The 229138-nt window shown below is 54.1% G+C and overlaps 64 protein-coding genes across 64 annotated transcripts; 39 read left to right on the forward strand and 25 right to left on the reverse strand.

Annotated features, from left to right (window-relative positions):
* Positions 1-242: 242 nt before the first annotated feature.
* V2A60_000699 (uncharacterized protein) lies at positions 243-1690 on the forward strand (the record flags this gene model as incomplete). Its single annotated transcript, XM_083252066.1, has 2 exons — positions 243-390; positions 438-1690. 2 exons carry the CDS (start codon positions 243-245, stop codon positions 1688-1690), a joined length of 1401 nt encoding a protein of 466 aa, XP_083108192.1.
* Positions 1691-4561: 2871 nt separating this feature from the next.
* Positions 4562-7135, forward strand: V2A60_000700 (kexin KEX2; the record flags this gene model as incomplete). Its single annotated transcript, XM_083252067.1, has 1 exon — positions 4562-7135. The coding sequence occupies one exon, from the start codon at positions 4562-4564 to the stop codon at positions 7133-7135; it is 2574 nt and encodes an 857-aa protein (XP_083108193.1).
* Positions 7136-7706: 571 nt separating this feature from the next.
* On the reverse strand, positions 7707-9185 carry V2A60_000701 (sorting nexin-4; the record flags this gene model as incomplete). Its single annotated transcript, XM_083252068.1, has 2 exons — positions 7707-8840; positions 8925-9185. 2 exons carry the CDS (start codon positions 9183-9185, stop codon positions 7707-7709), a joined length of 1395 nt encoding a protein of 464 aa, XP_083108194.1.
* Positions 9186-10460: 1275 nt separating this feature from the next.
* Positions 10461-12576, reverse strand: V2A60_000702 (LETM1-like protein-domain-containing protein; the record flags this gene model as incomplete). The annotated part of the gene is made up of 2 exons (XM_083252069.1): positions 10461-12034; positions 12426-12576. 2 exons carry the CDS (start codon positions 12574-12576, stop codon positions 10461-10463), a joined length of 1725 nt encoding a protein of 574 aa, XP_083108195.1.
* A 1172-nt stretch (positions 12577-13748) lies between these two features.
* Positions 13749-14807, forward strand: V2A60_000703 (uncharacterized protein; the record flags this gene model as incomplete). Its single annotated transcript, XM_083252070.1, has 1 exon — positions 13749-14807. One exon carries the CDS (start codon positions 13749-13751, stop codon positions 14805-14807), a length of 1059 nt encoding a protein of 352 aa, XP_083108196.1.
* A 1916-nt stretch (positions 14808-16723) lies between these two features.
* On the forward strand, positions 16724-17633 carry V2A60_000704 (adenylate kinase ADK2; the record flags this gene model as incomplete). The annotated part of the gene is made up of 2 exons (XM_083252071.1): positions 16724-16880; positions 16945-17633. 2 exons carry the CDS (start codon positions 16724-16726, stop codon positions 17631-17633), a joined length of 846 nt encoding a protein of 281 aa, XP_083108197.1.
* A 4743-nt stretch (positions 17634-22376) lies between these two features.
* On the forward strand, positions 22377-27595 carry V2A60_000705 (uncharacterized protein; the record flags this gene model as incomplete). The annotated part of the gene is made up of 2 exons (XM_083252072.1): positions 22377-27495; positions 27552-27595. 2 exons carry the CDS (start codon positions 22377-22379, stop codon positions 27593-27595), a joined length of 5163 nt encoding a protein of 1720 aa, XP_083108198.1.
* Positions 27596-29373: 1778 nt separating this feature from the next.
* On the forward strand, positions 29374-31156 carry V2A60_000706 (putative methyltransferase; the record flags this gene model as incomplete). Its single annotated transcript, XM_083252073.1, has 5 exons — positions 29374-29395; positions 29479-29549; positions 29654-29907; positions 29985-30834; positions 30926-31156. 5 exons carry the CDS (start codon positions 29374-29376, stop codon positions 31154-31156), a joined length of 1428 nt encoding a protein of 475 aa, XP_083108199.1.
* A 294-nt stretch (positions 31157-31450) lies between these two features.
* On the reverse strand, positions 31451-32856 carry V2A60_000707 (uncharacterized protein; the record flags this gene model as incomplete). The annotated part of the gene is made up of 2 exons (XM_083252074.1): positions 31451-32714; positions 32819-32856. The coding sequence occupies 2 exons, from the start codon at positions 32854-32856 to the stop codon at positions 31451-31453; spliced, it is 1302 nt and encodes a 433-aa protein (XP_083108200.1).
* Positions 32857-33782: 926 nt separating this feature from the next.
* Positions 33783-34600, reverse strand: V2A60_000708 (Manganese/iron superoxide dismutase; the record flags this gene model as incomplete). Its single annotated transcript, XM_083252075.1, has 3 exons — positions 33783-33905; positions 34009-34476; positions 34556-34600. 3 exons carry the CDS (start codon positions 34598-34600, stop codon positions 33783-33785), a joined length of 636 nt encoding a protein of 211 aa, XP_083108201.1.
* A 922-nt stretch (positions 34601-35522) lies between these two features.
* On the forward strand, positions 35523-39125 carry V2A60_000709 (uncharacterized protein; the record flags this gene model as incomplete). The annotated part of the gene is made up of 3 exons (XM_083252076.1): positions 35523-35743; positions 35822-36082; positions 37466-39125. 3 exons carry the CDS (start codon positions 35523-35525, stop codon positions 39123-39125), a joined length of 2142 nt encoding a protein of 713 aa, XP_083108202.1.
* Positions 39126-39178: 53 nt separating this feature from the next.
* Positions 39179-39985, reverse strand: V2A60_000710 (SDR family NAD(P)-dependent oxidoreductase; the record flags this gene model as incomplete). The annotated part of the gene is made up of 1 exon (XM_083252077.1): positions 39179-39985. One exon carries the CDS (start codon positions 39983-39985, stop codon positions 39179-39181), a length of 807 nt encoding a protein of 268 aa, XP_083108203.1.
* Positions 39986-40831: 846 nt separating this feature from the next.
* On the reverse strand, positions 40832-44081 carry V2A60_000711 (argonaute family protein; the record flags this gene model as incomplete). The annotated part of the gene is made up of 4 exons (XM_083252078.1): positions 40832-42310; positions 42362-42609; positions 42662-43789; positions 43859-44081. 4 exons carry the CDS (start codon positions 44079-44081, stop codon positions 40832-40834), a joined length of 3078 nt encoding a protein of 1025 aa, XP_083108204.1.
* Positions 44082-44771: 690 nt separating this feature from the next.
* Positions 44772-51843, reverse strand: V2A60_000712 (P-loop containing nucleoside triphosphate hydrolase protein; the record flags this gene model as incomplete). The annotated part of the gene is made up of 4 exons (XM_083252079.1): positions 44772-47665; positions 47753-48796; positions 48856-50301; positions 50376-51843. The coding sequence occupies 4 exons, from the start codon at positions 51841-51843 to the stop codon at positions 44772-44774; spliced, it is 6852 nt and encodes a 2283-aa protein (XP_083108205.1).
* A 422-nt stretch (positions 51844-52265) lies between these two features.
* V2A60_000713 (uncharacterized protein) lies at positions 52266-53732 on the forward strand (the record flags this gene model as incomplete). The annotated part of the gene is made up of 2 exons (XM_083252080.1): positions 52266-52521; positions 52585-53732. 2 exons carry the CDS (start codon positions 52266-52268, stop codon positions 53730-53732), a joined length of 1404 nt encoding a protein of 467 aa, XP_083108206.1.
* A 1389-nt stretch (positions 53733-55121) lies between these two features.
* On the forward strand, positions 55122-56782 carry V2A60_000714 (uncharacterized protein; the record flags this gene model as incomplete). The annotated part of the gene is made up of 2 exons (XM_083252081.1): positions 55122-55314; positions 55407-56782. 2 exons carry the CDS (start codon positions 55122-55124, stop codon positions 56780-56782), a joined length of 1569 nt encoding a protein of 522 aa, XP_083108207.1.
* A 2583-nt stretch (positions 56783-59365) lies between these two features.
* Positions 59366-61009, forward strand: V2A60_000715 (major facilitator superfamily domain-containing protein; the record flags this gene model as incomplete). The annotated part of the gene is made up of 1 exon (XM_083252082.1): positions 59366-61009. One exon carries the CDS (start codon positions 59366-59368, stop codon positions 61007-61009), a length of 1644 nt encoding a protein of 547 aa, XP_083108208.1.
* A 2729-nt stretch (positions 61010-63738) lies between these two features.
* V2A60_000716 (uncharacterized protein) lies at positions 63739-65244 on the reverse strand (the record flags this gene model as incomplete). The annotated part of the gene is made up of 1 exon (XM_083252083.1): positions 63739-65244. One exon carries the CDS (start codon positions 65242-65244, stop codon positions 63739-63741), a length of 1506 nt encoding a protein of 501 aa, XP_083108209.1.
* A 1006-nt stretch (positions 65245-66250) lies between these two features.
* V2A60_000717 (FAD-dependent oxidoreductase) lies at positions 66251-67624 on the forward strand (the record flags this gene model as incomplete). Its single annotated transcript, XM_083252084.1, has 4 exons — positions 66251-66288; positions 66355-66478; positions 66579-67216; positions 67315-67624. The coding sequence occupies 4 exons, from the start codon at positions 66251-66253 to the stop codon at positions 67622-67624; spliced, it is 1110 nt and encodes a 369-aa protein (XP_083108210.1).
* A 968-nt stretch (positions 67625-68592) lies between these two features.
* On the forward strand, positions 68593-69972 carry V2A60_000718 (meiotically up-regulated gene 113-domain-containing protein; the record flags this gene model as incomplete). The annotated part of the gene is made up of 1 exon (XM_083252085.1): positions 68593-69972. One exon carries the CDS (start codon positions 68593-68595, stop codon positions 69970-69972), a length of 1380 nt encoding a protein of 459 aa, XP_083108211.1.
* Positions 69973-70850: 878 nt separating this feature from the next.
* On the reverse strand, positions 70851-72546 carry V2A60_000719 (general substrate transporter; the record flags this gene model as incomplete). The annotated part of the gene is made up of 2 exons (XM_083252086.1): positions 70851-72195; positions 72248-72546. The coding sequence occupies 2 exons, from the start codon at positions 72544-72546 to the stop codon at positions 70851-70853; spliced, it is 1644 nt and encodes a 547-aa protein (XP_083108212.1).
* Positions 72547-76848: 4302 nt separating this feature from the next.
* On the reverse strand, positions 76849-78138 carry V2A60_000720 (uncharacterized protein; the record flags this gene model as incomplete). The annotated part of the gene is made up of 1 exon (XM_083252087.1): positions 76849-78138. The coding sequence occupies one exon, from the start codon at positions 78136-78138 to the stop codon at positions 76849-76851; it is 1290 nt and encodes a 429-aa protein (XP_083108213.1).
* Positions 78139-79471: 1333 nt separating this feature from the next.
* Positions 79472-80563, reverse strand: V2A60_000721 (mitochondrial carrier domain-containing protein; the record flags this gene model as incomplete). Its single annotated transcript, XM_083252088.1, has 2 exons — positions 79472-80323; positions 80468-80563. 2 exons carry the CDS (start codon positions 80561-80563, stop codon positions 79472-79474), a joined length of 948 nt encoding a protein of 315 aa, XP_083108214.1.
* Positions 80564-82572: 2009 nt separating this feature from the next.
* On the forward strand, positions 82573-84871 carry V2A60_000722 (uncharacterized protein; the record flags this gene model as incomplete). Its single annotated transcript, XM_083252089.1, has 2 exons — positions 82573-82764; positions 82829-84871. The coding sequence occupies 2 exons, from the start codon at positions 82573-82575 to the stop codon at positions 84869-84871; spliced, it is 2235 nt and encodes a 744-aa protein (XP_083108215.1).
* A 1671-nt stretch (positions 84872-86542) lies between these two features.
* Positions 86543-89959, reverse strand: V2A60_000723 (Retinoic acid induced 16-like protein-domain-containing protein; the record flags this gene model as incomplete). Its single annotated transcript, XM_083252090.1, has 3 exons — positions 86543-88562; positions 88615-89555; positions 89666-89959. The coding sequence occupies 3 exons, from the start codon at positions 89957-89959 to the stop codon at positions 86543-86545; spliced, it is 3255 nt and encodes a 1084-aa protein (XP_083108216.1).
* Positions 89960-90846: 887 nt separating this feature from the next.
* Positions 90847-93819, reverse strand: V2A60_000724 (uncharacterized protein; the record flags this gene model as incomplete). Its single annotated transcript, XM_083252091.1, has 1 exon — positions 90847-93819. The coding sequence occupies one exon, from the start codon at positions 93817-93819 to the stop codon at positions 90847-90849; it is 2973 nt and encodes a 990-aa protein (XP_083108217.1).
* A 5477-nt stretch (positions 93820-99296) lies between these two features.
* Positions 99297-99770, reverse strand: V2A60_000725 (uncharacterized protein; the record flags this gene model as incomplete). Its single annotated transcript, XM_083252092.1, has 1 exon — positions 99297-99770. The coding sequence occupies one exon, from the start codon at positions 99768-99770 to the stop codon at positions 99297-99299; it is 474 nt and encodes a 157-aa protein (XP_083108218.1).
* A 4650-nt stretch (positions 99771-104420) lies between these two features.
* Positions 104421-105485, forward strand: V2A60_000726 (sterol desaturase family protein; the record flags this gene model as incomplete). Its single annotated transcript, XM_083252093.1, has 1 exon — positions 104421-105485. One exon carries the CDS (start codon positions 104421-104423, stop codon positions 105483-105485), a length of 1065 nt encoding a protein of 354 aa, XP_083108219.1.
* A 1215-nt stretch (positions 105486-106700) lies between these two features.
* On the forward strand, positions 106701-108122 carry V2A60_000727 (mitochondrial carrier domain-containing protein; the record flags this gene model as incomplete). Its single annotated transcript, XM_083252094.1, has 1 exon — positions 106701-108122. One exon carries the CDS (start codon positions 106701-106703, stop codon positions 108120-108122), a length of 1422 nt encoding a protein of 473 aa, XP_083108220.1.
* A 364-nt stretch (positions 108123-108486) lies between these two features.
* V2A60_000728 (uncharacterized protein) lies at positions 108487-110068 on the forward strand (the record flags this gene model as incomplete). The annotated part of the gene is made up of 3 exons (XM_083252095.1): positions 108487-108669; positions 108750-109668; positions 109806-110068. The coding sequence occupies 3 exons, from the start codon at positions 108487-108489 to the stop codon at positions 110066-110068; spliced, it is 1365 nt and encodes a 454-aa protein (XP_083108221.1).
* Positions 110069-110767: 699 nt separating this feature from the next.
* On the reverse strand, positions 110768-112917 carry V2A60_000729 (Endonuclease/exonuclease/phosphatase; the record flags this gene model as incomplete). Its single annotated transcript, XM_083252096.1, has 2 exons — positions 110768-111978; positions 112029-112917. The coding sequence occupies 2 exons, from the start codon at positions 112915-112917 to the stop codon at positions 110768-110770; spliced, it is 2100 nt and encodes a 699-aa protein (XP_083108222.1).
* Positions 112918-116248: 3331 nt separating this feature from the next.
* On the reverse strand, positions 116249-118246 carry V2A60_000730 (class I SAM-dependent methyltransferase; the record flags this gene model as incomplete). Its single annotated transcript, XM_083252097.1, has 1 exon — positions 116249-118246. One exon carries the CDS (start codon positions 118244-118246, stop codon positions 116249-116251), a length of 1998 nt encoding a protein of 665 aa, XP_083108223.1.
* A 4025-nt stretch (positions 118247-122271) lies between these two features.
* V2A60_000731 (NUDIX hydrolase) lies at positions 122272-123051 on the forward strand (the record flags this gene model as incomplete). The annotated part of the gene is made up of 1 exon (XM_083252098.1): positions 122272-123051. One exon carries the CDS (start codon positions 122272-122274, stop codon positions 123049-123051), a length of 780 nt encoding a protein of 259 aa, XP_083108224.1.
* Positions 123052-123563: 512 nt separating this feature from the next.
* On the forward strand, positions 123564-125204 carry V2A60_000732 (uncharacterized protein; the record flags this gene model as incomplete). The annotated part of the gene is made up of 1 exon (XM_083252099.1): positions 123564-125204. One exon carries the CDS (start codon positions 123564-123566, stop codon positions 125202-125204), a length of 1641 nt encoding a protein of 546 aa, XP_083108225.1.
* A 708-nt stretch (positions 125205-125912) lies between these two features.
* Positions 125913-127280, forward strand: V2A60_000733 (metal-dependent hydrolase family protein; the record flags this gene model as incomplete). Its single annotated transcript, XM_083252100.1, has 1 exon — positions 125913-127280. The coding sequence occupies one exon, from the start codon at positions 125913-125915 to the stop codon at positions 127278-127280; it is 1368 nt and encodes a 455-aa protein (XP_083108226.1).
* A 373-nt stretch (positions 127281-127653) lies between these two features.
* On the reverse strand, positions 127654-129443 carry V2A60_000734 (Elongator subunit ELP3; the record flags this gene model as incomplete). The annotated part of the gene is made up of 2 exons (XM_083252101.1): positions 127654-129083; positions 129143-129443. 2 exons carry the CDS (start codon positions 129441-129443, stop codon positions 127654-127656), a joined length of 1731 nt encoding a protein of 576 aa, XP_083108227.1.
* A 2323-nt stretch (positions 129444-131766) lies between these two features.
* V2A60_000735 (Zn(II)2Cys6 transcription factor domain-containing protein) lies at positions 131767-133716 on the forward strand (the record flags this gene model as incomplete). The annotated part of the gene is made up of 3 exons (XM_083252102.1): positions 131767-131826; positions 131912-132544; positions 132826-133716. The coding sequence occupies 3 exons, from the start codon at positions 131767-131769 to the stop codon at positions 133714-133716; spliced, it is 1584 nt and encodes a 527-aa protein (XP_083108228.1).
* A 1067-nt stretch (positions 133717-134783) lies between these two features.
* V2A60_000736 (Zn(II)2Cys6 transcription factor) lies at positions 134784-137621 on the forward strand (the record flags this gene model as incomplete). The annotated part of the gene is made up of 5 exons (XM_083252103.1): positions 134784-134951; positions 135202-136056; positions 136190-136503; positions 136592-136930; positions 137000-137621. 5 exons carry the CDS (start codon positions 134784-134786, stop codon positions 137619-137621), a joined length of 2298 nt encoding a protein of 765 aa, XP_083108229.1.
* A 968-nt stretch (positions 137622-138589) lies between these two features.
* V2A60_000737 (major facilitator superfamily domain-containing protein) lies at positions 138590-139988 on the forward strand (the record flags this gene model as incomplete). Its single annotated transcript, XM_083252104.1, has 5 exons — positions 138590-138816; positions 138888-138916; positions 139002-139128; positions 139194-139282; positions 139330-139988. 5 exons carry the CDS (start codon positions 138590-138592, stop codon positions 139986-139988), a joined length of 1131 nt encoding a protein of 376 aa, XP_083108230.1.
* A 645-nt stretch (positions 139989-140633) lies between these two features.
* V2A60_000738 (ubiquitin-conjugating enzyme/RWD-like protein) lies at positions 140634-141645 on the reverse strand (the record flags this gene model as incomplete). Its single annotated transcript, XM_083252105.1, has 3 exons — positions 140634-140808; positions 141011-141198; positions 141385-141645. 3 exons carry the CDS (start codon positions 141643-141645, stop codon positions 140634-140636), a joined length of 624 nt encoding a protein of 207 aa, XP_083108231.1.
* A 1679-nt stretch (positions 141646-143324) lies between these two features.
* Positions 143325-144693, forward strand: V2A60_000739 (uncharacterized protein; the record flags this gene model as incomplete). Its single annotated transcript, XM_083252106.1, has 2 exons — positions 143325-143627; positions 143710-144693. The coding sequence occupies 2 exons, from the start codon at positions 143325-143327 to the stop codon at positions 144691-144693; spliced, it is 1287 nt and encodes a 428-aa protein (XP_083108232.1).
* A 234-nt stretch (positions 144694-144927) lies between these two features.
* V2A60_000740 (uncharacterized protein) lies at positions 144928-146221 on the reverse strand (the record flags this gene model as incomplete). The annotated part of the gene is made up of 2 exons (XM_083252107.1): positions 144928-145781; positions 145861-146221. 2 exons carry the CDS (start codon positions 146219-146221, stop codon positions 144928-144930), a joined length of 1215 nt encoding a protein of 404 aa, XP_083108233.1.
* Positions 146222-147544: 1323 nt separating this feature from the next.
* V2A60_000741 (ankyrin repeat domain-containing protein) lies at positions 147545-148531 on the forward strand (the record flags this gene model as incomplete). Its single annotated transcript, XM_083252108.1, has 1 exon — positions 147545-148531. One exon carries the CDS (start codon positions 147545-147547, stop codon positions 148529-148531), a length of 987 nt encoding a protein of 328 aa, XP_083108234.1.
* A 1729-nt stretch (positions 148532-150260) lies between these two features.
* Positions 150261-151033, forward strand: V2A60_000742 (lipid droplet assembly factor 1; the record flags this gene model as incomplete). The annotated part of the gene is made up of 2 exons (XM_083252109.1): positions 150261-150416; positions 150617-151033. The coding sequence occupies 2 exons, from the start codon at positions 150261-150263 to the stop codon at positions 151031-151033; spliced, it is 573 nt and encodes a 190-aa protein (XP_083108235.1).
* A 271-nt stretch (positions 151034-151304) lies between these two features.
* On the reverse strand, positions 151305-152862 carry V2A60_000743 (proteasome regulatory particle base subunit RPT2; the record flags this gene model as incomplete). The annotated part of the gene is made up of 4 exons (XM_083252110.1): positions 151305-151811; positions 151865-152671; positions 152739-152795; positions 152860-152862. The coding sequence occupies 4 exons, from the start codon at positions 152860-152862 to the stop codon at positions 151305-151307; spliced, it is 1374 nt and encodes a 457-aa protein (XP_083108236.1).
* A 642-nt stretch (positions 152863-153504) lies between these two features.
* V2A60_000744 (1,3-beta-glucanosyltransferase GAS1) lies at positions 153505-155228 on the reverse strand (the record flags this gene model as incomplete). Its single annotated transcript, XM_083252111.1, has 3 exons — positions 153505-154172; positions 154250-155084; positions 155154-155228. The coding sequence occupies 3 exons, from the start codon at positions 155226-155228 to the stop codon at positions 153505-153507; spliced, it is 1578 nt and encodes a 525-aa protein (XP_083108237.1).
* Positions 155229-160129: 4901 nt separating this feature from the next.
* Positions 160130-160675, forward strand: V2A60_000745 (uncharacterized protein; the record flags this gene model as incomplete). Its single annotated transcript, XM_083252112.1, has 2 exons — positions 160130-160156; positions 160217-160675. 2 exons carry the CDS (start codon positions 160130-160132, stop codon positions 160673-160675), a joined length of 486 nt encoding a protein of 161 aa, XP_083108238.1.
* A 1784-nt stretch (positions 160676-162459) lies between these two features.
* Positions 162460-164363, forward strand: V2A60_000746 (ATP-binding cassette family ATPase ARB1; the record flags this gene model as incomplete). The annotated part of the gene is made up of 2 exons (XM_083252113.1): positions 162460-163041; positions 163095-164363. The coding sequence occupies 2 exons, from the start codon at positions 162460-162462 to the stop codon at positions 164361-164363; spliced, it is 1851 nt and encodes a 616-aa protein (XP_083108239.1).
* Positions 164364-165134: 771 nt separating this feature from the next.
* V2A60_000747 (GNAT family N-acetyltransferase) lies at positions 165135-166198 on the forward strand (the record flags this gene model as incomplete). Its single annotated transcript, XM_083252114.1, has 2 exons — positions 165135-165645; positions 165876-166198. The coding sequence occupies 2 exons, from the start codon at positions 165135-165137 to the stop codon at positions 166196-166198; spliced, it is 834 nt and encodes a 277-aa protein (XP_083108240.1).
* Positions 166199-169198: 3000 nt separating this feature from the next.
* V2A60_000748 (chromatin-remodeling ATPase INO80) lies at positions 169199-175634 on the forward strand (the record flags this gene model as incomplete). The annotated part of the gene is made up of 4 exons (XM_083252115.1): positions 169199-170239; positions 170722-171039; positions 171113-175424; positions 175477-175634. 4 exons carry the CDS (start codon positions 169199-169201, stop codon positions 175632-175634), a joined length of 5829 nt encoding a protein of 1942 aa, XP_083108241.1.
* A 577-nt stretch (positions 175635-176211) lies between these two features.
* On the forward strand, positions 176212-177590 carry V2A60_000749 (uncharacterized protein; the record flags this gene model as incomplete). The annotated part of the gene is made up of 2 exons (XM_083252116.1): positions 176212-176595; positions 176643-177590. 2 exons carry the CDS (start codon positions 176212-176214, stop codon positions 177588-177590), a joined length of 1332 nt encoding a protein of 443 aa, XP_083108242.1.
* A 1029-nt stretch (positions 177591-178619) lies between these two features.
* Positions 178620-179496, reverse strand: V2A60_000750 (protein kinase family protein; the record flags this gene model as incomplete). The annotated part of the gene is made up of 2 exons (XM_083252117.1): positions 178620-179345; positions 179470-179496. 2 exons carry the CDS (start codon positions 179494-179496, stop codon positions 178620-178622), a joined length of 753 nt encoding a protein of 250 aa, XP_083108243.1.
* Positions 179497-182898: 3402 nt separating this feature from the next.
* On the forward strand, positions 182899-184744 carry V2A60_000751 (general substrate transporter; the record flags this gene model as incomplete). The annotated part of the gene is made up of 3 exons (XM_083252118.1): positions 182899-183455; positions 183563-183944; positions 184028-184744. 3 exons carry the CDS (start codon positions 182899-182901, stop codon positions 184742-184744), a joined length of 1656 nt encoding a protein of 551 aa, XP_083108244.1.
* A 5677-nt stretch (positions 184745-190421) lies between these two features.
* V2A60_000752 (uncharacterized protein) lies at positions 190422-191638 on the forward strand (the record flags this gene model as incomplete). Its single annotated transcript, XM_083252119.1, has 2 exons — positions 190422-190773; positions 190830-191638. The coding sequence occupies 2 exons, from the start codon at positions 190422-190424 to the stop codon at positions 191636-191638; spliced, it is 1161 nt and encodes a 386-aa protein (XP_083108245.1).
* A 511-nt stretch (positions 191639-192149) lies between these two features.
* V2A60_000753 (TRAPPII-specific subunit TRS120) lies at positions 192150-196519 on the forward strand (the record flags this gene model as incomplete). The annotated part of the gene is made up of 3 exons (XM_083252120.1): positions 192150-192315; positions 192411-192745; positions 193718-196519. 3 exons carry the CDS (start codon positions 192150-192152, stop codon positions 196517-196519), a joined length of 3303 nt encoding a protein of 1100 aa, XP_083108246.1.
* Positions 196520-197433: 914 nt separating this feature from the next.
* On the forward strand, positions 197434-200055 carry V2A60_000754 (aminodeoxychorismate synthase pabA; the record flags this gene model as incomplete). Its single annotated transcript, XM_083252121.1, has 1 exon — positions 197434-200055. One exon carries the CDS (start codon positions 197434-197436, stop codon positions 200053-200055), a length of 2622 nt encoding a protein of 873 aa, XP_083108247.1.
* Positions 200056-200427: 372 nt separating this feature from the next.
* On the reverse strand, positions 200428-200885 carry V2A60_000755 (vacuolar protein sorting 55; the record flags this gene model as incomplete). The annotated part of the gene is made up of 2 exons (XM_083252122.1): positions 200428-200561; positions 200630-200885. The coding sequence occupies 2 exons, from the start codon at positions 200883-200885 to the stop codon at positions 200428-200430; spliced, it is 390 nt and encodes a 129-aa protein (XP_083108248.1).
* A 1401-nt stretch (positions 200886-202286) lies between these two features.
* V2A60_000756 (ribosome biosynthesis protein MAK16) lies at positions 202287-203274 on the forward strand (the record flags this gene model as incomplete). The annotated part of the gene is made up of 2 exons (XM_083252123.1): positions 202287-202348; positions 202398-203274. 2 exons carry the CDS (start codon positions 202287-202289, stop codon positions 203272-203274), a joined length of 939 nt encoding a protein of 312 aa, XP_083108249.1.
* An 830-nt stretch (positions 203275-204104) lies between these two features.
* V2A60_000757 (Sec1-binding region of Mso1-domain-containing protein) lies at positions 204105-204851 on the forward strand (the record flags this gene model as incomplete). Its single annotated transcript, XM_083252124.1, has 1 exon — positions 204105-204851. One exon carries the CDS (start codon positions 204105-204107, stop codon positions 204849-204851), a length of 747 nt encoding a protein of 248 aa, XP_083108250.1.
* Positions 204852-205237: 386 nt separating this feature from the next.
* On the reverse strand, positions 205238-207756 carry V2A60_000758 (GTPase-activating protein GYP7; the record flags this gene model as incomplete). The annotated part of the gene is made up of 3 exons (XM_083252125.1): positions 205238-205548; positions 205635-207546; positions 207604-207756. 3 exons carry the CDS (start codon positions 207754-207756, stop codon positions 205238-205240), a joined length of 2376 nt encoding a protein of 791 aa, XP_083108251.1.
* A 5977-nt stretch (positions 207757-213733) lies between these two features.
* Positions 213734-214050, reverse strand: V2A60_000759 (uncharacterized protein; the record flags this gene model as incomplete). The annotated part of the gene is made up of 2 exons (XM_083252126.1): positions 213734-213951; positions 214017-214050. 2 exons carry the CDS (start codon positions 214048-214050, stop codon positions 213734-213736), a joined length of 252 nt encoding a protein of 83 aa, XP_083108252.1.
* A 1311-nt stretch (positions 214051-215361) lies between these two features.
* V2A60_000760 (uncharacterized protein) lies at positions 215362-218026 on the forward strand (the record flags this gene model as incomplete). The annotated part of the gene is made up of 3 exons (XM_083252127.1): positions 215362-215689; positions 215763-216041; positions 216123-218026. The coding sequence occupies 3 exons, from the start codon at positions 215362-215364 to the stop codon at positions 218024-218026; spliced, it is 2511 nt and encodes an 836-aa protein (XP_083108253.1).
* Positions 218027-219430: 1404 nt separating this feature from the next.
* On the forward strand, positions 219431-220144 carry V2A60_000761 (uncharacterized protein; the record flags this gene model as incomplete). The annotated part of the gene is made up of 1 exon (XM_083252128.1): positions 219431-220144. One exon carries the CDS (start codon positions 219431-219433, stop codon positions 220142-220144), a length of 714 nt encoding a protein of 237 aa, XP_083108254.1.
* A 1483-nt stretch (positions 220145-221627) lies between these two features.
* Positions 221628-223531, forward strand: V2A60_000762 (uncharacterized protein; the record flags this gene model as incomplete). The annotated part of the gene is made up of 3 exons (XM_083252129.1): positions 221628-221871; positions 221946-222060; positions 222970-223531. 3 exons carry the CDS (start codon positions 221628-221630, stop codon positions 223529-223531), a joined length of 921 nt encoding a protein of 306 aa, XP_083108255.1.
* Between the last annotated feature and the right edge of the window lie 5607 nt (positions 223532-229138).

Genomic DNA, 229138 nt, shown 5'->3' on the forward strand with positions numbered 1-229138 from the left:
GATTTTGGGGGGGGGGGGGCGTGTTTGACCAGCCATCCCGTCAGATTATAAGCCGCATGACTCCCCCAGCCTTCCAAGTTACAATTCCTTCATCGTGCTCCCTCGTTGCCCTTTTTCTTTTCTTTCACTTTGTAAATACAAAAACGCTTCCATCGTTTGCTGCCTGCTCTCAGCGTCCAGCTTGCTTACCGCGTTGCCTTTCCATCGTCTTTCGTTCAACTCTTCCTCTCTCAAAGACCGCCATGATGCTGTCCAAAACATTCGTTACTGCTGCCCTCGCACTGGCCGCTTCGGCACAGACGTCTACAAAATGTAGCCCGCTAAAACAAGGTACGTGGCAGCAGCAGCAGCAGCAGCAGCAGCACCGCTCTCGCCATTTCCAGCGCGTGTGTGCGTGTTTCCGTGTGAAACAGCGACGACTGACACGCTGTCCACAGACTGCCCCGCCGATCCCGCCGTGGGCAAAAAGGGCATCAGCTGCGACTTCACCAAGGGCGCGTGCGACGCCTTTGACCACGTCGCTGGCAAGGCCGTCACGTACGGGGCGCGGGGCGCGGTGAGCGCCGTGGACGCGCCGCAGCAGGCGCCGACGCTCGAGTCCAAGGAGGCCATCTTCTTTGGCCGGCTCGAGGTGGAGATGCAGGCGGCGCCGGGCCGGGGCATCATCACGAGCATCGTGATGCTGTCGGACGACCTCGACGAGATCGACCTCGAGGCCGTCGGCTCCGACAACGTGCAGATCCAGTCCAACACCTTCTCGCGCGGCGACGACTCCAAGCACGACCTGCTCGGCATGCTGCCCGTCGCCGACCTCACCGGCGCCAGCCACACGTACGCCGTGGACTGGACCACGGAGCGCATCCAGTTCTTCGTCGACGGCGCGCTCAAGCGCACGCTGCGCCGCGCTGACATCCCCGACCGCTACCCCGAGAGCCCCATGCGCGTCAAGATTGGCGCCTGGGTGGCCGGCTACTACGGCAACGCGCCTGGCACCATCGAATGGGCCGGCGGCGTCGCCGACTTTTCCAACGGCCCGGCCTCGTCCTACTTTAAGAGAATCACCGTCACCGACTACGCCGGCGGCAGCGCCGCCACGGACAAGGACGTCAAGGAGTACTCGTACGGAGACCGCACCGGCAGCGCTGCCAGCATCAAGATTCACCTCGCCGACGGATCCACCACCTCGGCCGGTAGCAGTCCGTCGTCCGGATCTAGCAGCAGCAGCAGCAGCATTAGCAGTAGCACTGCCAGCAGTGCCAGCAGCAGCAGCAGCAGCAGCAGCAGCAGCAGCATTAGCAGTAGCACTGCCAGCAGTGCCAGCAGCAGCAGCAGCAGCAGCAGCAGCAGCAGCAGCAGCAGCACCGCCGCCACCGAGACTACAAGGTCTAGCAAGACTGAGACTACCCAAACCAGCACCACCGAGTTCTCCACGACGACGACCACCACCTCTAGCTTGGTGACGTCTAGCACGCAGAGTTCATTGAACACGACTCTGACCAAGACGCACTCGAGAAACTCGACCATGGTCACCAAGACGACCGGCGGCGCGCACACCAGCGACGGCGGCGCCAGCACCATTACGCAGACCACCACGGTTTCGGGCCCCTCCAGCATGCCGAGCACCGCCGCCGCTACCGGCCTGACCATTGGCGCGGGTATCGCTGCCGTCGCGGCCTTTTTGGCCCTGTAATTGTCGTCGGGAAAAGTCGTGAGTGGAGGGAGATTGCATATAATGATGTGGAGTTGCATATATGATTTACGTGAACAAGGTCATTTATGAATAATACGTTGCATTATAGTTTTAGATTTATTTTATCATAATAGAAGAATTCATTAGCCAAGGTATAATCTAAGCATTTCCAAATGATTACTGCAGCTGGGGATCGTAAATGGCTCATCATAGCTTTGGGCCGTATGAATGGAGTGAAGGAAATGTTTTTTTTTTGGGAGCGCATCTTTGTCGTGAAATACCTTGCATAAAGATGGTTTGTTCAAACGACGTAGAGGCAAGAAAGCATCTTGTTTCAAGACAAGCGACGCAACGTCACCTGTAGGTTTGCCAAACTCCTGAACCCGCGCTCACTCCGTGACCGCCATGCTGCCTAGCATGAGTTCCTCATACGGCCTTCCAAAATCGTCACTAATGATGATTTCATTCAACACAAATCCTGGCAGGAATCACTTTTTTCTTGACGCTTTCGTCCGACTCGGAGCCGCGCCGTCTCCCGCTGTATTGAGTGTACATTTGGAACGCGTCACGAGAGATCAGACCGTGCCTGATGATATGAAAGCAAGTAGTGACTTACTTTTCACCGGCACGAGAAAGTCGAATGGTATGCGAGACCGTCTTGGTGAATGCGGTGGGGTGTGACTCAAGAAGCGTGTCAACGAGGTACGTTTGCCCACAGCCGAGGGGCCGGATTCAAGCATTAGACTTATGTCTCGAGTTCACGTTGAAAGAAAAGTCCATGTGGTGGCGAATCTGGATCATATGTTTTCGGTGTTTCCTCACAGGGAAATGAGGGTAGGAATGCGGTTGGCGTCTACTCGAGCCCCGCCACACAAGACATGTATGGCGCAGGCAGCCACAATGTGCGACATGAACTTGAAGGCTGGGCGAGGAAGTTTATTCAGCATGTCTTGGCGCTGTATTGAGGTTTTCTGCTGGGGTCATTGGAGTGTTACATGCCGCTCTATAAGAAAAGGCCTGCACTAGACAAGGCAGACATGTAGAACTCCAACGATACCACAAGTCTTGTGTACATGAGTTTAACAAAGGTATGAGGATTGTATGAAGATTGTATGAGAATAGTGAAACTCTACGTTATTCCGTAATGTGCGATATTCTTCTGCAGGCCGAAACTACCTTAGGAGCTGCGGCTTGTCGCGTGGCAGGATCAACGACCAAGTACGCGACTCGCATGACTGTGTTGGGGAATCGAGGCTCAGCCATCGCTGCAAGACTTGTGCGCCACAAAAGGCATGAGGGACGCGTTTATGGAAGACGCTTTAATTTGAGTTTAGCGAGGCAATTGACAGCCGACATGGGATACAAGTCGTGCGCATTGGCTTGATGGTGTGGTAGCCGATGGGGAGGACTTGGTAGTGGTCTATACGATGGCTAACAGTGATTATAGTGAAGCTTTTTGGGAATACAGGGCATAGGTAATGGTATAAAGTCAGGAGTCAGGGTGTTGTTCAGGGCATCAGGCTGTTGTGTGACCAAAAGAGGCTTAGCAGATAAACCACACCATACTACATTTGGACAATCTGGCTTGAGAGTACTGAGTACCGGACCAATTCTCGATTCATAGCGCATTTATCCCTATGGGCTCTGATGGTACCTCCATCCATTAAAATAGCTTACTCAACTACTGGGTATCAGAAATACCTACGTATAAGGGGGATTGAGAACTAGCCTGAAAATAATCTATGCAAGTAGTTGAATGTATTTTTGACGGGAATTTTATTTACCCGCTCGGCTCATTAGGAAGTGAGTGGTTGGCGTCACGTGCCGCGCAATAGGATGATGCCTGTGAACAAGACCCCGATTTACGACTGCCTTGCCTCATTACAGGATGCACGGGTCATCCGTACTCCGTACTACCAGGTACCTTCCTAGGCACTACTACCCAAGTAGTAGGTAGGTAGGTAGGTACCTACCTAGGTACAGTGGTAACCTGGGCACGGGCAGTACAGTGGCATAGTGGGTAGCACCCTATAACATGACAGCGTACCTACCTTAGTAGGTAGCTGCAAGGTGGCAAAGAGGCCGCCGTTTGAGCTGTCAGCTGAGGGGTTTCTTGACAGAATTGACAGAAACAAAGAACATGGCAATCTACCGCATACCACCTTGTACCACAAGCCTTTTTTTTTATTCCGTCTACGGACAATTTGTCATTTAATCCCCTACTGATTTGTTGCGGAGCGCCAGCCCGGCCACCAAGCTGAATCTGGGCGGGACCCCGCTAAACCCACCAAAACAGCAGGGCACCTGCCTAATCAGTGCGCCAAAAGGTGTTCGGTTCTAGCGCTTGTCGCTGGGGGCTTTGCGGGCGCTCTGGGGCCTCTTTCGGGGCTAGTGCAGCCAATAGGCGTCGCCCTCCTGCTGACTGAACGTCCCTGCGCCTTCGCCGCCCGTCCAATGGCCACGACACCTTCAACAGCGAGACCAGGCATACGCCAGCTACCACGCCCATCACTTTTCCTTGAATCGAGCCACCTTGGCGCCCTCTGCGGTTTGTTTCTTCTTCTTCAACAGCTCGGCAGCTTCATCCTGATTCTTTCATTTCGAATTCCCGGCGCCCAATCTCCCTCGGATATTTTGCATCGCTTTCGACCTTGGCACCGCCAACAATCAACGACCGACCTTGCCTCGTGCGCGACGCACCGTGCCCTTTGCAATCATAAACCTTGCATCGCCGTCTTGCTCACTGTCTTCAAATCGCTGTTGGTTGTGCGTGTCACAATTCACCCCCGACACCCGATGGGTAGACCCTAGAAGGCCTCTCTTGAACCCCCGTCTCCCCCTTCTCCCTGGTAGACAGCAGCAGCCGCCACAATGAAGGCTGCGGCGCTCCTCGGCCTCCTCGGCCTCGCTGCCGTCTCGACTGCGCAGGTCACTCGCGACTACGATAACAATGACTACTACGTTCTTCATCTGGATGAAGGCGTTCAACCAACCCACGTCGCCGACCGTCTTGGCCTGCGACACGAAGGCCCCCTCGGCGACCTTGACCACCACTACATCTTCCGCTCTCCTAAACACGACCACGATGTCGTTAAGCGACAGCTTCTCGACCGGCGGAGACGAAAACGCGATGGCTCCCATGATATCATAGACACTGTTCGCCTCGCCAGAAAACAGCAGCCCCGAACCATGCTACACAAGCGCATTCCCCCGCCTCCTCTGCTCGGCGCTCGTGCGCAGGCAGAGGCGCCAAAGCCCAATGCTGAAGCGGTCAGCAAGCAGAAAGACGTCATCAAACAGCTTTCCATCAACGACCCTGAATTCCCTGGACAGTGGCATCTGTTGAACACTATCGAGGTAGGCCGCGATATCAACGTCACTGGCGCCTGGCTCGATGGTGTCACTGGAAAAAACGCCACTGTCGCCATCGTTGACGACGGCCTCGACATGCACAGCCTGGATCTCAAGGATAACTATTTCGCCGAAGGTTCCTGGGATTTCAACGACAACGGCCCCGAACCCGCCCCCAAGCTGCGCGAAGACGGCCACGGAACCAGATGTGCTGGTGAGGTCGCCGCTGTAAGAAACAACGTATGCGGCGTTGGTGTCGCCTACGATGCCAAGGTTGCCGGCATCCGCATCCTCAGCAAGGAGATTAGCGACATGGACGTAGCCGAGGCTATGATTTACAAATATCAAGAGAATCAAATCTTCTCCTGCTCCTGGGGTCCGCCAGACGACGGCCGCTCCATGGAAGCTCCCGCCTTGATCGTCCGCCGCGCCATGGTCAAGGGCACTCAAAAGGGCCGTGGCGGTCTAGGAACGATTTACGTCTTCGCCTCGGGCAACGGTGCCGCCTCGGATGATAACTGCAACTTTGACGGTTACACAAACTCCATTTACAGCATCACTGTTGGAGCCGTCAACCGCCTCGGTAGCCACCCGTACTACTCGGAATACTGCTCTGCCCAGCTCGTCGTCACATACAGTAGTGGAAGAAGCGACGCTATTCACAACACCGATACCTCTATTCACACCACCGATGTCGGTACCAACAAGTGCACAATCTCTCACGGAGGTACCTCTGCTGCAGCTCCCCTGGCTGCCGGCATCTTTGCTCTCGTCATGGAAGTTCGACCGGATCTGTCCTGGAGAGATCTTCAATATCTCGCCATGGAGAGTGCTATCAAGGTCCTTGATCCTAATGCTGACTGGCAAACCACCGCCATTGGAAAGCATTTTTCGCACGCCTTTGGCTACGGTAAGATTGACAGCTACAGCATCGTTCAAATGGCAAAGACTTGGAAGAAGGTGAAACCCCAGGCTTGGTACTTTTCTCCCTGGATCCACGTCAAGACGGATCTCCCTCAGGGCGACGAGGGACTCACCTCCACTTTTGAGGTAACCGAGGCCATGCTCAAAGACGCCAACCTCGCTCGTCTGGAGCATGTCACCGTCACGATGAATGTTAATCACACCCGCCGCGGTGATCTGAGCGTCGACCTCATCAGCCCGGAGAATGTTACTAGTCACATCGCCACCGCCCGAAAGATGGACAGCCACAACAGCGGCTACGACAACTGGACTTTCATGAGTGTTGCTCACTGGGGCGAAACGGGAGTTGGAAAGTGGACCATCATTGTCAGGGACAGCAACACCAACGAGCACACGGGCAAGTTTATCGACTGGCACCTCAAGCTCTGGGGCGAGTCCATTGACGCTGACAAGGCCACTCTCGCGCCTCTACCTACCGACAAAGATGATCTGGACCACGACAAGATCGAGACCATCACCATGTCTGCTACCACCACGTCCGTCAGTCCTGTGGCGACTCCCGATGACTCCCAAACGGCGGAGTTGCCCGATGATCACATCAATCGGCCTACGAAGCCCGCAGGCGGCGAGACGACGCCTTCGCCCACCACCTCGACGCCGGCCAGCACGCCTGTGGACCAGGAGCCCGCCGAGAGCAGCCCATCTTCGAACTGGATCTCGTGGCTGCCCTCTTTTGGCGCCTCCAAGACGGCCCAGATCTGGATCTACGGCGCCGGCGGCCTCATCGGCGCGTTTGGTATCGGCCTCGGTATCTTCTTCTACATCGCGCGCCGTCGCCGCCTGCGCAACGACTCGCGTAACAACTACGAGTTTGAGCTGCTCGATGAGGAGGAGGACGGCAACGGCCGGCAAGGCGTTGAGAAGGGTCTCGTCTCCGGCAAGTCTGGTCGTCGCACCCGCGGCGGTGAGCTCTACGACGCCTTTGCCGACGGCAGCTCCGAGGACGAGTCCGACGCCGACGAATTCGATGCCTACAGAGACCGCTCCGCCGACCGCCTGGCAGGCGTGGAGCATCTCCCGGAGGACGAGGAGCAGCATGTCATCGGTGATGAGAGTGACGAGGAAGAGCATGACAACGAGGCTGGTCAAGGACGCAGCCTGGTAAAGTAATGTGGCATCTTCTTGCAACCCCCAAATCCTAAACTCTACATGCATGACGATTTTAAGGCTTTTGACTACTTTTGGTGCTTTCATTGGGTTGCGGTCGCTTTATTCGTTTACCATGTATATTTCTGTTATTATGTATCGTCATTGTTTCTTTATTGGCATTTTTACTTGCAAAAATTCACACCGAAGACGGCAAGATGGGAGAGCGTAGGCGAGGAACAAAGGTCGAAAAACAAGGCTTAGCATGATGTCTGTGTGAAAATACATCAATCCACAGGATAGAAATACAGCATTTTCTTTTTTTTCCCCTTTACTACTATGATTCCTTTTCTTTTCTTAGGACGCGGCATGGAGCACGTAAGCAGTTGGGATTAGTTGGTTGAATTTGCTTCATTTCCCCCCAAAATAAAAACGCCTGAGTATTGAAAGGCAACAAAGGCAACAAAGGCGAAAAAAAGGAAAAAAGGAAAAAAAGAGCAAGACATTCTTGGCCGTAGGAAATCAAGATTGAAGCGGAAGAAAAAATTCTGCACGTTTAGAATTGTTATATACAAGTCGAAGACGGAAGCAAGCATCAAGCAGCCACGACGCCCTGCTTCTCCATCTCCTGTATGTAGCTCTCCCAGGTGTCGACGACGGAGCCGTAAAAGGCGACGTGGGCGTCGGCCAGGCCGGCGAGCTGGCTCTTCATCTCGATGCGCTTGATGCGCTCAAAGTCGGACGTCTCGCGGACGACCTCGTCGTCAAAGAGGTCGCTGGTGCGGCGGGCGTTCTCGACCTCGTGGGTGAGCTCCTCGACGCGCAGCTCGAGCTTGCGGGTGCGCTCGCGGCGGGCCTGCTCGTGGTCGACGCCGCGGACGTCCTCGAGCTTGGAGCGGAAGAAGCCGCCGGCGCCCGACGACGCGTGGCCGGCGTGCAGCTGGTCGCGCTCCGTCGTCGACTTGTTGAGGTACTCGGTGAGCTGCTCAAAGTCGAGCTGCTTCTGCTCGCGCGCGCGGAGGAGGTTCTTGAGCGCGAACGAGTAGGCCTGCAGGTCGCGCAGCGAGCCGAGGTAGTCCTGGTCGGTGACGTCCTTGAGCGTGCGCAGGTTGGCGGCCGTGTCCTCGATGGAGACGGCAAAGGCGTGCGCCGACGGCTCCACGCCGGGCTCCAGCGTGATGAGCTTCTGGAACTGCTCGGCGAGGTCGCGCATGTCCGTCTCGAGGTCCGACTCACGGCGGACGACGCGGGCGACGACCTTTTCAATGTGGTTGAGATCCTCGTCGAGCTTGTCGCTGCGGTCCTTGACCTCGATGAAGCGCTTGTCGGGGCGGTGCACCTTGGTGAAGGCGTTGATGAAGGTGTCGGCAAAGTTGTCAAAGACGCCGCTGGACCCGTTGGGGTCGCTCTGTATGCTCGACCGCGTGGTCTTGCTGCGCACCGTGGCGTTCCAGTCCGGGCTCTCGAGGAAGTTGTGCAGGATGGGCGCGCGCCGCAGCACCGGGTGCAGGGACAGGCGGACGAGGAAACGCTGGAGAGAGTGCGCGCGCCGCAGCGTAAAGTCGCTCCCGAACCGGTCGCCGCGGACGTATTCCATTCGTTGCTTGTCAGGGAGCGGCGGGACCGCCGTCGCCGGGAAGTCGCGCATGAGCTGCTTGTAGAGGAAGACAAAGTCGGTGAATCGCCGTCTGACATTGGTGTCTTCTCTCTGGAACGAAGGAAATGTGGACTGGGAGACATGTACGATTAGCATCATCTTCTTCTTCCAAGGCCCCGAGTCGGCCGGCCGGGCTTCATCCGAGTTTCAACGCACGTGAGTCGTAATCAGGTAGGACACAAAGGCGTCCTTGCTGCCATCGTTCTCTTTGATGGGCGTTCCGACGGTGCAGTCCAGAATGTGGCCGTCGCCCGCCGCGTCGTGCGGTAGGTTGACTTTGCCTGTCGACGGCGGCGCGACGCCGGTCTCCGAGTCGCCCGTTTGCCGCGGCGGCATGGCAGCGACGCCATCTGCGTGCTCGCTCCACGAGACGCTCGAAAAGTTGTCCTGCTCGCGGTCCGAGTCGGTTGAAACCATGACGGGCGGGTGGTCCGCGAACTTGAGCACGGAAAGGAGGCCGAGGCGAGAGCGCAGCTATCGGCTCGAGGCGGACGAGGCGGAGTTGAGGATGATGTCACAGCGCAAGCCCATACACCGCGCTGGGCGTGGGCAGAGACAGCGGATGACGATCAACGGCAGTATCTTGAGGCCCGGGGCGCCGTCCGAGTACCGAAGTAATCGAAATAGGCGAGAAAGGGAATATAGCGAGCTGTGTCGAGATGGGCTGGGTCAAATGGTTGATGGCAAGCTGGTTCAATGTGGGGGATATGCAGCGGGAGGTACGTACCCTCTGGCCATCCACGTACGTGGAGCTGCTTCTGGCTGGTCACCCAAATGAAGCCTCAGGCACTCAGACTGCCTATGCACCTCACAAGCGTTGGCCGCTTGTACCTATGATCTCGTTCTTATTTCTTCAGCCCTGGATACATGCCCGTAAGACCGTGAACATTGACGTGCTCAATGCATTGAGATCATGATTGCATGCATCAGACATTGCACAGCACTTGGTTGACCAAGTTCCTGTCCCTACGTCTGAGACTGCAAAGAATGATCCTGAGAATACTAAAATCTCAAGAAGACTTATCATCGTACAGCTCTACCAGCCTCCCCCATTCAGCTATAACATGTTGATAATGCAAGTCCCAATTAATCCTAAGCTTAGACTTACTAGAACATCATTACATTTTAAGCTTCTGCCCATTCAAGTCTGCAATCTTTCTAGTATGTTATTCTGGCGAGCCCCGACGACGCATCGCCGAGTTGGTTTGAGAAGCTTCCGGTGAAGAAGACTCCAGTACGCGTAGGTGGTGATGAGGTTCTCAAACCCGCCCATGGAAGGTGACAGCCCATCTGCGCAACGTCTATAGGTGGCACCATTATCTATATATATACTTGACAGTCAGAACATCATTTACTTGGAACCAGTTGATTCAAAATGCAGATTCTATTTTCTATTCCAGTGGTGTCGAGATATGTCTATTTGCGCTGTCCCCTTCCAAATGCCACTCCCAATTCCGTGTTTTGATTGTTTGTAGTATGTATTGTTACAGGCCAATTTGATTTTGTTTGCGTTTTTTTCTTCTTTCTGTCGAGTAATGCCGTAAAAGTCGTACATATGAAAATAAGACAAGTCGTAGAATTATAATAAAAATGAATGGGGGAGCGTCTCGTTTGGTATGCCCAGAAACAGAGATTGGTGCATTGTTCAAGACCGGTGTCGTCGCTTTGTTTTTTTTTTTTTTTTTTTTTTTTTTACTTTTGTTCGCTAGCAGGAGCAGCAACCTTGGCGACCTCTTGATTGGCAACCTGGGCCTGGTCCTGCTCAGCATCGACCATCTCGCCCGCTTGCTTTTTGCCAGCACCCGCCTCCTGGGCAGTTTGCTCGCGCTCCTCCTTCTCGTCAATGTCCTCGACGTCGCGAGGGGTGGCCATGCCAGTGCTCTGGCTCTCCTCGTTTTGCTCGTTCTCGTCTTCAATCAGATCTTGCTGCTCGCGGATGACTTCGAGACGCTGCTTGTTGGTGGCGGCACCCTCGGCGTTGTGAACCTCGAGCTCGATCTCGTGGTACAGCTCCTCGGGGATCGAGGACAGGACGCCGATGAGAGCCTCAATTTGGCTGCTCCCCTCGCCAGAGCCCTGGCCGTACATGTAGGCATTGCTCAGGACAAGCAGGGTAGAGGGGACGCGCTCCTTGAGACGGAGGTCGAGCCAGGTCTGCATGTCGCTGCGCATACGGGCGGGCGAGACGCTGTGGGTGCGGATACCGCGAGCGGCACAGGCCATCTGCAGCTCGGCAACAGTCAGGCTGTCAACGCCCTCGAAGCTGATCGCACGGTCGTCTCTCTTAATCTGCTTCATGCGGTGGCGAATCTGGTAGCGAAGCATCATGTCGGTACCAAACGTGTTGAGGGTCATGTAGCGGCACATGGAGACGAGCTGGGGGCGCGACAGGTTGTCGAGCGTCAGGTCGTCGCGGAAAACCTGGCACACTTTGATGACGTCCTCGTTGGTGGGCGCCTCGCCGGTAGATCGGACCTTGCGGAAGAAATTGGCGAATTCCTCCTTTTGCGCCGTAGCGGCGGTGAGGGGCAGGCCAGTCTCCTTTAGCGTCTGGCGCAAAAATGTGCTGACTTCCTTCCTCGTGCTTCGGAGCAGGGTGGCCTTGGCCTCCTTGGACTTTTGGCCCTCGAATGTGCTGGGCAACATGTTGGGGAACAGCTTCAAGGCCAGCGGGAGGAGGGCTTCACCCAGCGGGACAATGATGAAGACGGAAAACGGCACAAGACGACCCAGATCCTTGACCGTTCGCTGAAGCTGTCTGTGCTCTCTGCGGGTCAGCTCGTAGCCGGCCGCCATCTTGAGGGCCAGTCTCCAGCTGATCTTGATTTCAGCTGCCAGCAGCTTACTGCCATCCCAGTAGTGGCGGGCCTCCTTCTTGACCTTTTGCCAGAGAGTGAGCTTCTTTTCCTCCTTTTCCTTCTTGAGCAACTCCTTTTGCTGCGCGTGCTCATCCGACTTGGCCATCAGCTCTTCCATCTTTGCCTCGTCTTTTGATAGTGCGCCCGTCTCGCCACCAGACACCGCCTTGTCCTTTGCCTCGGCCTTTGCAGACGAGGTGGCCTCCTTGGTGAGGGGCTTCTTGGCCTGCTCGGCGTTGAAGCCAGGCGGCGGCGGGCCGGCGGAGGAGGCATCGGATCGGTGGTGATGGTGTTCGGTGCCAATGTGGCGCGCCGCAGGGACGAGCAGCGCGAGGGCGGGGATCTGCGACTGGCGCAAGATGTGTCGAGATATGAGCGCAGGCTGAACGCTGCGTGAAATATGGCGTGCTGCGAGCCAGTTTAGCCGAGGCGATGGTGCAGTGCGACAGAAAGAGGCACAAGAGGGTAAGGAAACTTACAAGCAACCCCTAAGTTGCCTCGGGTCGCCAGGCGAGCTGCCCTTGACGAGGCGCTCATGGTGGGTGATCGGAATAAGTTAGATAGGGTGCGCTGGGACAGGTGAGAAGAACAAATATAAGCGAAAGAAGCACCAAACACGTCTAGACGAACATGGAGAGCGTTGGCGGTGATGGATGGTGATGAGATTTGTTGAGAAGGATGAAAACTCGCGGTGATGGGATGCCAGAGCCTTCGATCAGGGTCTAGTGAGATTTGGCTGGGACAGCCGCCCTGGGCGACCCGGAGCTAGCCAACCGGTTCCTCCGCGCCAGTCACGTACCGTTCTTTTTGCTGAGTGGCGGCCACATCTCGGGACCGAGGTCACGTGCTGTGCCACGTGCTTCTTCCACCTTGTCATCCATCTCAACAGAGGACGGTCGGAAGATTTTGGGAGAATTTGCCTGGCTGATTCGGAGTAGGAGCACTTCCATTGAAAATTTATAGGCGTGGCAGCGTCAGAAAATTCCTCGTTTGATGACGTGGTGGAGGAAGCGCTTCGGCAGTCCCTCTGACTCGGCAGCGACCGCCTCGGCAGCCGCTGATATCAATGGCGATACAGAAATAGTGACGAATGCTGGTGATGATGTGCCCGTGAAACAGCATCATTGACAGAGGCCGTAGAAAAGCACTGGGTAAACGTAGCATTCATCCGGCCATCCCACGGGGGAGTGGCAAGGCACGCTTCATGCGGCTGCACATACAGCACCGTCTGCAAAGACGGGCACGTTACTAGGCGTCAATCTCCCTTCACTACCGAAGAATGTGATTAAAACCGCTTCATTTTTTTTGTCCATCATCTGCACCCAACTGCAGGCACCGCAAGACTACCAAAGTCGTTTTCGCAGCGCTGGATGCCGGAGGCTAGGCTACCTGTTCCCGCAGGGCTTGTATGCAATGCAGGTCCTACAAGAGCTGAAATGTGCACTAGAAGATGTGACGGGGTAAAATTGCCGTCAATGACAAAAGAATACGCCACTTTTGGGTGCGAGACGAAATCCACTGCTTTCGGTGTCTCAGTCTTTTGTGTGTCTTTTATAGTGCATCATGACCGAGAAATCATACTGGCGGTCGAGGCCTTTTCCTTGGCAACGGGTTCCTTGGCAACTGGGTGCGGATTTAGGAAGTGTTGAACTGACAAAAGCAAAATACGTCTACAAGGTTCGAGCTTGTCACCACGGTGGCAGGGTTGGGTCAGCCCGCAGATGGTAGGAGCAGCAGTTGCAGGGAATCGTGCAGCGATCGACCGCATCATGGTGCGTATGCGCCACCGTCCACCACTGTGCGAGCCACTTCAGCTCCTTCGGCGACGAGACATGTTTCCGCATGTCTCGCGGCACCGATACTATTTGCTTGGGGGCTTTATATGCATGTTGTGTGACGTGTAAGGAACCTGCATGACCTCAGCCTGTCCCCAATAAGGTTCCAGTCGCAAAGTATAAATGAGGGTGGTTTCCATCTCTTCCCCGTCCAAACTGTCCTTGCTTGCAGAGGAGCGATCCCCAGTTTGCTATTCCACCATTTATTCGTTGTTTCAAATTCAAACCCAGCGGACTGCTCCTTTTAGTAACTGATTATGAGAATTCCAGCTAGTCGCGTTGCTGGAATGGCATCCCACGGAAAGCTCATCGACGCCGAGGACGAGTGGTCGCCGCTCCGGGCCGTCATCGTCGGGCGGGCGGAGCACTCATGCTATCCCAGCGAGCCGCGGCACCTGACGCGGGCGTTTGTGCCTCCCGAGTACCTGGACCGTTTCCGGCCGCACAACCCGTTCTCGGCCGAGATTGTCGAGAAGGCACAGCAGGAGCTGGACCGGTTCGCCGAGGTGCTGCGGCAGCACGGGGTGACGGTGTACCGGCCAGATGAGGTGGACTGGCTCAAGCACGGCGGGTACACGGGGGCAATGCCGCGCGACCGGCTCATGACGGTGGGCAACACGCTCATCGAGTCGATCCCGGCGTGGGGCTGCCGGCAGAAGGAGGTCGAGCTCGGGTTCAGCACCATCCTGAGCCACCTGTCGCACCCGGAGGGGGCGCCGTGGCACGTGTACCGGCAGCCGGTGCTGCACGGGCGGGATACTATATACGACGGCAAGGAAGAGGAAAAGTTTGACCCGGCGAAGGACTGGGCCATCAGCAACAACCGGCCGGCGTTTGACGCGGCCGACTTTATGCGGCTCGGCAAGCACCTGATCGGGCAGCTCAGCCACGTCACCAACCAAAAGGGCATCGACTACCTGCGTTCGGTGCTGCCCACGGGGTACACGCTAGAGCTCATCAAGCCGACGTACTCGACCGTGGTGCACATTGACACGACCATCCTGCCCCTGCGCAAGGGTCTGCTGGTGTACAATCCCAAGTACATCAGCGGGGAGGCGCTGGGCGAGCTCAAGGCGCTCGAGGGGTGGGAGCTTCACGCATACCCGTACAACCCCGGGGCCCCGGGACCGCCCAACGGCCCCGAGCAGCCGATGGCGTCGCGGTGGCTGGTCCTCAACGGACTGAGCCTGGACGACAAGCACATCTTTGTGGAGGAGCAGGCGACGCAGTTTGCGGAGTGGATCAAGGAAAAGTTTGACATTGACTCCATCATGCTGCCGTTTAAGCACGTGAACAGCATTGGCGGCTCGTTTCACTGCGCAACAGTTGATTTGGTGAGAGGGTGAAGTGCTGGTCTGAATGCCCATGAGTGGGTGGCTGCCAGCGGTCGTCGACGGGATGGCTATTTGTTGTTTGGAGCCTCATGTCAGTTCTCTAGACTCGCGCTGATAAGATGAATTGCAGATGGTGAAGATGTCTGGTAGAATAGTCCCATCCTTTCGGAAATTGGAAGATGATTCATGTTTGTCCCTGCTCTCCTGTCGTGCGTTGTGTTGTTGCCATGTCTGCCCACCAAGGTACGTAGCAGCGGAGCCAAGCGCTACGTCGAGGTGTTTTCTTTTTTCGGCGAATAAGAAACAGTGTTCACGACAGCGGAGACGGGATGCTCGGGATCATTCTACTACCAGTAATAGAGTAAGATGGCACGTCATTTTATTTTCTTGGTCGGTATCGGTTATGCAGGCGACAGAGTGGAAAGCTGCGAGTTCCATGTGACACGTTAATAACCCGGAGAGCAAACGAAGAGCTGGGTAAGGGTTGACTCGGCAGACGCAAAGTTGGGTATGAGGCATCTAAAATATAAAACACAAAGAAAAGAAAGAAGAGAGGGAAAAGGAGAGCAAAAAAAAACAGAGAAAAACATAAAAATAGGACGACAGTAATGGGATGCATATATAAAAATGCAGTTGCTGTCATTGCTTATTTCGTATCGCTGACTCTGATAGTAATATCTCTCTGTACAGGCAGGGCAGCCTGGGTTGTAGTGGCGCCATTTTGGTCGGCAGTACGAATATTCCCCCACACCTTACAACTCGGGCCGGGGGGAAGAGAAAGGAGCTGCCGATAGCGGAGTCGGGGCGCGTCATTGTGGCCATAACTTGGTACTGGTGAGATGGCATGGTACTTTTCCCACAGTGCAAGGATGGTATAGTGAGCAAGTACAGGTTACCTCCCTCAGTAGCGATGGCAAACACACCATCTTGGCTTCGGCCCCGCCCCAACAGGATCCGCCTGCCACGCAGAGCAGAGCCCGCCCACAGGCCAAAAAGCGCCGCGGTGAGGATTTGTGAGTAAGTAAGCAAGTAAGTAAGTACTTAGGTATGATTAAGTAGGCAAGCACTTGGGTACTGGGTACTGAGCAGGTAAGTACTTACTTAGGGAAGCATGAAAGTAGGTGTGCAGGTACTCAGTACCTAAGTACTGGGTGGGTTTGCAACAAGTAATTAGGGACAGGTACAAGACTTGGCATACATCATTGGGTGCACCGCCAGGTACCGCATTCGTCAGCAACCCGTCCAATTTGTCCAACTTGGGCATTCGTTCGCAGTAGTTGATCTACATGTGCCCCCCCCCCTCTCCCCCCTCTCGTCTACGACAATAAGCACATGCGTGTACCTTTTTTTTCTTGCCGTCTTGAGCCCATCAACGAAGGTCCCTAGCGCTGCTGTCTGTGGCCCTTTGCCCTGTTTGCCTGTACCAAGGTAAAAGTAGCGTGCCTCCTCCGCCCCAGGCTCCCCTCCTCCATATCTCCGTTCCCGCCGGCCGTCGCGCTCAACATCTCATCCCATCCCCATTCCCCCCCTCTCCCTCCTACACTTCTTCCGCCCCCCCCTATAATTCCGTGTATCCTAGATATCGTTGTCTCTTTATACGTTGGAGTCTTGATGCGCGCGCTTTTTTTCTTATTTTCTCTCTCTCATCGTCATTTTCTATTGTCCCCCGCCTCTCAACAGTGTGTGACCCCATCTTCAACAATCCGTCACACACAGCGCCTTATCTCCTGCCCCAGTTTTAAATAGAAGGGGACCCAGGTTGTCGGTCCATTTCGCAAAGGGTCGCTTTTTTTCTCTCTCTCTTTGAGCTCTGTCTCTGCGAGCCGCGGGGGGTTATTCTTCTGCATTCTCTCCTCGTGTGCGCTCCATCCCCCGAAAGAACAAGGTCAGGAAAGACAAAAACGACATCCGGCACCGCCCGACCGACGATGCATCTGAACCGCGCCGCCCGTGTACTCCTCGTGGGAGCCCCCGGCGTCGGCAAAGGCACCCAGTCGGAGCGCCTGCTAAAGCGCTTCCCCCAACTGCACGCCATCAGCACCGGCGATCTGCTTCGAACCAATGTCAAAAAGCGCACGCCGCTCGGTATGTCCTGTCCAGCGCAGAAGAATCCAATGTCGTCTGTTCTAACTCTCCCTCTTCCCTCCAGGCATCCAGGTCGAGAGTATCATGAAGTCGGGCGGCCTCGTCGCGGACAACCTCATGCTGCGCCTCATTTCCAACGAGCTCCAGCACCGCGGCTGGCTCTACGGCCAGCGCCCCAACGTCATGACGCTGTCGTCCATGGCCACCACCGCCGACGCCGACGCCGACGTCGACGCCTACACCGGTAGCAGCGGTAGCGACGTGGGCTCGCTGTACTCCGATCCGTTCGCCGCGGCGCATCACCAGGACACGGGAGGCTCGCCACCGCAGGCCTCGGAGGACCCGGCCGCATCCTTTATCCTCGACGGGTACCCGCGCAACGCTGCGCAGGCGCTAAGCCTCGACAGTATCGTGCCCATCAACCTGGCCGTCGCCATCAAGACGCCGTTTGACGTCATCCTGGAGCGCATCGCCGGGCGGTGGGTGCACGAGCCCTCGGGCCGCGTCTACAACACCACCTTTAACCGGCCCCGGGTCGCAGGCGTCGACGACGTGACGGGCGAGCCGCTGGTGCAACGCCCCGACGACAACGAGCAGGTGTACCGCGCGCGCTTCCAAAAGTTTCAGGAGACCAGCGAGCCGCTGCTGGAGCACTACGCCCAAAAGGGTGTGCTGATTGAGGTTGAAGGCCTGAGCAGCGACGAGATCAGCCCCAAGCTGTACGCCGAGTTTGAGAAGCGTTTCGTTGGTTAGTTCAGTTTGCCCTGCGACACAAACAAAGCAAGGAAGAAGAGACGAGAGAAGAAGAGTGAACAAATTGTTTGCTGCTACGTGGCGGAGATGGTTGGACTCGAAGACTTTTTTTTACACTGTCATCATTATTTGTTGTAATGCGCTGTGCTGGGACAAGAAGCCTCCGAGCGCGCGATGGCGTTTCTGAGCGGGTTCTTTCTATTTTTTTGGGCTATATTTCTTTCAAAACTTGCCGATGCACTGGCACATGCCTCTTTGAGCGAGGACAGACAATCTATTCAACTGGTTGTACACAAGGTGATTGGAGGGGGGAAACAATGGAACGGACAGGGTAGCCATGGGATGGTGGAGGATTGCATGCGCGCATGAAGATGGGCAAGACCTATACGGCCGCGTTCAGCGTTAGTCAATGCTAGTAGGTAGATGAGCATGACTATGAATCATGACTGCCGAAGATCAATATCGATATACTTGATTACGTATACAAGAGAGTGTACCGTCTACGTGTTGCGCAGTGTGCGCGTTGGGGCCGGATTGCTCGTGTGAGTGACAAACTAGACGATGAGACAAGACGACGGGCACTCTGTGGCGTGGCCGTCGCTAGAATCGTGGCTCGGTACTACTTAACTTACCGAGCAGACGCAGCCGCCTCACTCCTGTCCAACTCGTGCATGATGAACACCAGGGTTGGGACATAGCTTTGGGGGCGTGTGTCTTTCCAAATAAGATTGTAAAACTGAAGGCATGTTTAAGGTTCAGGGTAGGCAGGCAAGCTGAGGTGCCGTATCCGAGTCAACGAGGGGGAAGAGGGGGGATCCTTGTTCGGGGTTTGTTGCGTTATTGTCCTGGAGAGAGGAGCAGGATGAAGACGAACCGGGAACCAGGATTGTCTTTTTGTTGACTAGGATGTGGGATGTTGTGTTGGGTGGGTGAGCTGATATGAAGCGATGTTCTGGCCCGATCAGGTGGCGGTGGTATCAGTAAAATAAGTAGCATGCGCAAAGAACACGAGCGCAGACGGTTGAATGTCTGATACATTTCGCTTCTTTCTTCTTCTTCTTCCTCTTATCATTTTAAGAAAATAACACGAGCACAAGAAATCATAACAATGAGCTACATACATATTCGTGCGTATCCTGTGGGGGAGCCGATACGCGCAGATACCGATACACAGTACCAATAAGCAGCAAGTGGTCGTGAGCAAGTACCAGTACCAAAGTACGGAGTCGGTCAAAGATGTACTAGAAAAAAAGGGACTCGTTACATGATCCGTACATGAATTCGTAGATTAGATCGTTCTGCCTTCCTTCTCTTTCCCCCTTGTTCTTGTTCCCGATGCGCTGGAATGCGGAAAGGGAATCTGACCACACACACACGCAAAGCATGCCAGCGCGACTTTCGGATTAAAACAAAAAAGACGAACAGGGAAAGAAACCCCGCAGAGGGGGAAGAAAAAAAGCGAAGCGAATTGTAACATTCATTTTTGCATCTTTCTTCTTGTCTTCTTTGTCCCCTCCCCCCTGCCCCTCGGGGTACAAAAACTATTTGTCGTCAACGACCGAGCGCAAGATTCGAAGAGAGAGAAAAAGCCCAGGCTACTACGTGGTCGCCCATGACTACCAGAGTTGGTTACCGGGGCAGCACAAGGATCAAAAAAAGATGGGCGCCGTTTTTTTTTTTTTTTCTGTGGTGAGATGGGTGGGTGGACGAGAGAGTGTCAGCCAGACGGAGTGCCTGGGGAGGCGCAGGCGGGCGGGAGGGAGCTAACTAAAAGTTGCTTTGGCTCTTTTTTTTTCTTTTGTTTTTTCTTCTTCTTCTTTTCCGAACCGGGGGGGGGAGGGGTGAGTATTGTGCCTGTGGGGATGGGGATGGAGAAGAGAGTGGAGGGGGGGGAGGAGGGCAAAGCTACTGATCAGTGTCGGACCCTGTTGCGGTCAACAAGATCAACAGACAGTGACATTTTTGATGACAAGAAGAAACACACAAAAAAAAAGGGGAGAAAGAAGAAGGATAATACTAAAGATAAACATGGAAATATCCCGATAGCTGGGGTGAGGGGCGTTGCGGAGGGCATTGCAGAAATGAATGGACGCGCTGCAGTATATATGCTGGGTATGGGTATGGGTAGTGGTACTGATAGTGGTCAATGGGTTACCTGTATCAGTACGATTATGAGCGCTGAACGGATTCATCTGTGATCCGTACGTACTCCGTACATTATCAGGTACCAGATGGGTGATGATGACGGTGGGAGGGACTTGTTTGTTTGTTGTCGTTGTTGATGATACACATGGTACTCCGTACATAGGTACTTAGGTAGGTACCTACCTTAACTGCAGATGTACGTACGCGGTCGCTCAGGCAGTAGATACTAGGCAAGTTGTAGGGCATTTTTCTTTGACAGCTGTCAGATGGTAGCTGGCAGGTGGCGAGTGTAGAAGTTTGACGTAAATTTATAGCGGCTTGGTCTTTTTCTATTTATTTATATATATATTTTTTTGGCAGCTTGGCAGCTTGGGCACCCACCTATTAGCCTATGAGAGCGAGTGAATGGATTTTGCTTGGACTCGTCTTTTCTTTTCTCTTCTTTCTTTTTTTCTTGAACCGGAATCCTTTTCATCAATTTTTTTTCTTGTTCAATGACCTTGTTGAAACCCCGCGGCTGAATTGGCGGGGTGATGGATGGATGGATGCGAGTTGGGCATCTTGACACCCTTTTTTTTGTTCCACATCACACCCCCCCCGTCACTTGGTGATGGCCCCGTACTTCTTTCTTCCTGTACTGTGTTACATACTTTTCGCTGTCCATTGTGATTGTGATTGAAAAGAAATGGGAGAAAAGAAAATGTACGTGGGATGTTAGATTGGGGCTGCATTACAGATAACAATGAATTCAAATCCGTGTTCAGTACAAAGTACTTTGCTTTTTTTTTCCTTTGTCTTTTTCTTTTCAAATTTCATCTTGTTCGAAATTACAGAGTACATGTCACGTCACCCACCACCCATGACACTCGCTGTTGCTGTCCCTGTTCCCGTTCCCCAAGTACCCAGCAACAAGTACTACAATAGATTACGGTAAACCAAACCAGGGTGGGTGTGTGGTTGTTGATTTCTTTTTTCAAAAAAAGAACGAGATTCGGCTGCTGCCTGCAATGCCGTGTCTCTTCAAGCCTCCTAATTTCTCTCTCCGTCCTTTTTGAAATCTCTCGCTCAGATATACAGATTACATCTCTCTCTCTTGTCAGCCCGCACACCCCCCTCCTCCTCCTCCTCTCTTGTTATTCGTTTATAATTTAGTACACACACATACACCCCCCCCCCCCCCCCCCCCCCCTCCCCTCCTCTCACTACCCGCCATCCCGTCCGTTATTGGCCAAACTCATCGGTACCGCCAACGCATCAAACCCCATCCTTCCCCCCTCCCCCCTCCCCCCTCTCCTCTTTCTACTACTGGTACTGGTTCGCTGGCTGGTGGTTGGCGGTTCCAAAAGCACAAAAGTAATCCCCTTGCTCTCTGGGTGCCTCTTTTGCCTTTCTATTTTATTTTATTTTATTTTATTTTATCCATTTCAGGTTTTATACATTTTCTTTTTGACCTCGTCTTCCCAACCCAGTCCAGTCTGGTTTGCACAACAACAACAAAGCCTCATCTCACCTGGTCCTTGGTTACTCTCACTCTCACCCGCTCTCTCTCACTCCCTCTCTCTCTAACTCTCATCCCCGACTTCTTACCATTTTCCCTCCTCCCCCCCTCCCCCTCCTCTCACTTGGACTGTGCTTTTTTTTTCTTTTTTCTCTCCCCAGCGCCAGGCCAAGCTTCTTCACTTTTGTATCAGCCCGCTTTCTGAGCCGCTCACCTGCTCCGTACCTACCTACCTACCTGCAGAGAGAGTACTCCGTACTGAGTACTGAGTACTCAGTTCACCCAACGAGTCACCTACCTAAAACCTACCTATATCGCTTCTTGCCCTCCTCCTCGATTTTCCCCTCACTCAACCTCCCCAAACAAGAATATCCGACTTTTTGTTATCCCGGCTTGCGTTGCTTCCAGTTCCCTTTTTCTTTTTTTAATTCGCATTCTTCTTCTTCTTTTTCAACTTGTTCTTTTTAGCCGCATTCCTCCAACTCTTCATCCCTCAAACAGCTCGCTCTGTTTGCCTCATCCGCCCACACAATCCCGTCCGTTTCGTCGTTTGTCCTCGCTTCAGCATTTTCGTCTTGCTCTCTTGTTTCAAACTTGTCTCTTCTTCTCCCGTCGTCCTACTTCCGCCTCCGCCCCCGCCTCCGCCTCCGTCTACTTCATCAATACTCTTCTCTCCTACTCACTACTCTCGACAGTGTTCATCTATATTGTATGCTCCCCCTTCGCTTCATCCTTCGCCTCATCCTCCACCTCATGCCCCCCTACTTCTTCTTCTATTCACTCGTCGTCAGCTCGCCGCCACCCACTCACGTTTATGCATCCTACACTCAGACTTGTTTCGGCATTGCCAATCTAACAATTGTCGCAGATTCCCTTTGGATTTGTTTTTGCGCACTGGCCTCAATTCTCTATTCCGAATGTCTTGATATTCGCCTCTTGTTGCTCTTCTCCCTCCTTCTTGCGCATCGCCTTCAACCTGGCCCCCTCGCAAGCTCGGCTACAGTCGCATCTCCCAATAATACACTCGACGCACATCACACGACTGCGACGTCGAGTCCGCCACGTACACCAACACATTTTGGCCCAGCGCCTGTGCCACCATGGGGGCTGACAGAAAGATACCTCCATTGCCTGCGCCCACCGAGACCGACACCACCACGCCCACCGAGCTGGCCACAGACCTCACCACCGATGTGTCCAAGCCCGGCGACGAACAGTCCACCTACTCCCTCCCCGAGGACGGCACCCCAGTCACCATCCGCACCCGCGGCCACAAGTCCAACAAGTCCCAGACCTCTCTCCTTATAGAGTACTTTGAGGGCGGCAAGGTCTCCTCCTCCTCGGCCGATCGTAAACCCAGCGTTCGTGTTCGCCTTACCCCCTCCAAGAAAGGCAAAGGCGATCACTTTCAAGTTACCGAAACAAAAGGCTCCCGCAAAGTCTCTCTCACCCGTCGCATCCCCCTCGACCACCCCGCTCCGGGCGACTTGCACCTTGCCGAAGCCGACGACGCTCACAGCATGACGTCCTACGCATCCGCCACCGAAGAGTCCAATGTCTCTAGGAACCCCATTGACATCGAGATCGAGCGCGGCCACCGTCGCCGCCGCCCCGCCAGTCCTTTGATTCCCTCCGACGATAGGGTCTCCTACCAACCCGGAAATCCCTCCGAGATTTCAGCCATCCCTACCGACAGCTTTCTAGATGGAACCGGCGGCATGAGCGAGCTCAAGCATTCTAGGGGAGACATGATGGCCGGCGCCGCCGCCACGGCACTCGCGGGCGCCGCCGTTGGCGAGGCTTTGCATAGTCGCAAGACGAGGAGTAGCGAAAAGGACCGCTCCAAGCTGCAGGACCGCTCCAGGGACAAGTCTGTGCCCTCTGACAAGAAGCGCCGCTCCAAGAGCCGCACTAGCAGTATGGGAGAGCACACCACCGACGAGATACGCTCTCCTCGTCGCCGCTCCAGCCGAACTCAGCAAGAGTCTAATATTTCGGGCGGCGACTCAAGTCTGCTCTCCTCCAACTTGTCTGCTGGTAACCGCTCTGTCAAGTCGAGCGCCTCCAAATCCTCCTCTATCAACAATCCCAAGCTGCTAGAGACTGTCGAAGACGCCATTCGCCGTCTCATCCTGCCAGAACTAAGCGCGCTCAAGAGAGAACGGAGCGGGCGTGAGGGTCGCCGTTCATCAATCGCCTCAACAGGTACCTCAGTCTCTAGAGACGATGCCTACTCAGAAAAAAGGCGTTCTTCTGGTCAAAAAAGTGACCATGGAAAAGAGAATTCCCGGCACAAAGAAAAACGCAATCGGGAGGCCCGCCATGATTACGAAAACGTCTCCTTACATAGCCCCAGCCAAGATTCTCTCGGCGCCGAATACACAACACGCGAAGAGGCAGTCGCCTCACCACATCATGGAGGCAATCTATTGAGAGCGGCCGCAGCCGGCGCCGCGGGAGCAATGGCCGCCAAGGGCATCTCCTCAGCATTCGAGGATGGCCCTGACTCGGCAGACCGGAAACAAAGAGACAGACGCCGTCGCAGAGCAGACCATTCTCGAAGTCGAAGCGTGGGCAGGGATGTATATGTTGACGAGTTCGACGATGAGGAGCCCGCGCCGCCCATGCCCCTGATGAGTGACATTAACCCTTCAGAAGTCACAAGGACATCCATTCTCTCCGCCGATACGGACAGACCTCACTCTGCCACCGAGGAGTTGGGGCCTACTACTCGCAACCTTCAGGAGCATTTGGTCTCCGTTCGCTCAACCCCAACTCCATCTAGGTCGCCGGCCGATCATCTCAAGCCTTTATCTATGCAACACGCCAACGTCTCTCACGGCGACCTGACCAATCTCCCTCGCGGTCAGAAGGAGTATGTCGAGGAGTATGAGACGGACGAGTTTGGCCGCAAGGTACCTGTCAGCCAATACGACTACTATGGTGGTCAAGCCTCGCGAGAAGCCCCTGAATACGACGACTACATGGACGACCCTTACTCCAACAGCCTTTACAATAGCATGCAAGATGTTCCTCCACCTCTCAAGTATGTGCCCTATCAGGCCGGCGCTCGCGGTCTGAGCCCGATCCCCAGCGTTTCTGGTTACACTGAAGGGGGAAGCGAGGCTCCGCAGCCGCGCACGTCCAAGAGCATGCAATCTGTGGATGCCGCCTTCACCTCCCCGGAAAAGTCCCCCGATCACAGACGCGAAGCCGCCTCCATCCACTCCATCGACTCTCTTCAGCTCGGCAGCCCGGCACCCCAGTTTGCTGCCGGCCAAGAGGTCCGGGGCATTTCTGCCAACCCCAATCTCGTCAACCCCCCTCTTGGTGTAGAATCTGCTGTCGCTTCCCTCGTTGACGGCTCCATGGTGGATCAGTCCGTTGTCACAGGCATGTCTGGCTACGAAAATGCCGGCACGAGAGAATCCGCACTCTCTTACGAGGAGCCCCGGTCGCGCAGTCGCGGCCTCAGCGCTACCCCAGACAAAATGTCTATTGACGATGCCAGAGAATTGGACGAGGAAGCGCGTCACACGCCGACCTCGAGATCGGTTGCCCATTCGCACGACTACTCCGAGTATGAACTTGACGAAAATGGCAGAAAGGTCCCGCGCGCTCGCTACCGAAACTCACCAACCGCGTCCGAAGCTGCCATCACCGCCGGCGCTGTCGGCGCTGCAGCTGCGGCACTCAAGGCTGCGCAGGGGAGAAAACAGGCCGACATTGAGACCTACGAGGACGACAACTTCCAGCCCGCTGGCGTCAACAGAAACAGATCCTTCAAGGAGCGCGCCATGGGCTGGAAGCCGAGAGAGACTCCCACGCACAGCGTGGACAATCTTGGCTACGAAGACGAGGATGCACTGCACATGACCGCCAGCGGCATGCCCGACTTGAGTAACCCCATGCCCGAGATTGGCTACCACAGGGACGACGAGATCATCACAAACCCCTCTCTTCTCAACGAGCCAATGGACGACGAAGTCCCCAACTGGGATACAGTCTCTGGCAAAGCTACCCCCACTCCGAGATCCGTCGGTGGCTATGAGCCAGCCAGTGGCCCATCAAGCAAGGCTGCCCCGGCTTTAGCAGCTGGAGCGGCGGCAGCACTGGGAGCAGCAGCGCTTGCGGCGCATAACCGTAACGAGGAACCTGAAGAGGACTGGGGGCGAACATCTGCAGAGCGTAAGCGTGACACTCTGGTCACGAACCCCTACGAGGATGCCAGCCCTATTGCTAATCCCACCCTGGATGACAATATCCTGGATCGCGGAGGAGTCGACGCAAACTACGCGACGCCATACGGCACTGCTAGCCCCAGCGTTGGTCAAAAATACGACGAGGGCTACATGTCGAACGGCCCGAATCGCACGCCTGATATTGCTGGCAAGTCTCTCGATGCTGCAGGTGCAAACAATCTCGACGATGACCCCTTTTACGTGTCCAACAAGTCGAACCCCAGACACATGAGCGGCTTCTCGCAGGGCATGCAGTCGCCATTCTACGATGCCGCCACTGGGGCCGGCATCGAGAGAATCGAAAACAAGGACATTGTTGCGCTGATGCAGCACCTGATGGTGCGCGACGCTCAGAGGAGCGCAAGGGACACGGAGATTGTCGCTCTCCTGATGAACGCTGCCGTGGAGATGCGCAACTCTTTCCGCGAGATGAAGGAGCTTGTCCAGGACACTGGTGATGATGTCATCTTTGCCAACGTCGAAAACACCGAAAAGCTTCAAAAGGCCATCAACGGCCCGCGCCCCTTCCCTGGCACGGCCACCCGCTCCCTGCAAAGCGCCTCCCAGGCCGGCACGTTCGATGAGGCAACCAAGAAGAAGAATCTGTGGAAGCGCGCTCTTCAAGGTCTTAGTGCAAAGGGCACCAATGATCTTAGTCGCATCGAAGACATGCTGGTGCAGCTTCTTGGCGAGGTGGATGTTCTCAAATCGCAGACGGCCCAGCCTGTTTCCAGCGGTGGCCAAGGACAGTCTCTCGAGAACCTCCAGCCAGAAGGCCAGTACGAACAAGACAAGGGCTACGAACCCGAAGGCGCTTCCACGCCGAGCCATGCCAGCGTGCCTCGCGGCCCGACCGCAGGAGATCACAAGTACTCGGACCACAGAATAAGCACGGTACAGGAGCATGAGGAGGAATACCAGTACGACCTGCCAAGCGCCACCACTGTCAAGGCCAACCCGCATACGCTCTCGCCGGGCTACGGTCATGACGTTTTGAGAGGAGGATCTGTGCCGCCAGAGACGTCGGCGGAAACATCTTCGGGACCGCAGCAGACTGCTCTCAGCGCCGACAACACGCCACGCAGTGAAAAGGGAAAGAAGCACAAGTCCACCAGCTCTTCAGGGTGGATCCCTAAGATCTCGCGCTGGTCGGAAACGACAGCGTCTAGCGTGGGCCGGGCGTTTCGCGGCAGTGGCGCCTCGAAAAAGGGGGCCAAGTACGACGAGTTCCAGCCGCCGTCGCGGTCGGGTTCTAGCCTAGCTTCATACGACGATGCCTATGTTGACCAAGATCTCTTTGTGGGGGATAAGCTGCACACGGGATTCTCGGACCCGAATCTAGACCAAGGCGGCCCTTCACAGCCGGCCGTGCCGCCGGCTTTTGCTCTGTCGGATGACCCCAAGTACAAGGCGCACCGCAACTCGGTCAACCTGCAGCACCCACAACCGAGACAGGGGCAGACGGAGCGACACCAGGCGGCGCTAGAATACTCTGCTCGCGAGTATGACAATCCCATGACACCGCGGTCGACGGACTGGGCGGGATCGGCGACGAGCCTGAGCCGCCTGCCAGCCAACACAAACCGATACAGCGCGTCATCTGGTGCTACGAGAGATGCCGACTACGCATTATCGTCACCGAAGCAGCATCATCAGCAGCATCAGCAGCAGCAGTCGGCGCCGCCACGACCACCAAAGGAGCCTCTTGACGCGTCTGTGCACACGCCGATCAAGGGCAACCGGGTGGCGTCGTTGCAAAAGAACAGCCCCGTGGCGCACACCAACTACGAGAGCGGGTACGGGAGTGCCACGGGCACATATGCCAGCCACGCGACAGCGGATGGCAGCCCGAAGCTTGAGAACCGCAACCTCAACGCGGCGCTGGGAATCCCGGCTCGGCGACCTAGCGGCCCGCGGGCGATGACGCCCAAGAGCCCCGAGGAGGAGGCGGCCAGAGAGGAAAGAAGACGTAAAAGAGGTATGTGACTGATGCGAGGGCGAGATGGAAATGGGACAGACGCTGACAGGAAATAGATACGTTTGGAACGATGACGAGCCAGGAGACTGACACCTTTTGATAAAGAGGTGTCGGGGAGGTGTCGGGAGTGCGGCGATGCAAGGCGGAACGTACATAGCATGCGTCTTGGTGTTTTTGATGTTTTGAAAATTTGCAAGGTGCAGAAAAAACGAGCATTTTTTAGACAACGAGGGCACAATGTATGTAATATGGCCATGTGAGTGGAGGAGAAATGCACGGCAGTGCAGGGTATTTTTTTTTTCTTTGGGTGGAAACATGTTGATGGCACGGCCATTTTATCTAACGACTTGAACGGTTCATATATACTCCTCTTATTTACTTTGGTTGACAATGCCAATATATGATGGTATACATGGTGTCTTGATGGTGATTTTTCGTGAAGACACGGGCGTGATATTCTGGTAGAGTGACGGATGGTGGGAGACTGTATAGGTGGGCAGACAGTGGAGGGGACAAAACGTAAGAGTACAATGTAGATGAAGAATTCCAAAGAGGCGAAGTTTCGGAAAAAAAAAAAAGGGTGAAAGAAGAACGAGACTAGAAAAAAAAAATCAGATATCAAATCTACATGTACATTTGCAACGCATCTAGGCTGACTCGAACTGTGTTGTTATTGGGTAGTTGGTTGGTAGGTTGTCTACACAGATGACTCGGTACTGGGCGCGCAAGCAGGTAGAGCGATTCTGGAAAAAAAAAGAAAAAAGAAAAAAAAAAGAGAAAACTTATCTGCCCCAGTGTTTATGACGTCGATGGAGTGGGCCACTCTCCCCGCTGTGACGACTTGCCCGGCTGTACGTAGCAGCAGAAACGGGTAGCAGAAATAAGTAGAGTCGGTTGGAAAAGACACAGGAGAGAGAGAGAGATTGCGAGTTTGTGATGTGCCGCCATCTCCATATTTACTGTATCATTTTTGCGGGGTTTTTCTCTGTTTTTTTTTTCACCTCAAGTCTCAATCATCTGGTATAGCCGGCAAGTACGGGTACGGACGGAGTAGATGGAAAGGAGAGATGTACAGGTTATTATTTTTATTAGCAGAATGGGTATAAAATGAGTGCATCGTAGCAATTCGGGATTCCAGGAATGAGGTAGTGATACAGGTAGTTTTCTAGTAGTTTTTTCTTTTGTTTTTATAAACATGGTGGAGGTGGTGATGGCGGTTATCGAGCGGTCATGGTGAACTGCGGCGCGGGCTGCGGGCGGGCGGGCTGGTGGGCGGGCTCTCCGTCCGGCTGCTGGCTGCTGTGAATGACTAAGGAGGTCATGGTAGGTACTGATAATAAAGGCCGGGCCGAGAGAGGCGGGCCAGCTAGTACTTGGTAATAGCTAGCATGAGCGGCGCTGTACTTACTACCAGTAGGGTGTTTTACAAAAGGGCTGTTTGTTAGTGGGACGAGAAGAGGAATTGGAAAAAAAAGAAGAAGAAGAATAAAAATAAGATGAAGAAGAAAATAAGATGAAGAATAAAAATAAGATGAAGAAGAAAAGAAAAGGACGAAAAAGGACAAAAAACCTACAACAGAAAAATACAAGAAAAAAAAAAAAAAAGGCCGCTGCTTCCCCCCAAAACGCACCAAGCCTGTTTCAGCAGCATATGCCCCTCCATCCTCCATCGAAAAGATACAGGCCGGTACCTGGTCCAAACGCATCTCAGCCAATTGCCCCTCCATGCTCGAAACTGAAATCCTCTCTCCTTCTCGAGCCGTGTCCTTTTTAAACGCGCAAGTCCCAACTCGATTTTTTGCTTCTTGCAAGACCTTCCTCTCCTTTTCTTTTCATTCTACAATATTTTCACTCCTCCTATATACCCCCTTTTCCGCCATGGAGTTTGACACCAAGACCCGTATGTGCTCACAGCTCCCTCCTCCTCCTCTCTCCCTGGACCAGGCTGCAGCTAACTCGCTTCCTCTCCCCCCTTGTCGCCAGCCAAATCCGTCACCAGCGATCCCCTCTCCTTTGCGAGTGAATCCGTTCGCAAGAGGTGGCCCGTCATTCTGGTATGTCGTCTTCTGCCTCCATGACCGAGACAGAGAGAAGGAGGCAAAGAAGCACACCCACCTTCTCCCCTCAATCTACCGACGACTAACGAACCTCGTCACAGACTGGCACTGTCGATGATATTTACAAGTCCATTGCTCAGACAGAGGACGCCGAGAAGCAGGCCGAGGGCAAGAAGATCGTCGAGCAGCTCGGCGCACTCAAGTACGAGGTCGAGCACAACAAGCCTCTGACCCCCATTGTCGACGATGGCTTCACCGACGAGGTCGCCGAGTACAACAAAGAGGTTGCCGCCCTCGGCAACCCGCCCACCTGGCACGACGTCCCTTGGCTGTTCTCTGAGTGCTACATGTACCGGTATGCCCCCCCTCCTCGTCTCTGTGGTTTTAGTCTCTTGTCTTTCATACTCATCAACCACTCTCCCCCACGCGCAGACGCATAAGCACATTCTTCTCTACCACCAAGCACTGGAAGGAATATGACCTCTTTTACCGCCAAAAGATGGACACATTCCGCACCTCGCGCAACGCCGTTCTCGAGCTCGCCGCCCGCTACAAGGACTTTGTCACGGAGCTGCAAAAGGACAAGGACGCCACCCACAACCCCGACGTCGAAAAGGCCCTTTTCACCGAAATGTTCGAGGTCTGCCTCTGGGGCAACGCCACCGACCTCTCCCTCCTCACCAACATGACCTACGAGGACATCCAGAAGATGCAGGGCAGCGCCGCCCGCAAGGCCGCCGAGAAGAACATCATCGCCAACGACTTGCCCCAGGTTTACGACTCGCTCCGTCAGGCCCGCGCCGACGGCAAGGCCGAGCGCCGCGTCGACTTTGTCCTCGACAATGCCGGTTTCGAGCTCTGGGTCGACCTCGTTCTCGGTGGCTTCCTGCTCGCCTCGGGCCTGGCCACCCAGATCGTCCTGCGCCCCAAGTCCATCCCCTGGTTCGTCTCGGACGTGCTGCCCGCCGACTTTAGCGGCCTCCTCAACGCCATCCAGGACCCCCGCGCCTTCTTCGAGACGCCCTCGGATGACGACAAGCTGCAGGGCAAGACCCCCACCCCGCTGTCCGACAAGGAGGTCGCCGACCTCGAATTCGTCTTCCAGCACTGGACCGGCGCCCACGCCGAGGGCCAGCTCGTCATGCGCCCCGACCGTTACTGGACCGCCGGCGGCAGCTTCTGGCGTCTGCCCCACCAGCGGCCTGATCTGCTCGAGGATCTCAAGCAGGCTGAGCTCGTCATCTTCAAGGGTGATCTCAACTACCGAAAGCTGACTGGCGATGTAAGTACACGCATGATTCGAAACTCGAGGGACGCAAAAAGAAGACGAAAAAAAAACAACGATAATATTTGCTAACTGCGGCCCTCCTTAGGCTTGGTGGGATCCCACCACACCTTACACCGAGGCTCTCGGCCCAATGGGCCCGGCTTCTGGCGCCAACATCATGTCCCTCCGCACCGTCAAGGCCGATGTCGTCGTCGGCCTGCCCGCTGGCAAGGACGAGGAGCTCAAGGCCACCCCCAACGGCGGTGGCGACACGGGTGCCCGTAAATGGGGCTGGCACGGCAAGTGGGCTGTTGTGTCCTTTTCCAAGGGTCATTAACCAGGCAAAGAAGACGGGAAGAAGAAGAAGAGCGACAAAGAGAAGCATGAACCATGCTAAGACAAAGGCGGAGAATCTCAAAACATACGCAATACCCTCGGTAGACGACCCAGGCCCCATTTGACTTTTTTATTTTATTTTTTTTCTCACGCTAGATGATAGACTATAGACAAAACGGAATCCAAAAAAATTTCACATATTGACAAGACGAAAAGCCAAGCCACAGGACTGCTGAAGAAGGCGAATGCGTACTCTGCACGAGTGCCAACGGCTAAAGAAAAAGAAAATGGACCGCTAATCGTACGGAGAGGGCTCGTCGGTATAGACCGGCGGCGATGTAGGCAAAGGATTCACCTCGCTGGTGTTGGCGGTGCTGCTGCTGCTGCTGCTGCTGCTGCCGCCGCCGCTGCTGCTTCGAGATGCGGACGTTTGGCTGCTCGTCACCAGGGTTGTTGGCGGTGGGTATCTGCTCGTCGGGGCGGACGAGGAGGAGGAGAAGGAGGACGAGGTAGACGAAGACGAGGGCAAGGCAGCAGTCGACGAGCTTGTGGCGGTAGGCTCCGCGCTCGACCCATACGACGGCGTAATGGTAGACGTCGGCGCCCCCGTCGTCGTCTTTCCGCTGGAAGGCGCCGCTACCGAGCTGCTGGTGCTGCTGGTGCTGGTGCTGGTGCTGGTGCTACTGCTGCTTGTACTGCTGGTACTGCTGCTGGTACTGCTGCCCGGCGTATACGTCGGCAGCGCAGGCGGGTAGTTGCCGTCTGAAGTCCTCGAGGTACTCGGTTCCGTCGATGCGGCCTCTGTCCTGGTGCTGCCACGCTCACTCGTCGGCGTCGTCGGCGAAGAAGAAGAAGAAGAAGAAGGAGGAGGAGGAGGATAGCCGGTGCCCGTGACAGAGGTGAAGCCGGTCGGGTGGTGAGCGGACGTGGTTGAGTTGGACACGGGGTAGCGGGGGCTACCGGACGTCGTCGACGACGACGAAGATGGCCCGCTGGGCGTACGGTGACGGGTACATGTCTCGGACGTACCAACGACGGCGGTGCTAGTGGTGCTGGTGATGGAGGAGGAGGAGGAGGAGGAGGAACTGCCGCGGGTCCGGGTGACGGTCTCGGTGCTGGTGCTGTGCAGGGTCGTCGTCAAGGTGGCTTCGGGGATGCTCAGGTATGTCGTGCTGCTGCTGCTGAGGCTGAGCGAGGACGAGGAAGAAGAGGATGGATGCTTGACGCCGCCGCAGCCGTACGGCTCGGTGCAGTAGGTAGTGCTGGAGCCGTGGCCAGCGGACGTGGTGGTGTTGGCAGTGGTACTGTGTGCAGAAGAAGAAGAAGAAGAAGCAAAAGAGGTAGTCATGCTGCTGCTGCTGCTACCATGGCCAGAGGAAGAAGAGCTGCCGTTGTACACGGACGAAGAGGAGGAGCTGCTGGTAAGGGTTGGTGCTCCGGTGGTGGTGGTGCAAGCGACGTAGTGCGTAGTGACGCAGTCGCCGCCGCACGCGGTGACGGTGTCGGTGACGGTGTCGGTGACGGTGACGGCTTCAAACGCTGCAAGAACCGTGGCCAGACTGTAAAAGAACGGTGATGAGCTTTGGGGGACGGGAAGATCAAGGGAACGGACAGAAGTAAGAGAGATGGACGCGAGCTCAGAGACGGGGAAAAGGGGACGGACCTGGTGCCGAGGACGGCGAGAACGGGGGCAAACTTCATCTCTTTTGCAAAAGGAAGCGAGTGTGAGGGGTTTGAAAGAGTTTGATGAAAAACGAGCGTGCTGATGAAGGAGTGACTGCTGATAAAGAACGATGGAAGAGCGTTGTCTGGAAGAGCGTTGTCTGGTGTGAGCTACATATATATATATATATATATATTTCTATTTGTGTCTGCATATATTTTCAAATATATATATACATTTGCGAATGACATCAGTGCAAGGCCGAAGCTGAAAATGTCTCTCGCCTCCTGTGACACTCTCTCGCTACGCTTCCGTCCAAGATGTCGTGCGTTTCCGTGCTACTCTGCCGCGCTCAGCACGCTTCGTGCATGGCCATTTGTACCATTATACCTACCCCATCATGCACGAAACGAGCGAAGAAAAAGAGATTGCTTCGGGGCGGGAAAAAACATGCACTGCCCCCATCTTCCCCCGTTTTTTTGTTTCCCATCAGGACTGCGAGAGAAACGGTGGCGTCGATTGATTTCTCTTTTCTACACTTCGATACCAATATCAGATGCAGGCGTCCGCTTGCTCTCTGTGCGACACACCATCTCCCTGCCCCAAAAGAAAAACCAAAACTGAAGACGGCGAGACAAGATGGGTAGTAGACAAAAGCGGCGCATGGCCCGGATGACGGGAGCTTGACGTTGTTTCATGTTTCGATCATGGCTTGGACTTGGAAAGGAAAGGCAAAAGGGGGGGGATACGAGGTACGCGAGCGGCCGACGCCGAGTGTAGACAAATATGAACCGTGATGGAGTGTAATTATGTGCATTTTTATTTTTATCCTTTTTTCAAGAATTGTTATTGGTTATTTTTTTGGTGTTTCAGACCATGGTCCGTTTTGATCTTTTCCAAGTCATTGGGAGGATGAGGTTGGGTGAGATGACAGCAAGACGACAGAGAGGAAAAAAAACAAAACTTAGATGGAGGCCTTGAGAGCCTTGAAGACGTCCTCACGGCCGCCGACGAAGCGGCGCTCGGCAGTTTTCCAGTTGATGACGTTCCAGATGTTTTCAATGTAGGCGGCCTTGCCGTTGAGGTACTATCGAGGAGTTAGCTTCTGCGATGTTTGAAGAGAAAGAAGGAGAAGAAGAGGAAGAAGAAGAAGAAGAAGAAGAAGAAGAAAAGAAAGAAAAAGTACACACCTGCAGATAGTAGGCGTGCTCCCACATATCCACACCAAAGACGGGAATCTCGGGGCCGACGACGGGATCCTGGTCCTTGGTGGTGATGATGCGCAGGCCCCCCCTGGCGTCCTTGACGAGCCAGCCCCATCCGCTGCCCTGCAGGCCCAGCAGGGCGGCGGCAAAGGCCTTTTTGAAGTCGTCGACGGACCCCCACGTCTGGGCGAGGGCGGCGGCGAGGGTCGGGGCGGCGGCGCCCCCGGCCAGGTCCGCCTCGGGGGTGCCGGCCGGGGCGAGGTTCTCCCAGAAGAGCGAGTGGTTGATGTGGCCGCCGCCGTTGAACTTGAGGGCCTGCTGCAGCGCGATCTGGCCGGCCACGTCGGCGGCCGCGTACGACTTGAGGGCGGCGTTGAGGTTGGTCACGTACGCCTGGTGGTGCTTGCCGTGGTGCAGCTCCATGATTTGCTTGGAGATGCTGGGTTCGAGGGCCTAACAACAGAGAGAGAAAAATAAAAGAGAGGTTAGGGAGATGCAGAGAGCACGAGGAGGGATATTATGAATCACGTACATCGTAGGCGTAAGGGAGAGGAGGGAGAGAGTACGTGCTGGCCATGGTGGAACAGGCTCTTGGAGAGAAAGCTTTTGTGATTTGTGGTTTTAAAGAAAAGGATGAAGAAGAGGAAACAAAAAAGAGAACCGTGATACAAGAGACGCAAAGTATCGAGTTTTACCCCTCCATATGCGGGGAAAAGACGCAGCTGCACGCCATCCCTCGCTCACTTACATCATGATGGGGGTTTGACAAAGCAGGAGAAGCCGTGCTGCTATCAGTACAGACAGAGTTTCCGGCCTTGAGCCAATCGGCTGCGTGACGTGACCCCTGGAGGATGATTATTCGTCGGATGTCATGGAGAAGAGGCAGCCAGGCCCTCAAGGTATCTACTAGTTAATACAGAGCGGCAGGCATGGCGCTTTCTTGTATGGCAATCCAGAGCATTCGCTCTCAAACTTGCTCATAGGGGTTCACCAGTGGGGTCTCTCCGGTCAGCCGCGTGGGAGAAAAGGTCTTTGAGCTTGTTTCCCCCTATGAAAGGAAGATGGTATTTCTCCTTTCTGTCCTGAGAATGTTTCTCAAGACATGTTTCATTGATGAAAAAAATCTTGTTTCACACCCTCGTGAGTTGAGGCGGTACCGAGCAAGTTTTTTGTTGTTGTCGCGCCGTTGGCCCGCTGTGGTGTGTGGGTGGTGAGAGTCCAAGACTGTGGTCCAGGTGATCTGTCTATATTATATATATAAGTGGACGACAAAGTCGACATTTGTATCCCGAGTTGGCTTGGTTTCTGGTGAGAGTAAAAGACTGGTCTAGGTGCTCTGCTCATACCTACCTATATATAAGTGGACGACAAAATCAACATTTGGACACCTATTTGGCTTGGTTCCCGACCCAGGAAATTACAGAGCCTTTGTCCTATACAACGACAAAAGATTATCATCACTCGCTTTCGAGAGAAAAAAAAGAAAAAAAAAGAAAGCCATGTGCGGCGGCCCCGAAACCGTACATCGCCCGCGCGGCGGCGCGCTGGTCGCCCTTAACCCGCCCCGGGACGGCGGCGCATCCTCGACCACCATGACCGGCGACCTCACCTTTCACACCCCGGGCCAGCCCGACAGCACGGAAGCGACACATGCGCGGCTGGCGTTTGACGAGCTCCCGGGGATGTCGTCCCTACCGTCGGATTTTCACGTTGTCATCCAGTGCGTTATAGCCATTGCCCTTCACACACACACACGACTTGCCATATCCGCTAACAATGTGTCCTTTTTTGCGAGTAGTGCGGGAGGCGACTTGACCAAAAACGCAAGCGAATGCGGCATGTTTCGCCAGCTTCGACTGTCGGCGCACAACCCGGACGCGGGCGGCACCGCCTTTCTCGAGTGGCCGCTGCCGCAGGCGCTCTCGCTGCAGGTCGGCAGCGACGGCATCATCGGCCGGCGCGTCTCTGTCTACGCAGACGATGAGCGCCGGAGCGACCGCACGGTGCTGGCCGAGGGCATTGTCGGGTTCAACAGCTGGGCGGCGGAGAGGGCATCTTTGTAAGATGATGGCCGCGTCATTCTCGCCGTTGCCGATTGCAAGCAAGGCCGGACCATTTGCATTCAGGGTAGTCATCTCGACCCAATGTCAGTGGAATGATGGCATATATATATACACACACACATGTCTATACAAATATCAACGTAATAAACAGTATAAATTGATGGATTTGCTGAATCTGTTCAAACTCAATCATCTACTCTCCAGACTAACTAGGGACGAACCACGATGAATTTTCTCTTACAGTCAGAACCCTCTCCCCTACTGTGTTAGAACACCTGCACACGAGGCTTGGCTCTCGCAGGCTCGCCCACAATTTCTTCAACTAATCAGTCAACTTGTGAGAGGCCTGTCTATTGGCACTCACCAACGCAGAGGCCTATTCAGTACTCATGGTAGTTGAGCTGGGCTTTCGCGTTCAATATTCCCCCGAATCTTGCAGACCCCCGAAGAAGCACGAAGCTTCAACGTGCATAATGGCGGTCATGTCTGCTGCCGAGCTGAGTTTTCGCTACAGTAACTAATATGGCGCTTTCTATTTTGAGGCGGCCTGTATGCTACTGATGGGACAATTAGGACACCTTCCATCTTGAATAATCGATAATTTAAAATGTAAAAAAAAACAAGTCATCTCCAGAAGCAGTTCGCACTTTGCCGTACCACTTTTGAATTAGGCTTACATTTCCTTGCAAGGTTCATTTTTGGGTCCGCAGGACCAAGAGCAATACCAACCAGGATGTGGAAATCAACTGCAGGCTGCAAGCATCCTGCACTTTGCCGCACTGAATGACTCAAGAAATTCGGCCTTCTACATCATTGTCAGTCAGTTTTGTAGCTGAGTACGCACCCAGCAACCCAAGGCATCATCTCAAAGTATGACTGACACCGGGGCCTTGACACTCTACGATGCTGCGGAGTCGTCTGCGAGCTACATGCGACGCGGAAATGCGAATATGAACAGAGGACTCATAGTGACTCTTCAATTACTAGACCAATGAAAAAGAAAAGCCAGTATTCATGTTCTGATAGCGTGATAACCTCATATTTGTAGCTCTTCATCACGTGACCCATCCGTCCGGACTTTACATTACTCCCGTGAAGCCTCGAGCCCAATCTTTAGCTCACTGTGTAAGCATGTACCATGTGATGAAGGAGAAGCACAAATGTCCTTTCCGGCCAAATCAAAGAATGTTTGCTCCGGGTGTCGTGCCAGGAAGAGGAGGTGCGATGTGAGTTCACGGCCTCATCCGTTATACAAGCTCATCTAGACTCACCCCCAGTCAGGGTATCCGGCCAGCGTGCAGCCCTTGCTTGAAGCGAGGTGGCATCTGCGTGTACAAGCCGCCGCCTACTGATGCACAGCTGACGCTTGCGGGCAATAGCTGGCTCAACAGGGTCAACTTTGATGCGTTACTGGGAGACGTGCCAAGCTGGCCAGCGCCTGGTCTCGTGGACAGCCAGCCGCCGGCTCATCCCAGCGTCCAACCAGTGCGCTTCACTGATGAGGCGCCATCGTGGTTTGGACTGGAGACTGGGGTCGTACCGATGACGGAAACGATACAAGGGCTACCTACGCCGGAAAATGCAAGCCCCGCTGGCGACTCGCAGGCCGAGCCGATCATTCCGTCCTTGGACACCATCTTGGACTTGGTTCAAGTCTTCAACGAGAGGGTCTATCCTAACCTGCCCATCCTGCACAAGGGGAGACTGGTCTCTCAATTACAATCACACGGTGCCGACGGCATATCACGCCTGCTTCTCCTCTCCATCATGACCGCTGCCGCCAGTGGGCATCCGAACCCGCGGATCCGGGCGAACCAACCGCGGTGGCGCGGCCTGGCCCGCGACGCGCTGAAGAGGGCCATGCCCACCGAAGAGCAGCCCCTGCAGACGCTGCAAGCCGCCGTCCTGCTGATCCTCGACGCCCTGCATCAGGGCGACTACCCGGTGACGTGGATGATGCTCGGCGAGGCGTGGCGCAAGGCCGCCGTCATCGGCTACCACCAGGTCGACGCGCGCGACAACGAGACGCCGGTGCAGTATCTCGGCTCCGTCAACGGGCTCGACGGGGCCGTGCAGCGCGAGGAGTGCAGGCGCGTGGTGTGGATGTTCTTCATCCTCGACCGCGGGCTCTGCTACCCGATCGGCATGGTGCACGCGGTGGACGAGCGGCGCCTGATCATCAACTTTCCCATGAGCGAAGACGGCTTCCAGGACATGGAGGAGCGGGTGAGCGAGGAGACGCGGCCGCTCAAGTATACGAATGACCTGGACCGCCTCATTGCGCGCGTGCGGGAACACGGACGGCAGAGGGCAACCACGATGCTGCACTACATTATTCTTGCCTATGTGCTGCTGGGCCGCGTCACGGAAGAAGTGTATATGCAGGATGCAGAAGAGGAACGGCCCGCGGCGCTGGACGGTCTCATCGAGCGACTCGTGCAAATTCGACTCCTTTTGCCTGGCTACACATCGGACCTATCACTGGCAAAACCCGCCGACGTGCCGTACGTGATATGGCTGTCGGCCGTACTGGGAGTCAGCACCATATTCCTCCACCACCGAGCCCTGCGACACGGCGACGACGATGCCGCAGATGCGGCGGCCAAGTGGCCGCACGCCGTACGCACGGCGCGCAACGTGGTGCAGCTTCTCCGCGACGCGAGCCGGGCGGGCGGGCCGTCCTCGTTCATGCTCGCGCACACCACGGCGGCACTGTTTGTGAGCACGCGCGTGCTCATCATGGAGTATCTGTGTCCCGACCAGCACCCGCCCGCGTCGGCGGCCGATGCGAAGCCGCCGCCCGCAAAGAGAGACGGGTCGCTGCGGTCGGACCTCGAGGTGCTGGCGTCGATCAGCATGCAGTCGCACGGCGCCCTGGGCATGATGAGGAAAAAGTTCATCGTGGGCTTCAAGTTTCACATCCGCATGGGCGAGGCCGACGTTCGCGCGAGCAAAGAATACGGCGCCAGGGGTTTGCTCAAACGATGCGGGGACTGGGCGGCCGCAGACGACGGCGAGGACATTTTCATTCCAGAGTGAGGGCTTGTTTTTTTTTTAAAGTTGGTATTCAAAAATTACATGACATGATATCTCTAGTTAAACTCAGAGACCTCCTGGCTCGCGCCCACGGTACGACCTCCGCTGGACTCAATGACAGCTGCGGTGATGAACGAGTCCTTCATCAGATACAGATAGGCCTCGGCAATCTCCTCGGGGCGTCCGACGGTGCCTGTGATGGTATCCCTGGCGAAGCGCGCCAGGACCTCGGGGTTGTCGCCGAGCAGCGGGGTGCGCACGGCGCCCGCCTGCACCACGTTGACGCGGATGGGCCTGAGGTCGACGGCCAGACCGCGCGCGTACCCCTCGACCGCGGCCCCGATGCCCGTCACGAGGCCCAGGCCGGGCGCCGGCCGCGCGGTCAGGCTCCCGCCCGTCAGCGTGTACGACGTCCTGTTGGAGCGGGCCGCGAACTGCGGGAGCAGCTTGGCGAGCAGCACGGCGGCGACGACGCGGACGTGGAACCCGGCGAGGATCCCCTCGCCCGTGGCCTCGCCGAGCGGCGTGCGGTCGAGGGCGTCCCCCGCGGTGAAGACGACGTGGTCGAGCAGGCTGGACCTGCCGTCCGTGGCCCAGCCGAGGAGGGCCACCAGGTTGGCCTCGGCGGCGGCCACGTTGCCGAGGTCGCAGGCGCGGCCGTCGGCGGCGAGGGGCTCCCGCTGGACGACCTCGGCGTGCTCGCGGAGCCGCGCGACGGCGGCGTCAACCTTGGCCTGGCTGGAGCTGCTGACGTAGACGGTCGCGCCGCTCTCGAGGGCGGCCTCGGCAACGGCGTAGCCAATGCCAGAGGTGCCGCCAATGACAAGCACGCGGGTGCCCTGGAGCTTGTTGTACTTGGACATTTTGTTCTTGTTTTTCTTTGCCTTGTCTTGCGTGTGGGAGAGAGTCTCGATGAACTTGGAGAGATAAAAAGGAACAGTTGTGATGGTGAATGACCTGGACAAGAACTGGGACAGGGAGTTGTATTTATGGTCACTTACACACGCCCGACCTGTCTGTGAAGCGGCGATGAGCGGCGCCCTCGAGCACTAGCGGCGCCGCCTGGACCCACTGTCGCCGCCGTCGCCGCCGCCGTCGCCGCCGCCAGCAAGAGCGGGAGATGCGGCGCCGCCCGGAGACTCTGGCGTTTGGACAAGCACGGAGTTACGGAGATAGGATTGATTGCATGATTGAATGGTGTTACGATCAAGGTGATTGGTAATATCAAATTTTGTAAGCATCATAACGTCGGGCCCGCTAACAGGCACATACTGTCTCCGCCTGGGTCTTGCTGCTTCTTGATCTACTCACTTTTGCCCTCCATGGTACCCTAGCCAATTTTTTTCCTTCGCTCGTCAGACATCATATAACTTGCCATGTTTGTGACTGGCTTGATGCGGGTTTCGACCCAATGCCCCTCCTGTCTGCAGCCTCCGTTGCCATTTGCTTGCTGGTACATAAGTGGCCAGCTGCCAGTCCGCCTGATGTACTGTGGTCATGTCATGCAAGAATCAACTGCATCAATCACAACGCACAATACAACCAAACTGTTTGGAAAAACTCAGACTCTACCATACTGATGAAGACAAGGTCGACGCCTGCTCTCAGCTCCTGGCTAAATCAGGTAGTACCGGTGACGCATGCTACTCAATATAGCAGCTGCAAGCACTTTTTCATTCTGGGGTCTATGTCATGAGATATATGCATGACTAGATATAAAACATTGTATCCTTCAGCCTCGCGTGAATCTGTACATCGTCAGCACCCGGCTGCCCGGCTGTTCCAGCCGCCGATGTTCCAGCTACGGACGGTCCTGCACTCGGCGATGGTGTGTCAAACAGACTCGCCAGATAGCATCGCGCGCGCTCACACGCGAGATCAGCGTAGTACGCCGGGGGGCAGAGACTGACAGCCTTGGTCGCGCGGCCGAACAGGTAGCACATATTGTGGGTGAGATCTTCCACGATATCAGCGATGCTCTGGAATGGAAGCGGGATTGACTTTGCATAGATCTGCCGGAAAATCTCGTCGTGCACGATGTAATAGTGGCACGGGCGAGCGGTCCCCTGAAGTGCCGCGTGAGCCTGCAGGAAAAAGTCCCAGTTCCGCGCCTCAGTCACCGCACGGTCGACGACAGTACCGGGTTTTGTATTACCAGACCTATCGCAGTCCTGCTCGGTAGTGGGATAGAACCTAGTTTTGTGCCGCTTGCCGCAGACTATCATAGTGAAGCGCGGAAGCCCTTTTTTGGTGTCTGCTGCAGGGTACATCTGTTCGCATGCGCGGCGGAGTTGGGGAAGCTCTCGGGAGACAACCATGTCATATTGGCCTTCAGAAACCCCATCGCGGTAGATGAGGATATTTTCTGGGAGAGCTGCGTGCTTGCCCTTGGTCTTCCAGAGGCTGAGACGAGACTTGAGCATATCTGTGAGATCGTCTACGTTTTCCTGCCTCGCTTTCTGTATGCGCAAGGTTGCAGGCCATTGGGCCAAGAACTTGTCAACGGATGCCACCATCGCAGAGACAGAAGGCGCGTTCGAAGACGAGCCAGGTGAAGGATGTGTAACGTCGATGCCGACCACCATGGTCTTATTCTGGTCGATTATGCCGAGATTCTTATTTTCCACCATCTGATTAATGCCGCCAAGCTTAAGGTTGAACTTTAAAGCGACATTGGCCATATACTGGTCGCGACCGCGGTCTTTTGCTAGTTTGGAGCCCACCGAGCAGATCGTGTGAATTCCATAATCCTTGTCGGCAAGCGTCTTGATGCGCTTGTACAACTCCGTATTGACCGCGGGCAGGATGATGAAAAGTAGATTCAAGGCCCCAGCGGCACGTTGTATACTCGAGCTCAGCCTGGGGTCATCTGGATGTTCAAGTTCGAGGCGTTGGCCCGCGAGCGGTTGAGTTGCGTTGACGCCAATTTTCCCTAGAGCTGTGTGGAATTCGTCCATGACGGACGCTAGGCTTTGCTTGTCGAAGGAGTCGCGTGCCCCTCGAAGCGAGATCATCAAGTATGACCATTTGGCAAGCGACGCACCGATGTTGAATTTGATGTCCATCATGTTCCAACTACCGAAGCGAGCACCAGCAGCCTTATTGCCCTTGTAGATAATCTTTGGGCCGCCAAGGATGCGACCAGGGACTTTGATGAGTCCAGGCGTGATTCCGAGACCAGACGAACGCTGAACGAGGTTATTCCGATGTCACGTGTGTGAGAGGGAGTGCAAACATACCAGAAGCATATTAATGTTCTCATCCAAGCCAACAGTTTGTACACCTTCCTTAATGATCAAAGCCGCGTTCTCCCAAGGTTTCTTAACAGCATGGCGGATCATCTGCTGCGTTTGGGTTCCGTCAAGCTTCGACTTGGAGGGTTGACCTGGGAGGACAAAGCAGACCTCTGCGGGGAGATACATTGGATTGTCGCGGTTGCCACAGTTGATCAACGGAAGCTGGGGTTCTTTCAAAATCCGATTGTAGGCTGTGTCGCAGTCAGTGATATTGTATGCAGGGATGAGGTGGAGAGCTCGCACTTGTTTTGAAGAAGTCAAACACACTGATGTATGCCCCGGAGCTGGACGCTGCTGGGCTTTCTGCCGGGGCCTTGCTCTTTCCGCCGCCTTTACCCTTCCCTTTCGCGCCCGCCTTGGCCGCCGTCTTGGGTGCACCAGAGGAGCTAGCGTCACCGTCAAGCCAGAACTCGACGTCTTTGGCGCCCGCCCCGTGGTTTCTAACACGCGGTGGATGGGCCAGGCCATGTCCATCATCCTTCCTAGCAAGACCAAAGATAGTCTTGACACGGGGAATGACTTGATTGGCTTTGTTACGCTTCTCTGGGAGATGTGTTGTCTGTACACGAAGCCGTCTAAGGAATCTTTCCAGCATGGCGGTGCTGTGGACACCGTAATTGACCATAAGAGCCTGCAAGGGAGCAGCCTGGTAGAAGGCTGCATGGCTCACATTGATGTTGACAAGGATGCGACACGTTGCGATGCGCACGCTCGAGAAAAATCCCCTGATGACCTCCAAACCAGCGCCAAGGTTCGCTCTGGCAGCGTTGTTGCTGAGGGAAAAGCTCTTTGTCGATCCAAATGTGGCAAGGTTCTTTGTGGATTTGGCATGGTGGTTCAGAAAGATATTGAGGGCCTGTATCAACTCTTGCTTATCTCCCAGCGACTGGCCGAGACTCGTGGAGTTTAGGTAATTGGTCAACTCGCCAATGTCCAACGTCTTGGTGTATAGGACGCGCACCGTGTATGTGGTGGCCCTAGCACCCGGCTCATCTTCATCTTCTGAACGATAGGGGATCTCGACGAGGATCTCGTCCTGGGGAAGCTTGGTTTTGGAAACAAGAGTAGAGCGAAAATCCGAGGCAACGTCGGCCCCTGCCAGTTCCGGAGACTGGAGGAGAAGCTGCACAACCCGGCTGAGCTTCTTACCAGCTGCTGCCGGGCTGATCTGGATGTCGTAGCGATGCAGATTGAGGTTCGATGGCGGCAGCAACTCGACATAATTTGCCGTGAGCTCAACCTTGGTGCCTCGAGTGCCATAACCCGGACGGCTGGGGAAGCTATCATTTAGCTTCAGGCTACCAAGATCGAGCTTGTTCTTTGTCACCGGATGCAAGGCATCTTCGACTTTGGCAACTTGTGAATTTTGACCTTGAGGGTTACTGCATCATGGCACAGTTAGCAGGTTGCACGGCCTCAGCTTTCCCACATGGCTCTTACAGGAAGACCTGGATAGGTTGTTGGCCGCCGCCCGTCGATCCTCCATATCCTCCTCTTCCACCGCGACCTCCACTTCCTCCTCGATCTCCACGAAAACCGCCTCCACTTCCTCCTCGATCGCCCCGGAAACTGCCGCCGCCGCCCCCGCCTCCACGCGAGCCGTAATCGCCGCGTCCGCCCCTTTCCCCACCTCTTCCTCCGCGCCCGCGCCCGCGGGCTCCATCACCTCTGTGCCCACTTGACATGATATTCGAGGGCTGAGCTAGACACTCTGAGCGAGATGTAGCGTGGAATGCTTATCCAAACGCTAGCTGTCCAAGGTATCCAAATGAGAAGGCTAAAAACGGATCGAGAGGGGTAATTCTCAGAGGGGCTACATGTATGGATGCCCAGAAGTGGGTCTGTCTCCCTCGGTACTCAGATACTTTTCACCTTCTGAGGTTGCGTCAGTCGCTCCTTTTTGTATAAGATGAACATGAATTATATTATTCTTATTTATCGTATGACATAACTATGAGATCAGAAGCCCTCAGGCTACTCCTCACACCAGGGAAGGCTGTATAGCAGCAAACCGACTTGAATGTATCAGGAGTGAGTTTCTAGAGTCATTTAATCTGAACAAGCTGTACTTCTAGGTAGCTATTAAAGGGAAATGCGATGTGGATGGACTTCCCGAGGAGTTTCTCCCAGGCTTTTTAACCAAGCCCAATCTCTGTTGTGTATTGATGCTTCGTTATTGTGGCCCTTAAATTCGTCTACCATCGATGCGCGTGTAAGTGTAAGTAGCTTACAAGAAGGCAAAGTGATTCGGATAAAATACAAAGTAAGATAGGTGTCAGATATAACAAAAAACATGATAGAAACTAGAATCAGAAGCACAATCATCCAAAAAAAAAATATTGCCCACCGCTTCCTACAGCTGCCCATCGGACACGAAGTGCGACCCTCCCGCGCAGCGCCACCCACCCGTCTGGCGAATCCATTCGTATCCCGCGGGACATCGTCCTTGCATCTGCAGCTTCTTCCTAATTTCGGCCTCCTTGTTCCGCTCTTCTTCTTCTCTGATGAGCTCCTGGATGATGCGCTTCCGGAGCGCGTTATCCTGCGTCTCTGCCTTGAGCTTCTGCTTCCTCTCGTAATCCGCTTCGCGCCGTCTCTCGGCCTGCGCGTCGCGCTGCAGCTGATCCCAGACCTCATCGCTCACGCCCGCATCACGAACGGCAGTTCTCGCACCATGAGTGGAAGAAGCAGCGTTTTTGGTGGGCTCCGGGTCGTCCGCGGGCGGCGGCGGCGGGTCGTAACTAGCGCTGTCTTTGGAGACTGCATGCGAGGTTTCCTGCGCAGAGATCTGAGAGACTTGAGGGGCCACGTTGGAACTCTCCATCGGACACATTCGATGCAACAGGCTCGATTCTGACGGCGCATGCAAAGTCTGGCGTAACCGACTCTCCCGCTCCATGGCCATGGCTTCCACCTCAGCCTTGACTATGGCTTCGGTCACCGTGATGGTACACTCTGCCTCAGATACCCCCGCCTTCATCGCAGCCCGAAACGTGGATCTTGTCAGCGTCTCAACGTCTCGCGCATTGCCCCAACCTGGAAGCTTAGACAGACGCTCAAACAGTTGGCAAACCTCAGATCGGAACTCAGCAGTCGGTGTCCCCAGGCAGTCGAGCGTCATGCTGCCCTTGCCACCCTTCACGACAGAGGCCTTTTGCTTCAGCAAGTTCTTGCCAAGCAGCTCGAAACAATCCTCTGGTGGCAGGCTGTTGAAGTCGAGGACCTCGGAGAAGCGGCTCGTGAGTCCCGGATTCACGGCTAACAGGGCATTCACATCGTTTTCGTACCCGGCGAGAATAACGATGAGACGCTTGTGATACCGCTCTTTTGTGATGCAGTCTACAAGCTCGTCAAGGGCCTCCTTGGCAAATCGACCCTCGCGCAGCCGGTATGCCTCATCGACGAGCAGCACCGCACCAAGGACCTTGTCGAGCAGCTGTCGCACTTTTGGCCCCGTTTGCCCGACGTACTGCCCGACGAGGTCTGATGCTGAGCAGTCATGTACCTTACCACTAGCGAGAAACCCTGCGTCATAAAAGACTTTGCCCATTTTCCGCGCTGTCGTCGTCTTGCCGGTGCCTGGCGGGCCGCGGAAGATGAAGTTGAACGGAACATGTTCTTTGGGATCCAGGCCAAGGCTCTTCGACATGCGGGCCGTCTGCTGATAGCCCTGAAGCATGGCCACGATGCGCTCGCAGCCAATCGTGTCGTAGAAGAGCTGCGCTACATTGGTCTCGGCATTCTCTGTTCGACTGTGATCCTCGTCAAAGTCGAAAGCTTCCAAGGTGGACACTCGTAGGGTTTCACGAGCCATCAGTCGCGTCTGGTGACGAGCCTTGGCACCATTGAGGAGAATGTCTACCTCACCAGCGTTGCCAAAATTGGGACGACTGCGTGCGCGCTCGAGCATATCCAGCGCTACCTTTTTAGCAGTTTGAGTCACCCCGAAGCCTTGCTGTTTGAGCTTCAGGTCCAGGATCTTGCTTATATCGGCCTGGGTAAAGTCTTCAAACGTGAACGCGGTGCTTAGCGGAAACCGTCGGCTGAGTCCAGGATTGACATTTTGGAACATCTCCTCCATCTGATCCCCATATCCTAGGAGGAGAACGCAGCGATCATCACCTGGAGTGCTGTGAACGTTGGCGACGATGGTGTCCACCACGGCCACCTTGAAAGAGTTCGAGAAGCCGCCACCGCCTTTTGACGCAGCTCCGCCGCCATAGAGCCCGTAGGCTTCGTCAATGACTAGGACCTTGCCCACCGTCGCCGCAAGGATACCATTCGTCTGCTTTTCGGACTGCCCAATCACAGCGCCGATAAAGTCAGAGGGATTCTTGACAACGACTTCACCGTTTGACAGGAGGCCCAAGTCTGCAAGTACCTCGCCGTAGAGCTTGGCAATGGTCGTCTTTCCTGTCCCGGGATTGCCTAAGAAAACGCGGTTCAGGCTATACTCGATGATGGGCTCCTCATCCAGCTCCCGTTGGTAGTTCACCGTGACGCTGTGGACGAGCGACTTGATCGACTCTTTGACGGATTCCAGTCCGATCAGCTCCTGGAGCTTGGCCCACGCCTTGGACTTTAAAAGGGCATTGGTTGGCTCAGGCCCCAGAAAGTCTTCCCGTGTGAGCAGCAAGTCGTCAGGTCGAGATCCTTCGCGCCTCTCCACCCGCAGCCTCGCGCTTTGCCGTCTATAGATGACGCTCAGCAGATTCTCTACAGCGCGTGCGATGCCAAAGCCTTCTTTACCTCGCGCGCGACCGACTCTGCGGATGGCAATCCGACAGTAGAGACCCTGCATTCCATCTTCTGCTTTCATACGGCCACTGTACTTAGCATCGATCTTGGACCCCATGATCTTCAGGAGCTCCTGATCGGTATAGTCCTCGAACTTAACCTCGAGAGGGAAGCGGGACGGGATGCCAGGGTTGTGGGCAAAGAACGACTCCATTTGTTTGGCATAGCCGGCGAGGATAAAGCAAATCTTGGACCGCTGGTTCTCGACCTCGGCGAGCAGAAAGTCGAGTACCGCGGACCCGCCCTGGCTGTTGCCCGACGACAGCTGGTATGCCTCGTCAATGAATACGACGCCGCCGCCAGCGTTGAGCACATCGTTGAGGAGGCTCTGGCAGCCTGTGACGCCCATATTGGCGAGTGTAGCGCCGGTGACCTCCTCGAAGCGGCTGCCGGCGATGACACCACTGGTGGTGAGAAACTTGGCATATAGCCTTGCGACCGTTGTTTTTCCTAGATTACACGGTTAAATTTCTAGTTCATTGTCTTTCTTCTAGTGTGTGCGCTGTAGATGTGTCAGACATGAAGAGAATCGCTTACCAGTGCCAGGGTTTCCGAGAAAACTACATCCGAAACGCTCATTCTTAGTTGACACGCCCTGCCGAGTGGCTGTATCGACTGTTGTCTTGATATTAAGAAACTCCTTCTTCACCGCCTCCAAGCCAATCATCTCCATCAGAGTATCTAATGTGTCATTAGAAGCACCTTCATCTCGCTTCAGGCATTCCCACTCATATCTTGCAGAGCCAGGCTCCAAGTTGAGTCGGTCGAGCCCTGGAGTGCGATCAGAAGGACTTTGTCCTTGAGGTCCCATAGAGCTGTAATTTCCTTTCTCCTGGGCCTTTTTGATAGACGCTTGACGCTTTGTCGTCTCCTGTAGCACAGTCAGAGCTTCCCGTTCACGTTGCAAGCTTAGCTCCTGGTCCTCTTCTTCCTGCTGGCATTCCTGCTGTAGCTTCAGATGCGCCATTTCATCCTGAATGGCGAGAAGTTTCTGTCGGTACTCTTCTTGCTTCTTCAGTCTCTTCTTCTCAATTTCCAGGTCCCGCTTCGCGCGACGCTTGATTTCCTCCTCCTCTCGCACACATTCCGGGCATCGTCTTGAAGCCCGCCCGCACCAGACTTTGTACGCGTGCTGCTTCTGGCACGCCTTTTCCACGAGCTCACTACATTCAATACTGCTGTGGTCCGTCACGCGATGACACCTGCGCTGACATTTGTGTATACCACACTTCAACATAGCGTCGCAGGGCTCTGCACAGCCGCCATCTGGGCACTTGAGATCAAAGTCTTGAGGGGTTGAAAGCGTCGCCGTGCGATTCGGGTGCTGTTCACAATATACCGGGATGCCATCGTGTAAATAGCATTTCTCCTTCATGTAATGAAAGAAAGGCTGCCAGCATTCGGCAGCATGACGCGAGCCCAGGAATGTGCCCATATTACCGAACATAATGATGCCATTTCGAGCTCTGGATAACAGCACATTCAGGCGTTGCGGGGATCTCATGAAGCCGATATCTCCGTTGCTGTTGCTGCGGGTAAGTGAAGCCACAACAATATCGCTCTCCTCTCCTTGATAGTTATCTGGAATAATTTTAGTCTCGCTAAATCAAACTGAATATCAAGTTAAATAAAAAACGCACCAATTGTTGATAGACGTATCTTGGTCTTTCCGAGTTTCGCCGCAGCTTTTGTGACCAGACCTGCACGGGTGAGCTCATGCGAGTCAAGGTCGCTCAGCAACGGGTCATTGTCGCGACTCAGCATGTCTCGAAGAAGCCGTAGCTGGCCCAAGTACGGTGTCAGTACAACAATGTTCTCTGTCTTGTAGCCCTGCTGTGCCAGGAATTTCACCGTCTTGAGGATCATCTGAGCCTCAAACCTGTTTTCTTTGCTCGACGGTTGGCCCGCATCTAGGCGGTCGCCCAGATCTTTGGCGTTGCCTTCGGGCTCGTCATGATTGACAAATGTGACTCTGTCGCGAAGTCCTCGTACCTGCGGTCTCTTGAGCGTCTTTTCTCCGTCTTGGAGAGCCGGGTATGTCATGAAGCGAACCAGCTGCGAGATTTCGGGATGCATTCGATGCTGCTTGTGGAGTGTGCTGTGCTCTTGTCCTGCCAAGATGAGTCTTTCAAAGAGTGATCTGTTGAGATCGTATCCGGCACCTTTCTCAACACTCAGGGCGTAATTTTTGCACTTGGGCCGTAGCTGCTTGTGATCTCCAATCAGGATCAGGCTTTTGGTCGAGGGGCTTAGAGCTGTGAGAACGTGAGATTCCAAAATTTCACCAGCTTCCTCGACCAAAACGTATTCGGGATCGGCCGCCTTGATCAAGGATGAGTACTTGGCTGCGGCGGTGGTCGTGCAGCCAATAATTCTTTTTGTTTTGATGAAAGAACGTCGTGACTCATTGAAAAGGGAGTCAATCTGGGTCTGTGTGCTATTGAACCGCTCGATGTAGCCGTGTAGAGCTTCAATATGCTCTTCCCGGATAGCCTCAGCCCACTTGTGACTCCAGAAAAGTCTCTGTTCTTTGCTGTATGTCCAAATTCTCCAGCAGTCTGCACCGATCATCTGCGAGAGAACTCCTGGCCCTTTGTTCCTTTGCCACCGGTCGAGTAGAAAACCAGTCTGTATCGTCGCACCATTTCGGCCAGTGATTGTAAACCCGTCCTCATCTTGTGGTATCTGGAATGCGCGCCAGAAGAGCTGCGATTCTTGATCATCAGCGAGCTCGAGATAGTCAATGATCTCCTCTAGGGAGGGTCGCTTGGCAATCTTGTCAAAAGCGTTTTGGACAAACTCTCGGAGAATCCTGAGCTCGTCTTTGAGCGTGTAAAGCAACGTTCGATGCTCGGAGATTCCAGATGGGTGGTCGCGCGACTGCAAGTCAAAAGACAGCTTAGCTGTAGAGGCTGAGGATTTTGATCCAAGTCGTGTTATAATTTTCTCATCAATTCCTATATTCAAGAGATCCTCCAAAAATTGATCAAGTGCGTGGTTCGTGTAAGAGAGGATGAGGATCTGCCCAGGCGAACCTTCAAGAAGTAGCTTAGCTGCCAGCGCGCCGACAAAAGACTTTCCTGTCCCTGTATTTGTAAGCAAATAGTTAGTCACCAGACCCTTTCTGAAATGAGTTATTGGAACCAATATTCAAGCTCACCGGGTGGTCCTTGGATTACAGCCAGCGGGTTCTCCAGCGCCGTTACCAAAGCGCCAGCTTGCGCCGCGTCTATGTGGTAGCTTCGGCCACCAATCTCCAGAGGGGTCCCATCTAGGTTATGTTTTCTAATTTTACGAATCTTGACTTGTAGTTTTGGGGATATCTCAAACCTCTGCTCCGCATCGCCGTTCTCCATCTGCAGCAAATGCTTGTCAAGTGCCAGCTCCGTGATCTCTTGAAGGCGTCGGAGGACAGGTTCATATGCGAATACAGGAGTATCTATTACAATAAACTCCAAGTCCTGTGATTGTACAGCGCTTTGCAATGTCTTCATCATAGTTTCAGAGGAACAGAATGATAGACTGAGCACCGGGGGGTCTGAGACGAGGCTGTCAATGCTGCGAACCACAAAGGCAAAACCAATGATAGTGCAGTTCGATACGACGGCTCCAAGCGCCAAATGGGGCAAGAAGTTTCGGTTTTCCGTCAAAAACTTCTCTCGCTGGGCAGTCGGTAGTTCCGTAAGCCTCTTGAGCCCGGAGCCGACGCTGACTTGAAGAACGCACTGCCGGGCTCGCCCCTCATCCCCAGTGTCGATGCCAACCGGCACGAGATTTTTTAGAATCTGGCTTCGACTTTTGCCTTTTTGTTTTCCCGTGGCGATCGCAATATCTTCACGAAGCTCTGCCAGCATGTCCTCGCGGAGAAGACGGAATTGGTTGTCAAGGTGCCTGGCAGTCCTCTGAGCTGGGTCAGACTGTGATACTTCAATAGCCTGTCGATAGAATGGCGGGATTGTCGAAGAGAGTTCATCGCTACTTGGGTAGATGGAAATTTTTCTGAAATCTGCAAAATCGTTGTCGTGTCTTCCCCCGGGGCCATCAGCATCGTCTACTTCGTTGGACGAGGATCTGGTCTGAAGAACCTTTTGGATGCGGTGGCCAAACTCGCGCGTTTTGGAAGCGGGGCTTTTCGTAAATGGACGCAGATTTATTGCGTTTTTGATGTCCTTGGTCATCGCAATGAGTTCTAGTCCAGGACAGGTGACAATCTCAAAACAGAACCCTGCAAAAGATTCTGTATCCTTGTCGGCAAAGCTACCCGCGACGTAGTGCTTCTGGATGGCGTTCCATGCAGTTGGCGGCTGCAAGACAGCAACCATAAGCTGGTATAAGAACTTCCCCTCACATAGAGCTTTAGCCTCGGTCTGGCAAATGTATTGCAAAAACGGCAGGACATGATCAGATATGAACTCGAGGCTGGCGCTTGCTCGCACGCTGGATTTGACGACGGCAAGGCCAGATGGGCTGGCAAGGATGGCCTCGAGACACGCTGATGGAGATGGTTGGACTCTAGCAGCTTCGAGGTATACTTGCGCTTCGTGAGGCGTTGAAACCGATCGTTTTCCGTGTAGAAAAGAGTTGAAGATTTTTTTTAGACGGGCGGCACGTACACCATCACTTGCCATTGCTTCTGTCATGATAAAGGACGCCGAGGTATGTTTTCAACGACTGATAGACCTATAGACTCTGAAAGCTGATCCGAAAATTGTCCTCATTCGTAGTCGCGTGGGAAAGGTAGATGTTGACAAACAGACTGTGGAGGGGGGGTTTTATAGGTACGTGCCGCCTTGTGACTGGGCTTCTGCGCGCGTGCTTGCAGGTCTTGCAACACATGTATGTATGGCTGGCTGCCTTACCGACCACCCACCAGCTCTGTGTCGACCATTGGGCGCGCAACATTCACCGAAATGTATCTCTCCGCTTCTGTTATTCACTTGCGCCCCTCCCTCTCACGTGCGTCTTGTCATTGCTTCACCTTCGCTGCCCACTCTATAAGATTCGCAGCAGCAGACAGAGCAACAGTTTCCAATCCAACAAAGCGGCAAGTATGAATCGCAAAAACTTTCGTCTTCCGACTCGCGGTCGCGGAGCATCTCATCGTGGTCCTCGTGGTGACCAGATGGGCAGGACGATAGCAACTGAAGTGCTGCCATCTGCCCCTCTGGGCCTCGTCGTTGGCCAATTTCTTGCCAGTGATGCTCCTCGCACCGTTTCCGCTGGGCAGTCTTTCAGAATCACCGACGTTGAGACGATCGCTTCATTCAACTGGCTGGACAAGGTTGATGCACACATCACTGTTCCTGGTTAGTATCATGATCAGCAACAATATTCGCCTGCGACGGTCGAGTCATTAACCACTGGCACAGGCATGCCCCCCAAATGGTCGCCCCTTGCCCAGCCTCGCCAGCTCAAGCAGGACTCGGGTCCTTACTATCGAGACAGAAATGCAGCTTACTATCCTGATTTTCCGCTAGAGGCGTCAGTCGAGGCGATCATGAAGATGAACTCGGATGCGGATAAAGCCCCATCCATGGGTCCTATTAATATCGTTGGCTGCGCCAGCACCCTAGGAAACCTCCTCCGCTTTGCAAGAGGCGAGAGCTCGACTTTTCGAATCTTAGTCGAGGTAGTCGGCACTACTGTGCACTTCATTCGCCGCGAAAAGTCGCCACGGGAAATTATTCCAGATGTTTTCGGTTACGGCCATACCTTCCCGGAAAGCTACACTACCTGGGACAAGTCAGTGCGAGGCTCGGCCTCCCATCAGCGCATCCTCAAGTACCACTTTGGTGGCTTGACGCTCCTTGTGCGGTTCGAAGGTGATGGCTATCTCCCCCATCATGCTAGCGCATCATTATTCAAAGACGCCGGTAGGGAGAAGAAAGTAGATGCTGCCTCAGTCGATGATTTGGTCGCGTCACTTTCTGTCTCACACAAGGCGCCATCTACCAACGGCTCGCTGACCATCTCTGATGGCGGCCATGCGGTTCCGTCTCGCGCCGTTTTCGACCTCAAAACCCGCTCTGTCCACCGCAAAGCCGACGAGGATGGGATCATCGCCAAAGAGATGCCCCGTCTCTGGCTCCGTCAGATGCCGACCCTGATCCTTGCCTATCATGAAAAGGGTGTCTTTCGCGACATCAACGTCAAAGATGTGCGTGCCGGCGTGGACAAATGGCAAGAAGAGAATCAAGAGATCCTCGCGCGCTTTGCAGGGCTGCTTGGGCGGATTGTGGATTTTGCTAGGGAGCATAAAGTCAGCAAGTTGGAGATGACATGTGACGAGGGCAGCGACATTCTTTACGTTCGGGAGCAGATTGCAGTCCAAATGACAGCATTCTCTCCACGCGTCGAGCATCGTTGGAAATCGTGGCTCACAAATCATGGAACAAGTGTCAATGGTAAGGACGATGACAAGGCTGGACAGGGTAGCGGTGATGCATTGCATCGTGCCAGCCTCGACTACACGGCTTGCGATGATGAGTGTGGCTACTGTGGCGGCTGTGCATATTGAGAGGGCGAGGAAGTATCAGACTTACACGAACATTGGATTAGCCGAGTTTGATAATTTGGATTGTCATGTGTAAACAATGGTATCCCAGCTTGCGTCGTTGTCGGCCTGGCCGGACACCTCGTTAGCACCAGAGGCGCAGTTGTCGATGACTTGCTGAGCATTGTCGGCGATCGAAGTATCAGCCGTCAAGGGTTTTAGTAGTGGTACATAACCTCAATTGGCATGTGTTTTTATCTGCTTTTGCATTCTAATTTGAGATAATAACTCAAACCACACTTCGAGACTGATCGCCCCAGTTTCGCTTGTGAAAAAAGAACTAAACAGCACTACTCTAATACAAGCCTCCCTTCCGGGTAATATTTGCACACAACGGTGCCGCTGCGAAGCTCACTATCGACTTTGTTCGACTGCGATCCCATCGGACCGAGTCACAAAACCCTACTCAGTAACTAGTCTCAGCCAGATCATGTTGGTGAGGCACGCAGCATCATACTTTGGAGCCGTCGTGATACTGACACCTTGATCTTTGGATAAGTCGGCATCAAGATTGAGTTTCTTTTTTGAACGAATTTTGGCACATACATAGCCTTTCCCTGTTCTAGTACAAATACTAGCTATAGATCTTTCCTTAATGACAACCGCTTCCGTGCCAATGACATGGGTGAGTTTCCACAGTGAGTCGTACGACAGCGCCAAGTAGATAAAATTGTAACTAAAATAATATATATTCAAAACCATTCTGATATTTTTAATGATGTGAGTACAAAAATATATAATATTTCGATAGCTGACTAAAAACTGAAAAATTAGTTAACCCGGTAATTATTCTCATAATATATCACTATCCAAAACTGTTCAAAAATCGTCCCCAAAAAAACTTTTGAGAATTTAAATTTGCCTTGCTATTATCTTCATTCTTGTTGCTCTATACATCGATATGAAAGCTTCTAGATTAGGCTGTGTGCAGCTATGCATTTCTTTTTCTGACAATGTGCACATGGACATTTTAGTCACAATCGTAGTAGTCTATGCCCCTAACGGCATGGCCCGCGGGGGTTGACAAATATTACCATCTTGGGTTACTACGGATGGAATGGAATTCAACTTTGAATTTTATTTATTTCAATTCAGTAAATACGAATCTGCAGGGTCCTACTCTGTGGTGGCACAGCTACAGCCTGGGCGGCGTGGGCAAGGCTCCGGCCGCCACTGGCCAAGGCCGTTCCACGTATGCAAAGTCTACATATATACTTGGTTTTTTTCCATGTATAAATAATTGTCACTGTCAGCTCTCCCTACAGCTTGCAGCCGGTTATTTTGGATCCTTGTACAAGTTGAAACAGTCAGACACTGTACAGTACAACTCGGGCTTTCATACTTTGAGCAAACATGGCCGCGGAAAACTATCTCAACGTCTTCAAGGGCAAGGACTCGCTTCGCAAGTTCTATGACCCCGACTGTGTTCCGCCGCTGCCTTTGGTTGAAATACCGGAGAAGCTTAATCCCTTTTACTCTGACAATGTCCGCATATACGCAAAACTCCTTACTGCGTTGCCGGCGCAGAATGTCAAGGCTCTTCCAGGTATGCTCAACTAAACCCCCCCCTTCACCCCTCCTCTTCCCTCTTTCGAGTCTTCCTCGGGCCTAATCGATTTTTTCTCTCCCCCCATGTAGCCCTGAACATGCTCGAGAAAGAACCATCATGTGCCAGCAAGAGCATCATTGAATCCAGCTCCGGATCGACAGTGACTTCCCTCAGCCTGGGCGCCCGCGTCTTGTACGACAACGATGATGTGCACGCTTACATCACCAACAAGTGCGAGAGCGGCCGCCTGAAGCAGCTCTTGTTCTGGGGTCTCAAGCTGCACCTGTACGGCGGCCCCGCGCAGCCCGAGATCCAGGATGAGCGAGGCATCGTCGCGCGTCTGGAGCGACTGGCCCGCGACAATGCGGACTCCGTCTACAACCCTAACCAGTACACCAACGAAAACAACTGGAAGTCGCACATCCGCTGGACGGCTCCCCAGCTGTGGAGGCAGCTCCCCGAGATCAACGTCTTTGCCATGGGCATGGGCAGTGCCGGCTGTGTAAGTGGAACTGGCATGTACCTGAAGGAGCGGAAGCCCAGCGTCAAAGTCCTGGGTGTCTGCAACGCCGTCAATGATCCTGTTCCGGGCCCCCGGCCCGCCCCTCTGATGGAGTGCTCCCAGTTTCCCTGGCGGGAAACCGTCGACCAAGTCCTTTCCGTGGGCTCCAAGGCTTCGTTTGCGGCATCTCTGGAGCTTTCGCGCCAAGGCATCGCAGCCGGTCCGTCCTCTGGCATGGCTCTGCAAGGCCTCCTGGACTGGCTGCAGACCGAAAAGTCTGAAGGGCGGCTCTCTCAGCATGCCGACCCTGTCACCGGAGAAATCCACTGTGTCTTTGTCTGCTGCGATCTGCCCCATATGCATCTGGATCAGTACTTTGCCAAGCTGGATGACTCTTACTTCCATCCCATTGTGAATAAAGAGCTCCTGACGTTTGACCTCGACAAATACGACATCACATGGGAGCTCAGCTGCGACGATGCCAGGCTCAAGAGCTTCATCTCTGCTTCCAAGACGCTCTCTAACCCGCTGCAGGAGCTGGGCGTCACCCTGCTCGATCTGCGCCATGCCAGTGACTACGACGCCGGCCATATCAAGGGAGCCATCAGCAGTCCGCTGGGTGGCCTGACCGGGCCGCCCAAGAGCCTGTTCTGGGACACCGAGGTCTTGCGCAAGCACTGGGGCAGCATGACGAGCAAGTTTGCAGAGGATGCGCGGCTTCTAGAACTGCTGGCCGACTGCGCGGGGCCGGTGTACGTGATTTGCTACGACGGTGAGGTGGCGAGACTAGCCACGGCCGTGATGCGGGCAAAGGGGTACGAGGCCTTCAGCATCAGAGGCGGCATGGAAGCGATCAGGCAGGATTTCGGCACCTTTGTGATTGAGAACAAAAGGGCCCCCGAACTGGTCGCCGGCCAAGAGAGCCTGAAATTTGTCCCACCAGCGGTCGTCGGAATCGAATAAGGCTCTCTGCCAATTGGCAAGTCTGGGTAGACGCTCCTCGACGAAACAGCGATTCACACTGGACATTTTTTTAACACGCGTGCTCAAATTTTAGAGATTTTCATAGATGAAATAAAGAGTTTGTGATTATTTTGAGAGATAACCAGTAGAGCACCCAGTGTGCATACGCATAACAAGTACGTGGGAATTGTTTAGGTATTCTGTTGGCCAGAGTAGACCTCGACATCTTCAGCTTGCACTCACCGACCTTTTCGCGTATTACGTCCGGCGACTCAAGATGAACAGAGGCGAGAACCGTGTTTGCTTGGCAGCGCTTCGTGGCTGGTGGCGAGTCGGCAACTAGTTTTGCAGCTATTCGCCGCGATCATGTGGCAATTCGCCCTTTCGTTTTCTCTCCGTCTTTTCTCGCCTCCTTCGTCGTCTTATGCCTGCATGCATTAGACCCCCCCCCCGTCCCCCGGCTCCGTCCCGAACTTCATCGCTTTTACTACGTATACACCGGGGGCGGCGCTTGGGACTGGCGGGACAGGATAGACGATGAGAGAGGGTCGAGTCTTGTTTCTGGCGGGTCCACCAACCGGGATTTGGTTCCACGGAGGTGCATCAGCAGGATCAGAAGGAATACTAGGCAAGAGACGATCAAGAAGCTGCAAAATCTAGAAAGTGCCGAGGGTGGCAAGAATCGAATCACCTCAACTTGACTAGCCATCTCCTGTCGACCAGGTAGGAGCGATGGTATTGCCCGGCAAAAGTACGAATTCGGCTGGGGCTGACGAACTCGAGATCTTTGCAAAATTAATGTTGCTAACATCATTTCCTAGCTAGGTTTAGCGTTGCTTCAAGGGTTGCCTCCATCTCATCTAACTTGCCATCCAGCCATCCCGCCATCCACCCAACTAGCCAGTCAGTCAGTTGGTTAATTTGGATGGCTATTCAAATAACCAACCATCCAACCTGCTTGCCTACCAGCTGTTGGGCTAGCTGTTAGATAGCCACGTATATAAAGTATTGGATTTCCTTCTAGATAGCCTACTAGCTAGGTGGCTATCGAGATACCTAGTAGATACTGGTGCTGTTCCGGAGGTATTCGGGAATTCTGGCCGCTAATTGGCTCAATTGGTTGGATCTCCCAAGTATGCTTAGTTGTTATGCATTTAGCAAGATTGGATGTGGAATATTTTGGATCCGTCAGCCCCAGCCTGATTCGTATTCTGCCGGGGCAATGCCATCGCATCTCGCCTGCTGAAACGCGTTATAAAGAGGCCGAAGACACTGGGCAAAGCAATGACAAGTGCAGGCGCCAGCATCCTCATCCTTCGTCAAGTTTAGTCCGTCCTCCTGGTCCACCCCGCGCGCGACGGCCTGCGGGTCGCAAACTAATCTGGATACGATTTGTTCGCGGTATTATACATGAAAGGTCACACTTGTTTCGGAAAGTCGCTTGGCGGCCCGCTCGTGCCCAGGCGGGGATTTTTCTCCAGGTTGAAAACCATACCCAGATGGCAATCAAAATGTGTCCGTCCATGTCTGCTTACCACCTGGCACACATCCTGGTGAGCAATGAGCTGGCCAAAGGAATGTGGCGTGGCTTGGTCAACGCATGCGGCTGAGACGGTGTGCATTCTTAGCAGCCTTACCAACTAGGGCCAAGATAATAGTGTTTCCGTAATTACTTTATTTTCTATTTTTTATGAATAATAGTACCTGCCTAGATGACCCAGACCTCAGGTAGACAGCACCGGATTCACATGGACCCTCCATAGGTAGAGAAAATAGAAAATTTTCACTTTGTAATATAGAGAAATTTAACATCGTTTTTGCAGTCATTGTACATTGAATATTTTCTTACAACTCTTTCTTTGAATAAATCTTCCTCTGTTAGAGTAACCCTACTAGTACCCTTGTTGATATCGAGTCACAACTCTATCGTAGCCATCAGCTAGTAGGGGTGCCCTGCTACTATTCTGTCATTAGCTGGGCCCAGTAAAAGGTAGGCAATCGAGCAATAAGAGAAGTTCAGGTTACAATTACCTGGGCGTAGGTATTGGGCGAAAACCATCTCCCACTCTTGGCTCTCTGTTCCCCTGCCGCTGCCCGAGTCCAAAGCTGGCATCAACTTGACCACCAATTAGACTTTCAGGCCCTCTTCCCAATTCGTCGCCGGATCTTCGAGGGGGGGGGGGAGGGGGCCTTTCTTTTTTTTCCTTCTCCTGGCGTGTGTACACTGAGTCGGGTAGTTTAAGCTCGGCGGTCGTGCGCGCCCTACATGCTTGGTGCGGGCGCCGCCCATGACAAGGCTGCACATGTATGTATTCGTGATTAGGAGCATACTTCCTTCCTCACTTCCCGTAGATAAGACCCTTCCTACTCATCATTCCATTGCTTCCTCTCACTACCACACGCACCTCTCTGGCCCGTCCGAGTCGTCTGTAACTTGCTTGCAAGACTACTCCCAACATCACCACCCAGCCTCAGTACCATAACACACCGGAAACGGCAAGATCTTGTTCAGTATATAGTTCGCCGACCAAGAGCGCCACACTCTACACACACTCGCATGGCTCGGACGGCACATCCATCAGCATGTCCGCCCCAGCACAAGCACAAGCACATCATGAGCCGACAGCGGCGGCAAGGTCGACGGCTGCCGCCGTCGTGCTCCTGGTCGACTCGGAGCCCGAATCGACGCTGAACAACGATGACGAAAAGCTGCGCGCCCTCGGCCTCGAAATCACGCCCGACGGCTTCCTGCGCTGGTCTCCCAACTGCGCGCAGCACCCGCGCAACTGGCCCGTCTTCTGGAAGGCCTACAATGCGACGCTCGTCATGTTTCTCGACTTCTTCATCTCCGCCCTCGGCACCGTCGGCGCCGCCTGCTCGCCCGACGTCCAGCGGCAGTTTGGCGTCGGCACCACCATTGTCGCCGTCGCCTTCAGCAGCATGTACTTTTGCGGCCAGGCGATCGGAAACGTCATCTTCCCCCCGTACTCGGAGAGCTTCGGCCGCAAGAACCTCTATCTCTTCTCCGTCGCCGTCCTCGCCATCTTCAACATCATCATTCCAACGGTGCCCTCGCTTGCCGTCATCTTTGTCGGCCGCTTCGTCACGGGCTTCGCTTCGTCCATCCCTAGCGTTGTCGCCGCCGGTGCTGTCGAGGACATGTTTGACGAAAAGACTCGGCTATGGCTCGTGACGCTCTGGCTGCTCATCGCCAATCTCTCCCTGGCTGTTGGGCCCATCTTTGCAGCCTACGTCGCCGCGTCCGCCGCTGGCTGGAAATGGATCTTCTACATCTCAACCATCATCAGTGCCACATCCTTTATTCTGCTCCTCTTCTCGCGCGAATCTCGTGCGACGCAGCTCCTCTCTCGAGCCCTACGCAGCTCTGGGCGTCAGGATCTCCGCATCGAAAACCCCGATCACGTACCCGACTTTTCCTATTTCGTGCGTGTCATCCTCTTCCGCCCACTGGTCCTGCTCTTCACCGAGCCCATTGTTTTTATCACCTCCGTCATTTCCGGCACCGCCTTTGCCCTAGTCTATCTCTTTACCGTCGTCATGCCCATCATCTACACCTCGTACAACTTTTCCTCCAGCGCTGCCTCGTTAGCCTTCGTCCCCATCGGTATCGGCTTCACCCTGTCGCTGTTCACGCGTATATACGACCACCGCCGCGCCAGGCGGTATCAGGTTCAGGGTCGCGGCGAGCTCTCTCCCGAGGACAAGCTCGTCGGATTTGCCATTGCCGCCCCCGCCTTTGCCATTGGCCTATGGTGGTTTGCGTGGACAATCCCGCCGGCGGTAAAGCCACACTGGATAGTGTCGATGCTCGCGCTCGTCCCCGTCGGCTTCGCCATCAACGAATACGACTGCGTCCTTGTCGGCTATCTGACAGATGCATACACCACCTACGCAAGCTCGGCTTTTGCATCGCTCTCGTTTTTGAGGAGCGTGCTTTCGGCAGTGTTCCCGCTCTTTGCGCACAGCCTGTACCGCATCGGCTCCAACTCTGCCACGTCTATCCTCGCCGCCGTCGCAACTATATTCTGCATCAGCCCCTATGTTATGATTCGTTATGGCGATAAGATTCGAGGCGCAAGTCGCTTTGCGCGTTTGAGCCTAGAGATTAGCGAAAATGCAAGACGCGCGTACGAGACGGAAAACAATGCTTCAGCGAATGCAGGACCAGAACTGCAAATCATTGAGAAAAAGCGGTCCGAGGTATAAGTCGCTTCCACACAAACCTCGGCTGTATCAAGGAGCAACCTACATGTAGATGAGAGACGAGACAATACTTAGAATACGAACTATAGAAAAGATATATTAGACAATTGCAAAATCAAAAAGATGTCTGTTCAGTATTTCTCTGCTCTTGGGTTTAGCGGCATGCAGCGGTTCAAGAGCTCAACGCTGCTAAATATCAAAAGCGATATCACAGGTGCCAAGGTTCTGGAGAGATTTTCCAGCACACTTGAGTATCTCGCGTGAATATTAATAGGAACACCACTCTGGCGCCAGATATCAAGATCTACAAGGCTGAAGCAGACTACTTGCACTTTTCTGCAAGGACAAAATATCTTGGATGGATCCTACATCTGTAATCTCATGACACAGCTGGGAATCAGTAGCCATGTTGCGCATAGAGTGCAGGATATGGTTGCGTGGCTTCATCTACAATGATACCAAGTCATTGAATGATTTAGCATTCGAGCATGATCTCGTCAAAGAGTCTGACCACCAGCTTTGCGTAAAATCTGCTCTTGCCAAGTTTCGTATTCGTATCAGTCAGGAGTCTTTGCACTACCATTTACTCCCGTATATTGCGTGTACTCGGACGAACGACACTCATACACATTGGTTTGTCGATCCGCCATTTTGTCCCCGCTCCTAAAAGGATCTACAAGCCGTGGAATCTTTTCGTAACACGATTCTCCGGTCATGGCGTGTTTAAACGAGAGGCGTGCCAAGTGTGAGAGCTGACACCCGCTAACCACATTACCGGGTGTATGAACTTGGTCTTTGTATTCATTTTGAGGGATTAATTTAGGACGCTCATGAGATATCTTGATGACTGTATGGACAGTTGGTAGCAGAAAGTGGTAACAAAAAACATTTGGTAATAATATCATACTCTCCAAACGATTAAGTTGACCAGTATGTAAAAGATATCAAAACATTTCTTTTTAATTACACAAGTATAAATTAAAGAAAGTTGAATTGCCTGGGTACATAAAATACTACATCTACACTAGCTAGAATATCTGTATAATACATAGAATTAACTATCCTTGGTTAAAGTCAGTCTAGATCTTTCTAGCGTACTATTTTTTTTCTTACACATTTTCATTACCCACGGCATCTACTTCCGTCCGATTCCTGCGCCGCTCGCTTCGCCACGCCTCGAGCAGCCTCGTTGCGCAACCTTGTCACGCCACGCCAAGAATGCGCTTACTGACCAGCTCAACAACAGTTTCAGCGCAGCCAAGACTCTGCTCGTAGCCCGCCCCGGGGTCGACCGTAGCTGAGACAAGAAAAAAAAACAACTTTCGCCGACCCGGCCCGTTTTCGTCCAGCAGCTCCTCTAGCTCAACTCTGGTGCCGCGGCGGCGTTGTCGGGCGCAAGCCGATTCGAGCTCGTCGTACCCCCCAGCGGTTGCCTTTCTCGTTTAGAAGCTCCGCTGCCAGTGGCTTTGCTTACTCGGGAGATCTTATTTGTGGCGGCATCTTCATCGTTCCAGGTCCAACATGCAACGTTTAACAGCGGGAGTGTGCCTAACCGTCGCATCTTCCTCGTACCCGTCCGCGTAGGATTTTGGCCACACTGAAAAATGCTCCGTTCAAGCCATTTCGGGGAACTCGCACTACTTCCCATTACGCCCCTAGGCCCGTAGAGATGCATTTTTCTTTTTCTTAAAAAATGATTGCCTAGCAGGGGATAAGTCCTTATTGCCTATAAGCTTCTTACCTAAGATCCTAGTTTAGTTGAGGATTCCTGCGGCATTCTTAACCTGACCACACAAATACGTTTACTCATTACGTAAGTTCGTCCTTCATACGTCTGAAATGAGTTCTGAGTACTTTTAAAATCGATTATCATTGCTAGGGAACCGATTGAGTACCATTCAACAGCCACCGGAGAGTATTGATGAGGCTTACGGCACCCGCCCACATGGACGCGCGGTTGGGTTTCTGATTTCCTGGTCATTCTTTGGCAATAATGATCACAATAAAACTTTTTTGCATTACGGCTGCTTGTAATTCAATAGTGTCAGCTCTGCTGTGTGTAAGAACTTGTCAAAATGAGGAAGGAGAACAAGCTTGGCTGTTTGTAGTCCAACAGTTCCAGCTTTGCTGTGTGTCAGAACTTGTTAAAATGAGGAAGGAGAGCAATCTCATTATTCGAGATCTATACCAACAGGAGAGAACGTCGTGCTCGGTAACTCAAACATGTGTTTATTTTTGGACGGCCTTTATTGGAGTATATGGGTTGAAAAGAAGATGGTTCTAGCAGACTACCGGCAGAGATTTCGAGCGTTTCCTGTACCAGGGAGGAACACTCTACAGGTCGGAACTCGAGTCAACAAAAAAGATTCGGGACAAAAACAATCTACAGACAAGACTCTGTGCACGCTGGCACGTCTATGCCTCATTCAAGCCGCTTTGCTGGAGAAGAATGTAGGCCCTCGACCGAATGATGTGGAGGAATCAATTTGGGGGCATCATCATTCTGGCGTGATTGGTATACTTCTGCGATAAAAATTTGGGTTTAAGAAATGAGTAACGCTTAGGATTGCACTTTGGTGATTAAAGAAACTATCGTATCACTAAAACGAACAAAAAGGGGGCAACATAATTCAGCATTCATGTTCGCGAATGGCACTCGCGTAGAAGACCACTGCTAGTCGTCTGCAGCATTGAAAAAAAAAAGGCGTCACACTCTCGGGTGCATTCAATTCCTAAACAAGGTTGCGGTGCTCTGAGCACTGCATATGCTCGTTGATGGGAAACTTGTCGCTGAATCTTGGGTTGACAGTCAAGGACATGCCTATCAGTGGCATCAACTGAAAGCTTTCAGGACGTCCGTGTCGCTGTCCTGCCTGTGGTAATGCAATTCTCCTCTTTGAATGGTTGTAAATTGCCTGGTGCATGGGAAGGAGCAGCTGCGTATGGACTTGGGTCGAGGTCTGCTCATCTACCGTGTGGAACAGTTCCTCTTCAACAATGAGAGCCGGAATGTGCTCAACCAGATTGAATGAGCTTACCAAGGAGGCATTTTCCTGCAAGCATCGCCAGATGGCGTTGTCATGGCTACTTTTGCGGAGAAGCGCGGTCATGACATCTTCTAGCTCCAGAAGCCATTTGTGTCCGACGTGGTGCTTGGCAGAGTAGCGACGAACATGCTCGACGGTCAGCTGCGGTCGATACTGGGCAGGGTATGCGGCCAAGAAGCGTATAAACGCTATTGCGGTAACTCTGTGGTTGCCGTCAATAATGACCCTCATCATCTTGCTATTTTCGCTGCCATCCGGGGGGATTTCAGGGTATGAAGCTATGGCCACCGGGGCTATGCCGCACATGCCACCATTCTTTTGTCCACTTTCCAAGATTTCTCGTATGATCTCGAGAACGTGGGGGGCATCAGAGAACTCGGATCGGGACAGGGAGTTGATTGGGACGTAAGAATAGAGGAGTTGTTCGTTTCGGTGAAAATGGATATATGCTGCTGAAGCGATGTATGGAGTCGTGAGATGACAAGCTTCGGCGGCCAGTTGCGACAGTAGATGCGGCCACGAAGTATGCTCAGTCGTTGTTTCATGCTTCATGGCGCGTTGGATTTCATTGAACAACTTCAAGAACATGACTGAAGCAGATTTCACATCACGATGAAGCCCGCCAACTGGGTCCCGCAGGAAGAAGAATATTTCCAGTAGGATCTGGGAAGCTTCGAGGGTATGAAAGTCGGTCATCAAGGCGGGAACAGCTTCTAGCAGCGTGCGCTCCAAAAGCTCAATTGCTAGCTTGCCCGAGGTCTCCGAAGTTTTATAATAGTCGGGAACAACCGAGTAGCGAGATTTGCTAGAGCTCGGGCGTGCTGAGCTGGACATGGCTCTAGCACTTGTATTTGCGAGTTTGGCAGCAACGTGCCTCAGCTCAGGGACAAACTGTTTCCAGACTTTCAAAACAGAGGACTGGCTTAGAAGCAACGCGATCTGCCGGGACATGTCCAAAGGTATTCCCCGGCACGTATATGTAGAAAAGGTGTAAAGCAGACGTTCGTACTCGAAGGCGAGATTCCCAAACGTCCGGTACTCCTCATTGCTGTACTCATTGCCTCGAATGGTACGCCCAGCTGGGTAGGAGAATGGAGTGGATGCATCGACCGTGAGACCTGCACTTGTCAAACAGCGCAGAAGTGACAGTGTAAAGATTTCAGCAAAAGAAGGATCTTGAATATCGTCCATTTTGGTGAAATTTCAAAGGAGAGACTGGGTATTCTGCTAGAGATGCTCCAAATCCGTGCAACAAGGAGCGAGCTGAGCAGCCTCTCTTTTATCTTTCACCGAACCCAACAAAGCCTCCGTCGAATAGAGGCGCCATTGCGTCGAAAAATGAGTATACTCCCCGGCCGCGCTACCGGGCGACTGGGTAAGTCTCATGGCCGCTGTCCCCGCATCGTGTGGTCAAGATGTTACCCAAAGGGGACAAAGGGGATTCTTTTCATGTCTACACACAAGAAAAGGCTCTATAGGATGTACATCGTAACCAGGCGTTGACGTTGAAAGTTGCTCTGATGAGGATGAGATTGCACCAGGTGGCGTGCGTAGAAGAAAACGGGGTAGCCCTGCGTTCTAGATCGATATCTTCACACCCATTCCTATCCACTTTGGACCATATTAGGAAGTATCGCGAACGGGGCCCCCCTCTTCCGCTGTGGGTGCCGGGGGGGCGGGGGAGGGGGGGGCCAAGAGCCGGATGGCTTTTCAGAGGCAGATGGAATGTAGCCGGCCCCATCATCTTACTCGAATCCTTCTTTCACGGCTGTTTTTACTTTTCGCTTGGCATGATCCCACAATGGGGCTCTTCCTGCGCCTCAGAAAGCCACCTTTGCTGCTGCCTAAAGGGTCTACCGTCCGAGGTTGCACGCGGCACTGGCTGCAGGATGAGGCTGATAATAAGAAGCCGAGCCTGATCCTCAGTAGCATGCAGCTTATGGGTTAGATGATCCGTGATTGCTCAACCCGGAATGACACGTAATGGAAACTGGGGTAGCCTTTTTTCGCGGCGAATACGACTTTCCGATTTGATGTCTAACTGCCACTCGCACGTACTGGGCCTAGTATACAACTCTAGTTTAATAAACTTATTTCTGCTCCTATTTGAAGCGACAGATTGAAGTGTCGACATAATATTTAATTTTGAGAGAATCCAAGGAATTGTATGCCCTTGACAATATACTGGACTCAGAAGATGGCGACCAGAAATAGCCCACTTGTTATTGTTCTCGGGTATGCTAACACGTCTTCTTTGGCTGATGTACGTATATACTGACCTTGCCTACCCTATGCTTTTAGCGCGGGAGTTATTGGCCTACAGACGGCCATCAATCTCCTCGAGGCCGGATACTCCATCGCCATCGTTGCGAGGGACTGGCCCGGTGACCAGAACTTTGGCTACACGTCTATGTGGGCTGGCGCGGTATGCTTTTGACCCTTTTGCTCGCCCGTGAACCCTTTCACATCTGCGACCATGTTTTTGAGTCAAGGCTAAGATTTCTTTTTTCTTTCCGACTTGGTAGCAATGGCGGTCTACATCCAAGATGCACGAAAAGCACATGCAGCACTGGGAGCGCCGCACCTTTCAGCACTGGCTGACGCTCACGTCGCGGCACGACGTCTCGGAGACGGGCATCGACCGGACGCCCGGCATGTACTACTGGGACTCGTCCGCGAGCCAGGGCCGCAAGCCCGAGGACTGGATCTGGTGGGCGGGCTTCATACCCAAGTTCAAGCAGCTCCCGAGGTCCGAGGTGCCCGTGCCCGTCCAGAACTACGGCAACGAAAAGGACAACATTGAGGGCATCACGTACGAGAGCTTCAGCATCTCGCCCGACATGTACCTGCGGTTCCTGCAGCGCGAGTGCGAGCGGCTCGGCGGTCGCCTGATCAAGGGCGAGGTGGACAGGGTCGACGGCGTGTTCGCGTTTCCGGGATGCGAGGGCGCCGTCGGCGTCGTCAACTGCGCCGGCGTGTCGGGCGTCAAGACCCTCATGGGTGACGACAAGGACTTTTACCCGACAAAGGGCCAGGCCGTCGTCGTCAGGGGCGAGGCGAAGCGCATCTCGACGGGGCTGGGCAAGGACTGGGAGGCTGTCGTGGTGCCTCGCAAGGGCCTGAACGAGACGTTTCTCGGTGTTACAAAAATCTATGGCGACGGGTACGTGTGTCCTTTACAAAAGAAGTTGTTACCAAATCGACGTCTCTCTGTGTGTGCATCTGTTTTTTTGCTAACAATTTCTTGCCAATACTCGCCAGGTCATTGAACATTGACGACGCCGCAACGCAAATGATCCTCGACCAGGCAAAGCCCCTGGCACCGGAGCTCCTCGACGAGGCGGGCAACTTCCACGTGCTCCGCGTCCAGGTAGGGCTGCGTCCCACGCGTACCGGCGGCGCAAAGGTCGCGCTGGAGAGCCTCCCCGGCGATGACAGCAACAACAGGTGGGTGTGCCACAACTACGGCCACCACGGCGCTGGCTTTGAGGAGAGCTTTGGCTGCGCCGAGACGGTCGTGAAGCTCGTGAGCCAGCGACTGGGCGCTCAGGTCTCCAGTCCGAGGCTTTGAGTCAAATAGAATTGGCCGCTTCTACTATCAATTTTGCCATGCAGAAAAATAAGATTTTTGGTAACTAGTTGCTTTGCTTATTTTAAATCCACTCAAACGGCCAAACAGTCGAAAAGTGCAACCCTATAACTTTAAAGGGGCGTGTTAGAGGGGCTTGCTTCACCTCTGTAGCTGATCAACATTCTCTGCTGTGGTCTCCTCATTGTTCATGTGTCCTTGGCTCTATCTTAAGATGGTATGCTCACGCTCCGCATCATGTTTGATCTGACTTGGAGCGTAAAGTCACAAGCCAATCTTCCAGGACGTTCTGGGACAGTAGCTATACTTAAGTAGCGTATTTTCATTCATTATCTGTATCAGTAGAATACAACTATTCCTCTCAGCGCCAGAAGCAGGATCTGGTATTGCAATTGCCTTGAACGTCAAATCATCTCTCTTCATATGCTCTATTGATGTGCTGGGCGGCCGTAGTTGAGGAAAACTTGCAAAGGAGCTTTCATTCATTGCCTCTTTTCGTGAAGGCTAATTGATCCTAGATTAGTATGCATGTACTTTAACTGAATGATATCTTTTGAAAGCATCTATAGATCTAATTACAAGTTATAAGTAATAAAAATTGATACTCACAAACAATCCCCGAGGTCTAAGTGAGGCGGTGCTTAGTATAGGGTAGTTCTGCCCAGCGTCCGAAAATGGAGCTTCAGACAGCGACACATGGACTGGACCCCCCTCGAAAACATGACCCGGAAGTATTCATGCGAAAATCTGTGTCGAAAACGATCCGCTTTATCGCAAGGTCCAGCTTTGTGCGGCTCGTATCGTCTCACTTGATTTATCCTTTTCTTTTCTCTCTCTTCCGAGGAGCTCGACCGCTGCAAATGACATAGATCACACACAGGGCGGTGCCTGACGCGTCTCACCTCCAAGCACCACGCACGCGCGCGCCGCTGGCTGCGTGCACCCGCACCATGCCGTTTGTTGCAAACACGCCCGAGTCGCTTCTTGCGCGCTCCGACTCCAAGGATCCCAAGTCTACATGCCGCGGCATCACTTCTGCTGGTCGTCCGTGCCGCCGACCCCTCGGCGCGCGCCCCGGCGCGGGCGCTCGCCACCGCCTGACCGCCATACCAGACGACGACCCTGCGGATGAGAGCCTGTACTGCTGGCAGCACAAGGAGCAGGCCAGCCACTCGGCACGGTCTAGTCCGGGGCCAAAGGGGAGCAGCGGAAACGCAACGGTGCCGACGATTCGCGAGGAGCGTACGAGCCTGGACACGCTGGCGGACAGGCTCGGCCTGGTAGACATTGGCGACAGACATTCCGCTGGGAGGCCGAGCAGGCCGGGCAGGAAGACGCATGGCGGAAAGGAGGACGTGCCACAGTATCCGGCGGGGTTTCAAAGCAAACCCTCTCGGCCACCGCAGCACAAAAAAAAGAAGAAGAAGCAGACGAGCCAACTCGAGTTTTGTTGCTGCTTCAGCATCCCAATCGAACAGGTTGATAACGAACCAGTAGAGAAGCCAAAGCCAAAGCCATCAACTCAGCCATATCAGCAGGAGCCGATGCCGACCTATCAGCTTCAGCGGCCATCTACAGCTTCATACTCTAACCATTATCGACCGCCATCGTACCAGGCGCCCCTTCCTTCACCTGCGAAAAGTGCCAAGTCGGATACCTCAATCACCGCGCAGTTGAAGAGTCTCATCCCCAACTCCCTCGATGGTGCGACGGCGTCCCTTCTCATGGCAGAGCTGGTACGCCCAGTCACCGAGTCCGACGAGCCAGGTTACATCTACATGTTCTGGCTCGTGCAGGACGCAGCCGATGACAGCCAGCAGAGAGCCCCCGTCGAAGCTGCCCGCTCGCTGCTCGCGCCTCCGCCATCCACGGCCCACGGCCGACGCGCCAGCGACGCCGTCTCCCGCTACGCCTCGCAGTCGCACAGGAGCGGCCGGCCGGGCAGGCAAACGATGCTCCTCAAGATTGGCCGCGCGGCCAACGTCCAGCGCCGGATGGTGCAGTGGCAGCGCCAGTGCGGGTACGACGTCGAGGTTCTGCGGTACTACCCCTACACGTCGTCATCCACGCCGACCCCGTCGCCGGGTCGGCATCGGCGGGGAAGCGACTCGCCCCCGGCGGCCGGCTCGATGACGCCGCATGCCAAGCGCGTGGAGCGGCTGGTGCACATCGAGCTCACGGGCATGGGACTGCGAGCAGAAAAGGAGACGTGCCAGGCCTGCGGAAGGGATCACAGAGAGTGGTTCGAAGTGGGAGCCACGAGGGAGGAGGTCAGAAAGGTGGATGAAGTGATACGGAGGTGGGTGGACTGGGATTGCAGGTACGACTGAAACTTGTTGACGACCGTGAAGAGCATATATGAGTCTATGATTTGACGAAAAAACTACCCGAATATGAGCACTTGCATTTAATTGGCATGTACCATACTGCTACACAAGATCTGTAATTACTTGCATGCAGGGACTGAACGATCATGAGTTTTTGTACTTTCTTAATAACTCAAGTCGGATTGGACCCCTACCTGTGACGGATGACTGGCCTGACTAGTTGGACAGATGAGCCATGTCTCATGTAACATGTGCTGCGAACGCAAGGGCAGAGAGGACCTTCGAGAACCGAGGGCCATGACTATTATGGTCTGGGCTGAACTGGTGAAGCTTTGGTGTGCTAGTGACTTTCTGTTGCTGAGGCGTGACTCATCATTAGTAGAGTTAGCCGGCGCCCGATTCAAACCATAGTTAGAAGCATGTATCCTCAGTTCATCATTATCATCATCATTATCATCATCATTATCGTCATCATCATCATGGTTTTAATCCGGGCCAAATGCTGTGTGAGTGTGGCGTGTGAGGCGTATTGTTCATTGTGTGATCAGGTGGCTGGCGACGGTATATAACCAGCCTAGTAGGGGGGGCATTTTGGCACACAAGCTTACACGAATGCGTGATATCCGACGGCTAATTTCTGCCCAGATGGGCATCCGACAAGAAACTGAGTCAAAATATAAAGTCACAGCTAGAAAGAGGCAGTTGAAATCATCGTCCATTGGTATCGTTGCAAGCAAAATACTAAAAACCCCATCCATATAAACAATAATCGACAAAACCAACCCGCGGAACTGCCAGTTAAGTGGCAACTAGCAAGGACATCCATGTATTATTAGGTTCCACTGGCAGTTTATCCGACATTCATAATCAGCATTGAGAATTTACTGCTTGGGGGAAACCTCGTGCTCCTCGACAGGAGGGGTGTGAGGCTTCTCAATCTCTGAAATCTTGGCCGCAGCCTCGATATCACCATGCTCAGCCTTTCGCATGGCACCAGTGACAGGATGAGTCTTCCAGGCCGGGGTGCCAATGTACGGAATGCCCTTGGGGTCTTCGAACATGGCCTCGGTCTCTTCAAGAGTCTTGCCAGCAGTTTCGGGGAAGCCAAAGAAGACGTGAACGAAAGCAGCAACGTTAAATACCGCGAAAACGATGTAAGCCTTCCAAGCAATGTTGGCAAAAGCGGGGGGAGTGAAGAGACCGAGGGCGGTGTTGAAGGCCCAGTTGCCAGATGTGGACAGAGCAACACCCTTGCTGCGAAGGCGGAGGGGGAAGAGCTCGGGAGGGTAAGTCCAGGATGCGGGACCCCAGGTAGGGGCAAAAGAAGCGACGAAGAGGTAGGTTCCGGCGATGAGTGCTTTAGCGGGGGCACCGGAGACCTTCATAGACAGAACGTCCTGCTTGCGCTCATCTCTGGGGATAATTTCAGCGTGTGTCGCAAGCAGACCAGCGTTCATGAACATCCAAAGACCCATGAGGGTAGAACCGATGAGCATGGTCTTGCGACGGCCCCATCTGTCTGCCCAGAGAAGAGCAGGGACAGTCATGAAAACGTTGATGATGTACTGGATGGAAGAGGCGAGCAAGTTGGCGTTGCCACTGTAACCAGCCATTTCGAAAATGTAGGTAATGTAGTACATCATGACGTTCATGCCGCAAAGCTGTGACCAAATCTGTGTGAAAAGGCCAATGATAGTTCGGTTGAGCATTCTTGGCTTGAAAAGATCGAGGTAGGTGACATCGGCATGACGACGCTCAAACTCGCACATGTCCTTGATGTCTTGCAGCTCGTAGGACACGAAAGGATGGTTGGGGTCGCCCTGGCCGTGGACAAGAGTCAGAACGCTGTGACACTCCTCCCAGCGGTCCTTGCGCGCAAGCCAACGAGGAGACTCTGGAAGCGGCATCATCATGAAGAAAAGGAAGATGGCGGGGACCATCTGGAGAGCCCATGGTACACGCCAGTTTGCCGTGGTGTGGTCGTCCCACTGGTTCTTGCCAATTTGCGCGCAGCCGTAGGAGATGTAGTACATGATGAGAATACCCCAAGTGATGGCCCACTGCTGGAAACCGATGAAGCGTCCACGCTTAGAGGGAGGCGAAATCTCAGCAATGTAGACGGGGACCTGGGCGGACTCGATACCGACGGAGAGACCGTTGACAATACGGCCGAAGATGAGCATACCCTTGTTCTGGGCTGCAGAGCAGAGAATAGAGCCGATGACCCTGAGGAAACGTTAGATGCCATCTTGTCCACAAGGTCGGGGCAAGTGCTTACCAAATGACAGCACCAATCATGATGGACTTTTTACGGCCGAGGCGATCAGAAAGAATACCAGAAATCAGGGCGCCGAGCCAGGAGCCAGCAGCCATGGAAGCAACGATACCGCCCTGGGTGAGCGGCTTGGGACCACTGCATTCTTCCTGCGTAAAGGGAGGGCCTTTGGGACCGTCGTTGAAATAACAGTTGTACGACTGTTCGCCGAGCTGGGCTGACATGGACGAGATATCAAAGCCGAACAGGGCGCCTCCGACGACGGAGACGCCTGCGATGACGTACAGATTGCCGATGGGCATAGTGAAGGCCTGCCTCTCGTAGAGGTGAGATGCGATCAAGGCTTGACAAGGAACTGGAGTCGCCGTCCGTCAAGGAGTCAACAGCATGCAAGGAAAGAGAAGCCCGGGCGCGAAGCTGTCGAGAGAGCGGGAGGGAGGGAAGCGGCGGTCTTTATAGCACCACCAATGTAAGAAAAAGAGCGGCAGGGGTCAGCACCAAAGAAAGCGAGAAGCTGGACTCTCACGCGGACCATGACCGGGGCTGGTTCCCATGAGGTACAAAGCAAGTACATGGTGAGCAAGGCAAGGTCACTGGTACTGTTAGTATCAGTAGATGCGAGCCACCCACTCGGCAGACAAAGACCCCAGCCAGCTTCCATTTGGAGAAGACGCGCGCGGACAGGGATCCATGAACGGCCGAGCCTAGTGCACTTTTAAGCCGACTCTGGGGGGGGATTTGAGACAGTCAGGATGGTGTGGGACGAATGCAGTAAGTGAGTAGCGTGGTGGTGATGGTGTACTTGGTGTCTGCTGGACGAAAACCACGGGCAGACCAGCCCGAGTGTATTCTTGGTGCTGTCCGGAGGAAAGAATGACAAGACAGCCATCGATCTGGTTCTCAAGCCTTGCACTTGTACCCCGTTTTGTAATATTCACCTCACGTTGGTATTCGTATCGCTTCGCTGCTGGCGACACCCTCCCCCTCACTAGTTAGCAGCACCATTTTCTGTCGCGACTCCACCAAAATTTCCCAATCCTACTTCTCCACATTCACACTGTGCAAGTCTGCCGTCAGCTCGCGCTACTCAGTGTTCTGCCTTCCTTGGTGAGAGGCGGGAGATTGCATCGCATATTCATCGGTATACAGACTTCTGAAACACGCCCGATGCCAACGACTCTATTCTCGAACCGCATCTCACGAACCCGGTGAAGCTGAGTGTCGGACAGCGCCGTGTAAACGAACATCCGACCGCATGCGACACCAAGTAGCACCATGTACGACAACCGCGCCGTATTAGCACTTGACTGTACACCTACTGGTACTGGTACATTACAAGTCTGCCTGCGGGCAGTCCCACACACACACATTCACACGTACACATGTTTAGCTCACCACGCGGCGCGCCCTGGGTAGAAAAGCAAGGACGGCAGCTGGGCGATGGGGGAACCTTATTGGGGGCCGCTCAGTGTTGGCTACTTACCTGCGGCGTCCGGGTGGGCGTGGCAAGCCACAGGAGGGGGGCAAAGGATCGGCCAGCCGAAAAGCTCACGACGTGGAGTGCATGGCGCCGAGAATTAGGCCGTCGAGAAACCAGCCGAGATGGAGGCATCAGCTGGCGCATTCCAACTCTGCGTTTGGCACAGCGACAGAGGCCTTCTCCTGAGACTTTGCAGAACTGCTAGCCACAGGTTGAGCATACAGACTGGTAATGTAGCCCATTATCCATCGGCTCTTTGGTGACGACTAACCTTAACAGACCGTAAGCGTCCCCGCTGGAACGCAGACTCCTTTGTTTGTCGCCTCACCAAGTATTGCAGATCGTCTGCTGATCGTCACTGCGGGGGAGGATACTTTCCCTTCCCCCCCAAAACGTGGTCTGGAAGGTCCCCAGGTCCCCTAGCGGCTCTACGAGAAGGCTATGTACGCACCAACGAAAGTAATGGGATATTGCACACGGACAACGCTATTTCGTCGCGCTGCATTTGTTTTGCTCCTCAAGCTTTCGCCTCCCCGCGTCGTATTTTCTTGCTTGCAGCCCCGACGCTTTATATCTGAAGAGCCCACCACATCGCCATTCTCCCCGCCATGGCTTAAGCCACCGCGTCAATCAAGTTGGCGGCGCCGTAAGTACTTGGACGGTCGACGGGTACTCATTGCGCAGTTCGGCCCTACGCACCTGTCCCGCCTTGGCAACCAACTGCGTTTCGGCTCCGGTTAGTTCAATAGTCGAGAGGGGCCGACAGGGCCTCTTCACTGCAAACAAGGCAAAGCAACAGAAGCAAGGCAAGTGACCCCAGCCTCCGCTCACGCAGCTATCCCGAACTAAGAGGATAGAATATTGGCTAGTCGGTCCCGGGCACTACTCCTACCTCTGGTCAATCAGCGTTGAGGCTTCAGGCAAGGCTACGGCTGGAAGGGGTACCAACCTTCCATCACTGTTAAGTGGGTTGCCACAGAATTTGACTTTCCGTACCCCGGATTACACGCAAACGGCATGCCATGTTCTGCAGTCGCCTTGATGCAACAAGCATACGGCGACTCCCGTAACTCATTTTCGAGAGCTCACCTAGCAAGCACGTGAATTTGAAGTCTGTGAGGGGCCTGCTCTAGCTCTCACTGGCCAAACATTTCGTCTAGCACCTCCAATACCAGTTTTACAATAATAGAGCCTTTGGCGGCACTGGCCTGGCCCGCTCGCGCTGCAATTGGGCACAGGTGTCTTCGGCTTGAGAGTGCCGCTTGACTATTGCCATCAAGGCTGGCGACACCCCGAACTTAGCACCACAAGCCACACCGCATTTCGTCCGGCCGGCCGTTGGCAGCCAGTGGTTTTGCTTCACGGATCCTAACCCGCCACATCTCCACAGTAGGTCCGATGGATGCAACTTTTGCTCCGCGCACTGCCAGTCCTTGCCAGTCTGCCAGTCTACAAGGGTTGCATTATCCGCACCAAACACAGGGTAGATACTGATCATAGAATGAAGTTGGTAGCTAAATCTCAAATTGCGTTGCTGGAACAAGGATGGTCTACTTAGAGACGCGCTCATGTGTTATGTTGCACGGCTTTGTCTGTGCCCTTTCGTGGCGGGGAGCTGGCCGCTCCCCCATCAAGCCACTGGAAATAGCATCAACTAGACTCGGATGAAAAGAACGGATGGGCGCCATCACGCTGAGATGGGGCAATACAACACTCTGCGACCTGTTTCTCGGCACCTCTTCCTATTTGTTTTACTTTCGTCTCGCTGGAGACCGTTGGCGAACCAGTTTCTCAGCCCCGCGGTGCGATGGAGCCTTGTTTGTACAGAAGCGAGGGCGAGTTGTCGGTCTGCTCAGTGATGGTCATACCTGGGCTGATACAAGTTGAACGTCAAGGTTATCAGTCACGAGGCGTTTCGTGGCGGTCGCCTCAAAATTGAGCTACCAGGGAGCCAACAGCGTGGTTGGTGCGGTTCGATGCTTGCAAGCCCGCGATGTTCCCACTTGCTGCCCCCAGGCATTGCTCCGGCCGGTGGCGTCCAGAGAATGACCGGGGGGGGCGTTGAAGCATTAGCCTACGCTTGTACTCAGTAATATCCGGGGCAGTGGCTCCGAAAGAAACGTTGTATCACGCAAGGGGCAATTCCATGTCAGCCCATGTGAGAAGAGAAAAACAAGAATGTTGCTTACTTTGGAGCAGCCAAACTGCACGATCCTGTTCGTGAGAGGGGCGATCGCAGGCTAGGTACTCAACTGGATCGGGTGGCTGTGAAGCATTACAACAAGAATTATAGTGTTTCGAATGAGCCCAGCTGCAAGTGCCTGGTGGAGGTTATTCTTGTACGATTCGGCTTCTTCTGGGTGCCACTGTCGTGTCATTTTTGCCTGCTGTCATGGTACGACAGCCGTCACACGCATGGGTACGCTGACAACAGCTCGCCGCCGTCGCAATGCGTACTTGCAAGCGCCGTCGTCGCGGCTCACCACCCTCTCCGGGCCGATAACTTGCTTTGCTAGCCTCGGGCGTTTGCCTAATTAGCTAGTAGAGAGGGCTCTGGCTTTCGGCAGGCTGTACCGTTGAACCGAATTGGGTGTCACGCAGGAGGCATTTAATGAGCCTGATCGACCATGTACCAGTAGGGAGCGAGGTATGCCTGGCCCCTGTTACTATTGGTAATTAGTTACTGGAAGCCTCGGCCGTCTGTTGTGACATTCGCTCAGTCCTATCCAGATTCCGTATGACTCTTGTTGCTTGGTTATTGATAAGTAGACAAAGTACACGTCTTGACTCTCATCTCATTTCCTCTCCTACAATATCCCAAATGATGGTTCATCAGTCGTGGTGAGTTATACACCGGATTCGGCAATACCAATGCACATGAAGTCAGTCACTAGTCTTGTCACGCAACGACATGAAAGAGGTTCAACACGTTTCTCAATTTATTTATTTACTTAGATAAAAGGAGCAAGTATAACTTGTGTAAGCAAAGACAGGCAAGCAATTTCCGTTCCTGATTGTTTCCGGCATGGCAACACACTGGGTAGATGCTAGCGCGATTTCTGCGAGACAGCCGTTTCAAGCCATGTTGTAAGACAACAGAGGTTCTGCCGAGGGTCGGCACACATCAAAGAGCGGATACTGGCATTTTCGGAAGGGCTACTTTTGCAAAGAACGCATGTTTTGTAAGATGAGTGGAAGAGAGAAAGAGGCCAATCGGCGAGGCCAACAATGCGCTGCCAAGGTCCCGAATCTCGCTCAAAACATGCTCTATGTGCGCGACTTTGCCGCCACTACTGCCCATATATTCAATCTCCAGCTGCGTCAGCATTCGTCGCCGGGGGTCGGTGCAGTGATCAACCGTAAAGACGAAGCCGTGACCATTCGCCAGGACGATGGGGATCTTGCGCTGTATCTTGGTGAACTCGTTGATTTTGATCAACCCGTGCGCAACGGCAAAGTCTTTGGCAGACATCATTTTTCCGTCGATATCGGTCGTGTGCGAAGCTTGTGTCGCTCGCAAAAGCACGGCGCCATTTGGACGTTCCTTTTCCTTGATCTTGACGGAGCATCGCCCCGAGGCCGTCTCTACTATTGTCACCGTTGATCCGGGCCCACGCCCCTCACATACATGGTATCGGCGGGTTCGCACGATGATGTGCGGGTACGGGAGCGCCAGGTGCCAGTCGTTTTCCTCTGCCGCGAGGAAATCGAACAAGAGGGCGAAGAGCCGCTCGCTAGATTCGCAGGTGACGGCAAACTTGGATTCAATCTCCGGGAGGCTCATGTGTGTCTCGCTTGGAAACATGTTGGATAGGAAATGACGCGAATAGTTGGTCAGGCTACCAAAAGCCATCCAGTGGCCCGCGGCACGAAGCAGATTAGTGAGCGGAAAGTCGTCCTCACAAGCATCTTGTGGCAACTTGACTTCGATGCGGGGTCCCATGTCGCCAATGTGCTTTAGCTCATGGCCTGCAATGTAAAACATGGACCGCGACACATCAATCGTGATGCGGGAGGCCTCGTCGCTGGCCTCATGAATGGCAAAGTGGCGTCGCTGACTGATCTTGACGCTTCGTGGGCGGCGTTTAACTCCAAAGAGCATCCATTCATCGCCATCTGGAAGGGCAGAAATGCGGCCCAGTCGTGTCTTCACATCGTCGCATTTAGTCTCTGCCCACCATGGCAGAGCTCGGATGTCTTGGAGGCGAGTTGGTCTTCTAACAATGTTTGTGTAGGCTCGCAGCCGGAATGAGAGGTCCAACTCCGGTGCACCCTGCTCGGCCTGATAAAAGTATAGCGTGAGTGTGGATGTTTCCTGCCGAATGATCTCTTGATACAAGCCCTCGATGATTTTGACAATGTCGGGCAAATCATTCTTGAAGAGGTCGTACTTGAATTCGCTTCGGGCAGGCATTGTCAGAATCTCACTGTTTCAATCTCGTCCTAGTTACAGTCTACAAAGAGGATGAAAATCCGATGCAAGCGATATTTGTACTGTTCACTGGGCAAGCGCACCCCGGTACCGACTGCCCAGAGCGGCGGCACCTGCGTGCTTTAAGTATTGAGACATAGGCAGGCATCCTTAATATGAGAAAAAAAACAAGGAAGAACAATTCGGCATCCGAGATAACAGGAAGAATTGTACTATTAGGTACTTGGGCAGACCCAGCATATCTACTAAGAATCCAAGTGCATGCCTGTGCTGCTGTAAGCAGTGCCTGCGTTGTACGCGCGTACGTATTGAGACAAGGAACGACATGCCAACGGAAGTACAAAAGAGTAGTACAAAAGGAATATAGCGAAATTTTCAGCCTGCCGCTCGAATTTTCTTATTTAGCCTCACCGTGGCCAAGACAGATCTGCTGTATGCCCTGGGGGAGAGTAAAGCCTGGCTACCGAGCAACAACTCGTAACCCGGAATTGACGGTCGATTATTTGCGGTGAAGTTTGTGTTGCATACATGTATATAAACATGTATATACATGATTGGTATACGTGCTCATTATGCCCGATAGCTAGCTATTTGGGGGCCCTTTGGTCTCCCGCCACGACAACATAATATTTGGCAAAGGGACATCGACCACGTCTGCATCGTACAAGTATGGAAATGCGTCACGCGTGACATTGTAAAAAACTATTATGAGACACGCATCTTAAAACACGGAATAAGTTGGACATGCATCACCGCGACACTTTCTTTCCCTGTCGTGCGGTATTTCTTTTGCGCGGGGGGAGGGGGGGGGGGGGGGGGGGGGGGGGGGGGGGGACAAAAAAAAGCTGTCTATAATATCCCATGGCCATTTGTGTGCAGAAGCTTTCGAAGGTATACTGTCGAGCACCTATTACGAAACAGTGCGCAACCTCGCGACTTTTTTTTTCCGTTTGAGGATGAATTTGACGTAATGATGGATCAGCTTTTCGAGTTGTGTTATCAATCGGCTGATTCATTCGACAACATCCAACAAGAGGTACTCAAAGGACAATCCATAAGTCTAGCCATTCAATAGCAAATTAGCCAGTCATTCTACCACTCCATGGTCGGGTGTATATCAAAAAACCATGTATTTTGTTCATCTATAAACTGTAAGTTTTTTCTGGTTCCAAGAGCAAAACGTCTCGACTGCCGCCCTGCTTTGGCAACCTAGATTCTTTGCCTCGTGAAAATGCCCAACTTGAACCCATCCCAACGCAGAAAACGCCTGTCCAGAAAATGACTAAAGGAAAAAAAACTCGTTGCCAGTGCAAGGCTATAGAGACGCCTCCTTGTGAATCTCGATGCCGGGCGGTGCGCCGGTGAGGGCCTTGCACTGAGCGTAGATGACGAACTGGCCAGAGACGAGGCCGCAGGTCATGACGACACGCGGGGCGAGGCCGCTGGTGAGGAGGCGGACGGGGCCAAACTCGCGGGCGAGCTGGAACATGCGGCTGGTGGCGCCCTGGCTGGGGTCGCCGGCGCCCTTGTTGATGGCGGAGAGCAGGGTGTCGGCCGGGTGGGAGAGGACGGCGGCGGCGACGCCGGCGGCGATGCCCGAGGTCAGCTCGACGGCCGTGGTCTGCAGCTGGGTGAGGCGGGCCTTGCGCTCGGCCCCGATGGCGCGGTAGATGACCTCGTTGGCGGCCTCGTGGACGGTGAACTGGCCGACGGCGTAGGGGACCTGCTTGAAGAGCAGGGGGACGAAGCCCGAGTAGAAGCCGCGGAGGCCCTCCTCGCGGGCCATGCGGGCGAAGCCCGAGGTGAGGCCCGAGGCGTAGCCGCGCTGGGAGACGAGCCGGATGCGGGTGGCCTCGAGCGGGCAGAGCAGGATGTCGGCGAAGAACTCGGCCGTGGCGCTGGCGCCGAGGTAGATGGCGGTGCGGCGCGGGACGGCGGCGTCGGGCCCGCCGGCGAGGTCGATGAACTTTTTCTTGAAGAACTCGTAGCCGGCAAACTTGCCGCCGCCCTGGACGAGGTACCCGACGGCCGTGGGGCCGAAGCCGGTGAGGAGCGCCGACGCGCCCTCCTTGGCGACAATGGTGCGGCCGGCGCGGATCATGTTGTAGCCCTTGAGGGAGTCGTCGACCTGGATGCGCGTCTTGACGACGTCAATCGGGGTGGCGGCCTATACATGGGGGGGAAGAGGGTCATTCGAGACGGTTGGTTAGCAAAAGAAAAAGCCCAATTAAGCGAAAGAGGAGAGGTAGTGGACGGCTCTATCGCCCAATTCATATTTGGGCGAGGAGGGTGAGGAGGAGGGAGAGCGTACGCCATGGGTGAGTGTCGCGGCCAGCGCGCCGGCACTGAAGAACTTGAGATAGTCGGGGACGGTAAAGTCGGGTGTCTTGTTTTGTTTGGCGGCCATTTTGTGGAAAATACTGGGAGGGAAATTTGTACGATGAGAGGGAGCTCAAGGGACGTGTGAATTGAAGCTTCGAGGTGGATGTCTGGCGTTTGGTGGTGGTGGCGGGGGAGGAGGAGGACAAGGAGGAGGACAAGAGGCCAACGGCTCGCCTGCTAGCTACACGCTTTCAATTGATGGGCTTTGAAAATGAGGTCTAAAATGGGCAATGGCGGAAGAGGAGAGCTCGAGTATTTAAAGCGAAGCTAAAAAAAAAATCAGAATAGATAGGAACAAGGCACTGATAAGCAGGGCCAATATTGCGCGAATGGCGACAAGCTCAGCCGAAAGATGATGACGTCGTTTCCGACGATGCCGGAAGCAGCCAAGGCCCGGGAACTCCGCTTGGCAGCGATCCGCCAACTACAGCCTACAGGGATGGGCTGGCGTTGGGCAACGCGGCGGGCGACGGGGAGGTTGTTGCTTGGTTTAGCGATTGAATGTACTCGGTCTTTATTTTGGTCTTTTTCCAACACAAGGAAATTATAAAGAAAACTTTCAATTTGACGAATATGCAACGTAGGCTGTGCTGATAGTTGCGCAGCGCGTGCCCTCTCTTCATGTACGTGCCCTTGAAACCCAAATCGGCAGCTCCGCCAGACAAGTTATGCTGGGGGTCCGCGGATCTCCAACGACAAACGGCCGCGGACGAATCCCTGTATGCATACTGGTACTGCGGCACCGTGATATGGCACGTGTTTTTTTTTTTTTTGCCATTCGTTGCAGAGCCATGCTTCTTCTAACTTTTAGTGATTTCTTTTTTTGTCCCTCTTCTTTTATACCCGACAACGGCCGTTACCCGTACGTAGGTGACCGTCCCGGCTCGGTCTGGCCCCCCCTCCCGGCCCAGGTCCGGCTTGCCTTGATACAGGCCATAGTTGTCTGTTTCTTCTTTCATCAAAGATCTGATCTGATCATTATGCATGGAAACTGTATTCAAGGGTTCTCAAAAGTCGGGAAAAAAAAAACAGACTCGATAATCTACACATGACTAGCATCGACAATCAACACGGCAAAAATATCACAGCCGCCACTGCTAGTCTTGCGCCTTCGAGAACCGCACACGGCATAAGCGCAACTACATTACGATTTATGGGGGGGTTTTTTTTTTGTTCAAAATAAACAAACGAAAAATATCGTTCGTCAATCGACTCACTCATCAAGGAGTACATAAAATCACACAAAAATCGTCGTCTGCATCACCGTCAGTTACAGCTGGCCTCATTTCTGCCCTAATTCAGCAGTCACAACGCCTCCTGTCCACCACACACACACGTACACATCAGCCTGTCCTCCTTCAACGTCCCTCAAAACCGTCGTTCCAAACATGACCGTCACATTGCATCGTTTATGCCGTCTATTTTTCACTTCTTTTGCCTGCGCACGCGTCTCAACATGCGCAATCCTTCTTCGCCTGCTCTACCGTGAAACCCTTTGCACTGGCGCCACAACACCATCTCGTCCATCACCCACGCACCAAACGCCGACAACAATCTAGCATCCTACGCCTCATTCCCCCCCCGCGGCGCCCCGATTCAACTCGATCAGCTTGCCGCCCGTAGTCCTCATGTATCACTCGTGTGCTACGCAGCGTCTCACAGCTAAACTATCCAGGACTCTGTCGTGACATGGTGCCCATGCCGCACCTTGGCCGCAGGCACCAAGCCTTGCGTCCCTGTTGCACCAAAAATGCCCAAGCGTTTCACATGGCCTCACCGAAGGCTCGCCTGTCCCTTCGCATCTCTTCGGCCCGCCCTGCAGGGCTTCCTTTGACATGCTCGTACACGAGCCATTGATTCGTCGCCGACCACCGTTCCGCGCCCCAGAAAAACGCCCTGCTTTGTTCGACTGGTCTGTGACGCGCGAGCATCCCGCCGTGCTATATAAGACAATGGCCACCACCTGCAGTCCTCCTCCGGTCCTCCGATCGACCCGGATATAGACAAAATCTGCATACTACATCGACATTCACTATGGATCCTCGATTCCCTCTTCATCCCGCAGAATGCGGAAATTTCAAACGAGGGGACGGCCGCTGCTCGTTTGGAGCTAACTGCCGCTTTCTTCACTCGGAACTCACCGATGGTCTGAAAGGGCTCTTGTTTCCCGAACATCAGGCTGTTCAGTTCCGAAGCAGAGAAGAGAAGCACATCGCCCAAGACGAGGTACCCAGCAGCGAAACTGACATCACAGCAGTATCAATCACCGTCATGCTAACCTACTGTGCAGCTCATCATTCCAGAAGAGTCCTGGGTTCGCCATCTAAAAGGCGTCTTCGTCACCTTTGGCGCCGGAGCAACAATTGCAAGCGTTGCCATGCCTTGGGATAGCTCGGCCGCCCGCATATATAATCTACCCAGAGTCTCACAGGCGTCTAGCATATCAGCATATCTTGATCGCCAACTCTCCACCCAGATTCCCGAGTCAGACATCTACGTACTGCCCAGTAGCAGGAGCAGCGTCCGCAACAGGCAATTCGAGGTAGATGTTACCATGAATGACCCCAATTCTGCCCAGGAACTCGTCAAGGTTATAGACAGTGATCCTACATGCAAATTGAGAGCGGAGTGTGTGATCCCTCGCCAGCACCGGGCAGCCAGGTTCAATGAAATAAGCAGGAACAAGGTGTGCTGCTCGTGGCACAAACCGACCAGGACCTTTACGCTCACCTTTGCGGATGAATCCACCGCTTGGATGGTTCACGATGAGTTTTTCCACGGCCGATCCGTCATCTTCCATTGCAGGGTCTTGTCTCGCAGACCGGAACCCAGTGAAGAAGAAGACGATGCATCCAAGTGGACAGTCCAGATTAGCCGTGTGCCTGAGCTTGCAACGGAAAGAGACTTTGAGGCCGTGTTGGGCATGACCGACCCTCAAGTCGTCATTAAGAGGGGGCCGGCCACCTATGATTGTTCTTTGGAGAATGCGATTGATGAAATTATAAAAAGGCTGCTACATTTCGGGCCGCTGGACGCGGCCGCCACCACGTCGAGCGACAGCCAGAGTCGGCGCTACAAGCTGACGGTTCGCTTCGTGGACTCGCGACACGCAGCAGACGCCGTCCGGGAGCTCAAAGGGTCGAGGCTGCCCTTTGACAGCAACGGCATGCTTACCGTACAGCAGCTCTCCACCGTTCGGACCAGGATACCCGACCACGTCTACGCGGCCGCGGCGCAGGACCTTGACGCCCTTTACGCCGCGTGGAAGAAGGACTTTTTCGTGTCCACCATCATATCCAGGCCGCACAACCGCTTTCGGAAGATCAGGTTTGAGGGCCAGGTCCACGACAACGTCGTCGCCGCCTACGCCGCCTTTGAGAGCATTGTGGCGGGCGAGCTGCTAAAGGAGGACGGCGGCACGCTGTGGTCGGCCTCGTTCGCGACCAACGGCTGGGGCTACAACAGGATGCGCCTCCTCGAGAAGCAGCTCGGCGTCCTGGTGCTGTGCGACCGTCGGCAGCGCACGCTGCGCATGCTGGGCCCCCGCGAGAGCTTCGGCGCTGCGCGCTACGAGATTGCCAAGCTGTGCAGCCTCGACCCGCGCTGCGAGTTCTCCATCGGCCTAGACCCGGCCGAGGCCGGCGCGCTCCCCTGGCTGCTCGCCGGCGGGTACCGCTACATCCGCGACACTGTCGGCTGGGACAAGGTCGCGCTCGACGTGGCGTTGCAGCCGCGACGACTCGTCATCAGCGGCAGCGAGAGGGACCTGCAGGTCGCGCAGACGCACTGGAACAGCCGTCACAGGGCCGACGCGGCGGCGGCGGTGGCGCCTCAGCAGGAGGGCGCGAGCGGGGGTCCGTTGCAGAACGAGTGCACCCTTTGCGGCTTCAAGCCCGAGTATTGCCCCATCCAGACGCACTGCCGCCACATCTACTGCGGCGCCTGCTTCGAGGCCATGTGTCTCTCGTGCGCCGGCACCCCTGCCCGCACGCCCGCCGTCCGCTGCTACGGCGACGGCGGCCGCTGCAAGCAGATACTGACCCTGCCCGCCATGCAGGAGAGACTGTCGTCGTCGGCGCTCGAGCGCGTCTTTGAGCGCATGTTCACAACCTTTCTCAGCGCCAACTCGGACCAGTACCGCTACTGTCCGACGAGCGGCTGCGAGCAGGTCTACCGCGTCAGGGCGGCGCTTCCGGACGGCGCAGAGCCGCCGTCCGAGTTTGAGTTTAACTGCCCCCAGTGCTTGGTCGCCATCTGCTCCCGCTGCCATGTGTCGCACGACACGATACACTGTCCTCTGCTTGAGCAGGCAGAAGAACTGGAAGATTACTAGTATGTTCTGCCTTTTTTTTCTTTTCTTCTCCCCTGTCCGTCCCCCTCCCCCCCTTTCTGTCGTTTTTATGTTATTCTCGAGTTGGAAGGGAGGAAAATAGGGGAGATGAAAGGAAAGCACAAGCCAAAGTTGTAACTCTTACCTTCTCTTGGTCCTGGCCTCTTGCCAACTCACGCATCTTTATCTGTGACTGTGACGGCATCCAGCGAAACGCTGGAAGTCAACCATGTGCTCGATAATCGTCGCCGAGGAAAGTCCGTAGCAGGAGCTTCAGGTTCCCGCCGGCCGACATCTCCGCCCCGGCTAACAGCCCCGACAGGTCGTCCGTCCACGCGCCTTCGCGCCGGTAGGGGCTCTCGGGCTTGATCCAGTTCCACTGCCGGCGTGTCTCGGCGCTCTGGAGCAACGCTGCTTCGCTCCTCCCCCCGGACCGGCAACCGACATAGGTCAAACGGCACCGCTATTGTTGTTGTCACCCGCCCGCCCGCCGCGCTGTGATCCCGTGCCCACACAGCGGCGCTGATCCGCCCCAGCACTCTGCTCTCGTATTTCTGCAGCCGATAGCGGCGGCTCCTCTCATGCAGGTAGGCACCGAGTGCTGGTGGTGGTGATGCCGCCTCGCCCGGCGGGCACCCAGAGCGAGCCCAGGCTCTCGAGGCCGCAGAGGAGCCGCAGGTGGCTCACGGGAAGCGCAGTGGGCATCACCACCAGCAGTGACGGGCTCGGGGCGGAGTAGTAGTAGTGCAGCACGACCGCGACTCGCCACGGCGCCGGTATCCAGGCTGACCGAAGGCGAGCATGTGGTGCCCGCTCGTCGAATCTCTCAGTGGCGCTGGGGGAAGGCGGGCGAGACGAGCACAGTAGCGGTTTTCTTGCTGCTGCGCCGCGCCGCGTGAACTATTATTAGCCGGTGAGACCACGACCGTGGGCCAGGTTATTCAGTCAGTCACTTGCAGGGGGATGGAGTTGAACACGTACCATCTAGTTACCCATGTAGTCTTTGTTTTCAGCTTGCCGTTGCGCGCGGGGGCGTGCTCCGACAAGGCTCGCTGGCCGACGCCTTGTGGTGGTAGATTCGGTCGGCATTAAAACCCAATTACTAAGTACACTCTTCCCATCGAAATTCAAAGACCTTTTATTTCTTTCCTTCTTTAGCGTTCCTTTTTTTTAAAATGTCTTTACACATTTGTGAAGCAAAGACCCCTTGGTTGTTCGAGGAGGAGGGCAAGAAAAGGTAGTTGTATGATGAACGTTTTTGATTCACACTCGGACACGCCCTCGAAAAGTTTCGTTGGCAGGGGTTTTTTTTCTTTGGTCTTTTTTCCTTCTGCTGATTCTAGAAAACCAAAAAGTTGAACGATCGGAGTCAGGAAAAAATTACAAGAATGGAAAATGAATCAGTCATTATCAACAGTTGTATAGAGTGTCAAAAAACGAAATGGACGACGACAGAGGTATAGTATATAGATGTCAGCAATGCCATGTTCACCACTTTCCCCCTTTCCTCTCCCTAATCTAACCGTTTTCACCATGCCAAGAAAAAACGTAACCCGTCTATGTGCCAAGAAAAGGAAAAGAAAAAAAAAGCAAATTTTCGACCCCCGTCACTCACTTTGCCCCCGACAGTTTTCTAGTTTTTGTCTTGTCCCTGTTTTCTTTTCCCCGGTCCTACTACACGAATCGCACCTCGTCAAAGAGGCCCGCGCGGACCTGCATCAGGCTCGCCAGCTCCATCAGGAAGCTCTGAAAGATGATGACGTTGGTCAAGACGTGCGACACCGAGACGTGGGCATTGGATCCATCGTCAATCACGCTGCCCGTCTCAAAGTCGTCCGGCGCAATGGCCGCTTCACCGTCGTCGTCCTCGTCGTCATCATGCTCTCCAAAGTGGCGGCCCCGGTCGTCCTCGTCGTCCTCGTCATCATCCGAGGTCGAGTCGGGCGGCGGGCGATACGTCAGGTCCAGAGGAATCGGCTTGACCGAGGGCTCCGGCGGCAGGCCGACGCGCTTGGCCAGGATGCTCTGGTCCATGGCCGCGTACTCGGCCGTCTGGCTGGCGCTGATGCCCTCGCGGTCGGCGAGCGGGGAACGCGCGCCTATACCACCGTTGCTCGGCGAGATGCTGCGGTCGAGCACGTGCCCGCTCGGTGCGTACGGAGATGGGTAGTCTTTGGGCAGCGGCGCGCGTGCGGCGGCGGTGGCGGCGCGCGGAACGACCAGCGGGTCGCCGGGGACGGGACCGCCGGGTGTACTAGCGCCCGACGACGGCGTGCCCCGGCCTTGGTGCTCCCTCTTGACCGCGCGAGGACTGGACGACCTGCTCGGCGTGCCCAGCTCTGATAGCAAACGCTGTGCGAGCCCTTCGAGCGCAGAGGGCTTGGACGGCGAGCCAGTGCGAATCATCTCATCCAGGTTGCCAGTACGATCGGGCGTCGCCGGCGCGGGCGAGCCTTTGTGAGTAGGATGGGCCGCCAAAGCGGGCGGTTGTAGTGGAGGTGGGGGCGGCGGTGGCGGCGCGGGATTGTCCAGGATAGAGTCGGCCGTGTGGAACGCATCGCGTCGCTGCTGCAGCAGCTCGTTGAAGCGTGGGATGCTTGCCTTGTAGTTGTTGACCTGGTCGCACAACCTCTTGAGCATGCTGAGGATGCGCGGCAGGGACTCGCTGCTCCAGACCGGGCGCTGTCGGCATCGGTCCATGGCCTTGAGGAGCTTGGCCTCCTCCGACGAGTCGGCAGAGTCAAGCCCGTCTTGCGCGGCAGACTCTGCTGAAGCTTCACGCTGGGCCCCAGCTTCGCTTGCCGTGGCGGACGTGAAGCCAGTGGTCGTATTGCCGTCATCTTCGTCGTCGTCGTCGCCGTAGTCGTATGTGGAGGGGCTACGTGCCAGCCAGCCTTCGATGCTCATGTAGCCGCATACAGCCAGATCCACAATCGTCTCCGTGACGGACAGGTTCGTCTCGACGGGATTCAGAAAGAAACCATCTAGCAGATCCAGAATGGAATTCAGTAAGGGGTCATCCATGCGCAGCGTGTGCTCGCGGACGTCGCGTGGCGCGCCGGGCAGACTGTCCGGTATGGCCGGCAGCCGGTGGTTATTCGTCGACACCTTGGGTGCGACAAGCTTCAGAGAGCATGGGTGGCTCTCGAGCCGCACCATGGTATCGCGCAGTATGTTCTCATAGGTGTCGTCAAAGTTGCCGTAGCCGCCAATGGAGCTGGCCAGCTCCATGAGGTACTCAATCTCCTGCTCGTGCGCGCCGACGGTGCGGTTCACCGTGCGGCTGGGAAGCACCTCGGTCTTGAGAAGGGTGATGATGGCGTAGCGATGGTGCCTCTTCAGAATCGCCGACACCAGCTGCAGTGTGACATGGATGGTCTGCTGATTGCAGGACCGCAGACACGCGAGGATGAGATCGACGAGGTTGAAGAGGATCGGCGTCACCGTCAAGTCCGTCTTGGAGGCCATCATGGTGGCTAGATCCATCGACTTGCGCCGACGCGCGGCGCTGATCTTGGGCACCCGAGGTGTGGCGGTGGTCGACCCGCTGCCGTCGGGAAGAGCCAGGAGGTAGTGTAGGATGAGATTGATCATGTCGGGGTGATCAAGCGACTCGAGGATGCGGCGCAGGTACGTCAGCACAGCAACGGAGGAGCCACCGTCGATATCCGAGGATTCAAGAAGCGAGGGGTATCTGTCTTTGGTCAGCAAGTGGTGGCCTTGACGGCATCTGGCGATGCACGTACAATAATTGTTGCAAGAAAATGACTTGGAAATGCTCGAGCAGCGTGGACTTCACCTCCACCGACCGACAGTGGTTGAGGACGTCCTGCCAGAACAGGAGATGCGACAGGAACGTCTCGAGGTGGGAGCGGAACTCGGGCGCGCACGAGCTCACAATCTCGTAGTTTGACGTCGGGTGCTCGTAGTCGGAGAGGGCGAGGATTGGGGGCAGGTCGTGGGGGAGGTGGTCGATGACGAGCTTGCGGCTCAGCTGGCTGTAGAGGGCGCCGAGGCCCGTGGCCATGAGGGTGGACAGGTCGCTCTCGACGATCCACTGCTCCAGCGCGGCCGAGTTGGAGGCGGCCTCGATGATGTAGAGCAGGCCGGTGCGGGCAAAGTCGCCGACCTTGCCCTCGTGGTGGATGTAGTCCATGAGGATGTAGAAGAGCGGAAAGTCGGCGCGCTGGGAGCGGCCGGCGAAGCGGTCCTGCACGTCCTGGCCGCGCTCGCTGGCAAACTGCGCGGCCGCCTGGCCGGCCTTGAACCAGGCGGGCAGGATGTCCGGGTCGAGCCGGATCTTGGTGGTGATGTTGAAGGCGAGCTCGACGACGCGCGACTCGGTGTCGAGCCCGAGCCGGACGCTGTTGACGCCCGTGATGCGCACGAGCAGGTTGGTCAGGCTCGCCGAGAAGGCCGGGTTCTCGACAAAGGCCTCCTCCTCGCTCTCGATGAGCGTGGCGAAGAAGAGGACCGCCTCTTTGATGATCCACTCGTTGTACGACGTCGTCGCGATCTTGCCAATGGGGACGTAGATCTGCCGCATCGAGGCGTACTGGATGCACGGGTGCGGCAGCGGCCGCCGCGACTCGTCACTGAGTATGTTGGTCAGCTCCTGGAGCCGAATCTCGAGCGTCTCGGCCGCGTCGCTGTCGCGCACGAGATTGGGTGAGCTTCGCCATGTGGCCTGCGCGCGGAGGGGGAGAGGTGGAAGAGAGCGTTGGTTAGCATGCAGCCACGACAGCAGTTTGCAAATGTATAAGGAAAGCCACACAAAGGGAAAAAGAAATAACGTACCAGTAGAGTTCCGTATTCTTTTTCGAAGCGATGGAGTCGTTTGGCAGGATCCTTTGCCTGGTCCTGTCGAGACGACCCAGCCGACAAGGGGCTTAACAGTCGCGACCACTTTCCAACACGCCAGTTCGTTAGCAAAGCTGGCCAGTCTCTCAATAGTATATTCCCTCTGCTATCTCCCGCGCCCGTCACCACATCCTCCGGAGCGTACCACGTATGCTCCAACTTTCGGGTCTCCGTCGCGTGCGGGGGGTTCGGCTTCTGGCGTGTAGTCGTCCAATCTCGTTTTTCGGCCATGTTTCTTCCCGTTCACTCTTCAGGTAGGCCAGAGTAACACAAACAACAGACGAAAAGTGACCAAAAAAAAATCAAAAAAGTAAAACAAAACTTACAAAGTCCATAGCTGCTGTCACGTCATCGCTTAAGGGCGCTCAATCCAGCCGAGGAGGGCAAAGGCTCTCTTGGTTCTGTGTGGTCGGTTTCCGTCTGGTGTCGCAGGTATGTGTCGGGTTCCTGGGGGGGTTTCTCGTTTTGGGGGGACGTCCAGGCGTTTGGCGTCGGCAGATTTCGTCTGAGGAGGGGAGGGGAGAGGAGGGGAGAGGCGGTTAGCGGTCGTCGTAATGCGAGGTAGACAACGAGTTGAAGCAAATTAGCCTGCTTGGCTTGCTTATGCCTGGTTCGTACGGCACCGACGTTGTTTTGACATGAATGACTTGGGGAAAATAGCAGGGGATGATGGTGTTGAAGAGGTGCCTGCAGCCTACCTAGGTAGTTGGCTGGCCCTAGCTTTTTGGTCAATTATGATGTATTATTATGGTCTATGCAGGTACGTCGCCGGGGTGGTGGAGCAGTAATCTCCAACTATGTACTGGTACGGAGTACGCCTCTCAATTAATACTTATTGCACTCGCACAATATTCTGTTACATTGCGATTCCAATATCCCTGCTCCGACATTATTTAATATCTCTTCTCATGCAAAATGGCCATGGCTTACATTCACATCCAGTCATGCATCCAGTCATGCTCACGTTCATCTTCATGTTAACCTTGACACAAGCAAAGATTGGAGCAACTTGTTCGGAAATCACCATGTTAAGACTACACCTAACTGCTGTTATTCCAACTGCATACCGCTGTAAACGCTGCGTCCTCCTCCCTCAGACCAGGGCATAACCGCAAGAGTCAGATCGGGCTGCCGTCTCCACCGCTACCGCTGCTTCCATTGCTTCTGTTGCCACCCATGCCTCGGTGGCCTTGGCCCGGTTTGCCAATCGGTCCAATGGGCTGCTGGTACGGAAAGTAGGGCGACGTCTGCGGGCTGCCTTCGCTGGAGCCGGTAAAGCCGCTGACGTCGCTCAGCATGCTAGAGCTGCGCATCCGCGCCGTGGCGTTGTCGTTGGCCGTCGTCATCAAAGGACCCTGCCACCCCATTGTCGAGGGGGGAAGAGCAGGGCCGCACAGGGCCGCCTGCATGTCAGCCGACGTGCCAGGCCATAGACCACCAGAAAGACCGGTCGGCCCAGCATGCGGGTTCCACGGAGCCGACTGCCGAGGTGGAAACGGCGTGATGCCAGCGTCGAGGCCCTCCATCATGACGCCGTTCCCGGTCAGCATCGCGGGCGCCAGAGCTTCAAGCTGGCCCTGCAAGTTGAGGACCTGTTCCACACGAATTTCATTCTCGGCACGGAACTCGGCGATGCGAGCCTGGTAGGTTTGGCGCATGTCGGCCACCTTTCTGAGATGGGCATCGCGCTCCTGCTTGCGACGCTCGGCCTCGTTGAGTCCTCGGCTGTTGGCGTCGGTGAGGTTGACGAGCTCATTATCCACCTTGGCGATGCGAGTCGCAATCTTGTTTCGGCGCGTATTGAGATTCGATCGCTCCACCTCCTTGGCCTTGACCTCGCTTTCCAACTCGGAGCGATGCTTGAGAAACTCCTTTTGAGCGGCCTCAAACGTCTTCTTTTCGGTCGCAAAGGTGCGCTCAACCTTTTTCTTGTTTTCGGCCAGTTCCGGGGACGAATCGTAGCGTTTGACGGCATCCGCGAGCTGCTCGGTCTCACGCTCTGCCTGAGTGCGCTGAGTCTCCTGCTGGCGAATCTTTTGCCGGTGTTTCTCGTCGCTGCTTCCGGCCGTGGCGAGCTGGTTGTCGGTGGCTTCGTTTTCCTTTTTGAGCGCATTGATGCGAATCTTGCAGTCTTTGCGCAGGTTCTTCAAGCGAGTCTTTTCGTGAGAGAGCTTCTCCTGCGCGGCTTCGATGGACGTCTTGAGCGTGGTCACGGGCGAGTCAGGGCGCAGCGACTGCGGGCCGTCGGAAACCAGGGGCGACGAGCCATCACCGGATCGCAGCACCTCCTTGATGGTACGAATATTGGCCGTCAGGATGACCTTGTCGGTGCGGCTGTCGACAAACTCGCAGACGTACTTGGATGCCGGGCGTAGACCGTAAATGTCGCCGGTCCAGCACGACGCCTCGCTCGGCTCCTCGTCGTCGGGCTCCTTGACGGCGTGCAGGCGGGTGGGCTGCCAGAGAGCATTGTTCACCTTGACGTAGAATGGTTTGCTGGTGTCGATACCAGGCGGGCGGGAAGGCGAATCCAGGCTCGGTCCCGAGGAAGAGGCAAGAGACGAATCGAATTCGGCATGGGCAAAGTAGCTCGTGTTGAAGCAGACCTCATCGCTCCCCACATACGTGATCCAGATCTGCCTCGGCTGGCGGTAAAAAGTGGCATTTCCCAGGTTGTGAATATCGGTGGCATTGGCCCCGGCCGATTCGGAAGGGGCGTGTGTTAGCTCATATTCCTTGACGACGACAATTTTCGTGCTGGCGAGGGCAGCCCAGAGCGGTTGCTTGAGGCGCACCTGGGCGCTCTGTTTCCTCCGTTTTTTAGCGGTGGATAGCTGCGGCGTCGGCGTCGGCGGCGGCGGCGGCGACGGCAGCGGCGGAGGCAGGGTTGGGGTAGATAACGCGGCATCGGGGTCGTTCGAGTTTGCGCCGACATCGTTGGTGGCGTCGGGGAGCGCAAGCTGGGGGCCGTGCTGCTTGGTGAACTCGGGTTCGGATGGGTTGGATGGGTTGGGGCCGCCTTTCTCGCGGCGCAGATACCATTCTCGTATAAATCGGACAAGGCTCTGGGTTAAAATGTGTATGGCGAGGACACTTCTGATCCATGCATAGGGGCTCGAGTTATCGTAGAGCTTGCTATAGTAGCCTATAGGAGTCTCCTCGGAGAGGACCTTTTTCCAGGCGTCGGGCATGTTGGGCACGAGATGACCCCACTGGGATTGGGTGCCGCGGATTATGTGATAAAGAAAGACCCAGGTGAAGCCAGTGCGGATACCTCGAAAGGAGGGATCGTTGCGGGTGGCGCCGCCGAGGGTGATGGCAATGACGGGCTTGGCAAGGTCGAGGACGGCGTCCTGGATGGGGGCCCAGAGAAAGAGCCATATGAGCAGAAAGAAGAAGTCCATACAAGCGACAGTGACGAGCGAAGGGGTGGTGGAGTTGCCGTCAAACATTTCGGCGAGGTTGAGGTTCATGCCAGAGTTGGTCCTGACCGGGGGGACAAAGGTGATGCAGGCAAAGATGCCGTAGATGACCAGAAGGGAGACGGTCGGAACGTGCATGAGTATGATGAGGATTGCGAGGGTGTCCTGCATGGGAAGCGCGCGGAGGACAGTGGAGGCCATGTCGAGGATACCTTGGTCACGATGGACGTCTGTGTTTTTGAGAGTATTGACGTCAATCTGCCGGTGGTGGGCGCCATCAAGGGGAGCGCCGTTGGCACTTCCATTGGGAACGTGGGTGGCAGCGTTGTGGAACAAGAGATCGGACGAAGACTCGGATTCGGTACCTAGAGAAGGTCTTCGGGCAGCGTCGAGGGCGGTCTTGTCGTCGGCAACTCGGGTGGAGGAGGCGGAGGCATCGACATGGGCAGGCGAGGGGGCGGCGCCGTTGGCGTGGCCGTTGTGAAGCGGCGAGGGCGTGGCGGAGACGGCAGCACCGTTTTCGAGCGGCTTCGGCGAGGGCGCGGCGAGGGCGGACTGGCTCTTTCTGGCGGAACCCCGTTTACCGGAGGCTACAGGGCCATTGTCGTGCTTGGAGTCGCGATGACCGCCGCCGGACTGTCGCTTGCCAGAGCCTGAGGCGCGAGGCATGCGAAGCGCTGGGGCTCCCACTCTCTGCGCGGTCCCGAGACCTTGGAAGAAGGTCTGGACCAAACAGCAGGGGAGGGCGAGGGAGTGACTGCGGCCAAGGTGTCAAGGGAAGGGGTTCGAAGGAGGGAGGGCTGATGGACGTTGCGCCTATGTTGTGCGGCCGAGGCTTGGTGGGCAAAAAGGCGAAGTCGGTTTAGAGTCGGGTCGGCATGCGTTCGTGGCTCGATGATGGGAGCAAATGAATTTGGGGCCCGAGTTGTGATTGGTGGCGCTGGACGAGTTTTGACGGAGAGATGCAAGTCGAAAATTGAACGCACAGGCACGCCGTCGCGGCGGTAGCCAAGGCAGGCGGCGACCAAGAGGAGTCGAGACAGCTGCAGCCGAAGGGTGTTGGTCTTGTGTGTGCGAGGTGCGACGGGTTGGTGCGATGGGTGGTGGTGGTGGTGGTGAAGAAAGAAAAAAGAAGGCCCTGGCAATGTGGAGAGAGGAGATGTTGTGAGATTTTCGGCTTGGACGGGCGGGCTTTTTGGGTGGGCTGGGCGAGGGTGCGAGCCAGCCAGTAGCAGAGAGGCTTTTTTTTTTATTTAGAGGGGGGTTAACGTTGAATGGGGGCGATGATGCAGAGAGCTAAGTACGAAGGGAGTAATGTTTTGACAGGCAGGGAGGCAGTGGAAATTTTGCATGCAAAAAGGAATGGGGCTGGCTCAAGGCTGATTCAAGACTACTAATTGAGAGGTTATTGGTACCTATGTGATGGCTATATTTACAAGCTGTTTGCATCTTCTTTGCACGATATGGCAGGGTTTCTCGGAGTCATTGATGGCAATGGGTAATTGACGGGAACCTAGATACAGGTAAGGTGCAGTGGGCTGTATGCACTCTGAGTACTTTACAGGCCCTGTAAGCAGGTATCGTATAGGCCCCTGGTGAGGTAGGGTAGGTACCTCGGTAGTGGGCACCTAGATTGCGGGCTGCTTAGTGGCTGGCCAGCGGGAAAGAGCACCGAGCCCTGTAGACAGGTGCTGGGGTACACTTGGTTAGAGGTAAGTACCTAGGTGCTGGTAGGACTCGACTGCCTACGGATTACTTCCATGGTAAGGGACAGAGGTGATTAGGTACGTAGTACGTAGTACCTGGGAGTAATAAGTGAAGCCTATTCTCCTACTTGTTGCCGACGCAATAAAGAAAGGAGGAAAAGAGAAAACCATTCAAATAAATCAGTCAAAGAATAGGGGTAAAAGAAAACAAGAGGAAATCGGACACAGATCGTTTCCATGCCTGGCATCGTCTTTCATAATACGATTCATTCACAACAATAACAAAAAAAAAAAAAAAAAAGAGCCAGTCACAAATACGGTTGCACAGCCAAGCCACCAAATGCCATGGAATACCCGCGAACAAACTACTAATAAAAGAAGCAATCAAGCCTTCTTTTTTTTTTCTTTTTTTGGTTCAAAGGGATACTTAGAGGGGGACGGTGCCGAAGCTTGTGTGCCAATTCGAGAATTGATTATTTTGGCACCTGACAAGGATCACACCTCTCTCTCTCTCTCTCTCTCTCTCTCTCTTCATTTGTGCCTTGTCGCCGCGGCGAATTACCAGGCACTCAGCAAGGCAAACAGGGTGCATCGCTGTAAAAGTACCTATGAGAACCGCCCTCTTCAGTGGGTGTACACAGTTGACTTGCAGGGGACCCTCCCCCCTAAAAGTACCACTACTGGTGATAAACCACCAGAGAGGGGGGCCCCATTGGATCTCTGCCCAGTGCCCACTGGGCCAGATCGCAGCCGACATGTACCGAGGGCCAAGAGGATACTAGGGTACTCACTCATTTTATTTGGTAGGGGGGGGGGCTTTTTTTTAAAAAAAAGGAAAACAAAATCGAAAGAAGAAGAATTTCAAGGCTTGCAAGGGCGTGCGCGCCGCCACTTGTCCTGTGGCTTTGCCAATGTCTTGTAGCTAACGTGTGGCGTAGGGCGATTTTGAGCGTTCGACATGATAAGAATAAGGGCATCTACCTACCTAAATTAGGTACAGAGCGTTACCGACCAACTACAGACATCTACTTACCTTGTATACAGGCCTGTTTATTACAGCAGAAACAGCCAGGGAAACAGAGCATACTTGGGGAACCAGATTTGTCCTCGACAATCACACCTTCTTTTTTGGCCAGTGTTGTATCCGTATTGCCCTCTACTTTTTCTTTCCTTCACTCAAGTTCTACACGTGCCCTTGGTCTTTGAACAGGCGTCATATCGCGCCGGCGCCGGCACCCGTCCGCTGGGTCGGGCAAAATGTAGTTGCACGCAAAGCGGGGGGGCAGAGAGAGCATCAGTAATATAAGTTACTTGGGTTGATCAACAACAGCATGCACCATTCATTTCAGTGATTTGCACTCTTCATTTTGTTGAATCGAGTGTCTCCATTCTTTTTAAAATAAAAAAAATAAAAATAAAAACTCCTGGTCTTTTTTGTTTTTGTTTTTGTTTTTGTTTTCCACTGCTCCCCAGACGTAGTCTGTCTGTTCACTCCCCGTCGCAGACATAAATAAGCTACTCCGGCTGTGCCGGGGGTGGCTTTCAATGTCACGGAAGACGAGACATGTCGCTCAATAACCAGAGAGATATTGACTATAGACAAAAGTCCCTTGATCTTGCCAAGTCTGCTTCATCAGACCTATTCAGCATTCCCTTTTTTTTTTCTTTTTTCTTCTTCTATGCACAGCCGGTTGAGTGGGGGGCAAGAGGAGGAGGACTGCCGCTACTACATTACCGGCTTTCATATCAAACAGCAGCATCGCCTGCTTATATGTGGCATTCTATTATATAGAATGACATGCCCGCCGGGGACCCCCCACCCGACTAGGACGAGTCCGACAAGGCCAAGTGTCGATAAATAACTGCTCAACAATCTAATAAACGACAAAAGACGGTAGGCCGTGCATGATTCAGATGATGCCCGGTCACATCGGCTCTCGGATAATATCAGCAAGACGATTTGCCCACGTCGGTGCTGAAAGCGGCACACTTGTTACTTGTCCATGGCGCATGAGCGGCCTGCCTGTTTTGTTCTTTTCTGTTTTCTTTTTGTTTTTTGTTCAAAGAAAAAAACACAGAACCTCTCACCAAGCCCTGCCGCCCACACCACTGGATGGATGGTCGCGTGCTTATTCTCTGCTGTACGAGGTACCTTGGTTCAATAAAGAGTTTGTACCAGTAGCTGCGGATTGTGCGACTTGCCAAAAGTCTTGGTCTATGCTCTGATTTTTTTTTACATCTGTTTTCTCATTGGTTTCTTTTTTAACCTCCTTGGACTGCCTCTTACTGCTTCTTCTATTTGCATAATTTCGCTGCCTGGTTGACTTACGGATCCCCTCTGCCCACAATTCACCGGCGCCTTTCCAATTCTTGAAACAAAAACGCACGCGTCTGCCTATCCATGTGAAAATATACACATGTATTTACTGGGATACATGTACAAAATATCTACGTACCTACAGAGCAGTGGCGTTTGCATGAATGGCAATTGCGTGGCCTCTCCAAGTTGCTCTCGCTCACCTCGGGCGACCGGACCCCCCCTCCTTCTCGGATCTTGTACGTAAATCGAGGCTAGCCGGCTATTACCAGTTATATCCTCTCTGTCTCTTTTTTTTTTTTTTACTGCTTTTTCCCTTCTTTTTCTACTACTTACTTACATGTCACGAATGGGTATTAATAATAGACAAGACATGGCAACGGAGCGGGGGAGCTTGTACTGGTAGCATCACAGTCGTGACTAGAGTTTTTCTCCCTGCTAACTTGGCAGCCAAAACCTGAAGCCAAGTTCAAAAGCTGCATATACTCTGTACTGGTAGCTTACATGTTCTTTTTAGGGGACCGGGAACCCCGCAATTAGAAAAAAGCTTTCTCGCTCGACGAGTTAGGCTTCTCCCATTCTTTTTTTTGTCCGTTTTGTCTCGGGAGCTGGACATGGTGACGCGCGTCAACATTAGAGCTTGCTTTACATTGCTCACCGGCCCCCCCAAGAGAGAGAGAGAGAGAGAGAGAGAAGATCTATTTATTTGACTCTCTCTTCTTTTTTTTTCTGCGCGAATGACCCTTTTCTGCAGCCTTCGCCGTCGCTGCTGGCTGAGCGAGAAACATGCATCTCTAGCTGCAGGACCCCAGGTCGCCCCCCCCCGCCCCCCTAAGGTTTTGCAGCAAACCACTGGAGATAGCCGACAAGCGACCAGGCAACTAGTGAATATTCACGTTTTGTTTTGTCGGTAGCCAAAGTTTTGCTGATGAAAAAGTATGTCAAAAAATGTCCCTGCTAGATACTAGAACTCTTTTTTTTTTCTTTTTTTTTTCCGTTTTGACAGAACAATTGTGCGGCCGCCGCTTCCATCCCAATTGCCCCATATCCCTTAACCAACCATCCACCATCGTCACTCCGCACCCACGCCGATCTCTGCAGACGAAACGGAGCCGGGTGGTCACACACCATCATGAGCTTTTTTTTTTTTTTTTCAAACAACTTGGGCATGCCCTTTTTCCCACCGCCTTTTTCTGACGAAAAAAAAAAAGGCTCTTGTTACTGAAATTCGAAAAGATGCTCACTGCCCCGCCCCCCTTCAGGACGCCGAGCAGGCATCTCTCGCCAACAGTAAACAAGATGACTCCTCGCAAAGACATTCACACACACACACACACACATCTGCCTTCAACGTACTCCCTCGACCTTTTTTTTTCTTTGGTGAATCGGCTCCCAGTGAGTGGCTGCAAGATTCCCGCACTAGGCGCCCCCGGCCGTTGACTTTTTTTAGCACTCTGCTAAGCTTTTTGGGGGCGTCTCAAGTGTGGGTTGTGGCTGGATGGCGTATTGGACAGCTTATTACCACTGGATGGCTTTGGCACAGCTGTAAAAGGTGCCACCTACCCTACAGCACAGCTGTTGAGGGAAAGAAGCAAAAAAGAAGAAGAAAACAAGCTCGTATAATAAAGCCACGCTCTTAGCTTGTCAGCGATCCATCAGCCAAATTGATCGTAATTTCGGTTACAATGTCCCATTTTATTTAAAAAAAAAAAGACGGCTCAGCAAAACCGTCATCAACTCGGCGGCAGGAGTTGCTATTTAATCAAAAACCTGAGCCATAAACAAAAAGGTTGCTCTGCATGGTCCCTTTGCAGACGATGAATCTACATTAGTTGCCCCCAGATCGTGATCTCATTGCTAATCATCATCATACATGGTCGGCGTTCCGTCGACAGCACCCTCGACGCTGCGGCTTTCCTGTCTTGAGATTCAAATGTCTTGATGCCAGCCGCCAGGCGCCAAAGACGATCAAAGTGTTAAATACATTCAGTTTCTCCCGTTGCGTGTAGTGTGTGCCAAAAAAAAAAGCTTTCTAGTATCTGTACAAGACTCCATCTTCCTCCCCTTGTTCCGACAACGCCCGTGTGCTCTCTTCCTTCAGCCTCTTTCCCCTCCCCCCAAGCTCAAACGTCCTCGTCTCCCACGCGATGTCCCCATGTTTCCTCCTCCAGCTTCCACAGCGCCGGGAACACCTCGTATGCCTCGAGCGCGCGCTCCTCCGGCACCGTCACCCCGGAACCTGCCGCGCTCGTCCGCGCCGCCGCCGCCACCGTCCGGGCCAGGATGTCGCCGACCCGCTTCGCCTGCTGGTACGAGCACCCGTCAAACGCCACGACGCCGAGATCGTGGTACAGCGTCGGCGCGTTGGCCCGCACACACGCGCGCTTCTCCTCGTCGCTCAGGGCTGCACCAGCAGGAGCGGCAGCAGCAGCAGCAGCAGTAGTAGTAGTAGCGCGTCCTGCCGCCGCCTCCCGCGCAGCCTTGGAGCCGCCAATCGGGTACGCATGCACGCCTGACCGTGTGCAAAGGCCCCATTTCAGCAATACCGGAAATGTGCGGACCGCGGCGCCGGCAGTCTTGGGATTGGGAATGGACATTTCTGTGTGTGTGCGTGTGTCGTCTGTCGCTGTACCTCTTCCCGCGTGAGTCTCGGTAGCGGGCCGCGCGAAGACAGGTGTTTGCTAGCAAGCGGCTACAAGAACACTGCAAGACGCAAAAAGGGGGAAATAAGGGGGGGGGATCCGCTGTTTCGTATTCGAACCGCTCTGCCGTGTTGGAACAGCGAGACTGGGAGCGTGCGAGCGCGCTTCTTCAAGAGAGATGTTGAAGGAGTCAAGTCTGGTCGGTGGCGTGATGTGAGGTATCAAGTGGCGTGTCCAAACCCCCACCTGTGGCTGTCCAAATGCATCGCCAGCATTGTCGTATAAATACAAAAAACGCCTCTAAACTTTGCAAAGACAACCAACCCAATATCGAGTTGACACACTGATGGACCATGTGGTGCTCAGAGCGAGTAGCTGAACGAAGAGCGACTCGCCCAAATGAAACTCTCTGGTGCAATTCACGGGTAACGGATCGAATCTCATCATTCGATCACTCGGCCTGAGGGTGCAGTTTCATACATGGACAACAGGAAAAGTAGCTCACGACTGCGCGTGAATCATCCATATTCAATAGATTGACGCATCGGGCCATCGAATTTCCTGAAACAGACGGACACGATTCATACTGCTTGCTCGGCAGACAACTATTGGCTCCAGATGCTCGGTTTTGCGCCGTTGCTGAAACTCTAGTCTGTCTCTTGCAGATGTTTAGACTGGTCGAGTAAAAAAAAAAAAAGAAAAAAAAAAACGAGACCAGACAGTAAGCCAAGATCTCTGCTCCTGTTGATTTTCATGTTTGCTGCTCACGTGTCGCCCTCGGGTGCGAAGACAGCCAGACAAGATACCTGACTGATCCCGCTCTGTCGGTGTCTCTGGCCCAAACAATGCTCCCTGCCTGCATCCCGATTTGTATTTTGCAACATTGAAGGTACAGACCGCATATCCAACCTTTGAAAAAGAAAAAAACTTTGGAGCTCCTCAGTGCCATAATCATCGTCCGACGTATTAGAGATGAGATGCAGGAATGATCGGCGACTGTCAGTACTTTGACACTCGCACAGCTCCAGAAGTAAGTCCGACCGAAAAGACAAAGGTCGCATGCGAAAAAAGTAACAATGCAGCTGTCAAAGCAGTCTCGGGCCATCCAGGCTTTCCTTGGCGCGCCCGGCAGTGTGATTATATACCTACCGAAGAGCGTTTCTGGCTGCTCATCAGTCCCCACGTAGACGACGTTGCGACTTACTTGCAAACATATCGGCAAAGAGCTCAACCATGATACCGCCCGACACTCTTGAATAATCCGATATTGAGCATGATTTCGTCGAAATCCAAGAAAACCTGAACGCGAGGGACCCTCTTCGCGCTCGCATTCAAGAACGTGAGCGTCGTGATGCGACACGTTCTAGATGCGTTGACGTTTGTTTTGGCCGGGAAGCGCAACGCCTTCTTGACCGAAATCGTGATTATTAGCGTCGGGAAATGTATGAAAGCAAGGTCTTTGGGGAGTACAAGGACAAAGAATCCGGGAGTGCTCCGTTCGAGGCCAACGGCGAGTGACAGCGGCGAGTGACAGCGGCGTTACAAAGGTGGGCAAAGACACTAAATGTAGGGGTGTGAGCACAGAATAAGCGACACAGTCAAGCAAAAAGGGCTTGAGTATCCAAATAATCCTCTGTTTAGATGGGTCAAGGTGGCTGAAAGAGGAAAGCAACTGACAGAAGTGAATGGAAGAGACGACCTGGTCAGTGGTTGAAGGACGGAGAAACAACGGAGTTCACTAGCTCGAGCTGAACAATACGAATCAAAGTAGCAAAAAAAAAACACTTTGCTTTCCGAAGAAGCTCTACTTCTGGCCTATCTCTGGGGTAGGTAAATTCATGCCACGGTTGACGAGGCAGCCACGTTTTGCGCGAGACCAAGTAGTCACACTATGCAATGCCACGCTTCTGACCAAAAAAAAAACATAATTTCCAGTTTCAAACGATATTGACGAATTGAATCCTGGATACGGAAACATCTTTCTCAATCAAGCTATTTCCGGGCAGGAGATTACTGAGGTTCTGTATTAGCAAAGTCGGGCTTTTGCCCCAGGCGGGGGTGGTGGTGGTGGTTCCACGCGCACGAGTTTTATATCCTCGTTTCAATGACGGCGGAACCCGTTCTTGTTCCCGCTATGGGTTCTTCTCAATGGGGAAGAGTTTGCGATCGCCCCGAGAATATCGTGTTATAGAAGCTAGGAGCGAATAGCAGGCTTTGACATTTGAAAACGAGGCGATGAGAGGAATGTTGATGACTGGCTGAGGGAAGTACTCAATGTTTGTCCCCGCACGTGAGGCACGACGCACCCGCCACCCTCGTACCCTCATTATGCGGCTTTTCCAAAATCAACAGAGTTCCAATAAAGGGACGTTTGCGTAGAAATGAGTGCTGCAAGGCAGCCATTTGGTCTCGATCGAGTGTATCTGCGACTGTAGCACTACATGGTTGGCGTGGGGGCGCTGCAAGCATATCCGTATTGGAGCTGCTCGGTAGCTATTTCAGCCTTGATCATGATTCCAGTGTCTTTCTCTATGGATATGAACGCAGGCAAGTTGATGGTTCGCCATCGCACAGCCTCGTACCTAGTGGCTGACCGAGTGTCTGGTGGGAGATGAACGTGGCTATGGGATAACATTGAATGCAGATAACATTGAGTTTTTCACAAGAAATTGTCTCAAGTTGAATTGGCAACAAGAGTACAAGCACACTGGTGAGTATCTTTTGTGGGAATGAACAAATGCAACACTGAGGTGGCTGCTTGGGGGGGTTGACATGAACGATGCCGTGCCCCCGGCGTAAGAGGGTCAGCAAGCTGGGCACTGTTATTCCGCCGAGGTCATCCTGAATTGATCTTCATCTGACCTGAGCTATCGACAACCACAATCCTCAATGAATGACAAGTCTGCACATGGCGTTTGGCAGATTGCGAGTTTTATAACCTGCACGGTTTCCAGCACTCTACGAGCAGCCACGGCCATGTTTGCTGCCAGTTGGTACATTTGTTGCCCGCTTCAAGTAGACTGAAGGGGACTTGGCTTCCCAACTTTGTACTCCTTCTCCGTTCAACAAAAAAAAAGTGAGAGGAGAACTACGGCCCTGCGGACCAAAAAGGGGGCGTACTCGTCCGTTCGACCAGTCTGCTGCCCGGCCCCGGCATAATAACTACACAGCCTCGTATAAGAAGCGACGAGCCTCCGTATTGGTTTACACCTAGAATAGAGAAAGGCATAACTTTCGTCATAATCTTCCTTCTTTATATGAACAATGGAGATGAGTGTAGCTTTGTAGATTCATAGGGGGACTTGTTCACTCATCTAGTCATAGCCTATATATAACTACATCAAGTCGCGAAAGAGAAAACTATCCGCCTTCTGAGGGCCTGTTTGAAGGAAATGTGTATAAAATCTACATGAATTGTTTTCGCCTCCGCCCAAAATCAAATGAATACTGGCTCTGGACGGAGATGGAAACTTGCTCGCCCGTTCGACTGGTTACTCACGTACGATTGTTCGGGCTCGTGAAAGAACAAATTCATCCGCCTCCCGAGAATCAATGAACCAATCAATCAATTCAAGAGGGCTACCGACTCTCCATTAATATAATAATGCAGAGCCAAAAAGGGGGGGGCAAGGGGGACGACCACGTATCAATCAATCTATTACTCCGCTTAGATCATCGACGTGCTTTGGTTGGGCAAGCTTCTCGTCTCCAACCTACCACATGCTAAAAACCTGCATCTGACAACTTAATAGCCTATAAGCTTCAAGTACTGGAGCACCACCCACGTCATGGGAACGGAGGCGGCATTTGCCAAGAACGCCCCAGATTGGTTTTCGCTGATGGAGCCGGATCCTCGCCCCCCTTGTTATTGGTAACCACATTGCGCGCACCATCACATGAAAGAAAATGACAACGTACGCAATACAGACGCCAATACTGGCTTTTCCCCAGAAGCGACTCGCCCCGCGCGCGCCCCTCATTGTATTACTCTTCCAGCTCCAATGTTTGAAGGTGCTGGGGCTCCTCTCCACCTTGACGCGAGTTGCTGCCTCATTATTCGCCTTGGACGACGGAAAAAAAGGTTCAAGTCAATGCTCCAGAGGCGCAATCACATGCGTGCCCCATAGGCTGCCCCGGTGCCCCTAGTTTGCTTTTGGACTAACAACGTACGGCGTTGGCCGTTCCTTTGCCACCAAAACGAACTAACAAAGTCAAGCCTGGTCTTGGTACGCATGGTACGGTAGCTGGTTAGCGGTAGAGCCGGCGTCCCCTTGCCCACGCAAAATTTTGTTCACCTAACCCCTTCCCCGCATCTCTATTCATGCCTGCCAAAGGTTTCCCCGGCTCTCCGTCCCAATCGCGGCACAATGGCCAGGGGCGTCGCGCGGGGGTGCGAAGCCTGGTCCTCGGCTCTGTGCCTGGTTGTAAGCCGGGTTTCCTATATTATTAGGACAGGTCGCCCTCCCCAGTCCAGATAGCCCTTTTGTGCTTGACGAGTCTGAGACTTTTCCAAAACCTTTTTTTTTTTCTTTCCTTCCTTTTTTCTTCTTGGTTGAGAAGCAAGCGACCAACAGCCACCAAAAGCTGCAGCTAAAACTCGCCAACATGGGGTTCGCTCAGGAGCACAACCCCCATAACATGACTGCCGACTGGCAGACCAAGGACCCGTCGACTTGGAATTACTTTCAAAAGTTCATCGACGCCATTGACGTCTCGCCCGTCATCCCGGGCAAGCCGCTGCCCGTCTTCCCCAAGACGGCCAAGCTGCCGTTCATGGCGCAGTGGTCGCAGCACCTCTTCATCATCGCCTACGCCGTCATCCCGCTGCTGCTGCACCAGGCCTACGTCTCGTACACCGGCCAGCCGCTCGGCAAGCTCGCCGTCATCCTGCTGTACAACACCGCCTACGTGCTGACCGCGGTCCGCGAGGTCCGCATGCTGCGCAAGCTCACCTACGTCCACGGCTGCCTCGACGGCGACGTCGCCGACCGCGACGGCATCCCCAACACCGGAGCCGGCAAGATCATTGGCGAGATGCACAAGACGGCCGGCTTCCGCATCATCATGGCCACCTGGATCGCCTACGAGCCGGGCCTGTCCCCGCTCGCCTTCTTCAGCAAGGCCGAGATCTGGGCGCCTCTCGTCCTCAAGCTCGCCCTCTACGGGCCCATCCTCGACTTCTTCTTCTACACCTACCACCGCGCCTGCCACGAGGTGCCCTGGCTCTGGAAGTACCACCGCACCCACCACCTCAACAAGCACCCCACGGCCCTGCACTCGGGCTTCGCCGACGACGAGCAGGAGTTTATCGAAATCGTCATCGTGCCGTTCCTGACCTATGCTACCCTGTGGGCGCTCGGGCTCAAGCTCAACTTCTTCGAGTGGTGGGTGTGCTTCGAGTACGTCACGTACTCTGAGATCTTTGGCCACAGCGGTCTCCGCGTCTACGGCACCGTACCCTCGCCCATCACGCCGGTGCTGTCCTTGTTCGACATGGAGCTGCTGCTCGAGGACCACGACCTGCACCACCGCCGAGGCTGGAAGAAGAGCTTCAACTACGGCAAACAGACGCGAGTCTGGGACCGCATCTTTGGCACCTGCGCCGACCGCATCGAGGCCACGCCCGACAATGTCGAGTTTAACAGGAGGGTGAACATGCCCCTCTTCTAAAGGGACCAGTTTCGAGAGACTGCATATGAATAAAAAATAATGACAATTGGATGTCTGATTTAGCGATACCACGATACACTTTAGATATAGAATTTATTACCAAAGTTGCATTCATAGTCCGCCCCCGTATGATTGATTTTGTCAACAGCTCAGTGGATGGCGTGCGATCCTGTTTTTCAAGATGTTGCGATGCGACGACTTTTGACGTGTACTGGTTGGCGTAGAGGATACAAACACTGCCGTTTTTGAGAGTTGACGCCGGCTCAGAAGTGAGTCCGGATCTCTTCTAATCAATCGAACACAGCGTTCAAGGCAGGAACGAAAGTTCAACGCAAACACAGTATCAGCGATTTTGTCAGCAGCCGGGTTATCCTGCCACGTATTCCAACGGGAAAACGAGAGTTGAATTTTTTTGAATTTACTGACTGGGGAGAACCCCGAGTCTTCGTTGGCCGTCTGTCGCCTGTCCCGTACTCGAGGAACTCTCCTGCAAGATCGGTTTGATTCTCCATTCTCTTTCTTCTCTTGTGGAGTCTTGATAAATTAATGTAGAGATACATGTGTTAGTGTCTTATTTGTGTACAATATTTGCTTGCTCCCATGTATTTTCACACTAGTATCGATATATTCTATGAGCATTATGTTGTGTGTTTCTCCATCCGAGCTATAGCCTACATAAATAGTATTTGAACTTGAAGAAGAACGGGCCTTCAAATACTACATTGATATCTTCTTGAGCTGAGAGTAGTCGATATGTCCTTCACCAGTGCAGGAAGCGAGGAGGCGGTTGGAGTATCATTGCTCAGTTCCGATGTTGTCGTGATGCCGGCGCGAGTGCGGCTACATGTGCTGGGGACGCAGGGCCGCCACAACAGATCAAGCAGCAAGCTAGAAATGAAAATAGAAGAACTGATATTCACACATCTATGCTCATATATGTATTTGAATTTTTTTCCCCTTGTCGTCTCACCTGTATGTGGTCATCCTGTTATCTTCACGTGACCCTGGTCGTTTGAGCGGCCACCCGTCTCATCTGGCCGCGCCAAACCGAACATGCCCGAGAAGTGAAGAGCCGCTGGTAACAATTCAGACTACGCACTCCGTCGTCCTCGTCGTCCGCCCTTCCTTCTGACGCTACCCCCGTGACGCAGCAATAACACACCCTCTTCCCACCCTTGACAGTTCTCTCCGCATAATGGGACTGATGCCGGTGCCATGATCCCCGGGCGCAGCAACGACGGGCACACCTCCTCCATCGCCCCCTCGCCCTATTTTCCGATCCTCGTCCCCGGCGATTCCCGCAGCGGTGTTCTCCCGGTCGTCCCGCCCGACAGCGATGAGTTCCCGAGTCGCGCCCCCCGGAGCAACGCGGCAACGGCGGCGTCGGCGGCCGGTGTCCGGGCCCTGAGCGCGCAGCTCGTGGCCTTTTACTTTCGCGCGCCGGCCAAGGCCTTCTTCCGCACCCGCGTCGACTACCTCGCCTACGCGCGGACGATCCACAACGCTCACACCGAGGCCTTGATGCGCGCCGCGGCGGCCGTGGCGAGCGAGGGCAGCAGTCCCAAGTCGCGGATGCGCGCGTTCCTCCACCAGTCGTGGCTCTGGGCGCGCAGCACCACGCCGGGCGTCCTCACGTCGGCCATCCGCCACGAGGGCTGGGGCATCATCCCCCACCAGATCCTGCCGCCGCTCATCGCAAACGTCGGCGTCGGCGCGGTGCTGTACACGAGCTACCTGCACATCCTCGGCCAGCTGCACGAGGGCAGCGGCAGGGCGACCAAGCGCGTGTACCCGCCGCCGTCGCCGGGCAGCACCTTCACGGCCGGGTTCTTGGCGGGCGCTCTGCAGAGCGTGGTGGCGGCGCCCCTGGACGCGCTGCAGGCGAGGTACGACCACAACGACCTGATGCGCAACGACGGCAGCGGCAAGCCCCAGAGCATGTGGCGCTTCGGCGCCGAAAAGCTACGCGAAATCGGCCTTCGTGGCATCTTTGCCGGTTGGGGCCTGTCGCTCGCCAAGGACAGCATGGGCTCGGCCGTTTTCTTCAGCGTCTTCGAATACGTCAAGGCCCAGGGCTACTACCGCTTCGTGACGTGGTACTATGGCGGCCTCGGCAAGGATATCGTCGACCTGCTCGCCACGAAGCGGCCGGCTAGCACACCTCCCGGCGGCGACGACGCAAGCGCGACCACCATCATCCGACCGCACTACGCCATCGAGCCCATGTTCCTCCTCGCGGCGGGCATTAGCGCCTCGTTCACGCAGCAGCTCTTCCTACACCCCCTCACGCACTTCCAGGTGAAGCACTGGGATCATCTCGAGGAGCTGGACGCCAAGGCGCAGCGGTATCGCTCGTCGGCCGCCGCGAACCCGGAGCGGAAGGCGCCGCGCTTCCGCATGATGCGTGCCTACTACCGCGCCTACCAGGAAACGCTGGCTGGCTGCGCCGCCGAGGCCGCCACCGACGGCGTATCGCTCAACCGCTGGCTGTACCGGGGCTTTTGGTGGAACGCGATCCGCCAGGTTCCCAGCACGAGCGCGGGTCTCATCATTTTTGAACTCATCCGCAGGAAGTACGGATTCGGCGCCGACGAGGTGCGCATCACCAAGGACGGGTACGACATCCTGTTGCATTAGAGCGAGCATTAGATTTAGAGATGCTGCATTATAGAACTGGGCTTCGATAGTTGTCAATATGTCCCATTTACAAGTATATAGTATAGATGTATCTACATGACTGAATAGGCCTGAGCAATTTTCCCCTCGAATTCCCGAAATACTTCATGGTAATGCGTGCGGCGGTGCGGATGGTATCATCGGGGTGGAGCCGACGGTCAGCCACCAATGTACTCCGCGCAGGAGGTCATAAAGCAGTGTAAAGCCCACCCACTGTTCTGCTCACGACTCTACTTTTCATCAATTGTAAGCTGAAGCTTCAATTCGGATTCTACTCTTGATTAGTTCTCCACACTACCTCGAGCGCGGGCCTATAATACGCAGCATGAAGCTCACACTCCTCACGGCGTTGGCAGCCGCGGCGCCGCTCTGCGCCGCGACGGAGAAGCCGACGTACCAGCATCTGCCTTCTCTCCGCGAGCAATCTGCCCTCCAGGAGAAGTGGTACGCCGAGCGCAGGGCGTCGATCCCTGGCCTTTTGGAGAAGCACGGCATTGATGCCTGGCTGGTACGTCTCCCATTCACGCCTCATTCTATATGATCCCTCTCTCTCTCTCTCTCTCTCTCAAATACTCACAGCCAATATAGATTAGCCAGCGCGAGTACGCCGAAGACACCGTCTTCTGGTCCCTCACGCCCGCCTTTTCGGCGCGCCGGCGCACGACCATGCTCTTCTTCGCGCCCTCGGCCTCGGACCCGTCGCTGGCGACGGCGCACACGTTTGTGGACAACACGCCGCGGCTCTGGGACGAGGTGCGCGGGGTGCTGGCGCGGCGCGACCCGGCCCGCATCGCCGTCAACGCGCACCCGGAGATCGCCTTCGCGTCGGGCCTGCACGCGGGGGAGCTGGCGGCGGCGCGGCGCGGCCTGGGCGACGCCTGGGCGGATCGGTTCGTGGCGGACGACGACGCGGCCATGCTGGCGGTCGAGTACGTCGGCACGCAGGCGGCGGCGCGGCTGCCGTGGTACCGGCGCATGCAGGAGACGGCGTGGGCCGTCATCACCGAGGGCTTCAGCGAGCGCGTCGTCGCGCCGGGGCGGACGACGGCCCGCGACGTCGAGTGGTGGATGCGCGAGCAGATCCAGAGCCTCAACTACACGACCTGGTTCCACCCGAGCGTGACCATTATCAAGCCTGACACGCCTTGGGGCGCGGCGGCGGTCGAGAAGCCGGAGCAGGAGCAGGAGGATGAGCCGATCCAGCACGGCGACCTGCTGCACGTCGACTTTGGCCTCTCGGCGCTGGGCATGCACACGGACACGCAGCACCTCGCTTACGTGCTCGCCCCCGGCCAGACGTCCCACGACGACGTGCCGCGCGGCTTCCGCGACGGCCTGCGCAAGGGGAACCGCCTGCAGGACATGACGCGCAGGCACATGGTGCCCGGCCGCACCGGCAACGAGATCCTGGCCGCCATCCGCCGCGAGATGAGGGACGAGGGCCTGGAGGGCAAGATTTACTGCCACGCAGTCGGCGACTGGGGCCATTCTGCCGGTACACTCATTGGTATGTGAGCTTTCCCCCTGCCCCGGCCTTGAAATGCATCTTTTGCACAGCTTCTTTATCTTCTTCGGCTGAAACCCTGGGATTGATATCTATGCGAGAGAGAGAAAGAAAGACAAAAAATAATAACAAATCACAAGGCATGACAAACCTGCAGGACCGGGTGCCCATCCTCGGTGACCTGCCACTGCTCGCCAATACCTGGTACAGCGTGGAGCTGCGTGCCGACCATTTCGTGCCCGAGTTCAACGCCACTTTTAGCTTTCCGCTCGAGGAGGACGTCTACTGGAGCCCGGAGGGCGGGTTCGAATGGGTTCATGGTCGCCAGGAGCGCTTTCACCTCATCCGCACGACGACGGGCGACGCTTCCGACCCAGACACGCCGTCGTCCCAGGAGCTGTGAAGGGACGGGACGCCTTTTGGTCTGCCATGTCAAATTTGCAAAAAGGAACAATGTATTGTCCAAAGGGTCAGAGAATGATTTGTTGTATGGTTTAGTGACTTTGTATTCACGCTGCTGTCCAACTTAGTTTTTTTTTCCCCTCTCCCGCGAGCCGCACCTCCATCGCTGCAACATGGCAAGTATCAAAGACTAAAACTAGTCAAGAGCAGATTCAACAACAAAAACCAAAACCAAAACCAAGGGGAACAATGCTGCGCAGAGTACAATAAAAAGCGACTAAACACAGACAAGAATAATAAAGTATGGGAACAAAAACAGCAATAAATCATCCTCAACTCCTACAATTCTTACAATGAAAGAGGAGAGGGAGTGGAACGTCAGTTGCGCCCATCTCCAACCCCCCGTGAAAAAGTTCCGCCTCTTCGCTTGACACGAAAAGAGTACAACCACAACCATGGTAACCGCCCCCTTCCCTTTCCCTTGCCATTCCAGTTCCACCTTTGTCCGCGGCCGTCCGGTAAAAACTCCAGTTCAGAGAGACCTAAAAAAAACAAGACCAAGCTCATCGACATAAATTGAATGTCATCAATATAAAACCTTGTGTCCCTTTGCTCAAGGGGTTCTGTTTTTGTTTCGTGTCCAAGAGTGAAGAGTAAACGCTGGGTTCAAGAATCCTTTCGTGGAATCGACGTCTCGGCTCTAACTGCGCCGTGAGCCGCTGATGCTGTGCTCACGGTCTTGGTTGCTCTGCTTCTTCTCCTTGCGGCCCTTGATGACGAAATCGGCCATAATTTGAATATGGTCAGCAGGGAACCACCAATTGGGAAACGCCGGAATACGCTTTCGATCAGCGTCGTCCATTGCACCGAGTACTTCGACAACCTCTAGCGTGTTGGTCGAGTACCAGATATAGTCAATGACGCCAGAGAAGCTGGGTGTATAATTCGTGAAAGGCATCTCGGCCGCGGTTCCCCTTGTGGCAGCGTACGCATCACGTAAGCTGAACGGATGTTCGATACCATCGCGAGTGAAGCTTCCGTATTGGTGCGTTGACAACTCTGGGTGGTCGGGCGCTACCCGGCCCTTGGACATGAGCTCAAAGACTGACGAATCTTCCGTCGAGTTGAAGTCGCCGCATACGACGAGAGGAATCTCGGTGTTGCAGCGGTACTCTTGGCTAGGGCCAGGATCCGGTTGTGGCGGGAGCGGTTCGCTACCCTCCTCGCCAGGCGGAACAATCAACCTCTTGTCTTTGACAGGTGCCCAGCTGGAATACTTTTCCGCCATCTTCGTGATCTGCTCCATTAGTATACCAGTCTGGATAACTTTGACATCAGCCAAGGTCGTCTCCCACGTAAGGTGGACGTTGACGAGGATGATGCGGGCGCCGGTTTCACGAGATTCGAAAAAGGTGATGAGAGCAATGTTGTCTTTAGGCATAACTCTGTTAAAAACGTCATGCTGGTGTTTCATATCTGGTCGGTTAATGGCAATCGTCGCAAACTCGATAACCTGCTTATCGAGCACGACATACTTGCTCTGCTTATAGAAAACAGCGCAGCCGTCGACCTGAAGAGAGTCCTTCTCCGACATGGTCTTTGCTCGCGATTTGGGCCAGTGAATACCCCGATAATCGTTTTGGGCCAGCTTGGGGCTAAGTTCGTCTCGGAACGCTTCGCCAGAAACCTCTTGCAAGGCCACGAAGTCGGCATCGCGGTATCGGATCTCCTTCAAAATACATTCGAGCCGGTATTCCCATTTGAGCGCCTTGCTCGGTGTATAGCCGTAAATTTGAGCCGTCGCATATTTGTCGCAAAGAATATTCCAAGAAAAGATCTTGACACGCTCCAGGCTGGGCGAGACATCTTCTTGGAGGACAATCGGTTTGCGCGGCTCGGGTTCGGGAGGTACTAGGAGCAGATTAGCGTCAAGCCATCGCGTCAGACTGTTCAAAACATACCCGGTGCATTCTCTCTGAAGGCATTGATCAGGCTTCTCGTCCCCTTCTCCACAATCTCTTGCTTCAGGCCAGGTTCTAGAGGGTTGCCCTCGACCCCTAGAACTTCCAGCGAGTGTAGAGATCCCAGTTCGAAAGGCAGCTCCTGAATGCTATTGTTAAAGAGTAGGAGCTGCTTCAGAAAGGTGCACATGCCCAGTTCCGGTGGGAGTTCGGTCAACTGGTTGTAGGAGACATCCAGGTGTTTTAATTGGCGGAGATCGCCAATTTGTTTCGGTAGCCTAGTCAGTTTGTTCGAGGCGATGTAGAGCTCGCTCAGGAACTGATAGCGGAACAGCTCTGGAGCAAGATTGCGAAGACCTTGGCCGCTCATGTCCATGTTGTGCCAATCCTGTCGATTTTTTTCCTTGCTTGCATCCAAGGGTCGCCGCCTGTCCGCGTCGTTCTCACCATCGTCCTGCGACTTGCCACTGGACGTCGGCGGACCACCAATACCCTTATTCTCAGAGGCCTTAAGTCTTGCGTAGTAGTGGGGTTGTTGCTGCTCCGTCATAGCAGAGTGCGCGCGTTCAGACTCCTTGTGTAGACGCAGCTGCTCTGCCCAGCCTTCATTCTGCGGTACAGGGCCTGCACGAGACGTGGAGGAATGGCCGTTTTGCAAGCCAGAGTTGAATTGGGCCGAGGAGGAGAGAAGGCCGGAGGGAAAAGAAGAATGGTGTCCCAGTCCGTTGGAGGTGGGGAGGCCGTGGTCGTGCTGCAGGCCTTGGTGGTGTTGAGCCTGCGAAGGATGTTGGTGCTGCGGATGCTGGTAGTTGTAGAGCATGCTAGGCATCCCTCTACCAGCACCATTCAGCCGGGCGCTGTGGCCCTGCTGATGATTCTGTGAGTACATGCCGACGACAAGGTTCTGGTGTGAGATCGGGTCGCTAGTTAGAATAATATGGCCTCGGAGAGCTGTCGGCGAGGATGCTGCACGACAGACTATTGAGACTTTTGTGTTTTGAATATTTCGGGAGAATTCAACCTAATGTCGGCAACCATTTGTCGCTGAAGACGCGTTGCAAGACGTTTACGAAGTCGACGATGGGCGATATGTGATGCTTGTCGGTGGATGAGGAGCGTCGGACGGCGTAAGTCGCATTTGCGCATGGGCTTGAGGCGATGAGAAGCTGCGCGTACGCGAATCTAGGGGAGGATAGAGAATAGGGCTCCCGCGGGGGCGCTGGTGGACAAAGAGCCACTTGCGAGCGGAGGGGAGGCGGTAAGCTGAGCTGGTGCCTTGCGAAAGCTCGAGTGGAGCGCGCGCGGTCGCCGTGACGCGGGGGGGGAGTTAACAAAAAGGCCTTGTCTGTCGTAAAGGAGCGGAAGTGCAGAAAACGAGAGCCTAGATCGGCATAATTGCGGATTGCCGTCGCAAGAGTCGGGGTGCAGCGGGGGGCGGGCGATCTATATCAGGGAGGAGAGGTCAGTCCGAGGAAGAGGCTGGACAGTGTTGCACCGAGGACGGCATGGGGGGGGACACAAGCAGGAGGGCGGAAGGAAATGTCGGCTGGACCCACGCACATCTAATGAATGTTTGCGAAGGCGGTCAATTGTCGCTGGGGCGAGCAGCGTAGTGCGGCGCAGAAGAATGATAACGAATATCGAGGTCTAGTCAATGATTTGCGTCGTGTCGTGCTCCAAGGCGGCACATGAGAGCGTCAAACTGGGTTGGACGAGTTGGGAAGCGTGGTCACGTGTTTGGTGCTCCGCACTGGCCGATCTTGGGCAAATCAACGAATCAGATCACGTGGAACCTTTTTACCGCGTTGGCAAGGTTATTCGTAGATGAGAGCTTGATGAATATCTATGAATTTTTGAGACGGGCGTTTCAGGATGCGCAGTGGAAGGAAAAGCTTGGCGAGTTTTTTTCTTTCTGCTCATTTGTTTCTCTGATTTTTCCTTTCTATTTTTTAGTTTTGAGAAGTGGGTGCCTCGTACGTACCATCTGAAATCTTAATCTACCAAGTCTGCGCCCAGCAAGTAGATCGCTGCAGCCCAGCCCGGCCCAGCCCAGTCCAGTCCAGTCCAAACCACGCTATTACCGCGCCACCAGCTTGTCCATTTTCCAACTAATAAAGAGACGTTGTTCTGGCTTAAACGGTCACAACCATGGTCTCGCGTTACGTTGGCAATACGAAAAAAAAAGGCGGGCTGAACATGCCGGCTGGGCAAATGATATTGGTTGCGACATGTACCTCGTAGTACAGGGTAATACATCGTGTAAGAAGACCCTCGACAGAAACAAGAAAAACATACACATGGAGAAAACTTTTTCAAGAGGACAGTAGGAAGAACAGGGGAGACTCGAGACGTTGAGATGAATATTGATAAAAATTAGGTTCGTCTTGCTTACTTTGTGGCGGCACTGTGTGCGTGACGCATTGCCGTGTTCCTGCATATGTATACGACGCTGTGGCGAGCGAACCCTCTCCACAGGCAAGTATAAGCGAAGGATGAAAACATGCCAACATTACACTACATGCAGTTTATACATCATCATGTAAAATTTGACTGTTTCAATATACAGCACACAGGCCAACCGAGAACTGAACTACTATAGCAAACCATCCCGTATCGCCATCACGTCATCTTTCGAGAGATTCCACCTGCCTCAATACAACGCCTGCTAAGCGAGGGCTGTAGAAGCGTCGTCAAAAAAAAAAAAAAGCCAGCATGCAAGTGTCTGGTCGTCGCCGTAATTTCTCCGCCTTTTCAGTGGCGTGAGGCACTTGCATGTGTCTTTGGAGCAATTCAATAAAGTTCGCCGTGTGCTGCAGGACATGATTAAAGCGACGATGAGTGGAAGCATCTGTGAGACACACACCGGCCGGTCGTTATTTCTGCTCTGGCCTCTTGATACCAAGTCTGGAAAGGCAATGTTTTGCCGCTTCATGTTTTGATGCGCTACATCATTGACTATGATCAAGAGTCGAGACAACGGCTGTCAACCCTTGGCTCCAGAGCAATGCAAGTCGCATGTTTGAGGCTTTGAAAAAACCTAAAGGGAAGCTAAAGATTGTTGGAAGGAACAAAAAGAAAAGAAAAGAAAGAACGCTCACTCGAACGACATGAATTAGTCGTTACAAAGTGCCTACTTTCACGGCTTTTTGCGGAGAGCCGCCCCTCACTCTTGGCGCTGGGCTGTCGATGGTTTCTCCACACAAAACGTCCCTCATTAATAAACTCGGGGCCTGTATGACTTCATCCAATCTCTCTTTCCCTTCGCACGCCCATCTCACCACCACCACCACCGTCGCCTCCGTCATGCCGCCGCCGTCTCTTCGCCATCAAGTAATAGCCATATACAAAGGTGAAACTTTGACCTAACCACCTCCTTTGCCCCCCTCCCTTGCAAATATCCCCCTTCCATGGGGTCTCTCTTCTTTATAATCCGCTTTTGCTGAGACGATGCGGGATTCTTGCTGCTTTAGAACTGCTGTACCTGGGACGCGAGTATCCGCTAGGGTACGGCTACTTTCGGCCGCGGCTGCACAAGGCCTTCATGGCGAAAGCGGGCGAGCGCGACGCGGACAAGATTCGGCAGGGAATACAGCAGGCCGAGTATGTGAAAAAAGGTACGTCTATGCTGACCACCTCTTTCTCTCCTCTCACCATCTATGATGCCAAGGGCAAAAAACAAAAAAAAAAAAAAAAACAAAAACAAAAGAAAAAACAAAAATAGATTCACGAGAAAAAGAGAGGAGGTGGAAAAAAAAAGGCCCATGATGCTAAATGTGACGTTAGAAATCGAAGCTCTGTATGATGATGCCATACTCACATCGACCAACTTATGAGCCATTCCTCTGACAAAATTGCTAACTGATCACCGTCTGTAGGTATTATTTGAAAAGATATCGCACGTTACGAAAACGTTATGTGCCCGGCGCATAGCTTCACTTCAATTCATGAAAATATTCATGTGTCATATTGTAACTAAAATATATGTATATGCAGTAAATTCACTTTTTTTTTTTAGTCAAGAGCCTCATGACTGCAAACAAAGAAGACTAAATAAAGAAGAATATAAAACAAAATATGTTAACCGTAAAAATCCATCGCTGAGATGCTTGTACATATCAATTCCATTCCGTTCCGTTCCGTTTCATTTCGTTCCAAGCCCTGTCATGCTTCAAGTTAAAAGAAGAGTCTTGCCAACTTGGATAAGCCGACTTTGCAGCTGTTCATCGCCTTCGTTTCGTGGCAGACCACGCACCCACCTCCAGGCACTCGCCCCAGCTCGTGCCACTATCGCTCATGAGGTCACCCATCATCTTGCCCATCCACACATCCCACTCATCCTGGCTCTTGCCCGACACCTCGCGCAGGATCGGCTCGAGGGCCTGAATCTGCTGCACCACTGTCAGGAGCGCGGTTTGCCGGAGCGCTTCCTGGCCCGGTGACAGCACACGGCTTTCGACCTTGGGCGGCGACGGCGCGCCTTTGTCCTTGGACGAGGCTGTGGGCTTGCCGTCTTTGGTGACGACACCGCCGACCCCTTCGCGCTCCCAGCGCACCTCGCTGAGCGGGATGGCCAGACGCCGCGAGCGGACGTCGGTCAGCGTCTCGGATTCCTGGAGCAGAGTCGGGCCTATCAAGGTGCAAGGCACTGCGGTGAGGTCGCGAGTTTCGAGGGCTCGTGACAGCCACTGGTTGTATTCGACGAGAAACGAGTTTAGTGGTGCCGAGAGCGGAGTGTTGGCGTTCATGACGTAGGCGCCGAGGCTGGCGGCGGCTTCCTGGTCCTCGGTGTCATCGCCCGAGAGCTTCGCGTCCGGGACGTGAGGGCGTAGCATGCGGATGAGATGATCCGACTCCCAAATTTCGAGGACGCCACCAGGACGTAGGCAGCGTATATACTCGTCCACAAAGGTTTGATGCTGCAGGTTCGTGGTGGCGAGGCTCATGTCCTTGACCATGACCAGGTCAAACTGCTCGGCTTCGACGGGCCAGGGCAGCTGGCGCAGGTCATGGCTGATGAAGTTCCAATTCATCTCGGGATCAGGCTTGGCAGCGTGGCCGGCGTTGCGGGAGCCAGCTGCCGTTGCGCTCATCATAGAGCCGGTAGGGGCGAGCGGGGCAATGTCAATGCCAGTAAAAGAGATGTTGCCGTGGCCGCGGGATTTGAAGTAGCGATGGCACATCATGGACCAGAAGCCGGAGCCGCAGCCAATCTCGAGGACGCGCTTCGGTGGGCGGCTGGAGAAGGTGGGCGAGCAGACAGGGCTCCCAAAGACTTGGATCAGTAGCAAGGTGCGCATGGATTGGCGATGCAGCTCCGTCAGGTCGGCGGGCAGTGGGTAAGGGAGGCTCGTGTCGTTGAGGTAGGAGCGGCCATTGCGGATGACAAAGGGCTTCGAGGTGATGAGATTCTCGCGGGAGCTGGAGGACGCGTCGGCGGTCGAGGACATATTTGCGGCGGCGGCGGCGGCGGCAGAGGCAGAGCGTGCAAAGAGGTCGGGGACGGGCGCGACGCCATTCATGTGCGCTGCGGCGGGGGACCGAGGCGACGAGGAGGGATTGTGGTGGGCATGAGCATGGGCATGCTTGGAGGAGTCGGGGACTTGGTGGTGGATGCTGTCGTGGTGCTTGCCCCGGGAAATAAAGGAATGGGAGGCGCGCTTGAAGGCGCTGGGCTGCGCGGGCTTGGGAGAAGAGGCGGATGGTAAGGGAGGAGAGGAGGCGGACGGACAAGGCTTTTGATGGGTTTGGTGGTGGTGGATGTGGTGTTGAGGATGATGTGGGGTGCCCCTAGCGTCCGGGGAGGCTCCAGTTGGGTGCGGTCCGCTTGCCGTGGTGCCTGCGGCGGCGGTGCTATTATTATTATTATTGTTACTGCTGGTAGCGTCGTGGTCGTCGTGGTCGTCGCCGTCGTGGTCGTGCTGCCTTTTGCGGTGCCGGGCGTGCAGGCCGTGATGGTCGTGGCCATGGTCAGGCCCCACGGCGTCGGCGGGGCGCCCCGACTGCAACGGCGCATCGTGTGAGGTCTTTGAGGTGTGCGAGGCCTGTGAAGGCTCGCCGACGCTCGAGCCCTGTGAGCTCTTGGAGGTAGACTTGGTGAGCGATTCGTCGTCGGGATCCGAGAGGGTCTTTCTGCGGCGTGAAGAGGATGGCTGAGCACGCGGGATATATGGGAGCATGCCTCTGCCCATGACGGAGGGAGTCATCATCGGGGTGTACATCGTTGCTGTAGGGGCCAGCTTGAGCGCCGTAGGTACCTTGTACAAGGAGGTAGGCAGCCTTGAGTTAGGCAGGGAGGTTGGTCGGGGGGTTTGTCTTGAATTGGTGCGTCGCGCCGGGCGGGTTGCAGGGCCTTTGGAGACTTGTACATCCACTGTAGGCCCGCTACAGGCCCGCTGAAAGAGCAGGGCTGGGTATCAAGGGCCGGGCGGGAGCGGAACCGAAGTCCACAGAGGGTCGTAGCGGCCTTGAGGACCAAAGCTTGGTTGGCTCCTGAGCGGCGGTTCTTGGGGTGGTCCCAGCCGCCGGGTACCAAAGCTTCTTGTCTCCGGGGAGGAGAACAGGGAGGGGGCCTAGATTCCTCGATGACCCAGCTCAGATACCCGCTGCTCCTGCTGTCGGCCGTCGTCTCTTGTCTCTTCTCTGACCAGCAGGCCACGAGAAAACCACGCTTGGGGGGAGGAAAGAGTGGCCGAGACTGGAAGGTCGCGCTGGTGGTCCCAAGATGGCGCCGGCCCGGGTTATTTATCGTGGTCGTATCGAGCTGTACTGGTAAGCTGAGGGTGGATGCTGGAGCTGATGAGGGCGACGCCCACGTACTCAGTATGTCCCGAGCATGTGGTTGCAGCCTTGGCAGGGTAACCTCAGTAAGTAGTTGGTTGTGTAGGTAGATTGGGTGGATAAGTAAGTAGGTAGTTGTATCCGAAAAGAGTCGTCGCTAGGAGTCGCGGATGATGGAACCAATGCCTTGTCGAGGTTGTTGAATCTTCAATGTTGTCTGACCCAGTGGGGATCCAAACCTGTCAATCTGTCATTCCCGTGCAAGCGGTAGCAGCGTAGCTACTGGTTGTCGCTTCTGGTTCCTTGTCCTGCGATTCACGCACGCATCGAGAGATGGCAAAATAATTTCTTCCTTTGCACACAATTCATGCCTCTGCCGAGCCGCGTCTCTCCTCGGCCAGGCGGCGGACGAAGAGGTGCTTTGGCCTGCGAGGCTTCTGTCCGGGCGGGCGACGATCCCGAAAGAGCCCTCGCACAGACACCCGGCGATGAGCGGAACAAGGGTCCAGCAGAAAGTAGCTGCAGTGGTTAGTTAGCCTGGGACTTGGGGCGGCGGTTGCTTTGTCGTGTGAGAACGGCCACTAAGCTGTGTGATTTGGGAAGCGAAGTAATAGTTAGTCAAGAGCGGGAAGATGCAGGAGCGCAAAGAGACTCCGGTCTGTCAAACAGAGGGTCGGCCAACTGACTTGCACGGTTACAAAATCAGCCGCGCTTGTCCATTTCCATTAACCCGCCCGAAAAAGAGGCGACCAGGTGCTTCTTATTTATTATTTTTTTTTCCAACGAGGAAGAAAAAGCCAATTCTTTTTCCTTCGTCTTGTGGCGTGCGGGACAACGCGGGGACGAATTAGGCTGCTCGCCACCGGCGGGCTCGAGAATCAGCTTGGTGGGCACACGACTTGTCGCTGGCCGCTAATAACCAGTTGATAACTATAACTCGGTAGGTTGAAGATGATGAGGCTTGCTGGGGGCGGCTTGTTTGGCTCTGTGGTTCTGTGGCTCTCTGTCAGTACTACCTCCGGATACTGCTAAGTTGTTTTCCATCCACAACCACACCCTCCAAAGAATCAACCACACACACACACTGCAGCCGCATTCCTCTTTATCCACGCTTCGAACATTTGATTCTAACCCGCTGGTCCTTATCGAACCTCCTATCCCGCCTGTCCGGTCACCCCCAACTCTTGCGACATTTTGGCTCGTGACAGTCGGCCACTCAGCTCGTCCAACAAGCCAAATCACGCACATCCTTGCCGTGCTCGCGCCCCATCCCCGCCAGCGATCGCCATGCCTCGCTCCCTCGTACGGCAAACTGATACGCACACGAGCATGTCCTGTTACTTCCGCGCTCCGTCACGGGCAGGTCTGTTGCGACGTGTCGCAACAGGTAGACTTGTGTATGGTCGCGACCCCCCGCAGCCTTGACGAATCCTGACGGCCATGACCCTTGTTGGCATCCTTTTGGTACATCCAAAGCATGAATCACCCCTGCAATATGTCCCTTTGCAAACCGAGGCAGCTCCAACAGCGTCTTTCTTCGACATCGACAACTTGCCATTTGCGCAACCAGTCCATCTCCATCTCTAGACCCCAGCTTCCCGACCCACCAACCTCCCGCATCGTTGCTCTTTTGTGTGCCGACTATCAGCTGCGTCTCCAAATGCCGTGCTTGCGTCGTCCAGCCTGCTGGGGTCTAGATGCCATGTGGTCTGGCGCGTACAACCACCAGTCCGGCGACAACGGGGCGCCGTCGGCCTGTCCAGTCCACATCCTCGCACGCCGGCTACTTGTTTTATCACGGGCGGTACACGGGCTGACCATTCTGTATTCTGTTAAGACAAATTTCTCTTGGTAGCCTGGCGTTCGCCCCAACATCTCAGCTGGCATGGCTCAGCGCCACTCAGACAGCCGACATTCCTATTTGGGCTTGTGGAGATTACTTGGTGTGCGCCACAGCACAATACCACTGGTCTGGGCTACCACGTCTGCCTCACGTTTTGCGCCCCTACCATCGAGTTTAAGGTACAACTTCAATGTCTATGCTGAATTCTCGCCCAAATGCATTTTACAGCGGGGCTGATCCTGACCATCCGGTTGAGTGCTATCAGTACTTGCGGAGTGTGCTGTGCCGTGCAGCCGTGATAAGGCTGCGTACGTCTTGGCGCGGATACAGCGCCTCGAATTCTGCTATGTTCAGAGTTTTTGAAAAGTAATCCGATTTTTTAAATGGCTTTTAAAGCATAGACTGTGCTTAAGAGCTCTTCTGCCTCCAATCATGGCTTACACCCTTCCCTCATTACGAGATTAAGGTGCGTTGCAATTCGTCCCAACCTCGGCAAGGTATAGTCAGCCATGACACTGTGAAGGTATCGATCTCGAATGTAGCGAATTGATAAGGACAGTCAGGACTAGGAAACAAGTAATCTTCCTCGTGTCAATGGCTTGCTGCCTTGAAGTCATCACATCAGCGACCAGGCATTCATCGTATCACGAAGCCCAGCAAATTGCCAATCGCGGCAAAGAAACTACAATGTTTCAAAAGACCGATCAAGATCTCTTTAACTCTACACAAAATGGCAAACATCCATTTGTGTGATTTGCCAGCCAATTCGCCAAGCAGTCGGCCTGACGTCAATATTTCCTGACAGCAATTTGAAGTCTTCCGGGACTGCAATCGTTTACATACAGGTATAACACGTTGGGGACAGCGAGAGCAAAATCCAGCCAATTACGGAATGCACGTTTTAAGGCTGTATATTTCCTATGGCAGGTTTCGTTCAAGAAAGAAAAATATTTTTACCCCGCCGAGCGCGCACAGTGGCTTGTATGCGCCATCACTTACTTGACTTCGCGACCACCTCTGGCAACAGCAAGGTATGCAAACCCTCTATGTGGTTGTCCATCTGATCTGGCATATGGTCTCATGTTCCCATGCAGTCACTAGCCTGTTTGCTGCACGAAACCCTAATAGGTGACACTAGAGAAGCTTTGGCCAATTTACATACCGGAGACACTTTCGAACACCGTTTGTTCCTTTAAGGCTGCCGTGTCAGTCGACTGCAGCCTGATGTGGCCAGGCAGATTTTCCCTCCAGCTCAAGGCTGACCCTGTGAAAGACTCCCGTTATATATGCACAAACCCCGCGCACTTCTCGTTCCATGGCCTAAGGAAAGATGGATACTCTCAAGTAAAGAAAAACACCGAACAGCCCCCCCCGATTGCTAGTAACTCTGTTTCCAGAGCTTACTGAAAACCAGGATGACGTTCTTGGACGTGATCAGTGACTGTGATAAGTATGACACAGAGCAAGCAAGACTGAAAGGATCAAAGCTAACTCTCCAGCTTTCCATATCATCAATGGGAAGTGAATCAAACCTCGCAATTCACAGTATCAGATTTGTGGCGGTTTTGCTTGCCAGGAGATGATCGCACTTTCGGATTACTCGTTCCGACTGCAGTCGCTCAGATGCCTTGGACACCCGAGTTTCAACTAGACAAGTCGTCTCGTACCATCTCTCTAGTTCCTGAGGATAAAACCCAGCTAGCCACGGCGAGTGCCACTGCGATCAGCAGACTGCTGAGCGCGGCGCAGGACGCAGGCGCATTCGCAAAGCTGTCCAACTGGCCAGGCGAAAAGTTTCCAGTCATTGGCTCACCATTTACTTTTGCGATTGATAGAGCTATTGCACCATATTTTGGGATCGTTACCACAGGTGCCCAGTTAACGGCTTTCGTTCGAAACGAGGTGGGACAGATTGACGGCATCTGGCTCGTCAAGCGCGCCGCAGACAAGCCTACATACCCAGGACTGTTGGACAATGCCGTCGGCGGAGCCGTCAAGCATGATGAGACCCCCTTTGAATGTCTGTTGCGTGAAGCGAGCGAAGAGCTGGGACTCGTGGCCGAGGCTGCTGTTCCAGCTGGCACGGTTTCCTGGTTCAACATCAAAGACTCCAGATCAGGGCTGGCGTCCGGACTAGTTGAACCCGGCGTGCAGTATGTCTACGACCTCGAAGTGAGTCCAGAAGTCGAACTGCGGCCTGAAGAACCGGGTATCGAATGGGTGAAGTTGCTGAGCGTCGAAGAGACGAAAGCTGCCCTGAAACGGTACGAGTTCAAGCCCAGTTGCGCGATTGTCATGATTGATTTCTTTGTCCGACATGGGATGATCAATGCCGAAAATGATACACATTTTGCGGAAATGATACCGAGATTACATCGAGCTTTGCCGCTACCCGTCATTTAGATTGTGTAATACAAGCAAGAGTACAATGACAGAAGGGGCGGACGGAAATCAAGTTTATTGACTGATATTGGAGTTCGCATAGAGTGATAGCCGCAGTGGATCAATATCTTCTTTTTGATCCCAACGGAAATGGATGTATGGTATGTATTTAGTATTCTCGAATGAAGATCAACATCATGCCTTCTAATTTCGACGAAGCTGGTCCGACAAGCCGATAATACGCAATGAGCCGTGCTATTCTGCGGCTACGAGGCATGCATGCCACTGTATATTCCTCATAATCAGCTAAAAAGCTCCATCTCAGGAGACTTTTTGCTTTTAGTTCTTGAACCATCCCTTCTCATGACAGTGCTGCATGGCCCCCTCATGGCACAAGTGTCGCGATCAGCGCAAGCACTGGGCCCAGCCCTGCATACTTCTAGCTGCCACTTGATAAGCTTACCTTGCTCCGCGCTCGACAATGAAGAACAGATACACCCTCATAAAGGAACGGCAGTAGGACCAAAATAGTCATGGAGCTCAAAGCTCTTTACCAAAACTGGCGCCAGAGGGCCAAATCGCGAGCCGCCAAGCAGCCCGTCGAACCACACTGTGCCACGCTAGCGACGCTACCTACGGAGCTTCTCGAGCTCATCCTCAGCTACATCTGCAAACACTGCTCCCGACCGGGCGAACTCGAGCTCTCGGATCTGGACGACGGAAAGGTGACGCTAAAGAGCGTCAGCCTGGCATGCCGCGCTCTGCGCGCCCCGGCGCAGGCCTTCCTCGTGCACAGCCTCTGGCTGCGGTTCGGCCTGCGCGGCTATCGCAAGGCCAAGGACGACAGCAACTTCGCCGTCCTGCGCACCCTCATCGAGTGCCCGACCCTCGCCGCGTCGGTGCGCAAGGTGACGCTCGGCGGCTCCGAGCTGATGGTCGCCCGCCCAGGGCGATTCGAGATGCTGCGGGACGTCGAGCCGGGCCGAAGCACGTTCCGCACGGTGACTGCGGACGAGGCGACGGCGGCAGGCTGCGCCGACGAGGTGGCGTTTAACAGACTGACGCGGGATGTTCTTGTGTCTTTGACGCACAACTTGACGAACCTGAGCTTCCCGCTTGGGCTCCGACGTGGCGCCCACAGGGCCACGGACCTGACCGCTGCAGCGTACTTTTCCAAGCAAAACAGTGCAGCCGGCAGTGATGGAAGCTTGCCGAACCTGCAGATCCTCACTCTCTTTCCAGAGAGAGGCGCCGACTTTGTCTTGAATGACCCGCGCATTCGCGTGTTCCTCGTCGCCGCTCCCAACTTGCGCAGGCTAGTGCTTGACCAAGTGCAGGATATGGCCGTGTCCACGGACCGAGACGTAGAACAGAGCGCCGGCGCTACTCATCAGTCAAATACAGACCTCTTTCTGGATCAATTGCCCACCATGCACTCTCTACACTCTATACATTTGCAGAGCTGTATGATAGCTGACGACGGGTCTGGTAGCAACGTCACCGGTCTTCAGACACTCCTCGGCATTGCGCCAAACCTCCGCCGCTTCCAATTTACTGCTGGATTTAATATCAACTTCCACATGCTTGCGGGATCTCGTGTTCTGAATATACTCGAGCCCTTTTACGACACGCTCGTTGACCTAGGCCTCCGCTACAACGCTTCCCTCCCTTACCTACATGGCGGCACGGACAGTCTGCGAGACCTCTCGCTATTCAGTAATCTACAGGTTCTCCGTCTAGACGAGGCAGCATACTGTCACAGCCGCCACCCGGACCAGCCGGAGTCTGACAGCCGAAATCAAGGGTCCGGACAGCCCGTGCCGCCACAGTGCCTGACGAGGATCTTGCCGCCCACTGTGCAGGTCTTGCACCTGGAACTCATGTATGCGTGCACCAGACAGCATGACATGCTGCATCTTGCGGCCCGAGTCGCGGAGGGCCGTTTCCCGAATCTGTCGCACGTCCAGTTGGAGACTGTCATGCAGACGCCGCCTCACGGGGCGGCACGGCTTCACAGCATACATCAGGCAGTCGGTGCCGGATGGCTCAGCGCGTCGCAAGACGAAAACGAGGTTGTAATCGCCTTCCTGGGATCAAAGAATGCCGAAATTTGGATGCGCAATGCCGGGTGTTTTGATGATCTGGATGTCGAAGCCTTTCTTGACCTTGACTAGAGCAACATAATTATGCGCAATGGCCGGCTATATATAGCTTGACACAAACAGCTATCGAGAGGCGAAAGGAAGGCCATTTTACTAGAATGGTGAGGCCTGGAGAGGATTCATTGGTTTGACCATGGAACAAATTGGTCGCTGTCAAGTGTATTGAGGAGAAGAACAAGAAGAAGAAAAGCAAGAACAAGGAAAAAGAAGAGGAGAAACGACCAAAAAATTAACAGATAAGGGAATGGCATCATTTGGGCGATGTACAGAGCCAGAAAGATGATTCGGATTTCGCGATGTTGGGAACAGTCTGTAAATTTACCAAAGAGTAGCCACTAAATCGAAATAGGAAAAAGAGTGATTGTGACCGCGGTCAGGATATTTTACTCTACTACATGTATCGGTTTATTATTTCTTTTTTGATATATGTACGTCTCAGTCTAGCTGACAATATCTGGGCAGGATCCGCGGCTTTGCTACCCCGCGAACGGGTACCGGCGCCGGTGCGGAGTCGCAGAACTTACATCTGTACGCCCACCAGTCGTCATTCTTTTCTCCTTCCTCCGGCGCCGGTAAATTCTGCAACTGCTTGATTCCATTTTACGAGTGCCTTCTGATAGAAATTGGCCGAATGATTGATTCAACGTCGTGATGACTCGACGGATTCCCACTCGTGACGCACCTGTTGCTCAACAGTTTCTACAGCCCGAGTCGCCTGCAATGCCTCGGCCCAGTCAACACGGCATCCCGGAGACGCTCGTGAAGCCTTGGAAGCTCCCTCCGCAGAACATCTACATCCTTCACAACACCAACGTCGTAGATACCGCCAATGGCACAATCATTCCGCTCCAGACCGTCACCCTGCGCGACGGGCTCATCGACTCGGTCCAGCACACGCACAGCTACACATATCCGATCCTCGCGGCCTCGTCCCGCGTCATCGAGGTCGATCTCGACGGCCGCTACCTGTGCCCCGGTCTCATTGACTGCCACGTGCACCTCACCGCCGTCGCCGGTTCCGCCTCGCTCGGCTTTGACGAGAGCGACATGGCCGTCTCGTACTTCCGGCAGCCTTTCCTGTGCCAGCAGATGCTCAGCCGCGGCTTCACGTCGGTGCGTGACACGGGCGGCGCCACGCTCGCGCTCAAGGAGGCCATCGCCGACGACGTGTTCCCCGGCCCGCGCGTCTTCATCGCCAACAAGGCCATCTCGCAGACGGGCGGCCATGGCGACGTGCGCAAGGCGCACGACAAGACGGGCGGCGACTGCTGCCAGTGCGGCGCGCAGTCGTCCATCTCCGTCGTCGCCGACGGCGTGCCGGCCTGCCTCGCCGTCGCGCGGGAGCAGCTGCGTCAGGGCGCCGACTTCATCAAGATCATGGTCGGCGGCGGCGTCGCCAGCCCGACGGACCGCATCGAGAACACGCAGTTCACGGCGGCCGAGATCCGCGCCATCGCCGACGTGGCGGAGAGCTACGGGACGCACGTCACGGCGCACGCCTACACGCCGAGGGCGATCCGCCACGCCGTGGCCAACGGCGTCCGCGGCATCGAGCACGGCAACCTGATGGACGCGGACACGGCGCGTTTCATGGCCGAAAACGACGTCTGGCTGACGCCGACGCTCATCACGTACAAGGCCATGGGCGAGGCCAAGTACGGCGCCTTCCTGCCGCCCGAGAACCAGGCCAAGAACCAGCAGGTCCTGGCGCGCGGCGTCGCCTCGCTGCGCCTGGCGCACGACGCCGGCGTGACCATCTGCCACGGCTCCGACCTGCTCGGCCCGCTGCAGGCGGAGCAGTCGCGCGAGTTCGGCCTCCGCGCGCGGGGCCTGAGCAGCGCCGTCGTCCTGCAGGGCGCGACGGTCAACGCGGCGCGCATGCTGCGGCAGGAGGATGCGCTGGGCCAGGTCAAGGCGGGCTTCGCAGCGGACCTGCTGGTGCTCAACTCGAACCCTCTGGAGGATGTGAGCATCCTGGACGAGCCGGAGAAGAGTGTGCTGGTGGTCGTGAAAAATGGACGGGTGTATACCAGCCGCTGGAGCGAAGTTGCCGAGGACACAAAGGCTCGCAGTGCCATGATCGAGTAGGTGAATGTGAATGAAGTGATGCATGGGAGGGTCGGAGTAATTGGCTTAGGCGTAGAGAGATGTGTGCATAGCAAAGGAGTTCGTGTGACGATGTTAAGGTTCAAGAAATTCAAAGCCTGCAGTGACAAACAGGGTATCGCAATCTTTTATAATTTTGAGCTGTAGCTATACATAGGAAAAGGTTTCTCTCCTATGAATATGCCGAAATATGTGGCCCAACAGTATATAAACGTGTACAAGTTAGGGGTGTGATATTGAATATTGTATTCTCATTGGTATACGTCATAATGTATTTGCATGTATCGCGGCAATGCCGCCCTAGCCCAGGTCCTGAACGCCAATACCAAATTCTATTTTTGAAAGTCCAAGCCGTCTATTCTTCGACCGGCCCAGGACGTCCATCGAGCCACTTGCTCATGTACGGCCCGTCAAGCCAGTAGCCCAGTTTCCTGTAGTAGTTGCGCACGCCGACGCCGGAAATGACGCTGATTTTATCACTACCGTGCTCGTCGCGTGCGATGCGCTCAGCCTCCTCCATGAGTAGCGTGCCGAAGCCCTGGTGCTGAAACTTGCGAGGATCGCGGGCGTGAACGGGCACCGCGGTACCGTAGACGTGCAGCTCGCGAATCATGCTTGTGGGCTGCGCCGTCAACTCTGGGCGGAACGTGTACTTTTCGGTGCACTTGCGGAGTCGCAGAAGGCCGACGAGAATGTCCTGCTTGGGGTCCTCGTACGCCAGGAAAGTCTCCCAGCCGCCGTTGGCGGTGTAATCTCGGCGCACGAGCTCGATTTGATTGGGGCGGATTTTGTTCTTGACCTCATTGACGCCGACCTCGCGGGTGCGGACGTCGCGACACGTGGTGCCAAAATCTTTCATACGGGCGAGGGCCAGCTCCCGCAGGTTACCGTTCTCAACGCCAGACGTGACGAGAGGCATGGGGATATCACGTTGCACGCGGTAAATTCGTGTCCATGGCGGTATCAGCGCAAGAATGCGGGCGACCAGATCAATCAGGCCATTTGGCGTGTAGTTTTGGTAGCGACCGGTTCGCCATAGTTCGTAGAGGCCAGTGCCACGGATAACGAGGGTAGGGTAGATTTTGAGACCGTCAGTTCGGAACGCGGGGTTCTCAAAGTACTCTCGGAACTGGTCGAGATCGCGCTCCATGCCGACATTGGGCAAATCGGGCATCATGTGGCTAACAACCTTGAAACCCGCATCCTTTGACAGACAAAATGTCTCAGCCACTGCAGCAACAGTATGGCCTCTATTGGTGTCGCGGGCGACATCTTCGTAGAGTGACTGCACACCAACCTCCAGACGGGTACAGCCGTAGCGCAACATGTCGGACAGGTGAGGCTGCAGGCAGTAATCTGGGCGTGTCTCGATTGTAATTCCGACGCACTTAACATTGCTCATCTCGGCGGCCTCAACAGCTTCGTCAACATTTGATGTCTGGTAACCGCTGAGGGCATTGTGCAGCTGGGAGATGAAATCTTCGCGATATGACTCTGGCAGTGACATGAAGGTGCCGCCCATGATGATATATTCGACCTTGTCGACCGAGTGGCCAAGCGACTTGAGCTGGTCCACACGGCCACGAGCTTGCTCAAAAGGGTCGTATCGCGCGCGAATGGCTCGCATCGAGGTGGGTTCGTAACCTGTGTAGGACTGTGTGCTATATTCAAAATCGGAGTCGGGGCCGCCAGGGCAATAGACGCAGATATTGCCGGTGTAAGCAATATGAGGACAGCGATGAGGCTTGCACATGACGGCGACGACTGCAATACCAGATGAGGTACCTGCGGCATATTAGCCATTTTACTGTTGGGTGTAGAGCCTGTGCGAGTGAGACACATACGGATGGGTTTGGCGATGAGCTTGTGGAGGATATATTTCTTGTAGTGTTCGGGAATGGCGGCAATGATAGCCGTAAGGGGTGGGATATTTGTCAACTTGTGCTTCTTGGACATCTTGTTGCGCAGGCTGTTGAGGTTGATGTCGCGACTGGGACGACCATTCTTGGTAGCCTCATGGTCCTCGATAAGGGCATTGGCGACGTCGGCACAGCACCGTAGGTACCGCTCGCTCTCGGGGGCAAGGTCGGCACCCTTTTTCTTGGTCGTGGCCGCAGCCGTTACAGTGACTGTAGCGGTCGCCATGATGGGTTTTTGCGATGTTGGTGACGACCAGAATGCGACTGCCCGGATTTTTGACTGTTTGAATCTTTTTTTTGAAGTTGAGATGGCGGGATGTTCTAAGGTGGGGCAAGCATGGGCCAGTAGCGTGGGGCTGTTGTGTCAGCAGAATGCCCTGTAAGAGCGCTGTATCTACTGGTATACCCGCTGTGAAGTGCGCTGCGAGGGTCTTGCGGGGCACCAGCTACAGTGGTCGCCTTCAGTGACAGGGCGTGTGGCTGGTGTGGTGTCCGTGGCGCACCCATGACGCTGTGGCACAGCACCACCGCTATCTACAAGGCGTTTCGGCCGTTTGCCATCTACCGATCCGCAGCCATCGCCGCTCCATCGATGCGGCATGGCGCTTCATATACGGAGCCATGACACTCAAGACCCTTTCAGGACGATTTGTGAAAGAGTCTTCTTATCTTCTTCAGCCGGCACAGTCCGCCTTTAAGGGCCAATAGCTGGGCTGTGAGAAGCTCAAGCTGTTGCCACCAAGTGACGTTCAGGCTTGTTCTCGATCATAGCGCATAGGCTGCGATTGCTACTATAGAACTCGTGAGCTATCATAAAAGCCTCGGATAACTCTACTGTTCTGGTGACTTGGGGGCTGTAAGGAAGCATTCTGTGCTTTGCTAATGTTTGAACCTAGACCGCTACATCGAGCCCAATTGCTCGAGACAGAGTCTATGAGTAGTACGATGTCGCCAGACGCAATATATAGTTCAAAGGTTGACCAACCGGAGGGGTTTTGCCGTGCGACTTTTCGCAAAAATTGACGTAGATATTGCTTGACAAATCTGGTCAGGATACAAATCGACAGCGGCTTTCGAACACTTCCTCGTCGTATACAGAATCTTGCTTCCGCGTGCAGCGGTCATTCTGCTTGGTGCCCTCAGACATTCAAATTTGTCTCTCCCGAAATCGAGGGCTACTCACAATTCTGACAGTCATAAAGTCTCAGTTGTGGTGTAATTTGGAAAGCCTCACGCTAATAGTGTCTCAGATCGTGCTAACGATAACGGCCCATGGGTATGTGCTACGCCACCACGAGGATACTGGTAGTCGAAAATGGCCAGGCACACACTCGCTTGCCCATTGCGGTATCACGGTTGCAAGTTTCGCTTACTTTTCTCTGTTTACTTCGTTTTTGCTACCAATCACTATCCTCTCCATAGTTACCTGACGATAACGAACGATGAGAACCGATGCCATTTCGACGAGTTGGGGTTTACCTTCCGGGCCGGTCGAGCCTGGCTGCTAGTTAGTTACCTTTTCGAGGGGTCTGGTCCTCGTACATTCAGCGTACAGCAATTCACTAAACTGAGGGGTGCAGCGGTCTACATTTTACAACGTCATAGCAGCTCTCATCAGTCATACTCGTTCACAAAGTCTTTCAGGATGCATTCGGCTATGACGGCTGCATGACCCAAAGTATCGCCGAGATGGCATTACAGCGGAAGTGGTGGATAAAAATGAGTCGTTCCACGCTGCCGCGCTCAGGCGAACCTACATAGTGTGAGAGACGCCAGTTAGACATAAACCCGCCAATGGACAACACTTCGCACCCAAATCGACTCGCCAGCGCGACTCTATTGCGCCAGTCGTATCAGTCAGGGCCAGATACGACACTGATAGGACGCACCTAAACGGCCCAGCTCGCCACGAGCTGAACAGCTACCCCAGCCCCTAGTACCTATTTAGCTGGGCGGCGACAGTGTGAGTCGTCTGCAGCGTCTGCAGAGGTGCTCCACAAGCCACTTGCCGGGGGAAACCCGCAATCTTAATAGAAACTTATATCATACTCTCTTCGAAACCTGCATCCCAAAGACGATGTGGAGGGGATGTGTACCCCTCGTATCGGCATATGTCGGCTGTTTTTGCGATCCGGTACCGTCCACAATGACCGACGGGACGAAATAGGTAGGTGGTCGGCCATTAGGAAAAAAAAAAAAGGACCACGGCAGTTGTAAACGAGTCGGACTTTTTGGGGTCCAAATCTTGCAGCGTTGGGCAATTTATTAGCCTGTCTCAGTTCAACCTTGCAAGGCACAAAAAAAAAAAAAACACGCGCCATCGGGGTGTCTTCTGTCGGGAAATGGTCGGATCTCACTCCTCCAATGTCATGGTCCGTTTTCCGCAACGCCGTTGACGTCGTCGCCGAGCTGCAATACCGTCTGTCTGGCTCATATCACTCTGCATCTCACTCTACCTCCACGCACTTCGCCATTCATCGTGTCTCGCCATCAGCACCCGTCTGAACTATTGTTGATGCGTCGGGGCAGGCGAGCGAGCCACCCCAAAAATGGTTGGCATACCCACCAGATCAGTCTCGTGCCTCACCTGCCGCCGCCGAAAGAAAAAGGTATGCCGATTTTCTAGAAGCCAAGTGGCTAGAGGAAACCATGTGTTTTCCGAATGAGTGTACTAATTTTCCGCGCGCACACCAGTGTGACAAAACTGCGCCTACCTGCCTCAAGTGTGAAAAGGCCGGCATAGAATGTGAGGGGTATACCGATGGCCTGGTCTGGGTCAATCGGACAGTAGACAACCGCCCCAAACTGCAAATACGACAGAGACAGCAACAACAGCAACAGCAACATCCAGAACTGTCACAAGAGCGTCAATTAATTCTCCATGACGACTCGTCCACACCAGATGGCAGTAGCCCCGAGTCGGCGTGGATGGCTGATGGTGCCGATGACGCGGCCCGCTCGGCCGACATACTGCTGCCAGTTCATCTGGCCCGCTCGGCCCGCGAGCAGCTCTACATGGGCTACTTTGGCTCGACTTTGCTCGCCGCAGGGACAACAATACCATCGGCCGCGGCTATGAACTTTGCCTCGATGGGCTGGACCAAGCACATCGGCCCTCTATATGAGACGGATCCAGCTGTCAGGTCCGCCGCTATGGCCACTTCCAGCGCCATTATTGCCACTCTGCACAACGACAAGCAACTCCAAGTCAAAGGCATTCAGGCCTACAACAGTTCCGTAATGGAAATGGTCAAGGGCTTGCAGAGAACCAACTGGTATAAGCGCGACGGACTGCTGACGGCGGCTCGCATAATGGCCACCTTTGAGGTGAGCGTGCATTGCCACTGACCTTAGAAAAAATGTAGTCACTGACAGTCTATTGCAGTTGTTATTCATTTCTAAAGAGAAAGACACGCCCGAGCCTTTGGCTTGGCGAGGTCACAATCAAGGACAGCAAGCCATATTTCTGGCACGAGGCCCTTCGGCATTCGCCTCGGGTCCAGCACATCAACTGTATTCTGATGCCCGAATCAACATGGTACTTTTTTTTTTTTTTTTTTTTTTTTTACAAATCTGCTCCGCCTCATTCGCTGGCTAATAAATCCTAGGTCATGCTGTCCATGGGCCAGCGTAAACGCTCCCCTTTTGCTAGCCCTGCATGGGATAAGATCCCGTGGAAGAAGCACCCCAAGGCGGTTAAAGATGAGCTCATAGACTTACTGCAAGACATTCCCGAGATCCTCGAGTACATAGAAGAGTTCAAAGTCTGTACTGATCTAGGCCGACGACAAGACCTCGAGATGCTCATCATGAGTCGCTGCAATGAAGTGCGCGCAGACCTCGATGCCTGGGCTGCCGACCGCGGCGACTCCCTCCAGCGCTTTGACTGCTTTGCGAATATTGGGCCTCTAGAGCCGCCAAGAAACGACGCCGAGTTTGCGTTCCACCACATGACGGTGATTTACTGGTTTACGGCGGGCATGGTAGCGTGCATCAAAAGCTTCTTCAGTTCGCGACAGGGCGCGGAGCGCATTCCAGAACGACCGCCGGGTTGGTACGCAACTTATGGAGCGGGTGCGGCCGCCAGTACGCCAGGATCAATGACCAACTCGTACGATTACGACGACGCCAACTCGCCCTCTTCTGCCTCGACAGCATCGACGGCCAGCGTGTCCGCCACTGAGCACTACCTGTGGGAGTCGGCCAGCTACGCAACGCGAGAAGTGTACGCCATGGGCTTCTTCTTCACCCCCGATGCGGGCGTCGCGCACTCCGCGGCAGGGGTTATGTCGATGGCTGTGATGCTACGGTACTACTTACACCCCGCCGCATTTTGCATCCTGGGCAGCGAGGTCGAGATACTTCAGAGCCTGTACAAGGTTCCAATCATGGGCGTCCCCATAGGCCAGCTGTTGCGGCGGATTCTCGGCGGCCAACTACCACCGTTGGTGACCAACATCAATGGTCCCAGAATAAGTCATGGGCTGGGGTGGTTCTGATTGTGGTCCGAGGGTTTTCGGCGCGCGGCGTTTTCTTATTGTGTGTAAATCTAGCTATTTGTCATCTCTGCGACTTCATGGCGATGCGCCTTTGTTTCTTGTTTCTTGACTTTTATTTCTTCTGCCTGGCTTTTCTGGATTGGACTGCGATACATAACTTGGCCGTAGATGGCCTCACGAAATGATGAATGATACAGGAAGGATGTCATAGATATAATAGGAAACAACTACGGGAATTCACAAACGCTTGTATTATGCCGCTTTGCTTTTTTTTTTTTTTTTGGAAGGCACAAGGGACTCGGTAAAATCTCTGCATCGATTATGACGAGCTGCAGCAACTCTCATACACCCGTTTCGCTCTAGATTGACCATGATTTAATTGCATGACATTCTGAAACAGCAGGATCGAGCACTTGTCGAATATGGTAGGCCAGTGCAGGGCTTCTCCGCCACGAGGAGGTATTTAAGCCTTTCGCCCCTTCACTCGAACGTTGGATCAGCGGCTTGCGATGCAGAAGCTCTCCCACGTACACACAAGATTTGTGCGTATGCTTGCATGACCATGCGACGCGGTGCAACGCTGCAAGGATTACTATTGATCAATTACCTGCCGTGATTGGTGGTTGATGCTGGCTGCAGAGGATCCCTTTTTTGCTCCGCCTCACAAGCTGGGCAGCAACGCCCGGAGCCGGCTCCGGTAAAAACGGATTGTGTATACATACTCTGACAGGAAAAAAAGATAGCCCGACGAGTAACGTCTACACTCGATTCTCGCCATCCGCCGAGGTCTCTTTTTTTTTTTTTTTTTTTTTTCTTCGCTTCTTGACAACGGCAATCAGATGCAAGGAAAAGAGGAAAACAAACTTCAAAGGCCAAAGCAAGAATGACGTCAGTGAGGCGGCTGGGCTAGACGACTAACAACAATAAGCTTCTAACCGATTTGGAAAACGGATGCGGAATTTCTTTTCCCATCTCAAGTTTTTGCCCATCCATCGGTTCACGAACAACGATGGGCCGCACGCACAGCAGCAGCAGCAGCAACGGAATCGCACCTTGAAAGCACATCAATGACGGAGCAGCCGGCGGCGGCGGAGCCGCAGCAGTACCGTCCTCCGCGGCCACTGCTGCCGGCGGCCAGGAAACACGACGGCTCGCGCGTGGACAGGCGAGGCCCGATGCCGAAGCCGCCTCACACAGCCGCAGCCTGTGATGGCTGTCGAAAGCACAAGACCAAGGTAAGCTACGCTGGATAACGCTTTTAGGCCCCTTTCCTCATTTTCATTTTTTTTTTTCTTTTTTGTCTTTTTCTGGACCCATCAACTTCGCCACCCGTCGCGACGGGGAAAGAAAAGGAGGCAAGGGGGCGGCAAAGCAAGGAAGAGGGCGTGTTTTGGAGTAGCCGAGAAGCGGGTGGTGGCGTCTTGCGAGAAAAGAAAGGAAAAAAGAGAAAAGACACATGAATACTGAAACACACAACCGATACAGTGCTCCGGTGACAGACCTACTTGTCGGCGATGTGCCTTGCGGCAGATTGAATGCCGCTACTCGGCCCGGCCCGGCGAGACGGAGGCGCAGGCGCTCCGACGCGGGTACCGGGCGCTGCGCGCGCGCGCGGGCGAGCACGAGGAGGTGGTGGCGCTGCTGCGCCGGCTCCCCGAGCGGGACGCGCACGGCGTCCTGGCCCGCCTCCGCGCCGGCGCGCCGCTCGCCGCCATCCTCAACCAGCTCACGGCCGGCGACGCGCTGCTGCAGATGGCCGTCACGCCCGAGACGCGCCTCCGCTACGTCTTCCCGTACCGCGCCGAGATGCCTGCCAGCTGCGGCGGGGACAACCCGTATCTCGACACGCTCCTGTACGAGGTCACGTCGGCGCTGCCCGCATTGTCCTTTTCGTCGTCCTCGCCGTCCTCGCTGTCGTCTCCGGCCGTCTCCGCCAGCTCCTTCGACGACGACGGTGCCGGCGCCGGCAGACGGCGACTACTGGTGCCCGAAAGACGATGGCGGCAGCAGCAGCAGCAGCAGCAGCAGCGAGGCGATGCCGGTTCGCCGCCGGCAGGAGAAACGGACAACGCGGCAGGGCCCAGTCACGACACCCTGTATCTGAGCCCGTTTCACGCGGCGCAGCTGCTGGAGCCGCGCCTCACGGACGTTCAGATGGCGCCGTGGACGCGGGTGTGCGACGACGACGCGCTGATGCGGGAGCTTCTCGAGGTATTTTTCCGCTGCGAGTACCAGTTCACCTCGGCGTTTCACAAGGACTACTTCCTCGAGGACCTGGCGGCGGGCCGAACCGAGTTTTGCTCACCGCTGCTGGTGAACATTGTGCTCGCGTATGCTTCGGTAAGCAACCAAGATAAACGTTCGAGGGGGCGCGCATGGGTGTTGCGTGGTGCGCGGCGTGCGGCGGGTTAATAGCAAGGTTCCGTAATTGCTGATGCGTGTTGCTTTCTTTTCCTTCTTCTTCATTATCTAGGTCTGCAACCCGAAGCTACCAAAGCGAGCAGAGTACTGGAATCCCGAGACTCTGGCGTACCGCTTCCTCGCCGAGGCGCGCCGCCTGTGGGAGCTGGTGGCGGGCAAGCCGCACGTCACGACGGTGCAGGCGGGGATCCTATTCAGCGTCTTTTACAACCTTTCCGGCCTCGACGAGGTCGGCCAGGCGTACCGCATCCGTAGCGTGGCGCTCGCACGCGAGCTGGGCATCATGGACGGCCCGGACGCGACGGAGCCTGCGCGCACCCAGCGAGGCAAGGCTTTTACCGCCTGGACGCTATACAACTGGGAAACGTACGTATTATGACGCGAGGTGACCACTGGCAGCTCACAAAGTGCTAATTCTTCCTCTTGTCGATTTATTTCTTCTTCTCTGCAACAGTCTTGTGGCGTTTTCGTTTATGCACACGCCTCTTGTCGAGGAGGTCCCAAAATGCCCGCTGCCGGACGCGTCAGAAGACCCAGATTGGTACGGCCAGCTGTGGGCAAGGTACCCGTCAAGCCCGACACTCATCTCGCTGCACTTTGAGCTCTTGTTTGAGAGAAAGACGCAGTTTCGTATTATTATGAATGAGTTTTGCAGGGAGGCGTACGGCTCGTCTCTAGGCGTGAATCATTTCAAGGCTGAGGGACTACGGCGCAAACTGCAGCATTGGTTCGAGCTCTTGCCTGAATCGCTGGATCCCAGAAATATCGTGCTACCAGCACAACTGCAACTACAGTGAGTCCCGGCGGGCGTGGGAATACTCTAATCAAAAGAGGCCATGGCAGTCACTAACACCCGTCACAGCATGTACTATTATCACTTACTACTGAGCATCTACGCGCCTCTCCTCGACGCCGCCGTCGCGCCGTACCAACACACGCCAGAGGAAGTCGTGGCATCATCACGCAAGTATATGCACACGCTGATGCGGATCTACTTTTTACGGCACGGGTACGAGTCGATGGACTTATTCATCGTAGTCCCGTTCATGTTGGTGGCGGAGGACTGCCTTGAGCGGATAGCGGCGGCGGGAGCGACCGAGGGCGAGCATGAGGACGATGCGGCGCTCGAGGAGCTGCGGGCGACGGTGATGCTCATTGCTAAGGGCCTGCACGACCAGCGGCACAACCACTACCTGGCTGAGGTGCTGTGGCGCGTGCTGCGCGGCAAGATGCGGCGCGCGGAGCTGGTCCTGCTTCGGCGGGTGCTGAGCCTCGACGATGGCGGGGCCGGCGACGGGCAGAGCAGCGAGCGGGAGGAGCCGCAGGAGATGCTGCAGGTGGTGCGCAGTCACTGGCCGGTGAGCGTGGTGAAGAGGAAGGAGGACTTGGAGTCCAAGGTGCTGGGAAAGCTGGTGGAGAGCTACGCGCATTTGAATGTGGGCGGTGGTGAAGGTGATGGCGACAAGTTGACGAAAAGGCGATGACACGGTATGGCGATTTGGAGAGAAGGACTGGATGATGACGATGATGACGACAATGAGATGATGATGCTGTTATCACGGCTTTGGAGATGCGTCGACCTCCCGGGCCTAAATTGCTAGCATGTTAGGGGCGTTTGGAGAGGCTCAGTCCCGCGTCGAGGAACTGACAACATGTAAACGATCAAAGTCAAGAAACCACATCAGTATGACGGATCAATGCCGTGTAATTGACTCCATGCCGCAATCTACCACCAACGACGGCTGCCGTTCTTTTGTCGCGATGCCTGTTTTGCGGTTTGTAATAGCTTCAAACCAGTCAGGGATGATGGATGAGGCTCACCGTGCGCGGTGGGTTGGGAGACTTTCCACGGCCCCTCTGAAGCATGGGGGGTGCAGTGGGCACCCCACTGTACTTATTAGACTAGACTGCTGACTGGGCAGCAAACACAGAGCCGCCAATGGCCCACGCACGAAAATGATCGGGAAAACTGATTCGCCGTTTTGCAATACGTTGGGGCCGGTAGCACCCGAGCACGACTCGCTGTCCAGAAAAGAAAAGAAAAGAATTGCACAAAAAAATAAAAAGTAAGCGGAAAGCAAGGGCAAGGAGTAGAAGAAGAAGAGGGAAAAAAAAAAAAAAAGAAATGACCACGTCAAAACAGTTCAATACGCTCACGAAAACCAACAAGGTCCCTCCCCCCAAGTCCAGTACCAGACGTCCACTGTCCCAGCTTTGCACCAAGTAACTAGCACCCCCTGTTCCAGCCAACCAGACAGCTTCTCACCCCCCAAAAAAAACCACCAAAAAAGCTCCCTTTCATCCCGTACCACGACAACACAACCACACAAATCACATACAACCTCTTCGCTGTCCCATCCGTGCATCTGCATTGTTTTCCCCCATTCCCTCTTTTCCTTTTCGCATTCTTCCTCTTCCTCCTTTGACCTCCTCTTTCCAAGCCCTCTCCGCAATGCAGGCCATTCCCAGATCCGCCGCTCGCTCGGCCCTCCGTCAGGTCTCGAGCCGCTCATACAGCTCCTCCTCGTCTCCCTACTCCAAGACGGTCGACAACCTGCGCATCAATGGCGACACCAAGGTCCTCTTCCAGGGCTTCACCGGCAAGCAGGGAACGTACGTCTTTCCCTTTGGCACCATCACACCGCAGCTGATTGGCGTCGACGCCAGCCCATGGCCGCCGTCCGCACAACGCGCGCCATCTGCTCCAACGGCTGCCCCGGAACCAGAACGCTGACTCGCCCCGTGTATAGCTTCCACGCCCAGCAGGCCATCGAGTACGGTACGGTAACACGATTGCAATAAAGGCGACGATGCGCGACGCATCGGTCCAAAGGTCGTCGACATTGCTGACCATGAACGCATAGGCACCAAGGTTGTTGGTGGCACCAACCCCAAGAAGGCCGGCCAGACCCATCTCGACCTTCCCGTCTTCAAGAACGTCTCTGAGGGTGTAAAGGAGACTGGCGCCACTGCCACCGCCCTCTTTGTTCCGTACGTGCGCATTCGCATCTCCACATTCCCCAATTGAGCGCCGTATCGCTAACCAAGACCCTCAGCCCCCCTCTGGCCGCCGCCGGTATCGAGGAGGCGCTCCAGGCCGAGATTCCTCTGGCCGTCTGCATCACCGAAGGCATTCCTCAGCATGGTAAAGTCGCTCTCTCCTCTTCACCTCCCCACCGCAAATTAACGCAGTTGCGAACCGACACGAACCTTCCAAGAATGGACCGACAGCTAACCCGGCGTCTCTGCCGTTGCGTACAGACATGGTCCGCATCACCGACATGCTCAAGACCCAGAGCAAGACGCGCCTCGTTGGCCCCAACTGCCCCGGTATCATCGCTCCCGGCCAGTGCAAGATTGGCATCATGCCCGGCTTCATCCACAAGCGCGGCCGCATCGGCATCGTCTCGCGCTCCGGCACGCTGACCTACGAGGCCGTCAACCAGACCACGCAGGCTGGCCTCGGCCAGTCGCTCGTCGTTGGCATTGGCGGTGATCCCTTCTCGGGCACCAACTTCATCGACTGCCTCAACGTCTTCCTCAAGGACGAGAACACGGACGGCATCATCATGATTGGCGAGATTGGTGGCGCCGCCGAGGAGGACGCCGCCGAGTTCCTCAAGCAGAACAACACCGTCAACGGCGGCAAGCCTGTCGTCTCCTTCATCGCCGGCATCTCTGCCCCTCCCGGCCGCCGCATGGGTCACGCCGGTGCCATCGTCTCCGGCGGCAAGGGCGGCGCCGACTCCAAGATTGCCGCCCTCGAGGGTGCCGGCGTCATCGTCGAGCGCTCCCCCGCCGGTCTCGGCAAGGCTCTCTACGACGAGTTTGTCCGCCGCGATCTTCTGTAAATTATAAACCCGCACCTGTCGACAAATTACGTGTATGAGAGAGAGAGAAAGTGGGAGAGAGAGAAAGACGAGAGCAAAGAAAGGAAAGTGGCATTCGGGAGAACGTGCCACCTTGGTCTCGGACGGATTTTTTGAGAGGCTCAAGAGGACACGGAGGCTGCAATTTGCGATCCTAGCTATTTTTTATCATCTTTTTTCAGAAAAAGGGAAACCCGTTGGTTTTCTGTGGAGGCTTGTTTCCTGGAGTGGGAGAGTTCCCTTTCAGTTGCATGCAGCCAGTGTCATTACTATGTGATAGATATGGAACAATACAAAAAAAAAACGGGACAGCCGGTGTGCTCTAGAATTCCACAAAAGAGAGTGACTGTGGGCTCTTTTTTTTCTTCTTGCGTTCAACAAGGGCAACGTTTTCGTTTTGCGTCACTGAGTAGCTTGGGCATCAAATCATGCCTCCCCTGATCAAAGGCCATGTTACAATCCAATTCAAAACTCGATTCCCATGGTATGTATAGACTAAAAGAAGGAAGAGCAAAACTCCAAATCAATGCATTGTAAAAAGGAAAATGACAAATGGAGACGTGACTGAGGAGGCCGAGAGGGCGAGAGGGCGAAACGGGGGCATTACAATCGTCCGGCTCGAAATGTTTATTGCTCGCCGAGCAGTTTGGCTGTAATATCACCCATATAAGCCTCCTCGAGTTCGTAGTAGCAACCGTTGTTTCTGTCGATGCCGACAAAACGGAATGCCTCGACGACGGCCTCGACGTCAAAGCCCATACTCGTAAACTTGTCGACCATGTTCTTGTTGTATCCGTTGTATCTGCCAGAATTCCACCTCATTAGCTGGGCCCCAATAACCTGGAATAACGGGGGACATTGGTCCCAGGGGGGGGGGGGGGGGGGGGGGGGGGGGGGGGGGGGGGGCGTTTTGACTGCCTTGAAAGTGGTGGTGGTGGTGGCAGTCGGACAGCTGGACAGGTAACTGGCTCGTGTCGATCTGGCGACGTGGGGCGCTGGCATACTTGACGGCCCATTCGTGGGCAACGATGGCGAACTGTTCGGGGTGTTCATTCATCATCTTGGCGACCTCGGCATCCTGAGGGTCCTTGGAGTTGGGGAACTCGAGGAGCATGCGCAGGGAGAGCAGCGCCGTCTTGATTGTTTGGACGGGGGACCAGCCGGTAGTGAGGGTGTCGAGACATATAGCGCCCTGTAGTATTTTTTATTGTCTAGTCAGCAAATCAAATTCATAGTAAGCATCTATTTCTGCTCCTGCTTCTGCGTCTGCTTCCTCCCCGCCCTCGTTGTTGCTGCAAGAGATGCGGATTGTTCCCATTCCCCCCACATCGAGCGAAGCGAGAAAAGCAAATACAAAGAAAGGGGGAAAAATTCGTACGGTCTGAGAAGAGACGTTGGGATGCCAAATCTTGGTCTTGAAGCGCATCTTGGGCGGCTTGAAGGGGTAGGTGTCGGGGATGTCGACTTCTACCTCGTAGGTGCCGCCGGCGTAAGGCGTGTCGGGAGGCGCGGGGAACATGCCGACGAGGGAGCGCAGAGAGACGCCGTCGGCGGGCGCGGCGAAGACGCCGGAGCTGTCCTTGTCGGCCTGGATGTCGGCGAGCTCCTTGGCGACGCGACGGTCTCTGCTGGTGGTCATGGTAGTGTTGTTGTTGTTGTTGTTTCGGTGGTGGGTGGTGGTTTGGAAGGGTCCTTAGGAGGGGCTGTTTGTCAATGTTCGCTCGGCGCTCGTCTTGTCAAGTGTGGCGGTGGTAGGGTGGTCCGATTGGGGCAAGGATTGATTGGCGATTGTGGAAAGTGAAAGGAACAGGGTCAAAATGAGTCGACAGATGGCAGAGCGGAATAGTTAAGTTTTCTGGAAGGGGAGGAGAAACGACAGATGGTGGTGGTGGAAGAGAAGGGACGTAGACGGGCTCCCAAGGTGGGACAGGGAGCAAGGGCCGGTAAGACGGGTTTGGTGCATCACAGGTAGGCGAAAGCCTGCCTTGTTACCTACCTAGTTAAGTACCACTTGGCGGGGAGACAGTGCAGTTACCTAGGTAGGTAAGTACTACTTACTGAGTACGTGATAAGTAGATAGGTACCTACCTAGGTACAGTGGAAGTACTTGGCAGCCCAGTGACGTGAGCTCGCTTTGCGCTGCGCCTCACTCCAGTGCGCCTAACCAGAGCGTGCACTCAAGATACCTGCAGTTAATGATCAAGGGCCAGTTTCGGGGTTTTAGGCGTGTCAGATTGGTGTAGCATTTTTCTTTTTCTTTTTTTTCCCCCCAGGAACCTCGCATTGGCGCCTGACTGACACGGCCCAAGACGGTTCGTTCCTCTCAGGGTGGGTGGGTAAGTAAGTAGCGATTGGGTCCTGGGCTGCCCGGTATGGATAAGCTGAACCGTACGCGGCCTGCGGCAGCTTATTTCGCTGGACATCATCGCATCGGTGCCGAATGACGTGGTGTGACGCATGGAAGCTCGGCTTGTTTCCCCAGGTGATTGGATCTGGCTCGTCTGTGGGAGCTGGTTGCTACTTAGACATAGGGCGACACATGAATGGACAAGTAAGTACAAGACAAAACCGGGGGACGTAGAATGACCAAGATGGGCTAATCGTGTATAAAAAAGGCAGCAGAGTAGAGCAGTCGCGGCAGAATATTCAAAGAAAGGACTGAGGCTGAAGTTTACTGAAACTGCCCCATGAGAGTCTTGCAAGTCAAGGTAAGGGTTGTTAGATGGCTGGCCTAATCTGTCACCCTCTCTTTCTTGGATGAGCTCTCATGCGCCCGCCATTCTTATAATGCTGTCGTGTCAAAATCATGCGAATCAACTACGCTGGCAGGGCTTGCATATACGAAGACAGGAAAAACGCACCCTTCTTTTCCATTACTCTATACTTTATGCAGCGATAGGGTGAGATGCTGACTGCCCTAGGGCTGTCGTGGCTGAAGCCACACACTCTAGGGTTTCTTATCGAGCCCGAATTTCCATGCTGTTGAGATGATCTGGCCCAATCTATTCCTGAGTCTGTAAACAAGAGGCACTTCTGTATTAGGAAATGCATGGCTACACCTCAAGCCCATTCTAACAAATGCCAACGATCCGCGACGGCTCATCAGGAACAGCATCCCACCATCCACTTCCTTCTAGCACGAAATTCCACTGAACAAATCACCATCTCACCCAAAAAATAAGCTTTTCAACACTGAGTAAATTCTACATTCGCTAGCAAGAAGTGAAGACTACAAAGGATGCTGCTATGTAAGTCCACATGACGTCAACCAAGCCCCAGCCCGACCCCGGCTTCTTTTAGTAGACAAGGCTTGTCGCAATGAGCACGCGACACCGCCTGCAAACACCACCATTTTCAACCGTCTGCGACTGCGCCTTCGTCGCGCTTCATCGACGCAGATCGCAAATCAGCACTTGTTCTCTAATCTTCCGTGGCTGTCTTTATCATCTGTACTCTTTCCAACTTCCACTTGCCGCCGCCGCCGCTGCCAGCGTACATGCGCTTCACGTCGTCGTGATGCCCTCGAGACGAGCATCCGCAACAGCGGTCCTCCGCCACTGGTTCCGGACCGTGTGGCCCGATCTCATCGCCATGGCCATTGTCGGCGCATTGGCTCTCGCCGTGGGTTTTCCTCCGTCCCTTTGCCCCTGAACGCCAGCCTGGATGCCAATCTCCCGCGGCTAACAACTGACCGTGGCCCCAGATTTACTACGCCCCGATCCCCTCCGTCCGCACGTTCCCCGTCACCTTTGACGGCTCCGGCGACATCGTCTACCCGCAATGGGCCTACCCCTACCGCGGCTGGCTCCTGCCCGCCCACCAGGCCGGCGCGCTGTCCCTCGGCGGCCCCATGCTCGTCTACCTCGCCGCCGCGGCCCGCCTCCGCTCCCTGCGGGACGCCAGCAGCGCCGTCCTCGGCACGGCCTGGGCCGCGCTGCTCGGCGCCCTGTTCCAGGTCGTCCTCAAGCAGCTCATCGGCGGCTTCCGCCCCTACTTCCTCGCCGTCTGCATGCCCGACCCTGCCCTCGCCGCGGTGCCCGGCCGCAACCTCACGGGCCTCAACGGCGTCGGCTTCCAGCGCGTCATGTACACGACCGAGATCTGCACGCAGCCGGACCCGTGGCTGCTCAAGAACGCCGTCACCGCCTTCCCGAGCGGCCACGCCACCGCCGCCTTTGCCGGCTTCGGCTTCCTCTTCCTCTGGACCCACGCCAAGCTCAAGGTCTGGGCCGACCACCGCCCGGCCTTTTGGAAGCTCGCCCTCACGCTGCTGCCGGTGCTGGTCGCCGTCACTATGGCCTGCGCGCTGACCGTCGACGCCGCGCACAACTGGTACGACATTGCCGCCGGCGCGGCCATTGGCGGCGCCATGGCCGTGGCCTCGTACCGCTCCTCGTACGCCGCCGTGTGGGACTGGCGCTACAACCACATCCCGCTGCTGCCGGGCCAGCCGTTCGCGTACGACGCCGAGGGCGAGGCCGAGCACGCGGCGGCGACCATCTCGCAGAGCGCGGGATGGGGCGCGGCGCGGAAAAGCTGGCTGCCGCAGGAGGAGCCGCAGCCGGCGCCGAGCGGCAGCAGCGTGGGAGGGAGACGAACGTACGGCTGGCATGATGGCGACGATGCGCATTCTCAGAGCACCTTGACAAACAACGGGAGCTCCCATGCTCCAACTGTCGCCGTTTAGACCAGCCAAGCTGATCCAAATTGGCCACTTCACATGCCAGAACTTATCAGTCAAAATCATACCGATACTGAGAGCTTCGAAAAGCAGGAGGTGTACAGTACAGCCAAACATTAATGACAAGAGCTCGGATGAAGCCGAAAACGATGTATTTCAAATAATCAATAATAAGCTAATCGAATCAAGGGCCCAACGCAAGGGCCGCGAGGCAATAGACATAAGAATAGCCAGCAAGTTCTAATACCCCGACGCCATCAGTCTAGCCTTTTCCTCCTCCGCCGTCTCCTGCTCTGCCGTTTGTGCAGCCACGTCCCCAGCCGCCTGTTCTTCCGGACGCTGCTCCTCTGTGGCCGGCGTGGACTGACTCGCCGCCTCCGGCGGCTGCGCCCGGAGAGGGGCCGGATTCCGGCGTCCCTCGACCGCCTCGAGCACCTCCCGCAGCGCCGCCGTGCCCTCGCACTCGGGCCACGGCACCTCGCCCGCCAGGATCCTCGCTGGCGGCGTCCGCGTCCCGTAGAAGGCGGCGTTGGCCTCGCCGCGCTCCACCACGACGGTGCCGTCCAGCTGCGCGCCGGCCCACAGACCGCGGCTCTTGACGTAGCTCCAAACGGGGCGACGGGGCGCCGCCGTCGTCGTCGTCCTCGATAGCGCCGCGTCCACGCCCGCCCCCGCCCCGACCGGACCTACGGCGAGCGACGCCGCGCCGCCGAGGGACACGCGCGGGCGCATAAACGCGGCGACCTGCGCGGGCGTGTCGAGGACGCACACGCAGTCGCACACGTCGACGCCGAGGGCGAATCCCACGCCGACTGTGGACACGGCAAAGGCCGAGGGCGCCGAGGGCGCCGACCAGCCGCCGCCGCCGCCGACCCCCGGGGGAAGCCGCGCGACGACCAGGCCCGACCCCGCGGCGAGGGAGCCGTGAAAAGCGCCGGCGCGGAGCACGGTGAAGACGGCGAGGCCGGCGCAGCGGGCGAGCACGGCGTCGGGGATCTGCATCACGGACTTGCCCGAGATGCCGAGCGGGTGCAGGGGCCTGCTGCCATCAGCGGCGCTTGCTTGCGGCGACGGGGGGTCAAGTGTGTGCAGAGCTATGGTGTGGTAGGTTTCTGGTCAGCTGAGGCGAGACTCGATAGAGGGGGGCCAGAGAGGGACGGAAAGGGGACGAACATGTAAAGGAGCTCAGGATACGGGCAGCCTTGTGGCACTCTTGCTCCAGGCTCGTTGGCCACCAGCCCTCGGCGCCAATCACGTTGGCAGCCTTGTTGAGCGGCCGACCGAACTTGGAGCTGAGGGAGCGGAATTGGTCTTGGAACGTCCCGGACCGGGTTTTGTCGTCGTTGTGTGGGGTGTTTTCCGCGGCCGTCTCGCGGCGCTTGGGCTGGGACAGTGCAGATGGCTGTCTGTTGAGGCCGGGCTTGGCGTGGGATGCCTCGGAGGCGACCGACTCGGCGTATGTAGGAGGCGTGTGCGCATCCATATTAGTCGCAGCCTCCGGAGCTTTTTCGAGAAGGAGATTTGTCGCGGTCATTGTGAGATTGTTGTGAGCGCGTTTGTAAGCCGGTCTCGTTGCAAGTGGCTTTTTTGTAAAAGATGATTGAAGTTATATAGGCAACGTTGCTATAGACGTATCTCAAAGCAATATGGATGAATAGATGCCTTGCAAATTAGTTGTGGCCGTGGGACTGCAAAAGATTGCGAGACCTTTATTTATACGCGGTAGTTTCTTCCTCTCCTCCCTCTTCTTCTTCTACCTGCGTATAGCCAGCGTCACCATCCTCGGACTGAGCTCGCACTCGTCTCGCGCTAGCGCGTCGTCGCTTCGCCTCCTCGCGCCTTCGCCCCAAGCCCTCCTCCCAGGCCGCCGGGGGGCTGACGCAGGTACATGGACAGCCAGGCTTCGTGATGAGTCCACGAGTACAGCAATCACAAGCTTGCGCGGTCATGCGGCATAACGCCCATGGCTAAACAATAGAGAGCCGAAGAAGCTCGTTTACTCTACATGAGCGGGCAAGATGCGCTTCCGCTCCGTGTACTCCGTACGAGTCTCCCGAATACTGTGGGCGGGGAGAAGGTCGGTGTCCCCCCCCCCCCCCGGCTGGTTGCCAAATCGGGCAAGTAGACTTCCCGCCAACGCCGGAGGGCTTCTAATAGGCCGGCTCGCGACTTCGGGGGGCCTCGCGCGGCGGTGATGAACTTTTTGACTACCCAGCTATGGGCTTTGGGGGGCATAATACTGCAGCTGAGTGACCAACACCGCGTTTTTCATGGTATTCCAGAGTTGAGTTGTGATTGCTTATTGAACTGCGCGCCGCGCCAGCCCACCCTGCGCCACAGTTAGTTCTAGGCAGCCAAGTTGTCAGCAGTTGGGTTTCCAACGAACACCTGCAATCATACTTACTTCTGAGCCTTGCATCCGCATTATCAAATGTAGAATTGCCGGTCCTCGACGAGCAAAATTGCAAAATTGCAAAATTGCAAAAAAAAAAAAAAGATATGCCAGGTTTGGGCAAACAGTACTTGGTGGGTACAATCTTGCACAGATGCTGCTCACTCGCCTCGTCTATGCATTGACAGAGCGCTGTCAGTCCCCGAATAAGGCTGTCCCTAGGTATTCTCTGCAAGATGTTGCAGGAAAGGCGCATCTTTATCAACTACCAGGCTGACTGTGCTAGCTTCTAATGGCACGGCGATTATCCTGAAGGGCGCACGCTAGTGATGGCATCAGATATGCGCCACCTCACATTTAAAGGTATTCCCTCGTTCATGTGGTCAATCACGGTCGTTCGTGTTCTTTTTTTTTTTTTCAACTAAAGCCTCTCCCAGCAACATCGTAGCTCTCTCATGAAACGCCATGAAGCAGCTAGCGCTGCCGCCGTTGAACGCCGCCTGGGACCCATGCCTCCAGACGCCGGACACGGACGAGTTCTGCTGGACGCCGCTGCAGCTCGCCGCGAGGGCCGGCGACATTGACAAGATTAGGAGAGTGCTCGCGCAGGACCCAGCCGCCGCCAACGAGCCGCCCCGGGGCTACTACGGCCAGACCGCGCTCCAGGCCGCGTGCGTGCAGGGCGACGCGGCGGCCGTGCAGCTGCTTGTCGACGCCGGCGCCGACGTGCACTTCAGCGGCGGCAACAACTTCCAGAGGAACGCGCTGCAGATAGCGTGCGGCTACGGGGACGAGCGGGTCGTTGACATCTTGTTGGCCGCCGGGGCGAGGGTGAACGAGGTGACGCCCGCAGCCGCCAACGGCGGCGGCGGCCAGTCGTCGCGGCCTCCAGTCGCGGTCACGAGGTACAACGGGAGGACGGCGCTCCAGGCCGCCTGCGATCGGGGCCATGTCGCGCTCGTCCGTCGCTTGCTGCGGCTGGGCGCGGACGTCAACGCCCCGCCGTCGCCGACGGCAGGCGTCACCGCGATACAGGCCGCGGCCCGCGGCGGCTACCTTGCCATCGTGGAGCTGCTCCTGCGGGCGGGGGCGGACGCCAACGCGCCGGCGGCAAAGTACAAGGGCTTCACCGCTCTCCAGGGGGCCTGCCTCGGGGGCCACGCAGAGGTCGCCGCGCTGCTGCTCGGCCAGGAGGAGGTTGACGTCCACGCCTTGGGGGGGCTCTACGGCGACGGGATGGCACTTCACGCGGCCGCGGCTGCCGGCCGCGTGGATATCATTGAGATGCTGCTGGCCGCCGGCGCGGACGTGAATGCGTGCAGCCGCAAGCGCGGACGGGCTCAGAGCGCGCTGCAGAGCGCCGTGGCGGGAGGCCACGATGAAGCAGCACGGACTCTGCGCGAGAGAGGGGCTACCGGGAAATCTGGCGGGGGCCGTTTGCTCTTTTCATAGATCATACGACTTTCAAACTCGGGGGGGCGAGTCCTTATCGTACACTTCTCTTACAGCCTAGCGAAGGGATTATACATTATTGAGGCTGATGAAGTGCAATGACATCTTGCTAGCGCTATTTGTGTAGAAATTAAGGACATTTCAAGACACACTGCATGAATACTAGCAGTACAAATCTATCTCGGTTGTTTTCAAGAATCAGTTGAAAACGATTAGACATGGTATCAAGGACTTGCTTGTAGCCCAACACAAAGATCAGATTATTGTCACTGAGGAAATCGGTGGAAACACCAGCGGCTTACATTTGCTGAGGCAGTCAGATGGCGCAAGTTGTGCTCAGAGAATGCAAAGACCAGATTGATTACGGAGCGAAATGTGAGGGTGGCAGCGCAAAACGTAACATGTGTCGAGGGAGTATTGCAGCAGCTCCTCACCCATCCTGCATATTGGATGCGGCCACATCACAGTCAGGAAGCCAATACGCACAATGAGCAAGGCGACGAAATTGTCGGTTCAAGATTCAATTAAATACCCAACGACATGAAAGAAAGGGAAAAGTGCGACTGAAAACGAGAAATAGTACAATACTTGCTCCCTGACCCTCCACTCGTGCCCGAGTACAGCCCAACACAAAAGAGTCAAAGCCAAGAAGGATGGTGTCTTTGACTGGTTCGATGAGACTTTACTGCATATCACACCTGCCTATTGCTGTGCTCTCATACTTGGGTAGACTGCTCCAATACCGTGATAGCCTGCTAGAGATGGACTTAGATGGACTCTAATAGTAGATATCTAAACAGGTTGGGAGGTAAATGGCTTCCGGGAAACGACAAGCCCCAGTAGTCAGAAAGACATTGCCCATCGGATCTGGATCTAGGCAAGGGATCTCGTTGTGAAATCCGAAATTGCCCGTATTTTCTTTTTTCTCGCGGCCTTGGGCGAGGAGGGCAAGACCACCTATCCCCGCCCCTGACGATCATGATGCGGCGCGCCGCTTCGCGAGTGGGAGCATCGTACTGCCGGCTCTTTATTGAGGCGATGAAGCATGACCCCCCCCCAGTTTTGGTCATCAGGCTGCGTAGCTGGGGTGAGGGAGCAAAGTAGACGAGACGGGCATACAGCAACGAGGTCAAGCTCACCATCACCGAGATGGCAGCCCGCTATTATTTTGCTACTCAATAGTTATAGACGGCAAAATCAGCACCAATTTTATCTAATGCCAACCAGTTGCCGTTTCTCTGGCATAAATCGGTCAGTCATTGGTAAACTATCGCGCTTCTGCTGCTGCTGCTGCTGCTGCTGCTGGCGGCCCCCCTCCTCCCCTACATGATGGCATGGCGCCTGCAAGTTGACAAGACGGCTTGCTTGCCTCATCAACCTCGCTCCCCTCTCAACCCCCCCATCCCGTTCCCGTTTGGCATCCTCGCTTCGCCACCACCACCACACTCTTTTTTCCTCTGCCATCTTCTCGACGACACAAATTCCAAAAGCAAGGCAAAAAATCAAGAACGCGACATAACTAGTCAACCAGGCCCAGCCTCTCTCTTCAGCTACCATCAACAGAGTTGCGAGTCCATACAAGCCTCCCCATACCCAAGCCAGCGTCCTCTCTCTCTGCCTCGTCGCTCTTCTCGCCGAGCGACCAGGATCCTCTCCACCTCGCCCTTCCGAACTGCACGCCCCCTATTGACAATAAATATAAAACCCGGGAAGCCAATTCATCGCCATGATGGCTCCGCCGTCCTTGGCGACCAGCGTGCGGCACCACGCCGTCGGCGCCTACCACTACGCCCAGCGTTCGCTCGACCGCGTCGTCGAGCCGGAGACGCGTCTCAGGGCCTATGACGCCTCCTACGCCCTAGCTTCCGCGCGGCCTTTGCTCTTTGTAGGTTTTTTCTTTTTTTTTGGCTTCCCTGCGCATTTCCTCCTTCTCTTAGGTCGACTCTTGTTCCTTGTGCCCTGCCCTTTCATAGGAGGAGAAGGAAGGGGGGGGTACACACATACGCACGCACGCACGCACGCACGCACACAAGTCTGGCCTATCAGCGAATCATCATCATTATCTAACACCCGCGTACCGTCTAGTCCGCCGCCGCCGCGCTCCTCTTCTTCTCCGCACTGCCCGTCCTGCTCTTCGCCGTCTTCGCCGTCTCCGTGGCGGCCATGGCCGTCGGCGGCGGCATCCTCTTTGCGCTCTTTTGGCTCGCGCTCGGCGTCCTCGTCCTCATCCCCACACTCGGCGTCACGTCCTCTCTTGCGCTCTTGGTCTGGGCCTGGGCCGCCGGCAGCTTCTTCCTCGGTCGCGCCGCCTACCGCCTTGTTCTGTCGTGGGAGGCTTCCCAACATGCCGCCGGCGACGGCGACGGCGCGACGGAACGCAGGGCGCAGCAGCAGCCGCCGCTCAAGCAGCAGCCGCCGCCCGTGCCCCAGAGTCGGCCAGAGAAAAAGACAAGCAACGGTAGTCATGGCCACGAAGTCCCTTTGATTGGCAAGGGCGCCTAGACATGTGAATGACGCAGGTGTTCCGATACTGCAACGGGCTTCGTAATGGAACAAGAATATTGGTAATGGTGAATGATGGATTTTAACATCGACTGAATGATGACATGTATAACTAGAATGGCAGACAGGCTTACACACTTGCACAGTTTAATTCATGAGCAGCCTGCTGGGCATCTCAGCATGTCACAGATTGAGGCGCAGTTTTAGAACAAGTCTATTATATCTACCCGAAGAACCCTCCGCTGCTGTCCCACTAGTCGTACACTCCCAATTACAAGTACAGACCCTCGGGCTCGCCCTCCTGTTTCGTCTTGAGCACGCGCTCCCTGGCCGTGCGGAAGTCGGCCATCTGCACGCGCATACGGCGCTCGCGCAGCGCCATCATACCGGCCTCGGAGCAGATGGCCTTGATGTCGGCACCGGACAGGTCGTCTTTTTGCGAGATAAACTCCTCCAGGTCGACGTCGTCGCCCAGGTTCATCTTGGACGTGTGCAGCGTAAAAATCTTGCGCTTCGTGTTGGTGTCGGGGTTCTCAAAGAGAATCTTGCGGTCGATACGGCCGGGACGGATCAGCGCCGGGTCGAGCGTGTCAATCTTGTTGGTGGCCATGATGACCTTGACGTCGCCTCGGTCGTCGAAGCCGTCGAGCTGGTTGAGGAGCTCCAACATGGTTCGCTGGACTTCGCGCTCGCCGCCTGATGTAGAATCATATCTCTTCGTGCCAATGGCATCAATCTCGTCAATAAAAACAATAGAGGGTGCATTTTCTCCAGCAACCTAAATCAATCTGGTCAGTTCATGCTGCTGTTTCGAAACCACGGGTCTCTTACCTGGAACAGTTGTCGGACAAGGCGAGGACCGTCACCAAGATATTTTTGAATCAGCTCACTGCCTACGATACGCAGGAATGTCGCTGATGTTTGGTTTGCCACGGCCTTGGCCAGTAATGTTTTACCAGTACCGGGCGCACCGTAGAGGATAACACCCTTGGGTGGCTTGATACCCATCTCCTCGTATAGCTCCGGATGCAGCAACGGCAGCTCGACAGACTCTCGCACCTCCTGAATCTGCTGCTCGAGACCACCAATATCGGCATAAGACTCTGTGGGCGCCTTGTCCAGCTTCATAACACTGACGATCGGGTCCGTGTCGTCTGTCAGGACGCCGACGATGCTGACGCTCTTGTGGTGAAGAAGAACGCTGGCACCGGGCTCCAGAAGGTCCTTGTCGACAAAGCTCATGATGCTGACATAGTATTCAGGTCCAGTCGTGCTGCTGACAATGGCGTGGTCGTCATCAATCAACTCCTCCAGCGTGCCAACACCCATTGGGCTGCCGCGCATGTCGTCGACTCGGCTACGTTCGTCGGCATTTCGGTCGGCATCAGCCTCAGAAGTGGCAACCTGGCCCTCCTTGGCGGTCTTGGCCTTGCGCAGGCGCTCCTGGTTCTCAACGTACTCCTCCTCGAGCAGCAGGTGATCGTGGATGCGCTGCATACGAAGTAGGCGCAGCTTGCATCGGCTCGTGGGGAAGACGGCGGGCAGCTTCGCGGCGGCGCTGGTGCCGCCTTGCTTACGCTTCTTACGGCCGACTCGGGTCGTAGGCCTTGGTGGCGGCTCGTACTTGGGCTTATCTTTCTGTTTCGCAGGTTAACCGACGAGTGCTCCAATGCATGAAGGCAATCGTCCATTGGGGTTTCTGTACCTTTTTATCTTTATCCTCACGTCCTTCTCCACCTCCCATTCCAGATTGTCCTTGACCCTGTGAGCTCGGTCAGCGAACAACATCTCGCCGATGGCAGCAGCAATGGGCCGAAAGAGCTTACCATCTTGGCTGGTGAAGCTCGGTGAGCTTGCGAAAATCACCAGATAAGGATATACAGGCGGAAGAACAAGTTTCGGCTATGCTGCAGATTGATGAGTGTCGTGTTGATGCAATTCGCTGCGATAGCGTGAGATGGGAAGGGCACACACAGATGACGGGGGTGCAGCCATGTTTCCATCAGGCGCCAGCGACCGCGACAGCTCTCAGAAAGTCACGTGCGGCGGCAAGCTGGCTGACTAAGCTACCATGTAACACCAACGCTGAGCGTGTAAGAAGCATATGGAACAGCGCACTCCCGGATAATGAGACAATAGAATAGGAAAAGAGGAATTAAATGTGGTATTTGAACAATAGACTTTTCATCGCTTTGGAAAAGGTAACGGGTGGTGTACGATATAAACGGCGTCTACTCGCGTGACTCACGCAGTCGGCACATACAAAAAAACGAAGCATATCCGAAGCGTAAAATAATGCCGTCGAGTTCACCTCTTACAGCATTAGGTATCCATAAAACACCAAACACGAAATGCTTGATATACATAAAAAGCCTGCGGGCGGCATCAAAAAATGAATCTAATATATAATCCTCCCCCACCGAAAGTACAACCCAGGTTTTCAGCTTACGAGAGTGCAAACCCCAACTCCTTTACAGAGTAAGGAGAGCAGCCATGGCGACGACACCAGCGGCGAGGACGCCAGAGGGCGCGGCGCGAACGCCAAAGTTCTTCTTGTCGCCGCTGCTGCTGCCGGCGCCGCCGGTGGCCTTGGGGGCGGCAACGTTGGCGGTGGCGGTGGCAATGGCCTTGTTCTGCTCCTTGGCGTCGTTGAGGCTCTTCTGGCAGCTCGAGGCGGCGCTGCCCTTTTGGAGCTTGGCGCCCTTCCAGCCGCAGGCGGAAGAGCTCTTGCCGTTGGCCTGGTAGTAGGCGTCGAGGACAAAGGAGAGCTTCTCCTTGGGCGTGCACATGCTGTAAGCGCCGTAGTTGCCGAGCTTGGTGACGCCGTTGATGCCGGCGCAGATCTTGGCGTTGCCGCAGACGTTGCCAAAGAGGTCGCCGTAGCTCTTCTCGTCGAGGCTGTCGTCGACGACGCACTCGAGAGAGTCGGCCATGCACTTGCAGAGGTCCTTGTTGGGGGTAGGGGGGAGCTGCGAGGCCGCCTGCCAGGCCTTGGAGACGTCAGGGCACGTGGCGGCCTTGCCGGAGGGGCTGTACTTGTCCATGTCGACACCCTTGGGGTCGGCGGCAGCGTGAGCCTTCTTCAGACCGTCATAGTCGTCCTGCTTCGAGACAGTGCTGCCCTTGACCTCGACAACACCTGTGGGTTCAAGATTAGTTTTTGGGTTCAAGTTGAGTGTCGTGTGTGTGTGTGAGAGAGAGAGAGAGAGGCCTTACCATAATCGTTCTCTTCCTGGAAGTACATGTAGACGAGACCACCGCTGAAGACGCCAGTCATGTCGTCGCTGTAGAGAGCAGCGGTCTCCTCCCACTTGCGGCCCTTGGCACCGTTGGGCAGGTTGCAGCCGTACTCGGCGAGGAAGACGGGGACGCTAAAGTCCTGGAAGAACTTGACCTGCTGGTCGTAGCCGGACTTTTGCATGGAGCTCGAGCCGCACCAGGAGTAGATGTTGTAGCCCCAAAAGTCGATCGAGTCCTCGGTCTCTCCGCAGTTGAAGTAGTCGGCAATCTCCTTGCGGATGTCCTTGTCGTCGTTGGCGGCATAACCGACACCGATCCAGCGCTTGTTGTTGTCCTTGATGTACTTTTTGGTGTCGCGGACGGCGGCCTTGACGTAGGCGGAGGCGCCCGTGTTGTTGGCCGAGTTGCTGACCTCGTTTCCGGCGAAGAAGCCGACGACGTTGGAGTACTTGCTCAGCTCGTCAACGACGGCCTTGTAGCGGTCAAAGAGCTCCGTGTTCCACTGGGGGTCGTCGCGGTTGATGGAGGTGGCGGGCTCGGAAAGGTCGGAGACGACGTAGATGCCGGCGTCTTGAAGGAGGCCCATGCAGTAAGAGTGGTCCTCCTTGGGATCAATGGCGTAGGTTCGGATAATGTTGATGTTGAGGTCCTGGAGGTAGGGGACGTCACGCTGGCAAGCGTCCTTGTCGGCGAGAGGGTCCATGTACTTGGCGGTCGGGTCCGACTTGGCACCAGCGGCACCAATATCGCGCTGGTAGGCAATACCCTTCATGAAGAACTGGGTGCCATTGGGGTAGAAGAACTTGGAGCCCTGGAGAGGAGACAATGTTTAGCATTGGTGTCGTGATGTACGTGGGTGGTGGTGGTGGTGTCTTCTCACCTTGGCGACAATGGACGGCAAGTCGGCAGCCGAGGCCGCGCCGGCGAGGGCGAGAAGAGAAATAGCGGACTTCATTGTTGTCTTTATTCGCAGGCGGTAGATTCGATTTCGGTCAATGCTTTATTTGGATTCGAAAAAAAAAAGAAAAAAAAGAAGTGAGTAGGAAATTTGTTAAAGTGTTGGTCTGTTGTAAATGAGTGTGAGAAGCGGCCAAATTCGAAACGAGGAAGCCAACCCCGAAACTGGAAATGGAAATGGAAAAAAATTGGAATTCGAGGGAGAGACGGAAAGACAAAGAATGAAGAAAAGGGGAGAAGGAATAAAAGACGAGAGAATCGAAGCTATACAAATATCAGCAACAGAGGGACGGGCCAGAGATGGGACGGGGTCGGGCTCCGGTCTGGGTAGGTCGACCAGGGGGGGCTGGAGTCTGCAACACCACAGGTCAAGCCCAGACTCGAGCCCAGACGGTAGCGCCGCAGGAACAGTGGAGATGGGCCTTGAGAAATGGCCGGGGGCTATCTAGGTGTGGTATTGTATTGATTTTATTATTGTGATTTGCCAACGAGGACGCCGCTCAACAAGGTGCAGGGATATCGAAGCACTTGAATGAGGCACTGAGGCTGCCGGGCTAGACAGGGGGCTTGTACAGTGGACAAGGGGGGTGCTGTCCCACAGTGGACAGTGGATGATTACGCCGAGAATCCTCCTATAACGCCCTGCAAGGCGGTCGTAAACTCGCCGTAACCCGCTGTAACCCGTTGTGCTGAGTACCTACTTAGGTAGGTACGTCGCAGCAATACTGACCCCCTCAACCCCTCTAGCCCCTCCCCTGGTACCTATACTCTAGGCAGGTTGGCAGGTTAGTAGTCCCCCATCATCCTCTACAACCTTCTATAATATCTGCCCGCTTTCCCTGTAACCCCCTGTAAGCGCCCCAAGTCCCACCCAATTTGCAATCCATTCACCACCGTAACCGCCACCCAGAGGCTCTCCAATCACCAACTCGCTCATCCCTCCTCGCCAGAGACATCATCGCCGTCCCCCTTCTTCCCCCTTGACTAGCCTCAGATGTCGATGATATTAAACTGCGACCCATGGTCGGTCTGCAATTTCACAATTGGTCGCTGAAAGCTATTACTGAGTAGTACAAAGCCCGCACTCTCCCTGTCCCCTTTACCAAGTGTCCAACACGTGCGAGCCCATTGTCCCCGAGTCAATCTTCTGTCCGTCCTGCCAAGGCACCCGACCGAAGCCTGTTTGGCTTTTTTTTTTTTTTTTTTTTTTTTTTGGTCCCATCTTGGCCGAGAAAAGCTGGCTCTGCTGATCTGTAACTAGTTTTTTTTTTTTTTTTTTTACCGCCCGGCATCCCGTCTTCCCTGACATCTCGGCCCACAACATGCAAGGTACAGAGTAACAGCGCCAAACTCTCCCGACTACTTATTAGAGAGGAAAAAAAAAAGGGGTGAAATGCCACGACTTTGTCCTGCCACTCAGCCACTCCGAGCAAACTCCACCAAGATCTTGGAACCACCTTGCCACCCACTGAACTGTTTTTGGTGGACCAAAGACACTCAGGAACTTGCTTTTTCACAGTTTCGGCGTACCCCCTTTGTCCCTCTCCTGTTCAAAACGGTGCAGAGCCTCCTCACGTTTCTCATCCTGTGCAGCCTGGCAGTCGGTCATGCCCGCATGGTCACTGGCATTCAGTGCGAGTCAGGCTTCATCCCCCCCCCCCCAAAGAGAGAGAAGTGGTTGAGCTGCATGGGACAAACGCAGACCAATGTCCAAGTACAGGCCAGCAGCGGCCAGCAGCGGCCAGCATTCGAAACCCATCGTGCCAATGTTTTGGCGCATCTTGGCAACATCACCAAAGTCCACTCGTGGCGTGCCGAGCGTTGGCACATTACGCGTCAGGTAAAGCTACTGTCTTGCAAATTCACCTAGTCTGCGATTCTCTAGCAAGTCCTGTTGATTCCTCATGAAAACCGCCTGTGTGTACGGGCGGTAGCACAACTTGCCATTTGTCCTTTTGACGACTCATCCACCTGAAATCCAGGCAGGCAGGCACCAGGGCAACAAGAAACACGCTCTCGACCCATAAATGCTTGGAATTCCACATCAGTCTTGACTCGTATTCCTGTCAAATTGCTCCGTCGCCTCTTTTTTTTTTGGTTTCTCCTACTCCGCGGCTTTAAGCATATAACGCCACTCAGAAACGGTCGATCCAAACTTTGAGACTCGCCACCACACCGATCCCCAGCTTCCCAAACTTCTCAAACTTCCTAAGCGCCTTGCATTATTCTCTCGCGGGGACAAAGTCGACAGGGCCGTCACTCTCTGCTGTCGCGGTATTGCTCCTCAGCACTGCCACGTTTTCGTTTTGACTCGGTCGCTGGCTCTACTCCCTCTGATACATGCTCGGAATTGACGGCCCCGTTTCCACGTTTTCATGCGTCTAGAGTTTCCGCCTACTGAAAAAAAGCTGTTAAAGTCGGTCGGCCAATGCCATAACTAGCTACGGAGCAGTGGCGGTATTCCCGCTCAGCTGCCGTCGCATGAGGCTGGGTGCTACAGTTCCATGCCAAGTGACGACTCTCACCCCAATTATCACAGAAGGAATGAGAGACTGTAAAAATTCGGAGCCAATCCAAGGAAAGCCATACTGCCATTTTCCCCGGGATCCTTGGCATTGTTGCCCGCTAATTGCCTGTGCCCAGCCTCTAATAGATAATACGGATCTGGGCGGCGTTACGATAGAGCTGTGAGTAGGCACGGTCAATGAACCTAAACGCCACAGTGATTTCCTCCTTGCAGTGGTAGACTTCCCGACAGAGCACAAACGTTTATTCAAGTAAGGAGTACGATCGTCAAATGATCCCTGATAGTACCGCGATGGACAGACCAGCTACCAGTACCACTAGGCTGCGCCTTGACCGTGACAGTGACATTCACAGTTACGTATAGTCGCTGTCGCCTCACCTGTCGACAGATGGACACAAAAGGTTTCCCCTCCAAAGGTTTCCTGATAGTGCCTAGAGCATCTCCAAAAGAAGAAATACGATAGACTTGCGGATCGATGTCATATATCAAGAATAAAAAAATATGCACTCCCTTTCATTTTACCGGAAGAACGTAAGGATATCAACAAGTCAAAATCTACCTAGGTACATCTTGCGATGGGTCGGTTCCTCCTTATCCCTAACGGCTAGTTCCATTTTCTTGCCCTTATTTCTGGGGTTCAATCATCATGGGGAGCTTGCTGATGCCATTAGAAAGGAAATTGTTCCACGTCTGGCAAGAGTACGATCTGCGCAGTCAAGAGGAGCTGCTCAGCGCCCTGGCTTGGCTACAAGCGGGGGCGGCGATGCACAGCCACGAAACAAATACTGAGTACGTATTGTATGCATGCTTCCAGAGTTTACCCAAGATGAGTGAAATGGGTTCTCTTCTCTGTTTCCGTCATATCATTATTTGCTCAAGTCTGAGTATTCACAAAAAGCAGAAAAAGGTACGGTTTGTACAATCGATGCCCACGCCGAGACCACCGTTAAACGCCAACCGCCAGCACCTCCGATACGCCGACAAAAAGAAACGAAAATATTGCTGCGCTTCTTTGAACAACGTGAATAAATGTCACCAGAATTCCATGCTTCGTTTCTCTTCATGTGTTCCTTGGATATTCCTCTCGTTGGCCCCCTCATTTTTCGAAATCAGTGGCCAAATGCTTTATAGTACAGCGAACCGAGACCGACCAGTACGTTTTCCCAGAGGTCGTGTGTGCGCCGCCAGAGCTCAAGCTTCCACGGCCGCGGCTCCCTGTATCCGTGTTTGAAATTCGGCTCCGAATACGACGTGTAGTGCTCCATGTTTGCTCGCCGCCCTGTTCTCTCACGTTAGCCATCATCACCACGCGGTGCACCGGGCTCCAATTGTCCGCACTGGATCTTTCTTGTCTTGTGTCGAGAGCTAAAAATGATGGTGTTTTTGAAAAGCAAAAAAACACACAGCTTTTGATCTTCCTATTATTAAATACGTATGTAGCAAAAGCTGCAGAGCTGATCTAAACTCCCTTCGCATGAGGTGCACATGACGAAGCGCATGCCGTCCGACGACACTCTCCGGTGCACGGCCCCACTGCTCCGTCACCTGCTCCCGCTTCAATGGAACGTTCAGGCACGTCGACGAGCCGCCCGCCATGCACAAAGTAATTCGTGTCTGCCGTTGCTGAATAAGTTCTTTCTTTTTCTCCGATTCATGGCTGTAAATAATACAAAATGTGCAAACTTTTGCTCGTGGTGGCTGTGACGGCAAGGTGACGTCATGCACTCTTTGTATCATCCGGAGCGCAAACGCCGCCAGAACGTGGTAATCTGCCAATACCAATATCCATATACATATATGCAGTACGATAATCTGAATTTTCAGTGATAAAAGTCACGCGACCAGTCTATTGTCGATATCAGAGGCTGTCAAGGAGCCACTTGCAAGATCTGCAGCGAGCCGAAGACGCTGCAGGGCCCTGACACGGGAGAGCCTCCAACTAGAAACCAATCTTATAGCTTGGAACCGGATGCGTGACTGCATAGGCAGTGCTTTGTAGCCGCTACCACTAACACTGGCTGCGGAAATTCTGCTGGCAGGCAAGCAAAGCCATTGAACTGCCATCGTCGATCGCTAGTTGGGCCCAAGATGGTAGCCTTGCTCTACTCGGTCTTCATGATGTAATTATTACGGCGCTTTTGCTCACTTTGAAGTACTGAGGATATTGTGATTTAATTACTGGACAGGTGCAGGGCAGCTCCAGATATATCTGCATAGGTCCAGTCGCCCATGATGTCATATAAGACTCCATGCTCGACTTTTGAATTCAATGGTGATAGATATTTAAACATCTCCATCACGCATACAGGCCGCTGAAATTGTCCGCCTCACTCTTCATATATTCAAAGAATCCCACATTGATATAATTCATCATGTCCCACAATAGCCATGGTACAAAGGTAACGCACACCTCTACGCTGGCTCTGCCACACGACATCTACTTACATGACCTCGAACAGGTTGACCTTGGTCACAAGGCTCCCCAACTAAATGAGCGCGCTGGTGTCGTCGCCGACGACTCCCTCGCCGCCGAGTCCTACCGCAAGGATGGCGAGTTTGCCAAGAATGCCGGCGCCGAGCCCGAGCAGTTTCAAAACGACAAAAATATTGGCAGTGCCCCCAAGGCGGCGCAACAGGCCAACGGCGGCACGGCGCCCTCTTATGTCGTTGACACACAACTGCAGGACCGGAGCGGCCCCCACGGCAAGAACATTCGCGAGGAGGGCTTTGATCACCCGGACAATCAGGATGGCCTCAAGCGCGCGTTGCAGTCAGAGCCCGGTTCGGAGGACGACCCCAGCCGCCTGGCGGAGCAGCAGATGCAGGGGCGTAATGCCATTCCCGGCGCGGCACCACCTGTGCGGAACACTGCGGGGGGCAACAGTTTTGAGAATCTTGACTCCAACACAGCTTCCTAATGTATGGTTGCAATGATATGGATAGCATGTCAATACTACACAAAAAAAGTAAACTTTAGAGCAATGTTGTCGTGGAAATCCGACTCAAGAGTGCATGTCGCCGAACCGGCTCATACGATTCAGTCAGGAAAAACAAGGTTCCAAAGATGACTGGTATACTGAAAGCTCAATATCATATAACTATTCATTCATTCGGTTGCCTAGAAACGTTTGTGCCCAATTGGTGCAGATGGGGTGTGCGCCGGATACTATGGAGCCTGTGCTAGGCATCAGTATTCCGGACAGCGGGTGGCGTTGGGGAGACGAATATGAAGTGCGTGTCCGCCTTGCCTCAGACTATCAAGATGGTTTTTACATGCACGATACGAGTCCTACAGAGCCTGCAATAAATTCAGTCCATGAATCTTCTCGGTTGAAGGAGCTCATGTCAGATACGACAACTATACCTCGATCCAACGCTAGAAGCTGCACTCGTCCGCTCGGAATGATGCTGCAGGGCTGTCTCGCCTGGTACAGGCGCCAAAGGAGCCGATCAGAGAAGGAGAAGAAGAGGCCTTGCAGCGATTCGACGCTGGTACCAAATAACGAGGTCGATGAGTTCAGCATGAAGATGGGCTCTATACCAATCGACGGCCCTGGCCACCGCCAATGTCAGCCCACGCCACCACAGCCAGCTGCGGCAGCAAGCCAGATCACCGAACCGCAAAGGTTTTGCAAGTACAGCTCGGAATTCGACAGGCGGAAATGGGGAGAGCTACAGCCGCAGGTGGTGCCTACCGACATGGTGTTGAAGCGTGTCAAGTTGTCGACCCTGGACAGCTCGTCATTGCATGGCAGCCTGGTAGTGGCAGCTCATGGCTGAGACGCACCTCGATGACAGCGCAGCATGGCCATCCCATACATCCCATACAAGCCCTTCCTTTCTCAAGAGCACGATACCCCCCATTCCCTACTTGTTCGCCCGGATATGGATTTACGGCGCTTGGAAATTGACAGGCGTTGAGTGGTTTTTCGCGGATAGATCTAGGGTACGCGCGGGCCCTAAGTACCTTAAATCTGCTCCATCGGGCAAAGACGGGCGTAAGCGCCATGACGTCAAATGAGCCAGATGAGAGGGAGAGTTTGGAGACTATGACGGAGATGAAGGAATCCAGGAGGCGAAGAGAAAAATTGTAAATTTGAATCGGTAGAGATAAGACCAAGATATATATTCTCTCAGCATGCCAACCGCGTCTTGCACCAAGTATTGCCCTTTGTCCGTTGCTGTCGGATGCCAAACCCAGGTTATGTACCCGGTACACGCCAAACAAAGCCACACGGTGCACCAGCCGGGTACATGCAAAGTACTCAATACGAGCGTAAAGCTTGCTGCCTGACTGGCTCGGACGCACCGTCACCGTCGAGACTGCGGCTTATCAGCAGTCAAAGAACCAAAATTTTGAGGGGCGGCGCCCCACCAAAAAAGAAAAATCACCCCGCCTATGAATCCAAGCAAAATTTCAGCGGCCACCGAATTTTATGTTGCGTCTCTCTCCTCCTCCTCCAGCATCCACCATCACCACCCGGGGACCCGTCATTCTTTGCTGAATATCCAGGTGTCCTTGCTCTATCTGGCGTCAAGATACCACAGGAGACTCGAATGTTTCACTATTCCTCGAGTCCCAGCTCGCAAAGTTTGTGAAACTCTTTGCCAACACCCACCCCGCCACAAGGAAAAAACCCCGCCACTTCACCACCTTCCACCCTCCCTCACCACAAGAAAAAAACCCAAAACAACCGCCAATATGCCTTCCGCCTCCAAGGAGAAGAGACTCGCCAAGAAGGCCGCCGAGGGCAAGCTGAAGAACAAGTCGGGCACCAGCACGCCCAAGGGCAAGCCCGAGCTCGATGCCAACGGCAACCCCATCCAGGGCGACGGCCCCGCCACCACCGACATGGACGAGGTCAAGCGTCTGACGGACCAGATGGACAAGCACGGCATCTCGGACCGCGTCACGACCGGCGTCCTCTCCTCGACCGCCACCAGCAAGGACGTCAAGATCACCTCGACCAGCTTGGTCTTCCACGGCCGCGTCCTCATCACCGACTCGACACTCGAACTCTCCTACGGCCGCCGGTACGGTCTCCTCGGTGAGAACGGCTGCGGTAAATCCACTCTGCTCCGCGCCATTGCGGCTCGCGAATTCCCCATCCCCAACCACCTGGACATCTACCTGCTCAACGAGGGTGCCCCTCCCTCCGAGCATGGTGCCCTGGAGTGGGTCGTCAAGGAGGCTGAGGCCGAGATGGACCGTCTCGACAAGATGGCCGAGAAGCTGCTCGAGGAAGAGGGCCCGGAAAGTCTTGTCCTGATTGATCTCTATGAGGTAAAGTAACCGACAGTCATACGTGTACCGGTATCAATGCTAACACATGGCAGCACATGGACCGCATGGATCCCTCCACCTTTGCCACCCGTGCGTCCCTGATTCTCACCGGTCTCGGCTTCAACAAGAAGACCATCCACAAGAAGACCAAGGACATGTCTGGTGGTTGGAGAATGCGTGTCGCCTTGGCCAAGGCTCTGTTCGTCAAGCCCTCGGTCCTGCTCCTAGACGACCCCACTGCCCATTTGGACCTCGAAGCCTGCGTGTGGCTGGAAGAGTACCTCAAGAAGTGGGATCGCACTCTTGTCCTGGTCTCCCACTCGATGGATTTCCTCAACGGTGTCTGCAACAACATGATTGACATGCGCGGAACCCAGCTCCAGTACTACGGTGGTAACTACGACTCATACTCCAAGACCCGTGCCGAAAACGAGACGAACCAGATGAAGGCCTACCACAAGCAGCAGGAAGAAATCGTTCACATCAAGAAGTTCATTGCCAGTGCCGGTACCTACGCCAACTTGGTGCGCCAGGCCAAGTCGCGCCAGAAGATTCTCGACAAGATGGAGGCCGACGGCTTCATCCAGCCCGTCCAGGCCGACCGCGTCTTCACGTTCCGCTTCGCCGATGTCGACAAGCTGCCGCCGCCCGTCCTGTCGTTTGACGACGTCACGTTCTCGTACTCTGGCAACCCCGAAGATGACCTGTACCGCAACCTCGACCTCGGCTTCGACATGGACTCGCGTACTGCCCTGGTCGGCCCCAACGGTGTTGGCAAGTCCACTCTGCTCCGCCTCATGACCGGCAAGCTGTCCCCCACTGGCGGCTCCGTGACGCGCCACACCCATTTGAAGCTGGGTCTGTACTCGCAGCACAGCGCCGAGCAGCTAGACCTGACCAAGTCCGCCCTGGACTTTGTCCGCGACAAGTACAGCGAGAAGTCGCAGGACTACCAGTTCTGGCGCCAGCAGCTCGGCCGCTACGGCCTGACTGGCGAGTCGCAGACTGCTCTCATGGGCACGCTGTCCGAGGGCCAGCGCAGCCGTGTGGTGTTTGCCCTGCTGGCGATTGAGTCGCCCAACATGCTTTTGCTGGACGAGCCTACCAACGGTCTGGATATTCCCACCATTGACAGTCTGGCGGACGCCATCAACGCCTATAGCGGAGGTGTCGTTGTCGTTTCTCACGATTTCCGACTTTTGGACAAGATTGCCAAGCAGATTCTGGTGTGCGAGAACCAGACGATCCAGACCTGGGACGGCAGCATTGGCGAGTACAAGAACTACCTCCGCAAGAAGATGATTTCTGCGGGTGCTGTCTAAGGCAGAGAGGAGAGATTTAAAAGAAAAGATTTCAGCTTTCTCGACTGTTTTGCTTTTTTCTTGGTACTGGATACACCATAAAGGGTTATGACGTGCATGATACGGGCTGGGTTGCATATAGAATCAAAAGGGTACAAATGTTTTTGCCCCATACGAGATGAATTGGTAAAAAGACTGGAAAGAAGAAATGTGAGATGGGATCACAGGGGTACACGAGCGGCGGCTTGCCTGATGGAACACAGCCCTTTTTTCTTTTTTTTTAATGATCTAGAAGTAGAAGGCCGGGGCATGACCGTTGATACCCCCCAAGTGGCGGAGAAACAGCCTGCATGCATGACACGGGCCTTTTATTTTGTTGTTTCATAGGAATAGACTTTATAGTTCAATTATCCTATTTGTTTTTGGTTTTACTTGTTCTTTTTCTTCTTCTTCTTGACTTGCTATTTTACTATCAGGGCGAATCTGAAAGGAAATCATCAAGAAAACTGTTGGCAGTGTAAGACGGCGTGAGTCAGAACGAGGTGCAGACTAACTAGTGTAGCTCTCGCCGTGTTGGTGGAGCAGGGCTGCCTTGTCTTTTACATTTTGGAGAACTAAGTACCTAGGTAGTCTCTCTGTTGAGGTAGTAAAGTATAAGAACCTTGGTAAAGCGCAACAGCCTGCCGGGTCCATGTGGCCGTGAATCGCCGAGGCAAGCTCCGTCGTATCGAATCATATTTGGCCGTCTGTATCCATCATATACATCGTAAAAGTTTCTTTCGTCTCTCCGAAATGGAAGAGACACCCGATGCGATGCCGCCGCCGCCACTGGCCGCCAACATGACCATCCGCCGCGGCACGACCGCCGACGCTGCGGCCATCAGCCAGGCGCACTACGAGGCGCTGGACCGGTTCCACGAGTTTTACGGGACCTTTTTCAAGACGCACCCGCGCGACCTCATACCGGCCATGACGGAACGGGCGTTTGCCAAGACGAAGCCGGCGCAAGTCTTTTACGTGGCGGAGGAGGAGGAGGAGGAGCAAAGGCAGCAGCAGCAGGGAGAAGGCAAGGGTGGAGGTGATGTTGTTGGATTTGTGCGGTATAGTATCGAGGAGGCCAGGACTAGTGAGAAGGAAGACAAGGAGGAGGAGGAGGACAAGGACAAGACGAAAGAGGGACAAGGAGAGGAATCGCCGTTTGCGTGTAAAGATGCGCTGCGGGAGGTGTGGAAGGCGTTTGGCGAGGCGCAGGCCAAGAGGGACGCAATGGCGGAAGATGCTGCCAAGGGGCAGCGGCACATGTGTAAGTTGTTTCCCTTTTTGTCCATCATGATGTTTCTTCTTGCGCTGCACAGTGCACGTTTTGGGGAGGGGACGCAGCTTGGTATCCGGCACCCAAGGAGACAAACACACACAAACACACACAAGCACACACACACACACACACACACACACACACACACACACACACACCGAAGTAGAGAGAGAGAGAGAGAGGAGACAAAGCTGACAGTTTTTTGTGCAATGCTATAGGGATCCAACATCTCATGATCCGGCCGTCGCATCAGCGTCGGGGCGTCGGGGCGGCGCTCTTGTCGACGGCGCTGCGACGGGCCGACGCCGAGGGGATCCCGGCGGTCATCGTGTCGTCGGCCGAGTCGGTGGGCCTGTACCGGAAGCTCGGGTTCGTGTCACTAGGGAGCTTCCGGCTGGACAACGGGTACTGGGCGCGGGAGGCGGCGCGGGCTCTGCCGCCGGGCGAGGAGGGCGAGAGGCTGGTGGAGCGGTACGACGGGGTGTTTGAGGTGGAGGACGTCATGGTGCGAGAGGCGGCGGCGGCGGCGGGTGAAAAGTAGGATTGGTTTGTGCGGCAGGCGCTTACTTCGGGATGGATGTACTGAGACGACTTGCATTGTGTTGGGGATTGTCGTGCATGTTGTAGTGAATCGCGAGAGAGCGCGGGATTATTAGTGTTGTGGTGGTGATGGAGGTGTCAGCTAGGCGATGCATGTCAGCGGCAGATGCTGTGCTGAGGCGAGTGAGAAGAGAAACAAGAATAATAATGATGAATCCATCTGTAGACAGCAAGACAAATTTTTGGCTACGCGGGAAGCTACGAAGCAGGGGAGCTTATTGTTAGTTATGTGATAATCACAGATGGTGAATCGTTGGTGTCGGATAGGGTAGCCTAGGCCACACGGCCTGGGCGACAAGTCCTGATTGTATTCCAGGGTATTTGGAAAAAAGGATGCGTAGGGGACTTCTGGGGATGTACTACCAGTAGGGCAGCGTCGTGTGCGAGTGGTGCTTGGGGGAGGGGGGGGGGATGAGGATATTTTGGTCCATGCAGAGAGAGAGAAGCTGTGTGTATGCGTGTATGCCGGTTGGGATGGTTCTCCTCGTGCAGACTGATGGGCAGATTTTTGCGGCGGCAGCCAGACAAGTAGACAAGCAGCAGAATTTTTCTTTTCTTCTTAAATTTTTGGATTTGAGCATGCTCCCCCCCCTTGATTGCGTGCGTTGCTTGGTCATGACTGGTAATCAGTACGGAGTACCTCCGTACATGCTCAGTACATTGCCGTGGGAGGTTTGTTGGGGAGAGATGTGAAGGGTGTGTGGTTGATGGCCTGCAGGTGCCTGGCAGGGATGGGTTTCACAGGGGTTGGTGGTGGATGCGGGGAGTTTGGGGGGTTCGGGAAGAGCGGGAGAGTAATAACCCAGGTTATAGATTGTTTGCATTTTTGTTTTCTTCTTCTTCTTCTTCTTCTTCTTCTTCTTCGTTGTGCTCTCTCCTTTTTATTTCGCAGAGGTCGAGTTCCCTGCGCTGCGCCATCAGTTGATGGTTGGCCATGTAGGTAAGAAGACAGAGAGGGTGGCGTCCGGGGAAAGGCTTTGGAGGGGGTTGGATTTGTCTGTCCAAATACACGCACACACACGTATAATGCTATAGAATGAGAGAGAGAGAGAGAGAGAGAGAGAGAGTTTGACAGTGTAGAATGATAAGATGAAAAAAAAAAGCAAATTCGAGTCAGATTATTCAAGCCAGATTAGTTAGTATAGTAGATTGCTTGCCCTGCTGGGGCGGCGATGGGTGGCAAACAAGGCGGGTGACTGAGCGGACGTTGCAGGAATCTATTAATCAGTACTCCCTATAGAGGACTAGAGATGACCATGGACAAGTCTCAGCACTGGTATAATAGTGGCATCCATCAGCTGCAGTGGTATAGAGTACTTGGGATGGTCTCGGGCCATGGCCACCCTTGCCGGGAGACGAGGGATGGATGGATGGATGGGATAGGTAAAGTGAGATTCGGTGTCGCACTGCATATAATTGGTAGAAGCAAGGATCGATAACTTTGCTGAGCAGTATACTCTGATTTTCCTCTAATTTTTCCCTTCGATTTCCTTCGATTTCCTTCTTTCTTTTTCTTCGTTCTTTATTCAAGTCATCGTATCTTGGGTACTACGTACTTACAGAGTACCGTACAAGTATATGGCCTTGATGCTGCCATCTCATATTTATTCCATCATGTCCTTTTCTTTTCTCGGTCAAAACCCCCCCGTTAAACGACAAAAACACCCCATCGTAACCCGTCATGACCACAAAACAGAAACAGTCGGTTCGCCACGCCACTCTCCACTCTCCACCGCTGGCACCACCACCATCGTGACCACCATCACCGCCGCACCATCACCATCCACTCACTACCAGTACTCGACTGCTGCTACGGTAGCCCAACTCCCCGCTCGGTTCGAAAACAAATATGAAAACAAAGGGCGACCGATCCATACGCCCAGCAATAACAAAAGGAAATATCATGTCCTGCACCCGACGGCCAAAGCAAGATGGCCAAGCAGTTATCAGTACCCTGAAGTTGGTTGGCTATTCAGTACTACCTACCATCCTAGGTAGGTACCAAGGTATCCAGCCAGGGTGCCAGGCAGCCAGGCCAGGCGGGTACATACATACCTCTTCCGTACCTAAGGCAGGCACGGAATACTTACTTATAGCAAGGTAGCAAAGATGTACTGGTTCGGCTTCCCTTCAATCTGTCACTCCATGTACTCCATACAGATTAACCTAATACTTACCTATCCGTCTTTATTATGCCTTGTCTTGACCATCCCCAGAAAGGCGCCTTTTTGTCGTTTGTCGTGACTGTTTCTCGCTACACTCCACACCTCTTTTTTTCTTCCCATCGCCCTCCCACACCTTGTCAGTCCTTGTTATATCTTTTCTATTTTCTATTTTTAAATCTTCTTGTTGGATTGACTTGGCCTTCATCTCCTCCATCTTTCCCCCCTCTCTCTTTTCCTCTCTCTCTCTCTCCTACCCCCTCTCTCTCCCTTCCCTTTCCCCCCTTGCCTACCCACCACCCTCCACTCAGGTACCGAACCGTCCGAACTACGCCCCAGCCGCCACCTGTCGCCGACATCACCACATTGACCACCACGCCCTCACCACTGACAAACGGAGGGGGGGAGTCACCTTTGCAAACAAACTCTCCTACATCCCCCGGCTCATGTCATTGGAATTATTGAATATTCTTCATTGTTGATTCTTGGCTTCCAATTCGTCGCCAGTATATAAATATTCTCCTTTCTTTCCGACATTTTTTTTTTTCGCTGCCGATTCCTTGGTGACACCATCTCGGGGTTAAGAAAACACACACACACACACACCAGAACCAAGGCAACGCGCGCATCGGGCCAATTCCCTCATAGGCCCGTCAGATTTTTTTTTCACTTCCTCTTGGCCAGTTTGCCTCGGGCCATCACGCCACCAATCCTCATCCATTCATTTAGCCCTTCAACTACCAAAAGATTAAAAAAAAAGAGAAAAGAAAAGAAAAGAAATGAATGGCCACTTTCGCTCCCACGGCCTGCCCCGGCTGCATCCCGATGAAGCAGATGATGATGATGATGCTGCCACTACTGCCGCTACTACTCCTACAGTGACTGGTACCAAGGACCGAGACAGACCCAACCACCATGAACGCGACGTGATGATGAATCAAGGGAGCGACACCATCTCTGCGACAACTGCTCGTCGCATCCGCACAACTACGACGGGCTCCAGCTCCAGCACCACCACGTCTAGCAACACCACCGCGCACCGACTCTCCACCTTCAGCCTTCGCTCGCCCACTCGCGCCCCGGCCCAACACCATCCTCCTGCTGGTGCTTCTGGTGCTGGTGCTGGTGCTCCTCCTCCTTCTGCTTTGCCCACGACTGACTCTGTCGTCGTTTCCGCTTCCTCCTCCTCTTCCTCCTCTCCATCCATCGCCGGACATCATCACCACCATCGCCACCACCATCATCGCCACCATCACCACCATCACCATCCTGACGCGACCCCCGGCTCTACCACCTCAAATACCGCCTCCCATCACCACCACCACCACCATCACCATCACCACGCGCAGCCTTCGCCCGCAACCTCAACCTCAGCCTCGCGACAGCACAACCATCATCACCACCACCACCACCACCATCATCAGAATCAGACTCAGAATCAGAGCAGCAGTCTTCCCGCCCCCTTTGCTACCGCGCCTGCGCACTCGTCCCTTGCCGCGGCGGCCACGCCCGCATCAACCTCTTCCACCATGACGGGCGCTCCTGCTCCTGGTGGCCTGCCGCCCTTGGGTCCTGGCGCGGCGTCGCCCAACACAAATCATCACCAGCATCATTCTCATCACCAGTCCACCCCGGCGCGCCCTCACTCTCCGCTGCGTCCCTCCTCCGGCTATTACCCGCCCGCCGCCGATGCTCATCACCCACCGCGCGACTCCAAGCCTCCCGGCAGCTTCTACGATCCCCTTACCGATACCACAATGAAGGAGCGCGCCAGAGTCTCGGACTCGTGGCATAATCCTCCCCCTTCGGCTTCACCCAAGGTAACGAATTTGTTTTTTCCTCCTCTTCATCTAGTCTATTTCATTCATCTACGCAATCATCAATCCATCTCGCCGTGTTTGATATTTTTTTTTTGGCACTGGCCAATCTCCAGATGAACCCTCTTTCCCCCCTTCCTTCCCTTGCCCGTTTCCATTGCGCGCGCGCTGCTTTCCATGTCGCGCCCACAAAAATCCCCATTCATCTCAATTGTCCATCTTTTCGCTTTCCTCCTAGTGCCTGTGCACAAGGCCAGCAAAGCCATCAGGGCCATTTCGTCCTACAATTTGCATCAGTACCACCGCAGCAAATTTCTTGCTCGCCAATTCTTCATCGCCACCATCAACTCTTCACCACCCCCCATCCATCCTCATCCATCCCCATCCATCCTTGTCTATCCTCATTCCCATCCTCCTGTCCTGCCATTCTGCACACGGCCTCGGACACGCGGCATTCCCCTACAATGTACTAACCCCCTCGGCAGAGTCGCGAAACCTACCCCTACCACCAGCCGTCATCTTCCGAAACCCATCAGTCCTCGTATTATAACGGTCATTATTCGTCTTCTCGAGACTCGCGTCCATCCCCATCCTATACGCGGCCAAGGAGCCCGCTGACGCACTCCCATCCCAACCTGGCTGCCGACTCTCACAGTCCTCCTAGTAGGCAATCACACATGGCTTCCCCTACCCATCGCCATGCTCCCCTCAGCTCAACCCCCAATGGCTCGGCTACCTTGCTCAACAAGTCGGACTTGAGAGGCGTCTCGCCCCTAAGACCCGTCGCTCCTCCCCCCTCAAGTGTAAGTGCCCACCACCGCCCTGCATCCCGCTATGAAACCACGCAAACCTCAACCATCTGCTAACGCCGCGTAGACACCAAGCCGTGCCGACCCCATGTCCTTTTCCAACATTCTCTCCAGCGCCGAGCCCGCCAGGCCCAAGTCGCCACCGCCGGCCATCGCTCCCACTCCCGCTCCCGAGCCCCGTCTCAAGGAGCTAAACGATGATACAGAGGTTGAAAAAGATGCCGAGACCGAGACCGAACCTCCAATCAAGGGCGCTGACACATCTGTGGTCAAGAAAAAGGCCAGCAGGCGCTCCACAAAGGGCAGAGCCTCTGACATTCGCGACGCCGAGGCGCCCAAGAGCCGTCGATCTTCGTCGAGAAAAGAGTCCACCTCTCGTGGCGCCTCGAAACGCCAAGCTGATGGCCAGCCCAAGCCCAAGACTTGGTCCCCCGAAATGGAAAAGAAGATTTCCAACTATGAGGACAAGATTGACAATGAAACTACCGCTCTCGATCCCAACGAGTTTGACGAGACCGACTACAAGCAGCGTGCCCAGAAGCGCCGTCGTCTCATGGACCAAGTTGACTCTCGGCAGCAGATTCTGCGCCGCGATGACTTTAGTGAGAAGCAGAGCAAGCGCCTCCTTGAGCATGCCGAGCTCGGCAAGAGACGCTACGACGACATGTACTACGACACCGCTCTCCAGGAGGTTCGTGACCAGGAAGTCTTCGCCGAAAAGGAGCGCAAAAAGGACATGCAGCGCAAGCGTCGTCGCGAAAAGTCCATGGCCGTCACAATGGAACTTAAGGAAGCTGCCCTTGCGCGCGCCGAGGCTGCCGAAGACGAAGAGGAGCGCCAGAAGCATCTTCGCGACGCCGAGCGTGCCAGCAAAAAGGCCCAGCAGACCAAGCTCATCCTCCAAAAGGGCATTAAGGGTCCTGCCCGCAACCTCGAGATGAGCTTCGACGGCTCCATGTCCAGCTTTGTTGCCTCTGACGCCGAGTCTGGTAAGAAGAAGGGCCGTGGCGGCTCCCGCCCCAAAAAGTCCAAGGAGCAGAAGCAGGCTGAAAAGGACTCTGCCGCTGCCGCCCAGGCGGCTATTGACGCTGGCGAAGAGCTTCCCGCCAAGGAAGAGAGCAAGGTCCGCATCAAGATAAAGGGCCGTTCCAAGAAAGACGGCGGCAAGGAAAAGGACAAGGCCGAAGGCAAGGAAAAGGTCGACGAGGTCCCCGAGGCTGAGAAGAAATTCATCTCCAAGGGTTACAACCAAATCTATGACCAGATTTGGCGCGACATGGCACGCAAGGACGTCAACAAGACCTTCAAGCTCGCTGTCGACTCGTACGCCACCAAGAGCTCCAACCTCAAAAAGACGGCCATTCTCGCCTCCAAGGAAGCCAAACGATGGCAGCTCCGCACCAACAAGGGCACCAAGGACCTGCAGGCCCGCGCCAAGCGTGTCATGCGTGACATGATGGGCTTCTGGAAGCGCAACGAACGTGAGGAGCGTGACTTGCGCAAGGCCGCCGAGAAGCAGGAGCTTGAAAATGCCAGAAAGGAGGAAGCTGAGAGGGAGTCGGCCCGTCAAAAGAGAAAGCTCAACTTCCTCATCTCGCAGACCGAATTGTACTCTCACTTCATCGGCAAGAAGATCAAGACGGACGAGGTCGAGCGCAGCACGGACAATCCCGAGATTGCTCAAGACGGCGCCGCCGTTCCCGAGAAGAAGATGGACATTGCCGAGCCGACCGGTCCCGTCGGTGGCAAGGTCACCAACTTTGAGGATCTCGACTTTGACGCCGAGGACGAGTCGACTCTTCAGGCTGCCGCCATGGCCAATGCCCAGAATGCCATTGCCGAGGCCCAGCAAAAGGCCCGCGAGTTCAACCAGCAGGGCCTCGACATGGACGACGAGGGGGAGATGAACTTTCAAAACCCTACCGGCCTCGGCGAGGTGGAGATTGAGCAGCCCAAGCTCCTCAACGCCCAGCTCAAGGAGTACCAGCTCAAGGGTCTCAACTGGCTTGTCAACTTGTACGAGCAGGGCATCAACGGTATCCTTGCCGACGAAATGGGTCTCGGAAAGACGGTTCAGTCCATTTCCGTCATGGCCTACCTGGCCGAGAAGCACGACATTTGGGGTCCTTTCCTCGTCGTCGCCCCCGCCTCCACCCTGCACAACTGGCAGCAGGAAATCGTCAAGTTTGTGCCCGAGTTCAAGATTCTCCCCTACTGGGGCAGCGCCGCGGATCGCAAGGTCCTCCGAAAGTTTTGGGACCGCAAGCACTCGACGTATCGCAAGGACGCTGCTTTTCACGTTTGCGTTACCTCGTACCAGCTGGTCGTGTCCGACGTTGCCTACTTCCAAAAGATGAGGTGGCAGTATATGATTCTTGATGAGGCACAGGCCATCAAGAGCTCGCAGAGTTCGCGTTGGAAGTCGCTGCTCGGCTTCCACTGCCGCAATCGTCTGCTGCTGACCGGTACCCCCATCCAGAACAACATGCAGGAACTCTGGGCTCTGCTGCATTTCATCATGCCGTCGCTCTTCGACTCGCACGACGAGTTTAGCGAATGGTTCTCCAAGGACATTGAGTCTCATGCGCAGAGCAACACCAAGCTCAACGAGGACCAGCTCAAGCGTCTGCACATGATCTTGAAGCCCTTTATGCTTCGTCGTGTCAAGAAGCATGTGCAAAAGGAGCTTGGCGACAAGATTGAACTCGACGTCTTTTGCAACCTTACCTACAGACAGCGCGCCATTTATGCCAACTTGCGAAACCAGATTAACATTATGGACCTCGTCGAGAAGGCGACCATGGGCGATGACCAGGACTCCGGTACGCTAATGAACCTGGTCATGCAGTTCAGAAAGGTTTGCAACCATCCGGACCTGTTTGAGCGCGCCGACGTCACTTCGCCCTACTCCTTTGGCTATTTTGCCGAGACCGCTTCCTTTGTCCGCGAGGGGAGCGAGGTAACTGTCGGCTACTCGTCGCGTAGCTTGATCGACTACAACCTCCCCTCGCTCGTCTGGAACGAGGGCGGCCGTCTCTACAAGGCGGGCACCGATAATCAAAAGGCAGGCTGGAGAAACAAAGCTCTCAATCACATGATGAATATCTGGACGCCGGAGAACATCAAGGCCAATACAGACGGGGACAAGGCCTTTTCTTGGCTGCGCTTCGCAGACGTCAGTCCTGGTGAGGTCTACAAGACTATGCACACTGGTGTATTTGATCGCGCCGCCGACGAATTAGCCAAGAGTGACCGCCTGAGCCAATTTGCTATTGCTTACGATGACGAAAACGAACACTTTTCGCCCGCTCACGCCCTATTCAAGATTACCGAGCGCAGCAACCGCAAGCCTCTGGCAGACATTACCAAGGACGGCATCATGTCGCGTCTGATGAATGTTTCCGGCGAGGCTTACGACGACAGCGGCATGGGTCGCCTAGATCTTGCCGGAAGACCTCGCGTCTCGGCGCCCCCGCTGGTCGCCTCCTCCAGCAAGGTCGAATCCAACAGAGAGGCTCAGAATGTCTTGTTCAATGTGCCCATTCGCAAGAAACTCTATGGCACGACGCCCAATGAGGAGCTGGCGCTGGTCCACCGCAAGGTGCCTTACAACCTGTATCCCCAGCGCAAGGTCTTGCCCGAGCCGGACAATGAGAAGAGGCGCTTCACCAACATTGATGTTCCTTCCATGCGCCGCTTTGTCACTGACAGTGGTAAGCTTGCCAAGCTGGACGAGCTACTGTTCAAACTCAAGAACGAGGGCCATCGTGTGCTGCTCTACTTCCAGATGACTCGCATGATTGATATGATGGAAGAGTACCTGACCTACCGCAACTACAAGTACTGCCGCCTCGATGGTTCCACCAAACTTGAGGACAGACGTGACACGGTCGCCGATTTCCAGACGCGTCCTGAAATCTTCATCTTCCTACTGTCTACTCGTGCTGGTGGTCTGGGCATCAACCTGACGTCTGCCGACACTGTCATCTTCTACGACTCGGATTGGAACCCCACCATTGATTCGCAAGCCATGGACAGAGCGCATCGTCTTGGTCAGACGAGACAGGTTACGGTGTACCGTCTCATTACTCGCGGCACCATTGAGGAGCGTATTCGCAAGCGGGCCATGCAAAAGGAAGAGGTGCAGCGTGTCGTCATCCAAGGTGGCGGTGCGAGCGTTGATTTCTCTGGCCGTCGCGCTCCAGAGAACCGCAACCGAGATATTGCCATGTGGCTGGCCGATGACGAACAGGCGGAGATGATTGAGCGCCGTGAAAAGGAGCTCCTCGAGTCGGGTGAGCTCGACGCCAAGAAAAAGAAGGGTGGCCGCAAGAAGAGGGCCGAGGCCCCGGCCAGTCTGGACGACATGTATCACGAGGGTAAGTCTTCATCTCCGAAAGATTGCGGACCAAGCATGCTGACATAGTCTAGGCGAGGGCCACTTTGACGATGGCAGCCGTGCTGGTGCTTCCGGCACCGCCACCCCGGCCGAAAGCGAACCTAAGAAGCGAGGCCGAAAGCCGGGCGGCAAAAAGGCTAAGACGGCCAAGCAAAGGTTGGCCATGGCTGACGGCATGGTTGACGGGTAATACAGGACTGGAACCGAGCAGGCTTATTTGTGTATCAACATAATACGGGTTACAGGAGCGGGGTTTGCATGTTTCGTGCTCTTCGGAGTAAAAGTTTGTTTGCCATGTTTTGGTTGTGTTTCTACACTCGCTGAGGTATTTCTTTGCCTTTACTTGATTCTGGGTTCTACGATGTTTATTGGTTTCGAGGATAAATAAATGGCGAGGAATACTGTACGCCTCGTATGGCGTGGCTGGGGCCGATGCAGCTTTTTTGGGTGCATGTATTAGTATTAGAAAGGGGAAGAAAAAAAAAGGACTGACTGAAAAAGAAGAAGGAATGATTAAACTTGATATGGACTGCTCAATACAATGCCTTTACATTTGTTGCACACGATTTGCACTTTCCAGGAATTGAGTGAATGGGAATCTGCATCACAAGTGAAGTGAATCTGAGCCGGGCAGCGAAACGGACAAGAATTCTCGCGGCCATTGCTCGGAGCACTTGAAGATGAATTCTTGCAACTTTGCTTCAGATCAGTATTTGTGGCTGTTTTCTTTTCTAAGTGCGCCTCGCGTTTTGAATTCAGCAAGAAGCATGTCGAACATAGACGTGGACTGTCCGACATGGCCACCACTTACACGGCAGCGATCCGGGTCGGCCACGAGCACCGTCATGACGGCTGTCCTTGGCGAGACGGTGCAGGCAAGCAATGTTGCAGACGATTCTCACGCATCCGGACAGACCGGGAAAGTTGCAGGTCCAACCGACGACGATACCAAAACCACAAGCACGGCTAGGCCCTCCTCCTCCGCCTCCCACCGCTACACCCTCGCCGACTACTTCGCCGTCGACGCCGGGTCGCGCGACACGTTCTCGTGCCCGCGGACGGACACGCAGTGCGACGGGTTCACGTTCGGCTCTGCGCGGGAGTGTGCGGAGCACGAGCGCGACTGGCACGCCGGCCCGTACGCGTGCCTGGTGTGCGGCTGCGGCGGCACGCGCACCACGCCGACCCCGAGACGGAGGCGCGACGCGCCGCCCTGGCGAGCGCCGAGGCCCGCCGCGCCCGCTGCAAGGTCGTCAAGGTCTACCACGGCAACGACCTGGCGACGAGGCGCGCGGGCCGCCTGGCGAGGCTGGTCAGGCTGGACGCGGAGCAGCAGCGCAAGAAAAGGGGGGAAAAGAGAAAGAGAAACGACGGAAACATGATGGAGGAGGAGGAAGAAGAAGAGAAGAAGCTGAGGACTGGTAGGAAGAGGGACGCCGGCGACAGTGGTGGTGGTGGTCGCCCGCTGCGGGAAGTGGTGAGGGGGGCGGTAATCGGTACGACAGGAGGAGGACAGGTTGCGAGGGGGCGCAGGGACGACGATGGGGGAGAGATGCAGGCTTGCGAGGAACCGTGCTGCCCGTTCTTCGAGAGGCGGTTCGTCAACAACGCAGCGTACTCGCAGCACGTTGCCGGCCACGGACACGTCGTAGCGGCGCGCATGGGCGGTGCCCTGCTGGAGCAGCTGAATATCGCCGCGCCGTCGCCGCCCGGCAGCAGCAGCAGCAGCACGGACGTCGAAATGTCGGGCTGCCGCGCCGACCGGCAGCGGCGGCAGAGTACGCCGTCTCCGCAAACACTCGATGTCGCAGACTCGCAGCTTCTCACGCCGCCGCCCACGCCACACGATTCGACGACGACGACCAACAAAGATGACGACGACGGCGCGAGAGCGTGGGACGCTACAGAATCAGTCCCGATGCGGCTCGAGCTTCGCCTCGCCAGGACGCAGCAGACGCTGCGCGAGCTCCGATGCAACGTACCCGGCTGCGCCCTGCACGGCCGGCAGTTGGCCACCAGCCAGACGTACTGGGCGCACTTGGCGTCGCCCTCGCACGTGGCGGCGCTGGAGGCGTGGACGGCGCGCGGTGGTGAGGCGGTCTATGTACCTTGTATGGTCGTGTTTGGAATTTTGGAAAGAGGATGATTGTGCTTTTCTTTTTCTTCTTTTTGTATTCCAAAGAGTCACTCAGCACTCGCAAAACACCAATCTTGTGTAGATTGGCATGTCTAGATGTGGAAAAAAAATAGGAACATGAAGCCGTCTTCTGTGAGAGAGAGGGGGGGGGGGGGGGGATTAGGGAGAATCAAGTACTATTTTTTGACAAGATGTTGAGTGGAAAATAGGTTGAAATATTTGGGGGATGGGGGTGGTGTGTTGGCTATTGGGCGTAAAGAGCAGAGAAGAGGAAGAAGGCTGGTTGAATGTCTTGCTTTGAGGATGTTCTGTGGAAGACTTGCTTTGAGATGTTTTGTGGAAGAAAGGGACAGAAACTGACTCTCGCCCCTAGGGGGATGCGAGTTGCAGCTAAGGCTTTGTAAGTCGTCATCCATGATATCGAGATTGATCGTGTACAGCTCATAGCTGCATGGCACTATTTGCCCAGATTGGACTGCATTTGCTGTCCATCATGTCACATGTAGTCCCTCTTTCGCTTAGCAATAAACCTTGCTCAACAAGCTGACAGCATGAATCAAGCTGACAAGACAGCATGAATTAGCAGCAGATAGATGCCCATGGGCTGTCCTCTCTGCATTAGCTGTTGCCGTAACGAGCCGTTCTTTTTTCTTGCCAAGCCTGCTGCCTCACGGCCATCAAGCTTATAGTAATGCGGCCCTTGGTTGCGGGCAAAACACATTTTAGCTTCTTATTATACCTCCTGCCCCTCCTCCTCCTTTTTCGTCTCTTTCCCCTCTGCACTCCTTCCTCGTGTGGCGGCCATTGCTGGTAACCGAGACAATTCGTAGACGGATGGGACTGATAATAACCTCGGGGCCGGGCCATGTCCTGCGAATACAGAACTGCGCAGCCCTGTAGCGCGTGTTGTTGGGGATGATGATTCCGACATGGTAGTGTTCTCTGTCAGGTTTAGTCATGTGCAAAATCACAAAATCTCGGTGCTAAATTTCGCAGCACGCCCCGTAAGCGACCTGAAAGCCAAGCGAATATTGACGTCTACTGGTGCGCTTGCAGAAGAGCGTGAGTGGCGCTGGCAGACTCGATCTGCCGTCTCCAGCACGCCGCAATAATGCTTCCACAAAACACGTTTGTAACCTCTGGAAAATCCTGCCGCGCGTAGCGATTCTCAATCTCATCATCATCAAGCTCTTTGTATGGCGGCTCACGCTGCATAATATGGTAGATGGAAGACCCCAGAGCAAAAAGATCGGTCTGTACGTTGCAGGTCGGTTCGGGGCGTGGCAAGTAATATCTTGTGCTCTCCAAACAAAGCGGCGGAAGACCATCAATAGAAGATCCAGAGAAATCGATAATCCGTACGCACATATTGTCGTCGAGAACCATATTTTCTGGTTTAATATCGCCATGAATGACGCTAGAGCTATGAATAAACGCGATCCCCTCGGTGGCTTGAAGACACCAGTCTAATTGTTGCGACTGCGCGATCACGGCGTCGGAAGCAAGATAGGCATCGAGACTGCCAACTCGCATATATTCGAATATCACGTAACCATCCAACTCGTCAGCAGACCATGAATAGCTCATCATCTTGATTAGACGTCGGTGAGCCCGAAGTCGTTCGTAAATAAGGACTTCACGCTTGAGTTGGCTAACTTGGCGATGCCTCTCGCTAGAGCATAGAAATGGATGTGGCGACTTCTTCACCATATCGCCGGGCAGAAGCTCGATCATTGCAGTAGCTCCGAACGTCAGGCACTGATTCTATTGAGCCATGGTTAGCTAAAATGAGCTGGCCCGGGGAGAGTGGCAGTTTAGTCCCCACAAGTCTGTCGGTCATTTCTTTTGGATATGGAAATTCGAGTCCATCGTGATAACACCTGCGTACGTCTCGACAGTCGCAAGATTTAGCCATCGCTGGGTGTCGTTAATGCGCAAGGAGATGATTCTTCCCCTTACGGTTGAAGTCACGGGTAGATCCGAGCGGCCTGACTAAGCATCACCAGTTGTCACACCAAGCCGAACAATGTTATTATAGTAGGCTCCTTCTACATTATGAGGAACAGTACGGTACCTATTATTTCAACTATTAGGGGTGATTTCAATATCATACAAGGATTATCTCGTCACTCTGCTGAGCCAATGCTCTCTAACCGCTCCCCAATTCGACTGGCAAACTGAGCTGCAATTCCGAACATCACCCTGCCCTTCACAAGCAAATTGACGTAAAGCGTCTGCGACTCATACATGCGCCCCAAGTGAGACCAGACACAGGACAGTATAAAAGTACAGTATTCTGTTTTTCACAGCTACTCTGTAAGTCACATTTCCATCCCTTGTGTGAGTGCAGTGTAGCTTGGCCCCTGCTCCGGTCCTTCAGAGGTATGCCTTGCATGCAACAATTCCGACGCTGCGTTTCGGTTTTGATGCATGTCCTGGACGGCACTGAATAAGTAGCCCGGATGCGGCCTGCCAATCGGACACTGAGGAGAGAACCAGCGTTTTTGCATGAAACTCCGTATCTGGCATGGAATGGTTCGACGTGTTACGGCATAATGGAATTTGTTTAATGTATTAAAACGGCGTTTACAGTCATGAGTACTATTGAGGCGTGTATTCTGCGACCGGTACGAGCTAGATCTATGGCGAGTTACATTCATGCCTCTTCATCAACGAGATATTTCTGCTGTTCGAGTACCACTGATGTTTGGAGCGCGGACGTGGTCGCTGCATTGTCGCTAGGACCGTCGCCGTTAGGACAGTCCTCATCCTCCACTAGGTGAATAGCAAGAGCCTCGCACATATTGATCGCTGCCACTATATCAAACCAACCGAGCTTCCATGCTCTCAAAGCAGGATATCTCGAATCTAGCGTTTAGCAATCCCGTCCGTAGTCGTTACTTATACGTAAACTCAGTGCTAAGCGATATGCGTTTCGGATTCTTGATAAAAAGGTAGCTTCCCATCACGCCAATCAGCCCTAGGCCTCTATATTACGATGTAGGGCGTCTCCACAGCTTTAACTCCTCTAGTAGGGTAAAATTGATGATAATGCTGGCCCAAGCTGCTGTTTGACATTGCTATTGCGAATGGTGCAGCATATGCCTTGTAGTATGTGATGCGAAGGACAGGGCTACAACTAGAACGGAAGAATGCATCTATCCATCCACCTTGGTATGCTCACGCCCACCTTCAACGTGATAGCTACGCACACAAGTATTTGCCTATTTCATCTCCACTTCCTCCCCTCCGCTTCTGTCCCTCTCCTCTCTCCCCAGCTCTCACCCTCTTCCTCCCCCCGCCTTTTTTTTTCTTTCGAAGATGAAACCACCGTGTGCACCTACCTTTCTTACGGGCAACATCGGCGTTTTTCCCGGGAAAAGTGGCGTCGCTCAATCAGGCAATAAATACGAGCCAATGCGAGGACGTACTGGTACGATGAGTGTGTGCCGGAAACTGGAGAGGTTGAAAAGGCAAAAGCCGACTCCAAATCAATAGCCACGAACGGACAGGCAGTCTTTCGTGCCTTTGCATACACGGTCATTCGACTTGCGGCACATTTACGGGACTGGTGGTTGTCGCGTTGCCCGGCTTGCCGGGTCGAGCTCTCTCTCATCGCACAGTGTGTGTGTATGTATTTGCATGTGTGTGTTGCAGTACAATATGATTTGCGGCATCGCAACATTGCGGCGCGGCTAATGTCGGCAATCGCGCTGCTGGCGAGCTACTGCAATCCTCCCATTGTCTTTCCACTTTGGTAGTAAATCAAACCCTCTTACGACAAGGGGGAGAAAAAGGCGTCGGTTTTTATCCCGCCCAGGTCACAACAACGTTTATGCCGACGGCGTCAGCTCCAGGCGGGCAAGTCCTCAGAGAGGCAGAGTCAAAAACGTCTTCTCCAGCTAGTACGCACAGTGCGTGCAGATCTCGCTAGTTCGCTGGAGAAAGGGGATTTGGGGGTGGGCCTTGGCGTCTGATTCGTGGAATCCCATCCGCCCCTTCTTGGGGTGAGGCCAAGCAAGCCTCTTTCTTGGTGGAGGCTGGCTAACACAAGCCCCCCCCAGCTATAAGTGCCTGGGGGCGGACTGCTAGCTTTGAGATTTGGGTGTTCCGAGAAGTTGTTGCCCCTTTGGCCGATGTCTTTGTACGGAGCATTGCCACTGGTGAATCTTGGAGCCCCTCCCTCCCGTTGGAGAAGGATGGGAAATGGATGGGCTCGACGGCGTCTCTGGGTCAATTCGTCGGCGTAGCTGCGAGCACAGGATGACATGGGCCGTGGGAGAAACAGAAATCAGGTTTCATGGGCTCGCTACCTGTCGTTGCATTTTTCGAGTTAGCAGCCGACTATTGGGAAAAAAAAGGATGACGATTCAGTACTCTCCGGCAACAGGACCACCATGGACCATGACTGCAACCATCCGGCGGGACTCTCAAGGCTGCACGTCAGAGTCAACGCCCAGTCATAAATGACAAATATACTGCCCCCTTGCAGATATATCGTAATGGAGGCCCTGCTCTTGGCTGCTGTTGCACTTGTGCCAATGGAGAGGGCGGAGATTCTCAGGGTGCGAGGCTGACCAACTCTTCTCTGAGCTCTGTCTCTCGCTCTCTTCTCCTTCTTTTCTTCCCCGCACTCATCTCGACCCTACAACACAGTGCAGAGTCTCTTCACCCGCACAGTGCGTCTCAGTCAACGCCGCCGACTTTCCCCAGCTTCCTCTGAGTCTCGCGCGCCCAATCATGCATCCCAAAAGCCTCACTATGCACTAGGGCCGGCAGTTTTATTATTATTATTTTATTTAGTGCATCTGATAGTTCCATCTCTAGTCCGGTACGAGCTGCAAGCCACTGCATCACGGAAACCGGGGTAGACAACGCTCTCTCTCTCTCTCTCTCTCTCTCCCTCTCTCTTGCTTCTCCATCTCAAGGCAAAGATTGGTTCGTTCGACATTACGACTTGTGCTCCGTGGTCGTAAGCCCCTGGCAGCCCCCCTCATTTGACTCCAGATCCACCATGAGATGAGCATATTAATCCTTGTTGTTTTGTCTCTCTTCTCCTGACGGGTTCGTCTGGATTCTTTCAAGCTCGATTCGCTCTCATTGCCCCGCGCATCGAGTTCTGGCTCGCCCTCGGACTTGTGCCCGCCGCCGTACACCCTTTGCGCCGAGGGGAACTTGATCACCACCGTCGCGACGACCGTCTTTTCGCTTCATAAACCGTGATCTCTCTCTCTCTCTCCATCTCTCTCTCTCTCTGGTTCTCTTTTCTTCGACCTTGATCACCGCCACAACAACCACCACAACAACCACCTTCATCATGGCCCGCCGCGTGGCCAAGCTGCTCGGCGCCATCGTGCGCAACGACGCCATGCGCGAGGACCCGGCCGCCATCTACAACGGGCGCGTGCTGGCTCTCGTCTGCGCCGCCTGCTTCGGCGGCATGCTCTTTGGCTGGGACACGGGCGCCATCGGCGGCATCCTGCACATGCCCGAGACCCAGGCGCGCTTCGGCTTCCTCGCCGCCTCGGACAAGCACAAGGCCGACCAGGAGCAGAACATTGTCTCCACGCTCCAGGCCGGCTGCTTCCTCGCCTGCCTCGGCACCGGCTGGGCCGCCGACCGCTTCGGCCGCCGCCGCGCCCTCGTCGCCGCCGGCCTGCTCACCGTCGTCGGCGTCGTCTTCCAGGCCGCCTCCGCCGCACGCGGCACCCTCGCCGTCATGTACGTCGGCCGCTTCGTCGCCGGCCTCGGCTGCGGCGCCGCCTCGGCCCTCACCCCCATCTACGTCTCCGAGTGCGCCCCGCGCGCCATTCGCGGAGGCTTGACGGCCTTTTACCAACTCTTCAACGTCTTTGGCATCATGGTTGCGTTCTGGTAAGACGAGATCATCATCAGCTTGAGCCCCGACTACTTGCTGTTGCAACCAAGGAAATGGAACAAGGAACCAAAAAAAGAAAAGGCACTAACCGTGGCTTACGCAGGGTCAACTATGGATGTCTTCTCCACGTCTCGGCGCCCGCCAAGTTTGTCATCCCGCTGGCTCTCCAGTCCCTGCCGGCCATCCTTCTCGTCGTCGGCATGCTTCTCTCGCCCGAGTCGCCGCGCTGGCTGGCCAAGGAAGACAACTGGGAGGCGGCCACTGCGACCCTCTCGCGTCTGCGAGACCTGCCGCCCACGGATGCCTACGTCCAGGCTGAGATCCAAGAGATGGCCGACCAGCTCGAGATTGAGCGTCGCCTGACCGGCGGCAGCTCGCCCAAGGCCCTCTTTCGCGAAATGTTCTTCATCCCCGGCAACCGCAATCGCGCCCTCATCTCCATCACGCTCATGATCTGCCAGCAGCTCACCGGCGTGAATGCCATTGTAAGTCGTCCTGTTCTCCCTCCCATCCATCCCCAATTGTGCTTGCACCCAAAATGACACACGCAACACGGCTGACCTGGCAGAACTACTACGCCCCTCAACTCTTTGCCAACTTGGGAATGGACGCCACCGACTCGTCCCTCTTCGCCACCGGCATCTACGGCGTCGTCAAAGTCGTCAGCTGCTCCGTCTTCCTGCTCTTCGTCGCCGACTCGCTCGGCCGCCGGCGCAGCCTCCTCGCCACCGCAGCCTCGCAGGGCGTCGTGCTCTTCATCATTGGCATCTACGGGCGCGTGCAGCCGCCCGTAAAAGGCCAGCCCGTCACAGCCTTTGGCTACGTCGCCATCACCTGCATCTACCTGTGGGCCGCGTCGTTCCAGTTCGGCTGGGGCCCGGCCTGCTGGATCCTCGTCAGCGAGATTCCCACCGCGCGCCTGCGCGCCCTCAACGTCTCCGTCGCCGCCGCCACCCAGTGGCTCTTCAACTTTGTCGCCGCCCGCACCGTCCTCACCATGCAGAGCACCATGGGCCGCGCCGGGTACGGCATGTACTTTATGTTTGGCAGCTTCTGCTTCCTCATGGGCGTCTTCGTCTTCTTCTTCGTCCCGGAGACCAAGGGCCTGTCCCTCGAGAAGATGGACGAGCTCTTTGGCGTCACCGACGCCTTCCACCGCAAGTTTGACGGCGACTCCGAGACGGGCGCCAACGCGCCCACCATCGATAGCGTCCATGAGGTGCGCGCCGCGGAAAAGAACAGCGATCGAAAAAAGCCAGACGGTCCTGGCGTGAGCGATGTTTGACGCCCTTACTTGTGCCGCTTTTCTGCTCAGCGCCTCCCACCCGAGAAAATGAACTCATTTTGTCTTGATTACCTGTCGTGCTTTCAAATCTTCATCTTTGTTCGGCCCTTCAATCTCCCGGCCCCTCTTATGCATCTCTGCTTCTCATGCCGTTTTTTTTTTCGCAAGCCTGTTTCTCTTTATTTTTGCCCTTTTCTCAAATTTTAGTCCATGTCAAATAGAATCATACGTTTCCCCTCCTGCCCGGGGTGAGTTCCCTGTCTTTCTTTGCGGCTTTATTACCTTGTTCTTTCTCAATTGCCGACGTCTTGTGACCTGCTCAACTTCTTGGCTTCCAAAAAAAGAATTTGAATAAACATAGACAAACTCCGCCGTTGCTCGACCCGGAATTTTGTCACTTCTTTCCGGGTGCGACTTTCTGAAACGGCACACCCTTACCAGAAAAGGCCATGACATGGGTTGAGAGGAAGTGACCAGAGAAAGGAAAAAAAAGCAAAAGAAAAAAAAAGCAAAAGAAAAAAAAAAGTAAACAGAGATGAACAAGGCAGAAGCAAAAACACAATGCTTACGGTACCATCGTGCGGTGTTTCAAGGACGTTGCTACTTTCAAGTTGAGGCACTTTCACGCTGGCCTGGGCACCCCCCTCCCGGGCTGGTAGGCTGGCTACCCAAGTATATTCTGAAACGCAACGGTTCCTGGCGCTATCCGGCAGTCTTGTTTCTTTTGCGGGCATGATCTACAGCTATAACCGATTTTAAAACAAAAGTTTAAAGTACAGTGCAAGAGAAAGCAACGTGCAGAAGCTCTTGCGCCGCGCCCGCTCCGAGCCACCCGCCTTTCCGCGTTGGCGCAATGAATCTAGAACACGGTCGTCCCTTGGCTCGGATACGCATTGTTACGTTGCCATTCACTCCATCTTGCCGTCCGACGTCCGCAGGATATCCTGGGGAGGAACAAGAGTATACAATCCGAAACCATTCGGCGTCTGCCAAGGACACTACGAGATTTGTGATGTGCGCGGCGTGATCTGAACTCTTCAGACAGCGATTGGCCGACAGCACTAATTGAACGATGCCCTCCATTGCTCGTTAGAAGCGATTATTGGCTCTCAAATGGCCCTCGGCACGGCGATGCCGCGGCGATATACCCTGATTCGGTCTTAATCTAAGCGACGGCACCTCGTTCGCTGTTACCCCCGTCCTGCCCCTTTCACTTCCGCGAAACAGGTTGATGCCAACTTTGCCGACGAGAAACTAGCGACATGGGTAGCAAGTCTCTCGAGGGAGGCATCGTGCAAGCGAGGCGGAGCCCTACGTGATCTTGTTCGCCAGTGTCTACTGTCATTGGATCACGTATGGCTAGGGGTTATTCGCGCTCGTTCACTACGGCGACTGAGGCGGCGGCGCAGGCGCACAAGCCCACAGCATCCCGGCCGGCGCGGGTGTCCTGCGTAACACCTTTGGCCCGTTATGGAATTAACCTGTTTCATTAAGTGAGAGCGCCGAGGATAAACGTAGCATCGCCAACGGGGCACTTGCCAAGGCTGGTTTATAGAATTACTGGGTATTTATCGCAAACAGGCGGCTGTAGCCAGTTATCTGTCAATGTCGGCAAAGTGGCGCTATGCTAGCCCCGTTGGTGGCCTGCATACTTATTAGGCTGCATGGCAATCCGGCTCATGTTCTAATAGGAAGCTGGTCAGAAGGGGGCGTCACGCAGGCATCATGCACACGCCCTCATGCAGGCGAGGTGACTTACCATGGCTGACGCTCGGCCGCATGGGGGAAACAACGGCTATTGATCACGATTTCATCGTCCCTTACGCTTGTTTCTTGACTGATTCACATCTGAGCCAAGACGTTTCTCATCCGATTCTTTGACGGCCTCCACATCTCTCAGCTCTCTCTTTCTGTCCTCCCAAAATAGGAGGGAGGGGCGGGCCTGTGGTGGACAGACAGGGACAGGCCCTGCAGTCGAGGCTCACAGTTGACCGGTATTTCCACCACAATGGCTGAGCTGTCGTGGAGGGATGTCGAGTTCCCACATTGGTGAAACCCGCGGGTTGGTCAGCCGTCCTTGTGATATAATTACTGCAGACAACGGAGGGAGCCGTGAGCGCTGGCCTGGGATGGCAGTGCCGCTAGATGCTTTGTGAAATATAGTATCATAGTATGGGACGTCAACTCTTCAGCCTTGTCTTGGCTGTTCAGTGCATGCAGGGTCTTTGTGACACCAACCTCGTTGCACAATGCCACTCTATTAGTACTGCATGCGTTCTGCATGCGCGGTTGAATGCCAACAGGTGCACCGACCTCCGCCGATCCATTTCCTTGCATGGTCGTTTGGAATCGTTTGGATTGAGCTCGGTGCAATGACGCGTTTTTGCAACCATCTGCTGTTCGGGATTCCTCGCTACCGCCGAAAAAAGCGCGCCCCAAAAGACTGGCAACTGGAAATTACCGAACCAGTAACTAATCCGTGGAGCGTGAGGGTTCCACCACCCCAGCTGGCAGAGTCCCAAGGCTCGCGAAACCTAGTTCTCCACGCTTTCTTGACGACGAGTCACCATATTTGGAGAAATCACGAGTACTCCGTATGTCGGTCAACATCATTCAATTGGGCGATGTGTTGTTGTCATGGGAGTGCAGATTTCGGATGGACTGGTATATTGGCCGCTCATAAAAGGCTTTGACCTCCTGGTTTCTGGCATGCTCAGAACATCGCTGTACAGGTACTCGACAATCCAAGTGAGTCAAAAGATCATCGCCTGATGCAGAGGGCGACCCATGTTCATCAGTAGTGGCCTCTGCAGCGTAATTGGGTCTAGTAGGGCTTGGTATCCCGCCATGCCCGCTAGGTGATGTTGGGGACAGAACCCACGCCCATCTCCTGCCAGGCACCATTCATCAAACAGGCTTAGGGCGCTATTCGGTTTGGCGAGAACTTGCTTCTAGCTCTTCCACTGACCTTCCACGTTACTGGTGGAGCGGGTATTTCTTTGCTTGCCCCATTTACCACATGGCTGAATCTGGAGGCTACCGGTCGAGTACGATGACTTGATGACAAGTCACGATTTGCGGAAGATATTCACGAATCTCAGTTCCCGTGAAATACAAGTGAAAGCTGGAAACTTCGACTTGTCATCGCACGCACTTCGATAACCTTGTTGATGTCGGGCGTTATCCGTGTAACCGTAGGTGGCTGTTGATTTCGCGTCGGGGGCCGCGCCACACAATGTGGCTTATCAATAACTGACTCGAGGTCTACCTAGCAGAATAGAATCCCTGTATGCTTCGATTCTCCTAGATATGGGCCGTACATGGAATGCACGAGCTAGGCCAAAAGACTCTCGTCTGGTTGTAATCGGCGGCTTACCAGTAGAACGTCACTAACACAACTAGTCCGACGAGCACTTCGTGCTCCGTAGGTTGGCCAACATTCTTCAAACTGAAGCCACACCGACAACGTAACGCCATGGACGGGTGGAAAAAAAGCCAAGAGAAGGGACATACGAGGCAACAAGAGAAAACAAAGACGAACACACCCAGGCCACTGGATCGGCTGAGTCGCCACGTTTTGGTCCAATCTCCAGTTGTACAGCATACTCAGTATACACCCCTGGCTGCACTTGCTGCTGCTCGCTTTGGAGGGCAGGGGAGCCCGGTCACTCCTAGAAAACCTGGCAGAGAACGTTACCAAATGTCTCGGAGGACTTAGCTTACTCTCGGGGGAATTTCTCTCGTGGGACAATTACGAATTGAATGTGTTGATAGGAATTAAACAATCCCGGGGAGATGCTGCGAAAGGCGAGGATTGAGAAGTGACTAGTGTAGCACTAAAACGCAGCGTAACACTTCCGCCCCTCTAAAGCCCGGTACCTGAGCGGTGGAAGCACCAAGGCTCCTCGCATTGGTTTTGAACCAATTGTCAGGGTTGCAATGGTGAGAGAAACCTTCACCTTGGCCGGAGTCGCGTACAGCAGTGGGATATGCCGTCCGAGTCCCGCATTGGAGAGGAGCCTGGGGCGTCTCCGCCGGTGAACTTGGGGTGGCAGTAGGCAGAGAGCGAGGTGCGAGTCACGGAATAAAGGGCTAAAAGAGAGTTGCGGCCGGTCGTGCCGATCAATTAGACCTGTGACTTGAATGTGGATGTTGAGCCGCGCCGTCTGTGCCATTACAGAGAGAACCGACCCCAACCCCAAGATTCAGTCTGTTGATGAAAAGTGGTTGCTGCCGACGAAGTCGCCCACGCCCTTGCTCCCCTTGATAGCAATGCGGGCTGAACAAGAGAGGCTGACAAAGAGGTCACATTTGAGCGAGCAAATTCAAGAGCAGGATGGCCAGAAAACAGGGCCCAATTCCACTACCCGTAACTAGGTAAACCAAAATGGGGCCTAGCTGGGGCGTGGGCGCCTTAACTGGTAAGTAGTTAGTACGGCACTTCGCATGTTTGAGGCCCATAATGTATCTCGAGTGTTGGATCCACGCCCCCCTAAGTTGGTAGCTAGCGAGGGAGCTTCATGACGACCATGCCATCCCGAGTTGAGCGGCTGTTTTTGCGAAGTCGGTGGGCGCGGTGCATTTGACCGGCGAACGAGGCGGCTTGTAGCTCTCAGCCCTTGTCCTAGATCGTTGAGCAGCCCCGGTCAGACTGGCGGCTTGGGGTCGTGGGTGGTGTTGCCCATAGTCCACACATAAGGCCGAGGAGCCCTGCCTTTTTCGAGGACTTGTCGCGACCTGTTCTCTGATCACTTCGACTCTTCTCTCCTCCCATATCTCGCGGCGAGAGCATTCTCTGATCTCTCACACCGAACCCAGGCGCCGCGTCGTTTCGCTGTCCTGCTGGCAAACCATCCGCCGAATAGCCACTCTCGCTCTCCAACGGCGCCCCGTCCGTCCCGGTGGTGCCCGGCAGATCAACTTGGTTCGCACTCGTGCTGAGAGTCTTTGAGGCCGCCCAGCGCCTGATATTTTCCCGTTGATCGGGTATCGAGCGTCGCGTCAGTCTGAAGGCGTCATTTCGGGGCCGCGTCAATGTCGTGAGGGCGGGCGAGCTGTGTTTGTTAGAACACAAACGCCCGACGACCAACTGCCAAACTTATACAAAGAGCGCTGGCCATATGGCCTCTGCCAGCCGGCCGCCAGCTGCAAGGCACGACAGCACACCAGCTGCCGGCCGCCAGACGCTTAGTGCTCCCCCATCGCACGCGTTTCGTGAGTCTACCTGTTAGCCTGCGTTGTGAATAGCTTCATCTGTCGCTGTATTTTTTCTTTCTTTTTTGCTTGCCACCCTTTGTTCCATACCATCCCACGCCTCCCCCCGTTTTGCATGTTTTACGTGCCGCCGTCGTGGCCACCGTTGGCACTGGCGCCGCGCCATGGCTCCCGCGCTCGCCTGCGTCGAGGTCAGCCCATTTCAGAGCCACCTACAGCCAGGGAGGGCTACACCCCCACGGACGGCCTCTACCCGAGCACAGCGGCTGCTCCCTCCACTCCCCCGCAGCGCGCAGGTTGGTTGGCAGCAACTTGTTCTCTTGTTTGTTGCCGGCATCGTTTGCCTTTCTTCATCCTCAATTACGGCTATATGGCACTCCAACAACCGACATTTTTCATCCTTATCGCCTCATGCTGCTAGACATGAGAGTGTTTCCATAAGAATTGGTTTTTATTTGTGATCATGGCTGACAGCTCGCCACCCCCTGCAGCCACCCACAACTCGCCTCGCACATGGCTCCTGACGGCGGCGCTGTCGCCACTTGCTGTGCGCCTCATTCGACAGCTTCTCGCCCACGGAGACTACGTTGTCGCATGCCTACCTCCCCATGAGATTGAGGACGACGATCGAAGCGCCGAGTTTCGTGACCTAATTAGCGAATGTAAAAGCACCAGAAAAGACCGCGAAGGATGGAAGAATCGCATCCGTTCTATACGCTGCGACGGTCGCGCCATAAGTGGCTGCGGTGCAGCGATTGACGAGGCCGTGCAGGTGTTTGGCCGGATTGATATCCTGCTCTGCTGCAAATCGGAGGGTGAGAGAAATGCGATCATCCTACCTTGCCCGAGACAAATCTAACGTGCCTTGTAGCTGTGATCGGAACCGTGGAGGAGCTTTCAAACAGCCCTGGCACGCAGAACCTCGTTCGCGACCAATTCGAAACAATCTTCTTCTCCCAGGTTAACTTCATCAAGGCCGTGCTGCCTGTCTTCCGCGCCCAGCATACTGGCCACATCATAGCCTTGACGAGCATTGGAGGCCACATTGGCACCCCTGGCATGTCAATATATACCGCGGCCACCTGGGCGTTGGAAGGCTTTTGCGATTCGCTCGCGTACGAGGTCGCCCCGTTCAACGTCAAAGTTACAATAGTCCAGCCGAATAAGGAGATACAATCACTGACAAATCGCATCACCTTTGCACCACAAATAGCAGCCTACGCGCCAAACTATAATCCGGCGCCGAGCATTCGCGATATGCTTGTCAACGTGCTCAACACAAACCCTGGCACTGTTATGCCGCCTACTCTTGAGGCCCCGGACTCACCAGCCACGCCTGAGGCCGACTTACAGTCCATCTCGCTGGAACCAGACGTAGGCATCGGCGAAATTCTGCATCGCTACCCAGCTCTGCCTCATACCGCTCTGGACAGGCTGGTTGCTGAAACCGTTCATGCTCTTACAGCAATCGGTGGCCATGAAAATCCCCCTTCGCGACATATTGTCGGGACAGACGGCGCTTTTGCTGTGCAGGAGAAGCTCAAGACGGTCGTGGAGGAGATGGAGGATTTTGTAGACGCGAGTCTCGCGGTTGACATTTTTGACAGCGAGTTAAATAAGGAAGCTCGCGAACGAAAGATCACGATTGAATCGCAAGATCCAGGACCGTCATCTACTTGAAATTGTACATTACGAGGATGTCATTGCTGTCACAGGTGGCAGCGCAACGGCGTTCGGGCTGCTTATGGAGTTTTTACTTCACTTTCTAAATACCCATTTTCTGATTTTTCTTCAAATCTCTTCATTCAAATAATGTGAAATGCTGCTTGTTTGACCGGTGTAGATGTATCTTCTGTCAACACAAAAAATTATCAGGCGCAAGCCGCCGCACTAGCTCTCTTCTGCCGCCGCGCCATGAAGCTCCCCACACATGCGCCAACCTGCTGCTGGTCTTCACAGACCGACATCTCCTGGTCCCACCAAGCCTTGCGACCACAACTGCGACACGGGCGTCTGCAGCTCTCCTTGGACCGCGTCCTCCGCACAGCTGTAAATCCCACCTCCTTGATTGCATCATCTCTTTCATTTCCGTCCATACAGCGTGCTGTCGCACAGCTGACACCCACCGCCTCCCGTCTCAACCCCGCAAATACCGTCTTCAAAATCATGGTGCAGCGCACCACTCGCTAGGATGAGCCTGGATCCTTTACTTCCCATTGCGCCGGCAAGGGTGAAGGCTCTGCTTCTCCCTGTTGGGAAAATCAAGGCAGACAGATTTGCCTCTTTTGTTGAAAGACTTAAGAGCGAGAATGTGATCTACCTGCGAGACATCACCGCCGATAGCCGGCCGAATAGGAGTAAGTTGTGGCCGCCCTTGATGACCTCGTTTGACATTGTGCCACGGCCAGACTTCATTGGTAATATATGCAGCCCATCGCTAACCTTTCAACAGCCATGTTCTCGCCCCTCGCGTATCCGGACGGTGTCATCCTTTACGATCTCATTTCCCACGCACCTCCTCCTTCGCACCTGGCCCTCTCACCATTCGATCTCTATCGCGAACCCCTCGCCATTATTGCCATTGCCGACGGTGGCGAACTTGGTGATGCCGCATTCAGCAAACGGCATTCTTCGAACGGCACGGGCCCCACCGTAACGGAGCGAAACCTACGTGCCCTGTACCAAGAACTCGAGGACCTTCGGGATGCCTACCCCAAGTCGCTTGTTCACCAGGTCCTGGTCTTTGACTATGTACCTCCCGATGGCGAAGTTCATGTTCCCGAGGATGTAATAATAATACCCACCCCCAAAGATTCGAAGCGAACGACGATCAAGACAGTCATGTGCAATGTATCATCGCTACTCCTGGCAGAAATGACCACACTCGCAAAGTCTGTCGAAGCGATGACGTCGATAGACTCTCCTGGATCATACGCTGCAAAACATTTGAGAGCTCATGACGGTTGGACGAACGGAGCACCCCGACGCAACTCCCATTTGCCTCATCTCATGAGGTCAAGTTCGGCCACGACCGATCGAGCACCGTCAAGAATGTCAATGCCGCCTGTACCGACACGAACTCAGTCCGTATCGAATAGCTCAACACCCCGCCCTGAAACTCCAGTGCAAAACGAACGGCAAGATAGTGCTGTCCCGTCGATTGACGGCTCAGAGAGTGGCCCTACCACCGCGCCATCTTCACCTGAACCAAAGATTCCTCTTTCAAGGAGTGGTGATGTGTCGCGCGATACTAGCCGAGACCGGGTTTCAGTACAAGGATTTGGCCCTGGCGGTGCCAATGATAGATGGCGTCTCCGGGGCAAAGGGCGTGCCGGTGTTGTCATCGGCTCCATGTACTTGCAGGCAGGCCGATGGAGTGATGCACTCCGAGAGCTCAGCGAAGGTGCCCAAGTTGCGCGCTCGTTAAATGATCATATTTGGCACGGAAAAGCCCTTGAGCTTATTCTCATGAGCCTTTTTCTGCTTGGCTGGTTGAATCTAGAATTTCAGATACCCATTGTTTGTCTGCCAACTCAAGATCGACCAGCGTCTAGTAAAGCCGAAGAACTCGTGGATCCGAACCAACCCAAGCACCTACGTAATTTACAACTGCTGTTACCAGAAATCTTGGATCGGATTCTCAGTCTATATTCCAGAATCTCGAGTGAGAGTCTGCCACCATTACCGTTCTCGGAAACAACCATTCGGTTTTGCAAGATCCTATCGTCACTGCATAGCTGCAATGGCATTTTGAACCAGGAAAGTCTCGACATGATAGTTGTTGGCAAGCCCCCCGAACAATACCTGACGACATCGCCAAGGCTCATCATCACCCCAAGCCGCCAGCAAATTGTCAATATTCTCTTTAAAGCCTTTCCTTCATCCGCTACCGAACTATTGACAACAGCAGACAGAGTTCAGATCCTGAGTGGAATCGCTGCCGTCCTCGGCCAAATAGGATATAATCGCAAGAAAGCCATGGTTACAAGAGAGCTCGTCTCTGTTCTCATCGGTGGTCTTGTTGAGGCACGCACCAAGGGGGCTGCCGAGGCAGGTGTGCATCCCGCTGCGGGACTCATACCTCTTGGTACAAACAATGAGAAAGGGAGAGGTGCCCCGGTGTTGGATCTTGGCGAGGCCGACATTGAACAAGGCATAGAAGCTTTTCTCGACCTTCTTTGCCGGTCCTACGGTGTGGTTAGTTTTGACCCTCTTGGCAAAACTGCCGACGTCCCAGACGTGAAAGAAGATCTAGATGCTGCCGTCATTTCCAGAATCCAAAGACAGCTAGCTACCCGTTTCTTCGGCTTCCCAGAGATTAAGCTTAATATTCTACGCTCCTGCATCAACTTTGCAGAGGCATTGCCGGACTTCAACGGTGTCCTCAAATATTCTAGCGATTTGATGCGCACAGCTGGCTCGGGTGTTGCTCCGGCATCACGAAAGGAGCATTCACCGCCGCTGATTTTCAAAGAAGAGCAAGTGCGTCTAGCAGCTAATATCTCCCGCACGTGGGCCCTCGCCCAGCGGCTGGGCATGACCTATCTTGACGCCGAGTACTGGGACGAGTTTCTAGTTCGTGGCGTGGAGCTGGAGCCTTTGCCATTAACAAGGACCCCCGTGCCACATGCTCGCGGTATCTTGCCCGGGGCAACGGCAAGCCGCGCGTCTCAAGATGTGAATCCTTTCATCTATAATCCTTTCCTTACAGAAGCTGCGGAGACTGCGGCCAAGAATTTGGTTGCCGGCGAGCTTGCCAACTTCAAGGTTACGCTACAAAACACGTACGATATTGAAGTGGAAATTGAAAGTATCCGACTAGAAGCAACTGGAGTGGAGTTTGAAGCGCTACCTACTCATGTCGCTCTTGGCCCGTATCGCACCCAGACCGTTGTTCTTCAGGGACGGCCGAGAACGCCAGGAACTGTCGTTATCATTGGCGCTCTGGTCAAGGTTCGCGGCTGTCGGGAACGGCTTTTCCCCATCTTTACGAACTCTTGGACACCCCGGCGTGCGGACAAGGTCAAGTCAAAGGGCCTGGCGTCTCTGGACATTGGCCCTCCTGTGCCGACTAAAGGCAAGTCGAGCACTCAACAGCTCTCTGCGGACACATTTAGTGTCAATGTGGTACAAGCACAGCCTTTGATTGTTGTGAAGTCAACCACACTCTCTCAATCTTCGATCATGGTACTGGAGGGCGAAAGACATGTCTTTTCAGTGACACTACAGAATTTGTCCGAGAACCCGGTGGACTTTATGCTTTTCTCTTTCACGGATTCCACGCAAGGACCTTTACAAACAGCACTGAGTAGCAGAAATGTGTCTGCTGCAGAGATGTATGAATATGAGCTTATCTTAATGAAGAAACAGGCGCTTCGTCTGCCGAAGAGCGAGCCGAACAGACACATTCCGCCTGGGGCCGAAGCTACCTTTGATTTCGAAATTTTTGGTAAACCGGGCCTGACGAATGCGACGATCCAAGTTGATTACACTTATCTTGGTGTCCCGATTGACGAGATTACTGAGCAATTCTTCACACGTCAGGTATCGCTGGAATTAGCCGTGACGGTCAATGCGAGCGTCGAGTTATCAAGAATAGATGCCTTGCCCATCTACGGGGGCATACCTCAAAGTTTGCTGGAGCGTGTTGGCGGCGATGCGTCCCCTGATGACGAAGACTACTGCTTGTTGTCAATGGATATGCGCAACTCATGGCCGAGCCAGATGGCAATACGACTAGAAGGAAGCAGCGGAATGACGGTGGAGGACAACATACTCCCTGGTAAAACTACGCGACTTGTTCTGCCTGTCAAGCGTATTTTGCTCGAAGATCCGCACGCATCGATACCGAGCCTGAATCCTAACAAAACGAGGCAATTTGTGGTCAGCTCAAGCAAGATCTCGCCAGATGTGGAGCGAGCAAACCGCGAAGCCTTCTGGTATCGTGAGAAGATCCTTGATTCACTGAAAGCTACCTGGAGAACTTCATCAGTGCCAAGGAAAGAAGGTGTGATTGATCTACGAAATATACGACTTACGACCCGCATGATTGAAGCAATCAAGATTGATGAAGTCGACATTCATATTTCCATGGAGCCTGCCAATGGCGAGGAGGGCTCAAAGTCAAAAAATGGTGATAATGCGGCGATTATCGACGAATTCATGAACTTGAAAGTACATCTCACGAATAGGACGAGCCGGCCCATCTTGCCGCTGCTTCGGTTGATGCCTGCGCTCTGCCACCGCCCTCTCACGGTGGCACTGGACTATACACGCAAAATTGCTTGGAACGGCACACTGCAGCAGTTACTTCCTGAGCTCAAGGCAAACGAGAGCCAGGAGTTTGTTTTGGGGTTTGCCGCCCTTTGCCGCGGCGAATTCGAGATTACGGCGTCAGTTGAAGAAGTGTTAGTCCGGGAACCTGAGCCGACTGAAAAGCAACGGCATAGCAGACCGAGGTCCAACACGCAGGAAGCGATGGATGCGGCTTTGGGCATTAAGCAGCGTAGGATGTGGCATTCGCGGCATCCGTTCCAGCTTTCTGTCAAGGATGACGAGTAAACGCGACAACGAAGCGTGGCTATTTGTATGGCGCGCTTTTCCTCCCTCACGTCAATTTCCGCGGCAGACTTTTGGTATACTAGAGGCAGACGTCATGAATATAGCGCCACATTCAAACTATTTATACAATCGCATCTAAGCCGCGAACCGAACGGAAACACTGGCACAGGCAAAATGTGTGACTCCCTAACCTGAATAGCGATAACACTGTGATTGGCCCTTTGGGCCGAAAGTAAATCTGAGACAGTCAATAACCTATCCTGTCCGATCAGGGCCATATCTCGCCCGCATCAAGCCTGTCAGAGTTGGGCAGCTGCCTGTCGTGCGCTACCTGACAAGCGCACGATATCGGACCTTGGCCTGCTTTCCCCTGCGAGCTGGCTGTCGGTGTTAGCGTGGCTCGACAGCCGGAACCGATGGTCAAGTCTGCAGTAATAAGTCTACACTATTAAATCGGGACCCGGGACCGTTCGGGCGGCTTGCGGCGGGACTTGGCTAGTCATGTCGTCGACGACGAATTTTAACTCAGCATCGACTGATCATGTCCGCTTCGGAGATCTCGGAAAAATACTCTATGGATACGAGAACGAGTTGATTTGAATTATCATATTTCTTTTTTTCGGTCCAAAAAGAGCAGTATTGCCTCACATAACGTTCTACCGGCAGCGCTTTCCAACGCCTTACCGCCTCTCTTGACCCGCCGACCATAAGGGCTCATTCTAGCTTTGTGGCTTGCCGACGCCAGCACACTTAAAGAAAAAGTGTCAGTGGAAACAATTGTAACCTGCAACTCTGTGCTGCGCGAATCTGAGACTGGAAAAGAAAACGAGACAGATTTTGACCTGTAGGTTGGGCTGTGCCACGCGGATGTCAGAGCCAACAGCGCGGGACGCAGAAAATCTTTCTCGGTAGTGATGCCTTTGATTCAGTCACGCACCGGCTCTGGTTCCTCGTCACCGCCGTATTTTGCAACGACGGGCATTGGCGGCATGCCGCAGTCCCAGCCGCGCATCCTGTTCCTGGATGCGTACGACTCGTTCACGAACAACATTGTCTCGCTGCTCAAGGATGCGCTCGGCGCCGACGTGCAGGTGCACGTCATCCATATGGACCTACGCACGCTGCACTCGGACACCACGCCCGACTGGACGACTGAAGAATTTCTCGCGCGGCTTGCGTCCTTTGACGCTGTCGTCTGCGGACCCGGACCCGGGTCGCCGCTCTGCGCCGAGGACGTCGGCGCATTTCGCAACCTTTGGGGTCTGCCGCGCCGCAGCGCCATTCCCGTCTTCGGCATCTGCCTTGGCTTCCAGAGCCTAGTAGAGCACTTTGGCGGGCGTATCCGGAAGCTGAGACGTGGGCTGCACGGCATGGTGCGGTCCATTGAGCACAAGGGCCTGGAAACGGCAGCCGCCGGATACGCTGACATTTTTCAGGATGTCCCCGCCTTCAGAGCCACTTTATATCACAGCTTGTGTGCAGATATCGGCCAGGATGACATCTCGGATGAGGAGTGGGCGTTGTCAAAGTGGCAATCACCTTCCATAGCCCCAGACCTGGTCCCCTTGGCGTGGGTTACAGAGCTCGAGAATGACGATGAACGGGTGCTGATGGGTGTTCGCCACGCGAACATGCCGTTCTGGGGCGTTCAATGCCACCCCGAATCCATTTGCACAGATTCTGCCGCCGTGCATGGTATTCTGCGCAACTGGTTCGCTCAAGCGACAAAGTGGAACGAAGTCAATGGCCGCCAACGACAGCCTTGGACTCTACCGCTCGTGCACTCTGCCATCCTCGAGTCAGCTGCAACAGGTGCTCATTCGCCGACACGAGGTCCCTCGGAAAGACATTTGGCGGGAGCGCGATGGTCGAATGCGCTACGCTGCGGCTTGGTCGGTCGCGGCAGAAAACCCGGCTACGTCTGCCGACAGGTAAAACTTCCCGATGGCGTCGACGCAGCAGATGTGGCAGAGATACTCGGCGACGCTTCCAACGAGACTATTCTTCTCGACTCTTCCAGTGCTAGAAACGGCGATCCTCTGGCTCGAAATAGCATCATTGCGCTGGATGTGGACGAGGCTATTCGTTTGGAATACCACGTCCGCGATGACTACGTTACGTTTCGTCGCCCAGCCTCCAAATCCACAAGCGCGCGTCCCGAAGAGATTCAAGAGATCCCGCTTGATGGTACAGAGGACGACCCCATGGCCGTCTACCAGATCATGTCCGAGTATTGGAGGGCTCGCAGACTGGACGACAACAAGAACGATGGCTTGCCTACATTCAAGGGCGGATTCATGGGCTTCGTTACCTATGAGATGGGTCTGAGTACCCTCAGCCCCGGCGCCATCTCGGCGCACCGCGGCCACCATCGCCCAGACCTAGCCATGGCGTGGATATCCAACAGTGTCGTGCTTGATCACAAGACTAACACTGCCTTTGTGCAATGCCTGACGACTGAGGATTGTGACGGAAGCTGGGTAGATGAGGCCGTACAGAAATTGCAGAATGCCATTGTGTGGCGTGATCCCAGCTCACGACGCCCCGTTAGCTGCCCCAAGGCAAACTTCACTCCCGAAGAGCTCTGGGACGACGTGGCGGCGGGTAGAGGCAGCCGCCTGGACATTAAAGTTCCAAACTGGAAGAACTACGAAGATGATGTGCGACGCTGCCAGTATGCCATCAAAGAGGGCCATTCCTACGAGCTGTGCTTGACCGCACAGACAACTATGACCAGACCACATGTCGTAAAGGAGAACAGGGAACACTCGCCGTGGGAGATGTACCGAACTCTCCGCAGCAGACAGCCCGTGCCATTTGGATCGTTTATTCGCCTCGCCGGGGCTACTATTGTAAGTTGCTCCCCGGAGCGGTTCCTATCCACAGACCGTGATGGCCTCTGTCGCATGCGTCCCATGAAAGGCACCGTGCGCAAGTCGGACGCCGTGTCCACGCTTGCCGAGGCGGAGAAGATTCTGCACATCCCCAAGGAAGAGGCGGAGAACCTAATGATTGTCGATCTTGTGCGCCACGACCTGTACGGCGTCTGTGGCCCGCAAAATGTCACGGTGCCGGACCTGCTCAAGGTGGAGGAGTACGCCACCGTCTTCCAAATGGTCACGGCTGTGCACGGCCAGCTGCCGCAAGGTAGTCCTGCCACCGGCCAACCGCACGCCCTCAACGGCATCGACGTGCTCGCGGCGACGCTGCCGCCTGGCAGCATGACGGGAGCGCCCAAGAAGCGCAGCTGCGAGCTGCTCCGCGTCATCGAGCCCGGCGAGCGCAGTGTGTACGCGGGCGTCGTGGGCTACTTTGACGCGCAAGGCCAGGCTGACTGGAGCGTGACGATTCGCACCATGTTTCGCTGGGACGACGAGAAGACGCCGTCCGGGGCGGACGGCGAGGCCGAGGAGCGCGAGGTCTGGCGCATCGGCGCTGGCGGTGCGGTGACGATCCTCAGCACGCCAGAGGGCGAACGGGAGGAAATGTTTACCAAGCTATTTGGGCCCCTAGGTACGTTTAGGGATGCGGCATAATGGCGGGATCAGACGAAGGAAGAAGTATTCTGGGCACCTCATCTTACTAGAATATCGGCTGGGCCTCGGTGAGGTTCGGAACGAGTGTATAATAATATTGCGGGCCAGCAGCGATCTCAACATCATACAGTTTAGGGGGAAAACATCCTTTTTAACATTGTTGCATAGAAATTCATAAACATTGTCTTTTTGATTAACGCTCATGCCGGTTGCAGAAAGAAGAAGAAAAAGAAAACATATTATGGTGAATTTCGAACATGATTCCTCAACGTGACGCCTCCGAGCTTGCCCACGACAAACATACTGGTACAAGAAGCGGTTTTCGCACCTACTTCCATCCGCTTCAGTAGCCAACGATGGAAACCAACCGATCTAGAACTCTTGCTCTTCTTGAAAGAACATGCCAAAGCTGATGATGGTGCCATAGATCAGCAGGCCACCTGCGATGGACATGATCATGGCCTCGGTGCGGATGATGTCGGCGTGGGCAAGAATCACGGGGAGGGCTGTCAGGAGCATCTGTGGTTAGCGCTAGAATACCAGACAAATGACGGGGAGAAGAAAGGACACGTACCCATTCCCATGACGACAAAAAAGCCGGTCACGAAGCGGCCCAGGTCCAGGACGGCAGCGCCGGAGCTCTCGACAAAGTCGTCGGGGTTGGCGCAGCGGCTGCAGATCCAGTTGGGGATGGGCGCGACGACGTACGTCGCGACGACGAGCAGCGGAAAATACGAGTGGAAGAGGGCGCATGATAGGATGACGAGCAGGAACCCCAGAGCCAGCACAAAGGACAAGGCAATGATGGTCTTGAGGCCGGCGGTCGGCATGGTGGGCAGGATCGGGCGGGGGGGCGCGTGGATCTTTTGAGAAGATAAATGTGCTTTTTGCGAAGTCGGTGATTTGGAAAAAAAGAGACCTGATCCGACCCTCGCTACTCTTTGCGCGCCGGAGCAGGTGTTGAGAAGCCTTCCGCGGCAGTCGTCCCGAGAGGGAGTCAAGCTCAGAGTGACGTGGGCGGTTTCAAAGCTCGGTCGGGAATGGGCGGCGCGGCTCGGTCGGTGGTCGCTCGGAGAATATTTCGAGGGGAGAAAGAGACGCGGGGAAAATAACGCCCGTGTAAAGCTGCGCTGCGCAAGTCCGCCACTTTGTCGCGATAGAGTTGCTTTTTGGGGGGGGTTGAAGCGAGCACAACGGAAAGAATGCACGAGACAGGTCTGGTTGCTCGGGGCCGTTGCGTGTAATGTGACGTTCACAGCGGCGCTTGGGAGGCTGGATGGCCTATGGCGGGGCGGGGGATTAGGCAGGCGGTGAGATGGAGCCGCTGGCACATAATGGCAGAAAGGCTGGTACGGACTGCATGCGCCGTCTTATGCCGTTGCAGCATGGTTTTATGTAGAGCCTAGGCGAAGCCAGGAAATGTAGACATGAAGCTATTCATATAGGTTATTTGTTCTCGTGGTGATGATTTGCCGGCATCACTAGTGGTATGCATATAGATTGTCGCTTCCTCGCACATGAAGAGCGCATTCGATTCTGATTTTGGGAGCAGAATATATTTATTGTGAACCTCACTCGATCCTAGATTGAAACTGTTCTGAATCTACTGATGAGCACTCGATGCTGTGTCAACTACCCGTGCTTCGCCGTCTCCCTTGCGGTGGCCTCACTACATCGACAACGGATGAGGCAGAACCATTCGTTATAGAAGGTCGCAGCAGACGCCTTCTTCTAACAGAAATGTATTGATGGAATTTCTCTACGAGAATTCGACTCCAAATTGATCAAAAGGGCTCTTTCCCTCTTCTTCTTCTTTTTTTCTCTTAATGAAAAATTACCGTCATTCAGCGATATTTGTCCATCCATTTCCAGCTTGACGCTCTGTGGCGGACGCCTCATGTGGCTTAGCGAACAACCCGCCCCAGTCCCTGAAAGCGGTGAGCGAATCCGCCCACTAAAAGCAAGCTAAAGGCAAAGCCTGCCTATCACAGCCTGGCAAAAAAAAATCTCCAAGTCTCCCAGCAAAGGCCCAGAAAAAAAATACACTGCTCTTTGATCCGCACGGTTTTGTCTCTTCCTTTTCTCCCGATTCTACATAGCGACTGCAAGAGGGCCTGAAGCAGCTTCTCGCAGTGTAGCAATTCCTTCTACACTTGTTGAAACACATCTGAAATACTACCTGCTTCTTTTCAAGGCGTAAAAAAAAAGGCACGCCAAGAAAATCGCCCGCCATGGCATCTGACGAGATTGTCTGGCAAATTATCAACCAGCAATTCTGTGCTTTCAAGCTTAAGTGAGTTGCCTGCAATCAATAAAGACATTGCAATTCTAACAGGAAGCAGGACCCCAAAGGAGCAAAACTTCTGCCGTAACGAATACAATGTGACTGGTCTCTGCAACCGCCAGTCATGCCCGCTGGCCAACTCGCGATATGCCACGGTCCGCCAGCACCCAACCAAGCAGACGCTCTACCTGTACATGAAGACAGTCGAACGCGCGCATCTGCCTTCCAAAATGTGGGAGCGCATCAAGCTTTCCAACAACTATTCCAAGGCTCTGGAGCAGATCGACGACCGCCTTATCTACTGGCCCAAGTTTCTCATCCACAAATGCAAGCAACGTCTCACTCGCTTGACGCAGGTGCAGATTCGCATGCGCCGTATTGCCGCCGAAGAGGAGCGTCTCGGTGAGAAGCTCGTTCCTAAGCTGGCGCCCAAGATCAAGCACCGCGAGCGGGCACGCGAGCGTAAGGCTGAGGCCGCCGCCAAGCTTGAGCGCACCATTGAGCGCGAGCTGCTTGAGCGTTTACGCCAGGGTGCCTACGGCGAGCAGCCGCTCAACGTCAGCGAGGACATTTGGAAGAAGGTTCTCAACGCCATGGAGCGCGAGGGCGACGGTGTCCGCGACGAGGATATGGACGAGGGTATCGACTCGGACGATGAGGAGCTAGATAGCGAAGCGGAGGATGGTGAAAAGGCTGTCGAGTACGTCTCCGACCTGGACGAGAGCGAGGAAGAGCTTGGTGACCTGCAAGACTGGCTCGAGAGTGACGAGGAGGACGAGGACGAGGAGGATGACGAGGAAAGTGACGATGAGGAGACGGAGAAGTTGAACAACAAGAGAAAGCGCGGCCGTGCGATCAAGATGCAGAACAAGCGCCCTCGCCAGGACGAGAGAGAGAAGGAGAAGCTTACGCTTACCAACGATCTCGCTTGGTAACGAACCAGCATCTGAGCGACAGGAGAGGGACGCAAGGAGACAACTTTATACAACCTTTGATATTTCGGTGTCTGTATATCTGTCTATTACTATTGTTTTTTTTCTCAGCAGACGGTCCCCAGATCAGGGGCCGTGTTCGCTTCTGCGCAACGAAAAGTTTGGGATGGCCACGGCAATGCATCGGATTCTTCATAGCATAGCGGCGTTTTCTGGAATGTATTTACTAAATGCTACTTTTGTCAGTATTTGAGTATGTGAATAATATTTAAATTGAAAGGGAACAATTTTTTAAAGTCTCATGCATAACCATGGTCAGCTAGTAAATGTTGGCCGTTCAGCAAAGTACGACGTCATGAAGCGGCGGCTATGCTACTTAACCTTGAATCTGCCTCCCCACCAACGTTATGCTGTGCTGCAACACCAGGTCCACCGAGCTCTTCCAACTTGAAACATCCACCTACACTTGTTACAACATCGACGCTGCGACCCAACGTTGCTTGCTTCGCTATTCCTTTGATCCTGCACTGTTGACGACGTAGAAAAAAAAGATTACCAAAAGCAAGAGAAAGACGACTTTTGAGGAACCTCCTGTCCCCATTCAGCTCGCGAAGCGCCGTGTTTGAACAAACGATAGCCGGCCAAAGCTCAGCCCGAAGCATCTTTGCTACACTCGTTGCTCAATCAATAACCCGCCCGACGCACACCTACTGTCGACATCGGGATCACGAAGGCGTACTCGAACTTGAGCTTGCGTTTCCCCCTTCTAGCCTCCCTCATAGTCGCTGCCGTATCGAAAGAAAACCCCGGACAGACCGAATACCAAGCCCGCCATGGCGTCGTGGTACGCGAGCATCGTCACCAAGACGTCGTCGCAGATCTCGTCACTACGCTCCACGCTCCTCTCTGGCGAGGCCGATGGTGACACGGAGGACGACACGCACGTCTGCCGCGTCCTGCGCAACTACTATACCGACAAGGGCCGGCCCCGGCCCGCGTGGCTACCCGCCGACCCGAAAGCCGCCCAGCAGGCGCCCCAAGCCCTCTATACCCAACCTCAGCTCGGCTCCCGCTACGGTGGCCTCAACAACCCTGGCGGCGGCGGCGGCGGCGGCCTCCCCGCCTCCTCTAGCCTGGCCAGCCTATGGGACAATGGTCCCAGCCAGCAACCGCCCGCGCAGCCGCAGAGCCTGCGCGCAGGGCGGCCGCCGCTGGGTGGCGGCACGCTGCAACCCAACGGCACTGGCAGGGAGGACGTGGCGGCCAGACCGCTGCCCAGCCAGCGAACCGGCAGCTATCAGAGCGTAAACAGCCAGGCCGGCAGCGGCGGCGGCGGCGGCGGCGGAGCGACGGCGCAGGATCGCCTAAAGCAGAGACTCTGGGGCGCTGCGCGGTCAGCAAGTCCCGCCGCGCAAAATCAGAATCCGTACGGGGCGCCGCCGCCGCAGGCCGCCGGGGGAGGTGGGCAGTACGACGGCGGCCGAGCCGCGGCCGGTGGAGGAGGCGGGGATCCGTATGGCAGAGGGCCGCCGGGCGGGCAGAGGCAAGGACTTCCAAGCGGCCCGAGAGGTTATAGGTAACTTGGAGCGCGGTACATGGATGGAGCTGGTCGTTTTTTTTTTTTGGCAACCGTGTTTGACGGCTGGGTGTCTTGTTTTTGTCGTCTTTTTCTGCTTCTCTCCATCATGCGTGGTTTGGTTGCCATGTGGCTCGTTGAGGCAATTGTGAATAGATCAGGTCCTGGATATGGGCAGTGGCGGTATACCCTGGACGAGGCGGAGTTGTGCAAGCCTTTATGTAGTGTAATACGAAGATTTGTGCCTTTCAAATATCATTCTACGGTTCGTCACATATGAGCACAGCGAATGTTCTTGCATACATGGAGGACATGGTGGTGATTAATTTATAGGTACAGACAGATACAGTTCCCAAAAACGCCAAGGCCTTGTTAAGAAATTAAACACGATTATTTGCCAGGCATGCCGTCCCCCTTCTGCGCCACCGTCTTGCGCGGCAAGACCTCTACCTTTCTGCTCAGCAGCTTACGCAGCTCCGGCGTGATGACCTTGGCGGCAGCCTCGGTTTCCTTTCCCTTGGGCGCGGCGGTAGCTGACGAGGCCGCCGGCACTGCTGTTGAAGCGGACCCCGGCACCGGCCGTGGGGCCGGAAAGTTCTCCTTCTTGTCAATGGCCTCGACGGCGCGCTGGTATTTGCGGAAGAGCGCCTCGGCGCGGATGAGCGTCGAGTCGAGGTCCATACTGCCGGAAAGTTCGTTGACTAATAAAGGCAAGAAAAAAAAAGTGTGTCAGTATTTGGACGGGTTGCTTGCAAGACAGCGAAAAGAGGAAACGGGCAAAACGTACTGTACTTGAGGACCTCGTCAAAGGCTTGCAGATGCTCCATGATGACGTCGCGATGCTTCTCCAAGATGGAGAGCGAGACGAAAATGTGAAACTCGGCGCTCAGGAAATCGGTCCACAGACGCTCCCACAGGCTCAGTATGTCGGCCCACGGAAACTCGCGCTTGTACCAGACCAGGAGCATGCGGAAGAAGAAGAAAAAGTTGGTGCTGTCGGCCTTTTGCAGGTGGTTCCAGAGTTTCGGGTCCATGAAGTTGACGAGCTGGTCGAGTGCGAGCAGCTGCGCGCGCATGCCGGACTGGTCGCGCAAGAAATTGCGCTCCATGCGGCCCATGAACTCTTTAAAGGCCCAAAAGGCGATGGCGTCGTCCTGGATGACGGCGTAGATGGGGGCGAGGAGGTCGGACATGCCCTGCACGTACCCGAGATCCTTGTTGAACTCATTGTACGTGAGGAGCATCTCCTTGAGCTGCTCCAGGTGAACATTGGTGCCGACGTCGGCGAAGGGCGAGTTGGGGTCGGGATGGGGTGTGTCCTCCCCGAAGAAGATGGGGATGTGGCGGTCGGTGCGGTGGACGTCCTTCTCGATGCGACCACGCTGCTCCCTCCACCATTCCCCCGTTTCGCCCTCGCCGCCGTGCCCGTCGAGTCTCTCCCACCAAGCGTGCTTCAGCTTATAGTAGGCATCCCGAAGGGATGCCACCTGGGCCTTTCGCTCATCCGCAGTGCTGTACCAGTCATGGACGCCCAGCAAGAATAGCCAGGCTTCTTTGCGGACCCCGTCATCGGCATCCAAGCCACCGTGGAAGATGCGCTCCTTGACTTCGTCCGTCGTCTTGATGAGCCTTCCATTCTCGGGATCGAAGAACGTCTTCCATTCCGTCATGGTGACTGGCTTGCGACGCTCCGAGAGAGAGAGGGCGCTGGTAGCATCGAGAAGCTCAAACTCCCCAACGCCTGTATCCTCCAGCTCGAGGACATCTTTGACAGTGTACATCTTTTGCTTCCTGTCACGCTCACTTTGCTCCGCGATGCCCATGGCCCAGCGGGCAAGGTATATTCTGGCGCTGTCATACTCGTCTTGCAAGTTTTGCACATCGCTGTTTCTGAGCAGCTTCTTCACCTGGGGTGGCATGTTTGGATTTTCAGCCAGATCCTGCGCTGCTCTCCGGGTGAAAGTTGTCACCTGGCTAAACTTCTCCATGATATTCCAGCCAGTCTCCTTGACGAATTTGACAAACGGGTCCATTTCGGCATCGCGACCGGCTGGGGCTCCTTTGCCCTTGTTCACGGTAGTAGGAATCGATCCAAACGCATTCAAGTCGTCCTTGGTCGGCTCGATGAGATAAATATTGGGCTCTGCTGCCGATTTTTCGATGCGGACATATCGCCTTAGCCAGCGCAGAACCTCGTCTGCGCCCCAAAACATTTTTCCGGCTTCGCTGAAGGGGTCGAACGTATCCTTTGTAAGCCGCTTCTTTTGCTGTATAGTACTTTGGCACTCATTATCATGAAAAAACAAGGCCGGGAAGCTGTCGCCAGCTTTAGTGTTGATAATGATGGAGCCGTGCCACCATCCAACACTAGGTGGCCGTACCAGCAGCGAGTAAATGGCGCTGACCGGCACTGCAAAAGAATATGCGCCAACAGATCCGCTGTGAGATGTTACCGTCGGGGGCGGAGGAACGAGGTAAGATTGTCGGGGTGGTGAGTCGCCATCGGACAGATCAACTTTGACGTATATGCTGGCCGAGTCGCCGAGTGAGGACTCAGGCACCCAGGCGAGCAGGAGGTCGGCAGAAGAAGGGCTGGAGCCTTCACTGGACGAAGCAGCGCCGGCCGCCGGCTTTTGCTGTAGTAGCGCTATGTAGCCGGCGATGTTATCCTTGGACGAGGGCGAAGGGTGTACATAGACCTGCTGTTGTTAGTGTATAGGATCGCGGGGTTTGTTTGCCGAACGACTTGAGCGTACCTTGCTTTTCGAGAAGAGCAGCTTGACGCCTTTTCCTGTTTCAGTATGCGTAATCGTATCGTAGGCGCCTTCGTCGTCGTCTGTGACGGCATAGAAACTGTTCGAGGGAGAGTCAGAGCGTCGCGGCAGACCAGAGCCGCCACCGGAAGCCATCTTGGCTGTCAACCGCGGGAGTCGCGGTTTGTAGAACAGAGGTAGGTGGGGATGTAGAGAAGACGTTGAGCGGTGATTTAGACGGTAAATGTCATGTTGCGAGGAGAAATATGACGGCGGGGGCAAATGGCAGCATTTAAAAAGCAGGCTTGCACGAGAACGGGCGAATCCTGGCTGAGCCGCAGGTCGGATGACGACGATTTCGATGCCCCGCCACGCAAGCACAAGGCTGACCGTGAGGATTTTAGTGGGGGATTTTAGCTCCAGAAGGTCGCAGTGGGGCTAAATGGTTTAAATGGTAACAAGGCAGCTTTGAATATCTCTGCGTGGTAATCTGTATGTATATTCTGATTATTCTATGCCATCTAGCGAAAAACCTGATACGCTCATCAAGTCAGAATAAGCATCAAAACATGGTTCATACGTACGCCTAAAAATTTCTTGGTGGCTAAGCTTAAATCATTTCATTACCTGGACAAAGCAATGCATTTGGGTTCCGTCATAGCGGAATCTCATAATCGAAAAATAAAATCAGATAATACATATGAATTTTCTTTCGTAGAAAGCTTTGAATTTATGATTTTTAAAATTCTTTCATTGAAATTTTCTATGTAGAAAACATTACCATAGTCCAAGTTAGTGTAAGTTTCTCCAGGGTAGCACTCGGTATTTTCTACCGTCATCAACTGTTGCCCACTATAACTATTTTATTGGAAAGCTAATTCGCAAAAGTGTGACGCTCAAAACGCCAATTCTATATAAATTTCCTCTAAAGGCAGTTAGCACATATTTTGACCTCGGAGGTTATCTTGACCTCTGTGTCAGGAGCGTAGGTAGCATACACGCGAAAAACGCCTATTATAATGCCCATAAGTCTCAAATCTTGAATACCATAGCTAGCCTCGTCATAAGCGATAAGCTATCTATCTAGCTATACACGCTACATGCCCCGCCAATATGTGCAAGCATGGGCCACCATGTGCGCGTACAGCCGATGCTGGATCTTATCTTGTTAGATGCTGCGAGCGACCAGATAATCCCCCACCTTGGTATCAGAGAAAGTGTAAAGCTTAGATTCAGGTGATAAGGTGCCATCTACAGCCCAAAGGTCGATAATGTGCTGCATGGGCTTGACGTCATCGCTCCCAAGCATTCCCAGAGCAGTTGCGGCGTGGAGAAAATAGCAAAAGCAGCTATTCAGGTGCTTATCGAGATTCAAGTGATAAAACGGCTCGATAAAGTGGTTCCAGTAAATATGCGCGTAGACTCGAAACATTTGGCGGAATATGGAGCGGCATGAAGCTTCAAATCCCTCCGGAAATCCGCTTCTTGCGCCCCTCCATGGGTCATTGTCCACTGACGAAAGCCCGGGGTAGATTGCGGATGTAACGCCGGAGGGATCAACGGGGAAGAGGTGAGTGTTGTCAAATTGCGTAGTGATCCATTGCTGTACTCTGGTCATGTATTGGCAGGCAGTGATATCAAAGGTTTTCTCATCGTCATCCAGCCATGTATACGAGCAGTCCCTGTGAGGGTTTTTTTTTAGTTATTAGCTGCGAGTACGTATAGAGAGTAGCGAAGGCCTACAGCCGTGACATACTTCCCAGCTGACATTGTTGGACAGGTTTCAGAGCTGCACAAACCATCCGTTAAGAGGACAGAGACGAAGCTCCACAACACCCGATGGTGTTCCATAGCTGCAAATGTTAGGTCTATGGCCGGATGAGTTTCTGGTTGATACATGCCTTGGTATGCAAGCCATTCACCCGCATCTATGGTGGTTGGTTGAACGCTGAGCTTCATAAAGTCGCCCTTCACAATGTGCTTCGAGTGCTTCGCATCTAGCCATAGAGGCAATGGCTTCGGGTAGTCAAGCTGCGGCGCAAGACCCAGTGACTGGCTCAGCGAGGGCGAAATCGAGAGCGGAATACGTGGTAGTTTAATCTCAGACTTGGTACCCTCATCTTGCTCGTTGCGTGGCGAGCCAGTGGCTGGAGGAAAGGCAGTCGAATCGTTTAGGCCGCGTTGGGCGGTGCGGAAACGGGCGTCTCGACTTTGTTGGGAGTGAAAGTCAGTACAGGTCTAGCGTAGGAGGAGTACGCGTCCTACGCTGAAGGGAACAAGTTTTCCATTTTTTTACAGTCAATCTTTCGAAATGTGAGGGTGAGGTAGGATGCGAAATAGAAAGAAGACTCCGCGATGGGCGAAGGTCCTTGCATTGGAGTGTCTGGGTGTCGGACTGAGCATCCTGCACGTGCCCGAGCGGCGTCTCACCAATTGTGGGTAGCCACGCTGTTAGTTATCAAGTTTAATTATGTATAACTTGGCGAAATTTTGTGTGAATTGATAATAGATTATTCTCCTTCCAGGTTTTATGCTATTTATTCTTTTTTATTTTAGAGCTAGCATTATATATACCTAGCTGATTTTAGCTACTAGCATATAAGAACGAGTAAGTACTTAAGATTACTACTATTATTACTAGACTATAAGAATTTACTATCTACTTATTGTTTCTTTCTAGAGAAAAAACATTCGAATCTCTAGCTACTGCTTTAGAAGGGGGTGACAGGGAGCTGTTTTTCGATCTTGTTGAGTGTTTTATGTGGTGGGTTCCTGAAGAGAGACTGACAGTATTACAGGGCTATATTCATCCGTTCCTGCGAGGGAGAAAGTTGCCAGATGATATTGATGAATGCCTCATTTATTGCTGGATGGAGCAGAATTCATTTGGTGAATTGCTTACCTTGGAAGGCAAGCCTCTCGGTAAGACGTAATCGGTACAAACAGTTATCGTGCAAGCATGCCTTGCTCTGAACAGACCGCCGGATAGAGATCTAACCTCGTTGAGTTCTTCCGTGCTGATAACACGGCCGCGCAAACTTGCACTTTGATGCCACCTTGCGCCGCAAAGCAAGCTGGTGGTGGGCTGTCGAGACTGAAGAGCTACAGTCTTGTCATTATTTTACGCAGATACCACCTCACTGCCAAATACAGGGGCCTTGATCAAACATGGACAAGGACGTCGGTATTGGAACACTGGGCACATAGATGACAGATTGGAATCTGGCGAAAGAAGGAAGAGCAGGAGATGATTTAAGAGAGCTTGTTTTCTTTCCTTGTCCTACTCTTCATAAACTTTGACGGGCTGGAAGATGATACAAATGACAGACTCGTGGCCAGGCCATCTGCTTCACTTTCACAAGAAGCCCAATTACACGACTCGTCACACCGAACAATAACATTCAAGTCGGCTTCTTAATTTTGCAACATGATACCTTTCGCCAGCATCTGCTGCTATGGTGGTATGCAGCTGCACTTGCATGGGGTGAATGTAGCACCAGCCGTGGCGCTTATCAATTACCCCGATAGCCTATGATGCACTAGTATTAATCACAGAGACACTTGGCATAATGCCTCGGCGACTCTACTCAGTATTGCCGCATTGCTTGTCGGCTATGATTCCGCTTGGCAGCGGCAAGCAGAGAGAATCTGCTAATGGGTTAGAGGGCAGGAGTCGTGTAGCATTAAAGCAAAGCAGCGCGGCCTTCAGTTATGCCCCCTCGTTAATGCTCGAGATACAGAGTGCAGGTGAATAGCAAAAGTGGCACATGGGCATTTAGTTCCGGTGTGCGCGGTATTTACGTTATAATTGATTAATACTCGAGTCTGAAGTCTGCCAAGAGACAGGCTTAACAGATTGATTTGCGAAGACATAACTATAGGTAGGTATATGGCGCGAGATGATGTGAATTACGTCCAGGCGTGTTCATTCGGCATGCTCCGACTCCTCTGCTGGCATCGTGTCACAATGCTGCTCTCTCGTGTTAAAATCGAGTCTCGGTTGAGGGAAATTCGAGGTAGCCAGCATTGAACTTGGTCCCAGTAGGGCAATGTTACGGGCCACTGTAGTTGAGAGTCTCATTCTGCGCTGGTCGCTATTTCCCAGCCAACAGATGGCAAAAAGCGTCAAGCATGGAGTGAGTATTTGCCAAGAATTAGACTAGTGCTACTAAGAAATGAGCCTCCCTCTTGATTCTTACATTAACACCAAACATATTGCTCAGCACAGCCAACGCGAGCTTCTGGTGGACTACCGAGACAGATGCCATAGAACAGACTCGCGGTAAAATTGCTACGAGAAAAACGTCGTGCCCTTGGATCTCGACTTTGCATCTGACCTCGCAACAAACACAAAGCCGGTGACAACAGCGTGCAGCTTTTTTGTCTCTACCAAGGATCATCTCTATGATGCTGATGATGCAAGTAATTGGCGCGTGGCATGAATCTGCGCAGGGGAACTGTCCAACTTGGTCGGCACGCGCCGACAAGTGGTTGTACGAGGTAAGATAACTGGTAGCTCGCAAAGTTCCGGTTTTGAGGCACGCCTTGGCGGCTTGGCGGCTTGGCCGCGTGTTGGCAGGCACAGCCGCACAGCCACAGAATGTCACTGACGCCTCACGCCTCATGCCTCATGCCTCCTAGATAGCTTCTGTCGCGTTGCTGGTCCGCTGGCAAAAGGTGGCAAGGTGGGGGTACCACACCAGTCGGCCAAGTATCCTACCATACAGCAGCCCGACAGCCTCTACCAAGGTCTTTCCTGGACGCTTCTGTTCGTGCCGTGACCTGGTGATGCCTCCTTGCCCTCTTTGATCCGCATTACGCCGGACATGACCTTGGGAAATCAGTAACCACTAGAGAAGATGACAGAATTGCCCGCGCAGTTTATAGATGACTTTGCATCACGCGTCAATACTTTATGCATCGTGCTGTTCTCTTGTGCACGTGTTCTCTTTCGCTCTGCTTCGTACATGACGCCAAGCCGTAGTATTTCATGGCTCAACTACATCTAATCCAGGTATGCTATAGAACAATATCATCGCTACCGCGTAGTTGGTTATAGCCCCACCCCAACAACTTTATTTATTCCGACCGTTTTCTATCAGTACCAGTATCTGGTTGGTGGGCTGGCTCGCCCCGCCACATCCAGGGCTGGCGGGGCGGTCTTAGGACAGATAACTCTATTCAATTTCTCCAGAGGGGATACCCATTTTATATTAACTTGAATAGTCCCCATGTTTCCTTTCTTCGACCACCGTCCTGAATTTCAGTCATTTCCTGCCTTCACATGAGTGAAGCACCGTCGGAAAAGAAATGTAGTGCTTGACCTGGTAAAACTGCCCGTCTCTCCACCCAAGGAGGGGCAGCTACCAAGCATAAGCTAAATACCTCTTGTTGAACTGGCGCGACAACTTATGCCGCAGTATCCGCTACATGTTTCGTCACTGCCCTGAGTAGCCGCAGGGTCGCCGGGTGTTGAACCTTTCAGTTGTCCGATTTTGGCCTACCACAGGCCGACGGGCCGATAATAGCAGGTAGCATGCGAGTTCCTTTGTTCGAGATTGGAAAAGTGATTCGGAGAATTGCTTAGCTACGGTAGCCTGGATGGAAATGTGCATCAGAAGAAGGAGTGAATGTGTTGCTGATGATTGAATCTCGAGATTGAAGCTAGCCAACAGTCCTTGGCTCAGCTCCTCCAAGCCCTTTCTAATGTACTCGCCGCCATAGATAAGAAGTAACAGAGCTAAAAAAAAAGTCCATGACACTTACTTGCAAAAAGTGTAGAAATACTTTGTGCTGCTCTTCCATGTAACGTTCTAGGTCAACGCCCACAAACAGATCGACTCAAATTAGATGCCATCAGTAAGTACATAACTTCTGCGGATCCTGCCGAAACTACAGACTTGGAGGCTTTTTTAACCAGTTCAAGTCAAGTCACAGCGTTCGCTGTGTTTGGATATTCCTTGCAAATGTAAACAGACAAAAGTAAACTAGATTCAAACAACTCATGAAATAGTAAGCTCTTTCAACTACAGTATAGATACACTGCTATCTAACACAGATTGCCATTGGATCATTGTTGTAGATGTCTGCCCCATACGCTTCCCATACGAAACACTTGAAATCTGGGGAGCTCTTAAGCCACAGCGGCGTCTTTCTGCGTCCTACCGCTGATGACGTCCTGCTGCAGCTCTTTGAGCATGTCTGAAAGTGTTGCCAGAGTATCAATCAGCAAACTAATTTGCTCCAAATCATGCGATGTCGATGCTGGGGCATCTGCTGGGGCATCTGCTCGAGCAGTAAGACTCCCACTCTCAGAGGCGTCCGAGGACGCTGCAGAGGATATAGCAACAACTAGGTGTACTGTTAGTGCCTTCAATGCGCCGGCAATTCGAAGACGTCCGAGATGGCGGACTCACAAGCTAGAACAGCAGCAGCAGTAATGCGAACCATTGCGATCGATTAGAGGATAGAGTACCGTGACCTGAGTATCTTTCGTTGAACAACGATAATAGAGCTTTTCAGTAGCTTTGGTTGGAGCAGTGTGCAATACAGAAATAGGATAGGAGGTGTGACCAGCTCAATGTTCGAATATGCGAAAGGCGAGTGCTGATAATAAGTACTTTGAGAGAAGAGAGGCAGAAATACCCAAACGTATACCCGAATAAAGACATCTCATTGGGAGTGACGTGGCTCATATGGAAACGCATTGATTGAACCCGTTCCTCATCTCTTACTATGCTTCTATCACGTGCCGAGAGCGAAATGACGCAAATACCTTCTAGTAATTAAGCTACACTTTACGGTTACAGTTACACTGTACGGCATTGAACTCACATCGCTTGTTCGGCATAGTCTTTAGCCTCAATATTGAAATTGCCTTGGCCTTTACCAGACGAAATTACCATGTCCACTACGTCACAAGACGCTCGGACCGAAATGCACCGGTCTAAGTACAGGGGGGACTGTATACAACAAGGTCGGCGTATGATAGTTGAACAGCCCCCAGAAGCGCGCTTAGAGTGCGCTAGCTAGTCAACTAGTTAGTTACTGCCACTGAGACACAGCCCCCAACGAGGCAAGTACCACCGTGTATGGTACGTTTCGCATGCCCCCATGCCTCGCCACACGAGGTCAGAGTTGTTCATGCGCTAGTCCCGGCGGCATTTTATAAAATGAAGAGAATGAGTTTCGCTTGCACGGAATTCACCGTGGAATCTGGGACCCGTTTAACCCAGCTCCGAGTAATAGGCCCATTATGCCCAGCATATTGGGCATCGATTCCCTGCATCTTGTCCCCTTGTTGGCTTCGTGATCACCTGCTTCGCATCCTCGCGTTCGGCCTCGACAGTGTATTCAACAAAATCACACACGATTCAGGCACTAAGGCTGTGAAAGACTGTAGCGCGCCGCCTGCTTCTCGGTACTTTTAAGCCCGCGGATGACTATACACTCCACCATCATCTCATTGACCATGCATTCCTGGCCTATCGTGAATGCTTTGTTATGAAGACTATGTTATTAGTCTACGGCTATGTATCACGGCAGTATGTATGCTCATTTTGCTCTTCATGCAAATTGTGTCTTGTGCAAAATATACCCGTCTATAGGCGCAAAACTACTGAACCGCGACAGACGATTTCATGTATATAAGACGGACGGGTCAAATAAACAATCTTGTTCTACCACTCGACAATAGCCCAAACCAAAAAGGATTTGATCCCTCATACCCAAGCTCAACGAAAATCACTCACGCGCATCATCATGTTGATTCTTCGGCGTGCATTCCTTCTTGGTCTGGCTGCTGCTCACCTGGTTGCTTCGCGTGCCACTGGCAATGCTCCTGACCATGATCACATTCTCAAGAGAGGTGTTCCCGAGCCGCAGGGTGATATCAGAATTCCCAAGGAGATTGTTCTTGGGAGTGAAACCTGGACTCGTGCAGAGATCCTTGCCGCCATTGACAAACCTGTGAATCCACCAAAGCCTTTTGGAAACCATGGAGTGGAATGGAAATCCAACAAATGGGTCCCCAAAAAAACCCTATTTGAGGGAGTTGGATCGAAGCTCACAGAGTATGACTTGACCAGGAGTAAGTGGCTGAGCCGCCCATATGAAGCTCAAAGTTTTGTCTTCATAACCGACATCTCTAACACCACAGGCAGATCCAGCTGTTCGCGGAAAGTTTCGAGCAATCACCACGGCGAATAAGAACTTTATCGGCATCACCGAGCATGCTGCGGATAACAATGTGAAGTCCATTTGGGATGTCAAGGCGCTCACTCGTGAAGGGCAATGGGTTAAGCTCGGAGTCAGCGGCGACCGAGTTACCGGTACCAATGGACTTCACTTTGCTCGCAAGGATATTGCGGCAGCCATGCAGAGCCAGGCTAAAGACAAAGTCAGTGGAAAGCTATGGAAGTCCAAGATCTCGCCAATGGGTGGTAAGTTGCAGCACATTACAAATCAGTGTGTCCGCCGAAATGAAAAGAAACATTTTTGCTAATCGAGATATGACTGACTAGGAGGAAACACGGACGTCTTCAACGTTGTCTACGAAGGCAACGAATTCAAATATATCGAAGATACATCTGGAGCAAAAGTCTTTGAGAAACCAGGCCCAGTTTGCAAAAGGGATGCTACGAAAAGAGCCTGTGGTCTGGGAGAAGATATCTTGAAGAGTATAGTTACGGATGGTGAGGGTACTACCAATACCAAACAAGGCAATTCGAAGGCAAACCCGGGCGAAGAAGTCGGAAGCATTGGGAAACCAACAAACACTAAAGGAGGAAAGCCAGTGTCTGAGCTCGCCATTCCTAAATCACAGCAAGTCCAGACCTCTAAATTGGCGAAGCTAGCCGAGGGACTCTCACAGAAAGAGTTTGAGAGCTTGGCAAATTCTCGAGGATTGCTCACGTCTATAACAGAGACATCTGGATACTCTGTCAATGACATTCGGACCAAAGTATTAGGCTACAAGCCACTATCACCTGAGTCAGCAAGCTTCAAAATCCGTCCTGCCAAGTTAGCTTCAGGCGCTGCTACTTCCGCTCTCACTGTTGCCGGTGTCACGCTCTGGGTCAAAGGTATCGTTGATGCATTCGAAAGTGATGACGCCAATGGCCTGGACAAAGCCGCAGCCGTAACAGCCATTATACCTTTTGTTGGATGTACAACAAACCTTGCTGTCGAGACTTTGAGGGGCTATATTGACGTCCTGGATGCGGTGCTGTGCTACTCTGGCGATGCACTGTTCCTCACTCCCGTTCCCGAGTTGGGCCTTGTCTTACACATTATTCGGGGGATCCTCAGTTTGGCCAAGCTTCCAACGGCGCCCGGGAAGGAAGTCTTTCTACAGCATCGCGACAGTCGATGGCACCAGTTCCTCGGCGACAATGTCTATACTTACATCTATTCAGACACTGGTAAACCGTTTCCATCGAAAGAAAAGTCTTTCCGGGAAAAGCTGAACAGCTCCTTGACGGTCCAAGGCCTCGCTGTTATTTCCGAAGGCGCAGAGCGGATCGGTGCTGTTCAGGCACTTTCCCAGATCGCCATCGAGGAAAGTCATAATACGACAGAAAAGGATGAAATCACAAAGATGGCACTCGAAGCCGCTGATCAGCTTCGAGCTGCCGCTTGGAATGAGACTATCCGTACGCAGCGGACCTACCTGTTGAAACTACCAGATGTCCTGAGAGAGCAGACAACGGCCGCTCTCAAGCCGATAGCCGACACATTCAACGAAGATTACATCAAGGGAGTCACCTCTCCCGAAACGGCTGCGCACTACTCCAGTCGTGGCCTGTCCGTTCTTAACGGTACTACGACAACGGTGGAGGAAGAGCTGAACAGCGTCGGGGCTTATCTGAAGACCAAGCCACCACCCCTACCCAAAGCCTTTGTTCTTGCCTACATCCTTGGTCAATCAAATGGTTTAGAGGGATTGGATCCTCTTGTTCTCTCCCCAAGGCACTATCTGGCCGAGCAAAGTGAGCCTAAGCTGTCCGAAGACCGAATCAATTTCTTCTCGCTCTATCACTCCTTGGAGGTAGTCAAGCTGCTCCAGGGCCGCGTCGAAGAAGGCGAGCTCCGCAACCCATGGAGATCCGACATCCGGGACGCCCGCCCCCTTCATCTCCTCATTGCGATGAGGTATGGACAGGTGTTTCAGCAGCAGAAAGGCAGCTGGCATAGCGGCCCGGACATTCCTCCTGTCATCAACAGGGAGTCGCTGGCAGGCACTGCTATGCTAGCGGCAGTTACGCTACTGGAAGAAGGGGTCGTTCAAAATCTTCCCAAGGAGGGTCAGTTCCTGTCATACAAGCAATTGGCCTCCGAGGATATGATACTGTCTATGCTGAGACTAGCGAAGGAGCAGTATGGGTACAGACAGCAGCCGCATGCGACCAAAAGATCCGAGATTTGAAGAACATCTTAGCAGAGCGAGAGGCTATGGGACGAATTTGATCGTCTATAGGAGGATTTCTGTGAGTAGAAATGTGAAGATGAGGTTGTGTAAACTCGAGATGCTTCTTTCGGAAATTATTGCTCTTTTCTTTCTTTTGTAGACACGATAATAAAACCAGTTCAACGTTGAGATTCGAAAAAATGACCCAAAGAGAAGGGTTTGTGTAATCCAGGCCACGGTCCTGTATGCACGTATATGGGTCTCTCTTGGAACACAAGACGCGGCGCCTCGGATGAGACACCGGCGAGGCCATTTGCCGGGAAAGATGAATCCCTCGCTCTCGACAGCTCTCTTCTCCTTGGCTCTTCTCAGACCGGTTTCGTAAAAGTTATTCTGGTATACGTCGTCGTCGTCATCCCGGGAGCCCATCCTGGCTGGCTAGAGGCCACTACTGGTCACGCGGTGGCCTCATAGTGGCGGAATAGGAAATTAATCGGTAACACGAATGATATATAGAGACGCGGACCAGAGCGACGATGCGCACTGGGAACCTGCGCCCCGTCATGGCTACACCGGAGGGTCAACGGCTGATCGCCTGGCCGCGCAAGTGTCAGGTGGTGTACGAGGCGAAAGTGAAGCAAAGACGTGCTGGAAGCAAAGGCACACGCAGAAGCTACCTTACAATCGAATCCTCGGGGTCACTATTGGATCATGAAAGCCTGTCTAGGCTACAGTCTGGTAGGCTAGGAAGGACAAAGACTAAAAAAAGGGAAGCTTTCGCAGCGGGGTTTTAAGTAGCTCCTGTAATTTTGGAACCGTTTTGAGAATTACAGATAGCTGGGGATTCAGCTCATAAGACCTATTTATTGATCTTGTTCACTCCTGCATTCAACCCGGAACGTTTGAACGCATCAAAAGTTCAAGTTTTCGCAGTGCACGGAAAGGACTGCTACCCTCTTATCGGTAGAGTAGCTCTGATACAGAGGCGAACTCGACAACTTGGCGACTCAGAGAGTAGGGCGCACAAAGCTCGAATTCCGATTCTCCGCTCAGTACTTGGAAGGGCCATCGCTGGAAATGTGGCAATGCACGCTATCTGCCAGGGCTGTTTTTCAGCTCATGCGCGGCAGATTGGCCGCTCGTCCAAAGGCTGCCGACCACGGGCAGCATGGGGCTCATGCGAGGCCGTTGATTTCGTTCTTCAGCCGTTCCTAAGTGAATGTTTGACACGACTTACCGCCACTTAGTCTCGTGAATAAGAATGAGTCGCAGTGTGGCCGTCCCACGCACCGTGACGCGAGGGAGCACAAGACTGCAGCCAGTCACATGCACAAATGTAACGGAACCAGGGCACAGAAAGGCGACGCGCCTCGTCCGGTCAAGCATAATTTCAAAGGTCAAACCCTCTCACCTCGCAACGCCATGGACCGGACCTTGGACCGCCGCAAAGCAACCGACAACGACGACCGCGACAGCCGGGCCCCCGAGATGACTACGCCCTCTTCCCGCAGCGGCGGCGGCGGCGGCGGCGGCGCTTGTTTTGCGCACGGCACGCCCGTGGCGCTCGAATCAGGATCGACCGTGGAGATTCAGGACCTCCGTTCCGGCAGCACCGTCCAGACGCTCGCCGGTCCGCGGCTGGTCGTCGGCCTGCTGCGCAACTACGTCGAAAACGACGTCCTGTGCAGGCTCGGCGACGTGCTCGTCACGGCCTGGCACCCCGTCTCCTTTGACGGCGTCCTGTGGTACTTTCCGGTGCACCTCACCGTCGACCCCATCATGTACACGGGCGACGTCTACTCGATCCTGCTGGAGGCGGACGGCAGCCCCTTTGCGCACACGGTGCTGGTCGCGGGTCTCTGGGCCGCGACGCTGGGCCACGGCATCACCCACCTCACCACCACCGGCGGCGGCGGTGGCGAGGGCGGCGAGGGCGTGGACGACGTGCGCGCCCATCCCTTTTTCGGAGACTACGTGCTCGTGTGCGAGAAGATTGCCGTGCTGCGTCCCGTCAACGGCGCGTACCAGTACTATGGGGTCACGAGAGACCAGCGGACGGGCCTGGTGAACGGCTTCAGGCAGGCCAGGGCCAAGACCGACGGGGGTGGCGACCAGCCATACAACTCGGCCTTGTAAGTTCTGCCGCATTGCCCAGGGATGATGGAGCGCATGGCATGGTTACATTCGACACGGACCCGATCTGGCGATAAGATGATGACAGGAGGCGGCCGGTATAAGCCGTGTCTATGAGTGGTTGTAGTGTCGGAGTGTGGAGTTGGGCAAATCGCATGGGCGGGGTGGTTGGTTGGCCGGGGGTCCGAAAAAGAATCAGTAGATTTTAGCTTTCGCTAGTCATTTGAGTTTCATGCCGAAATCTGACTTGGAAATCTCCGAAAAGGAGGTGAGACAATTTATAAGAATGTTGCCGACCGCCCCCTCCAAAGAAGTCGTGAGGTGATAGGCCCCAATCATACGATGGGTGCCTGCTCAGTCTCGTATTAGCTTGATGAGTGGCAAATTACGGTGACATCGAAATTGGGCTCGTAAGAATAAGCCCTCTGATGGCTGGTATCGCGATGCTCCAAGATTCTTGCACTCACAGCTTCATGCACGAACTGAACTGTTTCCAATTCGGGGGTGAAGACTCTACTCGGCCGCGTAAGAACATGATGCGAGACTTAATCTGAAAAGAAACAAGAGAATTTAGCATTCACCTCAGTATCCGTACATGCGCTGTATTTAAAATGATGCTGCATGCTTGAAAAGAGCCTTGTTTGCTCCTGGACAAACATTGGCTCGAGAGTCTGGGCTACAGGAATACAGTAGCGTGCAGATGGGCATACTACAACGTTCATGCGCTACATGGGCTACGTGGGTTGAATGTGAATTTCTGAGCTCGAGAATCTTTGTACAATTGCATGGTGATGGCCGACATGGAGGACGAAAACGAGTTCCTCTCACTTGACGAGGTGCTGCACTCTCTGCCTCAGACAACCTCCCTTTTCATCATCGCGCTTATCAATGTGTATCTTAAAAAAAAGCTATCAGCGGTATTCTAAACCGTTCATTTCCCAAATTTTGCTTGCTGACCAGGGTAGTATCGTGATGCAGGCCGTCTCCTCTCCAGGATGTTCGATGAGCCAGATACGAGGCGATTTACCATGCTGTCGCTCGTATAGTAGCCTTTTGACCTCAACAGCTCGAGAAAAAGTCTTCTAACATATATCAGTAATCCTTGTTATAACACTAGGTCCATTGCACAAGGCGCTGACTGGCTGCATTGCAGGATGCAAGTTACCACCCAATCCGAAGACATAACTCGCCCATGAGGTGGAGAAAGGATTAGGAGGCTTCAATCAATGAGCTGAAATGAACAATAGAAAGGGAAAATGAATTGCTGGAATCCTAAAAAAACGGACGATATCAATTGTCCATGTGCACAGCCTCAAAACATAGAGTGACGACCTGTTACACCGCAGCTATGCCTTTGGGTATATAAAGGAAATCTGTGCACCCCTCTGGAAAGCCATTCCAGATCAGGCGAAGGACAAATTCGGTTTGCTTCATCATCTCCAATCAAGAGTACCAAACAGTTCAAAGGACTCCTGCTTTTGCAAATATGAAGGTCGCTGCAGTCCTTGCTTTCCCCGCTGTCGTGGTGGCTGTCCCACGGGGCAAATATCTCGTCGAGCTGTCGCTTCCCGGCACGCAAAGCTACAACCCGAGCCAGAGCCTGTATCCGCAGCGGGCACTGCGTGTAGTTGGTAGCTTCGAGTCAATGTACACGCAAGACACGTTTCGTGCCGAGGCCATCAAGCAGTGCAAAGCTGAACACGCATGCAGCACAGTCGTCGGCTACCTGCGTAAGTGCCTTCCCAACTATCGATTGTACAATGCTAGTCATGTGAAAGTTATTAATCAATCATCAAAATCATAGAGGAGTCGTCCAATGTCGTAAACGGCTCCTCTTACCCTGTATGGTTTGCTTGGCTGATTGGTGGTGCCAAGGCGACCGAGGTCGACTTTCATCAATCGGCGGGAGTCAATCACTCGTTCGTTTACACAATCAACGAGTAGATAAATGGTGGGCATTTTTTTCTATTCTATATGTTGAGTTTTTTCCTGTCGAACAAAATGCTTCTGAGTCTCGACGAGTTGTATACGCGTCTCACCGATGGGTCTGTTGAATATCACGACAGTTGCCCGGCAGTTTGACGAATGAAAGAAAATTGATATAAGTAAAGGAGAAAAAGAAAATAAAAAGAGGTGGCATTTCTTTCACGCTTGTGCAATTCAGAGCTGTTCTGAACAATATAAACCGGGATCGTGTGTACCTCCCGACCTTCCAAGCCGTCACTCACCACGACAGAGAGTAGCCACATTCGGCTGACTGTATCAGTTTTTGGTGATTATTGGATAACTTGACGGATCCCAAGCCTTGTTCAGTTCCATTTTTAGCCCATGTTCCAAACATCGAAAGAATCTCGGAATTTAATGGCTACAGCACTGGCGCGATTGGAGTAGTCCAGCAGTCCAGCAGATCTTTGATCAAGTATGCTTCCCGCCTACGAAGTTACTTTGCATTTCTTCAGTACTGCAGACGACCCGGCAACAGTTGCACATAGGACAGCCAATGTCAAGTTTCAATTTCTCGATTGACACTCATGACTGGAGCCACGGGTAGCTCAAATTGCCAAACGGCTTCAGCGTTTTGAGCAAAGTCAAACTAGTGTCTTGATTCAAGTACGCTGCTGAGAAGCCTTTTGCAGCTTGATGACAACTGTCACGAAACGGTCGAGCTCCAATGCATTTTCAAATTTCTTAGAGATAAAGAACAGCAGATATGTGATTTATTTGTATTTTTGTATTTTCCCTTTGTCTTCCTTTCCCACCTCTACGAAGGTGGTGTGCATAAGATATCCCGCGCTAACACTAGCATACGAAGTTGGTGATTACTACAGGGACAACTACGTCGTCATCGCAACGCTACCGGCGGGCCAGGAGTACGAGACGGGCTCGGCGGCCGCGCTTGCGAGTCAGGTCAAGAAAACTTTCCCTAACATCTGGTTCGGCCTGCTTGTCGGCGTGGCGGCGGGTTTGCCGAAGCTGACGGGGTCTCCACCACGCGATATCCGTCTGGGCGACGTCCTCGTAGCGTTGCCCGAGGGAGACAGTGCAGGACTGATTGCCTACAATCTCGGCAGAGAGACTGGTTCGCATGGCTTCCAGTTACTTACAGGCGGCCATGTTCTGGCGGTAACGGAGCCGGTTGTTAGGGCAGCCATCGGGAGTATTAAAAGGCGAGCGCCAAACGACGCAAAACTGATTCTCCCGTACTACAACAAGATCAAAACGAGGAGCATGACGGCGATGGCGAGACTTTCGCCGATCCGGGGCAGGATGCAGATCGACTCTGCGAGACCGACGAGGCCGCAAGGCCGAGCATTCAAAGACGGGAGCCTCGACCGGACGAAAGACGAACACGTATCTGGTACGGGCCGATTGGATCTGGGGATAAACTGATAAAGAACGCACCAAGGCGGAATGATCTAAGGGATTGGTACAACATAAAGTAGGAGACAGGGACAGAGGAGCCATCAACAACCAAGACGCTCAGAATACCCAGAAGCAGATCTAGGAGCTAGCTACGATATTTGCGGATCATGTGCCTACGATGAAATATAGTCTAGCTCAGATCTTATCATTTCTGATTACGCACAGACATTTGCCTCGAGACGCAGTGGAAAATGTCATCTCCTTAGTCGAAAAGGAGGGAGAAGGTTTCATTCCTCTGAGGCGCCACACTACTACGATCAACACGATGAAAGAAGACCTAGACGCAGATTATTTCAGTGTAACGCTTCGTGTAGAGCTTATAGAGAATAGCCAATCGTTCACGATAATAGTATAGATCGTCAAATTGTGTCATAGCACGAGGAGCATATGATTATATCAGTCGTGCAAATATCGTAGCTCATCAGCTTAATTAGAGCGACAAGATTCGCCGGGTTCGGTAGCGGTGAGCGTTATTGCTGATGTATATTGAGTTTCATGAGCGTTTTCACTATGGGCGCACTTTGCAGACTCTGTAGGCTCTTTGGTACAGAATTGTAGGGGAGATGCGGAGCATGTCGCTCTGCTTGTCTGTTGGCAGCGTTGCGTTTGCTCATGGAATCTCGTAGAGATCCACAAAGAAGACATGGGCTTCTTTTGGTCGAATTGAAAGGAAGCTGCGCTCTCTTCGCTAAGCCAATCTAGTGGCAGGTATCACTGAATCTGCACATCACCCCCAAAGCCGCATGGTATATCCACAAATCAAGACATATATCCCTACAAAAGTGTGATTCTGCTTGTTTTATAATTTCCAAGAGACTTCCAGCTATCGACCTCGTCAATTTCTGCGACACCGTCTCTTGTGTATGCTCCGGTTTTGCCCGCGATTGGTGACACCAGCAAGAACCACACGGAGAAATGTCCAGGTGCAAGGTTCGAGAACCTGCAAAATAGCGCTAAACAATGGAATTCGACTTCGTCTTCGATTTCCAAATCCGGTACCGCGCTTCCAAGCTTTTTTCCTTCTTCGTTGAGCAATTCATATTTGACATATCTCTCATCATCGGCGGGGACTTTTCGCACTCGGAGGCGGTTAAGAAAACCAAGGATAACTAGAGTACCATTTTTGACGTTCCCAAACGGCGTAGCCTGATTTGTTAGACTAGTGTCAAAGCTTTCAATCTCGATGAGGGGAACAAAGTCGTCATCGAGGTAATATTTTGAGATCGGCCAATTGACCATGCCAACCTGTGATCTCCATGACCAAGATGGACGGCTGTTTTTTGCATCTTTCCTTTTCTCAAGCCCACAACGTCGCCAAGACAACCCGATTTCTATATTTTGTAGCCATATACCGGCTAGGTATGGAGATTGAAGATGCTGATGGAAAAGAGCGGCTACGGCAGAAATGGCGGGCAGCTTATCAGAGGCAAATGTCAACTCACGAAGTGAATATGACATGGTGAGGATTTCGTGGTACCATACATAAACAATTTCCAGACTCGATAGAGCCGATATTTTAGTGGGTAGGCTTGGTAGCGTGTCGGAGTTTCGATCCCAGTGTAAGATGTTGTCCTGAGATATGAAACCTGCTCGGCATTCCCATACTAGGCCGGAAGATGTGTAATGTAGGATGCGTCGAGATAATGCTTGCTCCTGGAAAGTCCAGGCTCGGGTAGTCAATGGTGTTCCCTGAATGGCATCTGGGTTGGAGAATGTTGCCACTGGTGAAAATAGTCGTAGCTTGCTCTTAAATCCGTTGTCGAGAACAGTAGGTATGTCTACTTTGAACCCAACACCGTCCTCGAGGGTCAGCAGGGTATGCTTTCTCCCATCGTTGAAACATCCTTCCGTTGACGCCTTGCTAATGTCGACCGATATAGTAAGCCATGCTTTTTGGTATATCATTGCCATTTTGGCAACTTCGTTATCCATATCCTTGGAGCAGTCTTGCACGATGCATAAAGCATCAATCCATAGATACCTCATACCTAGCTTCGTGCAGATCCGAACTGCATCTTTGAGTGTAGCCGGGAGCTTCGCATAAGGTATCTGGTTCATATGACGTCTCACGTTGTCCTTGGTCGTTGTATATGACTCGCCTGAACTGTAACCCCAGCAGTAGCTTAAGGCAATGTAACTTGGGCATCGACTTATTTCGGGAAGCTCAACTAGCTTGATAATAACACCGTCAGGACCAGAACCGTATGCGGAATGCAGGTCGATCAATCTTTTAGGCTGGGCAGAGTTTTCTGACTTGAATAATGACTGAGAACACTGAGGATGGTATTTCAAACAATTGTTGATCCAACTTCGAGCTGTGGCAAAGGATTTCTTCGAGCTAGTCGTTGTGACATGGTTGATGGGAAGAACTCCAAATGCTATAGCGGGATCTAATAAATGAAGTCAAAGGCCGAACACAAATTTCAAGGTGAATGAATCAATAAAGAGAGAGAAAGAGAAATTTCCGCGTTGATACTGAGCTGTGAAAATTTTCCTACCTTTTGTAATGGTGTTGACTGCAAAAAAATCATGTTTGAAGATGGCTGGCTTGTAATCCTCGAACAGTATCTCGACTACAGCCCCAAATGAAGAGACCGCAGTGTCAGCACAATATCTCTTGAGCTTCAATCGAACGGCACATCCATCAGCAGAATATTTTCCATTGTGAAGTCCTGCAGCCTGCTCAGTACGATGCGTCAAGTGCTGGCATAGCGAGCATCGTTTAGCGCTTTCTCGCAGAGTCGAACCGACAGTCAAATGCTTAAAGCCTCGCGAGCTTGCGAGAGCTTGAATGTTTATAGAACCGCAGATGCTGCAAATACCTTTCGGTGACGGCCCATACTCAGCCTTGTCATGGTCAAGATGCAGGTTAATCATGTTGTGGGATTTGGTTTAGGTGGCCACAGTAGCCTTTGGTGACGTCGCTTATCAGCTACGCTCCCAACGAGCGCGGCTGCGAGCGCACTATTGCCCAATCCAAAGTAACAGAAGAGGAGGCCAAAGGTAAGCGAATGATATAAAGGGTCAATGATGTGGTGTGTGCAGCCAGTTTTCATGGTGGTACAGATAGCATGGACCAGGCAGACATTGGCAGGGAAAACAAATTCAAATTTCCACGGTAGGGGAAAGTTGCCGCCTTGCAGTGAAGGGTAACTGAACGAATTACCACAGCAGGTCGTCACATGACACGTTCGTCCTTGAGACAACAACTATATTCTGCTACTGGTCACTACTAATCCTACCTTTCTTCTCCTGCCTTTCGAAACCTGCAGTCCATTTCCACGTCGCTAAAATTTTTACTCGGATCATGAGTGACTGTGGCAAGTGGAATTTAACAGCCGCCCTACCATTTCAACCAGTTGTGATCCGCAGCCGGAGCGGTGACCTGAACATTGTTTCTGAGCATTTGCTGCTTTGATCTAGGCGTTCAAAATATGGGACCATGAGGCACAGCGAGTAGACAAGTATACTGTAAGATTGACGTCTCTATCTAGCCCAGTCGAATTCATGCCACTTCCATGTCACGTTGACAAGTTCGCGCAATATGGCCAACCTACTTGCACGCGCCACATCGCCGATCTTTTGTCTTATCCCTTACCTTTCGACCTCGCTTGCACTTAGTCGGTCAATGTAGTCGTCTCTCTCGATATAAGCTACAAAAATATATCAGCGCTCATTAGAACTATAATTAATATATAACGACTTTATTAATTATTATACATTTTAATATAGCATTATATAATACCTACTCCCCGAAAGATGCTACTAATACCTTACTATAGCCTAAATCCTTATTACTACTCTCCATTTCAGATAGACTATAAGAGGTTAGTAGGCTAGGCATATTAGTGGTCGGCGGCCGTTGAGGCGATTACGATAGGCGTTTCTTAGTGCGAAGTATAGAGTTTAGGCGAGGGGGCGTCATCTTTACTCTATCGTAGGTAATTTTCTAGCGTTTGCGTAACCTGGCCGTTTTCTCCCTGATATTATTACCTAGAGATAGGCTCTTAGCATAGCCACTCTCAAAACTACTTATGGATTCTAGTTGTTATACGTGTTTCTGGGGATAGCGATTGCACTTGGATACCAACTTTCTGGAGACTCTACGTATATGCACAGGGACAAAGACGTTGATCAGTTTTGTGATCCGGAAGATCTCGTGTCAGGATAAGCGGTGCCGGTTGAGCACCGGATATGCGAATGGAGGAGTGGTATGTTGTTGGGCGGGTAGTGTGATGGTTGCTCTGAATGCTCGCGGGCTGGATGTAATGAGAACTTTATGAGCGTGAAGTGAAGCAATAAATAACCATAGGCGCAGATCTCCGGACGCAATATCGTAAAAGAACATGTGGCAGATTTACATCGCTGGCCATGGCCGCCGGCGCAACGTTGTGCGTCAGCTACCAGGCCCGCAGAATATCAGAAGAAGGTGGTGGACTAGACGTCACTCTCTATTTCAATCATAGAACCTGCCTTTAAATATTCCATTCTAAATAAGAAACTCGTCCTACTGGCCAGTACTTATGAGCCCGCGCATAACAGTGTGAACGAGCTCCTGTATAGTTGGGCAAACGAGCGCCTTCCTGATTTTCTAGTTTCGTCTGTCCAAGTCTGTGAGAGCATTTGACGCCATGTCGGCAGAAGACACGGCATCAGACGCCACAGGCCACTCTAGAATAGGGATTGGACAAAAAAAATAAGTCGGGTAGTAGCCTTGCTGGGTACTAGCGAGGAGGACACCCGAACCATTGGCTTGCGTCTTATTTTTTTTTTTAATAAACTCAGCCATAAAGCTAAGATAGTGGGCCTAATACCGTTGAGACCTGGAGATCCAAAGTTGCACGCTTTTCGCCGAGCTGCCTGTGGTGTTTTGCTTGTTGCAATTTGCCGAGACGCCACCTCAATTCACCGATGCAGTGGATTTCCACAGCGTGGCTGACCAACGAGTAAACACCTCTGATACTATGGGAGGAAAGGCAGCACTAGATTTTTGGACCTAGAACGTCAAATTTCAAGACGTTGAACGCTAATGGTAGCATCTCACTTGGTGGGACGCTGGCAATACCTCATAAGCCTTCTATTGCGAATGGACCTCCTCACCAGCTACGCCACCTCTCAGCTGTATCATTAAGTTAAAAAAACCTCGACAATGACCTATATGGTTGGAAGCATCGAATAGAATGCTGATTGGGATTCTGATATAGTCTGATTTATTTGTAAGCGCTGTTTTACACCTGCGCTGCCGTGGCTGGCGGAGTGGGCGCTAATGTACACGGCAAATAACTACTGGGTGCGAGGATAGTAGAGAGGAAAGGAATCATTCCACTGAGTAAAAAATGCAATTAAAAAAATCTATTTCAGAAACTTTTACATGATTTTGAGCATGATGCAATCTTCAATCAACTTGCTTGGTAACATCACGAGCGACAAAGCACAAGGGTTGCTACAGCACGAATACCCGGCTCCCTTCTTGAAGCGCCGCGGTAATGCTTTGTAAGATCTTGACAAGCAATGACTTGTTTGAGGCTATACCGGGTCAATGGTGATAAAAATTGAACCCGGTCCACGGCACTG

This window comes from Cordyceps javanica, chromosome 1 (assembly GCF_051103115.1).
Source record: "Cordyceps javanica chromosome 1, complete sequence".
Lineage (NCBI taxonomy): Eukaryota > Fungi > Ascomycota > Sordariomycetes > Hypocreales > Cordycipitaceae > Cordyceps > Cordyceps javanica.